The following is a 288,358-nucleotide window of genomic DNA, read 5'->3' as shown; positions in this document are numbered from 1 at the left end:
TTTTAATTCAAATTCCAGTTGAGTAATTGGAAAATCATAATTGTTGTTTTTAATTGCTTTGATGTAAATACTGAATGTATTTATAGCTTGGTATGAGTAAAAGATTGAATATTTTAAATGAAAAACACCAAAGATAATTGTTTTTAACAGCTTGGTCACTTTGATCTGAAACAATGAAATCATAAAATATAGCAATACATTCAATATATTCCTTTCTAATTAAAGTGGGATTCTGTCAACGTTTTATTTTATGTTGAATAACACTTAATCATGTTTTTTGTTTAGTGTATTGCTGAGGTGTATTGCCTATAACTTTGTTTCATTGACTTGTTTCAAAAAGATTTATTTAACACATAAAAAATGCTGTCTCGCTTTATTTTGAGACAATGAAATCAATTATACTTTTAAGAATATGACTTGCCAAAACTTGATTACAAAGTTATTAAACACAAAACCAATTAAAACTGGGCGCGAACATGTAGGGTGCGAACGGACTTTGGGTGCGAACATGTGGGGTGCGAAAGTGAAAGGGGGCAAACATGAGTGGGTGCGAACGTGAATGGGCGCGAACGGACCCGGATTCTTAAGTTTTGGTGGTCAAGTACATATATCAGATACTACATTTATAAGCAATAGGTCTAGGATATTTGGTGTATGGAAGGACTGTAAGGTGTACATGTCCAACTTGCAGGTGTCATTTGACCTTGATCTTATTTTCTTTGTTCAGTGGTTATACATGTACATGTAGTTTAGTTTTTGTGTTTTGGTCTGTTTTTCTTATACCGTATACAATAGGTCTACTGTATTTGGTGTACGGAATGATTGTAAGGTGTTCATGTCTAGCTGGCACGTGCCATCTAACCTTGACCTCATTTTCATGGTTCAGTGGTAAAAGTTAAGTTTTTGATTTTTGGTCTTTTTTTCTAATACTATATGCAATTGGTCAACTATATTTGGTGTATGGAAATATTTTATGATCTATATGTCAGTCACACAGGTTTAATTGAACTTGACGTCATTTTCACAGTTCATTGCTCAATGTTGAGTTTTTGTTTTGTTTTGGTCTGTTTTCTTAAACTATGAGACTGAGTATGAGCAATAGGTCAACTATATTTGTTGTATGGAAGATTTGTTTTCTGTACATGACTGCCTGTAACAGTTCATTTGACCTCAACCTCATTTGCATGGTTCATTGGTCAATGTTTAGTTTACTTGGTTAATGTTAAGTTTGTGTGGCAGTTGTAATAAAGCTTTATATTTAGGTCTATCAACATAATATCATTGATAGGTAAAGAAAAAGCGAGACATTTCAGCGTGTGCACTCTTGTATTGTATACTTCTGAAAAACTAATATATCATCCCCCTGGACTCAAGTGTTTCACTTTTATTTTGCATGCATGTAATTTAAAGAAATCTCACTTTTACCTTTTGGCTAATTCAAGTTTTACCATTCCAGAATTATTTGACTTTTTTCATGGTAAATAAGACTTTTACCTTTTACCCATGTGTTGTAAATCTCTATTTTTAAGAATTGAATCACAAGGATGAATTTGATCAAATAAGCTCACTTTTGGATATTTATCACATATCGCATACTTAAATAATCTATTAAATTGAAAATGGAAATGGGCAAGGTGTTAAAGAGACAACCCAATCAAAGAGCAGAAAACATGTCTGACAGAGCAGAACCAATTAGTGTGCTTAGATTGATTTCCTTCACTTTGCCCTATTATTGAGATTTAGTGAAAGAATTTTAATTATTTTATCTCTATCAATTTAGGGAGAGGGGAATCAGTTTTCAACACTGCATTACTACATGTATTAATCCTACCACCAGTTACAAATGTATGATATAAACAACCATGCAACATAGCCCCTGTGACTGAAAGGAGAAAAGAGATGCACAACATACAAAACATATTCGATATAGGTAGCTACATTGTATCATTTTTTGTAATAAGCTATTTACTATAGGTACTACAGTTCCCTTTCAGTTTGCCTACTTAAGGCTTGATTACAGTTCTTATATGAAAATCAGAAGTTTGGGTATAATTGCCAATGAGACAACTACTCACCAGATACTAAAAGACTAGATATAGATCTTGGACAGCCTTCAACATTTATTTTAGCAGAACCAATAAGGTAGAGTAAGCTACATGTATATAAAAGACCCCTAAATAACATGACACAAAACGACCTGAAAAGGAATAGTCTGTGTGCAAAAGTGAAATATGTTTAAAAATAAAAGCATATGATGCAATGGATGCAGATAAATAAATAGTCAATCCAGAAAAAAATCCTACTATAGGTCTCCAATGTTATGGTTTATGCGGTTTATCAAAAAAAGTTTGTGTAAAAAAAAAAACATAGCCCCCCCCCCCCCCCCCCCCCTAGAAAATCAAATGGTTGCTGCCTAAGCCCTAAAAATTAAGCATGCCTTTGATAAAATTAAAAGACGTAAAAGAGCCCCCCCCCCCCCCCCCTTGACCAAAAAAAGAAACAAAACAAAACACATAACGATAACTGTATGAATGAACAAACGGACGATTCGAAGGAAAATTATGAAAGAAATCGATACGACCAAACAGATAAGTTGTTCATTTTAAAAATTCAGCGGCCGGTAACAATATGCACGAAATGGATCTTTTCTCAACTTTTATATTAAAGTACGATGTCAACAAGTCAATCTCATGATGGCGATGTAGGCCTTAAACTGTTAGTTTACCAAGTAAAGCCTGTTTTGGTATAACGTTGATATGGATTCAACATACTGCCTGACTTTCTTGACATTAAGATAAACAAAATTGATACAAAGAAGAAAATATTCCAACTTTTACTGACATTTTACGTTGACATTTTCGGCGCCGGAAATTGACAACGTTGATCTATGTATTAACACAACATCGGATGGGGTCGATTCCGGCATATTTTGTTAAAAGAATCAGTAGCACTTAAAATTTATTGATGTTTTAAGATATATTCATTTTGTTTCAATGATATTTAGTTGATAATTAATTTCGAGAGATGAATAGCTATCGTGTACTTCAGAAACAAGGGGAAAGGAGGACCACGCCCCCATAGAGGGGACATACAAAATAAAGATGACCGTTCTCCATTTCTACTCGATAGAAGTGCCTAATTTTTTCATAACATCTGCATTATGTACCAAAGATTATAAAATGAAAGTATAAAAAAAATCGAGGCGGAGATTTTTTAGAATCAGCTAATAGTTATAGCAGACCAACAAACGTAATAGACAAATAGACGAAAATGACGCTATCTTCAATTTCGAAAAAAATCTATATTTTTACAATTTATTGACATATACTGATATTTTTTATAGAGGTTACATATATAGGGATTCAGCTATTCTTGTTAGTTGAATGAATATTTACTTTAAAAACAGAATATTTCCCAATTTCTAATTCTACCGGCCATGCAAGGAAAAACCTATAAAAAATTGAGACCCCTACTTTAAAATGGGTACAATTTTTTGCCCTAATTTGGACACCCCTTTTCTTTACGGATTTCGATGTGAAAAACTAGCGAAATTACGATGTAAAAAATTTAGGGTAATTGGAGGATAGGCTTTTTTTTGTACCCCTTTTTAATATCACTATTTAATTCTACAGTGCAGAAAATCGAAATCCAAAATTCTATGTTCAGATGTGAAAAAATAAGATTTTCTTTTATTTTTTTGTTCAAACATGAAAATAATAAGTAAACTCATATATTTTTCTCTTATAAATGTGCTTACAATCAACAGCATTGACCGCCGGTACTTTGCTATAAACGAATGATTTTTTTTTACAAAAGCGCGCCATTTTTCAGCTGACGTCGGCCGACGCAAAATAGTCCAATTTTCGGCGTAGGACTACTGAGCGCCGCCGAATCACATTTTGGCCAAAATGGCACATCCGGTTGTCCTACTGTTATAGGGACCATCAGGGCAAGTAACTTTTTTTCCGGACAAGTAAAATTTACAGTTTTACTTGCCCAGGGACAAGTGCCCACAACAAATATTTCCACACCCCTGGGGCAAGTAACTTTTTTTCGGACAAGTAAAATTTACAGTTTTACTTGCCCAGGGACAAGTGCCCACAACAAATATTTCCACACCCCTGACTTTCAAACCCTTCATTGTACCTCAAATATTTCATCGTATTCCCGAAAATTATAATATACAGAATCATGAATATTCATATAATATCTATCAAAAGCAATCAGAACCTTCTGAGACTTAACAAGTTCCAAGAAGGCCGTAATTGGAGGTCACCCAAAGATTTTATTTTTACACACATTTAGGGTAATTTGGAGCTATCTCCCATTGGTTTGCCATACCTACAAAATGTAAATAATATTTTTAAAATGAGATAAAATGAGTAGAGCTTTTGTCATTTCTTCACGTGAGTCAAATTTAACAGAAATATTAAAAACTTACCGTTTAAAGTCATTGAAATGATTATGATTGATGATTTCTTGGTTAAAAAGAATTGTTTGTAGAACACGTTGTCAAAACAAAAAACAAACCAAAACGAGACACTGGATGACGGGATTGGGACAAGTCGGACCAGGAAAACTCGGACCAGTTTTAAAGAAACTGGATTGAAAACAAACCAAAACGAGACACTGGATGACGGGATTGGGACAAGTCGGACCAGGAAAACTCGGACCAGTTTTAAAGAAACTGGATTGAAAACAAACCAAAACGAGACACTGGATGACGGGATTGGGACAAGTCGGACCAGGAAAACTCGGATCAGTTTTAAAGAAACTGGATTGGATTGAAAGATATGACCAGTTTGAAACACTGATTGGCCCCATTTAAGGTCGATTCTAAACAATTTCAAAGACACCTCGGAACAATGTGAAACACTGATTGGGCCCATTTAAGAACGCTTCTCAGTGGTTGATTCCTGAGACTACTATAACACATAGTCTCAGTTGATTCTAAGGAAAAAAAGGGGGCGTAGAGGACGTAACGTTAATTGACCGCCAAATAAATAATAAATAATTTTTCACGGTGTATATAGATTTTTAGTATAAAAATGTCCAAACATTTTTTTTATTTAATTGTCTTAAAAACTGGTCCGAGTTGTCTTAAAATGATTTTGACAAAATTTCCGAACGGTTGTTTTATTCATGAATGTCTATAAAAAAATAAGTCAAATGGAGCCATTGATTCACATAAATTTGCCAATGAATATTGACTGAATGCTACCATTTCCCCAACAGGAGGATCTTTTCCTTTGTCACATCAGTGAGGGTCTGGAATTGGGGAGGGGTGTCAGGGGCGGATTTAGGCGGGGGCGTGGCGGGCGTGTGCACCCCCTAAAATTTGCAAAGCATGGGTTGTTTTCTAACTTATTTAAGTATCAGAAGACGCCATTCCATCTTTTTTTACATTGACAGTATATAAAACAGTCAGTTTAACAGAATCAACGTGATTATCAATCAACTGACCTCCCAGTCAACAGACTAACAGTGGGCCAACGTTGGCAAATGGTCGGCCCGTTGGTCGACCGTTGGTGTTGGCTTCACAACATCGGCCCAACGTTGGCAAATTGTCGGTCCGTTGGTCGCAAGTTTATGTTGGCTGCACAACATTGGCCCAACGTTGGCAAATTGTCGGTATATTGGTCGCACGTTGGTGTTGGCTGCACAACATTGGCCCAACGTTGGTCTGCTGTTGTAAATTCATATTATTATCTCATGTTGGTACTAAATAATCGGGCAAATGTTGGCATTATGTTAGTAGCAACATAGGGCCGATATGAAATTTTGTTAATATAATTGATTATATAATATTTTACGCTTTATTTCTCTTGGGAGCCGGATAATTTCGATTGCAGCAGGCTTTATGAAAAGTTAATGTTATACCGAAAGTGTTTATCAACTAAAATTACATTTACAACTCTATGTTGGGCCAATGCTGGGCCAACGTTGATCATATATTATACTCTATATATAAGTCAGGTAAAATTAATACTGGAATATCATTACTGTAATAAAAAAAATGTATATCGTAAACATAGATTGCCTGGTTAAAAATTAAAATTTATTGCAATTATTATTTATGATAACTTTAACATTAACCTTTGTGAAACATAATAATAGCAATTATATGCAGAGTGATATTTGATACAGCCAGTCTGTTAATCAAGCCCATTCTGATAAGGTTGACCATATGTTCGACAAATTTCAAAGATAGTTGCTATGGTAATTAAGTTTATAGGAAATCTGAATGTAATGGGATGGTCACTTTTGTGATTATTTCCTGTTGTGTATTTGTAAGAAAGCAGTGATACGAAGAAAACAAAAAGAGAAAATCATGTCATCTGAGATTCAAAGAGAAAGATAGTAACATGTAAGTTGTAACTTTAAAAAATCTGATATATATATACGATTCAGAATGACAAATACAATATGATTTTTTAATCTGAGGGATGTTGTTAAAAATCAAAACATATATTAATTTCTATCATTTTATAATGCTGATCTTGAAGTTTATACGTTTCGGGCGAAATATTTTCTAGATTTTAAATCATTTCAATCCTATTAATTATCATGAAATATTTGACACTGAACATTAGTATCTTTAAACAAATGGTAAATTATATAAATCTATAACCACAACATGTATGATAATTACTGAAGGTAATGGAACAAAATTGTCTTAAGATGTACCTTATTCCGTAATGTTTCAAAAATGTGGTATAATGATTTCTTAGTTTTATTGTATTTCTAAATCGCATGCAAACAGATACGATATATTTGTGAAACCTGATCATATACACACTTGAATGTGTAACAGTGTTTTTATATATCAAATATATAACTGTTCATTAATACGCATCTAAATTATTCTTTATATATCATGTATATTACGAATATATAAAGTATGATACCGAATTCTGAAATAATAGTAATACGGGTTTGTTATACCCACAAATCCGTCTAATACTAATGAATTTCTGACCATTAGACAAATAAACAATATAAAAAAAATGGTTATTTAAGATTTTATTTTGTATTAAATAGTGTTTAAACTATTTAGAATATACATTAATTTATATTACATATCTAGAAGGGAGATTACGCACGCATGCATTAGACAAATACGCAATTCAAGTTTACTTATAACTTCATTACAGAGTCGGTTAGAAAAAAAACATAGCTGTAAAGAGTCTTCGGATAAAGAGATAGATGATGCAGCTAAAGATTGACGGCGCTTAAGCCTTGACAGAGAAGGTGGCAAGAAACAGAGAAGGGAAAAGAGAATAACATATATAAATAATAATGACACTGTTGAAGTTCAAATTGAAGAGGACACTACTCGTGGTGACGACCAATGATATCAAATTTGAAATAAATAAAGTTTCATCTTCTGAATTATTTAATTTTCATTCTGGATCTGGAACTAATACAACTAAAATTACGTCTCCGAAAAAAACCTATTTGTATGATCGCCTAACCATAAGCCATACGTCATTTGTTCTGTTAAAGAAATAAATGAAATTGATATGAAAAAAGAAGATGTGGTATGATTGCTAACGAGACAACTCTTTACAAGACACCAAATGACACAGAGTTTATCTGGTCGATCCATCAAACATTGCCAAAGAAATATTTTAGCGTCACACAATAAATAAAATTAAAGAGGCAAAGTTCATTAAAAAAAAAGGACAGTAACAACAATGAGTAATACAAAAATACAGAATTGCTACCTTAAACTTTGGCAGTTTGGAATACAAAAAAAGATCAAATGCACTCCGGAGTATTTATCATATACAGCTCCTCATGCAGCATCCATTGTAATTTGGTTGAAACCGTAGACCAACGTATTGCCAACATAAAAATGAGAAATACCTACCTTGGACCAACATAGTGCCAACATAAGAAAAGATATTTCTACGTTGGTCCAACGTTGTGCCAACATGGATTTCGTTTTTCATACAATGGGCCAACGTTGGCTCTATGTATTGCATATAACCATACAACGTTGGGCCAACATGAAGCCATCATGTTGGGCCAACGTAGGCCCACTTTGCACTTATACGTTGGGCCAACGTTAAAATACAACGATGGGCCAATGCAATGATATACGTTGTGCCAATGTTGGGCCAACATACTCATGTTGTCTGGGCTACGATTTATGCCATGGGACCCTCAGAAAATAAACATAACTACGTAAATGCATCTCATTCTGATTTTATGTGGTTTGTGGCGAACACGGTATATATAAAGTCTGGCACGACCTCCGAAAATTAAAAAAGTAAAAACAGATATATTATGAAAGGACAATTCAAAATCACGGAGAAAAGTAGAAATTTTCGTTAGCAAAATCTAATACTAGTATTGGTCAGGTGAGCTGTTGTGATATGTCTCGTCTCACCTTGCTTCCGTCGGTCCACCCGTCAATCTGACGACTCATCACATTTCCATCGTCTTAACCAAGTTTGTCGGGGCTGGTGTTATGGAGTGTTAAAGTAATTCTTAATTTCATTTCACATTATTGAAACCGTGTACAATCGGCTTTGACACATTGACGACGTGCAAACAAGGGTTATTTCTTTTTGTGATGTTTCTGTATTTCTTTTTGTCACAACTACCAGCACCATGTCTTTCAAGTATTAGTTCAGATATGTATTACCTGATATTGCTATATAGATCATTTTACAATAAGTGCTGGTGTCTTGATAGTAGATTGGTTTGCATAGGAACACATAATCAAAATAAAATGTTCGCATGCTCTTCAGATTCTGTTTTTAGAGCTGCAGCTTTATAACTGTAGCTTTATAAAATCATATATGCAATATGAATCTCTTAGTGCGTAAGTTAGGGGTATTAGGAGATTGTTGTAGATTTTTCTAATGTGTAGGAGACCTTGCCATGATCATAACTTGAAGTTCTTCGCGGAACGGGAACATATTAGTCCAGCGGATATCAGAATAATTGATTACTTTATGGTAAAAGCATGAAACTTGGCATAGTGAAAGATTAAGGGGTATAGACAAAATTCAGATATGGAGCCACGAAAAAAAAATCCAATATGGCCGCCAAATTCAAGATGGCCGCCATAATTATAACATAATTCACTTAATGAAGTCTTTCAATTTTAATGAGTTCAGAAGATGTCACAAACTTAAGGAAATACAATAAAGATATGTCAATTATTATTTTTTTAAACCTTATAATACAGAAATCATCAAAATGGCGTCCAAATTCAAAATGGCGTGTCAAAATGTTTAAGTTAATACACCATCATTGTGTGATAGAAAGTTACCAACTACGTGAAACGGATCATTGGATATGGACAAATACAAAGACAATGTATCATTAATTATTATAACCTGGGTGCATAGATTATGTTTTCAAAATGGCGGCAATATTCAAAATGGCGCCGTTTAACAAGTCATAATTTGACGTTTGATTTAAATATGGTATAAAAATGTTTGAAAAATAATGAATCATGTATTTCAATACAAACAGGTATATACAAACATATTATCATTTAATGGAACAGATGACATTAACTGTGAAATAAAAATGGCTGATACAACTCAAAATGGCGTCTTTGACGAGTTCTTATTTTTCACATTTACAGGTAAAGCCCTTAATTTTCCTGAAATGAAAAAAAACCAAAAAAACATATGCAGTATTGAATCAGTGCAAAGAGTATTTGGTTTTAGAAATGAGACAAGAAATAAAACAAAAACATTCACAGTTAAATATTTAACATAACAACAGAATAAAATTAAAATTAAACTATGATGCAAATGCAGGAAAATAAAAAAAAGCACAGTCTCAATCAGTTTCTCTTCCGCAGTATAGTGAGCAGTTGCATAATGCTGTGCATTTTAATGCTGCTTTCAAGAATTTACATGTTCCACGACATTCTTCTTTACAACCACAGCGGATGAGCTCTTTGCATTATATTGGAGCTTCAGCAAGCACAGACCAGAATGGTACCCAAGTACTATCAAGTTTTTGCCAATCAAATAAATCTGGTGATGGCATACTTGGATTTGTAACTAAACAATTGCCCCAAATAACACTACATTGGTAAGCTGTACGTTGCGTATGTTCAATGAAGAAGTGCATCTGGTGTTTGAGGAATATTGTCAATTGTTTTTGTCTTCTGCGTGAATAACTGTTTTCTGGACTCATTCACCATATTAGCTGTACATGTACTAGACCGATCATACAAAAGCACAACATATTGTTCTATTACTTTTAGTACTTTAAAAATGTCCACTTCATTTGGATTCCTGCAGAAATGCTTCTGACATTATACGGACCATGTGTCCCAAGCTGATTGCTTACCTTTCTGTGACTGTGTCACAACCGGTAAATGAATGGAACAGTGGAAAGACTTTCAATTTCAATGGTCCTAGAGCAAGGCACAATCCATGAATTGAAATATATCAGTGCCAAAACCTATCCTCAGCTGTTCAGCCATTTGAATTCCCCCTTTAATGCAGCTGGAAATGAGGACATATCAATTGAAAGTTCTCCTTCAACTAATGGTATATCTGGTTCACTGAATCGTAGTACAGCTGGTGGAAGATTTGAATAATACTCTGGTAAAAGAGACACTCTCTTTGAGTGGTATTTCAACTTAGGTTCAGATTGTTCAAGTGTTTGAACAACACCTTGAACATCCTCTAAAATATGTTGGAATAAAGATATACCTGTACCATGGAATGAATCTATTAATTAGATACTGCTTGGATTGGTATCAATGTTGTCTACAGCAGATGGAGTAAATACATTTTGTAGTAGATTGGTAGAGCAAACAATACCTTATTGGACATAACGCCGACAAACATCATTGCCATGAAAGTAGACATTTGTAACACTCGGTCGTAGGAGACAGACAGTCCAAGTTTGAAAAAAGTATCTACAAGATCACGTTTTCTAGTCTAACATGGATCATAATTCCCAAATAAGCACACACTGGAGGTTCATGATCTTTCGTGTGACGGTTAAATGGTTTCTTTGTGCAACTATACATCAGAAGATGTGCTATTGTTAATGTCGACTGAGAATCCTGAATATTAGGTCCAAATTGAATCATACTGACCAAAGAAAGCAATGACTGGGGTACAGAAGCTTCCTGATATCCCTTTGGGAAGGTTCCTTTAAATTCTGACTTTGATGCGAAAATATCTTTACGAACAAACATAACTGCTTTTAATATGTTGACAAAGTCATTATCAGAGTCTTTTAAGCAGACTCTCTTCAATGCAGGACCAATGTCAACTTTGAAAGCAAGAATGTTTTCAAGATCTTGTTTGTAAGCATCTAAGTTAGGTAAATTACAAATATGTGTTTTAGTGGTGTACTATTAACTCAGAATGAAACATCTGCACCTAGACATCCTATTCCTTCCGTATAAAGTTTTCATAGATCTGACAACTTGTAAACACTTATGGTCTCATCGCATGACCTTGTTTCATTTATATAAGAGATTAGTTCTAAAAATGCAATCCCTTAGATTTTACTTTTTTTCTTAGATTCAACATTATCATTTTCATTTCAATTCGAGATGCACGATTATATAAGGAAACTAAACATTTAGAGTGGTACTTTGCTTCCTGTGCAATTAAATCACCAGCACCTAACTTTGCAAGTAACAACGTGTCATTTTATTTTTGTCTGCACACTCTCTCACATGTGTATCTTGTCCAAACGTTGAGGACTCATGAAGGGCTTCTTGGCAATTTTAATAACAGAAAAAGCACGCAGACGGGTAACTGGTGGACTGAACGGAAAAGCTATGTCTAGTTTTCATTTTAGATATGGTTGCTTTATCATCTATTCTCTCATGTGAGGTTCGTTTTTCTGCTCTATCCAACTTTGTCCTGTTCAGCTTTAAGTTGCAAGATTTGTGCCAACATGCCTTTTGGTAAATGAAAGTCTGTTCTATTCCATATCCCTCATCTCAGTTTTCAATGCACACATTCATGCCTTCAGGCATCAATCGTAATTCATGAAACTTCTTAATATTATCAACTAAAGATTGAGAACCAGCACCAACATTGAGACTTTTAGAATCAAATGAGCATATGCGATTTTCATCTATTATTTCTTGGCATAGGATGCAATTTGACCAATCAATATTATATGATTTAGTCGGTTTGTCATATTATATACTGGATACCCTGAACGTCTTTTCAGTAGCCACATGATCGTAAAGTGGTTTGTATATTCCTTGTGGATAACTTCTGTATGCCAGATTCGTGTTTTGTCTACAAATGACGTATCAGTGACGCTTGAATCGAAAAACAAAACAACAAAAATGTAATTCAAGATTGGATGACCTGAAATCCTGAAAGTTTTGCAAAGCACAAATATTTGTTGATTGTTAATAGCTTTCTAGATATACACGAAATAGTTTCAGATATCTAGACTTTTGACGGCCATTTTGAATTTGTCGGCCATTAAGGATTTTTATTTTTTTTCCATATTCAGAAAAGATTGATTAGCATCATAACTAGCAAAATGCAAAGTTTTGTGCCGCGATGTTTTATTTTCAAATGATCAATTATACCTTTTTTTTAGACTCTGCCTCATGACTGTTGGCGGCTATTTTGAATTTGTCGGCCATTATTGAATTATTTTTTATTGTTCCATATTTAATAAAGATTAATAAGCATCATATAATCTAGCAATATGCAAAGTATGGTGCTTTTATTTTCAAATGATAAATTATACCATAGTTTTGGACTCTGTCTAATGACTGTTGGCGGCCATTTTGAAATTGGTGGCCATTATGGATTTGTTTATTATTATTACATATTCAGAAAAGATTGATAATCATCATAAGTAGCAATATTCAAAGTCTTGTGCTTTTATTTTCAAATGATCAATTTTCTTAAATTTTTGGACTGTGCTTAATGACTGTTGGCGGCCATTTTGAAATTGGCGGCCATTGTGATTTTTTTTTTATGGCTCCATATCCAAAAATGTTTATAAGCATCATAACTAACACTGTGCAAAATTTCATGCTTTTACCATAAAGTGATCAATTGTCTCAGAATATTGGACTTAGCTGCTGGACTATATATGTATATATATTGTTCTAAATCTGTCCGTCCATCCGTTAGTCAGTCAATAGTGATTGTAGATTGTTGACAGGGTGGATTTAGGCGGTTTCTGCTAGAAACTTAATTTCTCGCTAATTTTACCTCACAATAGTTCGGAATACCTACATTGCACCCCTTTAGAAGAATATTTCAATAATTTTACCTCAAAAAATGTTTCGCCTCGCTCCGCTCGGCGAATATATAAAACTTTGCACCCCACTAATCTCAAATCCTGGATCTGCTCCTGGGTGTCGTATTTACAAACTGATTCACCTCAGTGACACATGCAACAGTGGCGAATCCAAGGGGGGGGGGGGGGGTCCGGGGGTCCCCTTTTTTTAGACGATCAATGTATTTAAATGGGGACATATAGTTGGACCCCCCCCCCCCTTTATCCTGAGTTAGGACCCCCCCTCCATTTTAAAAATGGCTGGATCCGCCCGTGCATGCATGTAATTCAGTACAAAGAGTCACATTTTCCTTCGTCAACTTTGTGACACATGTAATTTCAGAAAGTCAATTGGGCAATGTTTTTTTTGTAGAATAGTACATTTGTTTTGTACAAGTTCAACTTGTATGCGAACACTACGGGGCGCCGAATGGGACTCTTGTGGTTTTGTACAAAATTCAATTCTGTCATAACAAAATCATTTTTGTCTTACAAAACTATGTGCTACAGACTTGTTTTGTGACAACTTCAATATTGTGATGACAAAATTCATTTGTGTAGACAAAATTCATTTGTGTAGACAAAATTCATTTTTGTCATGACAAAATTCAGTTTTGTAGACAAAATTCATATTTGTCATGACAAAAGTCAATTTTGTCTAAAAGGTATGCAAATATAAACATATTTGCATACAAAATTGACTTTTGTTACCTGATATGGAAATTAAATCACAAAAGTCAATTGTGTGAGACAAAATTAACTTTTGTGAGACAAAATTGACTTTTGTGAGACAAAATTGACTTTTGTGAGACAAAATTCAATTTTGTGAGACAAAATTCAATTTTGTCATTTTTGTTGTGACAAAAGTCAATTTTGTTAATTTTGTTGAGACAAAAGTCAATTTTGTTAATTTTGTTGAGACAAAAGTCAATTTTGTTAATTTTGTTGAGACAAAAGTCAATGTGGAGACAAAAGTCAATTTTGTCAATTTTGTTGAGACAAAAGTCAATTTTGTCAATTTTGTTGAGACAAAAATCAATTTTGTCAATTTTGTTGAGACAAAAGTCAATGTGGAGACAAAAGTCAATTTTGTCAATTTTGTTGAGACAAAAGTCAATTTTGTCAATTTTGTTGAGACAAAAATCAATTTTGTCAATTTTGTTGAGACAAAAGTCAATTTTGTTAATTTTGTTGAGACAAAAGTAAATTTTGTCAATTTTAATGAGACAAAAGTCAATTTTGTCAATTTTGTTGAGACAAAAGTCAATTTTGTGACGACAAAATTCATTTTTGTGACGACAAAATTCATTTTTGTGACGACAAAATTCATTTTTGTGACGACAAAATTCAATTTTGTAACAACAAAATTTACTTTTATAAGACAAATTTGACTTTCGTGAGACAAAATTGACTTTCGTGAGACAAAAATCAATTTTGTTGTGACAAAATTCAATTTTGTCAATTTTGTTGAGACTAAATTCAATTTTATCAATTTTGTTGAGACAAAAGTCAATTTTGTCAATTTTGTTGAGACAAAAATCAATTTTGTCTATTTTGTTGAGACAAAAGTCAATTTTGTTAATTTTGTTGAGACAAAAGTCAATTTTGTCATTTTTGTCTAACAAAAGTCAATTTTGTGTAACAAAAGTCGATTTTGTATGCAAATTAGCTCACAGAAACCAAACTGAACTAATTTGAATACAAAATTGACTTTTATCGCCCAATTTTCAAATTAGGTAACAAAAGTCAAGTCTGTGTAACAAAAATTAATTTTGTCATGACAAAAGTGACTTTTGTCCGCTGATAGATAATTTTGTATGACAAAATTTTAAATTTGTAGTATGATACAAATTTTGTTAAACTGAACTAATTTTTGTTGAACAAAAGTCACTTTTGTCCGTACAAAATTGAATTTTGAGTACAAAATCACAAGAGTCCCATTCGGCGCCCCGTAAACACAGGCATGTGCACTTTTCTTGGTGGCTTTATTTCAAGAAAAAATAACTAACCTGTTCCCTTTGGAAATGCAGAAATTTTCACTTCCGCATACAAAAGTCTTAACACTTTCTGATACGTCAAATCCTCTGTTTGCTAAGATATTATCTCCCGAATTTTTAGCCTTATTTTCTTGTAACATGATCATCCACCCTCGCGTGCACCCAACCATTAGACAGTATATTTAACTGCGGAGGGTCACCGACTGATATTAATAAACAAAACATACATGTAATATCATCAGATACACATACAACACAAACAGACTGACAGACAGCACATAGATGTATTAATACATAGATAGCACATGCAGAATAAAAGCTAAGCAAGTTATATATTAAAACAAATGTCAAATTTCAGCACATAGTAGGACATAGTATTTATATCGGAGTAGCACATGCAAAATAAAACACTATAAGCACAAACAAAAGACTGCATGCAGCAATAGCAAAGGTAATGCATCAGCAAAAGAAATAAATAGCTAAATAAAAAAAAGTAAAAATAACTGCAAAAAGATAAAACATAAAAAAACAAAAAACAATCAGCAGGCTTCGAGGTGAAGTTATGGGGCAGCAAGTAAGTTTATTATTTACAAGAACTGCATGTACATTTTTCTGAAATCACCAGGTGGAGATAAAAATTTTGAACTGGCCAAAAGTTGATAAGCTCCTTGCCTCATTTGGAAAGGAATTCCAGAGTTTTGCTGCCTCATAACTAAAGCTTTTCTTACCATACCTTGTTGTTTTTGGCCGTGGTATATTTGCTATGCCTTTGTACCTGAAGTTATATGAATTTTCTTTAATATTTACTAAACTATGTAGGAATTCTGGACTTGATTTATTAATTATTTTATATGTCTCTAATGCCATGTTTCTCAATCTTCTGATTTTTAGTGCTGGTAGCTTATATAATTAGACTGTGCAAGAAGTGTATCGTAAGAATTTGTGTAGTCGTCATAAATAAATCTGAGTGCTCTTTCTTGTATTTTTTCTATTTTCCTTGTGTTTTGTTCACTGCAGAAGTGCCATGTAAGAGGACAGTAGCTGAGGTTTGACATGATAAATGAGTGGTATATTGTAAGTTTAGAAAGTCTGGTGAGATGAGTGCCAATTCTTTTTAGAACGTTTAGTTGTCGTGCAGCTTTTTTTGCAAATATTTGAAATGTGAGTGTTGAAATCCAGTTTAAAGTCTATTGTTACACCGAGTAGTTTCACTTCGTCGTCACATTTTATATTGAATCCATTTAGATTGAAAACAATATTTTGAGTGTGTGTTTTTTTTTACCTATGGCAATTGCCTGGAATTTTTCTGGGTTTGCCTGCATTTTGTTGAAAGAGTACCATTATATTAGGGAATTACTATCTTCCTCTAAGAGTTTAATAACTGATTCCAAAGTAGTACCTGTTTTTGAGAGGGTGTTATCATCAGCATAGTTATATAAATCACAGTGTTTGACAAAAAGAAAAATATCATTTCTGAATACATTAGATAATACAGGGCCTAGTATAGATCCCTGAGGAACACCTTTATATATATCTTGCATTTGACTGATACTCTGGCCAATTTTTACACACTGTTTTCTTGCAGTCAGATAGCTTTTGAGTATATCCAGAGCAGATGGACTAAGGCCATATTTTTCCAATTTAAAAAGAAGTAAATCATGTTATTACATGTATGTTTTGTTTATTAATATCAGTCGGTTTAAAGAGCTCCTAATAGCTCATGTTCATTGTTATTGTGTATATATGCAACCCGACTTTAAATAAAGATTACTTTACTTTAGTTTTACTTTTTACAGTGTGGATGGGGTATATAGAATATAGAATAATTGGAGGAACAACATTGTGTCCGGGGATACAGAAGCACTGGTTTAAACAAATCAGTACTAATCTGAACACAATCTTATATCTATATAAAAATTAAATAAATAGTGAACAGAACTGGATTCAGTGCTATATTAAACTTATAGAAATAGAGGATACAGGCGACCACAACTGGACACAGTGCTATTTCTATATAAGAGGGCCTGGATGGGGGGGTCTGTTATTCTGTTAACATTTATTTTTCACCCCTTTTTTCTCTAATCTTCAAAAAATTAACCCCTTTTTCCTCTAATCTTCCGTTTTTTGCCCGTTATTCTCTAATCTTCATTTTTCAAGGGCATTATTATTTAATCATTTAACCCCATCCAAACCCTCATATAAAAATTACAGAAGCAGGGGGCTACAGGCGGACACAAGTGGACACAATGCTATTTCTATATAAAACTTATAGAAACTTGTGGCTACAGGCAGACACAGCTGGACCCAGTGCTATATATACAACTTTAAAAAAAAACACAAAAAAACAGAGAGCTACAGGCGGACACAAGTAAACACAACGTTGTTTCTATTTAAAACTTAAAGAAACAGGGGATACAGGCGGACACAAGTGGACACAACGTTATTTCTATATAAAACGTACCTAGGTGCATTTAATAAAAGCAACATTTAAACTTATTATTTTCATTTTTATTTTAAATTGTATTTTTTTTTGTATTTATATTTAATGTTACTCGATTTGGATTCATTCCTAAATGGGTTCGACGACTTACAGAAAAGAGCGACGATTTACAGAAAAGAACCGAAAAGGACCAAAAAGAACCGAAAAGGACCGGAAAGAACCGAAAAGGAGATCGAAGTTTTTTGTAATCGAAGAAAATTAGCAAATTTAAATAAAGGGCCCTAAAATTAGTAGTGTAAAACCATTTAAACGGGAAAACCAACGGTCTAATCTATATAAGAAAAACGAGAAACGAGAAACACGTATTATATATATTACATAAACATGACTTAGGACAGGTGCAAATAGTTATTAAAGGTACCAGGATTATAATTTAGTACGCCAGACGCGCGTTTCGTCTACATAAGACTCATCAGTGACGCTCATATCGAAATAGTTATAAACCAAACACATACAAAGTTGAAGAGCACTGAGGATCAAAAATTCAAAAAAGTTGTGCCAAATACGGCTAAGGTAATCTATGCCTGGGATAAGAAAATACTTAGTTTTTCGAAAAATTCAAAATTTTGTTAACAGGAAATTTATAAAAATGACCACATAATTGATATTCATGTCAACACCGAAGTGCTGACTACTGGGCTGGTGATACCCTCGGGGACAAAACGTCCACCAGCAGAGGCATCGACCCAGTGGTGTAAATAGTTATCAAAGGTACCAGGATTATAATTTAGTACGCCAGACGCGCGTTTCGTCTACATAAGACTCATCAGTGACGCTCATATCGAAATAGTTATAAACCAAACACATACAAAGTTGAAGAGCACTGAGGATCAAAAATTCCAAAAAGTTGTGCCAAATACGGCTAAGGTAATCTATGCCTGGGATAAGAAAATCCTTAGTTTTTCGAAAAATTCAAAATTTTGTTAACAGGAAATTTATAAAAATGACCACATAATTGATATTCATGTCAACACCGAAGTGCTGACTACTGGGCTGGTGATACCCTCGGGGACGAAACGTCCACCAGCAGAGGCATCGACCCAGTGGTGTAAATAGTTATCAAAGGTACCATGATTATAATTTAGTACGCCAGACGCGCGTTTCGTCTACATAAGACTCATCAGTGACGCTCATATCGAAATAGTTATAAACCAAACACATACAAAGTTGAAGAGCACTGAGGATCAAAAATTCCAAAAAGTTGTGCCAAATACGGCTAAGGTAATCTATGCCTGGGATAAGAAAATACTTAGTTTTTCGAAAAATTCAAAATTTTGTTAACAGGAAATTTATAAAAATAACCACATAATTGATATTCATGTCAACACCGAAGTGCTGACTACTGGGCTGGTGATACCCTCGGGGACGAAACGTCCACCAGCAGAGGCATCGACCCAGTGGTGTAAATAGTTATCAAAGGTACCAGGATTATAATTTAGTACGCAAGACGCGCGTTTCGTCTACATAAGACTCATCAGTGACGCTCATATCGAAATAGTTATAAACCAAACACATACAAAGTTGAAGAGCACTGAGGATCAAAAATTCCAAAACGTTGTGCCAAATACGGCTAAGGTAATCTATGCCTGGGATAAGAAAATCCTTAGTTTTTCGAAAAATTCAAAATTTTGTTAACAGGAAATTTATAAAAATGACCACATAATTGATATTCATGTCAACACCGAAGTGCTGACTACTGGGCTGGTGATACCCTCGGGGACAAAACGTCCACCAGCAGAGGCATCGACCCAGTGGTGTAAATAGTTATCAAAGGTACCAGGATTATAATTTAGTACGCCAGACGCGCGTTTCGTCTACATAAGACTCATCAGTGACGCTCATATCGAAATAGTTATAAACCAAACACATACAAAGTTGAAGAGCACTGAGGATCAAAAATTCCAAAACGTTGTGCAAAATACGGTTAAGGTAATCTATGCCTGGGATAAGAAAATCCTTAGTTTTTCGAAAAATTCAAAATTTTGTTAACAGGAAATTTATAAAAATGACCACATAATTGATATTCATGTCAATACCGAAGTGCTGACTACTGGGCTGGTGATACCCTCGGGGACAAAACGTCCACCAGCAGAGGCATCGACCCAGTGGTGTAAATAGTTATCAAAGGTACCAGGATTATAATTTAGTACGCCAGACGCGCGTTTCGTCTACATAAGACTCATCAGTGACGCTCATATCGAAATAGTTATAAACCAAACACATACAAAGTTGAAGAGCACTGAGGATAAAAAATTCAAAAAAGTTGTGCCAAATACGGCTAAGGTAATCTATGCCTGGGATAAGAAAATCCTTAGTTTTTCGAAAAATTCAAAATTTTGTTAACAGGAAATTTATAAAAATGACCACATAATTGATATTCATGTCAACACCGAAGTGCTGACTACTGGGCTGGTGATACCCTCGGGGACGAAACGTCCACCAGCAGAGGCATCGACCCAGTGGTGTAAATAGTTATCAAAGGTACCAGGATTATAATTTAGTACGCCAGACGCGCGTTTCGTCTACATAAGACTCATCAGTGACGCGCATATCGAAATAGTTATAAACCAAACACATACAAAGTTGAAGAGCACTGAGGATCAAATATTCCAAAAAGTTGTGCCAAATACGGCTAAGGTAATCTATGCCTGGGATAATTACTTCATCTCTCGACAAACAAAATAGGCATAGCTAATTTTATTACCCTACACACCAGGACATCGTTTCTGGTCTTAATCACATCTGACAGTTCAACTTTAACTGCAGATAATAAACTAGCAACTTGTCAAATTAGCCTTGCGTCATTAATTTTCTTTGTACACAAATAAACAGTTATAAAGCCAAACTAACTAGAGGTCAATATTTAAAAGACATTAAAATATTACATTGCCTACTAATTTGAAAAACAAGTGTCTCACATGTAAACAAAAATAACTTTAACTTATCAAAGTATGGAAGACCACTTTTCAAAAATAAAACAAAAACATATGCAATAAAAATTGCACGAACAAACAAAAATATTTCAAAAAAATAAATTCAACATCTAAACAAAATAAATCAAAATAACCCAATCATAATCATGAAAACATGCAATGTTCACTTCAATTTTAAATGTTCATAATTTTAACAATTTCTAGTCAGGCACGTGTCTGTTAGGTGGACGTTTCACACGATGACCGCGACCGTATTCAATATTGTCAGTTGGAAAATTGGACATATCGCACTGTTCATTTTCACTCAATTCAATATCAGTCTCAATGTTATGTTCTTCGATTGCGGTAGCGTGAGACTCGTTGTCTCTTTGAATTACAGTTTTAATTAGCCAATTGTCAAAATCTCCATGATATGGTTTAAGTCTGTTGTAATGAACAACTCTTGGTTTTGACGATTCTAACTTTTGAATGCGGAATACTAAGTCACTAATACTGTTTATAATAAGATAAGGTCCATCCCAATTACATTGTAGTTTCGGACTAATCCCAACTTTTTTCTTTGGATCGTGTAACCATTAATTAACTTTATAGTCATAATACCATTTCTGTTTCTGAATGGCATTAGTAATGTTTTCTCGCGCAAATTCATGTACATTGTCTAAATATGTTCTTATTTGCACCACATAATCCGGGAGATTATCAAAATTATCATTATTATTAACAGGTCCGTATAACAAGTCAATTGGATGTCTTACATCACGCCCGAATAACATCACATTCGGTGAGTATTTAGTCGTGTCATGTTCAGCGCTACGATATGCCATCATCTGTAATGGAAGTAGAACATCCCAGTTCTTCTGATCTTTATTTACGCATGAAGCCAGCATTGCTTCCATCGTTAAGTTGTATCGCTCCACCATCCCATCAGATTGTTGATGAAGTGCAGTGGTTCTCGTTTTATCCACACTTGCGCTATAGTTTCTGCTTCCTGGTCAGGCAATGCGTATGCTTCTACCCATTTCGAAAAATAATCCTGGATAACTAGTACGTATCTGTTATTCCGTTCAGACAGCGGTGATGGTCCCATTATGTCCATAGCAACTCTTTCCATAACAGTTCCAACATTATATGTTTTCATTGGCGCTCTTTAATGAGGTCTTTTACGTGAACCACATTGATGACATCGGCGGCACCATTCTTTGACATCTTCCCCAACACCTGGCCAATAAAATCGTTCTCTTATTCGTTCTAAAGTTTTGTTAACTCCCAAATGTCCGGCTGTTACGGCATCATGTAGGTTTGTTAGAATGTCCGTTTTAAAACTATCTTGAACCACTAGTTGCCACGAAATTTTCTTTCCTGTGTCGTCTTCCCAACTCCTGTATAAGATGTCGCTTCGTATTTCAAGTCGTTTCCATTGTGACCATAATGCCTTCACAACAACGCTTTCCGAACAGATTTCATGACAAGTATGTTTATGATCACTATTCTCCATCAAATTAATAATCAATTCTAAATTTGTATCCTCCCGTTGTGCACATTGTCAGTATTACTATCAGATAAACCATTAATCCAACTATTTGAATTTGACACATTAGATTTATTATCGCTAATAACATTACACTGTGTGCTAGATACACCATATTTTATTTCTACTTTTTTCACAGTGTGAACAATCTAAACACGGCCTTCTCGATAAACTATCTGCATTTGAATGTTTTAATACAATTTCAAAGTCGTAAGTTCCTAATACTTCCAACCATCGCGCCAATTGCCCCTCTATATCCTTTAATTTAGTAATCCAACGCAATGAACTATGATCAGTTCGAACAGTAAATTTTCTTCCATGAAGATAGCAATGAAAGTGTTTGATGTTTCTTATCACCGCAAGAAGTTCCTTTCTTGTAGTACAGTAATTAATTTCGGATTTAGATAACGCTCGACTATAATACGCAATAACCTTTTCATGACCATTTTGAACTTGCGAAATCACTGCACCTAGCGCAGAATTACTACAGTCAGTGTCGAGTATACACTCCAAACCAGATGGATCCGGGTACACTAAAATCGGCGGACTAGAAAGTTTTGATTTAATAATGTTGAATGCTTCTTCACATAGATCTGCCCATTCAAACAATGTTTGCTTCTCAGTAAGCTTATTCAAAAGAGGGACGAAAGATACCAAAGGGACAGTCAAACTCAAACAAACTGACAACGCCATGGCTAAAAATGAAAAAGACAAACAGAAAAACAATAGTACACAAGACACAACATAGACAACTAAAGAATAAACAACACGAACCCCACCAAAAACTAGGGGTGATCTCAGGTGTTCCGGAAGGGTAAGCAGATCCTGCTCCACATGTGGCACCCGTCGTGTTGCTTATGTGATTACAAAGCCGGTAAATAGTCTTATTCGGTATGTCACATTCATGAAAGAGAAGGGATTGTAGTTACGACGTAAGGAACATATCCGATATCACTTGTGAAACGGTTATTCCATAACGGTCAACCAACTCGTGATGGCGTCCGTAAAATTTTCGAAGGGATGATTTCAACTTCACCACTTGGAACTCTTGGTTTAATAGCTTCCTTGTGAGCAGTAACCCTCTATCAAGAAAATCATGATAGGAAATGCAAGCACGGGAATATCGTATCAATTGGGAGAATTTGTCAATGGTCGTGCATATTTTGCAAAATCAAAGATAACTCGTCTGTAGTACGAGCATATTCCAAGAAAAGCCCTTACTTCTTTTACCGTAGTCGGTCTAGGCTAATTACTGATGGCGTCAGTCTTTGGCGGATCAGCGCGAACACCATCTTTAGAAACAACATGTCCCAGGTAGTTAACACTCTTTTGAAACAACGTGCATTTCTTTGGATTAAGTTTTAACCCTGATATACACAAACGGTCAAACACTTCCTGAAGTCTCTGTAGGGTAGATTCAAATTCCGTTTCAAAGACAATAATATCATCTTAGTATACCAAGCAAGTTTTCCATGATAAACCTTTCAAATTTTTGTTCGTTTGTCTCTCAAACGTTACAGGTGCGTTACAAAGACCCATTGGCATTACTTTGAATTGATAAAGGCCATTTTCTGTCACAAAGGCAGTTTTCTCACGGTCGTTGTCATCACATTTTACTTGAAAATAACCACTTTGAAGATCAAGTACATGGAACCTTTCTGCTCCGGACAATGCATCTAGTTTATCATCTATACGAGAAACCGGAAATGAATCTTTCTTTGTGATATCATTGAGCTTGCGATAGTCCAAACATATCCGCGTAGAACCATCTTTCTTTCTTCCAAGGACTAGGGGTGATGACCATGGGCTCTCGGACGGTTCAATGATGTCACTGCGCAACATGTTATCAATCTTAGAAGCTAGTTCGGATCTTTGAGCAAATGGCAATCGGCGCGGTTTTTGATGAATCGGGTCTGTATTTTGAGTATTGATTTTATGCGTTACAAAATCGGTACGTCCTATATCCCACTTTCTTTGGCAAATACACTCTAATTCATCAAAAGTAAGGCTCTCAGTTTTTCTCTGTGGTTTTCATTTAAATGTACACATGAGCTTGTATACAAACTATATAAATGTTCAGGAATATCTTCTGTTGACAGTTCTTGAGAAAAAACTGACTCATTAAGTATGGTTACTGCTTCACATGTCGCAGCAATTGAATGTCGCGTTCAATACTCGAATCGGAACACCATCTGATGACGAATTGACTACTACTTTAGCCAACATGAGCTGATGCTTTTCCACAAATTTATCTGAAGCTACTAACATACTACAATCTGGAGCATAACCAATATCAATAACTTTCCCCGGAATAATCTGCTCCACACCTGGCGGAATAGCTGTTGTCTCTGACACAGCAACCCGACAACATCGCACACCTTGTGTATTTAATACTGCACACGATATCTGTTCTTTGTTAACAGTCATTGTAGTGTTAGCCACACCAATGCAACACATATTTTGTTTCATGAAGTCATTTATACAGTCTATATCTGCATCTATATCCGCTACCCACACATCGTGTGTGAGAAGTGTCCTTCCGACTTCCGCGTTCATTTGACCTATTCCTTTAACCTTAACTGGTTTACCATCTGCAAGTTTCATGTGTGTATGTGCTGGACGCAACACGACTTTGATTTCATCTGACAGAGAATCGTATACTAAGTACCTTACTGTTAAATACTGTCACATTTGCACCTGTATCTACTAAACATTGAATACTTTTACCTTGAAATTTACCAGAAATATACATTCCTCCATCGCCACTCGCTACACGACCGGTTCTCACTTTGTCTTTTTGTTGATAATTTGTATTACTTTTGTCATGTTTAGGACAATTTCTTCTTATATGGCCTGTCTCTCCACAAGTCCAACATTCTTTTTTTCCCGGCTTGTTGTTATTGTTGTTAAATCCGCGTCTCTGTTGACTCATATCGCTTAAAGAAACTGAAGCTCACGTCGAAGTTCTTCTACCACAGCAGTCAGTGTTTTAATTTGACCAGACATTTCTGAATTTCCAATTCTGGCAATTCGTGATCTCGTCTTTTACGGATATTCCTAAGCTGCACACGGAAAAGCTCTGTTCTGTTTTCGGTTCCAAATCTACTTGTTAATGCCGAACATATCGATTGATAATCTTTACGCTTTTTCGGATCAATTTCGGTTAAAACAGTTTGCGCATTCCCACTTAAACTTGTCGCAAGAAACATTGATTTCTGATTATCCGTCCAACAATTTAATTCGGATATCATTTCAAACTTAATTTTATAATCTTCCCAAGAAACAGAACCATCGTATTTAGAGGGTCGGACAACTTGCTTTTCAGATCCCATAGGCTTATGTGAATTCGATCCTTGATTACGAGAAGATTGGAACACAGATTAAAAGACAAAATCCACTTGAATGGGTATTTTTGGGTGTATTTATTACACGTGACTATCTACAATATATATACGGAAATGACACGGCGGGGTTAAACATGTTTATGAGATCTCAACCATCCCCCTATACCTGTAGACAGTGTAGAAAAGTGTAGAAAAGTAAAATCATACCAATACGCACATTATAATTCAGTTCAAGAGAAGTCCGAGTCCGATGTCAAAAGATGTAACAACAGAAAATAAATAAAATAACAATAGTACAATAGTACATAAATAACAACAGACTACTAGCAGTTAACTTACATGCCAGCTCCAGACCTCATTTAAACTGATTGAAAGATTATGTGTTCATCATATAAATATCAGGCATCATCCCTCCCGTTAGGGGTTTAGTATCATACATTTGTACTATCATAAAATATATGAGAAGAACATAACCCTTGTCATGCCAACAACTGTTTTTTTAGAAATAGATGTGTTTAGTTCCGATTCAAAGACTCTATCAGTGAATCAATATTAAAGCCAAAATATGCAATCTTTAATGACCTGACAACAGTATCGTAACTATATCCCTTTTTAATAAGTCTATTTAAAAGTTTTGTTAGTTTCTGAGGAGAATACTGATATTTTTGTTCTTTATATTGAATACTTTCATAAAAAATTGGATGTGAAATACCTGAACGTATAGAAGATGTCTGCATGTTGAGTTATATTTACGAATTATTTCCTTATACCGATGATAAAATTTAGTAAATGTTTTGACCAGTTTGTGATATCGAAAACCCTGGTGTAATAATTTTTTTAGTAATACTTAAATTTCTCTCGCTAAAATCTAATACGTTGTTACATACACGAGAGAATCGTACAAGTTGAGATATATAAACACCATAAGATGATGACAAGGGAACGTCACCATCTACAAATGAATAATTAACAATAGGAAATGAAAAAAACTTCTCTCTTATCAACAATTTTTGTATTCATCTTCCCGTTTATGATATAGATATCAAGATCGAGGAAAGGGCAGTAGTCATTGTTAACATTAGCTTTAATTAAAGTAAGTTCTACAGGATAAATTTATTTAGTATACATACGGAAGTCGTTATTATTGAGAGCCAATATAGCATCCAAATATCTAAAAGTATTGTTAAATTTTTGTATCAAATATTGTTTTGATGGGTCTTTTCTAATTTAAGTCATAAATTGTAACTCATAACAATACAAAAACAGGTCCGCAATAATTGGTTCACAGTTAGTCCCCATTGGAATTCCAATAACTTGACGATATACAGAATCTCTAAAGCGAACAAAAATGTTATCAAATGAAAATTAAAGCGCATAAATAGTATCAAAGCATGTCCAATTGACATAGTTCTTTTGTTTATTGCTACTAAAAAATTATCGCAAAGAGTTTGAACACATGTACTCGCATTCCCCCATTTTTAATGCCCAGTTAATTAGGGATGTGATTTTTTTCTTAATAGGAATATGAAGCAAAGTGGTATATAGGGTAGAAAAATCAAAACTTTGAACAGATTTAAAATCACCAACATATGCATGCAATTTATCAAGTACTTCCAACGAGTTTTGACACTCCAAAAGTAATTAATTCCACTATTTTCAAAGGCCTTATTTGAACAATTTATTTTCAGGTTTTTTATTGTACCAAGTGTACTAATAAGTAAAACAGACAATTTAGTAGTTGAACAATGGACAGTGGCGGGTCCCGGGGTGTTCTGGGTATAGGAACCCTTTTTTTGGAGATCAATGCATTTGAATGGAAATATATAGTTGGAACCCCCTCCTTGTGGTCTGGATTGGGAACCCCCCTTTTTTTTAAATGGATGGATCCGCCACTGCCCCTCATGCAGTCGGACAAGATGAACTGATTTTCAATAACCTATCTATTAAATGTTATCATTTTCTACTTCTGTTACTTTAAAAGAAGTAACCAAAATCAATATATGCGTAATCTGTCCATATGTTAGTGTCATATATTATTAACTATTTTAAAGCCAATCGAGTAAAATACGGATCTATAAATGTATGCTTTGCTTAAATGATAAAGATTTATGATTATTTATACTTTGATGTAATTGTTGGAATACTGTTCACATATATCGATTGTTTGTACAACTTTTATAAGAAAAAAAACCGTATGTGCCTGTCCCAAGTCAGGAGCCTGTAATTCAGTGGTTGTCGTTTGTTTACTAGTATGTGCTACATATATATATATTTTTATATATAATTAAGGCCGTTAGTTTTCTCGTTTGAATTGGATTTCATTGTTATTTCTGAACCTTTTAGAGATGACAATGCGATATGGACTTTGCTCATTGTTGAAGGCCGTACGGTGACCTACAGTTGTTAATTTCTGTGTCCTTTTGTGGACAGTTGACTCATTGTGATTTATACCACAGCTTCTTTTTTTATATGTATCATTATTGAACGCATACATATCGTTATCTAGGTTCTTCTATGTTAATTGTATATATATATATATATATGTATATAAGTACGTCTGAGTCAGTGACAACCCTACAACAGATGTATCCATCGGATCGCCATCAATGATGGTGATACATGGCTGTGTACATAATGTATATACAACTCGTCTAAACATCAACCCAACAATGTTAGATCTGTAAATTTGCTATCGCAAATTTTGGTTCTTCCCTCGCCGGGATTCGAACCCATGCTACTGTGATATCGTGACACCAAATCGCCTGCACTGCAGCCGTCCCGCCAGACCACACGACCACCTGGGCTCTCTAATAAAAGAGCTTTCGGTGGGCATGTGTTACCTTTCCACGTCAGTTTTAATCTAGCAGCGTACTACAGTACATGATATATAAGGCATGAAGATGTTATTGTTACAGATCAGCTAAATTATCTATAGTAAAGGATTTTTTTTCTAGTTTCATGACCATTACTTTTGTGTAAACGCGTTTTTCTACATAAGAACATGTCTGTACAAAGTCAGATATATGACAGTTGATTTCAATTCGTTTGATGTGTTTGAGCTTTTGAATTTTCCCCGGATTTCGGTATATTTTTACTGGTTGGTAAAGTTCTCTTTTGTAAAACGTAGTTAGTTCGTGTGCATAAGCATGGATGCCGATCATAATGATTTTTGCTTCAAGAGTCTCTCAGTCGCCTTGTGATTTACTAAATAAAATTGAGAATGGAAATGGGAAATTGTCAAAGAGACAACAACCCGACCATAGCCAACAGACAACAGCAGAAGATATATAACTAAGGAATTTAACTAAAACTCAAATGAAGGGATCAGGAAATAAACGAACAAAAAAATAATATTGTATTTAATTAAAACGAATAATTGTCAAAATTATTTCCTGTCTAGGTGTCCATTAAGCTGATACCATAGTAACTATAACTGAATTAATTAAAAGAATACGCAACACGAACCCCACCAATTGATATGTGAATGCACAAATGACTTGGTTCGTAAAACTTGCCAAAAAAAATGGGCATAAAATAATGCTCAATTGACTTTCGAAATGAAAATATAAAGGAAGATACCTCAATGAAAACGAAAGTCAATCAGCTGTTTAGGTTTTCGTTATGTTATAATTAGAAACATAAAATAACAGTGAAATTATATCCGGTAATTATGGTTATTAATCGGCCCAAAAACATAGTTTGAATATTTGGCTTGTTTTATGAATTTCAATCATATAACGTATAGCACAAAGATCAACATGTGAAGTTGGGACTTTACACAATCACAATAAGATAGTTGATGTCAGTAATTAATCAAATAATATTGTATACAGACAATTATAAGGACAATATCGATGATGTTTTACATACTATCTTCATGTCTTATATATCATGTACTGGAGTACGCCGCTAGATTAAAACTGACGTGGAAAGGTAACACACGGCCAGCGAAAGCTCTTTTTATGAGAGCCCAGGTGGTCGTGTGGTCTAGCGGGACGGCTGCAGTGCAGGCGATTTGGTGTCACGATATCACAGTAGCATGGGTTCGAATTCCGGCGAGGGAAGAACCAAAAATTTGCGAAAGCAAATTTACAGATCTAACATTGTTGGGTTGATGTTTAGACGAGATTATGTTTTACATATATATTTAGCAGTTTTGTGCTTATTTGAGGTACTGGTTTTACCCAGTGCTATTTTTAGAAAAAAAAAATTGAGAATGGAAATGGGAAATGTGTCAAAGAGACAACAACCCGACCATATAACAGACAACAACAGAAGGTCACCAATAGGTCTTCAATGCAGCGTAAAATTTCCGCACCCAGAGGCGTCCTTCACCTGGCCCCTAAATAAATATAATAATACTAGTTCAATGATAATGAACGCCATACTTAACTTCAAATTATACACACGAAACAAAATGACACAAGACTAACAAAGGCCAGAGGCTCCTGAATTGGGACAGGCGCAAAACTGCGGCGGGGTTAAACATTTTTATGAGATCTCAACCCTCCCCCTATACCTCTAGCCAATGTAGAAAAAACGCATAACAATACGCACATTAAAATTCAGTTCAAGAGAAGTCCGAGTCTGATGTCAGAAGATATAACAAAAGAAACTAAACAAAATGACAATAATACATAAATAACAACAGACTATTAGCAGTTAACTGACATGCCAGCTCCAGACTTCAATTACACTGATTGTTTAGGGCCAGTTGAAGGACGCATCCGGGTGCGGGAATTTCTCGCAGCATATAAGACCTGTTGGTGACCTTCTGCTGTTGTCTGTTCTATTGTCGAGTTGTTGTCTCTTTGACACATTCCCCATTTTCATTCTCAATTGTATTGTGTTGTATTGTTTAAAATATGTTATTATTTAACTGTAGTTGATATCATATTGTGTATTAATACATGTACTGTCGGCTGGAGGCCTGTTTTGTACAATAAACTTGATTGGATTTGATTTGATTTCCTTTCATTTAAGATGCGTTTCTTTTGAGAGGGCAATGCCTGACTTGTCTTGAAAAGGAAACTGATTTTATTTTTTATTGTCATAAAAGAACTTATTCAAGAAGGTTTTAGCAATCAGTAACAACAGAGATGCAGTTCATTAATAGGTTCTTCGATAATGACGGAATGATGTTGAAAATAGACAATTCAATTTTGTGTTTAGCTTGACTTTATGCGCAAATTTACAAAACAGATAGAAACTCTTTCGTCAAGAAAGTAAACAGTTTTATAAAAAAAACTCTAGAAGCATTACTCTGGTTACCGGCGATTTCAATGAAGCGAAAAGAAATTAAGCTAGGAAAAGCTGAAATGAAAAAAAAGTTTTCTTGCGTTAGTAGTTTAAAAGCTTTTATGGAAAATCAAAGTTTTTAACATTGGTGTTTTTTGCTTGAAAGCACAAGCCAGTCTACATAGAGAAAAAATGATAAGACAAAAGTTTGTATGATATGTTTTATTTTAATTGCAAATATTTCAATCTCTCGTTGAATATTTTAAAATTAAACCGGTTTAAAGTGACTGACCATCAAAAAATAGCATGGTGTGTATCAGCTTTTAGCCATTATATAAATGACTTTCCATTTTGATTTTGATTTTGTTTCATGTGACAATACTTGCTTTAATACAAGATAGAAGTTAAGAACTATAAACTAATTAAATCTACTATTCCTTTGTTTTATTATAACTTTGAAAAATCTTTGAACGACAAACGACAAAATTATTTTACTCGCGTAGTGGTATTGACCGTATGTGGATTCTTTAAAGACTTTAAAGAACTTCTGGACTATTTTTAATCTAGGTCTATTTCAGAAATTAATTTTGTATCACTGTATTCATAGCTAGATAATACAATTAATTATCTAACTACTACCACTACTTGATATTAATAAGCATTGCAATTTTCATTGTTATTAATAAATTTAATATCAGTATTACAAATATAATCTTCAATCAATCCTAATTCTAGCTTATTTTTGGTAAATATTTTTTGAAATTTATCCATATCCTTCTTTAGTTTCGGAACTCGTTTTAGAAATTCAAATTTGACGTCACTTTGGGCGTTGCGATGGCTTTTGCTAACACGGCTGTGTATTTCTGTAATGTATTCGTTTTTATTCTATAGCTAGTCACCACTTCAGTTTAATCATGTATATCTGTTGTATGGTCATTTTATAGAATTTACTGTTTGCAAGGGAATAAATTATTCTTAATAGTAAGGATGTTCTTGTCCCAGGCGGATAACCCTGGCCGTATTGGTCACAACTTTTTGGAACTTTTGGTCCTCGGTGATCTTTTGCTTTGTGCTTGTTTTAGCTTTCAGGCTTTTTTAATCGAGCGTCGCTGGTTAGTTTTGTGGGGACGTGGCACGCGTCTGGCGTGTTAAACTTTTAACCTGGTACCTTTTGTTGGCAATTATTTGTGTGTTTCTCTGTCTTATATTTTCTCCAATTTATTTATTGTAGTCCCGTCATGAAATGTTGTCATTTCAATGCTATAATAAACATCGCCATTAAAACGGGAGCTTTGTGTGCCACAAAACCATGTTCAACCCACCATTTTTTTCATAAAATGCCCTGTACCAAGTCAGGAAAATGGCCATTGTTATATTATAGTTTGTTTTTGTGTGTGTTACATTTTAATGTTGTGTTTCTGTTGTGTCTTAGTTCTCTTGTATTTGATACGTTTCCTCAGTTTTAGTTTGTAGCCCGGTTTAGTTTTTTTTTCTCTATCGATTGATGAATTTCGAACAGCGGTATACTATTGTTGCCTTTATTTATGAACCACCTCAACAAACGACAACCACTAAAATGTTAGTCGAATCGTAACCATCCCCCTTTCCTAGTACAGTAGTGTAAAAAAACAAGTAAGAAAGTTAATTTAAAAGTTGTTTCGAAGACCAAAGTGTATGTCTAAATTAACCTTGTCAAGTTGATAAAAGAGGGACGAAAGATACCAATTGGACAGTCAAACTCATAAATCGAAAATAAACTGACAACGCCATGGCTAAAAATGAAAAAGATAAACAGACAAACAATAGTACACATGACACAACATAGAAAAGTTTAAAAATTTAAAGTGACACGCACAAATTTTTATTATATTTTGATATATTGTTTGTCTGTACCGGCTCAGGCTGTCCATGCATTGCAGCGTACAATAAAATCATCTTTAATCAGATTAAAACCAAATTAAGGTTAGATATTAAGATTCATAACATAATCGCATTTTTATGGTCATGTTATTTTCTTATTATGCTTTAACTACTAGTATTTACTATTTGTATCTCTTAACTTGATTCAAAGTTATGTGCTGTCTTTTGTAGCAAAGAACAGGTTAAGTCCGAACAATGAGGTAAAACATTATAAGCCTGGTATATGTTAGTATTCGGTGTGTCAATGCCAGGGCTGATGAAAGTTTCGGTCTTTGAGACATCACCAAAAATGTAGTCTACACTTTTTCGTATACATATATTGCTGTTGATAAATTTTGAAATATTGAAATTTCAACCAAGAGTAAATGGTCTTTTATTTAACCTTTCATGTGTTATGATTTGAGCTGTGAAAGAAAAAAAGTAAAATAACAACAACAAAAAAAGAATAGAAAGGGATTTCAAAACGGAAAGTATCTTATCAAATGGCAAAAATCAATAGCTCTATTACAGCAAACGAATGTAAAAAAAACACTGTCACGTTCTTAACTAGGAATGCGTTGTCGTAACGTGAAAATTTGAAATATGATTACGCAGGTGATTTTATTGTTTTATATCTTCATTTTGAACCTACAAGATTTTCCTAATGTTGTCTTCCTGATATTTAACATATAGTTTGATGTATTATTTTGGAGTTTGCTCTATGCTTGCGTAACGACTTAAAAAAATGTTTAAGAATTTCAATTTACCTTATCGATTATTCAGTTCGAATAATTGTACGTACAACAGAGCAGTTCAAAGCTTGAATATTTTACACGATATTGGTTTACTATTGAATATTGTTAATATTAATTTTACCAACTGTGCACATTATTATTGTACCATTATCAAGTGTATCATGTTTTAAATATCCTTATGTATTACCTTAAGTAGTATATACTTCTATGTTTATATTAAATAAGATTTTACAAGTACGACTAAATGAACTATACATACACACATAAACTACAAGATAAGATGAACTTATTGTAACGGTCTTATCAATATGCTGTTATTTCTATTGTACGGATTAGCTTGTGTCCGTCTGTCTTTTGGTATGTACATGTATGTTCGTTCTTCAAATTTGTATTTTATTTGACCTTTTAACCTTTTCGATTCCAACGTCACTGATGAGACACATTTAATCTGGTATCTATGATGTTTTTATTTGTATGGAGATTAAATTGAGAATGGAAATGGGGAAAATGTCAACGAGACACCAACCCGACAAAACGACAGACAACAGCCGAAAGCCACAAATGGGTCCTAAACATAGCGATAATGTCCCACACCCGGAGGTGGTCCTCAGCTTAACTCTAAAAAAAAGTGTGCACTAGTTCAGTGAAAATGAACGTCATACTATAAGCTCCAAAACATATAAATAGATAACTGTTCTGTATCTGTAGATATTTATTTTTTATCTTTGTTTTGATTTTATACAGCTGTGACCTGTTATAAATGTGATTCTGTTGATCAACCTGCACATTGCTATCAAACAGTCAACTGTCAGGCAGGGGAGGTAAGTCTGTATCCTTTAACTGGTATCATGCTACCTGTTATAAATGTGATTCTGTTGATCAACCTGCACATTGCTATCAAACAGTCAACAGTCAGGCAGGCCACCGTTTCACAAAGGGTCGTAAATCGTGAAAAAGGTCGTACGACCATTTTAACGATATGCGACCGTTTCACAAATATTTACGATTTACGACCTACGAGGAATATTGGTCGCAAATTCCCGACTGGGTTTAAGCAGTCGTAGATCGGTAAATTTGGCAAACGCGGTAATATTAATGGAAGTCGTAGACTTGCGTGAGGTTCAATTATCAATCTAACATTAAGATGCCACAATTCCAGCCCGTTTGCGGGTATTAAATCCTTTTATAATTTAATAATTTGAACTCCTGCCATTTTGCCACGATCACTGGTAAACAATTTATCTCCCTTTGAAAGATTTTTAAAATAAGAAACAAAACGGTAAACGGTCATATATTACGATACGTGTTTTTCATCTTTGAAGTTGAATGTCCATCCTGAGAGGTTTCATATTATCTAATACATAGGCATTCTTATATACATGGAACGTACTTCATATAAAAAAAAAATGCTCAGTAGTGCAGAAGAAAGGTCCAGACAATGAAATTTGAACATTTGATTTGGTATGTGAACAAATTATGATGAAAATACACAGAGATAAGAACACAACAATCATTCCAACTTTAAAAAAAAAATAAGACCTCCTGTATTTGTTTATCTCACGAGGTCAACATTAGACAATCGTACACACAAAGAAACAAAATTGCAAGTATTTCAGGACAACAATATCCATTGAATTCATTTCACATCATGGTCACGATGTTACAAAAAATCTTTTTCCATCTTGTTTATGCTCAACCCGACCAGGAACAGAAGTTATTAGAACTGACTGTTCTCAGTTCGACTGGGCAGATAAATTAACTTATACATATGTACTCCACGGCTCCTGTTTGTCGTGACAAAAAAAGGGAAATACGCCTTATTCGTTGTAATAGGTTTTAAGCTTTTAAAATATCACTTGTGATTTTTTTTTGTTGATATTTTAGGCTTTTCCCTTAAACATTCTAAATTGTAACATATTTTGGAGAATTGCGTTTTAATGCCGATCTTTGATTGTTTCTTTAAAATTTTAGTCACAATTGTGATATGAAATTCGAGACGATTTAGAACTTGACCTGTCTAATGTTGAACACTACTATGTGACTATGATGTATTGCCCTCCAAGTGTGGTTTCTTGTTTGATTACTGTCTTATTGACATTTACCCTATATGGTATCGACTCTGTTGATCTATGTTGCTCCCATAATATTTTGTTGTCCCTATAGGTTCGTTTGTATTGTAAACACACTTTTTTATGTCGCTGAGTGTTGTGCCCGGTCAGAGGCATGGGAGGGGACTAACTAGGTAATTAATATTCAAGAAAATAATTTAAGAACATAAATAAATAATATGAAAATGTTTTGTTGTGAGAAATATATATATAATTATCAATAACAAATTGAGAATACCGAAAAATTGTGTTAACGAATGCGGAAGAATATAACAAGAACGTTTTGAGAAAAATATAAATGCCAACTCAAATCCAATCTATTAGAAAAGTAGATTACTAAAGAAGAGTGTCCACCATACACTTACACTGCATTATAAATTAGAAGAAAGAATAGAATGATATACGAAATGAAATGGATGAAAATAATATATAACTAATATATACAAATATTAATATAATATATGACAACAAACAAGAGTAAACGATTATATCACCACAATATAATAGTAGTTTTTAAGGTGATGTTAATTTCTATGTAATGAATTCATCCTCCACACACGATCTCAGTAAATGTCTCAGAAAAAAATCCCATGAATATACCTTTATATAATTTTACCTCACTCTCATGTATAGACTTGAGATATGATTTTTTTTTGATACTAGTGCTTGTGATCATCCACTAGAACTTGCGGTCATCAGATGTTCAGCAGTTCTGTACTTTGCTTTATATATTGAAAGAAATCACACTTGGTCCGAGACCACAATTATTTTGTAGTGCATTTCTTTTAGAACATAAAAAATAAAAATAAATCCCACCTGTGCTTTCTCAAAGAACCTTTTACAGTGTGGTGTACTACTTTTGGGACAAATTATATCAAAATTATAAAAAATGTCATCGTCTCTAACTCAAAATATGGACAATTTTATGTTTAAGGCGTCTTGAAATCTTTTGACAGCTTCCGAAGTGTTAATTTAAAACCTTTTTTTCAGCTGCACCAAATCACTACTTTCCTTTAAAAATATTTTTTTACAGTGTAATTTCACCCCCACCCCCGGCCCTACTTGCAATTTGAGGAATTAAACACGGAGAAATAAATTTGGAAGGGGTATAAAAATTAATGGCAAGTAACCCACTGTCAACACTAGGAACTACAGTAACTATTTGATTTTTATTGGGGGGGGGGGGACTAATTTCAACTAAAGATGCAGGACAAAAATTTTCATCCTTGCCCTCCCTCCCATAAAATTCAAATGGTAGCTCAATCCTTAATTGCCAAATTATATATATACCATGACCAGGGCACAGGGAACCCCTCCCCCTTTATTCTTGGTTGGAAACCCCCCTTTTTAAGATTGCTGGATCCGCCACTGTCTGATGTTCAATGATGAACCAAACAAGTATTTAGCCATATTAATTGATGTTCCGGGTAAAAGGCCATACCTTGACCTATGGCGGGTTACTTTTTAAGTGAGACTTGCATTCGGAGAGTTGTCTTATTTGGCAAGTGCACTCATACCCATTTATTATTTTGTTTATATCTAACATGTCTAATAGGATTACTAGGTTCTTAATTGTATTTTTGTTAAGAAAGCAATTTTTTGCAGGTCTTGTTTAACTGCATGGTAATGTCTGCCTTTTTTTTGTTTTTGTCTATAAACTGTCAGTAGTTAGTTTTAATGGAAAAAAAACTCAAATAATGCTAAAAAAAGTCGTCATTCCCAAGACTGAATTTGGATTGTGATTAAAATAGTTGACAAGCATAGGTTTCTGACACAGAATGAATTTGTTCTAATGAACTTAATTTGTTTTTGCTTAGGAGTAATTCTTTCTGCTGTTGGATATTAATCCCCTAAAAAAACCATTCTATTTAATTTCTAAAATCTGAAATGAGAACCAGATGCTCCGCTGGGCGTAGCTTTATACAACCACAGTGTTCGAACCCTGAACAGTTGGGGCAAGTATGGACACAACATTTAAGCTTGATTCAGCTCTGAATTTGGATTGTGACATTTACTAATTTAGTCCAATATCCAAAATATAAGTACATGGTTAGATTCAGCATATCATAGAACCCCAAGATTTCAATATTTGATGAAATCAAATAATGTTCCATTTTAGACCCTTTAGACCTCAATGTGGAACAATTTGTTAACTGGCCCCAAATATTAAACCAGATGCTCCGCAGGGAGCAGCTTTATACGACCGCAGAGGTTGAACCCTGAACGGTTGGGGCAAGTATGGACACAACATTCAAGCTGGATTCAGCTCTAAATTTGAATTGTGATTAAATAGTTGACGCAGCATAGATTTCTGACACAGAATAAATGTGTTCTAATGAACTTTAAATTTTTGTTTTGTCTTTGATCTTTGAGAAATTCACTTACTGTTGAATTTAAATCCTCTCAAAAAAAGGTTTGAAGAAATGTTCTTTGTATTTATGAAATCTGAAATGAGAAAAAATGAACCCCTCCCCCCCCCCCCCAATTTTTTTCACATCCTCCTTTCCCATATTCCAAAACTGATCTCAATTCAAATCTCTAATGGAGTTTGCAACAATAACTATTCATTTAAATACATCATAAAATATTAATATGTAAAAAAAAGTGCTTGATATCACTGAATGATAAAGATTGTTTTAATTTATCAGTTGGTAGTAAAAGTGAATATACATTGTATATTGTATAAAACAATGATTTAAGTTGATTCAACTACTATTCTGGACAAAGAAAGATAACTCCATTTAAAAAAATCTTGCTATTGCACAATACTGTGCAAGTGAAGATTTCTTGCTATTGCGCACTACTGTGCAATGGAAAATTTCTTGCTATTGCACAATACTGTGCAATTGAAGATTTCATGCTGTTGCTGAATACTGTGCAATTGAAAATTTCTTGTTATTGCACAATACTAAATATAATAATTTTGGATCCTGATTTCATAGATTTCTATTAACTTATACTAAAGTTATTGTGCAAAAACCAAGAAAAATGCTTATTTGGAACCTGTTTTTTGCCCCTAATACCTAAACTGATGGCACTAAACCTCCCCAAATCAATCCTTTTGTGGTCATCGACCTTATGTTAAAATTTCATAGATTTCTGTTTACCTATACAAAAGTTATTGTGCGAAAACCAAAAAAAATGCTTATTTGGATCCTTTTTGGCCCCTGGTTCCTAAACTGTTGGGACCAATACATCTAAAATCAATCTAAACCTTACTTTTATGGTCATAAATCTTGTGTTCAAATTTCATAAATTTCTATTAACTTTTACTAAAGTTAGAGTGCGAAAACCAAATGTCTCCGGACGACGACGACAACGTGATACCAATATACGCAAAAAAATGTCAATTTTAGCAGTTGTATAAAAATTGTAACCCCACCCCACCCTCACACAGGAGATTTGTACACTTAAACACAAGTAATTGACTGGAAACTACGAAAATGCTAAGAGCAAAGAACTCCAAAACTCAATTCCAGCCTTCCCTTTGTAGCAAGAAACCTTGCAATATAATTCCCGAGAGATCCATACACTTAAAACACTTAAAACAAGTTATTGTCTGTGAATTTGAAAAATGCTTCATTTTGGCCATTTTTGGGGCCCCTTATTCCTACATCTTTGGGGAAATCAACCCCAAACTCAATCCAAGCCTTCCCTTTCACGGTATTATGGAACCTTGAGATACAATATCAGAGAGATCCATACAGTAACACACAAGTTATAGTCCTGAAACTAGAAAAATGCTTGTTTTTGCCTCTTAATTACTAGACAGTTTGCCCTATAACCCTTAAAATAAATCACAACCTTCTACTTTTATATGGTATTCAAAATTGTTGGTACAATTTCAGAGCAATAGAAATACTCATACACAACTTGTTGTCCTGAAACTATTGGCCTCTAATTCCTAAACCTTTGGGATCATAATCCCCAAAAGCAATCCCAACCTTTCTTTCTTTTGTGGTATTGAATCTACTTGTAAAATTTCAAAGAGATCCATTCACGTACACTAAAAGTTATTGTCTGTAAACCAAATGTGTCTTTGGACGCACCAACGACACAGACATCCTACCATTATGATACCAAACAAATTTTTGTGGTCGTATAAAAATAAGTCAACATGACCAAATCGGTCAATTGACCCCTTGAGGAGTTATTGCCCTTTATAGTTAATTTTTAACAATTATCATGAATTTTGTAAATTTTTACAAAATATTTTCCACTGTTACTACTGGGCCAAGTTCATTTTAGATATAGGTAATTGTAAGCAGCAAGAATGTTAAGTAAAGTAAGATCTACAGACACATCACCATCACCAAAACACAATTTTGTCATGATTCCATCTTTGTACTTTAATTTTGTTTAATATGCACTTTATTATTAGACCGTTGGTTTTCCCGTTTGAATGGTTTTAATCTAGTAATTTTGGGACCCTTTATAGCTTGTTGTTCGGTGTGAGCCAAGGCTCTGTGTTGAAGGCCGTACTTTAACCTATAATGGTTTACTTTTTAAATTGTTACTTGGATGGAGAGTTGTTTCATTGGCACTCACACCACATCTTCCTATATCTACTTAAACCAAGGTGAGCAACACAAGCTCTTTAGAGCCTCTAGTTAATGAATAAAACCCCAAAACTTGAAAAGGCTAAATTTAAAATTTAAAAAAAACGAAAGGGAGCTCCAGTTTATAGATATAAACAGTTCACCAAAGTTTCAGGCATATAGGTTTTTAAGTCATGTCCAACATTTTGACAACAGACAGACGGTCAACAGGGTACCATAATACGTCCCGTATAAAAAGGAAAGCACGACGGACAGCAATCTTTATAATATAATTGAACTCAATTTTCTCCATTAATTTTTTAATTTCAACAGTATATACATGTATCTTGGTCAAAAAATAATTTCAGCTGAAATTGTCTTCAAATGAACAGAATTTGAAAGTGATTTTTACTCCTCTTGTCAAGTACATATTGCCAATGAAACAAATATCAAAATTTGAATCATCCTGGAGACAGTTCACATTCTGAAGAAATAAGAAACAAGATCTGTAGCTTATTCTTGAAGGCATCACATTCCTTCCAAAAATCAGGTGTTTTTTTTTCATTATTAGTTTTCTTCTAGCATCTGCAGCTTCTCTCTTGCCTTTCAGTGTTTGTTTTCAACCTCTGATATTGATTCTGAAAAAAGAAGAAAAAATTGGTTGATAATTTAATAAAATAAAAACAATTGCAAACATATTTTTCTAACATTTAGTGGATAAAAAGGTTTTTTTTCCCTGATATTTATCAATTTTATGAAGTATATGAGATATCTTATTTGATTGAATTATCAGATATTTATGAGTTTTCAAATATATAGCCTTTTTGTGCTAATGCGGTGTAAACGATCAACAATCAATCAATCAATCAAATATATAGATTTTAGCACTATTCCTATTCTTAACTTTTAAAGACCCTTTTTTGGCCCGAAAGTATTATCCCTTTATTCTGTTTTAACCAGATTTTCTCTATTTATAATAGACAAAGGAGTAGGCCTTGGTGAAACCCTTTTTGGTCCCACAATATAGCATTTTGACCAATATGTTATTAAAAATATAATCCTTAAGCTATTTATTGGAAAGTAGAATATTATGTGTGTTTGACAATAAAATGCACATGCAGCAGGTAATAGCCCGTAATAGCATCATGAATTTGTGCAATATTACTGAAATCGTCACAATTTAAGCATTTGGGTTAATTATAAAATTGTTTCTTTCTAAAATGGAAGTGGACACATTATAGTGTTCAGCCTTAATATTTGAAAAGATGTTGTATTTGATGATAATACATAACATATAATATTCAAAGGATGTGACTTAACATCAGTGCAGCCACTTCCATTGTAGATAAAAACCATCGAAAAAGTTTTTATGGCATATTTTAAGCTTGAATTTTATCATCTTTTACTTAAACCATTTGTAAACTAATTGAATCGACTAAAGACACTTTAGTGTTTGAGAAATGTCCAATAAGCTAGAGTTGTCCTTCAGGTCTGTAGAGCTTAAAATAAAGAGATACGGTATAATTGATAATAAGGCAACTTTCCACAAGAGTCCAAATGAAGTGGTAGTAAACAATTATAAGCCACTGAACAGCCTTTAACAATGAGAATAAAAAGGGCACAGCTTTATTTGACAGAATAAAGGTAGAACCTTCAACATTACGGACAAGTACAAAATGTAACGTCACAAAATAAATGCTTGAAACAGCTCTGAACTTGGATTTCTTTTAAATATTAGTCACAACATAGGTTGCTGACACAGAAGGAATGTGGTTGAGGAACTCAAAAATTGTAAGTTTAACATGTACCTACATGTATTATGGTTCAATATCCAATATCTTAGTACATGATTTGATTCAGCATATCAAAGCACCCCAAGAATTTAATGTACATGGACCAATTTGAATGGCACAATAAATCCTAAATCTAAATGCACGGTTAGATTTAATTTCATCATTCAAATATTGAAGAAACCGATATATTTAACTTTTATAGGAATCAAGCACAAAGTTTATTTTGGACTTAAATGTAGACTTATTTAAAAAAAACATGCCAAAATTCAAAAGTTAAAATACACTGTTAGATATACATAAGATATCTTACTTAGATTATAATTCATATAAATAAGTTTATAAGATTTCTTATCGAGTTTAACCTAAAGTTATAAATATATCAAATTATTCATAAGATATTTTTCAACTGAATAAGACCCTGTAATACAGGAAAGTATAAACATATAAAAATATATAATTAACTTAAGAAGACATTTCTATATATTTTATATTATATGTAAGATATCTAATTGATTTCTAGACTTGAGCATTTTCAAATTTCCAATTTTAGATGGTTTTTTTTTTAGGGAAACAACCGGGCCATCAGGGTTTACTTTTATAAATTGTGACTCGGATGGATAGTTGTTTCATTGGCACTCATACCACATCTTTATATCTACCAACAGTAAAACTCTGAAACGCAAGGGTGTAATATTGTTATGCCATGTTATTCTTGGACATGTTTTGAACATATAGTGGTTATAGTAGTCTAAATATATATAATGGGTCTCATTGGGGTCTAAGCGTGACACAGGATTGCTTATTTTTTGTAAGCGGAACACATAAAATACAAATTATTGTGCAGTGAAATGAAGTCTGGCAGGACCCGGGAAATTACAAAAAAATGACAATTGCTTACGTACATACATGTAGTGTAAGCGGGATACAGGAATCTGAGAATACAGTAGGCGGGATACAGGAATCTGAGAAAACAGTAAGCGGGATCCGAGATCATCAGAACCCCCCAATGAGACCCCCTATATAATACCAGATAGAATGATAGGTGCATATAGTTCTTTGGGAAAGGTTTCCTTATATAATATAAATATAAATATGTGCTCATGTGTACTAAAAACTGTTTTTAACAACAAACAAAACTAAAAATTATTCTTGAAAGGTACACTTACCCCTCATGAAAAGAGGTATAGTTCTTACATTGAGGGGTTACAGGCCTGTAGACAGGAGTTTCCAAAAAGAGGGGGGGGGGTAATTGGCCTCAAAAACTGGACTTAAACAGTCACAATTCGATCAGAACATTGACTTTAACAGTCATTATGTGTTTTCAAAAGGGGGGGTTTGGTTTGAATAAACCCCCCTGCCTAAGGGTATGAGTTACCCCTCATTTGGGGGTTTGTTATGAACTAGTCCAAATAATTATGACGTCTGGCAAGGCTATTATAATTTTTTTCTGGGACGCCTTCCTATAGCCTTGCCAGACGTCATAATTATTTGGACTAGTTTCGAACCTGTTACATTTGACATCCTCACAAGATGTGTGAAAGACTGACTCTGAGACAGAAGTACATTGGATTTTTGTTACAATTTGCAGAGATAAATATTCAAACGAAATCCGTTAATACAACTTTTTTTCGGATTTCGCAAGGATAGTAAACCCGGCAAATTGTAGCAAAGCCCTGTGGTGTGTCGTCTGCTTTTGAGTGAGGGTGCTTGAAATCTATGAAAGTTACCCAGGGTGGTTTTACCATGTTTACCAGACGATTAATGCATAAAAATGGAGACATAACATATATTTACCTGTAAAGCTACATTTCAACGTTTTTCTCGTACAATCTGAACAATCGAGAACACAAAGTTAGCTATTTACGGACTGACAGGTGCGTGTTTCTCCTTTTTCTGACCTTCACCTAAACGAGCTGTTAAAACCGAAGTCGGTAATCGGTAATCGTACGATAATTATTCCGACACGTTTGTGAAACACTCGTAAACTTGGTCGGTAACATATCCTACGAAAAGTCGTAAATCGTACGATTTACGATGTTTTGTGAAACGATAGCCAGGTGAGGTAAGTCTTAAATCTTTCCTTTTTTTCTTTTAACAACTGCAGAAACTTTTTTAACAGTATTTTGCTTGATATATACACCGGATCATAGATATAAATGTCACTAATTGCATCACACACTGTGTTCGCTACAAACAAGTTATAATCGAATGACTTTCATGACAAATAAAGGTATTACTGTGGATTCATTATTATTCGTTTGATACCAACTTTCGTGGATTTCGTTGGAACAGTTGTACCACGAAATTAAATGTTTAACGAATGACAAATTTTCAAAAGGCTTGTATGTAGATTTCGGCAAAACCCGAGATCAAATATCCACGAACATGTAAGATTTCTTCAATCCACGAAAATTGGTACCCACGAAAATAAATGAATCCACAGTACTATGTCAGTAACATTTCCTGTTTTACATATTTTATTTGGTGTAGTGGTGTAATTAGTGGTATTAACATGTTAGCTGAGTAACCGTCAAAGAATTTTAAAAATGTTGCATGAGATGACTGTATAATCAAATATGTTAAAGTAAATATAACGGAATTTGATGAGACTGTTATTAAAGAGAGAGGGTTAGCGCTATAGAACCAGGTTTAATCCACCATTTTCTACATTTGAAAATGCCTGTACTAAGTCAGGAATATGACAGTTCTTGTCTATACGTTTTTGATGCGTTTTTGCCATGTGATTATGGACTTTCCTAATTGATTTTCCTCTGAGTTCAGTATTTTTGTGATTTTACTTTTTGGTACAGCCAATTTGGAGGGTGGAAATTACTTTGACATTGCTTGGTCAACCGATCAAGCTTACTTTTCTTTAAAAGTTGTTTAGAAAGTTGTTCATCCTTCAATGTTGTGTTGATAAAAGAGGGACGAAAGATACTAAAGGGATAACTTTGTTAAATGTATGCATTAGACCGTTGGTTTTCCCGTTTGAATGGTTTTACACTAGTAATTTTGGGGCCCTTTATAGCTTGTTGTTCGGTGTGAGTCAAGGCTCCGTGTTGAAGATGGTACTTTAACCTATAATGGTTTACTTTTTAAATTGTTATTTTTAAATTGTTATTTTTAAATTGTTATTGATACGATATTCCCGTGCTTGCATTTCCTATCATGATTTTCTTGATAGAGGGTTACTGCTCACAAGGAAGCTATTAAACCAAGAGTTCCAAATGGTGAAGTTGAAATCATCCCTTCGTAAATTTTACGGACGCCATCACGAGTTGGTTGACCGTTATGGAATAACCGTTTCACAAATGATATCGGATATGTTCCTTACGTCGTAACTACAATCCCCTTCCCTTTCATGCATTTGACCTACCGAATTAGACTATTTACCGGATTTGTAATCACATAAGCAACACGACGGGTGCCGCATGTGGAGCAGGATCTGCTTACCCTTCCGGAGCACCTGAGATCACCCCTAGTTTTTGGTGGGGTTCGTGTTGTTTATTCTTTAGTTTTCTATGTTGTGTCATGTGTACTATTGTTTTTCTGTTTGTCTTTTTCATTTTTAGCCATGGCGTTGTCAGTTTGTTTTAGATTTACGAGTTTGACTGTCCCTTTGGTGTCTTTCGTCCCTCTTTTATTTGGATGGAGAGTTGTCTCATTGACACTCACACCACAACTTCCTATATCTATATACATCAATGCTAGAAACGCTGAAGAGAATATCGTATATTACTATGGATTCATTATTATTCGTTGGATACCATTTTGTGGATTTCGTGGAAATTTAAATGTTTAACGAATTGCGAATTAGATGTACACTTTGTAACACTACAAAATCAAATAACTTCAAAAATGCAAGTTTTTCTAAATCCACGAAAATTGGTGCCAACGAAAATAAATGAATTCACCTTGGACACTTGTCTTCTGCTGACCTTAGGATGTTTCATAAGAGTTGTGGTACATCTTTTCATCATACACAGTATCAGTTTACACTTTTAGATAGTCGAAAAACTTTTTGTTGTACATTGTATAAGAATCTGTCAATTATAGAAAGAAGATCTTTGGTCAAAACCTATGAAAGTCTTAAAGATTTCAAGTGTGCGACCCCTCATTTAAGTGTCATTTACGATAATGACGAATGTTTTACAATTTCAATAATGTTTACAGATATGTATGGTTTCACAGAATCCAAAGTTAAATGGAGACCTCTTCTTCAACCTAGGTTGTTTTTCAAAAACGGTAAGATTGACATTTATTTTATATTTTCATGAAGCAATTAAAACAACAATTCCTTCCCTCTCAAAACTATACAAACATCAAGCATTTAAAAACGCAGTTTAAAAACACGACATATTAATAATATCTATATACAGATTGTATATTCAACCAATAAAGAGATGATGTATTATGATTTATATATCTTATTTAGATATGTGCTTAAAAAAAATTGCGATACAAAATGCCATCTTAAATTTCTTTGGAATGTAGATGTCAAGGATATAATATAATATATATTTGTTTCTAATAATTTAAGTTTTGTTTTTCAAATATTGATAATCTTAAAAAAACTCTTTATTTTTTTGAAATTCTTGTTTTTCAAACTGGTCAGTATCTACTAGCTATTTCTGTTATAATTCAGTATGGTCAACCGCTGGATATTGTTGTTATATTTTTAGACTTAACAGTACTGGATACTTCTGTAGGTTTTACACTTGTCAATAACTGAATATTTGTTATTTTTCAATCTTGTCAGTAACTGACTATTTGTTATATTTAAGACTTGTCAGTAACTGACTATATTTGTTATATTTTAGACTTGTCAGTAACTGACTATTTGTAATAATTCAAACTTGTCAGTAACTGACTATATTTGTTATAATTCAGACGTGTCAGTAACTGCCTATATTTGTTATAATTCAGACTTGTCAGTAACTGACTATATTTGTTATAATTCAGACTTGTCAGTAACTGACTATATTTGTTATAATTCAGACTTGTCAGTCACTGACTATATTTGTTATAATTCAGACTTGTCAGTCACTGACTATATTTGTTATAATTCAGACTTGTCAGTAACTGACTATATTTGTTATAATTCAGACTTGTCAGTAAATGACTATTTGTTATTTTTCAGACTTGTCAGTAACTTGGATATTTCTTATATTTTAGACTTGTCAGTACTTCAATATTGCCCACGGTGTTGGACGTCGTATCTTAGTGAGTTCACCTTCCTCAATAACAAAGTGCTGCGATACAGATAATTGTAACAGTAATTATTTTACATTTTATATGTTATATATATTTTACATTGTACGTGTTATTTGTATTTTACATGTTATATAAAAAGTAAAAACACCAAAATACTAAACTCCGAGAAAAATTCAAAAAGGAAAATCAAAAGGCAAAAGGCAAAATCAAAAGTCCAAACACATCAAACGAATGGATAACAACTGTCATATTCCTGACTTGGTACAGGCATTTTCTAAGTTTATTGCATTAGATGTATGTTACATTATATTACGTTAGTTTGATTGGCTACACTGAAATCACGCGTTATTCCTTAATCAACTTCATTACACAATAAAATGTATCACTCATGATGACACGAGGTCCAACAATAAAGTGCACAGGTAAATTAAATAAAAACCTGATCAAATCGTGTTTACATGATCCTGGCTAAAAAAAATAATTATAACTAAAGTATTGAATGCTTCTTTTTGTATCTTCATAGGAGTGTAAAAACGTTGACCGTGCACGCATTATTAAAATGAAGCGCATCCGCGCTTCATACAAAATGTACTTCGGTCAACGCTTTTACACCCCAATGAAGTTACAAAAAGAAGCATTCAACTGGTAATATATTTTACATTTTCCATATTATTACACTGAAAACAAAGAAGATTTACTTAAACACAAATAACAGTCTTGGTTTATTTCTTGAAGAAATCATCGCTTTGTGCATACCAGTGCACTGTCAGATGTTAATCATATCAATTGTGAAAATGCTATATATATCTGATTTTGAGGTATATTTATGGTATACCGACAGCTTGGATCGTACTATCGCAATACACAATCAGTCTAGTTGTTTGCCCAAATCTACAAATTTGTAGACAGCTGTGCAATTTTTTTTGGTTAGACCGGGTTTTTTTTTATATGAAGACAACTTGCTGATATATTTAAACAAATACCAAACATTTGTGTTTTAGAAATAATGTTTTCAACTAAGGGGAGATAATTCTTTCAGTTTCATTTACACATTTAAAAATTTGCAAGAAAATAATTCGGAAATACCACCACTGACCATCTTTTCTTTTTATTTTCTTAAAACATATCATAAAATCTATCTTCTAACAATTTATTTCAAATTTCTATCTCAAAGATTTCTTTTCATGCACAAAAATGTGTTTTTTCTTGATCACTCAAACCAAATTTAGAGCGACTCATAGTTTAAAAATTAGCATAGTGACCTTTTTATTATATTTATGATAAGAACATAGTTAAATTGTCATTTTGGCAAAGTAAACGAAAATTCTATCTTGGGAAATATATACCGATGATCTACCTTAAAAATACCAACATGCGAGTATTATTAGTACAACTTTTCAGTGGAAATCAACGGGTATTAAAATACAAATAATTAAATACTGTTGAAATAAAGGAACTTACTGGATATTCCAAACACGCATTTACCATTTACAATAATAAAATGCACTTTGTGAATGTGTTTAAATTGCATTATATTTATTTGTGTATTTATTTGTAGAGGATCTGTTATGTCCTGGCGTGATTTGTGGTAAGTTTCACTTGATATTTTAAAAGATTGACCGAACAAACATTCTGTGACATAGTAAAGGGAAATACATATTACTAGTTCAACACAAAACGCTGAAAGAGTTCACAAAATTATTTAAAGTTTGAGTTACCCGACCAGTTCATGACATACTTAATAAAAGAACTATAATTTGCTTATAATGGGTGTGACAAGAAGCCTTACATACCAATACTTATAGAAATCAACATATAATTGTTGACTGGACTCATTTCAATATATATAGTTTATATACCAATGTCAAAATAAAAAAACACATTTCAAGAAAACAGTAAAAACTTTATAACGAAGAAAACGGTTTGTAATATCAAATCTACAATTTGTTTGTTTTAGTATATTATTCCCAACACGAATGTCAATGTATTTAATGCTTCTCTTTTTCTTATATACAAAATATAGTATAAAAAAGTTTAAAAAGTTAAAATTAAAATAAATAAACTATCAGCACCATTAAGATTTTGAGAATATAAACTAGATCTAAATGAAGGTAATCTAAATCCCTTCTTACCTTATGATATGTTTCGATTCCATGTAATGTGCAATTTAATTAATTACATTCAAATGTAATTGACCCCAAGTCTGGTTTGGAGGATTATATTTCTTCGTTTTCTGAACTGGAAACTTAAAAAAAAAAAAAAAACAGACACGGCTTCCTCTGTCTCCTTTTCAGACTTATACCTCGAATTTGACATAAGCGGTGATCTCCGTACTAAAATCAATGAAAAAACAACACGAATTTCATAAAAAAAATTATAACTTGCACCACATTAGGAAGAAAAGAAAATTCCTACAACTGTAATAAACTACAGGCAACAACAACATTTAAAACCCAAACTCACAAAAAGAAAAGAAAAATTCCTACAACTGTAATAAACTACAAGCAACAACCTCAACACTTATAACCCAAACTCACAAGAAGAACAAAAAATCCCTACAACAGTAATACATTCCAGGCAACAACAACAACATATTATAACCCATACGCACAAGAAAAAAAGAAAATCCCTAAACTGTTATAAACTACAGGAAACAACAACAACAACAACAATTATAACCAAAACTCACAAGAAGAAAAGAAATAATCCTACAACTGCAATAAACTACAAGCCAACCTCAACAATTATAACCCAGACTCACAAGAAATTAAGAAAAATTCCTACAACTGTAATAAACTACTTGCAACAAAAACAACAATTATAATTCATACTTACAGGAAGAAAAGAAAATCCCACGGTTTTAATATCGTCATAAAGTCAATCAGGAACATTTTAGATTTTAGACTATTGGAAAATTCGGAGTAAAACGTTATAACAAAGTGAATAACTTTTATTATCTTCTGTGTAATATAAGCCCATCGTCTTTTAAATACGCAATTGCGTTTTATACCAAAGTGATTTTAACTATTTTCGACCGAGTAATATAAGCCCACTGTGAATAATCAAGCAATTAATGTGCTCCTAACCATAGGGGGAAGTTGCAAAAAGAAGAAGCCAGCAGAAAATCAATACATTTTCGATACACTTTGCTTAATTTCGAATTCATTGATATAGAGGAGATGCAAGCATTCATGAGGGTCAGGTGCAGATCAAGGGTTATTAGAAGGGGAGAGAGGCCATAGAAAGCCAACCTTTGGAGAAATACTTGTAAAATTTCTATGCATGTGTCATATTTGTGACTCCAAAAAGGGAAAATAGATAACTGTTATTTCTTGTATTGTAGCCGGGATATATCATTACCATGTTTCGTATGATCCTAATATGAGAATTTATCAAAACTCCAAATGAAATCGATGATTGAAATCTAACTGTTAAACATGATGTATGTGAGTTACTCAGGTTATTCCATATGGAATATTTTTGTCAATTATGTACAAGCCACCCTTTTTCAAGAACATTTTACTAAACCTTTCTAAATAAATGGGGAATGTGTCCATGGGACACAGATGATGCTCCCGCTTGCCATATAAAGTAGAACGGTAAAAGTGACGCTACCCAAAGTTGTACTTGATGAGTTTTGTGGTAATGCGTAGTGTGTATAAGTTTCAGAACATTTGGTTGAGGCAAACTAAAGAAATGAACATAAACCAAAAATAAGTATTTTTGTCCATTTGTGAAGGAGGATAGCTCTAGAACAGTAAAAGTGACGCAAACTAAAATTCTAATTTGATCTGTATTGTGTGGTAATAAGCCTTGTGTATAAGTTTCATACCATTTGGTTGAAACAAACTAAAGTTAGAGAATAGAAACGAGTAAACTGCTTCGCTGAGCGCAGCATACGCCCACAGAGGTCAACCCCTGAACAGTTGGGGCAAAAATGGACACAATATTCAAGCTTGATACAGGTCTGAATTTGGATTGTAATTAAATATTTGACATATTATAGGTGTCTGAATAAATGTAGTCAAACAACTAGAAATTTATATCATATGAATTGAATTTATATTCAATTAAAGATTTCTGAGTAAATCTGTTGTCAGACTATAAACAACTACAATTTATAAACTTCTAAAGGGAGCTTACATCAAAAGATAATAACAATTCATTAAAGTTTCATGAGAACTGTTGAAAGCATTTTTTAGGTTATTTTCCGAAAACTTGAAAATCCCCCTTTTTTATAAATAAAACCACGTAACTTGGAAATCTAAAATCTAAAATTTATAAAAATCAAAAGGGAGCTCATGTCAATAGATATAAAAAATTAACCAACATTTCTTGCAAGTTGGTCACGGGGAAAGCATTCTTGAGTTATTGTCCGAAAACTGGAAACTCCCCCTTTTTTTAATGAATAAAACCCAATAACTCGGAAACGTTCAATCTAGAATTTATACAAAAACGATAGGGAGCTCACTAGATATAAACAATTCACCAACGTTTTATGCAAATTGGTTAAAGCGTTTTTGAGTTAATGTCCGACATGATACCGTATAGCGGGTTATTTTCGCGGGGTGCAAATTTTCGCTTATTTTCGCGGATAGAACAAAATCGCGAAAATTAGTTCCGCCAAATTAAAAGTGTGCATACAAAAGTATGAATACAAGTTTTTAATCCGCCAAAAAAATAACCGCCAAAATATTTCGTATACCTTGTTCAATGAAAATCGCGAAATTTTACACCCGCGAAAATAACCCGCTATACGGTATGTTGACGACGGACGGACGGACGGACAACGGTATACCATAATACGTCCCGTAAACGGGCGTATACAAATTCAGCAATTCTTTCATTTTTAAAGGGGTATAACTCTTGAACAGTTTACGTGACGCCACAGAAACTCAAACTTGATCTGTGTTTTGTGGTAATGAGCATTGTGTATAAGTTTCATAACATTTGGTAGAAGCAAACTAAAGTAAGAGAACGGACACCAACTTTGGGACGTACGAAAGTACGGACAAGGGTAAAACTTAATGCACACTCCTCTACGGTGGGGGCATAAAAATGCAATTTACCTTACATATAAAAAGAGAGATATTTAATGAAAGTTCATTCCTTTCACTGTATTTGGTAGGCTTTGTGCTGCTCAGTCTTGTTTTTTATGTTGTGTTTTGTATTCTGTTGTTTGACTTTTTGTCATCTTTTTTTGGCATGTCTTTGTCAGATTGTCTCCGACTTTATGAGTTTGAATATGCCTTTGGTATCTTTCACCTATGTATGACTTGAAATCGATCATTTACAAAGAAATTGTTTTGTTTTTTTTGACATCTTTTGTTTGAAGGTGAATAAGAATATAACACATTGTGGACTGCTGTACCCCTATTTTTGACATTTTTACCTATTATGTCTGTTAGTTTTGTTCACATATTGTTGTCAATATAATGGAATAATAGCGTAATTCAAACAAGTGAAAGGTTTAGCTAGCTATAAAGCCAGGTTTAATCCACCATTTTTTCATTAGGAAGTGCATGTACCAAGTACGAATATATGACAGTTGTTTTCCATCGTTTTTTAAAGTGCCTGAGCTTTGGATTTTGCAACTTGATAAGGAACTTTCCGATTCGAATTTTCCTTTCAGTTCGGTATGTATGTTATTTTACATTTTACTCATTATTTTATATGTACGAATATGCTGCTTTTTTGTGTCGATGTTGCTGTGATATGTTGGCCTGTCAGGTTTAACGTGTCGATGTTGTGATTGGTTGGCCTTTCAGGTTCAACGTGTCAATAATGTTGTGATTGGTTGGACTGTCAGGTTCAACGTGTCGATGTTGCTGTGATAGGTTGGCCTGTCAGCTTCAACGTGTCGATGTTGCTGTGATAAGTTGGCCTGTCAGGTTCCACGTGTCAATGTTGTTGTGATTGGTTGGCCTTTCAGGTTCAACGTGTCGATGTTGCTTTGATAGGTTGGCCTGTCAGGTTCAACGTGTCGATATTGCCGTAATAGGTTGGCCCGTCAGGTTCAAAGTGTCGAAGTTGCTGTGATAGGTTGTCCTGCCAGGTTCAACGTGTCGATGTTGCTGTGATTTGTTGGCCAATAAATTAGAACAAGAACATTTATATATTTTTATTTTACATAAGTACTCAGTAAAAGTTCATACAGATATAAATAAGTAGAAGACACTACTTAAACAAATAGTGATAAAATAACAAAACAAAAAACAAACAAAAATACAATGGTATCATGACATGTTAAATTTGTAAATCTTAATTTTTCAAGATATATGTATAGTCACTAAATCTAGCTAAGGACTTTTATTTACACGTTTGGAATGATTAAATACTAGAAGAAATATATTATGTATGATATTATTATTATGGTAATTTTATAACTGTTGCAACACCTTTTCTAACAATATTATAGAATATATAAACATTCACATGTTCACACAGTACCAATAAAAAGAGCTGATAAATGAATAAACGAATCAGTTGAACAAAACAAGTGAAACTGCGAGCTACTGCTCACTGATGATACCACCGCCGCAAGGGGATAATATTAATAGTGTAAAAATATGCAAGTGTTCGGTAAACAGGAAATTGTCGAGTGATGAATCTGAAAACGCATCACACGGTATAGCTGACTTATATAAATCCTGAAACCAAATTTCAGAAATCCTTGTATTGTAGTTCCTGAGAAAAATGTGACGAAAATTTTTAACTTGGCTATCATGTGTAAAATCATACAAGTGTTCGGTAAACAGGAAGTTGTCGAGTGATGAATCTGAAAACGCATCACACGGTATAGCTGACTTAGATAAACCCTGAAACCAAATTTCAGAAATCCTTGTATTGTAGTTCCTGAGAAAAATTCGACAACAAATATTCATTGGACGGACTGACGGAAGGACAGACAGAGGTAAAACAGTATACCCCCTTTTTTTTTTAAAGCGGGGGTATAATGAATAACTATCAAATATTGATATTGGTGATGAAATGAAAAATTACATTTAGTAGAACAGCCAATAAAAAATGACATTTTGAATTTACAAACTCGACTTCTCTTGAATAAAAAAACAGACGTGCAACACAGAAAAACAACTCGTAAAAGAATCCAGGCTTATCATTGTGTACGCCATTGTGTTCGTTTACCAAAAATATCAGTGACACTCAATTAGAAAGGTTCGAAGGCAAAATCATGCACATATTAAGGTAAAACACCAACAAACACATGGTGTACATAGCCTGATTTTGGGAGTTGCGTCGACGAACATTTTTGATACTTGATATTATCAAACACTTTCAAATACTTGAGAAAAAAAAAGATAACCCAACGGCTAGTAAAATTGATAGAACGGATGCATTATGCATGTTAATCTATAGCACTAGACTTTGCATCTCCAGTGCTAGACTTTAGATAATTTTCGCTTATTTCAATTTCTATCTATCATTTGTCTATCTCTTATGACTTTTAAGATACTCGAATAAGGAGTCGACTGACAATTTTGACCTTTTTAGAATTATTTGTAGAACATGTCGTGCTTATCATTTTTGCTATTTGAAGTTTCTCTCTATCTTTTATAGTTTTCAAGATAAAAAGAAAACATGACAAACAAATGGAAACATTTATCATTGTTTTAAGTGCAACAACTTCTAACGGAAGTCGTCTGACAGTTGTGACAATTGATAAAGCTTAACATTCTGAACAGTTCTTGTCAGATTTTCTCTTTTTATAACGGTTCTCAAATTAATAGTCTAACCTCGTATTTTACTACCCATTAGACTAGTTTAGCCATTTCGGCCATCTTGGTTGGGTCATCGGAAACTTTTATTTTTTAAACTAGATACCCGAATGGTGGTTGTAGCCCAGTAAATTTGGCCTTTTTGGCCAGGTGAGATAAAAGGCAGTTTCAGACTTGATAATTTCCACGTAGTCATTCAACAAAAAAGTTAGAAAAGTTGGGGGAACAATGATTTTAAACTTTATCGATCACTGCTAAGAAAGAATGTGATCTAATGATAATTATATAAATAAATAGAATAATGATCTGGTTTTTTGCAAAGTCTTCGTCTAGTATAGTAAAGTATAGTGGAATACATTGATATTTTATTGTTCATAAATCATCTTACCAGTATCATACACACCTATACAGGTAATTTCCAGTGGCTGTCTAAATTTCACTGACCTTAATCCCTTAATCTATGTTAAGTTGAATACATTGTTATGTTATTGTTTGTAAACCATCTTTACCAGTATCATACACACCCTTACAGGTAAATTTATCTGACCTTAATCCCAGACGGCTTCTATTACAGGAGCTGTGGTTGTATTCATTGTTATTTTGTTTTTGTCCTGAACATTCATGAAACATTTGCCACCGTACGTTTAGCAATTAACAATCAATCATTCAATCAATCAACATTGTGTCATTTCAACGCAAAGTATATTGATTACTTTGCGTTGAAATGACACAATTTTGATTGATTGATTAAATATGTAAAACTGAAGTTAATAAGTAATTTGGTCAATATGTTAAGAATGTTGGACATTGAAATTATTGCTTCAAATGGTGTCTAACTGGTATTATATCAGTACGCTGACCTTATGAAAATGACAAAACTAGCCAGCTAGACACTCATTCTTTAATGAACTGTTCTAAAAATGTTACCTTGATTTCACACGACACGAAGCTTTCTTTTAATGATAAAACATATTGATGATTTAACTTTATGATTAACAACTATGTTTTAACGTATCTTGAAATACTAGTTAATATATCAAACACATTCTGCATTTGTATGTGCTTGTCCTAGGTCAGTAACCTATTATTCCACATATGTGGTTTGTTGGTTTGGTTCATATGTGTGTCTCTGTAATAAGACCTCAGTCGTCCTGTATGAATGGTTTTACACTATAATTTATAGTTTGCTGATTGGTGTGCGCCAATGCTTTCTACTTTGACCTATAGTTTACTTTTATTACATTGGGACTCGAATGGAGAGTTTTCAAACCACATCTTTAGGTTTGTATTTATTGTTTAGCATTGACTTTTTTTGTCAATTTGATTAGTAAATTATAGTTAGAGTAGTTCATTTCATTTTTCTAATATACAAATTTTTCACATATTCAATATTTCTCCCATTGATTGCAAATGGTGAATACAAAAAAATAAGTTAACAAATATCGTTCAAATCATCAGATACCACACTATCGGAAAACTGCATGAATCTTTTCCATCAATTCTGAAAAATTCAAAATAAATTCTGTCAAAAAATCATTTGTAAAACGTGTTTGCATCCGATACTGAGATAATATAATGTACCTAATTAGAGCAACATTCGTTTACCTTAACATGAAGAATATCTTAGTTGTGTTCCCTTTATCCAGATGATTTGTTGTATGTATTATTATTCATTTTTAGTTAGAATTGATGATGCAGACATGGTTTAAGTATTTGTTTGATTTTTCCGGATGATGTCATATTTTGTATGCATCTAAATGATGTTGAACTACAGTTAAATCTTATACATAATATACATGTCTGAAGCATATTTACGTCGAAAGATACAATACAATAATTCAAAATATGTGAAATAGATCAACAAGGTATAAAACACAAGTCGTAAATATCGATTTGTTTTCACTTTGACATTTTTAAGTGTAGATATATCTAATAGCTGTTTAAGAACATTTGTTTTGATTAGGAGGTAATGTAATGGACACTACCTACACATATTATACAAAACGTCACACAAATGACAAGCACATCATGCATACAAATGGTTAGGTGTTCTAAATTCGGGGTTGATATATTTGGTTTTGTATACTTGCATTCCTATTTGTCTTTTCTGTATATAAGCAAGCATTTTTCTAATAGTTTTAGAAAAGTATTATATCATCTGACGAGACTTATTATAATTGAAAGTTGCAGTTTATCTACCTGTATTAACAAAGAAATGTAAACAGGATAAACTTCAAAGCATTGGTTTTACTGTTTAGTGTAGTGATTTGTTACTGTTGTACTCTTTTCCATCGATTTCTATTTGTGCGTGGTGCTATCTATCTTTCAAGATTTATGATTTGTTCCTGTACTTCAAACATGAAAAAGATATCACTTAAGTTACCTGCTTTCATTCTTTCTTTTATCTCTTCAAAACTCCTTGTCTCTAATTCCATTTTCCTGATTTCATCTAATCGTTTTACGTAGGATTCACCTGCTGGATTGTTACGCTGATCAAATCTAGTTAGCATATCATGAACTATAGTGATTAGTGTTTGGTATCGTGTGTCATCTAATGCAAAGACAGAAGAATGCTGCATTTCATTTCTGATCACACGTATCCGTTGAATGTCGTCACCAATAGCATCTTCATTGGTAGAAATCTGGTCAACCTCTTCTATTTTCCTAAAGCCTTTACTTGGAAAGTTTATTTTTAAAGCACAATATTTCTTACACATTTCTGTTATGTCCAACTTTTTACGATCAAGTATTTCTCCAGTCTTTGTATCTAAGAATAAGCGATCGTATAAAACGCCTGATAATACCTCTAGAACTATCTTTGACATTCTGACGTAGTTCTGTTCCTCACTACTTAATATACCGGGAGCCTATAATATCAATGAAATATGTAATGATACAAACTAATGCTATATAATTGCCATCTGTTAACAGGTAGGTAGCCTTACAAATAGTCAAGGCAGTAAATACACCGGGACAGTGAAAAAGGATAGAACACAGAATTAATAATAGACAGAAAATTCAATGTGACGTCAGAATATTCAAAATTACGTCAAATTTATTTGAATAATTAAAAAAATAAAAAAAAAGATATACATATATATATCATTGCAAGCATGCGAGATTTGTACAAAGCACAATGTTCTTAAAGATATACTAGAAGTATTTCCATTCAACAATAATTTTACAGTCGAGCATTTTTTTTTAAATGAGCTAGCTACGTAGTATGTTGTTTGACAAAGATAGATATTTAGGACATAGGGGCTATTCAAGGTGCTATGATATTCAACGCAACCAAGAAAACATGGCGTTTCTTTTCAATTAATTGAAAATGCATTATTACATGCATTTCATTACTTCTGCCTTGAACATACATAAAACAACTCAGAATATAATAGCAACATACCGGTCAGTAACATTTCTTTATTTTTCATATAGCATAGTATGATATGATCATAAACAAGTAAAATAGGATGGATAATTTGCTATAAAATCACATCAATATTTTCGTTATACAGCGTTAATCATGTAGACGGTCACATTATTTTTAGGAAAGCACTTAACATGCTTAAAAAGGAGGCACTTAAAAAATTGTCAGGTGAAGCCTGTAGGCTGGCTGTAAATCATCGGATAGTTCATTTAAATAGATATAAATAGATATAAATAGATATAAATAGATATAACTCAACTGTTTTACTTTCGCTTTACGTGATATTTTTCGTGTCATGTTATTTGTTTTTCAACCCGGAACAGAAATATGAATCGATGAAGACCCCAGGGTAACCTATATTTTTTTCGCAAATTGTTCTTTGATCTACAAAAAGCTATTTATATATTTACAATGCAACCTTTATTTTATATGAAGGTCCCACAAAAAATCTAAAAAGTTGGTATGCCTTTTAGCTTCTCTCTTGCGATACCGTTTTGGTTGACTTTTTAGGCACTGGCTACGGTTACATGGAAATGTAACAATAATAAAAATATTATTGTTACATTGGTGACTAAATGCCGGAATGCATGGTTGGGTAAGGACCTGTTTAATTACGAATGTAACAATAATTATTGAGACTACGGTTACATTGCTTTATTATTACATGACAAACAGCAATGTACGATGGGACAAGTAATATGTACTAAATAATAATACATTTATTTTATATTTACAATACATACATTTATTACATACAATTACTTTACTCTAATTTCTTTATTTACAATGACAGTTTCTACAAATCCAGTATGTGGTTTTTAAAGCATTTTTAACTCCGACACATTTTTGATGAACGACATTACGTCCTCCATGGATACATGTACATACAGAAGTACCCAGAATTTAAGTTACTGTTATCAAACTTTGCTTTCGTGATGTAACAATTTGTTTTAGAACTGAGTTTGTATAGCTGTATGAAATTTGTGTCTTGATATAGTTTCAATTTCGTTTAAAACGCATCCCAAGTTTTAAATTTTTCACCCTAAACAACATTGGTAATAGGAATATCTTCATCCATTGTTCAAAGTATACTGACAGTAAAGAGTAGGTGTGCAGTCAAATACTTAAAATTGTAACCATTGTACTATATGTTTCGTCTTTGGCACTCCTAATCTGGAGAATTAGCTTAAAGAACATCAAAACCATTAATACACAAAACTATTTAAACAATATTTGTTGAATAATAATAGTTATTATCTATCATTATTACAAGTATTGTTTAGTACATATGAAAGAATCAAGCAATACAACTATAAATTTAATAAATTTAGCGTACATTGTTGTTTTTCATGTAACAATAACCTGAAACTTCTACATGTTATTGTAGTCTCAGCAATAACGTAATGTAATCGTAGCCTCAATAATTATTGTTACATTCGGGAATAACCGGTTCCTTACCAATCTTTGCATTCCAGCAATTAGTCTCCAATGTAACAATAGTATTTTTATTATTGTTACATTTCCATGTAACCGTAGCCAGTGCGCACTTTTTATGTGTTGCGTCTAAATATGAATTATAATCCTCAATAGTAAATGAACAGGTTGAACAAATCCTTCTGAACAAACAGAAAAAGAAGCCACATAAGAACAACACAAGTCTTTTTAATATTCAAGTTTATTAATGAAAACTCTTTCTCTGATCGGAATACGGTTAGGTGAGCTTTACATTACGAGTTATAGTGTGGATTACGCAAATGTTTGAAGTTGGTCGGGTTTTGCGTACATTTCCTGTAAAACAAAAGTTTCGTTGTTTTCCTCTTAAAATTGATGTGTTAACCTCAGTTTTAGTTTGTAACACGGATCTGTTTCCACTCAACAGATCTATGACTTTCCAACAGTGGTATACTACTGTTGCCTTTATTTGACTGACACATTTAAAAAGACTACGGATTTTCTTATCCCAGGCATGGATTACCTTAGTCATATTTGGCACAACTCTTTGGAAATTTAGATCCTGAATGCTCTTTAACTTTGTACTTGTTTGGCTTTATAAATATTTTGACATGAGCGTCACTGATGAGTCTCAAGTAGACGAAACGCGCGTCTGGCGTACTAAATTATAATCCTGGTACTTTTGATAACTATCTTTACTGATACAAGAAAAGTAAAAGATACACAATGACAAGCGTTTAATTTACATAACAACACGTGCATTTCTAAGAAGAAAACAAAATCATGCGCGAATGTAAATGAAACTGATAGTAGATCCTTACGTGATACAGTCGCGCATATCAATTGGGAATGGACCCAATACCTTTTTTTTATCACAACCAGTCCACACTGATACTGACATTAGCAACAAGTACATATCAAAGGAATAAAAATAAAAATTACCAATAATTGGATTTCATCGTGTCACAAATATATGCCCATTAAATGAAAATAATCTAAAACAAATAGAAACATTACCTTTGATTTCTCACCAGACCAATAGTCTCTATATTTATGAATTGTCGCATGTTCTTCGCAATAATAATTTTCCCCATCTTGTACTTGATCAAATTCTAGGAATCCTGTGTCGAAGGAAAAACTGGTGGTCTCACATTTCAATTTTTTCTCGAAAGATACCGTTTTCAACTTGTATCGTGTGTTGACAATTCTGTTGATTTCTCTTTCGATAATTTTTAAAACAGCTTGGTTAATCTCTGTATCTACTTCATTCCATTGCCATACTTGCAGCTGAATCATATGACTACACTTTGCTAATACAAATTTTGCACAGCCAGTTCTGCCAATATTGAATACACAACAATCCTTGAAGAGACCTATCTCGTCCTTCACCACTGCTAGAGGATATTCTCGTAGACAAGAGACAATCAGATTGCTGATTAGATACGGCGGTAAAAAACTAAAGACAAAACACAAACATGTAGATTTTTTAGCATTTGGAACGTTAAACAATACATCAATATCCTTATTTTTTAATGTTTGAAGCATGCATGGAACGTAAAAAAAACTATGCTCCCTTTGTACATTTCCACTTTCCGTCAGTAGCAATGGATAGATGATAATGTCAAACTTTTCGATTACTTCCAGTATATGTTCTTTATGAATTCTCATGTCTGCTGATTGTTTCTTGAATATTTCTTCTAATAGCTTAGGATCCATCTTTCCTGTTTGTTTGAAGTTGTTCCATTGTAAGTGTGGTAATTCCAGTTGAAACTGCTGGGCTGTAACAATGCATGTAAAGGCATTTGCTAACCATTGGGGATCAAGTATGATGTATGACGGAATGTCTTCAAAAAATATCACGTTACCTATTTCATGTTGATACCTGAGAAAGAGATGAAGCTCCTTGTCATCAGTTATCGGAAGTGGTATTTTCTCACCTAGTTCTTTTAATCTTTCAAAAGAAATTATTTGTTTTCCGATCGTAAGTTCAGAGTTGATGGCTTTTTCCATCTGAATAAATTTAACAGGGTATTCTCGATTCCAATTTGTGCTACTCTTTGCTGTGGAAAATATATCATTCCTCAATTTTCCAAAAGCATCTTCTTCATCCTCTGTGTTGGATATCAGGTGAATTGATCTCAGGTGAAGCTTGGAATCTTTAAATATGTTATCAGTGTAGGATTCGAGACGTTTTCTGCATTGTTCATCGTCCTTTCGCAAAAACAAAAACAGTATTATTGTATTATTTCATTATCATTCAACTTAAACAGTCTTAGATACATGATTTCTTATGAGATGTGGATGTCAGTAACTATTACTATTCTCATATCTGTACTTTTCTGTGTCTTTTTTCTAGAGCGAAGGTATAAATACTCTGGCTTTCGTAAATTGTTATGATATAAGTTAGGCTGTTAGTTTTTGCATTGAATTGTTTCATATGTTTCCAATCGGGATGTTTTTAAGCCGGCTATATGGCACGGGTTTTTCATCAGCATCTGTTATCCCACACAGGGCATTTGAGAATAATCCCCGTTTTCAGAGGGGTTCATGTTGCTCAGTTTTAATTTTTCTATGCACATTGTGTTCTGTATACTGTTGGGTTTTTAATGAAAGTTTTATTTTCTATATTCATAAAGAATCGAACACTGGGGCAAAAAGTTTGTTACTATTTAAGAACGGAAGTTGACAAAAATTAAGAATAAGTGATAAAACACTACTTATTGAAATTAGCAGACACAAACACATGCTAAGATAAAAAAGTGTATATAGTAATTGTAATAATCAAATTGATGGTGAACACAAATCCTTTCTGTCTAGTGACTTGAATAATAATAATTTTGACAAATAAGGAAATGTTGATAAACCTGTCAATACCAAAGGAAACTATAATCGTGACATTCGTAAAAATGTCTTTAGAGTTAGACTAGAGACTAAAACTACTAATACAAAGTTGATACAATTTTTTTCATATTAAATGTCAAATTATTTGCAATATTATTGACTTGTTAAACACTAGTTTTCTTTACTATGTGTCAATTTATAGACAATAGAAACTTTTGAGTTTAAATGAAATATTTGGATCACAGTTCTCTAAAGAAGGTAATATCGAGTGATTGAAACGTCTCCGGACACTACTACATAACAGAAGACTATTCAATCAAATATAGACTATGACTCATCGACGTTTAGATATGGTTCCTATGGTCATGACCCCAACATCGTTCAAGACCGTGAGGTTATAAATTTTCTGACAAAAGGAGCAAAATATCGTCCACGGTTGAAAATCAATTGAGAACAGTGTTCTAAGGCTATTAAAGATGCTCTTTAATCCTATTTAAAAAAATGTTGAAAACAGAAGAAATCTTACAAAAAGTCACTTGATTTAAATATTTGTATGAATATTGTTTATATTCGCAAATCACCCTTCAAAAAGTTTTTTTTAAAATAAATAAAAGATTAGGTAATACGCCCCTTTTCTTGAACTAAAAAAAAATTAAGTTCTATCAAAGCGTTTTGTGTTCGTATTAGTTGAAAGAGCAGCCGGCAATGTGGTGGTGGTATGAAGTAAATACTGAACGGAAGTAGTTAAGAATGAAATTTTGCCTTCAACTTCATTCAAGGCCGTACGCTCCAAATAGAGTCATATACTAAATAACTATGCCACTACCACCGCACAGCTTAAGGCCTCCTCGAGACATTTGAAGGTTCCCACTATGTATTGGTTACCTATACTACAAAAAAACGGTAAAATATCGTTTCATTTCGGCCTCTTGTAAGTGATCTACTACTAATCTTTCTGTGCTTTTAACGAGTTCCTTAACTATTAACATTTCGTTAATTTTTGTAATATAATATCATATGCAAACAGTGGAATTGACCATTTTATAGTGTAAAAGATTTTTCAGATGTTTTAGATAAATTACGTGCTTTTGGTGGTCCTATTGATTTGGTTGCCAGTTTTGACTTTTTCACTCTCTATACTACACTTCCACACAATCTTATCAAACAAAAGTTTTCACTATTTTTGCCCCTAATTCCTAAATTGTTGGGATCTTAACTCCCAAAATCAATCCTTATAAAAAAGAAGATGTGGTATTATTGCCAATTAGACTTACTATCCACAAAAGAATAAAATGACAACTATAGGTAACCGTACGACCTTCAACAATGAACAAAGCCCATACCTTACCTTACTTTTGTGTTCATAAACCTTGTGTTTAAATTTCAGTGATTTCTATTTACTTATACCAAAGTTATCGTGCGAAAACCAAGAATAATGCTTGTTTTGGCCCTTTGGCCCCTAATTCCTTAACAGTTGGAACCAAAACTCCTAAAATCAATCCCAACCTTCCTTATGTGGTCATAAACCTTGTGTCAAAATTTCATAGATTTCTATTTTAACTAAAGTTATAGTGCGAAAACCCAGAAAATGCTTATTTGGGCCCTTTTTGGCCCCTAATTCTTAAACTGTTGGGACCAAAACTTCCATAATCAATCCCAACCTTCCCTTTGTTGTCATAAACCTTGTGTTTAAATTTCATAGATTTCTATTCACTGAAACTTAAGTTATAGTGCGAAAACCAAAAGTCTTCGGACGACAACAACGCAAACGTGATACCAATATAAACCAAAACATTTTCAATTGTTGTGGTCATATTAAAACGACAATCAGCATTGACGAGCATGAATGTCAGGACAGAAAAAGATATACATTGTTACCAATATGACAAAGGTACATATTTGTACAGTAAAATGAAATAGATATTATACAATCTAGAATGAAACAATTTCCCTAGTTTCTATTTAAACTGAGCTCTAACGTAACATTGAATCAGTTATTCAAAAACAAACAGTTAAATGTGTAAGACGTCGTGGCACACTTGATCTCATTGTATCTTTTTGATCCGATACATTGGTGAATTATATCCAATGTTCATAGTCTAAACTTAACTAGAATACCGTTTTTATACGAACACAAATTAACATTACCTAAATATTTTCAAAGGCGCAAATTCAGTCGTCAAGTTTTTATAAACAGAGACTAAATTAACATGTCTACTCCATTGTTACTTTGATATAAATACCTGAAATTTGTCCTTGTGTGTACCAATTGCAATAACTGGTGGATCTAGAAGGTTTTGAGCTCCTTCGAGCAATACAGCTTCAGTTTTGTCATTTATGCTTCCATAACAATGTATTGTATCCATCCAGAAATTGAATGTGCCTGTGATTAAAGACAAATTAATATTTAAATATTTCGGTGGATGACTGCACTTGAAATGTGTCTGAAGAATATAATTACTTCATTCAATAAAAAAATATATAATGATTTATCCTGTAGACCGTTATAATATTGCAAGTAAAAAATATAACTATCTAAATCAGTGTTTAAAAAGAGGCGAAAGTTACACACGGGCGAATCAACATTCATCAGTCAGAAAGAAAGCAATAACGATCGGGCAGATACAACAAAACAAAAATAGACAAACAAAAGTATGCACAACATTATATAGAACACAATCAAGAGAAAAAAATATGAACCTTGTATAAATCAGGGTTGAATCGAGGTGCTCAAGAAGGGTACGCAGATCCTATATCACATTCCGCACCCGTCTTGTCGTTTGTGGTAAGTACAAAATCGGCGATGAGTCTCACTTGTACGTCAGAGTCGACGTAAATAGAACGATATTGTGGTAACTACAAATGGAACATGCCTATGGTAATCTGATAATAAAGCCAATTTAATGATGGAGTCAGTAAATTTTCCATTTACAGAAAGCAACATGCTTTACATTAATAAAACACATTGCTAGGGGCAGCTTGATACGAGCGGAGAGGTCGAACCCTAAACATTTTGGGCGAAAATCGACACTTCATTCATGCAAGCTTGAAACAGATCTGAATTTGGATTCTGATAAAATATTTGACACATATATGAAGCTTTCTAAAAATTAATTTTTACAAAATTATAAACGAACCTACCATGAAGTTCTGCATGATTAGATTAAGCATATAAAAAAACACCAATGAATTCAAATTTTGTTAAAATCAAACTAAATTTAATTTGGACCCATAGGTCCTCAATGTGGATCAATTTTACATGGGGCCAAAATTCCCAAATCTAAAAATACGGTTACATTCAGCATAATCATTGATAATAAAGAATCCACCATGTTCTAGCCTGTGAATTAAATCCCATTGAAGATGGTCAAGAAATGAACAATTGATACATATGTATTAGAAAAGTTTTGTTTTTGTTCCGTTTTTCATAACAGTTCAGACCATTGCCCCAAAAATCAATCCCAACCTTCCTTTGTTTATATGAAACCTTGTGGTAACATTTCATCAAGATCCAATCACTAAAATGTAAGCTATTGTTTGGAAATCAAATGTCTTCGGACAACGCAAGATATTTACGGTCGTATAACAAAGGATGTGTGTATGAGATAAGAAGAAAACAACATTTGTGGTGATATCTTTGTAAGCACTATATAAAATAGGTTAGCTACACGTATATTACACAGTTTTACGTGTAAATGAGAGGGGAAATATACCAAATGAACATTTATAATCATAAGAAGAAAATAAACTGACAAAGGCATGACAAATAACGCCAAAGACTAAAACGACAATCAAATATATTCAAAACACAACGTAGAAAACTTAAGACTGAGCAACAGAAAACCCAACCAAAAACCGGGGGTGATTTCGTACACTCAGGGAAGATTCTACTCTACATGTGCACCCGTCAGGTTGTTGGTGTATTTAAAAACCTGGTGATAAGTATAATTCGGTAGGTTACATACGAGACAAAAGTGGACGGGATTGTAGTTACGACTTTTGGAACATATCCGTCGTCATCTTTAAAACAGATATTCAATGACGTTAAACCAACTACTGATGGCGTCTGTAAATTTTTAGAAGGGATTATTTCAACTGCACTTCTTTAACACTTGGCTTGATAGCTTTTTTGTGAGCAGCAACCTTCTTATAAGGACATCATGATAGGAAATACAAGTCCTAGAATACCGTATCAATTTGGATATATATACTTCATGGGAAGACACTGCTAGAATGTTGCTACATAGAAAATGAAAGAACAATTGGGAAACTGAAGTCATCTCTTTTGTCACGAACTTTTGTTTTCATCCGATCTTCATTGTCAATTTTTAAATGCAAGTCAAGATAGTAAATGGCTATATCAAATGAAACACGAAAAGTAGTGTCGTTTAGAGCAAACAATAAAAATCATTTAACAAAAAAGCCACGTATTAAAAATGTGCTGTCTTAAATGTTTAATTTCATTGTTTTTTTATGAACTGAACATCAAGAATAATTCGTATCTACGTTTAATATAATTATATCTTTAAATTAGATAAGGAAGCACAAATTGACTTTACAAACCGTAGGATACTGTGTCATCTATGTCATGTAAATTTGCTACGACAAGAAAAATTGCTTCTGAATTCAAGAACGTTTGATGTGTGTTGTAATACTCAATGTCACCAGCAAAATCCCACACTGTTAAATTTGCATAGCCGTCTTCGTCTTGTAAGTCTACAGCAGATCCGATTATACTTAACAGCTCATCCTTTGCCAGTTTAGAAAACGGCGATTCTGTAATCTCCGGATAAGCAAACTGATAGTTCATTTTGGGTTGAGGTTCTTCGTCATGTTCAATATTTTTTGTGATTGTGGCCTTATTATCATCTGTTGATATCTGATCTGATGAAGATATCTCCGATATGTCATGCTTTGGTTTTTCCTTATCTTGATGCAACTCTTTGACAATTGACTGCAATATTCTATTGTTGATACTTGTTTCTTTCACAATTCTTGTATCTACAAAAAAAATATTAAAAAGTGTTCATCAGTCAGGTGACTTACTTAAACAAGTGATTTTCTAAATCACTGATTCAAGTAACATTATTTCCATAAAGGTTGGAAGTTAGAGTTGTCTTTCTTTAATAATCACCTATTTAAGTAGTACAAATTAATCACTAGAAGAAGTGATTTAATTTTATTGTAGCTTTAATTAGGGACTAATTATGTTTCTAAACTTATCAGAACCAACATCTGTATTGTCTAGGATGACCAGGTCATTTCAGGTGATGACCTTGTACTGAATCTAGGATATGACATAAAAATCACTTGTTTAAGTATCAGACCTCAATTTCCTTCCCAAAAATCACTTCTTTAAGTATCATTCTTTTAATAACCCCCACTAATTTCAACACCCCCCAACAGTGAAATTTTATCGCGAACAGTAGAATTTTATTACATAATCTTAAAGATGAAACCTTGAACTTCACAGGAAAAATACCCCCACTGCTGTGAAAAATCTTTTAAAAAAGTATCAGTTCATTATGGAAAGCCATTATTATAGCATTTTTTCAACTAAAATAGAATTTTCAGCTAAATCATAGCATCAAATGCATAAACCTTGCTACTTAAAAGAAGCAAACAGTTCATATTTTTTTAATTTTAATAACTAAAAGATATTATTTCAACCTATGTGTTTAAAATTTTGAAAAAACTACAAAATCCCAATTTGTGACAAAACTCGAATTTGCTACTCAAATAAGTGATTTAAAAATCACTTATTCCAGTAAGTCCCCTGACTGTTCATAGTATAGGAGAAATCTATGAAAGTTATGATTAAACTTCACCGATTTCATATGTTCTACAATACAGAAACAATAAAGAAAACCACGTTCACCCCTTTCTCAGAAACTAAACACATAAACAATAATCTGTTAAGGCATAAGGTCAATATCAAGAAAAAAGTAAATAAACAAAAATACCAAACTCTGAGGAAAATTCAAAACGGAATGTCTGTATTCAAATGGCAAAATCAAAGCTCAAACACATCAAACGAATAAGGGTATCTGTATTTAAAAAATATAGATATCAATAAAATGTTATTTTCATATAAAATCTTTACAGTAACAACTATCAGAGTAATTGAAATAATGAAATTACACTAAAAATAACGTATTTGCTAAAGGATTACATTGCCAAAGGGTTTATACAACACTCAATCCAAACAACCATCTGAATGGAAATTTCATTTAGGTTTTTCTTGCGCTGATTGGATTGCATTCTTGAGAACAATTTTTAATAAGATGTTGAAGATCATATAAACATGTAAAGCAGGCACTAAAAATTTTAAAAAAATAATTCTTATTACACAGCTTTTTAAGTCTCAAGTATAAAAGAGTACACTGGAAAACAGTATAATAATAAAAAAAATAACATGTTTACATATAATAAAATATATGCGAGGATAAGTTTACTTAAGCATAGTCGTTTTTGCGAATAAATATTATGTTACGATAATGTAATAGAGATCATTAGTCTGTATTTTAGTTTAAATTACATCCAACATGCCTATCTCTAATTCCATTAATTAAATATTGAATATTCATATAAGGTCTGAGACATACGGTTCATACTAGGGTCTAGCAAAAACGTGTTACCAAGAACTGAAAAAATAAAAAAAGAGTAAATACATAAAAACAGCATACACAGAACTTAAAAAAAAGATTAAAATTATGTTTACTATGTTTTAGTTTTTCTATGATAACTTTGCAATAAATAAAATATGTAAAACGAGAGTGAGAAAAAAATCGCATATTTACCTAACAATTTATTCCATTCCCAGTTACTTAGATTTATTCGACATCTCCGCCGATGAATTTCTATACCATTTGTGCTTTTTACGCTTTGTAACTCCTCCCCGAACAATCGTCGTACTAAGGAAGTCTTTCCAACAGATTTCTTTCCAACAATTATTAAATTTATATCCCGTCTTCTTTCTGAACCCGATTCAAGGGCGTTCAGATAAATGGTAATCGACTCATGATCCATCTTTTTTATTTGTTCTGGTATTTTGCTGTCTGAAATGTAAATAAATAAAAGTTTATCCTAAAACGTCATTAGTAAGAGGTCATACTCCTCTACCGATGTATACATATTAGGTCTAAGAAATACAGTTCATATTAGGGCCTTCTCAAAACGATTTATGAATTTCGAACAGCGGTATCATACTGTTGTCTTATGATTATGTTGAACAGTTGACGTCACATGCCTTGTGACAGCAACTATTAAGAATGATTTTGACGTCACATGCCTTGTGAGAGGAACTAGTAAGAATGATTATCCAAAATATATTCAGCACGTTGAGGAAAGTATAAATTAGATGAGAATGCTTTTAAAGTTAATGTGATCATGGTGATCTGTAATCAATCGGTCTTCATCAATAGCCTACTTCACTTTTCCCATCAATTTGTTGTTTTTTTTTATATTTTTTCATTATAACATTATAAGCAGATATCAAGGTTTATGTATATTAGAAACAGGTAATTAAAAATCATTACAGCCGGTATCTGAATAATTAACATTAGATGACCACCTTCAACTACTGGTGCTGCAGGTTCCTGTAAATGGGTGTCAAGAGTTACTTCTGGGGATGTCTTTGACATGGCAGTCTACAAAAAAAAAAATGCTATAAACTATCATGCCCAATGTGAAAAGTTGTCAAATAGTTTAATACACATATTTTAATAGCCTTTCTACCTGCCACTAGGTTTAAAGGACAATAATTCTATATTTTACATAAAGTTGAAATGCGTAATTCAATCACAACTTATTTTAACTAGGCACAGACACTTATCTTGAATGGACCGTAATTCTTTACTTATTTCCAACTTTGATTCTGTTGTTTGCATCTATTTGTTATAACAGGTACAGTCATTGTATTGAACAAAATCACTCCTCTTTGCCACATAATTTATAGACAATGCATAGTGATGCATGTTGAATAAATATGAAAGTGCATATGTAGTTGTCTCCCTTACTAGTATAATCAGTTTCAGAATGTTCATTGTTATTTCCCTTTTTTAAAACTATAAATTTCATGTTTCTTTATTTAATGATTTACATGTTGTTTATTCAGTACCTATTTGTGAATTTGAATAGATATTAGTATTTTGAATTCATTGGTTAACGTTATTCATTTATATTCTAAAATCTAGTATTTGCATTGTCACAAATCATTTATAACCTCCTTTGACAGACTTTAGGCCTATATATTTTATATGACTGGTTTGGTGCAATTGCATTGAATTGTCTGATGTCTGAAGTATACAGTCCAACCAATGAAAGCTGTACTGAATGCAAATCTTCCTTTAACTTATTGGAAATCCGAAATAATTTTTTTTATAATTGAATCAGTGTTTATAATGTACAGATTGAAAATATATTATTGATATTGAAAAAATACTGTATCATATGCAGTTTATACATGTATTTCAACCAAAAACGAGGATATTTTTTTGGTCAGGTAAATTAATCAATGAACGATAGATTTCTCCAAGAAGAAATTTAAGGTCTCAAATGAATAAACTACACAGAGAGCAATTGCTATAGTATTGATTCAATGGGACAGGTAAACTTACAAAAGTTTAAATACCTTGGTCAAGAGCAGACAACTTTGTGGTTCGCAATAACACATAATGAACGGGTACTAGTATATAATCTGTTTATTGATGGCATTGTACAAAAACAATCTAAATAAAAATTTATTATATTTAAACTTGCCAAAGTTTGTCAAGGGCAATGCCTCCAACTACACCACAATCATCAATACTGGGACCAACTACCGTATCCCCAGGACCAACAAATTTCACCTCTGGACCAACAACCTCAGGGCCGACAACAAATTCCACCTCTAGACGAACAACCTCAGGGCCGACAACAAATTCCACCTCTAGACCAACAATTTCTGGACCGACAACAAGTTTCACATCTAGACCAACAACCTCTGGACCAACAACAAATTAATAATTATATATTCATTTAGAACGCCGGAATAATTGCTTGCTAATTCCGTTTCAGGTCTTCATATTTAGAATTTAAAATAAAAATTAAGTCACGGTTATATATGATGAACTAATTTATTTGAATAAATAATTTGTTATATATATGCATAGATAATCTATAATTATAGTTAATATTTAAAGAAAAATATTCAAAAACTAGCCAGGATCGTTTCTACAAAAGCGTATTAGGGATGTAGTAAAAATGAAATAGGATTACTGATTGTATGTTGACATCTCATATCTTAAAATCTCTGTGAATTATATTCTTGTTTCACTTATTTTGATAATTTACCAGTTTAATACACAATTATCTCTATCCAAAAATATATGAATATTTGGCGGTTAGGCGTACCCTAAGAAGTCCAATTATGCCACGCGTACCTGCATGACGCAGACACTGCCTTTATTATAAGCTGAATTTCACTCGTTTCATTTTCTTAAAAGAAATGATAGTTTTCGCGATAGCTCTTAGCCTGGGTAAAAGAATAACACTTAAAATCGATCAAAATGTATTTCAAGCTTAAATTGTATAATAAGAACATTTGAACCTCTGGAAATGGTTGTATAAGTTTTTGGTTTTTTTGGAACGTTTTAAAAATCTAAAATATGTCCCCAAACATTTTCAGTTTGTCATAACCAGGCGTGGTGTTCTCGGAAGTATCCTTTCGTTTGAAAAAAGTAAAATCACAAAAATACTGAACTCAGAGGAAAATCAATTCGGAAAGTCCATAATCACATGGCAAAATCAAATAACAAAACGCATCAACAACGAATGGACAAGAACCTGTCATATTCCTGACTTGGTACAGGTATTTTCAAATGTAGAAAATGTGGATTGAACCTGGTTTTATAGCTAGCTAAACCTCTCACTTGTATGACAGTCGCAAATTCCATTATATTGTCACCGATGCGTGAACAAAACAAACAGACATAATAGGTAAAAATGTCAAAAATAGGGGTACAGCAGTCAACATTGTGTTATCATCTTAATCACTATAAAAACAACAAATGTAACGAAGAAGCACAAAAAGGCATACATCAAATTAACATCCTCAGTTTGATTATATTATACGATTATATTTGTCTATGTAAAATGCACCCATCAAGGAAGGAGGGTATGGGTACTGGTGTAAAATTGCGCGTTTGAAATTCGCACAGGTAGACATGAAATAATTTTGTCGTTCAAAGTATGACGGGATGCATAAATACAGTCACGCAAAATAGATATAACAAACACTCACTTAACAGTTAAAGTAATAATAATAAATAAAATAATAGTGTGGTTCAAAGTATGAATTGATACATAAGAACATAGTCACGTAAAAAAAAAAAAGTTGGTTAACAGTAAAAGTAATATTTATAAATAAAATAATTTTGTCATTCAAAGTATGACAAGATACATAGGTACAGAGTCACATCATAAAATAATTTTGTCATTCAAAGTATGACAAGATACATAGGTACAGAGTCACATCATAAAATAATTTTGTCGTTCAAAGTATGATGGGATACATAAGCACAGAGTTACGTCAAAAGGATATCTCAAAAAACAGACAACAGTAAAAGTAATATTAATAAAGACAAATAAAAGAATAATATAACACGTAATTAAGACGATAAACAACGTCAGTACGCAAAATCTATACTTCAAGACCATCGTGTATTATTTTTGAAGTTGATACGGAATATTTATCAACAAGTTCTTGGTACCTTCCGATGAACTTTTTTAGAAAAAGGACGAGACGTTCTTTAACATACCCCTGGTTCATCAACTTTCTGCTCAGACACTGGTGACGTTTAACAAAGTCTGAGTAGGAGCTGCAAGCTCTTGAATACCGAATAAGTTGGGAAATGTATATTCCATATGCAGGTGAAGTTGGTATGTTGCTACTAAGGTGGGGGAAATTGAGAATTTCAAAATCAAAATCGTCTCGTTTGTCATAGATTCTGGTACTAAGATGACTGTGTATGTCAAATTCGAGGTATAAGTCTAAACACGAGGCGGATGAAGCCGTGTCTGTTGTCTCTTTAATTTCTAGTTCTGGTGGATATATTAATGGAACCCAATCAGAAAAGTTTGGATTGTTAATGGAAAGAGCATCATCAATATATCTGAAAGTGAAATTAAATAACCTGGCTTCTTTGATCTTCTTGTTTTTGACAAGTGTCTGAAGGAACTCCGATTCATATGAAAACAAGAAGAGGTCAGCAAGGAGAGGCGCGCAGTTCGTTCCCATAGGAATGCCGACAGTTTGTTGAAAAAGTCTACCTCCAAACTCAACAAATATGTTGTCGATAAGAAACTCCAGCATACTGACCACTTGTTCTTTTGTGTAGCAGGTTTTACCTTTTTGTTTGTTTTTGAAGACACACTATAAGTCAGATTTTGGGATGGACTTAAAGATCATTTTAGAGCAATGATGCATCTCAAGTTTGAACGTTCTGATCATATCTTACATTTGTTTTTAATTGATTGACTTAATGATTCAGGGGCAGCAACCCAACAACGGTTTGTCCGATTCAAATTTAAAAACTTCGCCCCTCTTTTCCAAAATCCTGGATCCGCCCCTGAGCAATGCATATATCACATAGCCATCTATAAATAAATTCATCATAGATAAAAGACCCCACAATGACAAATGTAAAACAATTCAAATAAGAAAGCTAACGGTCTAATTAACGTACAAAATCATGAACGGAAATCAAATATGTTAAATAGCAACAACAGACACCCACCAAATTACAAACTAATGATATGGGACCAGCACATACATAATTTGACAGAAAACACACGTGTACAGTACTTTTATTTTACAGTATTTGAATAGCCTTATCTTTAGAAAATTTAGAATCTTTACGGATCATTCTTTAAATGCTTTAAAGGACTTATTATTTTGTATCTGGAAAAAAAAATCTCAAGTCTACGCAAGGTTAAAAGAAAGCGTCTGTAACAGAAAATAGCATTTCTCGTAAAGGATGTATTTAGATTTTCATACATTTTTTGTAGTTCCCAACCCTTGTCCCTCCCCGTCGGAAAATCACATATCATCCTACAAGTACAAATGTACATGTACATGTACATGACAATGAGAATAACTGATACAGATTTTTGTAATATCAGTTGTAATTCATTACAAAGTATTTATCAAACAAAGAAAGAACATGTTAGAAGGAACGACACGTTAAACAATATGAATACACTAGTTATATCGAATCTCTGATAGATTCTCCGTAGAATTGATTTGAAATCAATTCATTAAATATTATTGCACATTTTTTAAATCGTAAAACGAACTTGCAATTCGCCGACATATTTTCTGTATGCAAGTAACCTTAGCGTGACCTTTCTTGTAATTGATCGCAATTCGTATCAATATGTCATTTAAATAAACCATATTTTGATTGTACATGTGGAAGTGCATAGTGGTCATTCTTTTGAAATAATTAGTTTCAGTGAACTGGTAAAGGTTACCAGTGGCGGATCCAGAGGGGGGGTTCCGGGGTGCGCACCCCCCCTTTATTTTTGCCGATCAATGCATTTGTATCGGGACATATGTTTTGCACCCCCCCCTTTGCCCTGGGTTAGCACCCCCCTTTCAAAAATTCCTGCATCCGCCCCTGGTTACGACCCTTAAACGTCTCTTACAAAGATAAAAAGTGCATGAAATATTGCAAAAATATAACTACTATACAAAAAGATTATATTGGAATAAATCCTTAAAAAGCATCTAACGTATACGAAAATCACGAGGAATATCCAGAATTGTGCACACTTCTTTCCACCATATACCGTGGGCATAGTATGTCTACGGCTGTTCTCAATGAAGGGTGGACACCACGCCCACGGCTGTCCTCGGTATAGGGTTGGCACTACGCCCATGGATGTCCACGGCATAGGGTGGGCTCCACGCCCACGGTGGACAGAGAGTGGACGGCATTGGTTTGTCCACCGTGGGTGAGTGGAAATGACAAAGTCCACCTGGACTGTAGTGTATATACCTAGGAGATACCAAGCTGCAGGGGTTAAAAATTGTTGTTACAGCTAACTAGCCCAGGACTTATTGGCAGCAGGATTTTACTAGCCCTGTTGGAAGAACTGCTAGTCCATCAAAACTGAGCTGCTAGCCCTAGCATGCCTTAAAAATCAAGAGCTTGCTGCAAAATACGAAGTGGGTGTCCTTTGTTTTGAGACATTATACACTGTATCTAATAATTTTTGTTGATCTGTTATTTATTCTTTTGGTGGTTAACCTAACTTATTTGTTCCCATATTCAAAGCAGACTTTTTTTTTGCGTGTTTGGGGCAACTAACGGCATATTCACAGAGCATTGTCTGTTTTTTTCCTCAGCAACAGCCAACCTTGCCAGGGGAATCATTGTGTACCAGTTCTGCCAACTTTTCAGGAAGTGAATTCGTGATTTGTTGGCCAAATTGTAAAGATCAAAGTGAAAAAAACAACTAAGATTAAAGACTAAAGACTTGGCAGCCCTTCTGTCCTGGACACTATTAATTTTTTTCCGCGGCTTTTCCATGTCGTATTTAGCATTTTCGGGGGGTGAATTTTCAGCCTCATTACTCCTTTCATCTACCGTTTTTCGTTTTGAAACTGACGAAGTTCCTGGGGTTCCCATACTAAAATATTAAGAAATATTTTGTTGCATGGTTTTGTGCTCAACAGCTGTGCAAAAAGACAGGTCAATACATCATACCCCCAAATACCATTAATTGAAAATCTCGGCACGATAAGCAAAGTACAATATCACAAGCCATGGTATGAGAAATCGATATTTAAAGTACGAGAATTGCGATCAACACATGATACCAGACAACCCAGACATGCCAGAGTTATTTGTTCTAATTTTAAAATATGTACAACAGGACCTGTACAAACCAGTTCAAATTCTTGGAATCCCAGATGATTTAATTGAATCGAATTGGCTAACATAGAATTGTGATGAAGGGATTTTTCACTTTCTATTTTGGAAACATCAAGAATTTTTTGTTACTAGTCAGTTGGGCATATCCGATTACACATTTTATTTGCCCGAGGCATAAATGATCTAGTCCCGGGCGTCGTGCTAGTGGATTTTAACCCCTGCAGCTGATGACACAAAAAATAAGAGACATCCAACAGATGAGAACACAGATTTAAAACATTTGTCTTTCACATATGCCAACATGTATATTAGGCAACAAGCTTGGAATTGTCAACTTACATTGTTAACTGACAACAAATACTACAAAGACATTAAAAACTACAGGCAACCATTTATTGTAATTTCTTTGTACCAAGTCTGTTTTGTCTCGTATAATCTGTGAATATCTTTTCAAGTAAGACAAGACTATTTACCTTAAGGAAGTCCATCACTTCTTTCTTTTTCCTTTTTCTCTCTTCATCATCAAAGCTGTATATTATTACCATATCATAAGGAGTCTTACCCTGAAATACAATCAAATAATCTTTCATTAATTATACCCATATATATCTTTTATTTCAAAAACTGTATAACATTATATAATAGGTTACTGTAGCATTAATTTTACCTATACAATGCAGAATGTTGTCTTATTTATATATACTTGAAATAAAAACCAGTGAACCTAAACCAACAACAAATATGAAGTGTCATTATAAAGAGCTCAATGAATACTATTTGAGATTTTGCTGTTAAAAAAATTATTGAATGATTGGTGTAAGATGTGTTGGTGGAGTATGATTAGATGGTAGTTGTGATGGTAGTGTAAGATGTGTTGCTGAACTATAATTAAATGGTAGTTGTGTTAATAGTGAATGAAGATGTGTTGGTGGAATGTGATTATATGGTAGTAAGATGTGTTGCTGGAGTATAATTGAATGGTAGTTGTGTTAATAGTGTATGATTGATGTAAGATGTGTTGGTGGAATGTGATTAGATGGTAGTTTTGTTAATAGTGTTTGATTGGTGTAGGGTGTATTGGTGGAGTATGATTAGATGGTAGTTTTGTTAATCATGTATGATTGGTGTAAGGTGTATTGGTGGAATGTCATTACATGATAGTTTTGTTAATAGTTTATGATTGGTGTAAGGTGGTTAGTTAAATGTGATTAGATGGTAGTAAGATGTGTTGCTGGAGTATAATTATATGGTAGTTTTGTTAGTAGTGTATGATTGGTGTATGGTGTATTGGTGGAATGTGATTAGATGGTAGTTGTGATGGTAGTGTATGATTGGTGTAAGGTGTATTGGTGGAATGTCATTGATTGGTTGAAAGTATGTTGGTAGTGTATGATTGGTTGCAGGTATGTTGGTAGTGTATGATTGGTGGGAGGTATGTTGGTGGTGTATGATTAATTGCAGGTATGTTGGAAGTGTATGATTGGTGGGAGGTGGGTTAGTGGAATGTGATTAGATGGTAGTAAGATGTGTTGCTGGAGTATAATTAGAAGGTAGTTTTGATAGTAGTATATGATTGGTGTATGGTGTATTGGTGGAATGTGATTAGATGGTAGTTATGATGGTAGTGTATGATTGGTGTAAGGTATGTTGATAGTGTGTGATTGGTAGAAGGTATGTTGTAGTGCATGATTGGTGGAAGGTATGTTGGTAGTGTATCATTTGTAGAAGGTATGGTGTATGATTGGTGGAAGGTATGTTGGTAGTGTATGATTGGTGGAAGGTATGTTAGTAGTGTTTGATTGGTAGAAGGTATGTTGGTTGTTTATGATTGATGAAAAAGTATGTTGGTAGTGTATGATTGTTGGAAGGTATGTTGGTAATGTATGATTGGTAAAAGGTATGTTGGTGGTGTATGATTGTTGGAAGGTATGTTGATAGTGTATGATTGGTGGAAGGTATGTTGGTGGTGTATGATTGGTGGAAGGTATGTTGGTAGTGTATAATTGGTTTGAGGTGTGTTAGTTGTATATGATTAGTGGAAGGCATGTTCGTAAATTTGGTATTACATGATTGGTGGAAGGTTTGTTGGTAATGTTTGATTGTTCGAAGGTTTGTAAGCAGTGTTTAATTGGTGAAAGGCATGTTGGTAGTGTTTGATAGGTGGTAGGTTTTTTGGTTGTGTATGATCTGTTGAAAGTATGTTGGTAGTGAAATATTGGTGGAAGGTCTGTTGATAAGTGTTTTAATTGGTGGAAGGTAAGTTGGTATTGTTGGTGGACGGTTTGTTGGTAGTGTATGATTTGAGGAAAGTATGTTGGCAGATTATGATTTTTTGAAGGTTTGTTGGCAGTATATGATTGGTGGAAGGTATGTTGGTAGTATTTGAGTGGAAAGTCTGTTGGCAGATTATAATTGGTTGAAGGTATGTTGGCAGTGTATGATTGGTGGAAGGTATGTTGGTAGTGTTTCAGTGGAAAGTCTGTTGGCAGATTATAATTGGTTGAAGGTATGTTGGCAGTGTATGATTGGTGGAAGGTATGTTAGTAGTGTATGATTGGTTGACGGTAAGTTGGCAGCATATGATTGGGAGAAGGTAGGTTGGAAGTGTATGCTTGGTGGAAGGTATGCAGGCAGTATATGATTTGTAGGAAAGTCTTTTGGAAGATTATGAGTGGTAGAAGGTATGTTGGCTGTGTATGATTGGTGGAAGGTATGTTGTTAGTGTATGAGTGGTGGAAGGTATGTTGCTAGTGTATGATTGGTGGAAGGTATGTTGGCTGTGTATGATTGGTGGAAGGTATGTTGCTAGTGTATGATTGGTGGAAGGTATGTTGCTAGTGTATGATTGGTGGAAGGTATGTTGCTAGTGTATGATTGGTGGAAGGTATGTTGGCTGTGTATGATTGGTGGAAGGTATGATGCTAGTGTATGATTGGTGGAAGGTATGTTGCATTTGTATGATTGGTGGAAGGTATGTTGCTAGTGTATATTTGGTGGAAGGTATGTTGGCTGTGTATGATTGGTGGAAGGTATATTGTTAGTGTATGATTGGTGGAAGGTATGTTGCTAATGTATGATTGGTGGAAGGTCTGTTGATAAGTGTTTAATTGGTGGAAGGTAAGTTGGTATTGTTGGTGGACGGTTTGTTGGTAGTGTATGATTTGTGGAAAGTATGTTGGCAGATTATGCTTTTTTGAAGGTATGTTGGCAGTATATGATTGGTGGAAGGTATGTTGGTAGTGTTTGAGTGGAAAGTCTGTTGGCAGATTATAATTGGTTGAAGGTATGTTGGCAGTGTATGATTGGTGGAAGGTATGTTAGTAGTGTTGATTGGTTGAAGGTATGTTGGCAGCATATGATTGGTAGAAGGTAGGTTGGTGGTGTATGCTTGGTGGAAGGTATGTAGGCGTATATGATTTGTAGGAAAGTCTTTTGGAAGATTATGAGTGGTAGAAGGTATGTTGGCTGTGTATGATTGGTGGAAGGTATGTTGCTAGTGTATGATTGATGGAAGGTATGTTGCTAGTGTATATTTGGTGGAAGGTATGTTGGCTGTGTATGATTGGTGGAAGGTATGTTGCTAGTGTATGATTAGTGGAAGGTATGTTGCTAGTGTATGATTGGTGGAAGGTATGTTGCTAGTGTATGATTGGTGAAAGGTATGTTGGTAGTGTATGATTGGTGGAAGGTATGTTGGTAGTGTATGATTGGTGGAAGGTATGTTGGCTGTGTATGATTGGTGGAAGGTATGTTGCTAGTGTATGATTGGTGGAAGGTATGTTGCTAGTGTATGATTGGTGGAAGGTATGTTGCTAGTGTATGATTGGTGGAAGGTATGTTGCTAGTGTATGATTGGTGGAAGGTATGTTGGTAGTGTATGATTGGTGGAAGGTAAGTTGATAGTGTATGATTGGTGGAAAGTATGTTGGTAGTGTATAATATGTGGAAGGTATGTTGGAAGTGTATGATTGGTGGAAGGTACGTTGGTAGTGTTTGTTTGGTGGAAGGTATGTTGGAAATGTATGATTGGTGAAAAGTATGTTGGTAGTGCATGATTGGTGGAAGGTATGTAGGCAGTATATGATTTGTAGAAGGTATGTTGGTAGTGTATGATTGGTGGAAGGTATGTTGGCTGTGTATGATTGGTGGAAGGTATGTTGCTAGTGAATGATTGGTGGAAGGTATGTTGCTAGTGTATGATTGGTGGAAGGTATGTTGCTAGTGTATGAATGGTGGAAGGTATGTTGCTAGTGTATGATTGGTGGAAGGTATGTTGGTAGTGTATGATTGGTGGAAGGTAAGTTGGTAGTGTATGATTGGTGGAAAGTATGTTGGTAGTGTATAATTGGTGGAAGGTATGTTGGAAGTGTATGATTGGTGGAAGGTATGTTGGTAGTGTTTGATTGGTGGAAGGTATGTTGGAAATGTATGATTGGTGAAAAGTATGTTGGTAGTGCATGATTGGTGGAAGGTATGTAGGCAGTATATGATTTGTAGAAGGTATGATGCTAGTGTATGATTGGTGGAAGGTATGTTGCATTTGTATGATTGGTGGAAGGTATGTTGCTAGTGTATATTTGGTGGAAGGTATGTTGGCTGTGTATGATTGGTGGAAGGTATATTGTTAGTGTATGATTGGTGGAAGGTATGTTGCTAATGTATGATTGGTGGAAGGTCTGTTGATAAGTGTTTAATTGGTGGAAGGTAAGTTGGTATTGTTGGTGGACGGTTTGTTGGTAGTGTATGATTTGTGGAAAGTATGTTGGCAGATTATGCTTTTTTGAAGGTATGTTGGCAGTATATGATTGGTGGAAGGTATGTTGGTAGTGTTTGAGTGGAAAGTCTGTTGGCAGATTATAATTGGTTGAAGGTATGTTGGCAGTGTATGATTGGTGGAAGGTATGTTAGTAGTGTTGATTGGTTGAAGGTATGTTGGCAGCATATGATTGGTAGAAGGTAGGTTGGTGGTGTATGCTTGGTGGAAGGTATGTAGGCGTATATGATTTGTAGGAAAGTCTTTTGGAAGATTATGAGTGGTAGAAGGTATGTTGGCTGTGTATGATTGGTGGAAGGTATGTTGCTAGTGTATGATTGATGGAAGGTATGTTGCTAGTGTATATTTGGTGGAAGGTATGTTGGCTGTGTATGATTGGTGGAAGGTATGTTGCTAGTGTATGATTAGTGGAAGGTATGTTGCTAGTGTATGATTGGTGGAAGGTATGTTGCTAGTGTATGATTGGTGAAAGGTATGTTGGTAGTGTATGATTGGTGGAAGGTATGTTGGTAGTGTATGATTGGTGGAAGGTATGTTGGCTGTGTATGATTGGTGGAAGGTATGTTGCTAGTGTATGATTGGTGGAAGGTATGTTGGTAGTGTATGATTGGTGGAAGGCATGATGGTGGTGTATGATTGGTGGAAGGTATGTTGGCTGTGTATGATTGGTGGAAGGTATGTTGCTAGTGTATGATTGGTGGAAGGTATGTTGCTAGTGTATGATTGGTGGAAGGTATGTTGCTAGTGTATGATTGGTGGAAGGTATGTTGCTAGTGTATGATTGGTGGAAGGTATGTTGGTAGTGTATGATTGGTGGAAGGTAAGTTGATAGTGTATGATTGGTGGAAAGTATGTTGGTAGTGTATAATATGTGGAAGGTATGTTGGAAGTGTATGATTGGTGGAAGGTACGTTGGTAGTGTTTGTTTGGTGGAAGGTATGTTGGAAATGTATGATTGGTGAAAAGTATGTTGGTAGTGCATGATTGGTGGAAGGTATGTAGGCAGTATATGATTTGTAGAAGGTATGATGCTAGTGTATGATTGGTGGAAGGTATGTTGGCTGTGTATGATTGGTGGAAGGTATGTTGCTAGTGTATGATTGGTGGAAGGTATGTTGCTAGTGTATGATTGGTGGAAGGTATGTTGCTAGTGTATGAATGGTGGAAGGTATGTTGCTAGTGTATGATTGGTGGAAGGTATGTTGGTAGTGTATGATTGGTGGAAGGTAAGTTGGTAGTGTATGATTGGTGGAAAGTATGTTGGTAGTGTATAATTGGTGGAAGGTATGTTGGAAGTGTATGATTGGTGGAAGGTATGTTGGTAGTGTTTGATTGGTGGAAGGTATGTTGGAAATGTATGATTGGTGAAAAGTATGTTGGTAGTGCATGATTGGTGGAAGGTATGTAGGCAGTATATGATTTGTAGAAGGTATGATGCTAGTGTATGATTGGTGGAAGGTATGTTGCATTTGTATGATTGGTGGAAGGTATGTTGCTAGTGTATATTTGGTGGAAGGTATGTTGGCTGTGTATGATTGGTGGAAGGTATATTGTTAGTGTATGATTGGTGGAAGGTATGTTGCTAATGTATGATTGGTGGAAGGTCTGTTGATAAGTGTTTAATTGGTGGAAGGTAAGTTGGTATTGTTGGTGGACGGTTTGTTGGTAGTGTATGATTTGTGGAAAGTATGTTGGCAGATTATGCTTTTTTGAAGGTATGTTGGCAGTATATGATTGGTGGAAGGTATGTTGGTAGTGTTTGAGTGGAAAGTCTGTTGGCAGATTATAATTGGTTGAAGGTATGTTGGCAGTGTATGATTGGTGGAAGGTATGTTAGTAGTGTTGATTGGTTGAAGGTATGTTGGCAGCATATGATTGGTAGAAGGTAGGTTGGTGGTGTATGCTTGGTGGAAGGTATGTAGGCGTATATGATTTGTAGGAAAGTCTTTTGAAAGATTATGAGTGGTAGAAGGTATGTTGGCTGTGTATGATTGGTGGAAGGTATGTTGCTAGTGTATGATTGATGGAAGGTATGTTGCTAGTGTATATTTTGTGGAAGGTATGTTGGCTGTGTATGATTGGTGGAAGGTATGTTGCTAGTGTATGATTAGTGGAAGGTATGTTGCTAGTGTATGATTGGTGGAAGGTATGTTGCTAGTGTATGATTGGTGAAAGGTATGTTGGTAGTGTATGATTGGTGGAAGGTATGTTGGTAGTGTATGATTGGTGGAAGGTATGTTGGCTGTGTATGATTGGTGGAAGGTATGTTGCTAGTGTATGATTGGTGGAAGGTATGTTGCTAGTGTATGATTGGTGGAAGGTATGTTGCTAGTGTATGATTGGTGGAAGGTATGTTGCTAGTGTATGATTGGTGGAAGGTATGTTGGTAGTGTATGATTGGTGGAAGGTAAGTTGATAGTGTATGATTGGTGGAAAGTATGTTGGTAGTGTATAATATGTGGAAGGTATGTTGGAAGTGTATGATTGGTGGAAGGTACGTTGGTAGTGTTTGTTTGGTGGAAGGTATGTTGGAAATGTATGATTGGTGAAAAGTATGTTGGTAGTGCATGATTGGTGGAAGGTATGTAGGCAGTATATGATTTGTAGAAGGTATGTTGGTAGTGTATGATTGGTGGAAGGTATGTTGGCTGTGTATGATTGGTGGAAGGTATGTTGCTAGTGTATGATTGGTGGAAGGTATGTTGCTAGTGTATGATTGGTGGAAGGTATGTTGCTAGTGTATGAATGGTGGAAGGTATGTTGCTAGTGTATGATTGGTGGAAGGTATGTTGGTAGTGTATGATTGGTGGAAGGTAAGTTGGTAGTGTATGATTGGTGGAAAGTATGTTGGTAGTGTATAATTGGTGGAAGGTATGTTGGAAGTGTATGATTGGTGGAAGGTATGTTGGTAGTGTTTGATTGGTGGAAGGTATGTTGGAAATGTATGATTGGTGAAAAGTATGTTGGTAGTGCATGATTGGTGGAAGGTATGTAGGCAGTATATGATTTGTAGAAGGTATGTTGGTAGTGTATGATTGGTGGAAGGTATGTTGGCTGTGTATGATTGGTGGAAGGTATGTTGGAAATGTATGATTGGTGAGAAATATGTTGGTAGTGCATGATTGGTGGAAAGTATGTTGGCAGCATATGATTTGTAGGAAGGTCTTTTCGAAGATTATGAGTGGTAGAAGGTATGTTGGCTGTGTATGATTGGTGGAAGGTATGTTGCTAGTGTATGATTGGTGGAAGGTAAGTTGGCTGTGTATGATTGGTGGAGGGTATGTTGGCTGTGTATGATTGGTGGAAGGTATGTTGGTTGTGTTTGATTGGTGAAAAGTATGTGGGTAGTGTATGATTGGTGAAAGGTATATTGGTAGTGTATGATTGGTGGAAGGTATGTTAGCAGTGTATGATTGGTGGAAGGTATGTTGGCAGTGTATGATTGGTGGAAGGTATGTTGGCTGTGTATGATTGGTGGAAGGTATGTTGCTAGTGTATGATTGGTGGAAGGTATGTTGCAAGTGTATGATTGGTGGAAGGTATGTTGGTAGTGTTTGATTGGTGGAAGGTATGTTGGTAGTGTATGATTGGTGGGTGGTATGTTGATAGTGTTTGATTGGTGGAAGGTATGTTGGTAGTGTTTGATTGGTGGAAGGTATGTTGCAAGTGTATGATTGGTGGAAGGTATGTTGCAAGTGTATGATTGGTGGAAGGTATGTTGCTAGTGTATGATTGGTGGAAGGTATGTTGGTAGTGTTTGATTGGTGGAAGGTATGCTGGTAGTGTATGATTGGTGGGTGGTATGTTGATAGTGTATGATTGGTGGAAGGTATGTTGGTAGTGTTTGATTGGTAGAAGGTATGTTGCTAGTGTATGATTGGTGTAAGGTATGTTGGTAGTGTTTGATTGGTGGAAGGTATGTTGCTAGTGTATGATTGGTGGAAGGCATGATGGTAGTGTATGATTGGTGGAAGGTAAGTTGGTAGTGTATGATTGGTGGAAAGTATGTTGGTAGTGTATAATTGGTGGAAGGTATGTTGGAAGTGTATGATTGGTGGAAGGTATGTTGGTAGTGTTTGATTGGTGGAAGGTATGTTGGAAATGTATGATTGGTGAAAAGTATGTTGGTAGTGCATGATTGGTGGAAGGTATGTAGGCAGTATATGATTTGTAGAAGGTATGTTGGTAGTGTATGATTGGTGGAAGGTATGTTGGCTGTGTATGATTGGTGGAAGGTATGTTGGAAATGTATGATTGGTGAGAAATATGTTGGTAGTGCATGATTGGTGGAAAGTATGTTGGCAGCATATGATTTGTAGGAAGGTCTTTTCGAAGATTATGAGTGGTAGAAGGTATGTTGGCTGTGTATGATTGGTGGAAGGTATGTTGCTAGTGTATGATTGGTGGAAGGTAAGTTGGCTGTGTATGATTGGTGGAGGGTATGTTGGCTGTGTATGATTGGTGGAAGGTATGTTGGTTGTGTTTGATTGGTGAAAAGTATGTGGGTAGTGTATGATTGGTGAAAGGTATATTGGTAGTGTATGATTGGTGGAAGGTATGTTAGCAGTGTATGATTGGTGGAAGGTATGTTGGCAGTGTATGATTGGTGGAAGGTATGTTGGCTGTGTATGATTGGTGGAAGGTATGTTGCTAGTGTATGATTGGTGGAAGGTATGTTGCAAGTGTATGATTGGTGGAAGGTATGTTGGTAGTGTTTGATTGGTGGAAGGTATGTTGGTAGTGTATGATTGGTGGGTGGTATGTTGATAGTGTTTGATTGGTGGAAGGTATGTTGGTAGTGTTTGATTGGTGGAAGGTATGTTGCAAGTGTATGATTGGTGGAAGGTATGTTGCAAGTGTATGATTGGTGGAAGGTATGTTGCTAGTGTATGATTGGTGGAAGGTATGTTGGTAGTGTTTGATTGGTGGAAGGTATGCTGGTAGTGTATGATTGGTGGGTGGTATGTTGATAGTGTATGATTGGTGGAAGGTATGTTGGTAGTGTTTGATTGGTAGAAGGTATGTTGCTAGTGTATGATTGGTGTAAGGTATGTTGGTAGTGTTTGATTGGTGGAAGGTATGTTGCTAGTGTATGATTGGTGGAAGGCATGATGGTGGTGTATGATTGGTGAAAGGTATGTTGGTAGCGCATGATTGGTGGAAAGTATGTTGGTAGAGTATGATTATTGGAAGGTAATTTGGTAATGCATGATTGGTGGAAGGTATGATGGTGGTGTATGATTGGTGAAAGGTATGTTGGTAGTGTATGATTAGTAAATGGTAGGTTGGTAGAGTGTGATTGGTTGATGGTATGGTGGCAGCGTTAGATTGGTAGAAAGTAGGTTGGTAGTGTATGCTTGGTGGAAAGTATGTAAGAAGTATATGATTGGTGGAAAGTCTGTTGAAAGATTATGAGTGGAAGAAGGTATGTTTGTAGAGTATGATTGGTGGAAGGTATGTTGGTAGAGTATGATTGGTGGAAGGTATGTTGGTAGTGTATGATTGGTTGAAGGTATGTTGGTAGTGAATGATTGGTTAAAGGAATGTTGGTAGCGTATGATTGATTGAAGGTATGTTGGTAGTGTTTGGTGGAAGGTAAGTTGGTATTGCATGATTGGTGGAAGGTATGTTGCTAGTGTATGATTGGTGGAAGGTATGTTGCAAGTGTATGATTGGTGGAAGGTATGTTGGTAGTGTTTGATTGGTGGAAGGTATGTTGGTAGTGTATGATTGTTGGGTGGGATGTTGATAGTGTTTGATTGGTGGAAGGTATGTTGGTAGTGTTTGATTGGTGGAAGGTATGTTGCAAGTGTATGATTGGTGGAAGGTATGTTGCAAGTGTATGATTGGTGGAAGGTATGTTGCTAGTGTATGATTGGTGGAAGGTATGTTGGTAGTGTTTGATTGGTGGAAGGTATGCTGGTAGTGTATGATTGGTGGGTGGTATGTTGATAGTGTATGATTGGTGGAAGGTATGTTGGTAGTGTTTGATTGGTGGAAGGTATGTTGCTAGTGTATGATTGGTGGAAGGTATGTTGGTAGTGTTTGATTGGTGGAAGGTATGTTGCTAGTGTATGATTGGTGGAAGGCATGATGATGGTGTATGATTGGTGAAAGGTATGTTGGTAGCGCATGATTGGTGGAAAGTATGTTGGTAGAGTATGATTATTGGAAGGTAATTTGGTAATGCATGATTGGTGGAAGGTATGATGGTGGTGTATGATTGGTGAAAGGTATGTTGGTAATGCATAATTGGTGGTGTATGATTGGTGGGAGGTATGTTGGTAGTGTATGATTGGTAAATGGTAGGTTGGTAGAGTGTGATTGGTTGATGGTATGGTGGCAGCGTTAGATTGGTAGAAAGTAGGTTGATAGTGTATGCTTGGTGGAAAGTATGTAAGAAGTATATGATTGGTGGAAAGTCTGTTGAAAGATTATGAGTGGTAGAAGGTATGTTTGTAGAGTATGATTGGTGGAAGGTATGTTGGTAGAGTATGATTGGTGGAAGGTATGTTGGTAGTGTATGATTGGTTGAAGGTATGTTGGTAGTGTTTGATTGGTGGAAGGTATGTTGGTAGTGTATGATTGGTGGAAGGCATGATGGTGGTGTATGATTGGTGAAAGGTATGTTGGTAGTGTTTGGTGGAAGGTAAGTTGGTATTGCATGATTGGTGGAAGGTATGTTGCTAGTGTATGATTGGTTGAAGGTATGTTGGTAGTGTTTGATTGGTGGAAGGTATGTTGGTAGTGTATGATTGGTGGAAGGCATGATGGTGGTGTATGATTGGTGAAAGGTATGTTGGTAGCGCATGATTGGTGGAAAGTATGTTGGTAGAGTATGATTATTGGAAGGTAATTTGGTAATGTATGATTGGTGGAAGGTATGATGGTGGTGTATGATTGGTGAAAGGTATGTTGGTAATGCATGATTGGTGGTGTATGATTGGTGGGAGGTATCTTGGTAGTGTATGATTGGTAAATGGTAGGTTGGTAGAGTATGATTGGTTGATGGTATGGTGGCAGCGTAAGATTGGTAGAAAGTAGGTTGGTAGTGTATGCTTGGTGGAAAGTATGTAAGAAGTATATGATTGGTGGAAAGTCTGTTGAAAGATTATGAGTGGTAGAAGGTATGTTTGTAGAGTATGATTGGCGGAAGGTATGTTGGTAGTGTATGATTGGTTGAAGGTATGTTGGTAGTGTTTGATTGGTGGAAGGTATGTTGGTAGTGTATGATTGATGGAAGGTATGTTGGTAGTGTATGATTGATGGAAGGTATGTTGGTGGTGTATGATTGGTGGAAAGTTTGTTGGTGGTGTATGATTGATAGGAGGTATGTTGGCTGTGTATGATTGGTGGAAGTAATGTTGGCTGTGTATGATTGGTGGAAGGTATGTTGCTAGTGTATGATTGGTGGAAGGTATGTTGCAAGTGTATGATTGGTGGAAGGTATGTTGCTAGTGTATGATTGGTGGAAGGTATGTTGGTAGTGTTTGATTGGTGGAAGGTATGTTGAAAGAGTATGATTGGTGGAAGGTATGTTGGTAGTGTATGATTGGTGGAAGGTAGGTTGATAGTGTATGATTGGTTAAAGGTATGTTGGTAGTGTATGATTGATTGAAGGTATGTTGGTAGAGAATGATTGGTGGAAGGTATGTTGGTAGTGTATGATTGATGGAAGGTATGTTGGTATTGCATGATTGGTGGAAAGTATGTTGGTGGTGTATGATTGATGGAAGGTAGGTTGGTAGTGTATGCTTGGTGGAAGATATGTTGGTAGTGTATGATTGGTAGAAGGTAGGTTGGCAGTGTAAGATTGGTGGAAGATATGTTGGTAGTGTATGATTGGTAGAAGGTAGGTAGGCAGTGTAAGATTGGTGGAAGGTATGTTGGTGGTGTATGATTTGTGGAAGGTATGTTGGTAGTGTTTGCTTGGTGGAAGATATGTTGGTAGTGTATGATTGGTAGAAGGTAGGTAGGCAGTGTAAGATTGGTGGAAGGTATGTTGGTAGTGTATGATTGATGGAAGGTATGTTGGTAGTGTATGCTTGGTGGAAGGTATGTTGGTAGTGTATTATTGGTAGAAGGTAGGTTGGCAGTGTAAGATTGGTGGAAGGTATGTTGGTAGAGTATGATTGGTGGAAGGTATGTTGGTAGTGTATGCTTGGTGGAAGGTATGTTGGTAGTGTATGATTGGTAGAAGGTAGGTTGGCAGTGTATGATTGGTGGAAGGTATGTTGGTAGTATATGATTAGTGGGAGGTAGGTCGGTAGTGTATGATTGCTTTTTTTTTTTTAGCTTACTTATAACTTTTTTTTTATTTCTGAGTATTTTATTGGAGCATCTGTTTCTCTATTAGATGTAATGTTTTTTTTCAATATTAACCAGCTGTTTTTCTATTTCCTCTTTCTATTTTATATTTACAAATGTGGGTTTTCCTTGGTCCTGAATATGCTTCATATTTTTTTCTTCGTCTTTTAAAATTTTCGATACTTCATTACCAGCATTGTTTTTGTTTTTCATTCCTTTAACATGTTTAAGTATTTCCCAATAATCTTTAGTTTTCTTTTCAAAACTATCTGTCAACGAGTTAAATATCTTCTCTCTGTATTGTGCTTTTAAAAATTTTACCATTTTTTTAAAACTTTTTAACCATTCAAAATATTTCTGTTTAAGTTGATTATTTGAACATTTTTTGAGTTTATTTCAAACCAAGTTTATTTCTTTTTTTGTCTCATAGACCAAATTGTCTGACCATACCTTTCTATATTTGTTTCTCTTACTTTTAAATCTTTTTGATATTTTACATGTAATCTCAGAGATATTTTCAAAAATATTAGTTAAATTTTCAGTTGCACCATCAACCACTTTCTGATTTCACTCATACTTATTGAATTAAAAATTTAATATATCGTTTTTAATATGCTCTGATGTAAGAGCTTTAAGTAGCAAGTTTTGTCAATTTTCAGTCCATTTATGTTTTCAAATCTTTCCATTTTTTTTCTATATGACTTTTAAGGTCAAAAATTTGTTTTATATTACAATTTAAAATTAACTGAATCTGTACATGATCTGACAAGTAAGTAAAATCATCAGTTTTAAAGTATTTCACTGAGGACAGGAGACTATCACTTATTAATGCATAATCTACAGCACTGTATCCATTTATTGACATATAAGTATAGTAGCCTAGGCTGTCCCCTAATAAAAAACAATCAGTTTTAAGAAAACTGTGTTCATTCATTAAGTGTATTAACTAGATATCATTGAGATGGGAGCCATCTCTGTGGGCCCCGCTGTCAATAACGTGAGGTAAATAAGTTGTATGGATAATCTGATATGAAGCATTATTTGATGTTACATGTATTACATAGTCTCACGTGTGATTTTAATCTAAGATTTTAAGTTAAAACTGATAAATATTCTCAATTTACTTTAATAGTATAATAGTGATATGACTGCATGATGTGAACTCATTGTGGACTACTCTAAGGTGACTTCTGGATATATGGATTGATATTTGAACAAAATGTTTAAAGGTGCTGCCCATTTGATATTTGTCACATATTTTTAGAATTATGCCTTCAATATATTATGACCCACCAAGTATAAAGTATGAAATATTTACGGTTCTCGAGAGGTAGAGCGGACACAATTTGTTAAGAACAACGAACGGCTGGACAGACCGACAGACTGACCTTTGACCTAGGATGCATACATTATGACACATTCTCTGATGTTGGTTAATATATACGTTAAGTTGAAAATGTTTGTCAGGTATAAAGTATGAAATAATAACAGCTGTCCTCTCAAAATATAGTGTGGATCAAATTTGTTAGCGATGAACAGACCAACAGACAGAACTTTGACCTAGGAAGTGGTACATACATCATGACACACCCTCTGGTGTTGGTTAAAATGGATGTCAAGTATAATATTTAAAATCATAACGGTTCTCAAGATATAGAGCGGACACAATCTTCAAAACAGGACACGGGGTTGTCAACTGAAACCAAAGTTTTTTTTACATTGACCTTTGACCTAGGAAGTTGTACATACATCACGACACGCCCTCTGGTGGTGGTTAAAATGGATGTCAAGTATAAACTTTGAAATCATAACGGTTATCAAGATATGTAGCGGACACGATCTTCACCACAGGACACAGGGTTGTCAACTGAAACCAAAGTTTTTGACCTTGACCTTTGACCTAGGAAGTTGTACATACATCAAGACACACCCTTTGGTGTTGGTAAATAATCATGTTAAGTATTAAGTATAAAATCCTAACGGTTATCTAGATATGGAGCGGACACGATCTTCACCAAAGGACACAGGGTTGTCAACTAAAACCAAAGTTTTTGACCTTGACCTTTGACTAGGAAGTTGTACCTACATCATGACACACCCTCTGGTGTTAGTTAAAATTGATGTCAAGTATAAACTTTGAAATCATAAGGGTTCTCAAGATATAGAACAGACACGGTCTTCACCAAAGGACACAGGGTTGTCAACTGAAACTTAAGTTTTTGACCTTGACCTTTGACCTAGGAAGTTGTACATACATCATGACACACCCTCTGGTGTTGGTTAAAATGGATGTCAAGTATAAACTTTGAAATCATAACGGTTTTAAGATATAGAGCGGACACTAAAGTGTTACGGACGGACGGACAGACTGATCACTATAGGGCGGCCCGCCTTAGGCTGGGCCCTAATAAAAAGGTAAGTCCCTCCATGTAAACGTTACGCACAGACTGATTTCTTCATATTTAGTTTAACCTGTTTATTATACAGGTATTTCATCTTAAACTTAAAAGTTGTACTTTATTATATTTTATCTGCAGCTGTTTACTCTCAACTATTGTATTTGTATTTATATTGTAATTGTACTTTCTCTGTTGACTTGTGTTTAGTTTTTAGAGAATAAAATATCTATCTATCTAATAAGAATAAAACTGAATGTTACCTGTTTTGATTTCACCCAAGGACTGCATCCTTGATCTATTAAACATTTTGTTATATCAATCCCTCCAAACTGAGCAGCATAATGTAAAGCTGTGTGTCCATCCTATAACAATATAATATATAAACATTTTAATGGTGTGTGATAACAAAATCATGAGAGGAGTAAAACAATTTACCAAATGTAAGAAATATAACATCGGGTTAGAAAATATCCAATTATATTTGTGTATAAACTATTAAATGGTAGATTAAGATATATAAATTCAATGTATACTTTCGGATTCAGTGAAACAAAACAGGTAAAAAAATAGTAAACTCTTAATTATATAAGTGTAACAAGTCAAATAATAGCAACCTTCACTTTATATAAGTCTCACTAGTATTTGTTGTCCATTTAACATGTATGATAAACAACATGATTTTATGTTGATTCAGTAGAATGATCAAAGTTGAAAAAAACACTTTTTTCAAGAAACATTAAAACGAGTAATATTTTCTGATTCAGTACGAAGAGACAAGAAAAATAAGACCCCACTTTATATAATTCTGTCAAGTATTTGTTATTTTTAAAAGATGTTTTACATAAGATCTGTAGAATTAACATTATCTAACTAAAGAAGTTAACACAACTTTTTCTCATCAACTTCTCATTAAAATCAGATGTTTACAAAATAATTTTTCGTCAAGAAACAAAATAAAACCTTTACTATCTGATTCAGTTCTGTGTTACGAATAAAATGAGACCCCACTTTATATAATTCTAACAAATATTTGTTGTCCATTAAATCTGTCTGATTAACAACATGATTTTGTGTAGATTCTGTATAAAGTGATGTTTAGTCAGAGTAAGGTGATTATATCTATCATTACCACGTCTGTAGCGTCTAACTGACTGCCGTGAGTGACTAGGTAAGTCACAACCTCCAGGTGTCCTCTCTCAGCCGCCCACATTAATGGTGTCTTTCCCCACTGTAATATCAACATATAACAAACATCAAAACTTGTGTCATAAACTGGACAATGTTGTGTAATAAATATAAACTAAATATATATCACATGAATCAGTGGTCAAAACTGAATAAAATGACCAGTCACACTTTTATTTATATTCTACATAAACAACAAATAAACAACATGTTTTATTGTGAGATGTCAGAACTTCCATCAGAACTGTCAGGTTAAAAAAAAACTTTTTTCTAGAAACATAAACAATATTTATATCAATGGACTCAGCTGGACAAAACAATTAAAATGAGACCCCACTTTATATAATTCTAACAAATATTTGTTGTCCATTAAATCTGTCTGATTAACAATGATTATGTAGAATGATCAAAGTTAAAAAAAAAATAAAAAAATAAAGAAACATTAAAACGAGTTATATTTTCTGATTCAGTACGAAGAGACGAGAAAAATAAGACCCCACTTTATATAATTCTGTCAAGTATTTGTTATTTTTAAGAGACGTTTAACATTAGATCTGTAGAATTAATATTATTTGACTAAAGATGTTAACACAACTTGTTCTCTTTAACTTCTCATTAAAATCAGATGTTTACAAAATAATTTTTTTGTCAAGAAACAAAATAAAACCTTAACTATCTTATTCAGTTCTGTGTTACGAATAAAATGAGACCCCACTTTATATAATTCTAACAAATATTTGTTGTCAATTAAACATGTCTGATTAACAACATGATTTTGTGTAGATTCTATATAAAGTGATGTTTGGTCAGAGTAAGGTGATTAAATCTATCATTACCTTGTCTGTAGCGTCTAACTGACTGTCGTGAGTGACCAGGTACATCACCACCTCCAGGTGTCCAAACCAAGCCGCCAACATCAATGGTGTCCTTCCTCCCTGTAATATCAACATTTAACAGACATCAAAACTTGTGTCATAAACTGGACAATGTTGTGTAATAAATATGAACAAAATATATATCACATGAATCAGTGGTCAAAACTGAATAAAATGACCAGTCACACTTTTATTTATATTCTACATAAACAACAAATAAACAACATGTTTTATTGTGAGATGTCAGAACTTCCATCAGAAATGTCAGGTTAAAAAAAAACTTTTTTCTAGAAACATAAACAATATTTATATCAATGGACTCAGCTGGACAAGACAATTAAAATGAGACCCCACTTTATATAATTCTATCAAATATTTGTTGTCCATTAAATCTGTCTGATTAACAATGATTACGTAGAATGATCAAAGTTAAAAAAAAACTTTTTTTCAAGAAACATTAAAACGAGTTATATTTTCTGATTCAGTACGAAGAGACAAGAAAAATAAGACCCAACTTTATATAATTCTGTCAAGTATTTCTTATTTTTAAAAGATGTTTTACATTAGATCTGTAGAATTAACATTATCTGACTAAAGATGTTAACACAACTTGTTCTCTTCAACTTCTCATTAAAATCAGATGTTTACAAAAAAAAAAAATTTTCAGGAAACAAAATAAAACCTTAACTATCTGATTTAGTTCTGTGTTACGAATAAAATGAGACCCCACTTTATATGATTCTATCAAATATTTGTTGTCCATTAAACCTGTCTGATTAACAACATGATTTTGTGTAGATTCTGTATAAAGTGATGTTTGGTCAGAGTAAGGTGATTATATCTATCATTACCCCGAGGTCTGTAGCGTCTAACTGACTGCCGTGAGTGACTAGGTAAGTCACCACCTCCAGGTGTCCGTTCTCAGCGGCCAACATTAATGGTGTCATTCCATACTGTAATATCAACATATAACAGACATCAAAACTTGTGTCATAAACTGGACAATGTTGTGTAATAAATATAAACAAAATATATATCACATGAATCAGTGGTCAAAACTGAATAAAATGACCAGTCACACTTTTATTTATATTCTACATAAACAACAAATAAACAACATGTTTTATTGTGAGATGTCAGAACTTCCATCAGAACTGTCAGGTTAAAAAAAACTTTTTTCTAGAAACATAAACAATATTTATATCAATCATGTCAATGGACTCAGCTAGACAAGACAAATAAAATGAGACCCCACTTTATATAATTCTAACAAATATGTGTGTGTTGTCCATTAAATCTGTCTGATTAACAATGATTCCATAGAATGATCAAAGTTAAAAAAAAAAAAAAAAAATTCAAGAAACATTAAAACGAGTTATATTTTCTGATTCAGTACGAAGAGACAAGAAAAATGAGACCCCACTTTATATAATTCTGTCAAGTATTTGTTATTTTTACCAGACGTTTTACATTAGATCTGTAGAATTAACATTATCTAACTAAAGAAGTGAACACAACTTTTTCTCATCAACTTCTCATTAAAATCAGATGTTAACAAAATAATTTTTCGTCAGGAAACAAAATAAAACCTTAACTATCTGATTCAGTTCTGTGTTACGAATAAAATGAGACCCCACTTTATATAATTCTAACAAATATTTGTTGTCCATTAAATCTGTCTGACTAACAACATGATTTTGTGTAGATTCTGTATAAAGTGATGTTTGGTCAGAGTAAGGTGATTATATCTATCATTACCTTGGATGTAGCGTCTAACTGACTGTGGTGAGTGACCAGGTAAGTCAACACTTCCAGGTGTCCTCTCCAAGCCGCCAACATTAATGGTGTCCATCCTCTCTGTAATATCAACATATAACAGACATCAAAACTTGTGTCATAAACTGGACAATGTTGTGTAATAAATATAAACAAAATATATATCACATGAATCAGTGTTCAAAACTGAATAAAATGACCAGTCACACTTTTATTTATATTCTACATAAACAACAAATAAACAACATGTTTTATTGTGAGATGTCAGAACTTCCATCAGAACTGTCAGGTTAAAAAAACTTTTTTTTCAAGAAACATTAAAACGAGTAATATTTTCTGATTCAGTACGAAGAGACAAGAAATATAAGACCCCACTTTATATAATTCTGTCAAGTATTTGTTATTTTTAAAAGGCATTTTACATTAAATCTGTAGAATTAACATTATCTGACTAAAGATGTTAACACAACTTGTTCTAATCAACTTCTCATTAAAATCAGATGTTTACAAAATAATTTTTCATCAGGAAACAAAATAAAACCTTAACTATCTGATTCAGTTCTGTGTTACGAATAAAATGAGACCCCACTTTATATAATTCTAACAAATATTTGTTGTCCATTAACCCTGTCTGATTAACAGTATTTTGTGTCTATTCAAAATAATGTCAAAGCTTAGAAAATATTTAGTGGTATTACCGTGTAAAATGTTGGGTGTCTACTAGCTGCTTCATATCATATGAGTTGTTGTGTATAAGAGTAATATAACAATGGTGTATGTTTGTGGTGAGTATAAGAGTAATATAACAATGGTGTATGTTTGTGGTGAGTATAAGGGTAATATAGCAATGGTGTATGTTTGTGGTGTGTATAAGTGTAATATAGCAATGGTGTATGTTTGTGGTGAGTATAAGGGTAATATAGCAATGGTGTATGTTTGTGGTCAGTATAAGGGTGATATAGCAATGGTGTATGTTTGTGGTGAGTGTAAGGGTAATATAGCAATGGTGTATGTTTGTGGTCAGTATAAGGGTAATATAGCAATGGTGTATGTTTGTGGTCAGTATAAGGGTTATATAGCAATGGTGTATGTTTGTGGGGAGTATAAGGGTGATATAGCAATGGTGTATGTTTGTTGTGAGTGTAAGGGTAATATAGCAATGGTGTATGTTTGTGGTGAGTATAAGGGTGATATAGCAATGGTGTATGTTTGTGGGGAGTATAAGGGTGATATAGCAATGGTGTATGTTTGTTGTGAGTGTAAGGGTAATATATCAATGGTGTATGTTTGTGGTGAGTATAAGGGTAATATAGCAATGGTGTATGTTTGTGGTGAGTTTAAGTGAAGAACTGCAATAAGCCTTGTTTGTATTTTTCAAGTTTGCATTGCCTATAAGTGTGATATGTAACTTGTTTGTGATGAGTGTAATAATGTCCTTGCTATGTCACATGTTGGTGTTAGGTATAAGAGTGTCACTGCTACGTGACATACATATGTGTGTTGAGTATAAGAGTGTCACTGCTAATTCACATGCTGGTGTTGAGTATAAGAGTGTCATTGCTATGTCACATGTTGGTGTTGAGGTAAAGGGTGTCAGTGATATGTCACATGCTGGTGTTGAGGTAAAGAGTGTCATTGTTAAGTCACATGTTGGTGTTGAGGTAAAGGGTGTCAATGATATGTCTCATGCTGGTGTTGAGGTAAAGAGTGTCATTGTTATGTCACATGTTGGTGTTGAGGTAAAGAGTGTCATTGCTATGTCACATGTTGGTGTTGAGGTAAAGAGTGGCATTGCTATGTCACATGTTGGTGTTGAGTATAAGAATGTCTTGCTATGTCACAAGTTGGTGTTGAATATAAGAGTGTCACTGATATGTCACATGCTGGTGTTGAGTATAAGAGTGGAACTGCTACGCCACATCCTGGTGTTGAGTATAAGAATGTCATTGCTATGTCACAAGTTGGTGTTGAATATAAGAGTGTCACTGATATGTCACATGCTGGTGTTGAGTATAAGAGTGGAACTGCTACGCCACATGCTGGTGTTGACTATTAGAGTGTCCTTGCTATGTCACATGTTGGTGTTGAGTAAAAGAGTGTCACTGCTACGTCACATACATATGTGTGTTGAGTATAAGAGTGTCACTGCTACGTCACATGCTGGTGTTGAGTATAAGAGTGTCATTGTTATGTCACATGTTGGTGTTGAGTATAAGAGTGTCATTGCTATGTCCCATGTGGGTGTTGAGGTAAAGGGTGTCAGTGATATGTCACATGCTGGTGTTGAGGTAAAGAGTGTCATTGTTATGTCATATGTTGGTGTTGAGTATAAGAATGTCATTGCTTTGTCACATGTTGGTGTTGAGTTTAAGAGTGTCATTGCTAAGTGAAATGTTGATGTTGAGGTAAAGAGTGGTACTGCTATGTCACATGTTGGTTTTGAGGTAAAGAGTGTCATTGCTATGTCACTTGTTGGTGTTAAGTATAAGAATGTCATTGCTATGTCACAATTTGGTGTTGACTATAAGAGTGTCATTGCTAAGTGACATGTTGGTATTGAGTATAAGTGTGTCATTGCTAAGTGACATGTTGGTATTGAGTTTAAGAGTGTCATTGCTATGTCACATGTTGGTGCTGACTATAAGAGTGTCATTGCTATGTCACATGTTGGTGTTGACTATAAGAGTGTCATTGCTATGTCACATGTTGGTGTTGACTATCAGAGTGTCATTGTTATGTCACATGTTGGTGTTGAGGTGAAGAGTGTCATTGCTATGTCACATGTTGGTGTTGAGGTAAAAAGTGTCATTGATATGTCACATGTTGTTGTTGAGGTAAAGAGTGTCATTGCTATGTCACATGTTGGTGTTGAGCATATGAGTGTCATTGCTATGTTACATGTTAGTGTTGACTATAAAAGTGTCATTGCTATGTCACATGTTGATGTTGTAGTAAAGAGTGTCATTGCTATGTCACATGTTGGTGTTGACTATAAGAGTGTCATTGCTATGTCACATGTTGGTGTTGACTATAAGAGTGTCATTGCTATGTCACATGTTGGTGTTGACTAAAAGAGTGTCATTGCTATGTCACATGTTGGTGTTGACTATCAGAGTGTCATTGTTATGTCACATGTTGGTGTTGAGGTGAAGAGTGTCATTGCTATGTCACATGTTGGTGTTGAGGTAAAAAGTGTCATTGATATGTCACATGTTGTTGTTGAGGTAAAGAGTGTCATTGCTATGTCACATGTTGGTGTTGAGCATATGAGTGTCATTGCTATGTTACATGTTAGTGTTGACTATAAAAGTGTCATTGCTATGTCACATGTTGATGTTGTAGTAAAGAGTGTCATTGCTATGTCACATGTTGGTGTTGACTATAAGAGTGTCATTGCTATGTCACATGTTGGTGTTGACTATAAGAGTGTCATTGCTATGTCACATGTTGGTGTTGACTATAAGAGTGTCATTGCTATGTCACATGTTGGTGTTGAGGTAAAGAGTGTCATTGCTATGTCACATGTTGGTGTTGAGGTAAAGAGTGTCATTGCTATGTCACATGTTGGTGTTGAGCATATGAGTGTCATTGCTATGTCACATGTTAGTGTTGACTATAAGAGTGTCGTTGCTAAGTGATATGTTGGTGTTGACTATAAGAGTGTAATTGCTATGTCACATGTTGGTGTTGAGGTAAAGAGTGTAATTGCTATGTCACATGTTGGTGTTGAGGTAAAGAGTGTCATTGCTAAGAGACATGATGGTGTTGACTATAAGAGTGTCATTGCTATGTCACATGTTGGTGTTGACTATAAGAGTGTCATTGATATGTCACATGTTGGTGTTGACTATAAGAGTGTCATTGCTATGTCACATGTTGGTGTTGACTATAAAAGTGTCATTGCTATGTAACATGCTGGTGTTGAGTATAAGAATGTCATTGCTATGTCACATGTTGGTGTTGAGTTTAAGAGTGTCATTGCTAAGTGACATGTTGGTATTGAGTATAAGAGTGTCACTGCTACGTCACATGCTGGTGTTGAGTTTAAGAGTGTCATTGCTAAGTGACATGTTGGTATTGATTATAAGAGTGTCATTGCTATGTAACATGCTGGTGTTGAGTATAAGAGTGTCATTGCAATGTCACATGTTGGTGTTGAGGTAAAGAGTGTCATTGCTATGTCACATGTTGGTGTTGAGTTTAAGAGTGTCATTGCTAAGTGACATGTTGGTATTGAGTATAAGAGTGTCACTGCTACGTCACTTGCTGGTGTTGAGTATAAGAGTGTCACTGCTATGCCACATGCTGGTGTTGAGTATAAGAATGTCATTGCTAAGTGAAATGTTGATGTTGAGGTAAAGAGTGGTACTGCTACGTTACATGCTGGTGTTGAGTATAAGAGTGTCACTGTACGTCACATGTTGCTGATGGGTATAAGTGTGTCATTGCTATGTCAAATGTTGGTGTTGACTGTAAGAGTGTCATTGCTAAGTGACACGTTGGTGTTGACTATAATAGTGTCGTTGCTATGTCACATATTGGTGATGAGCATATGAGTGTCATTGTTATGTCACATGTTAGTGTTGACTATAAGAGTGTCATTGCTAAGTGACATGTTGGTATTGAGTATAAGAGTGTCACTGCTACGTCACATGCTGGTGTTGAGTATAAGAGTGTCACTGCTATGTCATATGTTGGTGTTGAGTATAAGAGTTTCATTGCTGTGTCACATGTTGGTGTTCAGTATAAGAATGTCATTGCTATGTAACAAGTTGGTGTTGACTTTAAGAGTGTCATTGCTAAGTGACATGTTGGTATTGAGTATAAGAGTGTCATTGCTAAGTGACATGTTGGCATTGAGTATAAGAGTGTCACTGCTACGTCACATGCTGGTGTTGAGTATAAGAGTGTCACTGCTATGTCACATGTTAGTGTTTATATTTATCAAAGTTGTACATATATCGATACAGTTTGTTTTGTTTGGTAAGGAACATGTGTTTATGCTATTTATAGAAAGGTCTGTTTGATTGGATATATAAAGTATGCGGGGAAAATTTTTATGCACGGGTGGTTTGATAGTAGTTAAAGTCATTCGAGTCATTGTAGTCAAGTGCTCTAGATGCTTTTTTCCAAATAAATAATTATGAAAATTATTTATTTACAGGTTGATAGTCCAAGAAGAGTCGCAAATATTGATGTTGCAGTGCTAGTTAGAGACAGACAATTTTCATAATTTTCATTGATATAAAATGAATTACATGTACTTATTACCTGAATAAAATGCACTTGACTTTTGCAAGTGGCTACTCCCATGTGAGAGTTTTGTATTATATTGATAAATGTTTTATGTTCGGTTGAGGTTACGAATTAGAACATAATGACTATACGAGTGTCATTGCTATGTCACACGTTGGTGCTGACTATAAGAGTGTCATTGCTTTGTCACATGTTGGTGTTGAGCATATGAGTCTGATTGCTATGTCACATGTTGGTGTTGAGCATATGAGTGTCATTGCTATGTCACATGTTGGTGTTGAAGTAAAGTGTGTCATTGCTATGTCACATGATGGTGTTGACTATAAGAGTGTCATTGTTATGTCACATGTTGGTGCTGACTATAATAGTGTCATTGCTATGTCACATGTTGGTGTTGACTATAAGAGTGTCATTGCTATGTCACATGTTGGTGTTGAGGTAAAGAGTGTCATTGCTATGTCACATGTTGGTGTTGAGCATATGAGTGTCATTGCTATGTCACATGTTGGTGTTTACTATCAGAGTGTCATTGCTATGTCACATGTTGGTGTTGACTATAAGAGTGTCATTGCTATGTCGCATGGTGGTGTTGAGGTAAATAGTGTCATTGATATGTCAAATGTTGGGTGTTGAGGTAGAGTGTCATTGGTATGTCACATGTTGGTGTTAAGGTAAAGAGTGTCATTGCTATGTCACATGTTGGTGTTGACTATAAGAGTGTCATTGCTATGTCACATGTTGGTGTTGAGCATAAGAGTGTCATTGCTATGTCACATGATGTATGATCAAGTGTCACATGTCATGTTCAGTACAGGAGTAGTAAATGCATGTTGTATGATCAGGTGACACATGTCATGTTCAGTACAGGAGTGGTAAATGAATGTTGTATGATGTGGTGTTACATGTCATGTTCAGTACAGGAGTGGTAAATGAATGTTGTATGATCAGGTGGCACATGTCATGTTCAGTACAAGAGTGGTAAATGAATGTTGTATGATCTGGTGTCATACGTCATGTTCAGTACAGGAGAGGTAAATGCATGTTGTATGATCAGGTGTCATACGTCATGTTCAGTACAAGAGTGGTAAATGAAAGTAGTATGATCAGGTGTCACATGTCATGTTCAGTACAAGAGTGGTAAATGAATGTTGTATGATCTGGTGTCACATGTCATGTTTAGTACAGGAGTGTTAAACAAATGCTGTATAATCAGGTGTAACATGTCATGTTCAGTACAGGAGTGGTAAATGTATGTTGTATGATCAGGTGTTACATGTCATGTTCCGAACAGGAGGTGTAAATGCAGGTTGTATGATCAGGTGTCACATGTCATGTTGAGTACAGAAGTGGTGAATGTATGTTGTATAATCAGGTGTCACATGTCATGTTTAGTACTGGAGTGGTAAATGAATGCTGTATAATCAGGTGTTACATGTCATGTTCAGAACAGGAGTGGTAAATGCAGGTTGTATGATCAGGTGTTACATGTCATGTTCAGTACAAGTGTGGTTAATGAATGTTGTATGATCAGGTGTCACATGTCATGTTTAGTACAGGAGTGGTAAATGAATGTTGTATAATCAGGTGGCACATGTCATGTTCAGTACAAGAGTGGTAAATCCAGGTTGTATGATCAAGTGTCACATGTTATGTTCAGTACAGAAGTGGTTAATGAATATTGTAGAATCAGGTGTCACATGGCATGTTTAGAACAGGAGTGGTCACTGAAAGTTGTATGATCAGGTGTCACGTCTCAAGTCATGGTCATGCAAGATTTGTTTTAACCAAAGTAATGTTTTTTGTGTAGAATACTATGTTACGTGTAATAAAGTAAATCACAATATTTCCAGTTATGAAGTATCAGACAGCAACCCTTTGACATACAAACTGGAGTGGTATTCATCAGTGTAATAAAGTTAATCAAAATATATCATAATACTATGTTTCTTAATATTTTGAAGACAAGAGTATTTGCAATAACTAACATGTACAGTGAATCATTGAACACTAACAAGGGCAATGTTTAAATGATCCACATTATGTGTACTATATAATAAATATCTGTAAATGTGTTAAACATTTTACTTTACTTACAAAATCACTACATTCCAAGTTAGCGCTGTTCTTTACACATAATTCTACCTCTTTTATATTCCCCTCCCTTGCAGCTATAAGAAGTTTCTGTAAGCAAAACAAAGCTTTAACATTTTCCTCTAGAACATACAAATGTATCATAAATGTAATAATTGAATTTAACAAGCTACATTTTTACAGTTTCAACAGTTTATACCAAATACAGTGATTACCAACATGAGCAAGAAGGAGTGAAATTGTTGTGTATACTTTCAGAGTTTTTTTTTAGAAAAGTCTGTAGACAATTGTATTATGCATCAGTTTTGAGATCAGCCTAAGTTTTTGTTGAGGTTTGTGTTGCTCGGTCTTTAGTTTTCTATGTAATGTTTTGAATATAAAAAGAAGACGTGGTATGATTGCCAATGAGACAATTCTACAAAATAGACAAAATGACACAGAAAATAACAACTATAGGTCACTGTACAGCCTTCAACAATGATCAAAGCCCATATGGCATAGTCAGCTATAAACAGTCAGAGCTCAGACATAAATAAGTCTGAATCTGCTTTTGACTCATAGAGGTCTAAATGTGTAAGTTTTAGGATTTGTCTCCCTTTAATGTAAGACAAAATATGACTTGAATACAATGCAACCACCTGGAATCACACTTAATAAGGTAAAACATCTGTGTTTAGTAAGGATGGTCAATTAGATAATTAAATATAGATAACTCAAGTCGTTGTGAACTCTCATACAGGTTTTTGCTGTCATAGGTGGTGTAGTTTGGCCACAAAGTAACATTACGTTTTTTCACCAACATAAACAGACCTAAACAAGTCTGTCGTTTTCTGATAAGTCTAAAATTGAACTACATTTTTATAATAAATACATGTTTCGACTTATTTTTTAGTCAAAAACAAAATTCGACCTGTTTATGTCTGAGCTCTGACTGATAAATGGCACTGAAATTACTAATGTAGACCGTTGAATTTTGATTGTTTTTCATTTTGTTCCATGGCGTTGTCAGATTTTCTTCGACTTAAAGAGTTGTGAATGTCCTACAATATCTTACGTTTCTTTTTTTTTGTCTCCTGGAATTTTGTATATTGAAATTCTGTTCACTGTAGTCATTTTGATTTCTCCTGTTCTCCCCCTGAGAATACTGCATGCCTGTATCTTTATAACATAGGTCACATGACATAGGTCACATAACACTGACTGACTCTAAGAATATTACACACCTGTATCTTTATGTACATTTTATAGACAACATAAGTCACATGACATATGTCACATGACACTGACTGACTGAGAATACTGCACGCCTGTATCTTTATGTACAGTTTGTAGACAACATAGATCACATGACACATTTTATAGGTCACATGACACTGACTGACTCTGAGAATACTACACACCTGTATCTTTATGTACAGTTTAAAGACAACATGGGACAGATGACATAGGTCACATGACACTGACTTTTAAGAAGAAAAACTTACCTCATCCCAACTTGCCATTATATCCTGTAAAAGAAAATGAAATCATTGTATATTTATAAAAATAAGGAGATATGATTACCAATGAGACAACTATGAACTTAAGTTCAAATGAAGTGGATGTAAGCAATTATAGGCAACGATACGGCCTTCAACAATAAGAACAAGAGGCTGTCAAGTGACAGCAAACCTGATTTTTACTGCATAGGTCGAACCCTGAACAGTTGAACAAGTATGGACACAACATTTAAGCTTAAAACAGCTCTGAATTTGGATTCTGATTGAATATTTGTAATAGATTATTTTCTAATTAAGAGGGAATGCCACGAACCATCAAGCTTCCTCCCTAAAATTTATTGAAAGTACATTTTTAATTAATAATGAAAATGATATTTGCAAATCTGAAACACAAACAGGATCATGTAAAAAAATAAACATTAACACACACAGTAAAAATGAATTACCACATAACAACTGTGACATCTACCTTCATAACACACATGACTTTAAAAAAAGCCAAAAAGAAATTTTGATGTTATCATTACTCAGGTCAGGAAAACTACCTTATATGGAAATGCATGAATTAGCAAACTTATGTTCTCGCACGTGTAATTGTTTATTTACGTGTGACGCAATTTATTGCTACCTGTTTTTTTTACCAATCCACTAAATGAGCAACAATGCATTATGGACTACTACGTGTTTACAATCAACCAAGAACACGTGCTACTTACTTAAATACAACAAATTTTGTCGTGCAATGCGGGATTAACAATTTCGCTTAGTTTTTCATTTTTTGTATCCACATTTATAGTTCGTGATATAAAGTATTCGTTTCATGCTCAGATTAATGAAGAGTTCTTTCTACATGTTCTATGCGAAGAAAAAAGTGTTTGATTTACCAGATATATAGCTATTCACGTGTTTGATGATGACATGCAGAATTCATGTATTTGTCCACCAGACAGCAACGAAACAACAGTGAAAAACACAATTACACATCAGACAGACATACAAGTGTAAAGTTAGCCGTCGATTACAGCCGATGCTAATATTCATGAGTGCAGAAACTTTCGTATAGATAGTTAAAGAGAAATGTGTGATCCATGAATTTTGTGTTCATACAAAAGACGAAGACTAAGAGTTTGTCAAGTATCTGATGGGGTCACTAAACTTTTTGAGTTTAAAAATATATATTGCACCTACTTTTATGTTTAAAAAGTAATTTAAATCGAGGACAAAATGTGTTTATATATTTGTTTTTAAGAGACAATAGCGTATAATCATCAATCGTGGCCATTAATCGCCGACTTTACGGTATGGGGTTTTCTCATAGTTGAGGGCGTTACAGTTGCCTATCATTACTTATATCCACTTTATTTGTGCTTAAGTGGATAGTTGTCCCATTTGGCAATCATACCCCATCTCCTTATTTTTGTATATAAACATCCCTCAGAAGTTCGGGTTTCCATTATAAAGTAGTGTTGTTCCTATGATCGGAATAAGTCGGAAATCAGTTGGTACGGCCTGGCGATGTCGATAATCCATTGGGATTTTGTTCAATCGACTGTCGTTAAAAGTTTCCGGACTTTTAGCTTGTCAACTTCTGGTCCGTTTACGGTTTGCGTTTTATATGCGCAGTCAAACAAAAATTAACAACTAGAGGCTCCAAAGAGCCTGTGTCGCTCACCTTGGTCTATGTGAATATTAAACAAAGGACGCATTTGAATTCATGACAAATTTGTGTTTTGGTGATGGTGATGTGTTTGTACATCTTACTTTACTGAACATTCTTGCTGCTTACAAACATTCTATCTATATTGAACTTGGCCTAAGAGTTTCAGTCGAAAATGTTAATTAAAATTTACAAATTTTATGAAAATTGTTAAAAATTGACTTTAAAGGGCAATAACTCCTTATGGGGTCAATTGACCATTTAGGTCATGTTGACCTATTTTTAAGTCTTACTTTGCTGTACATTGTTGTTCTTTACAGTTTATCTCTATCTATAATAATATTCAAGATAATAACAAAAAACAGTGAAATTTCCTTAAAATGACTAATTCAGGGGCATCAACCAAACAGCGGTTTGTCTGATCCATCTGAAAATTTCATGGCAGATAGATCTTGACCTGATAAACAATTTTACTCCATGTTAGATTTGCTCTAAATGCTTTGGTTTTTGAGTTATAAGCCAAAAACTGCATTTTACCCCTATGTTCTATGTTTAGCCATGGCGGCCATCTTGGTTGGTTGGCTGGGTCACGCCAAACATTTTTTAAACTAGATACCCCATTGATGATTGCGGCCAAGTTTGTTTAAATTTGGCCTGGTAGTTTCAGAGAAGAAGATTTTTGTAAAAGATTACTAAGATTTACGAAAAATGGTTAAAAATTGACTATAAAGGGCAATAACTCCTAAAGGGATCAACTGACCACTTTGATTATGTTGACTTATTTGTAGATCTTACTTTGCTGAACATTATTGTTGTTAACAGTTTATCTCTACCTATAATAATATTCAAGATACTAACCAAAAACAGCAAAATTTCCCTAAAATTACCAATTCAGGGGCAGCAACCCAACAACAGGTTGTCTGATTCATCTGAAAATTTCAGGGCAGATAGATCTTGACCTGATGAACATTTTTACCCCATGTCAGATTTGCTCTAAATGCTTTGGTTTTTGAGTTATAAGCCAAAAACTGCATTTTACCCCTATGTTCTATTTTTAGCCGTGGCGGCCATCTTGGTTGGTTGGCAGGGTCACGCCACACAATTTTTAAACTAGATACCCCAATGATGATTATGGCCAAGTTTGGATTAATTTGGCCCAGCAGTTTCAGAGGAGAAAATTTTTGTAAAAGTTAACGACGACGGACGCAGGACGACGGACGACGATGGAAGCCGGACGCCAAGTGATGAGAAAAGCTCACTTGGCCCTTCGGGCCAGGTGAGCTAAAAATACCAGTTTATGACAATAACAATGTAAAACATCCTATAATTACCATTCTAACATTACCCCGTATAACCCCAACAAATGAATCCGGACGTTGACGCGTTCGAAGCGATAATCAGGACAACATTTGGGATGACAATAACTTTGAATGCCTCTCTAGAACTTATTTGAGTATATATAAATATGTCAATGAGCATGTTAGTATCTTTATTCAATTATACAGTTGCTGTAAGTTTTAGATATTGTATAAAACGTTTGATTAAACTGCTAGATGCAAAACGCACAGACATGGTGCAATTTCATACGGTTTACGATGTAAACAATGCTGAATATCTTTTCGTGCATACACCTTTGAGTATTAATACCTTAAGCAACACTAAATAACTATACATTGAATTATTACGTGCCTTCAAATGTGCCCTAGAACTTAGAATAAACGCAATATCATACAAAATAAATTTTCTCTGACTGTATTGTTCGTTCCACCAAATGTGTCGCGTTCGTTGTGCGTTTTGAAATAATCACTGTACAGTTCGTTGACAAAAATCGTGACAAACACTTTCTTGTCAAGGTTTTCGAGATGGTGTCGGCGACCCTTTTTCTGTATTTTATTGTAAATGTTTATCTGTTAACTTAGTCAAAGTAGTTGAACTTAAAATATCTGTCATACAAAGCCAAAATTGAAATATGTAACTCGCGTACATCTGCTTGGAATGTTTCTATTGAAAATTGAGACTTTCAATGTTTTTCCAGATGAAATGAACAGTTAATAAATATATTCCAGAGGAAAGAAAGTTTCAAAAAGTATAGTACAGTCATTAAAACTTTAATGACTTCCTTTTCACAATTTGAGGCTCTTCCAAATGCTGATGTTGGTCCAAATTCGCCTAGACGAAAGCAGACATACATGAAGGAGCTCGTTGAACTTAATTTGCCGAATGCCATAGATGGCATTCCAACTGCTTTAATTTTTTTATTACTTTTTTTTTACATGCGGAGCTTTGTAGATGTGGTGTGATGGCCAGTGAGACAACTGTCCATCAAAGTTTAAATGAAGTTGGCGTATAAACTATTATAGTCCAAATTGAATGTACAACATTTAACCATGAGGAAAACCTATACCATACAGTCGCCTAAAAAAGCCCCGATATGAAAAAAAAATATGAAAAAAAAACCGATTAAACTAACGGTTAATAATTTATAACTTATGAAATGACAGATCTATATAACCAATGTACTGCAGGATTCTGACGTTTGACTGACAAAACAAAGTGCGACAGGTTGAAACATGTGAGCCCACAACCCTCTCCTTAACATAGAACACTGGTGTAACAGCAGAACATGATAAAAAAGTTCAGTTGCAATTGGCTTAACTCAAAATGTCGGCACAAGGCACATAAACCATATACATAAAATATCGACAAAGGAGTGATTGTAGTAACTGATAGTTATTTCAAAGCGAATTACAACTAAGAAGTAAATCGTGTATCCAAAGTGTTTTAATCAGTATATCCTACGCTTTTAGGTAAAGACGTAATACAACGCACGAACTTGTGCAATGCAAAATATGAACAGTATCGAGAGGATGTACGGTATTATGAGTTCTCATAAGTGTGCATAAATTGTAATAATGTTAAGTGATGTTTTGATTTAACAGGTAGAGCAAAACTTTCTAAATTGTGGCCAATTTTTTTTTTTTATTTTAACTATGAAAGAATTTGGTGAAGGGTGACTGGGAGATATACTATAAGTTATGATCACTTTGGTCTTTTTCCGATCGGCAGTAAAAACTGACTGAAGTTGGCCACCAAATTAGCTGTGTAGTCCTGTCCGAATGGGAATATAAAATCCAATGTCTCGTGTAAAGAGAGTACTGAATTACAGGCTCCTGGCTTTGGACAGGCACATACAGAATATGGCGGGATTAAACATGTTAGCGGGCACCCAACCCACCACCTAACCGTACATTGACTGTTGTATGGTAAACACTTTCAAATATGCTATGAAATTAGAAATCGGACGTGTGTATCTGTATGCTTTGTCATAGTTGCATCTGTTGAGTTATTGTATTTTCCTACCAATTCACACTTTTGTATACATGAGGATTTTTTTAAATGTAAAACTTTCCTCCAAGTGTTTTTCGACAATACAACTGACATTATGGGTTGCTGTCTGCATGTTATGATGGTAAATTATTATTTTCAAACATGCATATTGGTTATAATCATATCAAAGCATAATCTAATACATGTAAAATTCATTGACAAACGCAATATTTTGTCAACGAAGCGTACAGTATAAAAAGGTGTAATGACAACGAAGCGTACACAACATGAAAATAGAGACATTTTAAAACGTGTATTTTTTTGTTTCTAGATACAACATAAACAAACGATCTTTATAAGTTTTGTTAATTTATACTATGAAGTTTTCAAAAATGTATGTTTTAAAAACTATGAGGTACGAGAAACATTAAGTTTTGAATGTTTAAAAATACCAAGCACGTTTTATCATTGATATCGTCGTGCGTTTTTTGATGTTTGTATAAAAAAATGTCACATTTTTGAAAAACCTTTTAGTAACTCATGAGTATTATGGCAAAGAATATATTGGCGCAAAATATACGAAGAATATACATTAGATTGTCTTTAAAAATAAGAATTCCTTACTGTCTGAACTCACTGCTATACGGTGTGCTCGACTGGAACGCGTCAACGTCCGGTTTCATCTGTATCGGGGTTATACAGGGTGAACATGACGTCCTTCAAACGCTTAGAGTACACACCCGTGGTAAAATATGAATATATTGTTTGGGCTGTTCCGATCGTACTCCCACGTCATATGCTTTTATACGAATGAGCTATCCGACGTCATAGAATGATGACGTCAGAATATAAGCATTTTACGGGAAAATACACGCTTTTGAACCCGAAAATCATTACAACAAGGAAACGTAAACAACGATTCTAAAATGTGTTATATCAGCCATTGTTTGTAAATAAATAAGACATATAAGTACAATTATCATTTAGATTTATTTATATCTATCTAAATATGTTATTGTAAATAGTTTTAGCATGTTACTTATTCAGTTTTCTCCGTTCTTTTACGTCAATTTAATAGACAGTGCGTTTATTTCTGGGAACGGCAAATAATGACTTCACCTAGAGCGCTTCGATCCAAAACTGTTGCCGTATTTGTCCTATTAGAATCGAAATAATTCATGGGGGCTTGAATATATCGTGATTTTACCACGGGTTGTCCCTTTATGCCGATATTTTAACCCTAGCTATCGCTCAGGGTAAAATATTTGTCATAAAGGGCTAACCCGTGGTTAAATCACGATATATTCCAGACCCCATTAATTATTTCTTAAATAACCAATTTCCTTCTTTATAAACGTGACAAAAGCATTGACTATACATATTTGCAGATTGAAGGAATGTTATTTAAGATTAATAACATTGTATGAAATACTTTCTTTCAATACCGGTACTTGTTACTTGAGAGCGTACACATCATTCTGATTTTAGACAAAATAATTTCTTTGCTTCATTAGAACATATTGCAAATTGCCTTTTATTAATGTTTTATCCATTTGTAGCATAAAAAACGTCACATTTCTTTCCAAATTGCTTGCCAAACATCGTTTAATTTTGTAAATTTTCCGAAATTTGTCCGCCATTAATAAATATAAGAATCACGAATCGGATAGGGTTCAACTATGTTATAATTCCGCATTCTTGCAATTATAAGTTCAGACGCACAAATGACACAATTGACAGAAAATAATGAACACAAAAATGAAAAAAAAAGCATTCTAAACGAATTAACAGACTTTAGCTTAATCCCCTTTGTTTACTGTATATATTATAACATGTATAATGCAAATGCATTGTTGGATTTTTTTCTGTTAGTTTTAAATTTCTTAAAGTTAAAAACTTAATATATCTTTTCCTAATTAGAAGCATTCAAATGTTTATACAGCTATGCTATTGAAATTTTATTGTGAGTTACACCATTGAAATTTAGAAATGTTAGCATGGTTAGTGTCACTGTTGGTAATTAATGTTGTAATTATGAGATAAAATATGTTCAATATGAATCTTGATTTTTCTTAATTCATTGTTTTAACTGCTAAATAAATAATTATCAAAGGTACCAGGATTATAATTTAGTACGTCAGAATATAAAAGGGAAATAAAGGATCATAAATATGAATATATAAACTCTGCAATGATATGGAATATACACATTAGACATGTACAATGAGACTAAATGCATGGTTTCATTTAAAACAAAAGGGCAAGGTATTATGAAGCAATTATAACCGATAGTCGGTTGGTTATTGTCATCCGATTGTAATAGATAATCGGTTGGTAATTTCAACCGATTATCCAACACTATTATAAAGTATTTACATACATGACAGTCATTGACAGTGTTTACAAAAAAGTATTGATTTTTGACATATTTCAGTATTTGCCACTTTCAAACTGTTCCCTTTGCTCTGACGGTAGTGGAAAACAACTGTTGTTTCATATGGTTTTCGTCTTTGCTAAGTTTTTTTTTCAAATGGAGATATTAGATTTTTTTTTAATTTTTAACGGACTCTGACTCAAACATTTGTCAATCTTAATAAAATCATTAATCATGTTAAAATCCATGTTTATGTTCGATAACGTGGGAAATTTGATATATTTTGTGAAAATTGCACCGTTACACCTAAACCTACTATATTTCTTTTATGCATTGGATATAAAAATTTCTATTTTTGTATATAAAATACACATGAAATAAGGCCGTTTTTTTATGTTATTTTACACAAATAATTTTTGGTCCCTCTATAGCTTACTTTTCAGCAACGAACCTATGATTGCTTACTTTACTAGATTGTGTATTGAATGGACAGATATCTCAATTGGCACTCATACATCATCGTCGTATTTCTAACTTAATCATGTTAATAGGTAATATTGCACCCACTATGATCCAGATTATTTCTATAATCGGAGATATTGCACAGGACAGCAGCCGAATGATAAAAATACCTATGACGGACTCTGCTGTTGTCTGTTCTATAGCCGGGTTGTTGTCTCTTTGACACATTCCCAATTTCCATTCTCAATTTTATGCATCGAGTGATGAAACTATACAAAATATGTTAAGCTATTTGCCGTCCGAGCTTTAATAACACTTATTTTTAGCATACTGAATATTATGATGTTCAGATCCTGATAAAAAGTTTACACATCCAGTACATATAGAAGTGTTTCTGTGCCAGTTTTTGTGTTTTTCGAGGCAGAAATGTTTTTGGAATGACATTATATATGTTTTAAAGAGATTACAAAATTTTCATACTTGAAAGTAATCATTTCATACGAAATTTCAAGTTTCAAGTCGTGAAATTATTGCACAGGTACAATGCATAACAATGGAAAAAAATCTGTTTAACTACTTTTACAAGGCGAGAAAGAAAGTCGAACAGTGATGCTCGTAAGCAATACTTTTTCAATCTGAGCATGCAAACTGAAGATTATGTGATTTTAAAGAAACGTGTTAAAGTAAAGTCCCTTACTTATTACAATACAATTAAATACCCAAAGTGAAATCTGTTGGTACGAGTTCTACAACCGTCAATATGGGATTACATGTGGGTCTTCGTCAAACTGTTATTGCAACTTCAGCATGTTATTGTTAAGTCTGTCTGCAAGGCCTTAATGCCACTTTATATTCATACCCCTTCTGCCACCAGTCAATCAGAATCTGAAAAAAAGTTTTAAAATTTAAAACATGTAAACAGATTAAACAGAATAGAGAATGGAAACAAGGAATGTGTCAAAGAGACAACAACCCAACCAGAGAGCAGAGACAGCCAAAGGCCAATAATGGGTCATCAACACAGCGAGAAAATTCCGCACCCAGAAGCACACTTGATCTGGCCCCTAAAGGCTAAACAATAATGATTACTAGTTCAGCAAAGTAAAGGCAAATATGTTTGTTATTTGTAAAATTAATCATAACTATTTTAATTTTTAGTGGCCTCTAGGGAACTCTTGAAACTGTGCGCAGAAACTAAATGCATAGCCATGATAACTAATTTTTGAATCAAATTAATACATTTTTCATTAACCATGGTAAATCAATGAGACGAGGCTTTTACGGGATAAACTTAGCTGTTATAACAAGGCTTAGTTATTTAAGGCATGTAACTTACTACATATGAGAAACTTGGGAATTACTGGGAAGCTTGCGCAGATCCTCATTACATGCTCTGATCATTATTTCTTACAATAAATTAAAATACATTGTAATTAAGCATGTACATGTATATGTCTGAGCAAATGCTTTGGAGTGATGAAGAGAAGCTGTAATAACACCCTTTAGTTATTACAGACATACATGTACTTTTTCTGTAATAACATAGGTGTACTATCTGACTATGCATGATTGGAAAACTATGAACTGTTATATCTTTCTATAGTTGAGTATACCAGTACATAAAGACAATAGTATTAATATCAATAGAACTTGTATACATTTTAACAAAACTAATAATGTATTGTTCCTTTGAAACATGTAACATACATATGTTATCACAGTTCTTTGATTTTTTAGTCCACAATAACAAATGTATGTTATTTTTCTGTAACAACTCTATAGAGTTTATATATCCTTGACTGACTGAACCATGAAAATGAGGTCAACGTCGGGTGACAGCTGCCAGTTGGACATGTACATCTTATAATGATTCCATATACAAATAAATTGGGAATGTTTCCATGGGACACAGAAGGTTTCATAACATGCATAACATTTGGTTGAGGCAAATTCAAGTTAGAGAACGGATACCAACTTTGGGACGCATGGACATATGTAGGGACAGACGCACACACAGACTGACAAGGGCATAAATATAGTAGACCTATTGCTTACAGTATTTAAGATGTGATAGATAGTTTATTCTCATAAAACCATGAAGTACATAGGTTACAGAGAAGTTAAAAACATGCATATGGACTTGACCCATACAAATTTAACCTTGCATGTTCACTGATCCATGAATAGAAAACTGTCTGACGGGCACTAGAACCCTGCAAGGTATGCACGTACCAAATATAGTTATCCAATTACTCATAATGCATGTAATAAGAGAGAAATTAGGAATACTAATAATCTTAATTTTTTTTCAAGTAGTCACTGAACCATGAAAATGAGGTCAAGGACAATGGACATATGACAGACAGAAACTTCATAACATAAGGCATCTATATCCAAAGTACGAAGTATGCAGGATCCAGGTCGTCTACCTTCTGAAATATTGGGCTTTTAAGAAGTCTGTTTACGATGAATCTGAATGTCTAAGAGACATATCTAAGTCAATTTTATTGTTAGCTATACAAGTAAATAAAATTCACTTGTATAAGTATTCTACAAATTTACTTATATAAGTATATATTTTTTTACTTCTTCAAGTAAATAAAAAGTACCTGTACAAGTAGTACCCCTGACTGTACGTTATACAGGGAATTATTTGTACAGATTCTCATCGAACTATTTTCAACAAATTCGTTCATCGTATGATTTGCTCTATACAATACAGAGTTTATTGAGTTCATACAATACAGACATGACAGAGTTTATACAATACAGACATGACAGAGTTTATACAATACAGACATGACAGATTTTATACAATACAGACATGACAGAGTTTATACATTACAGACATGACAGAGTTTATACAATACAGACATGACAGAGTTTATACAATACAGACATAACAGAGTTTATACAATACAGACATGACAGAGTTTATACAATACAGACATGACAGAGTTTATTCAATACAGACATGACAGAGTTTATACAATACAGACATCACAGAGTTTATACAATACAGACATGATAGTTTATACAATACAGACATGACAGAGTTTATACAATACAGACATGACAGAGTTTATACAATACAGACATGACAGAGTTTATTCTGTGTATTGGATATTGTCAAAATGGCCAAATCCAACCCGCCACTGTAAGGATTAAGTGGGCAACCCTGCCCTAACCAATGAATGGTAGACAAACAAAGAGAGTCCAGGAGAAGGGAAATCATTTGACAAAGACACATGCAGGACAATAATGTCACACCATGTCTTAGATGATTTTTTATTAGTTGTTATAGGCTTTGAGATAGCTGTCAATACCTGAGAATACTCTCAGATCTGTACAATGTGTTTTTGTTGTTGTGAGGGATGTGTAAATACGCTGTCAAGTCCGGTATATATATATATGTAGGACTCTAAAGTGCGATGGGGAGGCTAAAGTATGATGGTCAGGCTAAAGTGCGATGGTCAACGCTAAAGTGCGATTCCTTCATACGCTAAAGTCCGATGGTATGCTTAAGTATAGTCGTAAGAAACGTAGATGGATTATGACGTTAACAGTCGTTTATACAAATCAAAAATGTACATGCTGGAAGTTATATTTCATTAACAACTGTCATATCCATGACTAAATTAATTCAAACCTAACCGTGCTTTGTCGTCTCAATCAAATGTGTTGGTTTTTTTACGGGTGCTCAGTCCCCGTTAAAATTTTGTGAATTTTATGGAAAAGTAACGTCTGTAAAATAAATACATGTTTTCAAACTCATGCATAAATTACAAATTGTCAGCTACATCACTAGTTTGTACATTGTAGGAAAATATAACATATACATGTGCTCGCTACGAAAAAGGAGAAAACTTAGACATCTCTTTTCTCTCGCATTTTATTAAAAGCTTATACAAATAAATCTTAAACATTCTGACTATGAACGCATTTTGTATGTGTAATTTACAATGGCGCCTGCAAGGGAGGTGTTCAAATAATTGATAGACTGTGTGAATGGTACGCTACATGAATGATCCAAATATTTGATACGACCGAATAGTTAAAAAAAAAATTCTATGAAATACAGTATTTTGTTACCTAAATTATCTTTATAGCAATAAAAACGTGGTCGGTCTTAAAAATTTAGTAACAATCACTTAAGCCACAGATATTTATAAAGCCTATTACATATTTATAGCTTAGCATTCTAGCTTTTGCAAAAAGACAATTTTTTAACATCCATGTACTTTCACGTTTTTAGCTCGTAAATCCAACACTTTTGGTCCATCGCACTTTAGCGTGATATACCATCGTACTTTAGCAAACAAACAGCCATTGCACTTTAGCGTGATACACCAACGTACTTTAGCGAAGACCATCGCACTTTAGCGTGACCATCGCACATTAGAGTACCATCGCACTTTAGAGTCCTACACATATATATATATATATATAAGTGTTAAAAGTTTGTGTGCTTTGTATCAATCTGATGAGTTAAGCCCTTTTCAACTAATTTCTAACCCCACTCGCCACATTTGTAATGTGCCTGTCCCAAATCAGTAGCTGGTAGTTTAGAAGTTGTCGTTGGTTCATGTCTGTCATATTTGTTTTTCGTAAGTAGTTTTGTTGTAATTCATCAGTCCTGCCTCTCCCCCAACCATTATAAAAGAGGCATGTTTTTCTAGATTTTAAAATAAGCACGAGATATAAAATCGGTACCCCTACACATATATTAAGTGTCATCTCTCAGACTTTGTCTGATCGATCGTTATTGGAAGTGCTGTGTACTGGCTCTGTATTTCGTAGATTCACATTCCCTAACATGATATTCATAAAATCGCACGGGTTGGCATGGTTTGTGTCTTGGTAGAATCTGGAATTGCTCATCTTTTTGGAGCACATATTTCGTCCTATTTGTCATCTTATTTTTAAGGACCTGGGTTTGTACTTGTCTCTTTGTTTTTCTCATTTTGACTGACGCTACATTAGTCGCTAATTTCCGCGACAAAATTAATTGAAATAAAACTCAGATGAGTGATACAAGGGGTAGAAGGTGTTGCGACCAAAGAGGGCGGGTAGTGTTATCCAACTCTGATATATTTATTTATGTAGTAAATAGTGATGAAACCTCACTCCCCTGATACGTAAAAGGGAGAAACCAAAGATCTAGTGAAAATGAGATAGATTAAGACAAAAAAAACCAAAAAAACCCAACAACAACCTAGAACAGGACAGAATGACACTGGACACACAAACTCCGAAATATAAAGACAGATAAAATACCAAGACCTGTAAAACGAAAGAGGGACGAGGGTAAGGACTAAACAGTTGCAATAAGCACAAGTACCAACCCCAATATACTGAGACAAATATCCCGCCTGAGAAGAATAATCGGAATCAAAACAGACAACCACAAATATTATAGAGAATGGAGTTGTTTTTTTTAGAGAAAATTTACCCATACACTTAAGACAGATGCATTGTCGGAATAAAGAGCTGTTGGAATAATGGGCTGTCGGAATAGTGGGCTGTCAGAGTAATGGGCTGTCGGAATAATGGTTGTTGGACTAAAGGGATGTCACACATACAAACAACATGAACAAGTCATCACTACTTTTGACAACAAATTTTGATATCATGCTAATAATACAATTAGGATTTTCCCGGATTCCCTGCTATTTTTTTTAGTAATTTCATGTGTCCCGCTCGACTTTTGTTTCCCGTTTTCACGCAAAATAATTTTACTTTTGCATGTCAAGTTTACCAAAAATCAGCCAATCCTGCATCACGCTAACTTAGTAAGACCCCAATGAGACCCACTGTGACGACTGAAAGGCGTTATTACATACATACATTGTTTCTTTGTAAAATAAAGGGTTATTTCAACACAATTCACGACAGGAGGAGATAACTCTATAAGAATTACCCCAATAACAGTATGCCTGTTATTTTCTGAAATAACTTGTTTAAGTTACATGTATTCTTTTGGTGGTATATAATAATGTAACAACTTTAATTAATATTGTCTCATACCTGTGGATGAGGAACCTAACTTGATGTTAATAATCAGTTATTAACTTTTTTTTAATTTTCAAATACAAAGATTATATATTGTATGCACAATTTTGATTCTATACGCATTATAAATGAAGGCTCAGGCAAGCTTTTTAAAAAACAAAACTTTTAAAAACAAAACAAAAATGTGACAAACATCAGCGCCGCCTGGTGTCTAAAAACTCTTACACTTTTCAAATGCACTTTTTAACTTATAAATTTGTTTCCATAAACAATTTTACCTTGAAGAAAATAAAATCACTTAGTTAAATGATTAATTAAACATTTCTTCTGTACTTGATCAGAACATTTCGTCTTAATGCGAAGAAGAAGAGATATGGAAACCCGATCGTCCTGTTGCTGACCCGTTTCAAAAATGTAAAGAATATTTTTAAAATGAGCTAAAATGAGTATGTCATTTCTTCACATGAGTCAAATATAACAGAAATATTTAAAACTTACCATTAAACGCCCTCGAAATGACGTCTTCTTGGTGAAAAAGAATTGTTTGCAGTTTGTCGATAGCAGCGAGACACTGAATATCGGGATTGGGACAAGTCGGACCAAGAATACTCGGACCACTTTTAAAGAAAGTCGGATTAGATTGAAAGACAAATCGGACCAGGTTGAAACAATGATTGGACCCATTTAAAACGGTTGATTCAATGGGAAAAAGGGGGTAGAGGACGTAAGACCCCCCCCCCCCTGTTTGATCGCCAATAATAATAAATAATTTTTCACGCTATATGTATATGTACTGGTAAATGCCTCCGTTATCCGAAGAACCCCTCGAAAGCTGCGAGGGTACAGTGGCATCCATGTACACTCTCTATCGGGAATAATGAGGGGGGATAGGACCTTTATCGGGACTCCGGGATCGGGTGTTTTTAAACTCGGGATTTCGGGATTAACCCTTTCGGGATCCGGGAATTCTTTATTCGAATTTCAGGACCTCGGGATTTCGTATTTTTAAGCCCGGGATTTCGGGATTTCGTGTTTTTAAGTCCGGGATTTCGGGATCAGGACCCCTCCTACCCCCACCCCCACCCCATCCCCCCTCATTAATGGAGATGTGTCAAAAAGTAAATTGATACGACAATTATTTTTACAAGGACAATCAATCCCCACCCAACACAACGTGAGTGCTAGGCCACCGGGAAGTCACGCTGTTATTATGGTGGAGGAAGCCGAAGAATTCTAGTCAAATCGGCACCTGGTTCAATCGGCACCTGGTCAAATCGGCACCCGGTATAGTCAATTCGCACCCGATGTAGTCATTTCAGCACCCATGTTGAATATGTTAATATCTTTTTTTCAGTATTTTAAATGCCGATTTAACCTGGTGCCGAATTGACTTTTTCTATAGGTGCCGATTTGACTTGTACCCGAAGCCGAAGTACTCGGAGAAAACCACCGGGCCACTCGGTGGAAACAGACAAACCAGAGAGATAACAAAAGATTGATCTCCAGGTCAAAGTAGGGGACAACTTTGACCAACCGAGGCCCCCAAAGTACCCATTCTAGTTTAAACTCCGGTCTGGGTACCAGAGATGTGTGTGAGAGGGTGAAAATTACCCTTCTGATGTACTGATATTTTTAGCACCCCGAGTGAGAATCGAACTCGGGACCTTCAGCACTGTAGCCATCGGTCTTAACCATAACGTAGGGGGGGGGGGCAGGACCTTTTTAGGAACGTCGGAAACGGGTGTGTTTAAGCTCGGGATTTCGGGATTGACCCTTCCGCGATCCGGGAATTCTTTTTTCGAATTTCGGGATGTCGGGATTTGAATTTATTTAAATTCGGGACCTCGGGATTTCATGTTTTTAAACCCGGGATTTCGGGATCAGGACACCTCCCCCCACCCCCCCCCCCCCCCCCCCCCCCCCCCCCTCATAACACCACGAACTCACATAAAAATATATAAATGTTTAGTAAAAAAACGTCAAACATTTTTTTTTTTAAACTATTTGACAAAATTTCAATAGTTTGATGTATGCTTAGTTTGATGCATGCTCATTGCTCATTGGCACTCATACCACAGGTTCTTAAGACTTTGTCACCTCAGTGAGGGACTGTAATGGGGGGAGGAGGATGTCGTAGAACAACTGATTCAACTCAGTGACACATGTACATTCAGAAAGTTAATTAGCAATGTTTTTTGTAGAATAGTATATTTGTTTTCTACAAGTACAACTTGTATGCGAAAACGTGCACTTAATTTTCTTGTTGGCTTTATTTTAAGAAAAAAATAATTGACGTGTTCCCTTGGGAAATGCAGGAATTTTCACTTCCGCACACAAAAGTCTTAACACTTTCTGATATGTCAAATCCTCTGTTTGCTAAGAATTTATCTCCTGGTAAAAGTTTCGTTAACAGTCGACAATTTTAAGCTATTTTCTGTTTACTAGATCGTCCACCCTCACGTTCATCCAACCTTTAGACAGACGGTATACAAGAGGGTGTGGATGGAGTATAAAGACTAGAGTAAAATGGGCAAAATAAAGAATAGAGAATAATGGGGTGCTAAAATATAATGAACAACTGCAAAATGTCAAGAATTGGGTAAAAATAAACTGATTACAGACAAAAACAATTATCCGTCAGAATACAGTTATCAAGTTGTTACAGAATAGCCATTATTGTTAAAGATAAAGAATAACGAGAGAAAACAAATATAGAATACAGAAATGAACCGGGATCCCAATCAACACCCACATATAATGACACAGATCAACAAATCAAAAACTTCACAGTTACTTGACCAAGTCTCAGCACGGGCAAGTAAATTCTAAGGTTTCTATAAAAACAGTAAAACAATGTCACAAATCTAGGAAACTGTCCATGTCACAAAAATATGTAACTTTACCCTGACACAGAAATATGTAACTTTACCCTGACACAGAAATATGTAACTTTACCCTGACACAGAAATATGTAACTTTACCCTGACACAGAAATGTGTAACTTTACCCTGTCACAGAAATGTGTAACTTTACCCTGACACAGAAATATGTAACTTTACCCTGACACAGAAATATGTAACTTTACCCTGACACAGACATTTGTAACTCTACCCTGTCACCGAAATATGTAAATTTACCCTGACACAGAAATTTGTAACTTTACCCTGTCACAGAAATTTGTTACTTTACCCTGACACAGAAATATGTAACTTTACCCTGTCACAGAAATATGTAACTTTACCCTGACACAGAAATTTGTAACTTTACCCTGTCACAGAAATATGTAACTTTACCCTGACACAGAAATATGTAACTTTACACTGTCACAGAAATATGTAACTTTACCCTGTCACAGAAATATGTAACTTTACCCTGTCACAGAAATATGTAACTTTACCCTGTCACAGAAATATGTAACTTTACCCTGTCACAGAAATATATAACTTTACCCTGACACAGAAATTTGTAACTTTACCCTGTCACAGAAATATGTAACTTAACCCTGACACATAAATATGTAACTTTACCCTGACACAGAAATCTGTAACTTTTCCGTGACACAGAAATATGTAGCTTTACCCTGTCACAGAAATATGTAACTTTACCATGTCACAGAAATGTGTAACTTTACCCTGACACAGAAATTTGTAACTTTACCCTGACACAGAAATATGTAACTTTACCCTGACAAAGAAATATGTAACTTTCCACGTCACAGAAATATGTAACTTTACCCTAACACAGAAATATGTAACTTTACCCTGACACAGAAATATGTAACTTAACCCTGTCACAGAAATATGTATCTCTACCCTATCACAGAAATATGTATCTTTACCCTGACACAGAAATATGTACCTTTACCCTGACACAGAAATATGTAACTTTACCCTGACACAGAAATATGTAACTTTACCCTGACACAGAAATATGTAACTTTAACCTGACACAGAAATATGTAACTTTACCCTGACACAGAAATTTGTAAATACACATGGTCAAAAACATATGTAACATCTGTCACGGTAAGAAAAACTGTAAATTTACCATGTCACAGAAATATGCCACTTTCCGCTGTCACTGACATCATTTTGTAAATGCACCTTGTCACAAACATAGGTAGCTACTCTGTAAAAAAAACTGTAAATTTGCCCGGTCACAGAAATATGTAACTAATTCAATATACTCCGTCACTGAAATATATAACTCAACCCTGTCACATAAATTTGCGAATGCACCATGTCACAAACATATGTACGTGTCGCTACTTTGCCTCTTGACAGGTGTTTAACTTTAGAGATATGGATGCTAGAGATTAAAAGTTGTGTACAGATGAAGACATTTATCAGCCTCCCGATACATGTTTGACTTTAGAGATATGGATGCTAAAGATATAAGGTGTGAACAGATGAAAACATGTGTCAGTCTCTAGATACATGTTTAACTTTAGAGATATGAATACTACAGATTAAAAAATGTGAACAGATGAAGACGTTTGTCAGCCTCTCGATACATGTTTAACTTAAGAGATATTGATGCTACAGAATACAAAGGTGTGAACAGATGAAGACATGTGTCAGTCTCTTGATACATTTTTAACTTTAGAGATATGAATACTACAGATTAAAAGGTGTGAACAGATGAAGACATGTGTCAGCCTCTTGATACATGTTTAACTTTTGAGATATGGATGGTACAGATTAAAAAGTGTGAACAGATGAAAACATTTGTCAGCCTCTTGATAGGTGTTTAACTTTAGAGATATGAAAACAACAGATTAAAAGGTGTGAACAGATGAATACATTTGTCAGCCTCTCGATACATGTTTAACTTTAGAGATATAAATACTACAGATTAAAAGGTGTGAACAGATGAAGACATTTGTCAGCCTCTCGATACATGTTTATTTTTAGAGATATAAATACTACAGATTAAAAGGTGTGAACAGATGAAGACATGTGTCAGCCTCTTGATACATGTTTAACTTTAGAGATATGAACACTACAGATTAAAAGGTGTGTACAGATGAAGACATGTGTCAGCCTCTTGATGCTAGAGATTAAAAGGTGTGAACAGATGAAGACATTTGTCAGCCTCTCGATACATGTGTAACTTTAGAGATATGAATACTACAGATTAAAAGGTGTGAACAGATGAAGACATTTGTCAGCCTCTCGATACATGTATAACTTTAGAGATATGAATACTACAGATTCTAATGCAATTTGGATGTAAGAATTTTTTCATTGGCTAACAGTTGCCGTCAAATCCACAGTTGACCAGGCGTAACTAAGGAGAGACTAGCCATTTTGAATTGATGAATCAACAAATGTTCGATTACTACTATATAATCAAAAAAAAAACAATACCTACCTCGAATTTGCCGTTTTAATGTAATTTTATCCAAATTTGAAGCGTATAGGTAACGAAATAACCTCCAGTTTGTAAGTTTTCGTTTGTATGACGTCACGTTTAGCCATGACGTCTTTGTGCCAAAATTATTCATAAAGTTTCGCGGATTTTTTTTTATTTGACAAATTTAGACATTTTTTCAAGTTCTATCGTATTTTTTTATAATGCATTATAATCGGAAAAACAGTACTGTAGTTGAAGAGTTGTCACCGTCAATTTTGATTTGACGGTCGCAAATCTCCGTTTTACTGTCTCCGCTCCGCGTCGCCAGTAAAACTGCATTTGCGACCGTCAAATCTACAATTGACGGTGGCAACTCTTCAACTAAAGTACTGCTATTCCTTAATTAAAAGGTGTGAACAGATGAAGACATTTGTCAGCCTCTCGATACATGTTTAACTTTAGAGATATGAATACTACAGATTAAAAGGTGTGAACAGATGAAGACATTTGTCAGTCTCTCGATACATGTTTAACTTTAGAGATATAAATACTACAGATTAAAAGGTGTGAACAGATGAAGACATGTGTCAGCCTCTTGATACACGTTTAACTTTAGAGATATGAATACTACAGATTAAAAGGTGTATACAGAGAAGACATTTGTCAGCCTCTCGATACATGTTTAACTTTAGAGATATGGATGCTAGAGATATAAGGTGTATACAGATGAAGACATTGGTCAGCCTCTCGATACATGTTTATTTTTAGAGATATGGATGCTAGAGATTAAAGGTGTGTACAGATGAGGACATTTGTCAACCTCTCGATACATGTTTAACTGTAGAGATATGGATGCTAGAGATATAAGGTGTATACAGATGAAGACATTGGTCAGCCTCTCGATACATGTTTATTTTTAGAGATATGGATGCTAGAGATTAAAGGTGTGTACAGATGAGGACATTTGTCAACCTCTCGATACATGTTTAACTGTAGAGTTATGGATGCTAGAGATTAGAAGGTGTGTACAGATGAAGACATTTGTCAGCCTCTCGATACATGTTTAACTTAAGAGATATTGATGCTAGAGATTAAAAGGTGTGAACAGATGAGGACATTTGTCAGCCTCTCGATACATGTTTAACTTTAGAGATATGGATTCTAGAGATATTTCTGAATTGCAACTCCGAAAATATTCTGACTTCAATCTAATATTTAGTTTCTACAGAATCATAGATACATGTACAGTTTATATTTTGTAAATATTGCTTTGATTTCTAATGAATTAATTAAATTGAATACTTTTGATAATAATATTATCTTTCTGTTTTCTGATCTAATATAATACACATTTAAACCAGCCGAATTTGTTCTCCTTAGTTTATGATGAAAATACACACGTGGTTAAATCTTTGGATATAATTATTTACATGTTCTCATGACGATGCATAATACTGACACGTTGTTATTGACCTAGATACACACAGTGTAAAGGGGTCGTTTTAAAACAAATATAATTGTGTTGTTTAGAAACTTTCACATCAAAGCGCTTATAAACCTACACATTATGTTTTGTGAAAATAAAAAAGGTTCTTGTATGTATACGATTTATTCACTGAAACCTAGCCTTATTGTTTACTTTTCAATTAACGTTGATTTTGTAATGTCACGTGGTAGCCTTACCACAAAGGGACCCTTCAAAGACGTAGATAACTACCTGTATAAATGATTGAAAACTTTCGAGACGTTCCGAGAATTGTTTTTCGACTTCCGTCCGAGAGATATCGAGTGGCCCATAGACACATCCAAAACACGCCAATATATAAGCGTGAACCCTTCCGGGGGTTCACCTAGAAAACCTGTACATTTACCCGGTATTTGAACCCCCCTTTTTCCATGCCTAAAAATGTTCAAGCCCCATCCCCCTTATTTTCCATTCCCCTTTTCAGGTTACCAATGACCAGTCCCTTAGTAAGTATTTGCAAAAAAATGTTTACTCATAATCAATACGGTATTGCTCTTCGGACTAGTAGATGGAAAAGATTGGTGAAAGGTTGGTGCAGACTGTGACCACATGACATTTTGTTTCTCGTTTTTTCACATGAAGACATTTGTCTCAGCCTCTCTAAACATGTTCACCTTTAGAGAAATGGATGCTAGAGATTAAAAGGTGTGTATAGATGAAGACATTTGCCAGCCTCTCTATACATGTTTAACTTCAGAGATATATATACTAAAGATAAAAAGGTGTATACAGATGAAGACGTTTGTCAGCCTCTCGATGCATGTTTAACTTTAGAGATATGGATGCTAGAGATTAGAAGGTGTGTGCAGATGAAGACAAATGTCAGCCTCTCGATACATGTTTAACTTTAGAGATATGGATGTTAGAGATTAGAAGGTGTGTGCAGATGAAGACATTTGTCAGCCTCTCGATACATGTTTAACTTTAGAGATATGGATGCTAGAGATTAAAGGTGTGTACAGATGAAGACATTTGTCAGCCTCTCGATACATGTTTAACTTTAGAGATATGGATGCTAGAGATTAATAGGTGTGAACAGATGCAAGTAGAAGACTGTGTGTAAAATAAACTACAATGTACTTAACAAATTGTAAATTGGAGAAAATGTAAATGATGTATATTCAAAACAATTGGAAACACTTACACACGGCTGTACATATCATGAATGTACCTAAATGTGTGTGCATTAAATTAGGAGAATGGATTTACAACCTGGACAAACACATACTTGCTGATATGGGCAATTCATTAGCTTACAGCGTTCACATGCAAAAGAAATGGAAACACATATCAGTACTAGTGATGTGTATATAGTAAATTAGGGGATAGTGACCACTTAGAGAAAGATGAGGAAACACATACTTGTGGTCAATCGTATGCCGGTACTAAAGATAAATATGGTCAATCCAGAAAGAAAAGTTAAAGAACACATTAAACACTTACCATGCAGTAATAACATAGATAGTTATGATTTATATGGAATAACAGGTTTTGAGGAAGAAGACATTACAGGAACACATTGGAACACATACTTTTGTAATACTTGTATATGGTGAAGTGTTTTGACACGAACGTTTCCATGATTACTACCGGGAACACACGAAAGAACAAAATAGCAGTTATAAATACTTTTAAAATATTTAGAAATTGACTCCTCTCAGTGGTAAATTAGACATTTTTCTGGAAAACAAAAGTCATAGGAATATAACAGTCACTCGCCAGTCGTTCTGTTCGTCTCTGTATGAGCTGGTAAATCTTTTCAGATCATATGTAATATATATATAGCACGCCTTCACGAATTAAAGTATTTAATTCAGAAAAGCGTAGCTTTGAGTGGATAAAATATGTATATGAGTAAGGCGTGGCTATATATGATTTGTAACATTAATGGGCGATGACACATGTCAGGCGTTAAACTTAACTGTACTTTTGATGAATTAAATTTGTCAATTAAATAGTGGCACTTTTTATGACAAAATGTCTCTACTTTTCAGAAAATGGTTTCATGGATTGGACATTTTAGTTGGATTTAATTTAATGATAGATCCGTACATGTAAATGAATTGTTGCCGTGATACTTTCATCATGGTTTAAAGACCAGAGAGCGATTTGTGCGTTATTGAAGTGCCCCCCCCTTCTTGGGCGAAAATTCTTGAGGGAATAGATGCAAAATATTGTTAGATGAAAACCATGCTGCCTGCTTTGAAAACAAAACGAAACATGTAGTTTCAGAAGAGGTAAACGAATTGTGAAGGTATTCTGCCTTTCCCAACACCATGAAGATGATCGATTAATAGATGGGAAACAAGTATTCACCAATTTATCAATATCGCCTTTTTTATATAGACCACGTTATTCCTTTTTGTAGCTTTCCTCTGGCATTCATTTGTTTCAAGTACAGGAAACCATTTTTAATTCAGGGTTAGGTTTGCAAGTTTGGCTAGTTTAAGGGTAAGCCCCTCCCCCCTTTTTCACGATTTTTTTAATTTACTTTACGTGGCCAAAGAGGCGGAGATATACAGTGAAATAACAAACTTGAGATGGAAGTTAGAGCACTGGTCTAAGCTCCTCCCATTATTTGCTTTTCCTATGACAAGCGACACACGGCGGGACTGGAGATTTCAATGACTAAAAAATCATTCAGTTAACTCACTCCTCTAAAAATAACCGAAGTTAACTCACTCAAAGATTAAAAGGAACATTACCATTCATGTTACAAAAGGCTATGGTGTATGATATTTTATTTTTTGAAAGAGTGTGTAATTAGAAGTTACCGTAGACACATGTAAAATAAAGGATATTTTTAATATCTCGTAGGACTTCACTAAATCCTAAAGGATAAAGCTATAATCCTATAGGATATAACAAATATCACCAAGGCTACATTATTCAGATAGGATAATTTCTTCTCCGATAGGACACGTTTAGTTCCATTGGCCAATTAAGTCTAAATTCGTTTTTGACATGCAATGTCGTTTAAAAGTTAAAGTGGTAAATCGGTACAGTGGGAAATCAAGTGAACGAAAACAAAAGAAAATTCACTTATATGATAGAGTCGTGAAAGTCAATAGTAAAACAATACCGGTGACGATACTGATCAAAAGTTATTTCTAAATAATAATCGTACATTTTAAAGATATTATTTGTTAAAACTGTGTTATAAGAAATATACATGCAAATACACAATGTTTTATGTTCAGTATTTATCGAGATAATTGCTTGTGAAACTGAAATTTAAAAAATGCCAATCTTTGCTCCGCGTTGATAAAAAAAAAATATGGGAAAAATCATGTGCATACAAAATCGAAAGATCTTTCGGATCACCAATTTTCGGAGTGTTCCAAAGAGTCCTTAGCATGTTACAATTTCCCAAAGTATGCTTATATTTTCACACCTAAGTAATCGTGCACACCGGTTTGCTCTTGTCACATGTACATTCAGTAGAGAAATATTGTCTTTTCGTGAACATAAACATCTAAAAGTCTCTCTATGCAGGTTAAAAAAATTAAAGATAACTATTTTTATAAATCAGGTATCTTTCTACTATTTTGGATACAATGTTAAGAAAAGGTCGTCTCGAGTTTTGATCAAGTGTTTGCGGTCATCTCGATCTATTCACATTCAATGTTTACATCGAGCTAAGGTCTGTTTGAATTTCCTTGTAACTTAATTTCAAAAGTGCCATCTTTGCTACATATCAATCGATTCCTTTGGAATTTTTTCCCTGACTTTCTCTGATCTAGCTGTATATATATACGGGTAATTAGCTTGTTCCAGAGAAATACAAACAGTAAACAAATTAATTAAAGTTGGTACTCCAAGAATTTATTCGCATAGTAACAATTTAAACCAATTTTATACCACACTTCTATAGCCTGTTGTACTCGCCGTTTGCTACTTAAGGAGGAAAATGATAACATTGAGTGGAAGTTTTGTTTTTATTTCAACTAATTTCTATTTTTACTATTTACCAGAACGTTTTTCTGTGATACCATAATTGATAGCGTCCTTGCTAAAATGGGACAACATTGAGAAGATCTAGTAGTTTTCAGTGTTTACAGGGGAGGTAATATGTAATCACTAGATTTCCCACTGGGTACTTACGGGTCATATTCATATCACATTAATATGTTCTCTTTCTAAATATGCCTCTTATAGTAATCAATAGACGTTAAAAACCGACTTTGAATTCATCCATTGTTATAGTAGTAAGGAGGCTTAAATAAATGTACACGTAAAACATTCAATTATATCCTTGCGCCACGATCACATAGCTTATAAGATACAAAAACATTAATTTCATAAGAAAAGGGGTGAACTTAAAATCAAGAGTTTACTTTCTTGAAAAAATGCAAACTTGCTTTTATAGTAAAAGTTCAACGGCAAGTCAATATTGACATTTAAAGACTTCCGAACAAGAAGGGATTTTCAGATCCCCGAACCCGAAGGGCGGGTAATTTCAATAGCCTATTTTGTGAGGAGGTCTTTTATTGTCAATATTAATTGATCATTGAACTTTCCCTGACTTGCAATTCTTCAAATATTCAAGAAAATTACAGAAACAACACTTGCATTATAACAAGTTTAAATAGGATTCAATTCATATGACAGATAAACAGTACTTAGTATAAAGATACGGGGAAGTGGGTTGATTGCCAGTGAGACAAATATCAACCAGAGTTTAAAAGAAGTGAAGGTTAAAACTTATAGGCAACCGTGTGGCCTTCGTCAATAAGAAAAACCCTTACCGTATAGTCGGCTGTAAAAGGCCAAGACATGACAAATGTGAAACAATTCAAGCATACTAAAAAACAAAGCCATTTATAAAAACAAATACGGAAGACATGAAATAACGGCAACCACCGAACTGCAGGCTCATGTTGGCTTGGGACAGGCATAGAAAACGGAACGATTACATCATATAATTATTCAATAGTTTAGCTCCAAATCAACACCGTGGGATATTTCTTTTTAAAATATGAAGGGTGATTTTATTTTTGAACATGTATTTGAAGTTAGCAGCCGGTTCGTTATTCGTTATTCGATATTCAATATCCAACCGGCTGCTAGGTCGGTTGGATATTCAAAATTAAGTTGAAAAAAAAATAACATTAAAAGCATGATTTTCATAGTTAAAAGGACTGATAAGATACGTAGGAAATTGTTTCATGACCTCTTCAAGCTGTCGTAAATTCTCGTTGTTCTCGAATATAAACCCTTTTCTAACTTGCATATTTGTCTTTATGTAATATAGATTGTTGTCAATAAAAAACTTCAAAGGTGTACTTTTATACAGGATATTTCTAAAAAAGATAAAGAAAAAACGATAACTCTAGAAAACATTAAGGAATATAAATAGAAATATGTATTGAAAGCCCAAAAACGAAATATATACTAGTAGTGAAAACCTACCTGAGACTTTTAAAATGAGGTTGAGACCCCCCTGGACTTTCAATGTCCGCTACATTTAACTAAATCATAGACTCTGTATATATAATGGTTGTATTGGAAGGATTTTCCAGAATACTGTCATAATCAATATCTATGGAGGGCTTATATTGTCACTTTTCAGCTAAAAAATATCAAAATTTTAGGACAAAGGGTACAGGGAAATGGTGAGAGCCCCCTACTCTCTCAATCGTTCTAGTATTATTCAGACATTTATTCAATAGGTGGATACACACGTGACTAAATGGAATTTGGGTACACTACCTATTGCCTATATTTACGGAGAGCCAACTGGCACTTTGGGCCCTCTGTAAACATAGAAGACAGGAAGTGTACCCAAATTCATTTAAGTCACGTTTGTATCTTCATATCAACTAATTGTCTACTTAATATTAGGCAGATTTAGAGATAAGGGGGGCTCTTAGCATTGCCATGCGCTCTTTGTCCTGAAATGTTGATATTTCTTTGCTGAACATTCTAAGCCCTCCGTAGATATTGAAGATGACATTATTCTTGGAGATCCTTTTATACAATCTTTATACATACAGAGTCTATGATTTCGTCGAATGTTATGGACATTGAACAAACAGGGGGGTCTCATCGTCCTTTAAGCGGTCTCACTATATATATATTTTTTTTTTTTGGGGGGGGGGGGGGGGGAGGGGGGCTTTTCATATATATTTTATTCATATTTCTAAATGTTTCTAGAGTGAGCGGTTTTTGTTTTTGTTTTAAGAATTATTAGATATAAATTAAAGTGTTTATGTAGCTTTATTGATAGAAATCTATGTTACATAAAGAAAAATATGCAACTTACATAAGCATTGACAAGGGTTTATATTCGAGGATAATGAAAGTTTAAGACAACTTGAAGGGGTCATAAAATGATTTTCTACGTATCCTTTCACTCCTTTCAACTTTGAAAATCATTCTTTCAATGTTATCAAATACTATATTTTTTTTATGATTTTCAACTAAATTTGAATATCGGACAGACTGCTAGCAGCCGGTCTGATATTGAATATCAAATAACGAACCGGCCGCTAACTCATATCCATATGATTCGGATTTCACTTAATATATCTGACCGAAAAAAAAAACATATTGAAGAATATAAGAAATTCTGATTAAAAACGATCGGCCAACTCTACATTTTGCTCCAGAAATTAAAATTTTGAAAACATATTTTTATAAAAGTACTACATGTACACTGTGATAACAAGTATGACTTGAATGTTGACTCATCAAAACAGGAAGATATAGATTGTAAATGAAAAAGATTTTAACTTGACATCTCCAGTTAGAAGTAGAAATGTGACATTTTTAACATTTGCTGGGTTGTCTTTGGTTGTTTCCCTAATGCAGTCTATCATCAGCTATTATGATCTGAATTTAATTCAAAACAAAATATTTACCATTTAGCGGCAATTTTTGCAGGAAGGTATATAGGGATAAAATGTTAGAAAGACATGACATATGAAAGTATATCAAATATTATAATGCAACATTGTGGGTAACGTTCATTTTGATTGGTTAACGTCACCAATTTTCATTGCATCAATAAACAGTTGATGCTCTGGAAACGTTCGCCAAAGCTCAGTCGACGTTTGACAGATTTTAAATGTTAACTATTTGATAGTTGTTTTCCGTTATTTTCTTAAGAATGTAGATAACAATATATTAATTTGCGACCATAAAATCACCAATTGATGCCGTCGAACTTAAAATACAATACAGCTATCTCCTAGTTACCAAAACGCAACTGACACCGGTTGTCAGTAGTAATGCTAATCAGAACGAGGAATCCTTCATATAACATCATCATAATCAAATATACAATAGGACAATTCGTTCTTATATAAGAAAACCTTGCCGTGGACAAAAAGAACAACTGGTCACTATGTATATATTATTTCAAATTAATTTGGTACCGCCTCTTACATATGTAAATTCTATTCCATACACTTAAAATTATCTGCTGTGATAGCAATTTTGTTCATATCAAAAACATAATTGAAATAAAAGTATTGTAATTTTTGCTTGTGTGTGTCTTCAGATTTCACTGCAAACACAATTATGATTTTTTTTTGGGGGGGAGGCTGTCTCAATAAAATGTTTTTGCTTATAATTATCATGATCATGTAATGATAGCGATTTTTTTTATTCAACTGAATTGTATATAAAAGAGTTCAACAGAATGCATCAGACACCAGCAATCTGAAATATCTCATCAGGAAAATAAAAAGATTTTGAATCACAGACGAATACAAGTTATGTTTACTAATGAAACACGACCAGTCTCCCAAATAAAAAGACCACACTCGGGAAATATATGTGATAAGTCAGACTGTACATTTCTGTTATTGTTGTTCATTTAGTTCGACCTTGAAAATATGGTAAACAAGATAAGTACTACGTGGTCAAAGTATAAGTTGAATGATGAATCATCATAACAAGAAGATGAAGGGTGTGATTACTAACGATTTGAACTTGACATCTTCCGTATGTTGCAAGTGGAAACATAATGTTATCTACATCAGCTTGGTTCGACATTATTCATTGTATTATTCAATGCTTTCAATTTTGAGTGTAGTATATATTGACTAAATTACATATGGGGGAGGCTGATAATTTGTACACGTTTTTATTTTAATCTTAAGCAATAACAGTTATCACGCAATGCGATAAACACAACATGTTTCGATATCTTGAAAAAAACAATGGTTGCATACATGTTTAATTTTATTTGTAAATCAAGTTTTAGATCTTGTTTATTATGAGTCATAAGTTTTAACTATTGGGGCAAGTTGGCATTTCTTTTGTCAGATTTTATGTGTACTGCGTGTTTTTGTGTCTTTACATACAGGTATTAAACTGTGTTTTTTTTTGGCATTAGTTTGACGAGTGGGTCTTTTTCTTAATTAGATTATAATTTTATGCATGTGAGGGGCCAGTTGACATATCTTTATTTAGCAGCAGCAGATAAGCTATTCTCCATCAGTTCAATTGGGCGATTTTTCAATGTAGCCAGTTGTCTTCGATTCAATTGTATCGTAGAAACAAGTAAGTTAATTAACGTGACACAATATGATGCATTTCATTTTATCATGCCATATTTGGTATTGAACAGTTTTTTGTGTGAACAGTTAGGTCGACATAACTTTATTGACTCGATATGTGACTAAATAAGTGGATTATGACCAATAAACAATTAAAATTTACTGCAAGCATGTTTTTTTTATATAATTATTCAGAAGGTAGATATAGTAAGATGTGGTATGAGTGCCAATAAGACAACTCTCCATCCAAGTAACAATTTATAAAAGGAAGGGTTTGTTTTTACTTAAGACTCTGTAAGTGTTTGAAATAAACATTCAACGTGTGTATGCTCTGATAAATCTAGGAATCATATAATTTTTTCAAAAAAATGTCAATAAGGCTACTTATTCAAATCGGATGTTATGTAGAAAGTAAAGTAACGAAAATACCGAACTCCAACGCATATTCACAAATCGAAAAGTGATTTATGAAAAAGCAAAATCAGAAACTCAAACACAACTTACGAATGAAAAACAACTGTCATAATCCTGATTGTTTTACAGGAATTTCCTACTGTAGAAAATGGTGGATAAAACCTGGTTTATAGGTAGCGTAATATATATGACAATAAGGTTCTACTTGTGAAACAAGAAACATTACCAAAGTATATGGGTAATCATTCTTAGGCAATGTTGTTTCTTTAAGTTATAAACAGAATTTGAAAAATGTTTAAAGAAATGTTGAAGTGACATGTTTCTTTTTAACATTTAACATCATTTTAAAATTTTGTGCATGCGTCTTGAAAAAGATACCAAAGGGACAGTCAAACTCATAAATCGAAAATAAACTGACAACGCCATTGCTAAAAATGAAAAAGACAAACAGACAAACATCAGTACACATGACACAACAAAGGAAACTAAAGAAAAAAACAACGCGAACCCCACCAAAAACTAGGGGGGCTCTCAGGTGAAAACGTTACGTATATAAAATTGAGGAAACATATCTAAACATCATTTTAATTCATAATGTGTTAACACAATTCTTTGAAAAATGTAGAAATGATGTAACAATATACTCAAATAACATATTGCTGTTATCCAGATTTACTGTTATAGTGCCGACAGCGAACCTTACAAATTCAAGCTAAGGCTATTACCGACACTTTATAAACATGATGCTAACCAATTTTGGAACAAGTAACCAGAAAGTTGATTAACTGTTAAGATTTAAAAATATCTCACATGTTTACAACATATAAATGCGTCTGAAGATAATCATTATAAAAAAATGTGTTGAGGATTGCAAACGAAACAACTATCCATCAAAGGTTAAGCTGATTTTTTTTAGTGTAAGCAAACAAATTTAAAAAGAGAGAGGGGCATAATGATTTATGTGATGAAAGTATTATGATATAAGTTATCAAAGGTACCAGGATTATAATTTAATACGCCAGACACGATTTTCGTCTACATAAGACTCATCAGTGACGTTCAGATAAAAATAATTCAAAATAGTTAAGTCAAACAAGTACAAACTTGAAAAGCATGGAGGACTCGAAATTTCAAAAAGTTGTTCCAAATGCGGCTAAGGTCATCTATTCTTGGGATAAGAAAATCTTTAGTTTTTCGAAAAATTCAATGTTTTGTTAACAGGAAATTAATAAAAATGATGCTTACCGATTTTGGAACAAGTAACAAGAAGGTTGAATAGTTATCAAAGGTACCCGGATTATAATTTAGTACGCCAGACGCGCGTTTCGTCTACATAAGACTCATCAGTGACGCTCATATCAAAATATTTATAAAGCCAAACAAGTACAAAGATGAAGAGCATTGAGGATCCTAAATTCCAAAAAGTTGTGCCAAATACTGTTAAGATTTGAAAATAGCTGACATGTTTACAACATATACATGCGTCTGAAGATATGCATGTTCAACGAGTATTATGATTAATATAGGGGAATACCAAGTTATTTAGATAACATTTATCAAGTCTTAAACTTCCATTTGATGGTCAATACTATAAGTAAATTCAGAAATTATTGCGTACATTTATTATTGCAATCTGGTCATTTAACACTAAAATTTGATTTTAATTTCTTCATATACAAATTTTCAAAATGCGAGTTTAAAGTGTTGCAATTATAACTCGGTTGCATTTATCTCAATAATAGAAACATCGGAGTAAATCCTGAATTTACAGTAACAAAGTCCTGCTTAATGATTAGGATTGTTTATTTCCATTAATTTTGTTAAGTGAACATAATACAAATTTCTTTTAGTATCCATCAACGTAAAATACACATTCGACTTGATCGGCATAAAATGTGAGTGAAAACTGAAGCGTGTAGTTCATTCCGAAATTTTAGAGGTTTCAATGTTTAATCCATATATTTGTTCTTTTATGATTCCTAGGCAGTATTTTTCTTTAGTTCTACTTCATTTGTTCAAGGTCGTACTAGGCACATTTTTCACTATCATACGACTGGGTTTTAGACAGTTTAAAGTAAGATAATGAACACGCACGTGCAGATGGTATATGTCCAATCTTTTTCCCAATAACCGAATTCACGGTGGGTAAGGTTGTCCTGCGAGAGAGCGTTCTGTGCTGGTGATTTTAGGTAAACAGTTGGTCATATTTGAAACAATCGTTACAGAATCAATAAAATTGAGCAAATTGTATTCAATCTGATTTGCGACTCCTATTTTTACTTTTGTGCATCCATTTGGCTGTTTAATAAGCGTTTTCAAATAATCGTAACTTATATTACATAAAAGGGCAACATCTTCCGTCCAATATCAGATAAACATATATCTAATTAGTTTTATTTATGGTATTAAATGCCCTCAAATTGATGATTCTCTACATAATATGATACCTAAAACAGTTTTAAAAGGTTCTTAAGGTTAAGCGACATGTATAACGACAATAAACGTTTAACTGGTTTATTCAGTTAGATATACGAGGCTATATGATCTAACTATTGGTGCCTCTAACTTCTTCCTTTATATATGCACTGTCTCCAATACATTTCGACTGGATTAAAAAACGACCTAGACTTGCTTTTCTTACATTACTGATAAAAACTTACTAGACTGGAACAATATGTGAACAATCGCAAGTCAAAGTATGACCTTCAACAACGAGCAAAAACCATAACGAATACTAGCTATAAAAATGTAAACGATTAAAAAGTGAAGACCTTCGGACTGATTTAAAATACAACTTCAAACAAAAACCAAATATGACATATAGGAACCATCGACAACAACTGGTTTTGAGTACTCGTGACAGGGCTTAACATGTTTGTTTGTGCTCCATACCCCACCCAATCCCTCCTCCTGTCTCCCTTTATTGGTACAGTGGTGTAACAACACAACACGTAGCACATAAATTGAAAACATAAAGACACAAATTATTGATCTACGAGTACTCACAGCCACTGAAAGCTAGTTCAAAGCCACATTTTCAACTAATAGATAAACCATGTTCTCTTAGATTAACATCTCAATCGGTACACATCAAACAAACGCAAAACTTAAGTTCACATTTAAATTTTTGGTTTAGCAGAACTTTAAAACTGTGCAGTAAATCTTGTGCTCACAACAGTTATTGTTATAAATATGTATACATCAGACATTATAAAGACATCTGGTAGATACTAGGTAGTGTTTTACAGTTCAATTTATTGATCATAAAGGGATGGAGATTGCAGGGAGTTTAACATAGGAGAAGAAGAAATTGATAGTAATTTGTGGCGAAAGACTTTAACCCTTCTTTGCATTAAATTCTGAAAGTTTTCTTGTTGCCTTAAGTGGTATAATCCTCAACAAAATCTCAATGATTTGTTGCAATGAATAAAGGTTTTAAATCAAATTTGCATGGATCCACCTTTTAGCTCCCACCCTGACGAGCCATGAGAGCCGTCGGTATCCTGTTGCACCTACTGCCCGTAAACTTTCACATTTCCATCATTTTACCCAATTCAAACGTGACAGGATTATTATCCTAGTAATCAGTGTTAATTAAACCAAGTTTTATAACGTTTGAATATTTGGATTGTTTAAAACTGTTTTTATAAAATATAGGTGTATGATTTAAGATTTTTTGAATCTTGTATACTTGTTTATACTCAATTGGAAGTATGAAGCTACGATATATTGTTTTTTTTTGTTTTTCGCTTTTTTTAATTAAAGGCACATTTAACAAAACAGCCGATTTCGGTAGGTGCAAATACTTCTAGATTTTTGAGATGCATAAGCATAAATTCAACTGCAAAATACACGAAAAGATAAAATATTAATCTTAAAAAGCATTAATTTGCATCTCTGTCCCCGGCAACAGTAGTTTTGGTGGTGGTGGGGGGGGGGGGGGGGGGGGGGCGGGGGGGAGGTCTAAAAATGGGCAATTATATTATCGTAAAGAGACAGTCGAGTACATATTTCAGGTTGAAAAAAGGGGGACGAAAGACACCAAAGGGACAGTCAAACTCGTAAAGCCAAAACAAACTGACAACGCCATGGCTAAAAATGAAAAAAGACAAACAGAAAAACAATAGTACACATAACACAACATAGAAAACTAAAGAATAAACAACACAACCCCATCAAAAACTAGGGGTGATCTCAGGTGCTCCGGAAGGGTAAGCAGATTCTGCTCCACATGCGGCACCCGTCGTGTTGCTTATGTGATTACAAATCCGGTAAATAGTCTAATTCGGTAGGTCAAATTCATGAAAGGGAAGGGGATTGTAGTTACGACGTAAGGAACATATCCGATATCATTTGTGAAAGGGTTATTCCATAACGGTCAACCAACTCGTGATGGCGTCCGTAAAATTTACGAAGGGATGATTTCAACCTCACCATTTGGAACTATTGGTTTAATAGCTTCCTTGTGAGCAGTAACCTTCTATCAAGAAAATCATGATAGGAAACGCAAGCACGAGAATATCGTATCAATTGGGAGATATATACCCCGTATGCAGGTGCTGCTAGAATGTTGCTACTTAGAAATGGAAAGTTCACAAATGGAAAGCGTGTTTGAGTTGATTGTTTTGTCCTGAAAACGTAGTATTCTCGGGTGTGTATAACGTATAGTTTTCTAGAGAACATCCTGTCTACGTGTAATACAGATTGATGACATTGATGACATTATACAACATTTCTTTGGTTAAATGTGATAAGGTATCTGTGTCCATTCCCTATTTCAACACTACTAAATTTTTCGAAGAAAAAAAAAAAAAAAAAAAATTATATGAAATTAAGAAGAAAAGTAGCAAATATAAACTTCAGTAATTGCGCATTGAGTAAACATAATTTCAATATTGCATGAACAAATCTGTGAGAAAACGTATATATACATGTATGTATAAAGATGTGTTTAAAAAGACCTATTGGCTTTATTACACACTAGGACCTAAGATAACTAGAACTAAGCAATGGTTGATCCAGAAATTTTCATAAGTGGGGACTCATTGACTGCCTTAGAGGGGTCACGTCCAGTCATGCTTCCGTGATTCCCTATATAATCTTCCATTTGTTTCCCAAGATTTAGGAGGGGGGCTGGTACACTCATATATATATAAATATACCTCTGCGGCGGTTCAGCCATTTGAAAAGGAGGGGGGTCCCAACCCAGGACAAAAGGGGGTGGTTCCAACCATATGTCCCCATTCAAATGCATTGATCGTTCAAAAAAGTAGTAAAATAGTAAAATGATAATAAATGTTTGATATATCTGGCTTTAGATTCGATTTTTGAAATATATATTAAGGCTACATGTTAATATAATAATACTGAGAATTTACAGTATAAAAAATGAAATAAATGGGTGAAATGAAATACCTTTGTAACGAGTCTAACTAAAAGTGTATTTCTTATTCTGGTATATTTTTTTTTCGTTCACTCATTTTCAATAAAATGTAGGCATATTTTATTTTTATTTTTATTCATGAAATATATTTAAAAATAGAAAAGTGTGACATATCGTTCACTTACTCCCCCTACATGCTTTATAAAAAAAACAACAGACTTTACTTATGGATCTTTAAGATGCATAACGTAAAAAATCTTAAATTGTGTGCGTGTTATCTAGGTTATCTAGTCTTCATTCTGAGAAATTGTAGTCTGCCCTTCCATGAAACATTTAAATATTTCTTTACAAAAACTCAATAACTCTAAAATAAAATTTTGAATCATCACCAAAAAGTATACAGATCTTTAGATTAATATTATTAAGAAGTGTGTAAAGTTTTAAGCAATAATCATGAATCGTGTTTGAGATTTTACTAAGAGCTAGGATAATAATATCAATACTTGAATTAATTTGATCATTCATCCCTTTATCTGCAAGTTCTCGTCATTTAAACACAAATTCCACTCGGGTAATAGCAGATTATTATTGACTAATAGACAAAATGACCACTTCGGTAATAAATACAGTCACAATCGGCCAATCTGCAAGAAAACCACTGAGGTTATATTTTTGATAACTATTGGCCAATTACCAAAATTACCGCTTGGTAATATATGTTAGACACAGATCGACGTCCGGACTCTAATAAACGCCCGTTCCTCAAATCGACGTCCAAATACGACGTCACGTTCTCAAACCAGTGTCCAATATTTTAGCCCTCTAATCCAATGTGACGTAATGAATCCTAAAAACGATGTCCCATCGATTAGGAGACTTTTATCGCGATGTTTAAATTCATTCAATCATTTATTTTTAAATTTATCTTTGTTTATATAATCTTTATCGTTTTTTTTTGTGTGAAGTGCTTACATACACTATATATAAATAAGAAGATGTGGTATGAGTGCCAATGAGACAAGTCACAATGAATTAAATTATAAACAATTATAGGTCAAAGTACGGCAAAAACGTCATATTAGAATTGATCTTTGTTTATATTATCTGTCTCGTTTTGTCAAAGACAAAGATAATCGAAAGACGTTTAGAGGGCAGTATACAGACTCGAATAATAGAAATAATCAAAACGTACAACCAATTGTTGAGAAGTATTATTTTTGTTTTTCAACAACTTTCTGAGTTTTAGGTTCAATCAACCCTTTAATAAAGTTGTGATTTCACTGCAACAACTCCATAAAACGGACGTCGATTAAAGAAGCCAAAAATTGGACGACGATTTGAGAACAACAAAAAAAAAAGACGTCGAATGGAGGAGCATACAATTGGCCGTCGATTTGCAATGTTATTTTTTTGTGACGTCAGATTTGGACATCGATTTGATGATCGGACGTCGATTAGAGACTGGGCGTCGATTAGAGACCGGACGTCGTTTTAAGTCTTATATCTATATACGGTAACACGTTGTCATCTGTAAAACAACCACGTAGGTTATATCATTGTATATATTAGACAACACTTAAAATGCCAAACAAAAACCAGTCATGCAATATGTAAGATAACATTTGACTACTCGGTAAATATATAAATCAAACTTGGCAAATCTACAATAATGACAATCGGCCAATCTACACAATAACCACTTTGGTAATAAATAAGATGAACTGTGGCCAATCTGACAAAATAACCACTTGTCCAAATGGGTAATGTAATATATGACACTTTCTCAATCTCCATAACTACCCCTTGGGTAATATAATAGACAATACTCTGTCAATCTACAAATTAACCCCTCGGGAAAAAATCAAATAACGCTCGGCAAATATACCAAAAAATAGTACTTAGGTAATACATTCGATAGCATTCAACTAATCTACACAAAAAAAACAACACTCGAGCAATAAATAAGATAACTATTTGCAAATCTATGGAATGACTACTCATGTTGTATATTTTATAAAACTCGACCAATAACTCGGACATATAGATGATGACACTCGGCCAATCTACAAATGACTACTCGGGTAATTTAAAAGTATATTTTCATATATTCTGTCATATTACATTAAGTTCGACCTTGAAAACAAGGTTGTAAGTATAAGCAGGATAAGTACTCCGTGATAACATTATAAGATGAATGTTGACTCATCATAACAGGAAGACATAGGTTGTAAATATAGAGATTTACACTTGACATCATCCGTAGGTTTTAAGTAGACACGTTATATTATATACATTAGCTAATTTTAACCTTATATATTGTACTTTTCAATTATCCTATCATGAGTGTAGTAACTATTTAGTATATTAAGGGGTAATATGAAAATAAAAAGTTTATCACCATATGCTACATCTATAAACACAACTTGTTTCGAGAACTTATCAAACAAGAGGGTTGAATCAAATAATTTCATTTGTTAAAGGAATTTTAACGCCATTCGTTTACACGTATTTAAACTCTTTACTGTTAACACCATTATTTCAGTTCAGTTTTTGTTTTTTCTTGTTTCAGTATAATATTTTTTTATTAGATATATAAAGATGTGGTATGAGTGCCAATGAGACAACTCTCCATCCAAGTAATATTGTTAAAAAGTAAACCATTATAGGTCAAGGTACGACCTTCAACACGGAGCCTTATCTCACACCGAATAGCAAGCTATAAAGGGCTCATACATTACAAATGTAAAACCATTCCAACGGAAAAACCGACGGTTTAATCTTTATACAAACGAGAAACGAGAAACACGTATGAATTACATAAACAGACGACAACTACTTTACATCAGATTCCTGACATAGGACAGGTGCAAATATTTGCAGCGGGAATAAACGTTTTAATGGTACCAAACCTTCTCCCTTTTCTGAAACAATAATATAACATCACAACATAGAAAAGACACACTATAAAATATGAATTGACTGTTAAACAGAATATATCCTTTGTTGTCCTCTTTCTGTTGTTTTCAAAAATCAATGTTTTATTACATGTAGTCTGGTGTAATTGTGATAGACAACATAAGTAATCGATGGATTTTATTATATGTTGTCTGTTGACATTGAGACAGAAAACATACTCAATCGATGGATTTTAATATATGTTGTCTGGTGTCATTGAGACAAACAGCATATTCAATTGATGTGTTATATTGTATGTTGTCTGCCGTCATTGAGACAGACAAGATAATCAATCGATGACTGATGTTGTATGGTGTGTGACGTGATTGAAACAAACATGATAATCAATCAGTGTATTTTATTTTATGCTGTCCGGTGTCAATAGGAGGGACAACATAATCAATGGGTGGTTATTATCTGGTGTCATTGGGACATACATGATAAGCAATCGTTTGATTATATTGTATGTTGCCTGGTGTCATTGCGACATACATGATAAGCAATCGTTTGATTATATTGTATGTTGCCTGGTGTCATTGAGACACAGATGATAATCAATCGTTTGATTATACTGTATGTTGCCTGGTGTCATTGATATCAAAGTAAGATATGTGGAATGATTGCAAATGAAAAAATTATCATCAAAATGTCGATTGAAATTTATGTAAGCAATTGTAGACAAACGCATGGCCTTCAACAACGAGAAAACCCCATACTATATACACGGCTATAAAAGGCATCGACATGAAACATAAACAAACTGTCTTAATCTATAACAAAACAATTTTTACGAAAAGCAATTGTAACAGACATGAACTGGCTACAACCACTGAACTACATGCTTCTGACTAAGGACGTGGTCACCAACAATGTGGCGGGGTAAATCGTGTAAAAGACGTCAACCATATATCTAACCTGACATATTCTTGAAATAGTGAAACGTAAAAATAAATTATTGAATGTTTACTTTTTTTTAAATAATTGTTCATGTAATAAGTATAATAATGTGGACAATACTATTGAATTTATTAATTTGATCGAGTTAAATATTAAACATCCCAACATGGCGCATCAACACGCAGTAATATGTAGCGATACAGTTATCAAAGGTACCAGGATTATAATTTATCTGACCAGGAAAAAAATGAAGAATATAAGAAATGGTGATTGAAAACAATCGGCCAACTGTACCTTTTGCTCTAGAAATTAAAATTTAGAAAACATATTTTTATATAAGTACTACATGTTCACCGTGATAACAAGTATGACTTGAATGTTGACTCATCAAAACAGGAAGATATAGATTGTAAATATAAACCATTTTTACTTGACATCTTCAGATACAAGTAGAAATGTGGCTGTCTTAATAAAATGTTTTGGCTTCTAATAATCATGATCATGTAATAATAGCGAGTTTTTGTATTCAACAGAATTAAATTGAAAAGAGTTCAACAAAATGCATCAGACAACAGTAATCTGAAATATCTCATCTGGAAAATAAAAAGATTTTAAATCACAGACGAATACAAGTAATGTTTACCAATGAAACACGACCAGTCTCCCAAATAAAAAGACCAAACTCGGGAAATATATGTGATGAGTCAGACTGTACATTTCTGTTATTGTTGTTCATTTAGTTCGACCTTGAAAATATGTATAAACAAGATAAATACTACGTGGTCAAAGTATAAGTTGAATGCTGAATCATCATAACAGGAAGATGAAGGGTGTGATTATTAACGATTTGAACTTGACATCATCCGTAGGTTACAAGTGGAAACATGATTATCTCTACATCAGCTTGGTTCGACCTTTTTCATTGTATTATTCAATGCTTTCATTTTTGAGTGTAGTATACATTGACTTAATAACGGATGAGGGAGGCTGATAATTTGTACACGTTTTTATTTTAATCTTAAGTAATAACGGTAATCACGCAATGTGATAAACATAACATGTTTCGATGTCTTGAAAAAAGCAAGGGTAGCATATATGTATAATTTTCATTAGTAAATCAGGTTTGCATCTTGTTTATTATGGTTAATGAAATTTAACTATTGGGGCTAGTTGGCATTTGTTTCGTCAGATTTTATGTGTCCTGCCTATTTATGTCTTTACATATAGGTATTAAAACTTTTTTTTTTTGGGGGGGGGACATTAGTTTGACGAGGGGACATTAGTTTGACGAGTGGGTCTTTTTCTTAATTAGATTACACTTTTATGCAGGTGAGGGACGAGTTGACAAATCTTTATTTAAACTATTCTCTATCAGTTCAATGTAGCCAGTTGTCTTCGATTCAATTGTATCGTTCAGACAAGTAAGTTATTTAACGTAACACAATATAATGTAGCCAGTTGTCTTCGATTCAATTGTATCGTACAGACAAGTAAGTTATTTAACGTGACACATTATAATGCAGTTAGTACATTTCATTTCATCATGACCTATTTGGTATTGAACAATTATTTTGGTGAACTGTTAGGTCGTCATAGCTTTATTAACTCGACATTTGACTAAATAAGTGGATTATGACCAATAAACACTTAAAATTTACTGCAAGTATGTTTCTTTTTATATAATTATTCAGAAGGTAGATATAGGAAGATATGGTATGAATGCCAATAAGGCAACTCTCCATCCACGTAACAATTTATAAAAAGAAGGGTTTGTTTTACGTAAGACTCGGAAAGTGTTTGCCCTGAAAAATCTAGGAATCATATAATATTTTCAAAAAATGTCAATAAGGCTTCTTATTAAATCGCTGTTAAATATATCGGATGTTATGTAGAAAGTAAAGTAACGAAAATACCGAACTCCAACGGATATTCACACATCGAAAAGTGATTTATCAAATAGCTAAATCAAAAACTCAAACACAACTTACGAATGGAAAACAACTGTCATAATTCTGATTTGTTTTACAGGAATGTCCTACAGTAATAAATGGTGGATAAAACCTGGTGTAAAGGTCGCGTAATATGTATGACTATAAGGTCCTACTTGTGAAACAAGAAACATTACCAAAGCATATGGGTAATCATTCTTTGGCAATGTTGCTTCTTTAAGTTCTCAACATAATTTGAAAAATGTTTAAAGAAATAGATAACCTTAGTTGTATTTGGCACAACTTTTTGGAATTTTAGATCCTCAATGCTCTTCAACTTCGTACTTGTTTGGCTTTATGAATATTTTGATATGAGCGGCACTGATGAGTCTTATGTAGACGAAACGTGCGTCTGGCGTACTAAATTATAATCCTGGTACCTTTGATAACTATTAAGTGACATGTTTTTTTTTAACATTTAACATTTCAAAATTTTGGGCATGCGTCTTGAAAAAGATACCAACAGGATAGTCAAACTCATAAATCGAAAATAAACTGACAACGCCATTGCTAAAAATGAAAAAGACAAACAGACAAACATTAGTACACATGACACAACAAAGGAAACTAAAGAATAAACAACGCGAACCCCACCAAAAACTAGGGGTGATCTCAGGTGAAAACGTTACGTATATAAAATTGAGGAAACATATCTAAACATAATTTTGATTCATAATGTGTTAACACAATTCTTTGAAAAATGTAGAAATGATATTATAACATACTCAAATAACATATTACTGTTATCCAGATTTACTGTTATAGTGCCGTCAGCGAACGTTACAAATTCAGGCTAAGGCTATTACCGACACTTTATAGACATGATGCTTACCAATTTTGGAACAAGTAACCAGAAAGTTGATTAACTGTTAAGATTTGAAAATATCTCACATGTTTACAACATATAAATGCATCTGAAGATAATCATTACAAAAAAATGTGTTGAGGATTGCAAACGAAACAACTATCCATCAAAGGTCAAGCTGATTTTTTTAGAGTAAGCACACAAATTTAAATAGAGAGAGGGGCATAATGATTTCTGTGATGAAAGTATTACACATGTATGATATACGTTATTAAAGGTACCAGGATTATAATTTAATACGCCAGACACGCGTTTCGTCTACATAAGACTCATCAGTGACGTTCAGATAAAAATAGATCAAAATAGTTAAGCCAAACGAGTACAAACTTGAAGAGCATTGAGGACTCGAAATTTCAAAAAGTTGTTCCAAATACGGCTAAGGTCATCTTTTTTCTGGGATAAGAAAATCCTTAATTTTTCGAAAGATTCAAAGTTTTGTTAACAGGAAATTTATAAAAATGATGCTTACCGATTTTGGAACAAGTAACCAGAAGGTTGAATAACTGTTAAGATTTGAAAATAGCTCACATGTTTACAACATATAAATGCGTCTGAAGATATGCATGTTCAACGAGTATTATGATTTATATAGGGGAATACCAAGTTATTTAGATAACATTTATCAAGTCTTAAACTTCCATTTGATGGTCAATACTATAAGTAAATTCAGAAATTATTGCGTACATTTATTATTGCAATCTGGTCATTTAACACTAAAATTTTATTTTAATTTCTTCATATACAAATTTTCAAAATGCCAGTTTAAAGTGTTGCAATTATAACTCGGTTGCATTTATCTCAATAATAGAAACATCGGAATAAATTCTGAATTTACAGTAACCAAGTCCTGCTTAATGATTAGGATTGTTTATTTCCATTAATTTTGTCAAGTGAACATAATCCAAATTTTTTTTAGTATCCATCAACGTAAAATACACATTCGACTTGATCGGCATAAAATGTGAGTGTCCGAAACTTTAGAGGTTTCAATGTTTAATCCATATATTTGTTCTTTTATGATTCCTAGGTAGTATTTTTCTTTAGTTCTACTTCATTTGTTCAAGTTCGTACTAGGCGCATTTATCACTATCATACGACTGGGTTTTAGACAGTTCAAAGTAAAATAATGAACACGCACGTGCAGATGGTATATGTCAAATCTTTTTCCCAATAACCTAATTCACGGTGGGTAAGGTTGTCCTGCGAGAGAGTGTTCTGTGCTGGTGATTTTGGGTAAACAGTTGGTCATATTTGAAACAATCGTTACAGAATCAATAAAATTGAGCAGATACTTGTATTCAATCTGATTTGCGACTCCCATTTTTACTTTTGTGCATCCATTTGGCTGTTTAATAAGCGTTTTCAAATAATCGTAACTTATATTACATAAAAGGGCAACATCTTCCGTCCAATATCAGATAAACATATATTTAATTAGTTTTATTTATGATATTAAATGCCCTTAAATTGATGATTCTCCACATAATATGATACCTAAAACAGTTTTAAAAGGTTCTTAAGGTTAAGCGACATGTATAACGACAATAAACGTTTAACTGGTTTATTCAGTTAGATATACGAGGCTATATGATCTAACTATTGGTGCCTCTAATTTCTTCCTTTATATATGCACTGTCTCCAATACATTTCGACTGTATTAAAAAACGACCTAGACTTGCTTTTCTAACATTACTGATAAAAAACTTACTAGACTGGAACAAGATGTGATCAATTGCAAGTCAAAGTATGACCTTGAACAACGAGAAAAACCTCAACGAATACTATCTATAAAAATGTAAACGATTAAAAAGTGAAGACCTCGAACTGATTTAAAATACAACTTTGAACAAAAAACAAATATGACAGATAGCAACCATCGACAACAACTGGTTTTGAGTACTCGTGACAGGGCTTAACATGTTTGTTTGCGCTCCATACCCCACCCAATCCCTCCTCCTGTCCTTCTTCATTGGTACAGTGGTGTAACAATACAACATGTAGCACATAAAATGATAACATTAAGACACAAATTATTGATCCACGAGTACTCACAGCCACTGAAAGCTAGTTCAAAGCCACATTTTCAACTAATAGATAAACCATGTTATCTTAGATTAAAATCTCAATCGGTACACATCAAACAAACGCAAAACTTAAGTTCACATTTACATTTTTGGTTTAGCAGAACTTTAAAATTGTGCAGTAAATCCTGTGCTCACAACAGTTTTTGACATAAATATGTATACATCAGACATTATAAAGACATCTGGTAGATACTAGTTAGTGTTTTACAGTTCAATCTATTGATCATAAAGGGATGGAGATTGCAGGGAGTTTAACATAGGAGAACAAGAAATTGATAGTAATTTTTGGCGAAAGACTTTAAACCTTCTTTGCATTAAATTCTGAAAGTTTTCTTGTTGCCTTAAGTGGTATTATCCTCAACAAAATCTGAATAATTTGTTGGAATGCATAAAGGTTTTAAATCAAGTTTTCATGGATCCACCTTTTAGTTCCCACCCCGACGAGCCATGAGAGCTGTCGGTATCCTGTTGCACCTACCGCCCGTAAACTTTCACATTTCCATCATTTTACCCAATTCAAACGTGACAGGATTATTATCCTAGTAACCGGTGTTACCAATTATCGAATATTTTAAGTTAAAAAATTCCACAATACTATATTCATTTTGTGTGTCAATTTGTTTAGACAAAACAAAACTGTAAAGACTTCGAATACAAGAGAGTATTTTTTTTAATGTCATTTTATCTGTCGATTTCTAGATCTATGCATAGTATTTATTTCAAATGACATGGATTTCACACTCTGGTGACCCTGCTACCCTTATATATTCGTATACATATGTAATTAAACAAACTAAAGGCTGATAAATGATGCAAGACCAAGTTTTGGCATCTGATCTGAATTTTCTGAAAAGTGCAAGGTAGATAGAAATTGGCCTGTTGAATATTTTTACTCGGTAAGTTTTGCTCTAACTACTTGAACTTTTGCGATATAAACTAAAAACTCGAATATATTTTTACAGCCAGTGGTCATGTTTGTTGATGAATATTGTTTTTCCTAGATTTACTCATACAAATTCATTTGGTAACATTTGGTCAAGTAATTTCAGAGAAGATTTTTTTAAATTACGGACGCCAAGTCAATAGCTCACACGGCCCCTTGATACAGGTGAGCTTAGAGCGAAACGGGTTGATAACCAGCTGAAATTAAACCAAGTTTTATAAAGTTTGAATATTTGGATTGTTTAAAACTGTTTTTATGGCTTTTCAAAGTTAAATGTAGGTGTATGATTTAAGATTTTTTTAATCTTATATACTTGTTTATACTCAATTGGTAGTATGAAGCTACGAGATATTGTTTTTTTTTTGTTTTTGTTTTTTTTTTTAATTAAAGGCACATTTAACAAAACAGCCGATTTCGGTAGGCTCAAATACTTCTGGATTTTTGAGATGCATACGCATAAATTCAACTGCAAAATACACGAAAAGATAAAATATTAATCTTAAAAAGCATTAATTTGCATCTCTGTCCCCGGCAACAGTATTTTTTGGTGGTGGAGGGGGAGGGGGGGCGGTAGGTCTAAAAATGGGCAATTATATTATCGTAAAGAGACAGTCGAGTACATATTTTACGTTCAAGGCGTGTTTGAGTTGATTGTTTTGACCTGAAAACGTACAATAGTAAAATAATAATAATTTTTTGATATATCTGGCTTTAGATTCGATTTTTAAAATTTATATTAAGGCTACATGTTAATATAATAATACTGAGAATTCACAGTATAAAAAATGAAATAAGTGGGTGAAATGAAATACCTTTGTAACGAGTCATTACTACAGAGAAGGTGTGTTTGAAAAACTATAATTAAAAGCCTCGTATTATTACAAATATCTAACTAAAAGTGTTTTTCTTATTCTGGTATATTTTTTTTTCGTTCACTCATTTTCAATAAAATTTAGGCATATTTTATTTTTATTTTTATTCATGAAATATATTTAAAAATAGAAAAGTGTGACATATCGTTCACTTACTCCCCCTTAATGCTTTATCAAAATTCCTTGACAACAGACTTTACTTATGGATCTTTAAAATGCATAACGTAAAAAATCTTAAATTTTGTGCGTGTTATCTAGGTTATCTAGTCTTCATTCTGAGAAATTCTAGTCTGCCCTTCAATGACACATTTGAATGTTTCTTTACAAAAACTCAATAACTCTAAAATAAAATTTTGAAGCATCACCAAAAAGTATACATATCTTAAGATTAATATTATTAAGAAGTGTGTAAAGTTTTAAGCAATAATCATGAATCGTGTTTGATATTTTACTAGGAGCTAGGATAATAATATCAATACTTGAATTAATTTGATCATGCATCCCTTTATCTGCAAGTTCTCGTCATTTAAACACAAATTCAACTCGGGTAATAAGACAAAATGACCACTTCGGTAATATATACGGTCACAATCGGCCAATCTGCAAGACAACCACTGAGGTTATATTTTTGATAACTATCGGCCAATTACAAAAATTACCGCTTGGTAATATATGTAAGACTCAGATCGACGTCCCGCCTCTAATCAACGCCCGTTCCTTAAATCGACGTCCAAATACGACGTCACGTTCTCAAATTAGTGTCCAATATTTTAGCCCTCTAATCCAATGTGACGTAATGAATCATAAAAACGATGTCCCATCGATTAGGAGACTCTTATCGCGATGTTTAAATTCATTCAATCATTTCTTTTTAAATTTATCTTTGTTTATATTATCTCTATCGTTTTGTCAAAGACAAAGATAATCGAAAGACGTTTAGAGGGCAGTATACAGACTCGAATAATAGAAATAATCAAAACATACAACCAATTGTTGAGAAGTATTATTTTTGTTTTTCAACAACTTTCTGAGTTTTAGATTCAACCAACCTTTTAATAAAGTTGTGATTTCACGGCGACAACTCCATAAAACGGACGTCGATTAAAGAAGCCAAAAATTGGACGACGATTTGAGAACAAAAAAAAAAGACGTCGAATAGAGGAGCATACAATTGGCCGTCGATTTGCAATGTTATTTTATTGTGATGTCAGATTTAGACATCGATTTGAGACCGGACGTCGATTAGAGACCGGACGTCGATCTAAGTCTTATATCTATATACGGTAACACGTTGTCATCTGTAAAACAACCACGTATGTTATATATTAGACAACACCCAAAATGCAAAAAAAAACCAGTCATGCAATATGTAAGATAACATTTGGCTACTCGGTAAATGTATAAGTCAAACTAAGCAAATCTACAAAAATTACAATCGGCCAATCTACACAATAACCACTTTGGTTATAAATAAGATGAGCAGTGGCCAATCTGACAAAATGACCACTTGGGTAATGTAATAGACAACACTCTTTCAATCTTTATAATTACCACTTGGGTAATGTAATAGACAATACTCTGTCAATCTGCAAATTAACCCCTCGGGAAAAAAATCAGATAAACCTCGGCAAATATACCAAAAAATATAACTTAGGTAAAACATTAGATAGCTTTCAACTAATCTACACACAAAAAACCAACACTCGAGCAATAAATAAGGCCGTGTTCACACCAAACGCCGTGTAGAGTAAACATGTTTACAATTAGTTTAGTGTAGTGTACACTGGTTTTACATTACATTTGTTCACATCTATACACCTTGTTTAGCTACCTGTATATAAGATTTGTTCCCACTTGTAAACTATATGTCATTCAAATGTTCATTACGTATAACTTATTTCAAAATTTTTGTAATTTTTTTCTAGCGGTAAGGGAACAACCATTTGACTTCAAAAGGGGGGTGGGGGATGGGAATGGAAATATTCCGATCCCCAATTTGATAAAAAAAATAGTCATACAGATGATTAAAAAATGTATTCTGAATCAAGAGTTTCCCCATACATTATAGTGTTAAATATTGAAAAAAAAGTATTTGATCACCAGCATGGAAAAAAAGAAATAAAAACGTACGCGCGAAAAAAAATCTGACTCAGATAAAAAAAAAGAACCCTCCCCCTTTTTTTAAGTTAAGTGGTTGCTACTTTATGAAAGCCATTTTTATAATTTGCAATAGTTTGAATATACTAGAGATGTCTCGATAACGCATTAGAAAACGTTAGCTGCAACAGCGTGCTTACAGCCGAAAAAAAAGGATAGAGATATTAGGGATCACTACATTTTTATCTTTTCTGTTCGTTTCAAATGGTATTTCTTCTCCAAGGGGTATTTGGTAAAGGAATAGGGTAACGTTTTTTTTTAATTTATTTTACGTGTTATTTAACGGATCTGAGATACTAGACAAACATATCATTTACCGCACACTTTTTTTAGTCATGCATTTATGCGTGAATCTTTTTTTTTAGTAAAGACCAGTGTCGAATATTTCTGTGTACTTCAAGTTGATTCGGTAAGACCTTTTCAAATGAATTAGGCAGCAACTTTTTACTTCATTTTTGGTGGAGAGGGAGGGGGCGTGAGCTTTTGATTTTTTTCAGGACAAATTTTGGTGACAAGTCGAAATCAACTTTAGCATTATATAAAGTGGCAGCTGAGGGTGTTCAACTAACCAAAAAAATTTCATGGCCAAAATCTGGACACATTTTTTTGTTTCCAAAACAAAATCCATAGCTCACCAACCCCACCCCCTTGCCTATATGTTTTATACTCAACTATAATAGCCCCCCCCGCCCCCCCCCCAAACAAAAATCAATTGATTGCTGCCTTATGGTTTCGGCAATGATGCTGCTTTGAGTCTTGATTATGATTAGGGGTTAATAAAGTACGTTAAATTTTTTTAACAAAAAAAATCTGTAAAATTTAGACAACTACTAATTATCAAAAATATCAATTTTACTCCAAAATACTTTCCTCCTTAAATATATACATGATAAAACTAATGTCCTAAATGCCTATTTTTGTGTACACTTAACCTACACAAGGCCTACATTTACTATCGACTGTGTGTAGGTAAAACATGATTTAAACTACATGTAAACATTGAGTTGTATCAATTTGAACGCAATTGTGTTTAGTTTACGTGTGAGTTACACTAACACAACACCGAATTTAGGTCAATGTGAACACGGCCTAAGATAACTATTTGCAAATCTATGGAATGACTACTCATGTTGTATATTTTATAAAACTCGACCAATAACTCGTACATATAGATGATGACACTCGTCCAATCTACAAATGACTACTTGGGTAAATTTTTTTTTAAATAATTGTTCATGTAATAAGTATAATAATGTGGACAATACTATTGATTTTATTAATTTGATCGAGTTAAATATCCCAACATGGCGCAGTAATATGTAGCGATATATCTGACCAGGAAAAAAATGAAGAATATAAGAAATGATGATTGAAAACAATCGCCCAACTGTACCTTTTGCTCTAGAAATTACAATTTTGAAAACATATTTCCATGTAAGTACTACCTGTACACCGTGCATGATAACAAGTACGACTTGAATGTTGACTCATCAAAACAGAAAGATATAGATTGTAAATATAAACCATTTTAACTTGACATCTTTAGATACAAGTAGAAATGTGACATTTTTAACATTCGCTGGGTTTGTCCTTGGTTGTTTCCCCAATGCAGTCTATCATGAGCTATTATGATCTGAATTTTAATTCAAAACAAAATATTTACGGTTTAGACGGCAATTTGTGCAGGTTGGTATATAGGGATAAAATGATAGGAAGACATGACATATGAAAGTATATCAAATATTATAATGCAACATTGTGGGTAACGTTCATTCTGATTGGATAACGTCGCCAATTTTCATGGCATCAATTAACAGTTGATGCTCTCAAAACGTTCGCAAAAGCTCAGACGACGAATGATAGATTTTTAATGTGGGGTTTTACGTTGTTTTACGTTGTTTTCCATTATTTTCGTAAGAATGTAGATAACAACATTGTGTTTTAAGCACCGACGGCATCAATTGGTGATGTGATACTCCACTAACATGTCACCACTAAACTTAATTTGCGACCATAAAATTACCAATTGATGGCGTCGAACTTAAAATACAATACAGCTATCTCCTAATTACCAACACGCAACTGAAACCGGTTGTCAGTAGTAATTCTAGTCAGAACGAGAAATCTTTCATATGCAAGTTTACATCATTATCATCAAATATACAATAGGACAATTAATTCTTATATTAGAGAACATTGCCGTGGACAAAAATAACAACTGTTCACTATGTATATAATTTTTCAAATTAATTTGGTACCGCCTCTTACATCAGTAAATTATATTCCATACATCAGTACACACTTAAAATTATCTACTGTGAAACAGTTTTGTTCATATCAAAAACATTATTGAAATAATAGTATTGTAATTTTTGCTAGTTTGTGACTTCAAGATTTCACTGCAAACACAATTACGATTTGGAGGGGGGACTGTTTTTGCTTCTAATCATCATGATCATGAATTGATAGCGATTTTTTTTGTTTCAACTGAATTCTATATACAAGAGTTCAAGAGAATGCATCAGACACCAGCAAACTGAAAAATCAGGAAAATAAAAAGATTTTGAATCACAGACGAATAAAAGTAATGTTCACCAATTAAACACGACCAGTTTCCCAAACAAAAAGACCACAATTGGGTAATATCTGTGATAAATCAGACTGTATATTTCTGTTATTGTTTTTCATTTAGTTCGACCTTAAAAACATGTATAAACAAGATAAGTACTACGTGGTCAAATCATAAGTTGAATGTTGACTCATCATAACAGGAAGATGAAGGGTGTGATTATTAACGATTTGAACTTGACATCATCCGGAGGTTATAAGTGGAAACATAATTTTATCTACATCAGCGTGGTTCGACCTTTTTCATTGTATTATTCAATGCTTTCAATTTTTAGTGTAGTTTACATTGACTAAATTACGGATGATGGAGGCTGAGAATTTGTATACGTTTTTATTTTAATCTTAAGTAATAACAGTAATCACGCAATGCGATAAACACAACATGTTTCGATATCTTGAAAAAGTAATGTATAAGTTTCATTAGTAAATCCGGTATGGATCTTGTTTATTATGGTTAATAATTTTTAACTTTTGGGGCTAGTTGGAATTTCTTTTGTCAGATTTTATTTTTTCCTGCGTGCTTTATGTCTTTACATACAGGTATAAAACTAATGTTTGATGGTCTTTTTCTTAATTAGATTAAACTTTTATACATGTAAGGGACGAGTTGACATATCCTTATTTAGCAGCAGTAGATAAACTATTCTCCATCAGTTCAGTTGGGCGATTTTTCAATGTAACCAGTTGTCTTCGATTCAATTGTATCGTACAGACAAGTAAGTTATTTAACGTGACACAGTATGATGCAGTTAGTACATTTCATTTTATCATGACATATTTGGTAATGAACAGTTATTTTGGTGATCAGTTAGGCGGACATAGCTTTATTAACTCGACATGTGACTAAATAAATGGATTATGACCAATAAACACTTAAAATTTACTGCAAGCATGTTTTTTTTTATATAATTATTCAGCAGGTAGATATAGGAAGATATGGTATGAGACAACTCTCCATCCAAGTAACAATTTATAAAAAGAAGGGTTTGTTTTTACTTAAGACTCTGAAAGTGTTTGAAATAAGCATTCAACGTGTGTATGCTCTGATAAATCTAGGAATTATATAATATTTTCAAAAAAATGTCAATAAGGCTACTTTTTCAATCGTTCTTAAAAAAAAATCGGATGTTATGTAGAAAGTAAAGTAACGAAAATACCGAACTCCAACGCATATTCACAAATCGAAAAGTGATTTATGAAATAGTAAAATGAAAACTCAAACTCAACTTACGAATGGAAAACAACTGTCATAATCCTGATTGTTTTACAGTAATTTCCTACTGTAGAAAATGGTGGATAAAACCTGGTTTATAGGTAGCGTAATATGGATGACAATAAGGTTCTACTTGTGGAACAAGAAACATTACCAAAGCATTATGGGTAATCATTCTTAGGCAATGTTGTTTCTTTACGCTATCAACATAATTTGAAAAATGTTCAAAGAAATGTTTAAGTGACATGGTTTTTTTTAACATTTAACAACATTTTAAGATTTTGTGCATGCATCTTGGAAACGTTACGTATTTAAACATATATAAACATCATTTAGTTTCATAATGTGTTAACACAATTCTTTGAAATATGTAGAAATGATGTAACAATATACTCAAATAAAATATTGCTGTAATCCAGATTAACTGTTATAGTACCGACACTTTATAGACATGATGTTAACCGATTTTGGAACAAATGACCAGAAGTTTGATTAACTGTTAAGATCTGAAAACATCTCAAATTTACAACATATAAATGCGTCTGAAGATGATCAATACAAAATAAATGAGATGTGTTGAGGATTGCAAACAAAACAACTATCCTCCAAAGGTCAAGCTGATTTTTTTTGGGTAAGCAAACACAATTTAAAAGAGAGAGGGGCATACTGATTTATGTGGTGAAAAGTATTATGGTATGCATGTCAAATGAGTATTATGATTTATATAGAAGGAGTATCAGGTTATTTATATAACATTTATCAACTTTTAAACTTCAATGTTTATGGTCAATACTATAAGGTCCTGTGTAACCTTTCGTTATTAAAGCTTGGAATACTGTAAATTCAGAAATTATTGCGTAGACAAAATGACCACTTGCCCGAATGGGTTATGTAATAGATAACTCCCTCTCAATCTCAATAATTACCACTTGGGTAATGTAATAGATAATACTCTACAATCTACAAATTAACCCCTCGGGAAATAAAAAAAAAATATTACTTAGGTAATACATTAGATAACATTCAACCAATTAGTCCGAGATTACTCTGACGTCCGACGGCTGTTTTACCAGACAAGCTGGGGCCGTGGGACGTCAGAGCTTGTCCCATATCAAAAAGTGGATATTTGCCCACCCAAAATCGATGCGCTACTTTGTCACTTCTGGAGTCGACTGGGGGCCTTGGAATTTTATAAATCGGGCATCAATCTCTTCATATTTCATTTATCTCTTCTTTTAAGTAAGTTTCACCTACCTGCCAACCTTTATTTTTCTATATTTTAACAGTTTTCATAGTGACCCCTCCATTTCAACCTTTTCACTTTCCCTTTCAAATATGGACGTCAAGTTACGAGAGAGTTCGTGGCCTCGAGACTCAAATATGCAAATATTTATATTATTTTACCTCCTTCATAGGAGATCGATGTTTAACATCTAGAAGCAACCACGTGTTTTCACCTCCTTTAGAGGAAATCGGTAATCAGCATTTAGTTCCGACCACGATAACAATCGGAAGCTCTCGGATCTTTAGGTAATTGCATCGTAAATGAAAGAGGTGTTACATTATGGTCATTTGCACTGTTTTCTCGTGGTCACGTGATAATATTTGAAAATGATAGTGAAAATGCTGAAATGGAGGAGTCACTATGAAAACTTTTAAAATATAGAAAAATAAAGGTTGGCAGGTAGGTGAAACTTACATAAATAAAGAGATAAATGAAAAATGAAGAGATTGATGCCCGATTTATAAAATTCCAAGGCCCCCAGTCGGCTCCAGAAGCGACAAACTAGCGCATCTATTTTGGGTGGGCAAATATCCACTTTTTGATATGGGACAAGCTCTGACGTCCCACGGCCCCAGCTTGTCTGGCAAAACAGCCGTCGGACGTCAGAGTAATTTCGGACTATCAACCAATCTACACAAAAAACAACAACCCTCGAGCAATATATAAGATAACTCTTTGCAAACCTTTGGAATGACTATTCATAATGTATGTTTTATAAATATCGACCAATAACTTGGACATATAGATGATGACACTCGCACATATAGATGAGGACACTCGGACATATAGATGAGGACACTCGGCAAATCTACAAATGACTATTCGGGTAATTTATAAGTATATTTTCATAAATTCTGTCATATTACATTAAGGTTTTAAATATAAGCAGCATAAGTACTCCGTGATAACATTATAAGTTGAATGTTGACTCATCATAACAGGAAGACATAAGTTGTAAATATAGAGATTTACACTTGACATCATCCGTAGTTTTTAAGTAGACACGTTATATTCTATACATTAGCTAATTTTAACCTTATATATTGTACTTTTCAATTATCATCTTATGAGTGTAGTAAATATTTAGTATATTAAGGGGTAATATGAAAATATAAAAGTTATCACCATATGCTACATCTATAAACACAACTTGTTTCGAAAACTTATCAAACAAGAGAATTGAATCAAATAATTTCATTTGTTAAAGGAATGTTAACGCCATTCGTGTACACGTATTTAAATTCTTTACTGTTAACAACATTATTTCAGTTCTGTTTTTGTTTTTTCTTGCTTCAGTATAATATTTTTTTATTATATATAGAAAGATGTGGTATGAGTGCCAATGAGACAACTCTCCATCCAAGTAATAATGTTTAAAAGTAAATCACTATAGGTCAAGATACGGTCTTCAACACGGAGCCTTTGCTCACACCGAATAGCAAGCTATAAAGGGCCCATACATTACAAGTGTAAAACCATTCCAACGGGAAAATCGACGGTTTAATCTTTATACAAACGAGAAACGAGAAACACGTATGAACTACACAAACAGACGACAACTACTGTACATCAGATTCCTGACATAGGACAGGTGCAAACATTTGCAGCGGGAATAAACGTTTTAATGGTACCAAACCTTCTCCCTTTTCTGAAACAAAAATATAGCATCGCAACATAGAAAAGACACACTATAACAAATCAATTGACTGTTAAACAGAATATATCCTTTGTTGTCCTCTCTCTGTTGTTTTCAAAAATCTTTGTTCTTCTATTACATGTTGTCTGGTGTCATTGAGACAGACAACATATTCAATCGATGGATTTTATTATATGTTGTCTGGTGTCATTGAGACAGACAACATACTTAATCAATGGATTTTATTATATGTTGTCTGGTGTCATTGAGACAAACAGCATATTCAATTGATGGGTGATATTGTATGTTGTCTGACGTCATTGAGACAACCATGATAATCAATCAGTGTATTTTATTTTATGCTGTCCGGTGTCAATAGGAGGGACAACATAATCAATAGGTGGTTATTATCTGGTGTCATTGGGACATACATGATAAGCAATCGTTTGATTATATTGTATGTTGCCTGGTGTCATTGAGACAGACATGATTATCAATCGTTTGATTAAATTGTATGTTGCCTGGTGCCATTGACACAACCATGATAATCAATCGTTTGATTATATTGTATGTTACCTGGTGTCATTGAGACACAGATGATCATTAATCGTTTGATTATATTATATGTTGCCTGGTGTCATTGAGACACAGATGATAAGCAATCGTTTGATTATATTGTATGTTGCCTGGTGTCATTGATATCAAAGTAAGATAGGTGGAATGATTGCAAATGAAAAAATCATCCTCAAAATGTCGATTGAAATTTATGTAAGCAATTGTAGACAAACGCATGGCCTTCAACAACAAGAAAACCCCATACTTTATACACGGCTATAAAAGGTATCGACATGAAACATAAACAAACTGTCTTAATCTATAACAAAACAATTTTTACGAAAAGCAATTGTAACAGACATGAACTGGCTACAACCACTGAACTACATGCTTCTGACTAAGGACGTGGTCACCAACAATGTGGCGGGGTAAATCGTGTAAAAGACGTCAACCATCTATCTAACCTGACATAGTCTTGAAACAGTAAAACGTAAAAAATAAATTATTGAATGTTTACTTTTTTTAAATAATTGTTCATGTAATAAGTATAATAATGTGGACAATACTATTGAATTTATTAATTTGATCGAGTTAAATATTAAACATCCCAACATGGCGCATCAACACGCAGTAATATGTAGCTATATATCTGACCAGGAAAAAAAATGAAGAATATAAGAAATGGTGATTGAAAACAATCGGCCAACTGTACCTTTTGCTCTAGAAATTACAATTTTGAAAACATATTTTCATGTAAGTACTTCATGTACACCGTGATAACAAGTACGACTTGAATGTTGACTCATCACACCAGAAAGATATAGATTGTAAATATAATGTGTTTTAAGCGCCGACGGCATCAATTGGTGATTTGATACTCCACTAACATGTCACCAGTTAACTTAATTTGCGACCATAAAATCATCAATTGATGCCGTCGAACTTAAAATACAATACAGCTATTACGGGGCGCCGAATGGGACTCTTGTGGTTTTGTACAAAATTCAATTTTGTCATAACAAAATCATTTTTGTCTTACAAAACTATGTGCTACAGACTTGTTTTGTGAGAACTTCAATTTTGTGATGACAAAATTCATTTGTGTAGACAAAATTCATTTTTGTCATGACAAAATTAATTTTTGTAGACAAAATTCATATTTGTCATGACAAAAGTCAATTTTGTCTAAAAGGAATGCAAATATAAACATATTTGCATACAAAATTGACTTTTGTTACCTGATATGGAAATTAAATCACAAAAGTCAATTGTATGAGGTAAGATTCAATTTTGTGAGACAAAATTAACTTTTGTGAGACAAAATTGCCTTTTGTGAGACAAAATTGACTTTTGTGAGACAAAATTCAATTTTGTCAATTTTGTTGAGACAAACGTCAATTTTGTTTATTTTGTTGAGACAAAAGTCAATTTTGTCAATTTTGTTGAGACAAAAATTAATTTTGTCAATTTTGTTGAGACAAAAGTGAATTTTGTTAATTTTGTTGAGACAAAAGTCAATTTTGTCAATTTTGTTGAGACAAAAGTCAATTTTGTGACGACAAAATTCATTTTTGTGACGACAAAATTCAATTTTGTAACAAGAAAATTCAATTTTGTAACAACAAAATTGACTTTTATGAGACAAAGTTGACTTTCGTGAGACAAAATTGACTTTCGTGAGACAAAAATCAATTTTGTTGAGACAAAATTCAATTTTGTCAATTTTGTTGAGACAAAATTCAATTTTGTCAATTTTGTTGAGACAAAAGTGAATTTTGTCAATTTTGTTGAGACAAAAGTCAATTTTGTGACGACAAAATTCATTTTTGTGACGACAAAATTCATTTTTGTGACGACAAAATTCAATTTTGTAACAAGAAAATTCAATTTTGTAACAACAAAATTGACTTTTATGAGACAAAATTGACTTTCGTGAGACAAAATTGACTTTCGTGAGACAAAAATCAATTTTGTTGAGACAAAATTCAATTTTGTCAATTTTGTTGAAACAAAATTCAATTTTGTCAATTTGGTTGAGACAATAGTCAATTTTGTCTCACATTGGTCAATTTTGTCTCACAAAAGTTAATTTTGTTGAGACAAAAGTCAATTTTGTCAATTTTGTGTAACAAAAGTCAATTTTGTGTAACAAAAGTCAATTTTGTGTAACAAAACTCAACAAAAGTCAATTTTGTGTAACAAAACTCAACAAAAGTCAATTTTGTGTAACAAGAGTCAATTTTGTGAAACAAAAGTCGATTTTGTATGCAAATTAGTTGACAGAAACCAAACTAAACTAAATTGAATACAAAATTCACTTTTGTCGCCCAATTTTCAAATTAGGTAACAAAAGTCAAGTCTGTGTAACAAAAATGAATTTAGTCATGACAAAAGTGACTTTTGTCCGCTGATAGATAATTTTGTAGGACAAAATTTTAAATTAGTAGTTTAAAATGAAAGAATTTATTAAAAAAACATATTATTTAAATTCAGATTGGCATCTTTAATTCTTTTTATAACATTTTCAAATCAACTTGGATTTTCTTCAAACTAAGCAGCTATATTAGATACGTATTAAGCTTACTGAATACTAGGTCATTTTGTTTTTTGTTGTATTGCTGTCAAATTTAAGAATTTAATTAATCTTGGTAAAAAAAGATAGGATTTGCAATTCGGACAAAAAAGAGATAGTACACCGTAGTACACTTTAATTTTTTTAATTACTTTTTCCAATCAACTTGGATTTTCATCAAACTAAGCAGCTATCTTAGATATATATTAAGCTTACTGAATCCCAGGTCATTTTGTTTTTGCTGTATTGCTGTACAGATTAAGAATTATATTAATCTTGGTAAAAAAAAAAGCTAGGATTTGCAATTCGGACAACATAGAGACAGTACACTTAAATGTTTTTAATTACTTTTTCAAATCAACTTGGATTTTCATCAAACTATGCAGCTAATCAAAAAACCAAATAAACTTGAATTTTGTAAGATCAATATTTAATTTAGTCAGATGGGCTAATTAACACCAGTCAAAATAAATTTGCAGGTCAAGACTAGTGGAGACAGGTCGAGCCTTGGTCAAGACCATTTCAGACTACACCAAGATCATCAAGTACTGAATCAGACTAATTAAGTAAAGTCGAGACAATGTCGAGACTAGTCGAGTAAAATGTGTTCTCGATTTTACCGCTCGAGCACAAAAAATGGTCAATTCAGACTCTGAACAGTTTGAAGTGATTGTATGTTGTCTGGTGTCATTGAGAGCGACAACATAATTAAAAGGTTGATTCTAGGATATGTTGCCTGGTGTCGTTGAGACAGATATAATAATAACATCGTTGGATTAAATTGTATGTTGTCTGGTTTCTTTGAGACGGACATGATAATCAATAATTTGATTATATTTTATGTTTTTTTGTTTCTTTGACAGAGACATGATACTCAATAGTTTGATCCAGAAGCACCGAATCAGCGGATCCTTTTTAAACGGGAAAATATCCACTTTTTGATATGGGATGAGCTCTGACGTCCCACGGCTCCAAATTGTCTGACGAAACAGCTGTTGGATGTCAGAGTAATCTTGGACTAGTTTAATAAGTGATTATTCGAAACTTTTTATATCAAATGATGTAATATAGTTCTAAACTTAAAAACCTTTACTTTTCGCCATTTCTCTAAGAACATAACATATGTTCCTTCATCAAAGAGCAAATTATTCTGACTCTTGGTAAGTAAGTTGTATCATAGGTTCGATGGTCTAGGTTTAGAATAGCATCTCATTTTGCAAAAATGATTCACAGCCAGCTTGCCTTGTTTTATCTAAAAATGTTACCGAACAACAATGTTTTAGTCTCATTTTAATTGATCAGTTAGTTGATAAACAAATATACAAGGTCCATGATAAAATGGAAATTCTATCAAAATTTTTAAAATAAATTAAAATGACACATCTACATTTTACGGAATATGTTCACTGTTTATCAAATATAACATACATAGCTAACTAGTATTTCGACACTGTCTGTAGCTAAGTAGTATTTCGACACTGTCTGTCAAATGTTATCACGAAGTAAAGTGTACAAGAATAATTTATTCCGGTTATTAAAAACAAACGTTATAAGAATGCAAGACTATGTACCTCTTTGCGTTGAAACACAGTTACTTTTCAAAGGCTACATAACAGAAGAAAACATATAATAGTATATCTTTTCTAGAAACATAAAGAAAAAACAATATAACTTACCTTCTTAAGTTTTTATATCTACATCACATTAATTTAAAATATTTTCATCGCCTTTTAAACATCATAACTTAAATTAAATAGAAGAGCAGGAAGCAAACAGTTATTCAAAACGAGGCAATGATGAACAGCTCTTCCATCAATTGAACATACATGTACTACACAAATCATTTATGTGTAATAAAAAATCGTCACTGTAATTATCATAATAAATATTGACTAAAAATGACAAAATGAATATTAAAATTCAAAGAAGGTTTGCAAACACATTTTTGTTCAAATAAATGAAAATAATAAAAAATAATTATATTAATGACATGAGTCCAATGCCCGTTTCTAAATGGCATCATAAACACCCAAACGGAAAGATGGACTAGTCAATCTTCTTGTAATAACTAAGGAGTCAAAACACCCGTTTCAAGAGACACACTACTATTGATAAAACATTTGGATAACACACCAGTGAACGATACGTACAACAAGGGATTGTCAGAAGAATTAAAGTATTTATATAATGGATGGTCTAGTTCACGTATCGTTATCAATATAATGGAATTTGATGTGACTGTTATACATGTCAGAGGTCTAGCTAGCTATGCAACCAGGTTCAATCCACAATTATTACATAAGAAAATGCCTGTACCAAGTTAGGAATATGACAGTTGTTCTGCAACCGTTTGATATTTTTGAGCTTTTGATTTTGCCATTTGATTAGGGACTTTCCTTTTTGAATTTTTCTCGGAGTTCAGTATTTTGTGATATTACTTTTTTCTAGTAAATGTCCGAATTCGAATATACAGCCTGAATTATTGTGTAATTATCTATGTCGTAGACTGATATACTAGTAACAAATAAAATGATTGTTGCTAGTGGATAACACCCGACTTAAAATAATCTTTAAACAAATTTTATTTATCTACTCCTTGTGTGTAATAATACTTGTAGTTCGAACCCAAATTAATGAATTCCTTTATGTAAATTTTTCGATAATTCCGACATGAAAATGAACATTGGTTATTCAACTGTTTTCTGTTTATTTTTTTCAATTTTAAAGTTCCACTTATGGATTGGGCTTTTAATTATTATTCTTAAAGTCACTTAGATATTAAGATATAAATTGTTTCAGTGATTGGTGAATATTTATTTCTTAATTTTCAGTGGCAAATATTAAGGGTGAGGATTTGACTGTTCAAGACAACCTATAAACTAAATAGAAACATGATACATCTTGGTATCAAATTATTATATTATATAACAATGGCAGATCGACGAACATGACTATAATATAAAGATATTTATCTATATATTTCAAAATACATGAGGTAATTTGAAAATGAAGAAACATAAAGAACATAAGAAAATGGGAGTTTGTTATACACATTTTTATTTTAAATCTTAACTTATTGTACATGTATATAAGCTTGAACTCTCAGACAGATCCACACATGTTGAGGGGAATCAAAACATTCAAGTGAGTCAAATAAAGTTGTTGAAAAAAGTCAATTTGCCTGGTTGATGTAAGAATCCTTAACTATAGCTTTGATTTATCGATCAATTCTAGATTTAGCATTCTGTTTGTTCAAGTGAGCCCTATGATCTAATAATTCCATAAAGAGTATGTAGTTGTCTTCATTATGTGACGATAAGAAGAACACATTCTTCACAATCTAAATAATAATCTAATCAGATAAAGCAAACACACGTCTGCATAATAGTCAGGTCGATTTGTGAAACAATTGTTCAGAAGGTGGTAAAAGCATCAAACTTTGCAGAGTTTTAGTTTAAGTCATGATAAACATTTATAGCTATGGACCCATTTCTAAAAATCAAAATGGCGTCTATGGGAGGCCATTTTAAAATGGATACCTGAAATTTTCTTTACCGATTGTTATAAAACTCGGTATATTTATCACTTATGATAAGGAATATTATCTGAGGACATCGTGTATTGAAATACTGGTGACCATTTTGAAGGGAGCCTATTTTGAAAACACAAATTTTAAATATTTTTTTTTTTTGCTGTTGTATTTTATTTTATCATTTGCATTTAAACTAATGAACTGATATATATTTAAATTTATATCACCACATCATTTTTATAGGACTGTTGCTATTTGTATTTGGTATTCACCATGTGGTCAAATAAGCACTAATGGACATATTAAAGAAATGAACCCAGGACAAATACCAGTCATAGCATGTGATCAACTCATTATGCCCTTGCTAAAACATCCACTTGACTATTGCATGAAAGAGATGATTTCAGCTTTCCAATTGTGAACTCTCCATTTCTAAGTAGCAACATTCAACCAGCACTTGCATGCAGGGTATATATCTCCCAATTAATACGATATTCCCGTGCTTGCATTTCCTATCATGATTTTCTTGATATACGGTTGCTGCTCACAGGGAAGCTTAAAAATGAAGAGTTCCAAATTGTGAAGTTGAAATCATCCCTTCGTAAGTTTTACGGACGCCATCACGAGTGGGTTGACCGTTATGGAATAACCGTTTCACACATGATATCGGACATGTTCTTTACGTCGTAACTACGATCCCCTATCATTTCATGAATGTGACCTATCGAATTAGACTATTTACCGGATTTGTTATCACATAAGCAACACGACGGGTGCCACATGTGGAGTAGGATCTGCTTACCCTTCCGGAGCACCTGAGATCACCCCTAGTTTTTTGGTGATGTTCGTGTTGTTTATTCTTAAGTTTTCTGTTCTGTGATGTGTGCTGTTGTTTTTTTGTCTTTTTTATTTTTACCCATGGCGTTGTCAGTTTGTTTTAGATTTAGAGTTTGACTGTCCCTTTGGTATCTTTCGTCAGTCTTTCGATTGAATATTGACCTGAAAGAAACGGGGAAATCATATTGTAATAATGTTTGGTGGTCTACATTTTGAGATTGGTGCTTTGAGAACAATAAGAGATTAGCTACAAAATAGTGGATGGCTAAATGCTTTGAGCCAGTCAAACGTTGCATCTGCTGGAACAGCAGAATCATTCCTCAAAGCATCCAATGTGACCCGATCTCGACATGCCCATCAAGTGACTGCTTGTTCCTTACATATTCTTATGCATATGGCCTACATACAATATTTATCGAACATATAGGGATTGATAAGTACCATGAGTACGTGAGGGAACATGAGAGAACGTGCGAGAACGACAAGAGGACAACACCACTTTCCGATCCAATTAAACAAAACACATTACACCTTTTAAGTCGCCAGCAATTGAGAAGTGAATCAAAGGAAAAAAGACAAATAAGTTCCCTTAAGCAGATTTGCTCTCTATTTTCCCAGCTGTATGTGTCTTGCCAAGCTCGTGATAGTGATCTTTATGAGTTTTTTCGTCACGAAAACCAAGCTTATCCACCTTCACTGTCTAATGCCAGTTTGGTCAGTTGAGACTTGGTTCAAAGTCTGATTTGTTCGTGTCATTAGAGAACATGTGCGTAATTGTTATTGCGATTCCTGACGTAGATGCCATTATTTTATACGGAGTTGTTATTGTTAACATACTGAAGCCTAGATTTTATACGGAGTTGTTATTGTTAACATACTGAAACCTAGATTTTGTAAAACCTTTGAGGATAACTCTAAGCAAGTTTTCCTTCCTCGTATAAATAATTACTTGAAGTCATGCAGTCGGATAGATGTGATATGGGATGAATACCGTCATGACAGCTTGAAGGCATCAACGCGTGGTAAAAGTGGAAAAGGTATTAGAAGACGTGTGCAGGTAGACTATACTATTCCTGGTAATTGGGAGTCATTTATCTAAGAATTGACGACAACAAGACAGAGTTATTTGCCTATCTAGCGGAACAGCTTGTTATGCTTACTCCAAGTGTTCAGACGACAGTAGTTTCAACAAAGGGAAGCGAAATTGTTTGCAACATACCAGATAAATATAACGGCAACCTATCACCGTGTAATAATGAAGAGGTGATTAAAAGTGGAATGCAGAAACAATTGATTAGAACCTTTGACACCGACATTGTTGTAATTTCAGTATCAGCAGTGCACAAGTTGGAGTTGGAAAACACTTCAGGTACATCCCTGTTCATGAACTTGCTCTATTTATGAGTCTTTTTAAGTCCAATGCACTACTATTCTTCCACGCATTTAATGGTTGTGACAAAGTTTCATCGTTTTCGAATCGTGGAAAGAAAACTGCATGAGACACATGTTTATCCTTTGATGCAGTGAATGAAGATTCCAAACTATTAAGTGATAAACCTATTATAAATGAAGACTGTGTTAATGAAGCTGCTTTAAACATTGAGCGTCTTGTAGTCTTAATGTATGACAGGACCAGCGAGTGCTTGGGTATAGATGCTGCAAGAAGAGAGTTCTTCACGAGAAAAGGACGATCCATTGAAAACATTCCTCCAAACTCTGCCGCATTACACCAACACATAAAGAGAGCTGCTTACCAAGCAGGATTTTGATGGGGACAAGCTCTTGTTAAACTCCTAGAAACACCATCACCTTCCATCTGGGGTTGGACGCGGAACAAAGAAGGGCTGTTGGAACTATTTTGTTAATCGCTACAACAAACGTCAGAGTCTTGTGATGATCTTATAACATGTGAATGTAAAAGTGAAAACGGTTGCAGAGGACGATGTAAATGTGTAAAGGCATCATTAAGTTGTACTGATCTGTGTAAATGTGCAGGACAATGTGATAGGGATTAATAGACAGTGACCGTTATTGTATCATTTGACAAAACTTGCACTACTCATTTATTTCCTGATTTTTATGATGTCGTTGAGTGCAGTTGATTTCGTTATGACATTCATTATTTTATGATATGATACTAATTATGCCTATAATGCCAATGGAGGTTTTTTGAAAGTTTTTTTTTTTCAGATAAACAATAATATAAACCAAATGTTTATTTTCATCGGTTTCAATGTTGAAGGTAGACCTATTTTGGCTTAAAAAAATCAAATTGGACACATTTCAATAGGCGTATAACTAGTTTCTATCAACACAAAGTTGTTCTACTCAAATACGTATTATCACTTTATTAACCAATTTTCAAGACAATAACTTGAGAAATAAAATTTTCATGAATTTTTTAAGTATCTTTTCAAATCCAACGACCGCCATTTTAAAATTGCCGCTTCTCTCAAATTTCAATTTTCCAGAGTGGGTCCATATCTGAAAATGTGTCCAGTACCTATACTTCTACTATGCAAAAGTTCATGCTTTTACCACAATCTGAGCAATTTTGCTTAAAATCTGCACAAATAGAATGGACTATAATATCAATAACAACTGATAAAATTATTACAAACAGATGTCTTACTATGAATGTCATGTTAATTGAAAGGGGAATTAGTCAATGTTTTGATGTTTTGAAATTGTTCGTTATACAAATGTTCGTCGTTGAGAATACGTGATTGCATTAGGTAGTCCGCTAAAGTTTCGACATGAGTTTCAGCTATTTATTTGACGAAATTCTTGGTCAGCTTATTTTGATCGCGTGCATCCATGTAGAAAGTTTGTGTTGAAGTGAATGTTTTTATAATTTCTTATTACATAGTTATAAAATATTATTAGTGTTACAAAATTCAATGAACCTAAGAGTTGTTTAATAACACCAATATTCATTTTCTTTACAAAATCATGAAAAATAAAATGTGTTCCTCTGTCTACCTTAATTTAACAAATGTATCTAAATGAAGTTTAAGAAATCTTAAAAGGGTCGTAAAGGGATAAATTACAGAATACTTTGACTAACATTGTTCAACAACAGCTAGATCAATGTAATACAAACTGGACCCGAATAGAAGAAATACAAACACACAACATGTTTGCTATCTTCTTAAATCTGTACCATTTATGAATATTTAAAGCGATGTGTAACATATAATGAGGAAAGACAGAATTATGTCTGGTTGTGTATAGTGGAAATTAACGCTCTGGGATAAAAGGGATACATAAGAGATATTTAATTAGAATTTAAAAAAACAGCATTAAAAGGTTATTTTGCAAAATAGTGTCATGATTTAATTTTCAAATAGTTTTAAATCCTTTAAAGAAATAGTAATTATAAAAACTTAAGAGTGATTTATTGATACGTAAAGGGTATTTTGCAAACAAAAGTCAATTTCAAGTCTTATTAAGTGCCAAATGTCAATCTGTAGATGATTATTTGAAACGTGAAAACTGCTTTGCATGCCGAGTTGAGCACATTGAAAGTTGTATTCAAAGTCTCCTATTTGTGTTGCTGGTTTAAAAAAAAATAAAACATTATACGCATCAAGTTTTTTATTATGAACAGCTGAATTTAAATGAGTACACATTTTTGTTATCAGTAAATTAAAATCTTACTTAATAGTTTTAAATTTTTTTAGACATATATAACGATACTACAGTCTGTCGATACCTTTATTTTGGCATTGCACAAGTTAATGCGTTTCTCTGACTGTTTATGACTTCTTATACAACATCAATTGGATGTCAGATTTGTTCTGATGTGTATGTTACTTAAGAAATAATTAATGGGGCTTGAATATATCGTGATTTTACCACGGGTTGTCCCTTTATGACAAATATTTTACCTTGATCGATAGCAAGGGGTAAAATATCGGCATAAAGGGACAACCCTCGGTAAAATCAAGATATATTCAAGCCCCCATGAATTATTTTGATTCCAATAGGACAAATACGCACTAGTAACCCGAAATTAGCTTGAACGGACAAAAACGTGTTAACGCTATTTAAATGAGATTGATCATTATTTGATAAAGATTGACAAAATTTAAAAATTATATTTAATTCATTTCAATTCAAATCAATTCATTTTAACGCCCGTTAAATAGATTTCTCTGCGGTAAATCAATTGAAATCAAGTTGGTGGTTAGTTGCGTCAAACTAATAGGCCACGCCCCTGTTAAGCTATTTCAAACATGCATTAATTCATTTTAAACATGTATGAGACCCGGGCTTTTTACAGGTAAATCACTCAAGCAAAACGACCTCGTATCTATATATCGTTTTGTGTTTCAAACTTTAAATGGGTAGTCTTAGTAAAGTCACATTCTCCACAATTTAATTTAAACAAACGAATGAATAAAATATATATGCACACGCGGTTTAAAAATGCAAAACTTGTGAATCTGTTGAAAATAAAATAGTTAGATGTATAACATGGTATTAATTGGCTCAAATGCACTTGATCTTTAGTTTAAACATATTCATTTATAGTGGATTGGGAAACAAGTTTTGCAACTTATATTAATCCCTTTCCACTTTAAGGGTGTGAGTGCTGCCTTGTAGCGGCATTAACCTACTCTTTTTCGAAATCTAAAAGGGTTTCTTTAACGTGCAAGAGATATGGCTCTCTCTTAACACGGGGCACTAGATATTTATCACATACGTATATATATGCGTTTCAAATTGCCAAGTGTTATGAAAACTCGTTGCATGAAAGTAACGTGTGGTCCTTTGCAACTATTTACGAAACTTATAAATGTATTCTTGGATATTTACCGTTTCTCTTTCTTTTTTTTTTACTGTAATAATTCTTTATTCCGTAGGAAAATATAGAGCTCATAGGATCAAATACATACACAAATTATACAGTTAACTATTGTACTCGTATTTAAACGTAGACACAGAAAACTACACAAAAAATATTTATTGTGTACATAATTTAAATCGATGTATTTCATATTTTCGGTATTGACTGTAAAAAGTGCGTAAGTCCATTATGAGTAAAATACAGAATTAAAACTCTACCTTTTTTTATATTTCTTTATTTCTTTATCTTAAAAGTAAGCTTCTTGCCAAGTTTCACTTATTCTGTCGCAAATCTTTTACCCAAATAACCAATTAATTGTATTCGGAAAAAAGTGGATTTGTTCTTTGTACGAATACATGAAATATTTCTCACTGAACGTTATGTTTGCAATCGATGATCAAATACAAATCTACAGTGTATTAATATGAAAGAGACCTAATAATATGTTGGGTTTTTTAATTATTATTCTACACATAATTGAAGGACCAAAATAATGTTCTACAAATAGATGTTATTTAAAGACTTGAAATTTTACTATTATCACATGCATCCATGAATTTTTTTATCGGCGCACCGAATTTTTCCCTTTCATCGTGCATAGCTCATTTTCCGATTCACTTAAGGTTTCTAACGATCTTCTTACTTGTTCATTACATTCTTAAATAAAATCCTACACAAATTGCAAAAACCTTTATTCTCCGGCTAGACTGCGTAAAAGATAAATATTGCTTTGTTTTGTGTATACACAATGTTTTGAAGGCCGATATCCAGTTTGGCTAAAAAAGAATTAATTTGCGCCCCAATTTAACTACGCCAATTCTTTTTCGCATCACTTTATTGTAAAAACTGCAACATTCATTTGCGCCAATAAAACAATCATTTAATTGCACAAATATTATAGACTTGATTTCAAATGTTTCTTCTTAATTAGTGCACTGAGGAGGTCCTTTTCGGTATTTATATGCAGGTACAGATACTGCAGACTGAAAAGGCCTCCTTAGTACGCTTAGACTGACAAACAAGTTCACTAGGGACCTGATGGAAAGATACAATTGACACAAAAAAACATGACATACGGAAGGAGAAGTACATAATTCCGAATTTTAGTAATTATAAAGTTATTTAATAGTGTTCTATGTTACATGTACGTGTAAATAGGTTAATCGTTTCGAGGCAAATATGACACAATTAATAAAGTTGAGAATGGAAATGGGGAATGTGTCAACTTCCATTTATTGGCGCAATTCATATTATAAAAAAGAAGAGATAGCGCAATTCAAACCTTAAAAAAATGACAAATTACACCTAACCGTTTTCACAAATCAGTTTATTCTTCGCCCGGTGATATATACCTGCCAGTAATCTACCTACAGTAACTATACAATACCCAGCCGTGTCATTTTCGTATATTGTACATGTAGATAGCACGTGTGATACATGTATCTACACCAGCAATACCCATTCAAGAGATTTTTAATTTCAGAAGAACTCTATATCCGGTACATAAACATAAAATTTTACAATTATAAGAAAAAATGTATTAATAAGTTTAAATGTTGTTTTATTAATGCACCGAGGTATGTATTTGTAAACTTATGTTAATTCGTTATTTCACGTATCTCTTTTTTCTTTTGCGTCATTTACTTTTTTTCTTTCTTATTGACTTATTCGTAAATCGAAAAACGCACAAATCTGAAAAGAATCATATGGCATTGAATATGTTGAATGATTTCTCTAACTCAAAACTAGTTATACATGTACATGTAGATGCCTCTGAAATTATAATTTTCTCGTTGGGTTGCAGGTCCATGCATTAATTGACATTTACGCTATATTCTTATGTTCAGTATTTATTAAAACCGCTCATCTATCAATTTCACAAGAAATATAATACTTGTAAGTCATGAACATTGAAGTTTAACTTGCTATCATCTTTTCGTTTACACACAAACATAAAATAGAATGAAACACTTTAAAGCGGTTTAAATTATGCAATGCATTTTGAAAATATAGTTTTGAAAAACCGATTATTTTTGTTTCATACTTTTCTGTCCCTTTTCTTAAAAAATAGGACACGTGTCACTGGTTAATATAGAATAAAATTAACGGTACCAATTTTCTTGCACAGATGCGCATTTCGACAATACATGTCTCTTCAGTGATGCTCGAGGACAAAATATATGAAATCAAAAGCCTATTCAAAAGACGAAGAGCTATAATCCAAAGGTGCAAAAAGTATAGCCAAATCCGTGAAAGGAATACTAGTGAACCATGAATAATTCCAAACATGAAATTTTTGATTGGTTTGTCACACTTTATATTAACAATATTACGTATTGAGTTCGGCTGAGACTATTACATGTATAACAGTTATAGTAGTCTCAGTTTTCGGCAATATTGAAATAAATTGAATATCCTTTAGAATTCTAATTGCTTCAGTCATTTAATATGTATACGGCTCTCGTGAAGTTTTCTTGTAGGTTAAGAGAAGGGGAACAGTATACCTCTAAGTAATAAAACTTTAATTAAGACTGGTATTCTTTAAATTGTATCACTGTCTTATTCTGGCTTTCTCCTCAATTTTTAAATTATATTGAGATTCACGTTTTTATGCTAGATCTTTTCTCATTTGTTAAATCAAAGACATGTAGTACATGTATTCTTTTTAAGACAAAAAAACTACCATACGGTATTCCTCGTGTACGGTGAATTAAATTATTGACAAGAATACCACATCTTCTAATATTCATTCGTTATTGGATGAAGATCTTCATCAAGCCTAAATGAATAAATGACGTTGTTTTCAATTTAAACTATTGAAATATGTAATATGGTTCGTCAGAAGTTATATTGATGACAACTTATAATTACCGGTAGATTTGCAGATATTGACATCTGTGTGTTTGGATTAGCATGTATAGATTACATGTAACAGATAGAATCTTCTGATCAGGAAATAAATTACAAATTAAAATCTCTATTTGTTTAAATGAATACGTACAAAATAAATGTTAAGTGGCAAGTAGTACAGATATGCATGTCTTCATAATACAATTATCGTATTACAATTTCTTGCATTTTTTTATATTTCGCAGCTGTCCCTTTTGTGATTTTATTCAACAACAAACTTATTTTTTCTTACAATATATGTTTTTAAAACTGAATGTTGCATTTTGCTCTTGTGTTGAAAAGAAACCAACAAAAATCCTGACACTCTCCCTCTCCCCCTCTTCAACAAAATAGAAAGAAAGATTGGATTGGCATTGTCTAGAACATAATTTTCAATAAAATGTTCCTGTATTTTTATGAGAAATACTTTATAACACAATCTTGGACTTGTACAATTATATGCATCTATAAGTCCAAGCATGTGCATACAATAACGCACGATTTTCTCGCTACATTGAAAACCCGTCATATAGGCCTTCCTCTTTTGTCTGCTCTATAGTCGGGTTTTTGTCTCTTTGGCACATTTCCCATTTCCATTCGCATTTTTTGTAATATACGACGATGTATTGTAACAGTTCCTGTTTCAAATACCATGTACATACATGTATATGATGTTATGAAAGTAAATAAAGGGAGTTTACAGAAATTAAGGCGATAATGGGATAAGCACTTTACATTACAGAATAAAGAGATGAAAATATAAAGAATAGATTAAATGATTCATGGTTGCTTAACGCCCAGTTACAAATATTACACTCTACCCCTCCATCTTTTGTACATCTGAAGAGTTGAGGATGTACTTAGGTGAGGTTAGGTAAAAATCAATAAATTAAGAAGTTAAAATTGATACTTTAAGCTTGTAGAGCATCATACAAATAAGCTAAAAATATTGATAGGTCATGGACTTCTTTTTCGAGATATTTGAGATTTAAAATATGGCGGGAAAAGGATGACTCGGACTTTTACTTTATATTTGCATTATTATTATTAGGTCTCAAAACAAAAGAAAGAAAATTAAGAATCTTCTAAAATTTTGGTAAATGAGCTATTAAGTCTTGTATGAAAAAATAAATGGGTGTTATTGGGCAAAATATTTTACATTGTATTGTATGGAAAAACACCAAGGAGTCCGAACATTCTACACAAATTCCAAAACCTCAACTAAGTACAACCTTAAACATGTGATTTTTATAGTTCGTTATTATGTTGTACTGTTATACCACTGACCGAGATTAGCTAGGGAGAGAATAGGGATCCCGCTAACAATTTTAACCCCGCCACATTATTTATGTGTCTGTCCCAAGTCAGGAGTCTGTAATTCAGTAGTTGTCCTTTGTTTATGTGTTACATATTTATTTTTCGTTCATTTTGTTTTTTTGTTATATAAATAAGGCGGTTAGTTTTCTTGTTTGAATTGTGTTACATTGTCATATCGGGGCCTTTTATAGCTGACCATGCGGTTTGGGCTTTGCTCATTGTTGAAGGCCGTACGGTGACCTATATTAAATTTTGTTAATGTCTCTGTCATTTTGGTCTCTTGTGCACTGTTGTCTAATTGGAAATCATACCTCATCTTCTTTTTTTATATTCTTGTCCTTTAAAATGCCCATTATAGACATATCATGATACATTAAGCTTTACATTTATATCTTATAAATGTCAAATAGCGATTTTTTTATACTTATTCAATAACGACAATGTTGCTGCAATAGGTGCCAAAATACATCAACAATATTTAATTGAAAAGAAACGGCATTTTATTTCACTTGTTCTTAAAGAAAAAAAGATGTTTCATTTCATTTAGTATACGGACACTGTAAATTTTGAATGTAAATGAGTAAAAAAAATGTATATGTATATATTGTGTCTTATACGGCTCTCATTTATCTTTTAAAGATTGATGCATAAAATACAAATGTTTATATGTTTTGTTTAGTTCTGTGATTCTCATTTTATGTTTGTAAGTGGTGAGACTTTAAAATGATAATAATAATACAATATTGAATCTAAAAATATTCAGAAACTATAAACTTTTCTTAAATTTATACTTGGGTCAGAAAATTCAAACCAGCAGTGTCAGCGGGCATTCAATATCATTGACATACTATAAAGCACTAACCGCAATATACATGTACATAAAAAAAATATATTTTGGACATCTTATCAGTAATCTCTCCAATGTTGAAATCTATGTATTATAATTATTCGCTTATTAGGCATATTCATATTCTACAAAAATATTTTCAATCATTTAGTTTTGATAAATACTGTTACAAATAACATGTTTGGTCTCGTGAGTAAGGATATTCGATTGATAAAATACAATAAACAAGGTTGCCAGGTAAATGTGGATTACGGATTAAGATGTTAGATGTCAAACTTGAATAAACGAACTAAGGTGAATATAACCCGAAAATGTAGTTTCTCCTTAACAGTGTATTAATTCCAAGTTCTTTATTTTCATTCAAACTAAATTAATTAGAATGATAGAAAAATTCGGAACTAAAGATAGTCACAATTTAAAACATGTATTTTGAAAAAAAAGACAAAAAACGCGAGATCAGATCTAATTTAAATCCAGGGTCAATCCCAAGTAAGTGGCTTGTAGTTCAGTGGTTTTTTGCCGTTGGTTCATGTCTGGCATATTATTTTATTTTTGTTTTTGTAAATTGTTGTTTTTTCTAGATAATGCCGTTAGTTTTCGAATTTAATTGTTCAAAATTTGTTTATGTTGGGACCTTTTATATATATATATTTATATATAGCCGATTATAAGGTATGGTCGCCTAATATAGCTTACATGTGTACATCCAATTAATTTGATGGATAGTTGTATAATTGCAAATCATATCACATCATTATTGAAAATAAGCTTTGATAAGTTGGACAAGCAATTGTACAGGAAAGGCCCAAGTGATAGTACAGTAAACTCCTAAGCGATTGTACAGTCAATTAATTTATCCGATATTGAAAACATTATAATTTGTGAATCTCTACTGATGCAATGGCTTTCAAACTTTCAGACAGGTAAGATCATACATCAAAAATAGTACTTTTAAAATTTCTGGACTCAACGATGTGCATTTCAATGAGTATTGACATTTTTATCGCTGTTATGTGACAGTTCTGATCGATATATTAAAAGCTCCTCCATTCGACGAAAAAACGTTTGTATGCATACGTCGTTTATTATTTGATTGGTTCATATATACATATAGAATGTTTTGAATGTCTAGAAGAAACGTTATATTGTATCATTTGTTTCACTATTGGAAAACTTTCCATGTTGCAGCTTGTTATATTTTCGAATGTCGAAAATGTAGAAACCGTACAGTTCCGTTCCCACACAATATAATAATGATGTAATCGGGTTTTTAAGATCCCCACGAATGCCACATTTTCCCATCTTAATGTCTATCAATCTCTCATGAAATTATGTACAGATGTAAACTCCTGTGTTGTTAAGAAGGACATAAAATAAAATTATTCTTTCATCAAGTTGAAAATAAACTACGCTAAATCATTAAGTTCATTCTACAACTATCATAAACTTATCAATTAGTAACGATCAAATGACAATTGTTTATTGGATAAGGTTGACTGAACATTGATGCTTGGGAATTTGCAATAAGCCGTCGGTCACATTGCATGCGCTGATAAAAAAGAAAGTCAATTTCAAAATTATGATACATATTGATACCCAAATTTATATTTATGAGTTATATACTTATATCTTCTCATATCCATGTGTGTGGTCTAATAACATCGTTTTAATGTCCTTAGTGCAAAAACTTTGTTCTTAATGCACCAATGATTTGTATAGTCCTTCAGTGCACTAAGAAGTCCTTTGTGGTATTTCTACACACTGTACAAAATTTGGCTGTGATCAAAATGTGAAAAAGAAATACCCATTTATTATAACAATTTTCAAATATTTAAGATTAAATTATGCAAGGAATAGTGTCTTTGTTTTCTGTCAAAATGATTTACCTTTTTTGACATAAAGTTGTCGATAAATAAATTGGATATGCATTTCAATAGCATATTATCAAATTGCTGAAAGATCACCTACATTTTCTTAACAGGGAATCCGTTAGTATTGAAACCGTGTCCTTTAGGTGAATGGGGTATAGAAATATGGTCACTTGGCCAGTTTTCTCCCGACCGGCAGTAAAACGCTTGCCGAAATGGGGCGTCCGTTTGGCTGTGCGGGATGTATCAAGTTCGCAGTCACGTCCGGTCAGAAGGGGGACGTGAAATCTAATGCCTCGTGTAAAGAGACTGCAACGCTCTTTGCTCTTTGCACGTTAAGAATCCTTGCAACAACTCTTTTGAGGGGTCCGTAGGTGGCCTGTTGCAAGGCAAAATTTCTGTCCCTATACAAGGTATCCTCATTTTCCAGTGGCAGTCCAAATTTCCCTGACCATCATCCCAGATGGCCTCTATCGTATCAACATACCTAGTGTATATATTGTGAACTTGACAATGTTCTCGTCCTAAATATGCATGAAATATTTGCCACTGGGCGTTAAGCAACAAACAATCAATCAATCATTCAATCAATCCCTGTCCTTAATAATTCAATTTGTCGTTCTGCATTATTTTGGCGTAAGAAAGACACACACATTCAGGCTAACGCCATTAAGGTGTATAGAATATAGATATAGGAAGATGTGGTGTGAGTGCCAATGAGACAATTCTCCATCAAAATTACAATTAATGAAAGTAAACCATTGTAGGCTTATGTACAGCCTTCAACACGGAGCCTTGGCTCGCAACGAACAACAAGCTATAAAGGGCCCCATAATTACTAGTGTAAAACCATTCAAACGGGAAAAACAACGGTTCAATAGTTTTGTATTTTATATAACTTCCCTGCCCTTACACCCACACTAATAAGCTGTGATTTCTGTGTGAATAATTTTTTTTAAAGTTTCAAATGAAGTGCATGGATGCAAGTAATGATAGGCAACCGCAACGCCTTCAATAATGAGAAGAAAACATAACGTATAATCGGCTTTAAATTGTCCCGCTTGATGATTATACGTTGTTGTTTCCTATAGAGAAATAAATTATTGATTTAAATTATTTTTTACATCATAAAAAAGGGTATAATATCATAAAATCAATTTTTTGAAAAGCGATGAAAATTTAGTGAACCCAATATAAATTTGAACCCCTCTTAATCTTTCCTGTGTTTACGAGCACAAAATTCAAGGATCCCTATTTTTTTTAACTGTCTTTATGAAAGTTAGCACCGACTGTTACCTTTACACTAGTAAGTTTGTCTTAAAGATAATTGGCTTTGTGTTAAAACTGTCGTTACGTTGCTGTCTTGCGGACGAATACCCGAAATCTCTGTGTCATCAGCAATCATACAGAAGTGACTTTATATTGGGTTATATAATACTCTGTTCTTCGCATAGAAATAATTCTTCGTTAATCTGAGCATTGAAAGAATACTTCATATCACAAGCTATAAATATGGATACAAAAAAAAATCTAAGCGAAATTGATAATACCGCAAAGCATGAATAAATGTGTTGTATTTCAGTAAATAACACTTCTTTTCGTTTGATTGTAAACATGTTGTAGCCCATCATGCATTGTTTCTTGTTAAGTGGATTGGTAAAAATAGCGCCCAAAAAAAGAGTTCAAAATAAATTACGTCACACGTTAATACATTATAACAAATGCTCGGACATACGTATGGTAATTCATGCATATCCTAAAAGATCGTGTTCTCGATGGTGTGGTCACGTTTCTCCAACATTTGGTAATTAGACTAAAATAACATTAGGGATTATTGGGTCCTCTTAAGGACTGGATCTTGATATCTACCTGTAATTCACCTGTTCTTAATCAAAATATTGTTGAAGGGGTATTTTTTTTTTAAAGATATATATGTTTTTTAATAGTCTCCTAAAATTGTAAAAGTCGATATTATCTAACGCAATGATGTATTTTTTCTTTTATATCAATAAAGATGTGCATGGTTTGATAGACAATGAGACAAACTCTCCACAAGTGACCAAATGACATTGAAGTTAACAATTATACATAAAAAATGAAGATGTGGTATGATTGCCAATGAGAAAACTATTCACAAGAGACCAAATGACACAGATATTAAAACAAATATAGGTCACCGTACGGCCAAACAACGCTGAGCAAAGTCATACAGCATAGTCAGCTATAAAAGGACACGAGAAGCTTAAGACAAATGTTTAACAACTCAAACGAGAAAACTAACGGCCTAATTTATGTAAAATATAATGAACGAAAAACGAATATATTACACAGTAACGACAACCACTGAATTACTGGCTCCAACACTCCCCCTTATCTTGAGACATTGGTGCAATAGAACAATAAAAGAACTGTACAAACATAAATAGGCAACACATAATTTCAGACTAAATTATCAATCACTACACATCCAGTATCTGTTACCGTACGGCCGGAAGCAATTTTTTTGCTTTTTTTTTTTTTTTTTTTAAATTTTGTCTATTTTTTATAGAAATGTATTATATAGATATAGGAAGATGTGGGGTGAGTGCCAATAGACTACAATGTTTCGATCTTGAATAAAAATTAACATTTTGTATTTTGAGAGCTATTAAGAATCTATTTATCTTGAGTCATGAAGCTTATATAAAAGTACAAAACGCAGCTTATTATCACCGGTACAGTTATTGAAAATTCTCAGTCAACTTGCAGTAATTGTACACATCGAAAATACTAGTAGTGCACAATATTCACCAAGCCAGTTCCCACAGTTAAACACTATATAGATCACGACACGACGTGATGTACCCAATTTGTATCAGCTCCGTTTTCGTGGAAAAAGTGAACAGATATACGACTGACTTTTTCATCTGCTAATATAAAAAAGAAGATGTGGTATGATTGCCAATGAGATAACTATCGACAAAAGACCAAAATGACACAAACATTATCAACTATAAGCCACCGTACGGCCTTCAACAATGAGCAAAGCCCATACCGCATAGTCGGCTATAAAAGGTCCCGATAAGACAAAGTAAAACGACTCAAACGAGAAAACTAACGGCCTTATTTATGTAAAAAAAATGAACGAAAAACAAATATGTAACACATAAACAAACGACAACCACTGAATTACAGGCTCCTGACTTGGGACAGGCGCATACATAAGCATACCATGAAAACTGGCTTCGGCTCTTGTGATATATAGAACGACTAAGTAATATATTGTTCTTCGCACTAGAAGACAATAGCTTTCGGTGACTTTTTACATAAATAAAACTTAACTGTTTTGCATTGGTTTAGATTTTAACTTTTTTATGTAACACAAATACAAAAATATATCAAGTAATAGAATAAATTACACAAATGAGATACAGCCATTGAACATTTCGATTTTTCATGTTACTTTTAATAAAAAAAAAATCGTTAAAAAAAATAATTTTGAGATTATTTCTTGATATTTTTTTATGAAATTTTCAGTTTGATTAATATTTCCATTGTCTATATATATAAGATTTTTTCTTGTTCAATAAACTTTTTAATTTTGTATATCAAATACGGATGAAAATAATTATGTAACAGTTTCGGGTTATACTCGACCAAAAATATATGGTTTGTTAATGTTTTGATATAATTTTTTTTTAACAATATCCCTTTTTACAATATTTTAGTTAAGACCTGATATAGGTGAATTACAGGTACCAGTCCTTATGAGGACCCCCTAACCCCTAATGTTGATGTAGTCTAATTATCAAATGTTGGAGAAACGTGACTAAACCTTCTCGATCTGCTAAAACGGAAATGACACGGCCGGGTATTGTAAAGGTTTGAGGGACTTTTAATGTCAAATTCATATCCATGGGCAAAGAAATTATCGATGTGTTAAAAAAACACCGTGTTTACACTGGCGTCTTCCTCGAATGCCAACATTTTATATGTTACCTATTCCTTGAATGCCAACACAAATATTTCTGTTTTTATAAGTATTTAACTTTAAAAATAATTATTGAACTTGATGAAATTGTAACATTTTATCCCATTTTGTTCAGAAGAGTAGCAACATTTAAGGGTTAAATAATTATGAATATAAAGATAGAAAAAAAATGATTTTTGTTACTATTTTTTTTTTTTTTTTTGTTTGTTGTTTGTTTGGATATACAAGAACCTGACCACGTCTATTCTGTGTAGTACTTCTGTTTATTTACATATGATGAGTTAAACCGGTTTCATCTGATTTGTATAGTTAGTTCCACTATGTGGTATGGGCTTTGCTCATAGTTGAAGACTGTACGGTGGCCTATACTTGTGAATTTCTGTGTCATTTAGTCTCTTGTGGAAATTTGTCTCAATTCCAATCAAACTACATTACTTTGTTTTATAAGAACAACGATGATTTGCGAACACGATAAATCCCTAACCAGTATCATTTCATGAATCACTTGCAAAAAAGTGTGTAGTATTATTACCAAGAAAAATATCCTGAACAAACTGAACATAATACATCAATAGTATTCTAACACGTGAAACAAAGTTTCAAGAAATTTAATCAAGTAATATGGTAGGATGTTACAGCACACACAACTATAGAAATATTGAAAAAAAACCTTCAAAGTCCAAAGAGGCTTCACATTTGTGTAAACTGGAATTTCTCACAATATGCACATGTGATGCAACACTTTTCAAAGTTTCATTTTAAGAGAATCCATATTCGTTCAAGTAGTATCATCAGAAAAAAATTTCTAACACGTGCTACAAAGTTTCAAGAAATTTAAACAAGTAATATGGTAGGATGTTACAGCACACACAACTATAGAAATATTGAAAAAAAACTTCAAAGTCCAAAGAGGCTTCACATTTGTGTAAACTGGAATTTCTCACAATATGCACATGTGATGCAACACTTTTCAAAGTTTCATTTTAAGAGAATCCATATTCGTTCAAGTAGTATCATCAGAAAAAAAATTCTAACACGTGCTACAAAGTTTCAAGAAATTTAAACAAGTATTATGGTAGGATGTTACAGCACACACAACTATAGAAATATTGAAAAAAAACTTCAAAGTCCAAAGAGGCTTCACATTTGTGTAAACTGGAATTTCTCACAATATGCACATGTGATGCAACACTTTTCAAAGTTTCATTTTAAGAGAATCCATATTCGTTCAAGTAGTATCATCAGAAAAAAATTTCAACAACGTAACAAACATGAATTAGATTTTAACTATCTGTTTAATAATGCCTCGTTCACACGGACATTTAATTCGAATTAAAAAAGAAGAGTGTGTGTACGCGATTAGCGAATTCGGTTCACATTCGATTCGAATTCAATTCGAATTAAATAAAATGAGAATGGAAATGGGGAATGTGTCAAAGAGACAACAACCCGACCAAATAAAAAAAAACAACAACAGAAGGTCACCAACAGGTCTTCAATGTAGCGAGAAATTCCCGCACCCGGAGGCGTCCTTCAGCTGGCTCCTAAATAAATATATACTAGTTCAGTGATAATGAACGCCATACTAATTTCCAAATTGTACACTAGAAACTAAAATTAAAATAATACAAGACTAAAAAGGCCAGAGGCTCCTTGACTTGGGACAGGCAAAAAATGCGGCGGGGTTTAACATGTTTGTGAGATCTCAACCCTCCCCCTATAGCTCTAAATGTCCATTTTCGATAAGCATGCTCTTTATCTTGTGTTGTGATAACTTTTTGCACCTTTTCCTCGAAAGCCAACATTATTTATAGGTAAATTGTCGGTAGATCAAAGGATGTTGGCATTCAAGGAATAAACCTATACGCTGACTTATAAAAGTGTTTTAGTCTTTAATGCTGTCTAGTCTGAGCAATGTTTGTAGGACGTTATAAATAAAAAAGGAAAACCGTCAAAACATTATGTGAACGGAAAATACATGGGCTTTGCATACGTGTCTCAAACGATTTATAAAATCTAGAATATGTGTGAATAATGAATATTTATATTATTTAGACTTTTTGAATATTGTATCTACAAACTCATGACGATTTAGAGCTTGGCATTTCGTGTAGACACATGTTTCTTGTTGAAGACTAAACATGCGGTCTTGATTTACCTATAGTGTTTTTGTCGTTTTGTTGCCGTCAAATTGAATTATATCCCATATCTCTTATATTGTGAGCTTTAAAATCAGCTTATAAGAATTCATTATTGAAAGGTTTATTTGCAATTCTATATGAATATGCCGTAATATAGTTATCGGTGTGAGCTGTACCTCATACTTATATATGAACTTTATTAATTTCGATCTAAAAAAAAGTTCCTAGAAATAGATATTTTAAAAAGTCTTAATAAATTCGAATGATCACAAATCTAATCTAAATCCATTTTTTTTGTGATTCTAACATACGTTGTTCCTTTTTTTTTTGGTTTAATTTTGTAGTAATTTGCTAGTCAGTCAGATTCGGATTCCGGGTGACATTGCGTACGCTTTGTCCTTTGATTTGAAAATACATAATTTTAGCATTATTTTTTTTTTTTATCTTGGCTACGCTCGATGTTTTTGCTTCCGCTGTATCAAAGCTAGTGAATTAGTCAAAATGTCCGTACAATGTATAGTAATATTTCTTTTCATGACTTGTTTATTCTTCAATATAAGCGTTGGCTATTTTTATCTGACAATTTCAAATTTGTCTAGAAAGTTCGCTGTAGTGTTCCATAAATGTCTTAGGGCTTAGTGCACCAAAGCGGCCTGGGTGGGTTTTAGACGTACCGGCAAGTCCCTTGCCCACAATAGCACAACCGTTTTTTTATGATAATTTTTTTTTAAATTGCTGGGACTATCATACTAATAGCACAATAGACCCCGTTAAATCTAGAGCTCTACCGTTAAATAGTAATTATTATTAATGTTATTATTTTATTTTTTACGCTGTCTTAATTTGTAAATAATTATTAAGTATAATATGTGTATATATATATAGTATAGCGTCGTGTAAGTCATTTTTGGGCTAGACATTGTTTGCTTTATAGTGAATTGAATAATTTTTATTGCAATCAATTTATAATTCATTACAAGGAAAACTAAACTAAGTGGACCGTATGTCATCGCATACAAGACAGCTGATTGGATAAATATGATAGGCTGTTACGCCTACATTGATACTGATGTCCAATCGAATACCAGCAGACACCTGTCAGTAAAAACAAATTTCAAGCGTGGATAAATTAGAGATTTATTTGTGTATTCGATATTTGAAAAATAAGTTAAACTATTCGTTTAATCATTTTAGGTGAATTTCAAAAACTGTTTTTTTCACTTTCTTATAGGAAGGTATTTAAATATGAGCGTACCACATGTAACGGAATTTTACAAGCATTTTATATAGCGAATTGTGTTTTCCGGAATGTACTATTTTCAATATTTCACAGACCTCTGAAAAAAATTAGATCATACAGGTTTCATCTACCATGTGCATAAAAAGCACTATCAAATTTTATTTGTAAATTGTAAAAGATTAAGAATATTTTAGTATATGTACTAAATAATCTGAAATAAAACAAAACATATTTCTCTCGGCCTGAATTCAATCGTAATCTGAAATAAAACAAAACATATTTCTCTCGGCCTGAATTCAGTCGTAAGCAAATTTTCATATTTTTTTTTTATCTATTTGCAAATGATGAAGAATTCTCCTCTCCCTAAACTGTGATTCATTAATATTTAATATTACTTCCATGAATAAACTGACAGACTAACTTTAAAGGACAAAATACAAGCGTGTACTACCAGCCAAGGAAATGAGTTTAATTAAAGTAACTAATCTAAGTGGTTATCGATGTGTAAAATTTGACACTGGGCATTATTTGTGGACCAATGCAATAAAAATAATGTATACTATCAATCAAAATTAAATACTTTTGAATGTAACAATATGCTACAAATTCATTTGATTCACTGAATTTTTATATTTTTTTTTATCTTAATGAAAATGTAATAAACTGCTCCCGTTTAATAGAAATAAGAAGATGTGGTATGTGTGCCAATGAAACAACTCTCCGTCAAGTCACATGGTATAATTTAATTAGAGGTCAAAAGTACGGCCTCAACACGGAGCTTTGGTCCTCATTGAACAGCAAGCTATAACGGCCCCTAAAATGACAATACAATTAAGATGGAAAACAAAAGTATAATCTATAAGTACGGTCATTTCGCTACGTTATTTCGTCAATTCCGAATTACAAGTAAGCGTCCCACTGTTTATCAAAATGAGTAGTAACACTGGTGCCTAAAAAAATATGATTCGAAACTGAAATATAAACCATTAGATTTTATCAATCGTGTCTTAACTAACGTTGTTTGATATTTTTCTATGATATAATTAACTCCTGTATTTATTTCGTGCTAAAAATATAACGATAAAAAAGATCAATGGAGTTATCGACATCGGTCTTTATATGTATATAATGGTCAATATAAACTGTCAATTAAATTTTTAAAATATACTTGTATTGTTGTTGAATTTATTTAAAAAATAAAATGTGTTTTTTGTAAATGTAATAATTCAACCCGGTTTAACCTTTTCAATTTTATATAAAAGATAAAACATGGAACTTCATTTATCATACGTCCATTACGTTCACGAATGGGTAACTGATATTAGGGAATAAGGCAGTACCATTTGTAATCTGTGGTTTGAATTTTCGTCAGATGTGCCACTGACATTATGGCTGTATTATGGGTGCAATATTTGCCACTAGACGTTTAGTATAAAACCCATTCAAATCCAAATCAAACCGCTCTATTTGATGCAAAAGAAACGTGACAGGCAGTGCTATCGAGGTATATGATCAGATTTTTTTCAGCAATCAGTGAACATGATAAATAAGCGATGCACGAAAAAAAAAAGGGATGTAAGATATACGCCAATGAGACAGCAACCGAACTACGGAAATAACCGAAAGCCATCTAAAGGGAGACGTGTTGACTTCAAAAAAAGAAAAATATTCAAACATTATGTCTTATAAGTGCTATCAATTATTTATTTCGGACAGAACTCGGACATCGTAGAGTCTATACATTTGTAACATATTGGACTTTCATGTTACGTATCGCATTGAAACATGAACGCAGACCTCGATGAGAACAAATGGATTGAAAGTTTGCAAGTTTACTATTTTATTTTCAACAGATTCACATTTCTTAAATCGTGCATCAATATTTTAATGTTTTTATTTAAATTTCTTAAATGTCACATCTAAGGCCGTTTTTATTAAATAAGTTGGTTTACGGATCCGCCGACCCGAATTTTCGCTAATTCAAATAAAAATAAACGCACATTTGTCCTTAAAAATTATTTCCGCCGACCGCATATTTATCGATTTACTAAGAAAATTTTAAACTGAATTTTTGTGTTTACGTTTCGTATTCTGGTTCCTATTACTGCATTAAAAAATCGTTAACCAGTGCACCAGAAACGTGACTGGTTAGCTTTCCCCGACACCCAAAAGCGAAAACAAGTCGCCCTGTTCTTGACGATACTCGCTTTCAGTCGCTTCCGTCATCGTACATTTTCAATTTTTACGGGCCATGTTGATGAAACATCATTTTTTATTGATAATTAAAGAAATTAAGAAATAAACGGTTCATTATCTTAAGAAAAGAAGCTGAAGCATTGTATTTGCAGTGTGTAGCAGTTTATTTGATAAAAAATACAACTTTTTATCACCTCGAACATTTTTGCAAGTTCCGGTGCTTGTTAGATCTTGTTACTCGAAAACATACATCAACCTGAATTTCGGCGGCAAAATAAGTTTGTTACTTCATTTAAACGTGATAAAAGTTGCCTCTAGTAAATGTTTAATCCATTTAATGCATTAAAAACGTCATGTTCCTTTCCAAATAACTTGTCAAACATCGTTTATTTTTGTAAATTTTCTTGCATTCGTCCGCCATTTACCGATTTCTAAACTACGGATCTGAACCGGACCAGCTAAGACCGAAATCCATACTTTTACACTAATTATTACGGACGCATGGATGGAACAGCTGACAGACAAATATTGACCACAAAGGGAAAAATTACGTATTTCACAAGCATTAAGAGACTTTTAGTTACATCTAAATGATTGGTGTATATAATTCCCTATATTTTTTTATGGATTGAATTTGTTTCAAACTTGATTAAAGTTGCTTAACTATGACTATAACACTAGCTAATATCTATATATTATGGCCAGCTTAATAACTTATATATTTTTTGATGAGAAACACTGAATTTCATACTTAAGATAGTTTTGAATTAAATTGTTATTGATATAGTATAATTTCTTTACATTTTTCAAAAAAAAAAAAAAATTTTTTAGTGCTAGATATTAAATATTTAGTTGGAAGTTTCTCGCAAGAACCTAATTAAAACTTTTAATTTGAAATGTTACTTTAATTGTATACTCAGATATGAATTGAACAATATAAAAAGAACATTATTTACATATGACCCTTTATACTATAGTAAAATCCAAACATTGTAGGGCACCACGCGAATGAGCACTTCTCTTTCAAATCTCACCACTTCTCCCTATCAGTTTCAAAAGGAGAAATCACTTCTCCCTATAATTCTGAAGAAGTATGAGCCCTGCTGATATCCGTAAACCAAGTAAAAAAAACAAAACTGGAAAGATCTAGTTTAAATTTATTTTTTTCCCCTCCTCCTACCCTAAGTTTTTTGGGCTGATATCCGTAAACCAACTTATTAAATAAAAACGGCCTAATGTTCATTCATTTGTTAACAATTGTGAAGCATGCGACTTAACTAAGAATACACACATTTAACTGAATTCGATAAAATTTGATGAAAAAAAAACGATAAATAAATAAAGTTTGTCTTGCTTGAGTGATTTACCTGTACAAAGCTCGGGTCTCATCGATGTTTAAAACGAATTGATGCCTGTTTGAAATAGTTTAACGGGGGCGTGGCCTAATAGTTTGACGTACATTACCAGCAACTTGATTTCAATTGATTCACCGCAAAGAAATCTATTTGACTGGCGTTAAAATGAATTGAAATGAATTGAAATGAATTAAAAATATTTTTTAATTTTTGTCAATCTTTATCAAATAACAATTAATCTCATTTAAATAGCGTTAACACGTTTTTGTCCGTTCAAGCTAAATTCGGGTTACTAGTGACGGCAATTGTTTTGGATCGAAGCGCTCTAGGTAAGGCATCATTTGCGTAAAATCCTTATGTTCTGGCGTTATCGTTCTATGACGTCGGGTAGCTCATTCATAAAAAAGCATATGACGCGGGAGACGATCGGAACAGCCCAAACAATATATTAATATTTTACCACGGGTGTGGACTCAAAGCGTTTGAAGGACGTCATTTTAGAATCTTAGAAAGATAATTTTATACATTAGCTGTTATTGGCTTTAGACTAGCGTTCAGTAGCTGTGAGTCCGCTAAGATCTGTCTCCTTCTTGTTGTAAGGATTCATGTTAAATGTTTATCTTCTTTGTATTGATATGATGAGTTAAGTCTTTTTATAGTCGACTGAACGGTATGGGTTTTCTCATTGTTAAAGGGTTGCCTAGGATTGCTAACATCCACTGTATTAGAACTTTGGTGGTTATTTGTCTCATTGGTAATCTATATAATTGTATTAATTGTCATTAAACATTTACAATGTTTGTTGCAGTACAAGTTTAAATAAACATTTACAATTAACAACAAAATGAAAACAAAACCAGTTTATGAAAATTAACGAAAAAGACTCAAAAACATAAGTGTTAAAAAATTATAATATTACTATATTCAACATTCCATGTTACAATAAGACCTCTGTCCTCTTTTCTAATGACCTTTTTTATATAGAGGCAAATATTTATAACATGTCTAAAGGAAGTGTATTTTAGGATATATTTAAAAAAAAACAGTTGATGAAAATTAATGAAAAAGACTCAAAAACATAAGTCCTAAAATTATAATATTACTATATTCAACATCCATGTAACAATAAGACCTATGTCTTCTGTTCTAATGACTTTTTTTTATGTAGAAGCAAATAATTATAACATGTATAAAGACTAACATTGGGCCAACGTTGGTATGATGATATTAAAAGACCATCCGCCCAACGTTGCCCCAATGTTAGGTCAGAAAAAGTTGATGGATTTGCTATACCCTTCCGAATCGTATTAGGGCTACTGCAGTCTAAGTTATTTCTCCATTCCCTGGAAAATTTGGTCTATATCAACGATAAGAAAAAATGATCAGAAAAAATATATTGGTTCATTTGTAAAATTTTGTTGGGCCAATGCTGGGCCAATGTTGGGCCAATGTTGAAAATATATTATAAGCTAACATTGGTTGTTTCTCGTAACACTGCACGTCACACTAAAACTGCCAATGTACATTTTTCAGTTATGGTTTACAAGAGTGGTATGTCGGATATCGGTTGGGTATACTTATCTTGTTTACCGATAAAACAGCTATTTTTTGCAATGTGGTGACTCGATAAAATTATATTGTTTACAATTATTATTTATTATTTGTTTTTGTTGGTATTTAAAGTGTCATTTAAGTTACTTTTATAACTATTACCACTGCTACTTGTACTATTCACCGATTATAATCACTTTAAACATTATTAATAATGAATAAGTATATAGTTGGGACGTAAGCAATTTATATACAGCTGTAACATTTTGATAAGGTTGAATACAAGTAACACGCTGGTCAACTGATAGTTGCTATGGTAATATTCTTAATGGGATGGTCAGAATTGTGATCATTTCCCGCCTTGCTGAGAGCAGTAATACTACAGAAAAAAAATTGTCTTCAGGAAAAAAGAAAAGAAAACATGTGAGTTGTTAATTTCTATTTATTTCTAAACAATTATGATTTATACAAAATTGTTATATTTTCGTTGTATGCGTAAAGTTTGTATAGTACATTTTTGGTATGAAGTTTTCATGAGAGCGTGGTTATCACCGGGGTAAATTATACTTCAAAAATGACGGAAGCAAAAGAAAAACGTTTATGAAAGTTAAAATAAAACCCACAGAGATATATATTTTGAAAATAAACAGTTGTAAACTGATCATAGCAGCGTATTTTAAAAGTTACAATATTACGAAATCATGATAATGTATAATTTTTAACGTTTGCAAATTGTACATATATAGATATATATTTGTATATGCTTTTTCTCTTTCCGAATTATTTATTTGAAATAAAATAACGTAATACTAGTATGGTCGTGCTTAAAAGATACCAAGCACATTGTAAAAATGTCATATTATTAACTGTAGGTACGTTTATCTCTTACTTGTTGTTTGCAATTGTTTTTTTTTATAAAAATCTAGCATCATATAATTATGTTGCAGATCAAGCACCCGAGTACTTCTGGAGGAGATACGGTAAAGCAGAGTGTAAGAAGGATTATAGGCACTATCCTGGAAAGAAATTGAATTGGCTAGGGAGAGGGGACAAGACTGTTTTTTCCCGTATGATCCTTAAAGATGTTTTAATAAGTAAGTATTACACTTTATGAGTTCTTTATGGCGCAAATTATACCCACAAATCCTTCTAATACTAATGAATTTCTGACCATTAGACAAATTATCAATATTAAAAAAGAGAAACAAAAATTGGTTATGTAAGATTTTATTTTGCATTCAATAGTGTTTGAAATATTTAGAATATATTATACATTAATTTATATTACATATCTAGTAGGGAGATTACGCATGCATGCATTAGGCAAATACACAATTCAAGTTTACTTATAACTTTATTACAGAGTCGGTTAGAAAAATACCGTAGCTGTAAAGAGTCTTCAGATGAGGATAGATGATGCAGCTAAAGATTGTCTGCGGTTTAGCCTTGACAGAGAAGGTGGCATGAAACAGAAAAGGGAAAGTAAGAATAACATAAATAATAATGGTACCTTTGATAACATCTGCTTGTTAATTTGTATGCTTGAATTATGAGCTGATATATGATATTTACAAATATATAGTGTGTACGTATATGTAGTTTACAGGTATATCTAAATAAAATTACAATCATGTATACTATGTATATATCTATACAAACAACATTTACTCTTATTTTTTAATGACTGGCTATACATTGGACTTTGTTATTTTTATTGAAACTTTTTTATTTTTATTTACTTATCCATCTGTAAAAGTGTAGGAAATAAAATTTGTCATCAATACACACTATCGAAAACTGCATGAATCTGTTCTATCAATCCTGAAACATTTAAAAGAAATTCTGTCAAAAAATCATTTGCAAAACGTGATTGCATCCGATACTGAGATGATATAATGTACTTAATTAGAGCAACATTCGTTTACCTTAACATGAAGACTAACTTAGTTGTGTTCGCTTTATCCCGATGATTTGTTGTATGTATTATTATACATTTTAAGTTTGGATTGATGATGCAGACTTGGTTTAAGTATTTGTTTGATTTTTCCGGATGTTGTCATATTTTGTATGCATCTAAATGATGTTGAACTTCATTTAAATCGTATACATAATATCCATGTCTGAAGCATATTTAAGTCGAAAGATACAATACAATAATTCAAAATATGTGAAGTAGATCAACAAGGTATAAAACACAAGTTGAAAATATCGATTGGTTTTCACTTTGACATTTTTAAGTTTAATATATCTAATAGCTGTTTAAAAACATTTGTTTGGTTAGGTGTTCTAAATTCGGGTTTGATATAATTGGTTTTGCAAACTTGCATTCCTATTTTTTTTTCTGTATAAAAAACAAGCATTTTTCTAATAGTTTTGGAAAAGTATTATATTATCTGACGAGACTTGTTAAATGAAAATAAACTTTTGTATTCACATTTTCCGATCGTAAACGTCAATAGCCTAGAACGAAGGGGAACATTTTTTTGTTGGCTTCAAAGCATTGGTTTTACTGTTTTGTGTAGTGATTTGTTACTGTTGTTCTCTTTTCATTTGATTTCTATTTGTGCGTGGTGTTATCTGTCTTTCAAGATTTAGGATTTGTTCCTGTACTTCAAACATGAAAAAGATATTACTTAAGTTACCTGCTTTCATTTGTTCTTTTATATCTTCAAAACTCCTTGTCCCTAATTCCATTTTCCTGATTTCGTCGAATCGTTTTACGTAGGATTCACCTGCTGGATTGTTACGCTGATCAAATCTAGTTATCATATCATGAACTATAGCGATTAGTTTTTGGTATCGTGTGTCATCTAATGCAAAGACAGTAGAATGCTGCATTTCATTTCTGATCACACGTATCCGTTGAATGTCATCACCAATAGTATCTTCATTGGTAGAAATCTCGTCAACCTTTTTTATATTCCTAAAGCCTTTACTTGGAAAGTTTATTTTTAAAGCACAATATTTCTTACACATTTCTGTTATGTCCAACTTTTTACGATCAAGTATTTCTCCAGTCTTTGTATCTAAGAATAAGCGATCGTATAAAACGCCTGATAATACCTCTAGAACTATCTTTGACATTCTGACGTAATTCTGTTCCTCACTACTTAATCTAACGGGAGCCTATAATATCAATGAAATATGTAAGATACAAACTAATGCTATATAATTGCCATCTATTAACAGGTAGATAGACCTACAGATATGGTCAAGGCAGTAAATACACCGGGACAGTGAAAAAGGATAGAACACAGAATTAATGATAGACAGACAATTCAAGTTGACGTCAGAATATTCAAAATTACGTCAAATTTATTTGAATAATTAAAAAAAAAAAAAAAAAAGATATATATAGATTCTTACATTGATACCAGTGGATTATCGGATTTATCCAATCGAGATAATTTAACTATCGAGATTGGAAAAATCCGATAATCAACGAGTAACTATGTAAGAATCTGTTTCTCTAATGATTAAAAGACATTTTCTTTTTTTGTTAACCGAAAATCCCCTTCGAGTGCCTTTCACATTGCACGAAGTTGTCAATTTCATTAACACCTGTTATCATATCTTGATTCATACAGTTAGCTAAGAAGGTCATGACCCTTAAAATCATCCAATGATCTTTTGAGATCACCAGCAACCATACGTTGATTAAATTTTTTTATACAATGGGTTCGGAAAGGTATATATTTCCATAGAGTTAGAGAAACATATATATATCATTGCAAGCATGCGAGATTTGTACAAAGCACAATGTTCTTAAAGATATACTAGAAGTATTTCCATTCAACAATAATTTTACAGTCGAGCATTTTTTTAAATGAGCTAGCTACGTAGTATGTTGTTCGACAAAGATAGATATTTAGGACATAGGGGCTATTCAAGGTGCTATGATATTAAACGCAACCAAGTAAACATGGCGTTCTTTTCAATTGATTGAAGATGCATTATTACATGCATTTCATTACTTCTGCCTTGAACATACATAAAACCACTCAGAATATAATAGCAACATACAGGTCAGTAACATTTCTTTATTTTTCATATAGCATCGTATGATACGATCATAAACAAGTAAAATAGAATGGATAATTTGATTAAAAATCACATTAATATTTTCGTAATACAGTGTTAATCCTGTAGACGGTCACATTAATTTTAGGAAAGCACTTAACATGCTTAAAAAGGAGGCACTTAAAAAAATTGTCAGGTGTGGGCGTGGAGCCTGTAGGCTGGCTGTAAATTATCTGAAAGTTCATTTCTGATTTCACACATTTAAATATATATAAATAGATATAAATAGATATAAATAGATATAAATAGATATAAATAGATATAACTCAAATGTTTACTTTCACTTTTACGTCATATGTTTCGTGTCATGTTATTTGTTTTTCAACCAGGAACAGAAATATGAATCGATGAAGACCCTAGGGTTATCTGTATTTGTTTGCACATTGTGCTTTGATCTAAGAAAAGCTATTTATATATTTACAATGCAACCTTTATTTCATACGAATGTCCCACAAAAAATGTAAAAAGTGTGTATGTTATTAGCTTCTCTCACATGTATCATGCGATAACCTTTTGGTCACTTTTTATGTGTTGCGTCTGAATATGAATTATAACCCTCAATAGTGAATTAAAAGTTTGAACAAATCCTTCTAAACAAACAGAACCAGGTGCTCCGCAGGGCGCCGCTTTTATACGACCCCAGTGGTTGAACCCTGAACAGTTGGGACAAATTTGGTCACAATATTCAAGCTTGATTCTGTCTGAATTTGGATTGTGATCAAATTTTTGACATAATATAGGTTTCTGTCACAAAATTATTGTAGTAAAAGTTCCAACAAAAATTTTGAAAAAAAGAAAGCCCTTTAAAGGTAAACAAAAAATCCCCACCCCCCAAACTTTTTGAAACCCCCTTGGAGCAATAACCCTTAAACTCAATCCTATGTTTTTGTCATGATTGTTTGGAACTAGAATCATGCTTCTTTTTGGCCCTGTTTTGGCCCCTAATTCCTACATATTTTGGGCAATTAACCCCAAAATTAATCCCAACCTCCCCTTTGTTATTTGGTACATTGTGATATAATTTCTGAGAGATCCATGCAATTACACATACGTTATGTCTTGAAACTAGAAAAAATGCTTGTTTTGACCCCTTTTTGGATCATAATTCCTAAACTTTGGCCCCATAACCTCTACAATGAATCCAAACCTTCTTCTTGTGGTTTTAAACATTGTGGTGTGATTTCAGAGCAGTTGACATACGTTTACACAAGTTATAATCCTGAAACTAGAAAAATGCTAATTCCTAATCACTTAGGACCATCATCCCCAAAATCAATCCCAACCTTACTTATGTGGTATTGAACCTTCTGAAAAAATTTCATGTAGATCTATTCACTTTAACTAAAGTTGTTATCCGGAAACGAATGTGTCTTCGGACGACGACGCAGACGATGCTGACGAAGACATCATACCATTATACGATCCCAAAAATTGGTTGCGGTCGTATAAAAAGAAGACACATAAGAACAACACAAGACTTTTTAATATTCAAGTTTATAAATGAAAACTCTGTCTCTGATCGGAAGACGGTTAGGTGAGCTTTACGTTATAAGTTATAGTGTGGATTACGCAAATGTTTGAAGTTGGTCGGGTTTTGCGTACATTTCCTGTAGAACCAAAGTTTCGTTGTTTTCCGCTTAAAGTTGATGTGGTTACCTCAGTTTTAGTTTGTAACACGGATCTGTTTTCTCGCTATAGATCTATGACTTTCGAACAGCGGTATACTACTGTTGCCTTTATTTGACACATTTAAAAAAAACTAAGGATGTTCTTATCCCAGGCATAGATTACCTTAGTCATATTTGGCACAACTTTTTGGAATTTTGGATCCTTAATGCTCTTCAACTTTGTACTTGTTCGGCTTTATAAATATTTTGACATGAATGTCACTGATGAGTCTTCGGTAGACGAAACGCGCGTCTGGCGTACTCAATTATAATCCTGGAACTTTGATAACGAATTAGACAAAGTCGATCTTAAAAACTCAACTATCTTTACTGATACAAAAAAGTAAGATACAAAATGACAAGCGTTTAATTAACAAAACACATGCATTTCTTTGAAGAAAACAAAATAACGCGCGATTTTGTAAATGGAACTGATAGTAGATCAATACATGGTACAGTCGCGCATATCAATTGGGAATGGACCCAATACTTTTTTTTTATCACAACGAATCCACAATGATACTGACATTAGCAACGAGTACACATCAAATGAATAAAAATAAAAATTACCAATAATTGGATTTCATCGTCTCACAAAGATATGCCCACTCAATGAAAATAATCTAAAAAAATTGAAACATTACCTTTGATTTCTCACCAGACCAATAGTCTTTATAGTTATGAGTTGTCGCATGTTCTTCGCAATAATATTTTTTCCCATCATCTACTTGATCAAATTCATGGAATCCTGTGTCAAAGGAGAAACTGGTAGTCTCACACTTCCATTTTTTCTCGAAAGATACCGTTTTCAACTTGTATCGCGTGTTGATAATTCTGTTGATTTCTCTTTCGACAACTTTTAAAACAGCTTGGTTAACCTCTGTATCTACTTCGTCCCATTGCCATACTTGCAGCTGAATCATATGACTACTCTTTGCTAATACAAATTTTGCACAGCCAGTTCTGTCAATATTGAATACACAACAATCCTTGAAGAGGCCTATCTCGCCCTTTACCACTGCTAGAGGATATTCTCGTAGACAAGAGACAATCAGATTGCTGATTAGATACGGCGGTAAAAAACTAAAGACAAAACACAAACATGTAGATTTGTTAGCATTTGAAACGTTAAACAATACATCAATATCCTTAATTTTTAATGTTTGAAGCATGCATGGAACGTAAAAAAAACTATGCTCCCTTTGTACATTTCCACTTTCCGTCAATAGCAATGGATATATGATAATGTCAAACTTTTCGATTACTTCCAATATATGCTCTTTATGAATCCTCATGTCTTCTGATTGTTTCTTGAATATTTCTTCCAATAGCTTAGGATCCATCTTACCTGTTTGTTTGAAGTTGTTCCATTGTAAGTGTGGTAATTCCAGTTGAAACTGTTGGGCTGTAACAATGCATGTAAAGGCATTTGCTAACCATTGGGGATCAAGTATGATGTATGACGGAATGTCTTCAAAAAATATCATGTTACCAATTTCATGTTGATACCTGAGAAAGAGATGAAGCTCCTTGTCATCAGTTATCGGAAGTGGTATTTTCTCACCTAGTTCTTTTACTCTTTCAAAAGAAATTATTTGTTTTCCGATCGTTAGTTCAGAGTTGATGGCTTTTTCCATCTGAATAAATTTAACAGGGTATTCTCGATTCCAATTTGCGCTACTCTTTGCTGTGGCAAATATATTATTTCTCAATTTTCCAAAAGCATCTTCTTCATCCTCTGTGTTGGATATCAGGTGAATTGATCTCAGGTGACGCTTGGAATCTTTAAATATTTTATCAGTGTAGGATTCGAGACGTTTTCTGCATTGTTCTTCGTCCTTTCGCAAAAACAGAAACAGTGATATTGTATTATTTCATTATCATTTAACTAAAACAGTCTTAGATACATGATTTCTTATGATGTTTTTGGCTGTCAGTAACTATTACTATTCTCATATCTGTACTTTTCTGTGATGTTTTTCTAGAGCAGATGTATAAAGACTCTGGCTTTCGTAAATTGTTATGATATAAGTTAGACGGTTAGTTTTTGGCATTGAATTGTTTCATATGTTTTCAATCGGGGTGTTTTTAAGCCGGTTATATGGTACAGGTTTTTCATCAGCATCTGTTAACCCAACCAGGGCCTTTGAGAATAATCCCCGTTTTTCAGAGGGTTCATGTTGCTCAGTTTTAATTTCCTATGAAAACTGTGTTCTGTATATTGTTGGGTTTTTTAATGATAGTTTTTATTTTCTATATTCATAAAGAATCGAACACTGGGGCAAAAAATTGGTTACTATTTAAGAACGGAAGTTGACAAAATTAAGAATGAGTGATAAAACACTACTTATTGAAATTAGCAGACACCAACACATGCAAAGAGAAAAAAGTGTCTATAGTAATTGTAATAATCAAATTGATGGTGAACATTAATCCGTCTAGTGACTTGAATAATAATAATTTTGACAAATAAGGAAATGTTGATAAACCTGTCAATACCAAAGGAAACTATAATCGTGACATCCGTAAAAAATGTCTTTAAAATAAGGCAATGTTAGAGTAGAGACTAAAACTACTAATACAAAATTGATACATTTTTTTTTCATATTAAATGTCAATTTATTTGCAATATTATTGACTTGTAAAACACTGGTTTTCTTAATTTACTATGTGTCAATTAATAGGCATAATCTCATTCACACTTCACTCAAGAAATGTCCTAGAGAACAACTTTAAAAACAAAAACGACAATCAGCATTGACGAGCATGACCGTCAGGACAGAAAAAGATATACATTATTATCAATATGACAAAGGTACATATTCGTACAGTAAAATGAAATAGATATTATACAATCTAGACTGAAACAATTTCGATAGTTTCTATTTAAACTGCGCTCTAATGTAACATTGAATCAGCGATTCGTAAACAGCCCGTTAGATGTGTAAGACGTCTTGGCAAACTTGATCTAATCGTATCTTATAGATCCAATACATTGGTGAAGTATTTCCAATGTCCATAGTCTAAACTTAACTAGAATACCGTTTTTATACGAACACAAGTTAACATTACCTAAATATTTTCAAAGGCCCAAATTCAGTCGTCAAGTTTTTATAAACAGAGACTAAATTAAAATGTCTACTCCATTGTTACTTTGATATAAATACCTGAAATTTGTCCTTGTGTGTACCAATTGCAATAACTGGTGGATCTAGAAGGTTGTGAGCTCCTTCGAGCAATACAGCTTCAGTTTTGTCGTTTATGCTTCCATAACAATGTATCGTATCCATCCAGAAATTGAATGTGCCTGTTATGAAAGACAAATTAATATTTAAATATTTCGGTGGATGACTGCACTTGAAATGTGTCTTAAGAATATAATAACGTCATTCAATAAAAAATATATAATGATTTATCCTGCAGACCGTTATAATATTGCAAGTAAAAAATATAATTATCCAAATCAGTATTTAAAAAGAGGCCAAAGTTACACACGGGCGAATCAACATTCATCAGTCAAAAAGAAAGCGATAACGATCGGGCAAATAAAAAAAACCAAAGAATAGACAAACAAAAGAAAGCGATAACGAATGGGCAGATTTAACACCCCAAAGAATAGACAACAAAAGAAAGCAATAACGATCGGGCAGATAAAAAACCCCAAAGAATAGACAACAAAAGAAAGCGATAACGATCGGGCAAATAAACAAACCCAAAGAATAGACAACAAAAGAAAGCGATAACGATCGGGCAAATAAAAAACCCCAAAGAATAGACAACAAAAGAACGGGATAACGATCGGGCAGATAAAAAAACCCAAAGAATAGACAACAAAAGAAAGCGATAACGATCGGGCAGATAAAAAACCCCAAAGAATAGACAACAAAAGAACGGGATAACGATCGGGCAGATAAAAAAAACCAAAGAATAGACAAACAAAAGAAAGCGATAACGATCGGGCAGATAAAAAAACAAGAGGCTCTCAAGAGCCTGAATTGCTCACCTTAATTATTTTGGTTAAATCTCTCATCAATGATTATTTTGGCTTTTCAATTTATTTAAATGTTTTTTGGATCGTCCTCGATTTTCTTCAAAGCCAAAAAAAAATAATCATTTTCTTCTATGTTCTATTTTAGCCATAGGAGCTATGTTTCTTGACATACAAGGAAATAAAATATAAAATTTATACTAGATACTCTGAAACTCATCAAGTTTGGCTGAAATTGATACAGCAGTTTCAAAGGAGAAGATTTTTTAAAGTAAGTCAACATGATGAACAAATTGTGAAAAAAGTCTTTAAAGGGCAATAACTCCTTAAGGGGTCAATTGACAATTTTGGTCAGATTGACTTAATTGAAGATCTTACTTTGCTGAACATTATTGCTGTTTACAGTTTATTTCTATCGATAATTATATTCAAGATAATAAACAAAAACAGCAAAATTTCCTTAAAATTATCAATTCAGGGGCAGCAACCCAACAGCAGGTTGTCTGATTCATCTGAAAATGTCAGGGCAGATAGATCTTGACCTGATAAACAATATTACCCAACATCAGATTTGCTCTAAATGCTTTGGTTTTTGAGTTATAAGCCAAAAACTGTATTTGACCCCTATGTTCTATTTTTAGCAATGGCGACCATGTTTGTTGATAGATCAAAACTTCGGATACATTTTAAAAATAAGATACCCTAAGAAACATTCAGTTAAAGTTTGAAAGTATTTGGCTCAGTAGTTTCAGAGGAGAAGATTCTTGAAATAGTTTACGACGACAGACGACGACGACAGACGACGGACGACGACGGACGCCAAGTGATGGCAAAAGCTCACTTGTCCCTTCGGGACAGGTGAGCTAAAAACCAAAGAATAGACAAACACAAGTATGCACAACTTATATGGAACACAATCGAGAGAACAAAATGAACCTTGCATAAATCAGGGTTGAATCGAGGTGCTCAAGAAGGGTACGCAGATCCTATATCACATTCCGCACCCGTCTTGTTGTTTGTGGTAAGTACAAAATCGGCGATGAGTCTCACTTGTACGTCAAGAGTCGACGTAAATAGAACGATATTGTGGTAACTACAAATGGAACATGCCTATGGTAATCTGATAATAAAGCCAATTTATAAGTCCATAAATTTTCCATGTACAGAAAGCAACATGCTTTACATTAATAAAACACATTGCTAGGCGCAGCTTGATACGAGCGGAGAGGTCGAACCCTAAACAGTTTGGGCGAAAATCGACACTTCATTCATGCAAGCTTGATACAGATCTGAATTTGGATTCTGATAAAATATTTGACACATATATAAAGCTTTCTAAAAATTATTTTTTTACAAAATTATAAACGAGCCTACCATGAAGTTCTGCATAGTTAGATTAAGCATATAAAAAAACACCATTGAATTCAAATTTTGTTAAAATCAAACTAAATTTAATTTGGACCCATAGGTCCTCATTATGGATCAATTTAAACATGGGGCCAAAAATCCCAAATCTAAAAATACGGTTACATTCAGCATAATCATTGATAATAAAGAACCCACAGTGTTCTAGCCTGTGAATTAAATCCCATTGAATATGGTCAAGAAATGAACAATTGATAGATTTGTATTAGAAAAGTTTTGTTTTTGTTCCGTTTTTCAGAACAGTTCAGACCATTGACCCAAAAATCAATCCCAACCTTCATTTGTTTATATGAAACCTTGTGGTAACATTTCATCAAGATCCAATCACTAATATGTAACCTATTGTTTGGAAATCAAATGTCTTCGGACAACACAAGATATTTGTGGTCGTATAACAAAGGATGTTTGTATGAGATAAGAAGAAAACAACATTTATGGTGATATCTTTTTAAGCACTATATAAAATAGGTTAGCTACAAGTATATTACACGATTTTACGTGTAAAAATGAGGGGAAAGATATCAAAGGAACATTTATAATCATAAGACGAAAATAAACTGACAAAGAACGCCAAAGACTAAAACTACAATCAAAAATATTCAAAACACAACGTAGAGAACTTAAGACTGAGCAACAGAAAACCCAACCAAAAACCGGGGGTGATTTCATACACTCACGGAAGATTCTACTCTACACGTGGACACGTCGTGTTGTTCGTGTATTTAAAAACCTGGTGATAAGTATTATTCGGTAGGCAAAAACTGGCAGGATTGTAGTACTTTTGGAACATATCCGTCGTCATCTTTAAAACAGATATTCAATGATGTTAAACCAACTATTGATGGCGTCTGTAAATTTTTAGAAGGAATAATTTCAACTGCACCTCTTTAACACTTGGCTTGATAGCATTTTTGTGAGCAGCAACCTTCTTATAGGGACATCATGATAGAAAATACAAGTCCTAGAATATCGTATCAATTTGGAGATATATACTTCATGGGAAGACACTGCTAGAATGTTGCTACATAGAAAATGAAAGAACAATTGGGAAGCTGAAGTCATCTCTTTTGTCACGAACTTTTGTTTTCATCCGATCTTCATTGTCAATTTCTAAATGCAAGTCAAGATAGTAAATGGCTATATCAAATGAAAAACGAAAAGTAGTGTCGTTTAGAGCAAATAATAAAAATCATTTAACAAAAAAGCAACGTATTAAAATTTGCTGTCTTAAATGTTTAGTTTCGTTGTTTTAATATGAACTGAACATCAAGAATAATTCGTATCTAGGTTTAATATAATTATATCTTGACTTTACAAACCGTAGGATACTGTGTCATCTATGTCATGTAAATTTGCTACGACAAGAAAAATTGCTTCTGAATTCAAAAACGTTTGATGTGTGTTGTAATACTCAATGTCACCAGCAAAATCCCACACTGTTAAATTTGCATAGCCGTCTTCGTCTTGTAAGTCTACAGCAGATCCGATTATACTTAACAGCTCATCCTTTGCCAGTTTAGACAACGGGGATTCTGTAATCTCCGGATAAACAAACTGATAATTCATTTTGGCATGTTTGGGTTGAGGTTCTTCGTCATGTTCAATATTTTTGGTGATTGTGCCCTTATTATCATCTGTTGATATCTGATCTGATGAAGATATCTCCAATATGTCATGCTTTGGTTTTTCTTTATCTTGATGCAACTCTTTGACAATTGACTGCAACATTCTATTGTTGATACTTGTTTCTTTCACTAAACTTGTATCTACAAAAAAAATCTTAAAAAGTGTTCATAGTATAGGAGAAATCTATGGAAGTTATGATTAAAGAAAACCACGTCCACCCCTTTCTCAGAAACTTAACACATAAACAATAATCGGTTAAGGCATCAGGTCATTATCAAGAAAAAAGTAAATTAACAAAAATACCGAACTCTGAGGAAAATCCAAAATGGAAAGTCCGTAATCAAATGGCAAAATCAAAGCTCAAACACATCAAATGAATAAGGGTATCTGCATTTAAAAAAAGATAGATATCAATAACATTTTATTTTCATATAAAACCTTTACAGTAACAACTATCGCAGTAATTGAAATAATGAAATTACAGTAGAAATAAAGTACTTGCTAAAGGATTAAATTGCCAAAGGGTTTATACGACACTCAATACAGACATCCATCTGATTAGACATTTTCATTTAGGTTTTTTTGTGCTGATTGGATTGCATTCTTGAGAACAATTTTTAATAAGACGTTGAAGATCATATAAACATGAAATGCAGGCACTAAAAATTTATTAAAAAAGTCCTAATTACACAGCTTTTTAAGTCTCAAGTATAAAAGAGTACACTGGAAAACAGTATTATTATAAAAAAAAATTAACATTTTTACATATAATAAAACGGATGCGAGGATAAGTTTACATAAGCATAGTCATTTTTGAGAAGAAAAAAACAATTGTGATAATGTAGTAGAGATCATTAGTCTGTATTTTAGTTTAAATTACATCCAACATGCCTATCTTTAATTTCATTAATGAAATATTGAATATTCATATTAGGTCTGAGACAAACGGTTCATACTACATGTACTAGGATCTAGCAAAAATGTGTTTCCAAGAATTGAAAAATAAAAAAGAGTAAATACATAAAAACAGCATACACAGAACTTTTAAAAAAAATTAAAATGATGTTTACTATGTTTAAGTTTTTCTATGATAACTTTGCAATAAATAAAACATGTAAAACGAGAGTGAGAAAAAAATCGCATATTTACCTAACACTTTATCCCATTCCCAGTTACTTAGATTTATTCGACATCTACGCCGATGAATTTCTATACCATTTGTGCTTTTTACGCTTTGTAACTCCTCCCCGAACAATCTTCGTACTAAGGAAGTCTTTCCAACAGATTTTTTTCCAACAATTATTAAATTTATATCCCGTCTTCTTTCTGAACCCGATTCAAGGGCGTTCAGATAAATGGCAATCGACTCATGATCCATCTTTTTTATTTGTTCTGGTATTTTGCTGTCTGAAATGTAAATTAATAAAAGTTTATCCTAAAAAGTCATTAGTAAGAGGTCATACTCGTCTACCGATTTACACATATTAGGTCTGAGACATACAGTTCATATTAGGGCCTTCTCAATCGATTTATGAATTTCGAACGTCACATGCCTTGTGACAGCAACTAGTAAGAATGATTTTGACGTCACATGACTCTTCCTTGTGAGAGGAACTAGTAAGAATGATTATCCAAAATATATTCATCACGTTGAGGAAAGTATAAATTAGATGACAATGATTTTAAAGTAAATGTGATCATGGTGATCTGTAATCAATCAATCTTCATCAATAGCCTTCTTCACTTTTCCCATCAATTTTTTTTTTTTTATCATTTTTCATTATAACATTATAAGCAGATATCAAGCTTTCCGTATATTAGAAACAAGTAATTATAAATCATTTCAGCCGGTATCTGAATAATTAACATTAGATGATTACCTTCATCTACTGGTGCTGCAGGTTCCTGTAAATGGGTGTCAGGAGTTACTTCTGGGGATGTCTTTGACATGACAGTCTACAAAAGAAAAATATGCTATAGACTATCATGCCCCATGTGAAAACTTGTCAAATAGTTTAATACAAATATATTTTAATAGCCTTTCTACCTGCCACTACAATGTAGGTTTAAAGGACAATAACTCTATATTTTACAGGAAGTTGAAATGCGCAATGCAATCACAACTTATTTTAACTAGACACAGACAATTATCTTGAATGGACCGTAATTCTTTGCTTATTTCCAACTTTGATTCAGTTGTTTGCATCTATTTGTTATAATAGGTACAGTCATTGTATTGAACAAAATCATTTCTCTTCGCCACATAATTTATAGATAATGCATAGTGATGCACGTTGACTAAATATGAAAGTGCATATGTAGTTGTCTCCCTTACTAGTATAATCAGTTTCAGAATGTTTATTGTTATTTCCCTTGTTTAAAACTATAAATTTCATGTTTCTTTATTTAATGATTTACATGATGCTTATTCAGTACATATTTGTGAAATTGAATAGATATTAGTATTTTGAATTCATTGGTTAAAGATATTAATTTATATTCTTAAAGTTTAGTATTTGCATTGTCACAAATCATTTATAACCTCCTTCGACAGACTTAGGCCTATACATTTTATATGACTGGTTTGGTGTAATTGCATTGAATTGTCTGAGGTTTGAAGTATACAGTCCAAACACATGAAATCTATATCAAACTGATTACAATTGTTAACTAGCAGATTTTGAACATTTTATTTAGAACCGTTAAAAGAACATTATGATTTTGGAACCAGATGCTCCGCAGGGCATAGCTTTATACGACCGCAGAGGTTGAACCCTGAACGGTTGGGGCAAGTATGGACACAACATTCAAGCTGGATTCCGCTCTAAATTTGGATTGTGATTAAATAGTTGACACAGCATAGGTTTCTGACACAGAATGAATGTATTCAAATGAACTTAAAATTTTTGTTTTCTCTTAGAGCAATTCACTATGCTGTTGAATATTAATCCTCTCAAAAAAATGTTTGAAGAAATATTCTTTTTATTTATGAAATTTCAAATGAGAAAAATTGAACCCAATTTTTTAATCACATCCCCCTTTCCCTTATTCCAAAACTAATTTCAATTAAAATATTCTAATGGAGTTTGCAACAATTACTACTCATTTAAATTCATCATAAAATATTAAGATGTAAAAAAACTGCTTGTTATCACTGAATGGTAAAGATTATTTAAATTTATCAGTTGGTAGTAAAAAGTGAATAAACATTGTATATTGTATATAACAAAGATTTAAGTTGATTCAGGACAAAGAAAGATAACTCCAATTAAAAAAAAATCTTGCAGATATTTCTTGCTTACTATACTGGACAAAGAAAGATAACTCTTAATTAAAAAAAAAATTGCTATTTCACAATATTATGAAATTAGATATTTCTTGCCATTGCACAATACTGTGCAATTGAAAAGACTTGCTATTGCACAATACTTAATATAATAATTTTTGATCCTGATTTGGACCAACTTGAAAACTGGGCCCATAATCAAAAATCTAAGTACATGTTTAGATTCAGCATATCAAAGAGGCCCAAGAATTTAATTTTTGTTAAAATCAAACTTAGTTTAATTTCGGACCCTTTGCACTTTAATTTAGACCAATTTTAAAACTGGACCAAAAATTAAGAATCTACATACACAGTTAGATTTGGCATATCAAAGAACCCCAATTATTCAATTTTTGATGAAATCAAACAATGTTTAATTTTGGACCTCGATTTGGGCCAACTTGAAAACTGGGCCAATGATCAAAAATCTAAGTACATTTTTAGATTCAGCATATCAAAAAACCCAAAGGTTTCAATTTTTGTTAAAATCAAACTAAGTTTTATTTTGGACCCTTTGGACCTTAATGTAGACCAATTTGAAAACGGGACCATAAATTAAGAATCTACATACACAGTTAGATTCGGCATATTAAAGAACCCCAATTATTCAATTTTGATGAAATCAAACAAAATTTAATTTTGGACCCTTTGGGCCCCTTTTTCCTTAACTGTTGGGACCAAAACTCCCAAAATCAATACCAACCTTCCTTTAATAGTCATAAACCTTGTGTTTAAATTTCATAGATTTCTATTTACTTATACTAACGCTATGGTGCGAAAACCAAGAAAAATGCTTATTTGGGTCCCTTTTTGGCCCCTTATTCCTAAACTGTTGGGACCGAAACTCCCAAAATCATTACCAACCTTCCTTTTGTGGTCATAAACATTGTGTTTAAATTTCATTGATTTCTATTTACTTTAACTAAAGTTATTGTGCGAAAACCAAGAATAATGCTTATTTGGGCCCTTTTTTGGCCCCTAATTCCTAAACTGTTGAAACCAAAACTCCCAGAATCAATCCCAACCTTTATTTTGTGGTCATAAACCTTGTGTCAAAATTTTATAGATTTCTATTAACTTAAACTAAAGTTATAGTGTGAAAACCAAGAAAATGCTTATTTGGGCCCTTTTTGGCCCCTTATTCCTAAAATGTTGGGACCAAAACTCCCAAAATCAATACCAGCCTTCCTTTTATGGTCATAAACCTTGTGTTAAAATTTCATAGATTTCTATTCACTTTTACGAAAGTTAGAGTGCGAAAACTAAAAGTATTCGGACGACGACGACGACGACGACGACGCCAACGTGATAGCAATATACGACGAAAATTTTTTCAAAATTTGCGGTCGTATAAAAACAAGGAAAAAAGGAAAAGTGTCCGAAAAATCACTGTCAAATAGGTGTGTTTGACTTTTGAGAAAATATTAGAGTTATCTCTCTTTGGGTATACGTTGAATTAATTGCCATTGTTTTACAAACACTTGTCTTTTAAAAAATATATCTAGATGGAAATCATTACTAACAAAAAGGTTAATACTAACAACTCTGTACATACCAAAGATGGCACCAAAGAGGTTTGTCTCTTGGTGTTTTTTATGTAAATAGTAAATAAATAATTTTAATGATAAAAAAAAAACAGTCCAACCAATGAAAGCTGTAATTAATGCAAATCTTCCTATAATGTATTTGGTTTCAATTGCTTAGATATGAAATCCCAACCCCCAATTATTTTTTTAAATTGAAATTTTGATCAATCTTGAAGAAAATAATATGACCCCCCCCCCCCCAAAAAAAAAAAAAAGCGAAAAAAAAATTCCCCACCCCTATTTTCTTTTAATTTCTAATTTCAAAATTTATCAATTCACCAAACAAGATAGAATTGTTTGCGGTGGTATAAACAAATTACAGAGAAAATGGTTTCGTTCTTTGCGAGATAATTGATGAAACAGACTATACTTAATAAAACTAGTGAGTGAAGACATTGAGTTATTCCTCTTAGTATAAGAAAATGTCAAAGAAAAACTCCGATTGTTTCCCTTGTATTCATTTGTTGTTTATAAACAAACAAAAAATGAAATACTGTTTTCTCAGGCGTGCAAGAACATACAATCAAATGTTTTGTTTTATTTTGCTCTAATTGTAGATGACTGTTTAAAAACCCAAATTTCATTGGTTTATTTTGATATTTACAAAATTGAGTAAAACGGCTAATTTTAAAGGCCCATTTTTGTCAATGAAAATAATGATTTTTAGAAAAATTTCAAAATTTGCCCATAATTTGCACATTATGTTTGGAAAATGAATATAACATCAAGAAATACATACGTCAGACACATTATTCTTTATATAGAAGTTGGGAATATATATTTTCAAGTTGTTCGTTTGACCAGGCTGATGATACAACCCACACTATCTGGCACTTACTTGAGTTGTGTGATGGTGACTTCAGTCATAAATCCTAATACCCAAATAATGGACGACAAACAATATTTTACTAATGATTTGTAATGTGATGTCCTTTTTCAAATAATTAGGTCTTTCCACCTTTCCGTGGAAAGACCTATTGATTTCGTTCTGATTATTATTATTTTTCTTCCGGCTTATTTTTTTCTTGCATAGTATTGTTGTTTCACAAAATATCGCTTAGATATTTGGAATATGATATCGTAAAGTTTATGCGTTTTAAAAACTGACAACCGCGTAACAAAATACTTAACGTTGTAAGAGTTACCTCCCCAAACACTGTTTTTCTTGAGGCCACTACTCCTCCGTAACCGTAAAAGATTACGACAAATTTGTTTTACCAATTTGCTCATTACGACTTCAGGATTAGGATTCTAATTTGACCCAAGCTATCCAGAGACTCCATATGAGAGTTATTTCCCCTTTTGTATCTGATATCAGTGATATGCATATGAACTCATTAACCTTTATGCGTATACACCTAGAACCGCTTTATTTGGTGTCCTTGGGTCCCAACTTAAAAAATGAGGTCAAGGTCAAAGGTCAAGGTCATATTCAAAATTTTGACATTCACTTCAAACTGCTTTTTCTCTGAAAAAAAACGGGGTAAAATTGAAACTAAAGGCTCTAAAGAGCCTGTGTCGCTCACCTTGGTATATTTAAATTAAACAAAGGAAGCAGACAGTTCATGACAAAATTGTGTTTAGGTGATTGTGATGTGTTTGAAAATCTTACTTTACTGAACATTCTTGCTGCTTACAATTATCTCTATCTATAATGAACTTGTCCGTGTAGTTTCAGTGGAAAATGTTAGTAAAAATTTACAAATTTTATGAAAATTGTTAAAAATTGATAATAAAGGACAATAACTTCTTAGGGGGTCAATTGACCATTTTGGTCATTTTGACTTAAAATGCTGTACATTATTGCTGTTTACAATTTATCTCTATCTATAATAATATTCAAGATAATAACCCAAAACAGCAAAATTTCCTTAAAATTACCAATTAAGGTGCAGCAACCTAATAACGAGTTGTCCGATTCATCTAAAAATTTCAGGGCAGATAGATCTTGACCAGATAAACAATTTTACCCTTGTCAGATTTGCTCTAAATGCTTTGGTTTTTGAGTTATAAGCCAAAAACTGCATTTTACACCTCTATTTTCTATTTTTAGCCGTAGCGGCCATCTTGGTTGGGTGCCCGGTCACAAAACACAATTTTTAAACTAGATAGCTTAATAATGATTCTGGCTATGTTTGGTAAAATTTGGCCCTATGGTTTCAGAGGAGAAGATTTTTGTAAAAGTTAACTAAGATTTACGAAGAATGGTTAAAAAATTACTATACAGGGCAATAACTCCTTAAGGGGTCAATTGACCATTTTGGTCCTGTTGACTTATTTGTAAATCTTACTTTGCTGAACATTTTTGCTGTTTACAGTTTATCTTTATCCATAATAATATTCAGATATTAAAGATAATATCCAAAAACAGCAAACTTTCCTTAAAATTACTAATTCAGGGGCAGCAACCCAACAACAGGTTGTCCCATTCATCTTAAAATTTCAGGGCAGATTATCTTGACCAAATAAACAATTTTATCCCTTGTCAGATTTGCTCTAAATGCTTTGGTTTTTGAGAAATAACCAAAAACTGCATTTAACCTCCATGTTCTTTTTTTAGACGTGGCGGCCATCTTGGTTTGTAGGCCGGGTAAAAAAAAACAATTTTTAAACTAGATACATCAATGATGATTGTGGCCGAGTTTGGATTAATTTGGCCCTGTAGTTTCTGAGGAGAAGATTTTTGTAAAAGATCATGGAAATTTACAAAAAATGGTTAAAAATTGACTATAAAGGGCAAGAACTCCTAAAGGGGTCAACTGACCATTTTGGTCATGTTGACTTATTTGTAGATCTGACTTTGCTGAAAATTATTGCTGTTGACAGTTTATCTCCATCTATAATAATATTCAAGATAATAACCAAAAACAGTAAAATTTCCTTAAAATTACCAATTACCAATGGGTTGTCTGATTCATCTGAAAATTTCAGGGCAGGTAGATCTTGACCTGATAAACAATTTTACCCCATGTCAGATTTGCTCTAATTGCTTTGGTTTTTGAGTTGTATGCCAAAAACTGCATTTTACCCCTATGTTCTATTTTTAACCGTGGCGGCCATCATGATTTGATGGCCGGGTCACCGGACACATTTTTTAAACTAGAAACTGCAAAGATGATTGTGGCCAAGTTTGGATTAATTTGGCCCAGTAGTTTCAGAGAAGAAGATTTTTGTAAAATATTACTCAGATTTACGAAAAATGGTTAAAAATTGACTATAAAGGGCAATAACTCCTAAAGAGGTCAACTGACCATTTCGGTCATGTTGACTTATTTGTAGATCTTACTTTGCTGAACATTATTGCTGTTTACAGTTTATCTCTATCTATAATAGTATTCAAGATAATAACCAAAAACAGCAAAATGTCCTTAAAATAACCAATTCAGGGGCAGCAACCCAACAACGGGATGTCCAATTCATTTGAAAATTTCAACGCAGATAGATCTTGACCTGATAAACAATTTTACCCCATGTCAGATTTGCTCTAAATGCTTTGGTTTTTGAGTTATAAGCCAAAAACTGCATGTTACCCTATATTCTATTTTTAGCCATGGCGGCCATCTTGGTTGGTAGGCTTGGTCACCGGACACAAACTAGATACCCCAATGATGATTGTGGCCAAGTTTGGTTAAATTTGGCCCAGTTGTTTCAGAGGAGAAGATTTTTAAAAAAGTTAACAACTACTGACGACAGACGGAAGAGGGACAACGCCGGACGCCAAGTGATGAGAAAAGCTCACTTGGGCCTTCCGGCCAGGTGAGCTAAAAATGAGGTCAAGGTCAAAGGTCAAGGTCATGTTCTAAATTTTGACATTCACTTCAAACTGCTTTTTCTCTGAAAAAAACCGGGGTAAAATTGAAACTAAAGGCTGTAAAGAGCCTGTGTCGCTCACCTTGGTATATTTAAATTAAACAAAGGAAGCAGACAGTTCATGACAAAATTGTGTTTAGGTGATTGTGATGTGTTTGAAAATCTTACTTTACTGAACATTCTTGCTGCTTACAATTATCTCTATCTATAATGAACTTGTCCGTGTAGTTTCAGTGGAAAATGTTAGTAAAAATTTACAAATTTTATGAAAATTGTTAAAAATTGATAATAAAGGACAATAACTTCTTAGGGGGTCAATTGACCATTTTGGTCATTTTGACTTAAATTGCTGTACATTATTGGTGTTTACAATTTATCTCTATCTATAATAATATTCAAGATAATAACCCAAAACAGCAAAATTTCCTTAAAATTACCAATTTCGGGGCAGCAAACTAATAACGAGTTGTCCGATTCATCTAAAAATTTCAGGGCAGATAGATCTTGACCAGATAAACAATTTTACCCTTGTCAGATTTGCTCTAAATGCTTTGGTTTTTGAGTTATAAGCCAAAAACTGCATTTTACACCTCTATTTTCTATTTTTAGCCGTAGCGGCCATCTTGGTTGGGTGCCCGGTCACAAAACACAATTTTTAAACTAGATAGCTTAATAATGATTCTGGCTATGTTTGGTAAAATTTGGCCCTATGGTTTCAGAGGAGAAGATTTTTGTAAAAGTTAACTAAGATTTACGAAGAATGGTTAAAAAATTACTATACAGGGCAATAACTCCTTAAGGGGTCAATTGACCATTTTGGTCCTGTTGACTTATTTGTAAATCTTACTTTGCTGAACATTTTTGCTGTTTACAGTTTATCTTTATCCATAATAATATTCAGATATTAAAGATAATATCCAAAAACAGCAAACTTTCCTTAAAATTACCAATTCAGGGGCAGCAACCCAACAACAGGTTGTCCCATTCATCTTAAAATTTCAGGGCAGATTATCTTGACCAGATAAACAATTTTATCCCTTGTCAGATTTGCTCTAAATGCTTTGGTTTTTGAGAAATAACCAAAAACTGCATTTAACCTCCATGTTCTTTTTTTAGACGTGGCGGCCATCTTGGTTTGTTGGCCGGGTAAAAAAAAACAATTTTTAAACTAGATACATCAATGATGATTGTGGCCGAGTTTGGATTAATTTGGCCCTGTAGTTTCTGAGGAGAAGATTTTTGTAAAAGATCATGGAAATTTACAAAAAATGGTTAAAAATTGACTATAAAGGGCAAGAACTCCTAAAGGGGTCAACTGACCATTTTGGTCATGTTGACTTATTTGTAGATCTGACTTTGCTGAACATTATTGCTGTTGACAGTTTATCTCCATCTATAATAATATTCAAGATAATAACCAAAAACAGTAAAATTTCCTTAAAATTACCAATTACCAATGGGTTGTCTGATTCATCTGAAAATTTCAGGGCAGGTAGATCTTGACCTGATAAACAATTTTACCCCATGTCAGATTTGCTCTAATTGCTTTGGTTTTTGAGTTGTATGCCAAAAACTGCATTTTACCCCTATGTTCTATTTTTAACCGTGGCGGCCATCATGATTTGATGGCCGGGTCACCGGACACATTTTTTAAACTAGAAACTGCAAAGATGATTGTGGCCAAGTTTGGATTAATTTGGCCCAGTAGTTTCAGAGAAGAAGATTTTTGTAAAATATTACTCAGATTTACGAAAAATGGTTAAAAATTGACTATAAAGGGCAATAACTCCTAAAGAGGTCAACTGACCATTTCGGTCATGTTGACTTATTTGTAGATCTTACTTTGCTGAACATTATTGCTGTTTACAGTTTATCTCTATCTATAATAGTATTCAAGATAATAACCAAAAACAGCAAAATGTCCTTAAAATAACCAATTCAGGGGCAGCAACCCAACAACGGGTTGTCCAATTCATTTGAAAATTTCAACGCAGATAGATCTTGACCTGATAAACAATTTTACCCCATGTCAGATTTGCTCTAAATGCTTTGGTTTTTGAGTTATAAGCCAAAAACTGCATGTTACCCTATATTCTATTTTTAGCCATGGCGGCCATCTTGGTTGGTCGGCTTGGTCACCGGACACAAACTAGATACCCCAATGATGATTGTGGCCAAGTTTGGTTAAATTTGGCCCAGTTGTTTCAGAGGAGAAGATTTTTAAAAAAGTTAACAACTACTGACGACAGACGGAAGAGGGACAACGCCGGACGCCAAGTGATGAGAAAAGCTCACTTGGCCCTTCCGGCCAGGTGAGCTAAAAATGAGGTCAAGGTCAAAGGTCAAGGTCATGTTCTAAATTTTGACATTCACTTCAAACTGCTTTTTCTCTGAAAAAAACCGGGGTAAAATTGAAACTAAAGGCTCTAAAGAGCCTGTGTCGCTCACCTTGGTATATTTAAATTAAACAAAGGAAGCAAACAGTTCATGACAAAATTGTGTTTAGGTGATTGTGATGTGTTTGAAAATCTTACTTTACTGAACATTCTTGCTGCTTACAATTATCTCTATCTATAATGAACTTGTCCGTGTAGTTTCAGTGGAAAATGTTAGTAAAAATTTACAAATTTTATGAAAATTGTTAAAAATTGATAATAAAGGACAATAACTTCTTAGGGGGTCAATTGACCATTTTGGTCATTTTGACTTAAATTGCTGTACATTATTGGTGTTTACAATTTATCTCTATCTATAATAATATTCAAGATAATAACCCAAAACAGCAAAATTTCCTTAAAATTACCAATTTCGGGGCAGCAACCTAATAACGAGTTGTCCGATTCATCTAAAAATTTCAGGGCAGATAGATCTTGACCAGATAAACAATTTTACCCTTGTCAGATTTGCTCTAAATGCTTTGGTTTTTGAGTTATAAGGCCAAAAACTGCATTTTACACCTCTATTTTCTATTTTTAGCCGTAGCGGCCATCTTGGTTGGGTGCCCGGTCACAAAACACAATTTTTAAACTAGATAGCTTAATAATGATTCTGGCTATGTTTGGTAAAATTTGGCCCTATGGTTTCAGAGGAGAAGATTTTTGTAAAAGTTAACTAAGATTTACGAAGAATGGTTAAAAAATTACTATACAGGGCAATAACTCCTTAAGGGGTCAATTGACCATTTTGGTCCTGTTGACTTATTTGTAAATCTTACTTTGCTGAACATTTTTGCTGTTTACAGTTTATCTTTATCCATAATAATATTCAGATATTAAAGATAATATCCAAAAACAGCAAACTTTCCTTAAAATTACCAATTCAGGGGCAGCAACCCAACAACAGGTTGTCCCATTCATCTTAAAATTTCAGGGCAGATTATCTTGACCAGATAAACAATTTTATCCCTTGTCATATTTGCTCTAAATGCTTTGGTTTTTGAGAAATAACCAAAAACTGCATTTAACCTCCATGTTCTTTTTTTAGACGTGGCGGCCATCTTGGTTTGTTGGCCGGGTAAAAAAAAACAATTTTTAAACTAGATACATCAATGATGATTGTGGCCGAGTTTGGATTAATTTGGCCCTGTAGTTTCTGAGGAGAAGATTTTTGTAAAAGATCATGGAAATTTACAAAAAATGGTTAAAAATTGACTATAAAGGGCAAGAACTCCTAAAGGGGTCAACTGACCATTTTGGTCATGTTGACTTATTTGTAGATCTGACTTTGCTGAACATTATTGCTGTTGACAGTTTATCTCCATCTATAATAATATTCAAGATAATAACCAAAAACAGTAAAATTTCCTTAAAATTACCAATTACCAATGGGTTGTCTGATTCATCTGAAAATTTCAGGGCAGGTAGATCTTGACCTGATAAACAATTTTACCCCATGTCAGATTTGCTCTAATTGCTTTGGTTTTTGAGTTGTATGCCAAAAACTGCATTTTACCCCTATGTTCTATTTTTAACCGTGGCGGCCATCATGATTTGATGGCCGGGTCACCGGACACATTTTTTAAACTAGAAACTGCAAAGATGATTGTGGCCAAGTTTGGATTAATTTGGCCCAGTAGTTTCAGAGAAGAAGATTTTTGTAAAATATTACTCAGATTTACGAAAAATGGTTAAAAATTGACTATAAAGGGCAATAACTCCTAAAGAGGTCAACTGACCATTTCGGTCATGTTGACTTATTTGTAGATCTTACTTTGCTGAACATTATTGCTGTTTACAGTTTATCTCTATCTATAATAGTATTCAAGATAATAACCAAAAACAGCAAAATGTCCTTAAAATAACCAATTCAGGGGCAGCAACCCAACAACGGGTTGTCCAATTCATTTGAAAATTTCAACGCAGATAGATCTTGACCTGATAAACAATTTTACCCCATGTCAGATTTGCTCTAAATGCTTTGGTTTTTGAGTTATAAGCCAAAAACTGCATGTTACCCTATATTCTATTTTTAGCCATGGCGGCCATCTTGGTTGGTCGGCTTGGTCACCGGACACAAACTAGATACCCCAATGATGACTGTGGCCAAGTTTGGTTAAATTTGGCCCAGTTGTTTCAGAGGAGAAGATTTTTAAAAAAGTTAACAACTACTGACGACAGACGGAAGAGGGACAACGCCGGACGCCAAGTGATGAGAAAAGCTCACTTGGCCCTTCCGGCCAGGTGAGCTAAAAATGAGGTCAAGGTCAAAGGTCAAGGTCATGTTCTAAATTTTGACATTCACTTCAAACTGCTTTTTCTCTGAAAAAAACCGGGGTAAAATTGAAACTAAAGGCTCTAAAGAGCCTGTGTCGCTCACCTTGGTATATTTAAATTAAACAAAGGAAGCAGACAGTTCATGACAAAATTGTGTTTAGGTGATTGTGATGTGTTTGAAAATCTTACTTTACTGAACATTCTTGCTGCTTACAATTATCTCTATCTATAATGAACTTGTCCGTGTAGTTTCAGTGGAAAATGTTAGTAAAAATTTACAAATTTTATGAAAATTGTTAAAAATTGATAATAAAGGACAATAACTTCTTAGGGGGTCAATTGACCATTTTGGTCATTTTGACTTAAATTGCTGTACATTATTGGTGTTTACAATTTATCTCTATCTATAATAATATTCAAGATAATAACCCAAAACAGCAAAATTTCCTTAAAATTACCAATTTCGGGGCAGCAAACTAATAACGAGTTGTCCGATTCATCTAAAAATTTCAGGGCAGATAGATCTTGACCAGATAAACAATTTTACCCTTGTCAGATTTGCTCTAAATGCTTTGGTTTTTGAGTTATAAGCCAAAAACTGCATTTTACACCTCTATTTTCTATTTTTAGCCGTAGCGGCCATCTTGGTTGGGTGCCCGGTCACAAAACACAATTTTTAAACTAGATAGCTTAATAATGATTCTGGCTATGTTTGGTAAAATTTGGCCCTATGGTTTCAGAGGAGAAGATTTTTGTAAAAGTTAACTAAGATTTACGAAGAATGGTTAAAAAATTACTATACAGGGCAATAACTCCTTAAGGGGTCAATTGACCATTTTGGTCCTGTTGACTTATTTGTAAATCTTACTTTGCTGAACATTTTTGCTGTTTACAGTTTATCTTTATCCATAATAATATTCAGATATTAAAGATAATATCCAAAAACAGCAAACTTTCCTTAAAATTACCAATTCAGGGGCAGCAACCCAACAACAGGTTGTCCCATTCATCTTAAAATTTCAGGGCAGATTATCTTGACCAGATAAACAATTTTATCCCTTGTCAGATTTGCTCTAAATGCTTTGGTTTTTGAGAAATAACCAAAAACTGCATTTAACCTCCATGTTCTTTTTTTAGACGTGGCGGCCATCTTGGTTTGTTGGCCGGGTAAAAAAAAACAATTTTTAAACTAGATACATCAATGATGATTGTGGCCGAGTTTGGATTAATTTGGCCCTGTAGTTTCTGAGGAGAAGATTTTTGTAAAAGATCATGGAAATTTACAAAAAATGGTTAAAAATTGACTATAAAGGGCAAGAACTCCTAAAGGGGTCAACTGACCATTTTGGTCATGTTGACTTATTTGTAGATCTGACTTTGCTGAACATTATTGCTGTTGACAGTTTATCTCCATCTATAATAATATTCAAGATAATAACCAAAAACAGTAAAATTTCCTTAAAATTACCAATTACCAATGGGTTGTCTGATTCATCTGAAAATTTCAGGGCAGGTAGATCTTGACCTGATAAACAATTTTACCCCATGTCAGATTTGCTCTAATTGCTTTGGTTTTTGAGTTGTATGCCAAAAACTGCATTTTACCCCTATGTTCTATTTTTAACCGTGGCGGCCATCATGATTTGATGGCCGGGTCACCGGACACATTTTTTAAACTAGAAACTGCAAAGATGATTGTGGCCAAGTTTGGATTAATTTGGCCCAGTAGTTTCAGAGAAGAAGATTTTTGTAAAATATTACTCAGATTTACGAAAAATGGTTAAAAATTGACTATAAAGGGCAATAACTCCTAAAGAGGTCAACTGACCATTTCGGTCATGTTGACTTATTTGTAGATCTTACTTTGCTGAACATTATTGCTGTTTACAGTTTATCTCTATCTATAATAGTATTCAAGATAATAACCAAAAACAGCAAAATGTCCTTAAAATAACCAATTCAGGGGCAGCAACCCAACAACGGGTTGTCCAATTCATTTGAAAATTTCAACGCAGATAGATCTTGACCTGATAAACAATTTTACCCCATGTCAGATTTGCTCTAAATGCTTTGGTTTTTGAGTTATAAGCCAAAAACTGCATGTTACCCTATATTCTATTTTTAGCCATGGCGGCCATCTTGGTTGGTCGGCTTGGTCACCGGACACAAACTAGATACCCCAATGATGATTGTGGCCAAGTTTGGTTAAATTTGGCCCAGTTGTTTCAGAGGAGAAGATTTTTAAAAAAGTTAACAACTACTGACGACAGACGGAAGAGGGACAACGCCGGACGCCAAGTGATGAGAAAAGCTCACTTGGCCCTTCCGGCCAGGTGAGCTAAAAATGAGGTCAAGGTCAAAGGTCAAGGTCATGTTCTAAATTTTGACATTCACTTCAAACTGCTTTTTCTCTGAAAAAAACCGGGGTAAAATTGAAACTAAAGGCTCTAAAGAGCCTGTGTCGCTCACCTTGGTATATTTAAATTAAACAAAGGAAGCAGACAGTTCATGACAAAATTGTGTTTAGGTGATTTTGATGTGTTTGAAAATCTTACTTTACTGAACATTCTTGCTGCTTACAATTATCTCTATCTATAATGAACTTGTCCGTGTAGTTTCAGTGGAAAATGTTAGTAAAAATTTACAAATTTTATGAAAATTGTTAAAAATTGATAATAAAGGACAATAACTTCTTAGGGGGTCAATTGACCATTTTGGTCATTTTGACTTAAATTGCTGTACATTATTGGTGTTTACAATTTATCTCTATCTATAATAATATTCAAGATAATAACCCAAAACAGCAAAATTTCCTTAAAATTACCAATTTCGGGGCAGCAACCTAATAACGAGTTGTCCGATTCATCTAAAAATTTCAGGGCAGATAGATCTTGACCAGATAAACAATTTTACCCTTGTCAGATTTGCTCTAAATGCTTTGGTTTTTGAGTTATAAGCCAAAAACTGCATTTTACACCTCTATTTTCTATTTTTAGCCGTAGCGGCCATCTTGGTTGGGTGCCCGGTCACAAAACACAATTTTTAAACTAGATAGCTTAATAATGATTCTGGCTATGTTTGGTAAAATTTGGCCCTATGGTTTCAGAGGAGAAGATTTTTGTAAAAGTTAACTAAGATTTACGAAGAATGGTTAAAAAATTACTATACAGGGCAATAACTCCTTAAGGGGTCAATTGACCATTTTGGTCCTGTTGACTTATTTGTAAATCTTACTTTGCTGAACATTTTTGCTGTTTACAGTTTATCTTTATCCATAATAATATTCAGATATTAAAGATAATATCCAAAAACAGCAAACTTTCCTTAAAATTACCAATTCAGGGGCAGCAACCCAACAACAGGTTGTCCCATTCATCTTAAAATTTCAGGGCAGATTATCTTGACCAGATAAACAATTTTATCCCTTGTCATATTTGCTCTAAATGCTTTGGTTTTTGAGAAATAACCAAAAACTGCATTTAACCTCCATGTTCTTTTTTTAGACGTGGCGGCCATCTTGGTTTGTTGGCCGGGTAAAAAAAAACAATTTTTAAACTAGATACATCAATGATGATTGTGGCCGAGTTTGGATTAATTTGGCCCTGTAGTTTCTGAGGAGAAGATTTTTGTAAAAGATCATGGAAATTTACAAAAAATGGTTAAAAATTGACTATAAAGGGCAAGAACTCCTAAAGGGGTCAACTGACCATTTTGGTCATGTTGACTTATTTGTAGATCTGACTTTGCTGAACATTATTGCTGTTGACAGTTTATCTCCATCTATAATAATATTCAAGATAATAACCAAAAACAGTAAAATTTCCTTAAAATTACCAATTACCAATGGGTTGTCTGATTCATCTGAAAATTTCAGGGCAGGTAGATCTTGACCTGATAAACAATTTTACCCCATGTCAGATTTGCTCTAATTGCTTTGGTTTTTGAGTTGTATGCCAAAAACTGCATTTTACCCCTATGTTCTATTTTTAACCGTGGCGGCCATCATGATTTGATGGCCGGGTCACCGGACACATTTTTTAAACTAGAAACTGCAAAGATGATTGTGGCCAAGTTTGGATTAATTTGGCCCAGTAGTTTCAGAGAAGAAGATTTTTGTAAAATATTACTCAGATTTACGAAAAATGGTTAAAAATTGACTATAAAGGGCAATAACTCCTAAAGAGGTCAACTGACCATTTCGGTCATGTTGACTTATTTGTAGATCTTACTTTGCTGAACATTATTGCTGTTTACAGTTTATCTCTATCTATAATAGTATTCAAGATAATAACCAAAAACAGCAAAATGTCCTTAAAATAACCAATTCAGGGGCAGCAACCCAACAACGGGTTGTCCAATTCATTTGAAAATTTCAACGCAGATAGATCTTGACCTGATAAACAATTTTACCCCATGTCAGATTTGCTCTAAATGCTTTGGTTTTTGAGTTATAAGCCAAAAACTGCATGTTACCCTATATTCTATTTTTAGCCATGGCGGCCATCTTGGTTGGTCGGCTTGGTCACCGGACACAAACTAGATACCCCAATGATGATTGTGGCCAAGTTTGGTTAAATTTGGCCCAGTTGTTTCAGAGGAGAAGATTTTTAAAAAAGTTAACAACTACTGACGACAGACGGAAGAGGGACAACGCCGGACGCCAAGTGATGAGAAAAGCTCACTTGGCCCTTCCGGCCAGGTGAGCTAAAAATGAGGTCAAGGTCAAAGGTCAAGGTCATGTTCTAAATTTTGACATTCACTTCAAACTGCTTTTTCTCTGAAAAAAACCGGGGTAAAATTGAAACTAAAGGCTCTAAAGAGCCTGTGTCGCTCACCTTGGTATATTTAAATTAAACAAAGGAAGCAGACAGTTCATGACAAAATTGTGTTTAGGTGATTGTGATGTGTTTGAAAATCTTACTTTACTGAACATTCTTGCTGCTTACAATTATCTCTAGCTATAATGAACTTGTCCGTGTAGTTTCAGTGGAAAATGTTAGTAAAAATTTACAAATTTTATGAAAATTGTTAAAAATTGATAATAAAGGACAATAACTTCTTAGGGGGTCAATTGACCATTTTGGTCATTTTGACATAAATTGCTGTACATTATTGGTGTTTACAATCTATCTCTATCTATAATAATATTCAAGATAATAACCCAAAACAGCAAAATTTCCTTAAAATTACCAATTTAGGGGCAGCAACCTAATAACGAGTTGTCCGATTCATCTAAAAATTTCAGGGCAGATAGATCTTGACCAGATAAACAATTTTACCCTTGTCAGATTTGCTCTTAATGCTTTGGTTTTTGAGTTATAAGCCAAAAACTGCATTTTACACCTCTATTTTCTATTTTTAGCCGTAGCGGCCATCTTGGTTGGGTGCCCGGTCACAAAACACAATTTTTAAACTAGATAGCTTAATAATGATTCTGGCTATGTTTGGTAAAATTTGGCCCTATGGTTTCAGAGGAGAAGATTTTTGTAAAAGTTAACTAAGATTTACGAAGAATGGTTAAAAAATTACTATACAGGGCAATAACTCCTTAAGGGGTCAATTGACCATTTTGGTCCTGTTGACTTATTTGTAAATCTTACTTTGCTGAACATTTTTGCTGTTTACAGTTTATCTTTATCCATAATAATATTCAGATATTAAAGATAATATCCAAAAACAGCAAACTTTCCTTAAAATTACCAATTCAGGGGCAGCAACCCAACAACAGGTTGTCCCATTCATCTTAAAATTTCAGGGCAGATTATCTTGACCAGATAAACAATTTTATCCCTTGTCATATTTGCTCTAAATGCTTTGGTTTTTGAGAAATAACCAAAAACTGCATTTAACCTCCATGTTCTTTTTTTAGACGTGGCGGCCATCTTGGTTTGTTGGCCGGGTAAAAAAAAACAATTTTTAAACTAGATACATCAATGATGATTGTGGCCAAGTTTGGATTAATTTGGCCCTGTAGTTTCTGAGGAGAAGATTTTTGTAAAAGATCATGGAAATTTACAAAAAATGGTTAAAAATTGACTATAAAGGGCAAGAACTCCTAAAGGGGTCAACTGACCATTTTGGTCATGTTGACTTATTTGTAGATCTGACTTTGCTGAACATTATTGCTGTTGACAGTTTATCTCCATCTATAATAATATTCAAGATAATAACCAAAAACAGTAAAATTTCCTTAAAATTACCAATTACCAATGGGTTGTCTGATTCATCTGAAAATTTCAGGGCAGGTAGATCTTGACCTGATAAACAATTTTACCCCATGTCAGATTTGCTCTAATTGCTTTGGTTTTTGAGTTGTATGCCAAAAACTGCATTTTACCCCTATGTTCTATTTTTAACCGTGGCGGCCATCATGATTTGATGGCCGGGTCACCGGACACATTTTTTAAACAAGAAACTGCAAAGATGATTGTGGCCAAGTTTGGATTAATTTGGCCCAGTAGTTTCAGAGAAGAAGATTTTTGTAAAATATTACTCAGATTTACGAAAAATGGTTAAAAATTGACTATAAAGGGCAATAACTCCTAAAGAGGTCAACTGACCATTTCGGTCATGTTGACTTATTTGTAGATCTTACTTTGCTGAACATTATTGCTGTTTACAATTTATCTCTATCTATAATAGTATTCAAGATAATAACCAAAAACAGCAAAATTTCCTTAAAATAACCAATTCAGGGGCAGCAACCCAACAACGGGTTGTCCAATTCATTTGAAAATTTCAGCGCAGATAGATCTTGACCTGATAAACAATTTTACCCCTGTCAGATTTGCTCTAAATGCTTTGGTTTTTGAGTTATAAGCCAAAAACTGCATGTTACCCTATATTCTATTTTTAGCCATGGCGGCCATCTTGGTTGGTCGGCTTGGTCACCGGACACAAACTAGATACCCCAATGATGATTGTGGCCAAGTTTGGTTAAATTTGGCCCAGTTGTTTCAGAGGAGAAGATTTTTTAAAAAGTTAACAACTACTGACGACAGACGGAAGAGGGACAACGCCGGACGCCAAGTGATGAGAAAAGCTCACTTGGCCCTTCCGGCCAGGTGAGCTAAAAATGAGGTCAAGGTCAAAGGTCAAGGTCATGTTCTAAATTTTGACATTCACTTCAAACTGCTTTTTCTCTGAAAAAAACCCGGGGTAAAATTGAAAAAAATGTGTGCAAAATGTTAGTCGCGACATTATTTATTTCATGAAATTTTGTCCAAAAAATACGCGTAGTATTTTGGGGATATTCATGCCAGTGAAATGGAAAAATCATCAAATTGACTAATTATAGCTTCAAACTTTACAGCTCTCATGATGCGTACATGCAATTTATCTATGTCAATCATCCAATGCCCACAACTACCCATCTACCCCCTCCCCTTTTTTTTTAGGAATCCCATTTCTATTTTATTGTTAAAATGCTAATCCATCTTTTTTATGAATAAATTTCTTTCTGAAATACAAATCTATTCCTGCAAAATAAAATATCTGCTCCAAATCATGTACATGTATTCTGAAAATTAATCGATAAACGTTTTGTTAAAGTACTATATGACACCAGCATTATTTTGGTGTAAATGCAATGAATGAGTCAACCAGTAGTCAGCGATTGGACAATAGGTTACATATAAAATAAATCTAGAAAATATATTTTCCGTTAGCAGTATAAATCATGTGCAGTTCGCTTAACGTTGTAATCTGGATTGAGAAATTAGAAATCAATCCAAAGATCGTAAATAGTAATAAAATCCTAGAAACAAACTTCTAAACATGTATTAAAAAACAAATCTGTGTTCCCATAGATACGTGTACGAAAAAAGCATGCACGATCCGACATCAATGACCTGTAAATAAAAAAAAATTAAATTCGTTTGCACATTCTTTAAACGTAGGTGTGCTCAGGACGACGTCTCTCTCTGCAAAGGATTATAATAAACTATCTTTTGGACTATATCAGCTTTGTGACGTCACAATCACTGCATCCGGTACTACCTAAAATGAAAAAGGGGTTTTCCCCTTTTTGAAAAAAAATAAAATGTGCACGTACATTTAACCATGCAAGTCAGGTTCGATTTCCTTTAAATACAAAATTGAATACAATGAACACACAATAAGATCAATAAGTAAATCAGACACACATTCTGGAAAGCCCTATTAAAAAAAAACTTTTATAAAGGAAGATGCAATGATTTTTTTGTGGGTGTGTATATATCCTTGCATGTTCCTACAAATGTCATAATTTTAATAGAACTAAAATGTTTCACAGACCTGTTTTCGCGTGTTTCTAGAGCTGGGTCTCAAGTGTTTAAACACGGGCACTATGCTCGCAATGCCTATTTAACGTGTTCCTAGAGGCTAGATCTCAAGTGTTTAAACACGGACACTTGGTTCTCAATGCCGTTTTCACATGTTCCTAGAGGCTAGGTCTCAAGTGTTTAAACATGTGCACTATGCTCTCAATGCCTATTTTACGTGTTCCTAGAGGCTAGGTCTCAAGTGTTTAAACACGAACACTTGGCTTTCAATGCCGTTTTCACGTGTTCCTAGAGGCTAGGTCTCAAGTGTTTAAACATGGGCACTATACTCTCAATGCCTATTTTACGTGTGCCTAGAGACTAGGTCTCAAGTATTTAAACACGGACACTTGGCTCTCAATGCCTATTTTACATGTTCCTAGAGGCTAGGTCTCAAGTCTTTAAACACAGACACTTGGCTCTCAATGCCGTTTTCATGTGTTCCTAGAGTCTAGGTCTCAAGTGTTTAAACACGGACACTATGCTCTCAATGCCTATTTTATGTGTTCCTAGGGGCTAGGTCTCAAGTGTTTAAACACGGACACTTGGCTCTCAATGCCTATTTTACGTGTTCCTTGAGCAGTCAGGGGAATTACTGAAATAAGTGATTTAAAAATTGTGATTTTGTAGTCTGTACCAAAATTTTAAACATATAGGTTCAGATTATATCTTATTATAAGTAAAATTGGAAAAAAATGAACCTTTTTCTTCTTTTTGATAGCAAGGTTTTTGCCTTTGGTGCAATCATTTAGCTGTAAATTCTATATTTGTTGACAAAATGCTATAATTAAGGCTTTACATAATGAACTGATACTTTCTTAACAAATTTTTCTCAGCAGGGGGAGTAATTTTACTGTAAAATTCAAGGTTTAATCTTACAGATTATGTAATAAATTTTTACTGTTCGCGATCAAAATTTCACTGTTCACGGGGTGTTGAAATTAGTAGGGGTAATTAATATAATAATACTTAAAGAAGTCATTTTTTGGAAGAAAATATAGGTATGATACTTAAACTTCGGTACTGACATGATTTATAACAAACCTTTCTAAAATTGTCCGTTTATAAATTTTGAAATTATAAAGAAACTAAGGTTTCAACTCCCTCCGGCAAAGTTGACCTTAGATGAGTTTGGCTATTTGTTGTAGGTATTTTTTGTCATATAGCTCTTCAACTGTTTCGGTACTTATACATCCTCAGATTTCAAATGTTTGGCTTTGAGCGTTCCTGATGAAGGTAAATCCATAAGGCATAACGAAAAAAAAAATGTTTCACTCTAAATATCATGGTATTCATGATAATAGGCAAAAATAAAACTAGAGGCTTTTAAGAGCCTGTGTCGCTAACCTGTTACTGTATTTACTGATGTCGGTCATCTTGGTTGGTAGGTGGGGTCATTAGACACTTTTTTTAAATAGATATCATAGTGATGATTGTGGCCACGTTTAGTTTAATATGGCCCATAGTTTTAGAAAAGAAGATTTTTGTACAAGTTACAAAAACTGACAAAAATTTGTTAAAAATTGACTATAAAGGGCAATAACTCCTTAAGGGGTTGACTGACAATTTTGGTCATGTTGATTTATTTGTAGGTTTTACTTTGCTGAACATTATTGCTGTTTACAGTTTATCTCTATCTATAATAGTATTCAAGATAATAACCAAAAACTGCAAAATTTCCTCAAAATAACCAATTCAGGGGCAGCAACCTAACAACGGGTTGTCCGATTCATCTGAAAATTCTAGGGCAGATAGATCTTGACCTGATTAACAATTTTACCCCTGTCAAATTTGCTCTAAATGTTTTGGTTTCAAAGATATAAGCCAAAATATACATTTTACCCCTGTGTTCTATTTTTAGCCATGGCGGCCATCTTGGTTGGATGGCCAGGTCACCGGACACATTTTTTAAACTAGATACCCCAAGGATGATTGTGGCCAAGTTTGGTAAAATTTGGCCCAGTAGTTTCAGAGGAGAAGATTTTTGTAAAAGTTTACGGACGACGGAAGACAGACGCAGGACGACGGACGACGGACGGAGGACGACGGACGATGGACGCCAAGTGATGAGAAAAGCTCACTTGACCTTTCAGGTCAGGTGAGCTAAAAAAGAAACATCCAACAGATGAGAACACAGATTTCAAACATTTGCCCTTCACATATGCCAACATGTATATTATAGGCGAGCGCCGATTTGAGAAAAAGCCTCTCGTTAAGGTTTTTAATGCACCTATCGAACACACAGCTAATTTTGGTATCAATCGAAAGAAAAACTTCTAGAGCATACAATTTGGGTGGTCGTCAAAGTTCCCTATGGTCACGTTTCTTGCAAATCTCACGAGAACAAAGACATGTGGAATTACTTTGGATTATACGGTGATATTCAACATTGCATATATCGGCATTGTTGTAAATATATTATTCGTTTTTATCTAAGATAGCTTTGAATACATTCTAAAAAGACACGGAATCCAAAAAAAAGAAGATTTTATGAAAAATTAGTTGATTCTGAGGCATCTATAAGACCAACCCTAAAATGTAAAAAAAATACCATATTTTTTTAGATTGTCAGTGTCAATGACTTATTAAAACTCCTATATGTTTTGTTTTTATAAATTCCATATACCTTGAAAAGATTGCGACACACATCGAAGCTCAATGATGGATAATAAACGTTTGACGACTTTTCTAAAACCTGCATTATTAAACGGTATTCCGGATCTCTATCGTGTTTATCCCAGACGCTTAAAATTTATATAAATCTAGTATCTAATATGCATAGGTAACACTTGAGTTTCCAAAACACAAGTCGTGTTTTAACATATTACTAGATAAATATTCGTATATGTGTTACCAAAAGACCACTTTAACCATTACTAATGATATTAGCATGTGATATGTAAGCAGCAGACTGCATTTTGTATAATGGTATATTCTTGAAAATTATCATAATTACTCATCATTGATGAGTGTCCAAGTCCTGTGAAATGTGCGCCACTTCCAATGAAGCGCTGCCGCATGTCCATAATTAGCAATGCTGTATAATATGTCAAAATATCACTCAAGAGACTCTCAGTATGACAACTAATAGAGGTTTCACAACCTTAATGAATGTTATTAGCTTAAGGCAAAGACATGATGATGTGTTAAGGTTGTTAGAGGCATAGTTGGTTTAACAAAGAGGAAGGCTTCATTGATGAGATGGAATCTTACAAGGCATGTGCTTAGTCAGATAACATCGGCAATGAGATCACGTGCGTGTCTTGTCCAGGTTGGTGACCAATGTCACGATGAAGCAAAACAGGCTGCAATGAAAAGGGATAAAACATATGTAGACGATCTAACTGTTTATATAACAGAAAATATGACAAATCCATTTGACGTTGATAATCTCTCCCGTCAGCATATGAACATTTCAACTGGTCTCCATGCAAGTCACGACATTGAAGATTCACTGTTAACATCAGTTTAAACTTGAAAAACAAAAACGTCAAAAAGGAAGATATGTGTTGAGTCATCACTATCAACAGACAAAGATCAAGACTGAAGACATTTGAGGATATGAACCCCAAAGTACAACTAAAATGCAAATCTGGGCAAGTTGTAAAAGGTCATTTGATTCCCGAGCTTGTGTATACCCGTGCACTATCTCTAACTAAATGTAGAGATGACGTATCTGTGGAAACTGTTTCGTCCTATCAAATGTGTCCCATTCCCACTGCACAATTTTATGACGATGGAATTATGAGGAAGACAAATAAGTCTGATCTTCCCATGAATTTGAAAATTAAGGTAGGATCAGTCCCTAACATTCCTTCAATCAATCACAGTGCTACTATACCAATAAGAAATGGCATGATTTCAGTCATTCGATGTTAAAAGGATGTCCACAATTGGAGACTTGAACAAATCTTACATTATGCAGGCACTCAATTTTAGCCATGGCGTTGTCAGTTTATTTTTGATTTATGAGTTTGACTGTCCCTTTTGGTATCTTTCGTCCATCTTTTACAGTCATGCTTCCGACTCACAGACAAGGTTGTTGATGTCTTCATTCGCTATGACACTAGTACTGAACATTCGAAAAAATCAGCAGAGCGACATAGACGATCGGCAACAACTACGAAAAAGTTTCATATCGCTGAAGGCCGAACTGTTCCAGACTGGAAAAAAATGTCTATCAAGCAACAAAAACAAGCAAGCTCTGATAACTTTCCTTTGAGATAATCTGTGCAGCAATTTGTCTGATATGTTCCAGGATGAAAACAAATGTTTAGTTCTTGACGGCGCATTTTCCAATCCAGAATAGAGCGACAACACTTAATGAGAGCATGTAATCGATCTCCAGATCTGTCCTGTTCGTTCGAAGACACAGACACAAGAATCTTGCTTCATGTTATACTCTGATAAAATCTTTTAGCAGTTGAATATAAGGCGACCAATCATAGTCAAGTGCTCCGATACAGATGTTCTTGTGCTATGTGTTAATTATTTCAAGATTCGTGTGTCGACTGAACAAATGTGGTTTTTGACGGGGTCAACTAATTGTCTTAGGGACTGTAGAAGGTACATACTGGTCAATCCATGAGTTAAGTAAATCTTTTTCACCTTTACAGGCTAACATTCTCCCTGTAGTTCATGCTTGAACTGGTTGTGATATCACTTCTGCTATAATTGGGATTGGCAAAAAGACTGTTTTCAAGTTGATAAGAAAATCTCCGAGTAAGTTTACAAATCTCCAAAACTTTGACAAGATTACTTTTTCCACATCGTTGTCAGCAGCCATAGAGCTTATTTCAAGCTTGTATGACTTAAACGAAAAATTCGCTTCATCACATGTTGACTTAAACAGGTTACGTGTTAAACTTGTAACATGCAAAGACTCAAGTGAACCTGCATTCAAAGAACAAAAGTTACACATTTTACGGTCATTTCAACAAACGACAATTTGGATGTACTCACATCTCGATCATCCAAATCCTTTGTCTCCTTATGAATACGGATGGAAAAGAGTTCACATGGCCCAGATCCATTCTACTTTTAAGGCATGATGACGTCCAATTTCCTGCAAGATTTAGTATGTTCTTGCAAGAGGGAATAAATATATAGCAATAAATGTATTTGCCGAGAGCAGCAAATGTCTTGTACGGAGCTTTGTCCATGTCAGGGCAGTGATACTTGCCAAAATATTTATTCTAAAGAGAACATCAACCTCTAAAAAAGATCAAATGAATGACGATGATGAAGATGAAAACGATACCATTGACTAATAGCGAAAGAGCATTTTAGCAATGGGGCAACATAAAGTTTAAGTTGCCTCACTGTTATTCAATGCTCTTCAACTTTGTATTTGTTTGGTTTATTACTATTTTGATATGAGCGTCACTGATGAGTCTTATGTAGACGAAACGCGCGTCTGACGTACTAAATTAAAATCCTGGTACCTTTGATAACAATTATTCAATGTAAATATGACAATTAAATCATATTGTATTTATAAATAACAGGAGACTAAAATAACATATATTTTTAACTGTGCTGTAAACATGGTAAATATGCGCTTTAAAGCAGTTTTAAGATATGTTTTAATATAGTTTTATTAATATTTTGTCGGTATAAAAAAAACAAGCTAGGCGAGACATTAGAACTTAAAAAACTAGTTATATATGTTACTAATATAAAACCAATATAATTTGTGTGTGTTTAGATGCAAAATTAAATATTACCGAGAGTTTTGCGTCAATATCCGTAAAAATTATGATTTTCACAAAAATACGAGATTTTTTCATTTTATACACTTTTAAATTTTTTTTATTTCAGAAACAAAAATTAGATAGACTTTAGTTTGTCAAATGATATATTTCATATTATATTGCAGATGAATTTGTTCTTAAACTGCATTTTTCGAACATTATCGTCAAATTATGTTTTATATTATTTTTCCCTTTTTTGCCGTTTTTTGAAAAATGTGACCATTTCCCAGTTTGACGACCAGGCAATTCTGAATGTACGATAAAAGACCTTTCAAATGATATATCATATAGCCGTGTGTTAAGTAGGTGCATTAAAAACCTCCGAATCCTTGTTTTGGCGCTCGCCTATTAGGGAACAAACTTGGAACTGTCAACTTACATTGCTAACTGACAACAAATACTACAATGACATTGAAAACTACAGGCTACCGTTTTATTGTAATTGCTTTGTACCAAGTCTGTTTAGTCTCTCATAATCTGTGAATATCTTTTAAAGTAAGACAAGACTATTTACCCTAAGGAAGTCCATCACTTCTTCCTTCTTCCTTTTTCTCTCTTTGTTATCATAGCTTTCTATTTTTACCAGATCATAAGGAGTCTTACCCTGAAATACAATCAAATAATCTTTCATTAATTATACACAAAAAATATATATCTTTTATTTCAAAAACTGTAAATCATTAAATAATAGGTAACTGTTGCATTAATTTTACCTATGCAATGCAGAATGTTGTCTTATTTATATATACTTCAAATAAAAACCAGTGAACCTAAACCAACAACAAATATGAAGTGTCATTATAAAGAGATCAATGAATAATATTTGAGATTTTGCTGTTAAAGAAATTATTGAATGATTGGTGTAGGGTGTGTGGGTGAAATGTGATAAGATGGTAGTTATATGTGTTGCTGGAGTATAATCAAATGGTAGTTTTGTTAATAATTTATGATTGGTGTAAGATGAGTAGCTGGAGTATAATTAAATGGTAGTTTTGTAAGAAGTGTATGATTGGTGTAAGATGTGTTGCCAGAGTATGCTTAGATGGTAGTTTTGATAAAAGTGTATGATTGGTGTAGGGTGTGTTGGTGGAATGTGATTAGATGGTAGTTTTGTAAACAGTGTATGATTGGTGTAAGATATGTTGGTGAAATGTGATTAGATGGTAGTAAAGTGTGTTGTTGGAGTATGATTAGATGGTAGTTTTGTTTAATAGTGTATGATTGGTTTGAGGTGTATTAGTGGAATGTGATTAGATGGAAGTAAGATGTGTTGCTGGAGTATGATTAGATGGTAGTTTTGTAAGTAGTTTAGGATTCGTGTTAGGTGTGTTGGTGGAGTATGATGAGATGGCAGTTGTGTCAGTAATGTAGGATTGGTGTGAGGTGTGTTGGAGGAGTATGATGAGATGATAGTTGTGTCAGTAATATTGGATTGGTGTTAGGTGTGTTGGTGGAGTATGATGAGATGGTAGATGTGTCAGTAATGTAGCATTGGTGTTAGGTGTGTTGGTGGAGTATGATGAGATGGTAGTTGTGTCAGTAATGTATGATTGGTGTTAGGTGTGTTAGTGGAGTATGATGAGATGGTAGTTGTGTCAGTAGTGTATGATTGGTGTTAGGTGTGTTGGTGGAGTATGATGAGATGGTAGTTGTGTCAGTAATGTATGATTGGTGTTAGGTGAGTTGGTGGAGAATGATGAGATGGTAGTTGTGTCAGTAGTGTATGATTGGTGTTAGGTGTGTTGGTGAAGTCTGATGATATGGTAGTTGTGTCAGTAGTGTAGGATTGGTGTAGGGTGTGTTGGTAGAGTATGATGAGATGGTTGTAGTGTCAGTAATGTAGGATTGGTGTTAGGTGCGTTGGTGATGTATGCTGAGATGGTAGGTGTGTCAGTAGTGTAAGATTGGTGTTAGGTGTGTTGGTGGAGTATGATGAGATGGTAGTTGTGTCAGTAGTGTATGATTGGTGTAGGGTGTGTTGTTAGAGTATGATGAGATGGTTGAAGTGTCAGTAATGCAGGATTGGTGTTAGATGTGTTGGTAGAGTATGATTAGATGGTACTTGTGTCAATAATGCAGGATTAGTGTAAGGTGTGTTGGCAGAGTATGATGAGATGGTAGTTGTGTCAGTAATGTAGGATTGGTGTTAGGTGTGTTGGTGGCGTATGATGAGATGGTAGTTGTGTCAGTAGTGTAGGATTGGTGTTAGGTGTGTTGGTGGAGTATGATGAGATGGTAGTTGTGTCAGTAATGTAGGATTGGTGTAGGGTGTGTTGGTAGAGTTTGATGAGATGGTTGTGTCAGTAGTGTAGGATTGGTGTTAGGTGTGTTAGTGGAGTATGATGAGATGGTAGTTATGTCAGTAGTGTAGGATTGGTGTTAGGTGTGTTGGTGGAGTCTGATGAGATGGTAGTTGTGTCAGTAGTGTAGGATTGGTGTAGGGAGTGTTGGTAGAGTATGATGAGATGGTTGTAGTGTCAGTAATGTAGGATTGGTGTTAGGTGCGTTGGTGATGTATGATGATATGGTAGTTGTGTCAGTAGTGTAAGATTGGTGTTAGGTGTGTTGGTGGAGTATGATGAGATTGTAGTTGTGTCAGTAGTGTATGATTGGTGTAGGGTGTGTTGGTGGAGTATGATGAGATGGTAGTTGTGTCAGTAATGTAGGATTGGTGTTAGGTGTGTTGGTGACGTATGATGAGATGGTAGTTGTGTCAGTAGTGTATGATTGGTGTTAGGTGTGTTGGTGGAGTATGATGAAATGGTAGTTGTGTCAGTAGTGTATGATTGGTGTAGGGTGTGTTGGTGGAGTATGATGAGATGGTAGTTGTATCAGTAGTGTAGGATTGGTGTAGGGTGTGTTGGTAGAGTATGATGAGATGGTAGTTGTGTCAGTAATGTAGGATTGGTGTTAGATGTGTTGGTAGGTTGAGGTCAAGTGAAAACTGTCTGACTGGCATGAGGACCTTGCAAGGTACGCACATACCAAATATAGTTATACTTTTACTGATAAAAGATAATTTAACATTACAAACATTTTTTTTTTCAAGTAGTCACTGAACCATGAAAATGAGGTCAAGGACATTGGACATGTGACTGGCTGAAACTTCGTAACATGAGGCATCCATATACAAAGTATGAAGCATCAAGGTCTTCCTCTTTCTAAAATATAAAGCTTTTAAGAAGTTAGCTAACGCCTCCGCCACTGCATGATCACTATCCCTATGCCGAGCTTTCTGAGATTAAAGTCGCAGGCTCGACAAAAAATATTCAGTTTTAAGGGGGCTTGCGGGTCTAAATCATTTTTTTAATTAAAAAAAAATGGGGTCACCGTTCATTTACGCTCACAATCTGCCTTCGAAAGAAGCATACATTTTTGTTAATGTCCTTTTTTCTGTTGACCTAATAGGGGAAATAGTTGTAATATCGAAATAAAAAAAGAACTAAATTACAGAAATCGCTTAAATTTTACAGTTATTTAGTTTATGTACAGCTTTTTCGAAAACAACAATAAAAAATATAGGTCACCAATCAGTAAATTTAAGATATTTCTATTTTAATGCCAAAAAATGGCATTTTTGCACCAAAGGGAGATAATTTGGAGCTTTTTCAATGATATCTACATTTTAAAAGTCATCTGAGGCCAACAAGAATTGATTTTTTGGAATGATTCTTGTACCATAATGATAAAGTAATAACTACTTAAGGTAATAAATGAAATTTGTAATGAAAAAATATTGTTTAATTTTTTTCTGAAAATCTTATACTTGTGAGCCTCCTTAAGAAAACTGTGTTCATTCATTAAGTGTATTAATAAAAAGGTTAGTCCCTCCATGTAAAAGTAACGCACAGACTGATTTTTTCATATTGAGTTTAACCTGTTTATTATTCAGGTATTTCATCATAAACTTAAAAGTTGTACTTTATTATATGTTATCTGCAGCTGTTTACCCTCAACTATCAGTCAGGGATATAACTCTATAGGGTTATTACAGGAAAATAACATACATTTGTTATTGTGGACTAAAAAATCAAAGAACTGTGATAACAAACATATGTTACATGTTTCCAAGGGACAATATACATCATTAGTTTAGTTAAAATGTATACAAGTTCTATTGATATTACTTTTGTCTATATGTATATTTTACTACTTAAAGATATAACAGTTCATTTTGCCAATTTTGCATAAAACACCTATATGTTATTACAGAAAAATATGCCTGTAATAACTAAACGGTGTTATCACAGCTTTTCAATATCACTTCAACATCTGCTCAGACATTCATCATGCTTAATTACAATGTATTTTAATTTATTGTAAGAAATAATGATCAGAGCATGTGATGAGGTTCTACGCAAGTTTCTCAGTAATTCCCAAGTGCATTATATAATAAGTTACATTTCTTTAATAACTTAGCCTTGTTATCACAGCTAAGTTTATCCCTTAATAGCCTGGAATGATTGATTTACCATGGTCAATCAAAAATGTATTAATTTAATTAAAACATTATTTATCAAGGCTATGCAATTAGTTTCTGCGCAAAGTCTCAAGAGTTCGCTAGAGCCCACTATAAATGAAATAATTTTACCAATAACAAGCATATGTTATTACAGATTTAGAAGATTTAGGAATAAAGAGTAGACAACTCATGAAAATATCTGTAATAACACACCCAAGTTATTTTCTGTAATAACCCTATAGAGTTATATCTCTGAATGACTATTGTATTTGTATTTATATTGTAATTGTACTTTCTCTGTTGACTTATATTTAGTTTTTAGAGAATAAAATATCTATCTATCTAATAAGAATAAAACTGAATGTTACCTCCAATGATTTCACCCAAGGACTGTATCCTTGATCTATTAAACATTTTGTTACATCAATCCGTCCATTCCTAGCAGCATAATGTAAAGCTGTTTCTCCAATCTATATCAATATAAAAATATAAACATGGTAATGGTGTGTGATAACAAAATCATGAGAGGAGTCAAGCAATTTACCAAATGTAAGAAATATAACATCAGGTAAGGAAATATCCAATTATATTTGTGTATAAACTATTAAATGGTAGATTAAGATATATAAATTCAATGTATATTTTCTGATTCAGTGAAACAAAACAGGTAAAAAAATAGTTAACTCTTAATTATATATAAGTGTAACAAGTCAAATAATAGCAACCCTCACTTTATATAAGTCTCAAGTATTTGTTTTCCATTTAACATGTATGATTAACAACATGATTTTATGTTGATTCAGAAGAATGATCAAAGTTGAAAAAAAAACTTTTTTCAAGAAACATTAAAACGAGTAATATTTTCTGATTCAGTAGGAAGAGACAAGAAAAGTGAGACCCCACTTTATATAATTCTGTCAAGTATTTGTTATTTTTAAAAGACATTTTACATTAGATCTGTAGAATAAACATTATCTGACTGAAGATGTTAACACAACTCGTTCTCTTTAACTTCTCATTAAAATCAAATGTTAACAAAATAATTTTTCATCAAGAAACAAAATAAAACCTTAACTATCTGATTCAGTTCTGTGTTACGAATAAAATGAGACCCAACTTTATATAATTCTAACAAATATTTGTTGTCCATTAAACCTGTCTGATTAACAACATGATTTTGTGTAGATTCTGTATAAAGTGATGTTTGGTCAGAGTAAGGTCATTATATCTATCATTACCTCTGATGTAGCGTCTAACCGACTGCCGTGAGTGACCAGGTAAGTCACCACCTCCAGGTGTCCTTCCTCAGCCGCCCACATTAATGGTGTCAATCCAATCTGTAATATCAACATATAACAGACATCAAAACTTGTGTCATAAACTGGACAATGTTGTGTAATAAATATAAACAAAATATATATCACATGAATCAGTGGTCAAAACTGAATAAAATGACCAGTCACACTTGTATTTATATTCTACATAAACAACATGTTTTATTGTGAGATGTCAGAACTTCCATCAGAACTGTCAGGTTAAAAAAAAACTTTTTTCAAAAAACATTAAAACAAGTTATATTTTCTGAGTCAGTACGAAGAGACAAGAAAAATGAGACCCCACTTTATATAATTCTATCAAATATTGGTTGTCCATTAAATCTGTCTGATTAGCAATGATTACATAGAATGATCAAAGTTTAAAAAAATAAATAAATCAAGAAACATTAAAACGAGTAATATTTTCTGATTCAGTCCGAAGAGACATGAAAAATAAGACCCCACTTTATATAATTCTGTCAAGTATTTGTTATTTTTAAAAGATGTTTTACATTAAATCTGCAGAATTAACATTATCTAACTAAAGATGTTCACACAACTTTTTCTCATCAACTTCTCATTAAAATCAGATGTTTACAAAATATTTTTTTGTCAAGAAACAAAATAAAACCTTTACTATCTGATTCAGTTCTGTGTTGCGAATAAAACGAGACCCCACTTTATATAATTCTAACAAATATTTGTTGTCCATTTAACCTGTCTGATTAACAACATGATTTTGTGTAGATTCTGTATAAAGTAGTGTTTGGTCAGAGTAAGATGATTATATCTATCATTACCAAGGTGTCTGTAGCGTCTAACTGACTGCCGTGAGTGACCAGGTAAGTCACCACCTCCAGGTCTCCTTTCAGAGCCGCCAACATTAATGGTGTCTCTCCATCCTGTAATATCAACATAAAACAGACATCAAAACTTGTGTCATAAACTGGACAATGTTGTGTAATAAATATAAACAAAATATATATCACATGAATCAGTGGTCAAAACTGAATAAAATGACAAGTCACACTTTTATTTATATTCTACATAAACAACAAATAAACAACATGTTTTATTGTGAGATGTCAGAACTTCCATCAGAACTGTCAGGTTAAAAAAAAAACTTTTTTCTAGAAACATAAACAACATTTATATCAATGGACTCAGCTGGACAAGACAATTAAAATGAGACCCCACTTTATATAATTCTAACAAATATTTGTTGTCCATTGAACCTGTCCAATTAACAATGATTAAGAAGAATGACAAAAGTGAAAAAAAAAACTTTTTTTCAAGAAACATTAAAACGAGTAATATTTTTCTGATTCAGTACGAAGAGACAAGAAAAAAAAGACCCCACTTTATATAATTCTGTCAAGTATTTGTTATTTTTAAAAGATGTTTTACATTAAATCTGTAGAATTAATATTATCTGACTAAAGATGTTAACACAACTTGCTCTCTTTAACTTCTCATTAAAATGTTAAAATCAGATGTTTACAAAATAATTTTTTGTCTAGAAACAAAATAAAACCTTAACTATCTGATTCAGTTCTGTTTTACGAATAAAATGAGACCCCACTTTATATAATTCTGTCAAGTATTTGTTGTCCATTAAACCTGTCTGATTAACAACATGATTTTGTGTAGATTCTGTATAAAGTGATGTTTGGTCAGAGTAAGGTGATTATATCTATCTTTACCTTGGATGTGGCCTCTAACTGACTTCCGTGAGTGACCAGGTAAGTCACCACCTCCAGGTCTCCTCTCACAGCGGCCAACATTAATGGTGTCTGTCCTCTCTGTGATATCAACATATAACAGACATCAAAACTTGTGTCATAAACTGGACAATGTTGTGTAATAAATATAAACAAAATATATATCACATGAATAAGTGGTCAAAACTGAATAAAATGACCAGTCACACTTGTATTTATATTCTACATAAACAACAAATAAACAACATGTTTTATTGTGAGATGTCAGAACTTCCATCAGAACTGTCAGGTTAAAAAAAAAAATTTCAAGAAACATTAAAACGAGTAATATTTTCTGATTCAGTACGAAGAGACAAGAAATATAAGACCCCACTTTATATAATTCTGTCAAGTATTTGTTATTTTTAAAAGACGTTTTACATTAGATCTGTAGAATTAACATTATCTACATTAGATCTGTAGAATTAACATTATCTGACTGAAGATGTTAACACAACTTGTTCTCATCAACTTCTCATTAAAATCAGATGTTTACAAAATAATTTTTCATCAGGAAACAAAATAAAACCTTAACTATCTGATTCAGTTCTGTGTTACGAATAAAATGAGACCCCACTTTATATAATTCTAACAAATATTTGTTGTCCATTAACCCTGTCTGATTAACAGTATTGTGTGTCTATTCAAAATAGTGATCAAAGCTTAGAAATTATTTAGTGGTATTACCGTGTAAAATGTTGGGTGTCTACCAGCTGCTTCATATCATATGAGTTGTTGTGTATAAGGGTAATATAGCAATGGTGTATGTTTGTGGTGAGTATAAGGGTAATATAGCAATGGTGTATGTTTGTGATGTGTATAAGGGTAATATAGCAATGGTGTATGTTTGTGGTGAGTATAAGGGTAATATAGCAATGGTGTATGTTTGTGGTAAGTATAAGGGTAATATAGCAATGGTGTATGTTTGTAGAGAGTATAAGGGTAATATAGCAATGGTGTATGTTTGTAGTGAGTATAAGGGTAATATAGCAATGGTGTATGTTTGTGGTGAGTATAAGGATGATATAGCCATGGTGTATGTGTGTGGTGAGTATAAGGATGATATAGCCATGGGTATGTTTGTGGTGAGTATAAGGGTAATATAGCAATGGTGTATGTTTGTGGTGAGTATAAGGGTAATATAGCAATGGTGTATGTTTGTGGTGAGTATAAGGGTAATATAGCAATGATGTATGTGTGTGGTGAGTATAAGGGTAATATAGCAATGGTGTATGTTTGTGGTGAGTATAATGGTAATATAGCCATGGTGTATGTGTGTGGTGAGTATAAGGATGATATAGCCATGGTGTATGTTTGTGGTGAGTATAAGGGTAATATAACAATGGTGTATGTTTGTGGTGAGTATAAGGGTAATATAGCAATGACGTATGTTTGTGGTGAGTGTAAGGGTAATATGGCAATGGTGTATGTTTGTGGTGAGTATAATGGTAATATAGCCATGGTGTATGTTTGTGGTGAGTATAAGGGTAATATAGCAATGGTGTATGTTTGTGGTGAGTATAAGGGTAATATAGCAATGGTGCATGTTTGTGGTGAGTATAAGGGTAATATAGCAATGGTGTATGTTTGTGGTGAGTATAAGGGTAATATAGCAATGGTGCATGTTTGTGGTGAGTATAAGGGTAATATAGCAATGGTGTATGTTTGTGGTGAGTATAAGGGTAATATAGCAATGGTGTATGTTTGTTGTGAGTATAAGTAAAGAACTGCAATAAGCCATGTTTATTTTTTTCAAGTTTGCATTGCCTATAAGTGTGATCTGTAACTTGTTTGTGATGAGTGTAAAAATGTCAATGCTACGTCACATGTTGGTGTTGACTATAAGAGTGTCATTGCTAAGTGACATGTTGGTGTTGAGTATAATAGTGTCGCTGATACGTCACATGCTGGTGTTGAGTATAAGAGTGTCATTGCTATGTCACATGTTGGTGTTGACTATAAGAGTGGCATTGCCATGTCACATATTGGTGTTGAGGTAAAGTGTTTCATTGCTATGTCACATGTTGGTGTTGAGGTAAAGAGTGTCATTGCTATGTCACATGTTGGTGTTGACTATAAGAGTGACATTGCTAAGTGACATGTTGGTGTTGACTATAAGAGTGTCATTGCTATGTCACATGTTGGTGTTGACTATATGAGTGACATTGCTAAGTGACATGTTGGTGTTGACTATAATAGTGTCATTGTTATGTCACATGTTGGTGTTGACTATAAGAGTGTCATTGCTATGTCACATGTTGGTGTTGACTATAAGAGTGTCATTGCTATGTCACATGTTGGTGTTGACAATAAGAGTGTCATTGCTATGTCACATGTTGGTGTTGACTATACATTTATAAGAGTGTCATTGCTATGTCACATGTTAGTGTTGAGGTAAAGAGTGTCATTGATATATCACATGTTGGTGTTGAGGTAAAGAGTGTCATTGATATGTGTCTTGTACCTTTTTGGATCATAGCTCTTCATCGTTTTAATAAGCTTTGAATTTTCAAATATTTTGTCCTCGAGCATCACTGAAGAGACAGTTATTGTCGAAATCTGCATCTGGTGCAGAAACAATTGCTACTGTTAAAGTTATTTTATGTCACATGTTGGTGTTGACTATAAGAGTGCCATTGCTATGTCACATGTTGATGTTGAGGTAGAGTGTCATTGCTATGGCACATGTTGGTGTTGAGGTAAAGAGTGTCATTGCTATGTCACATGTTGGTGTTGACAATAAGAGTGTCATTGCTATGTCACATGTTGATGTTGAGCATAACAGTGTCATTGATATGTCACATGTTGGTGTTGATTAGGAGAGTGGCATTGCTATGTCACATGTTGGTGTTGACTATGAGAGTGTCATTGCTATGTCACATGTTGGAGTTTAGGTAAAGAGTGTCATTGCTGTGTCACATAGTGGTGTTGACTATAAGAGTGTCATTGATATGTCACATGTTGGTGTTTAGGTAAAGAGTAGCATTGCTATGTCACATGTTGGTGTTGAGTATAAGAGTGTCATTGCTATGTCACATGTTGGTGTTGAGCATAAGAGTGTCATTGATATGTCACATTTTGGTGTTTAGGTAAAGAGTGTCATTGCTGTGTCACATGTTGGTGTTGAGTATAAGAGTGTCATTGATATGTCACATGTTGGTGTTGAGGTAAAGAGTGTCATTGTTCATCGTTTTAATAAGCTTTGGATTTGCAAATATTTTGTCCTCGAGCATCACTGAAGAGACATTTATTGTCGAAATCCTTATCTGGTGCAGAAAAAATTGGTACTGTTAAAGTTATTTTGTGTCAAATGTTGGTGTTGGGTATTAGAGTGTCATTGATATGTCACATATTGGTGTTGGGCATAAAAGTGTCATGGTTATGTCAGGTTGGTGTTAGGTATGATAGTAAAGTTGTTATGTCAGATGTTGGTTTTGGGTATAAGAGGGACATTGTTATGTCATAGGTGGGTGTTGGGTACAAGAGGGATATTGTTATGTCAGAGGTTGGTGTTGGGTATAAGAGGAACATTGTTATGTCACAATGTCACATGCTGGTGTTGGGTATAAGAGGGACATTGTTATGTCACAATGTCACACGCTGGTGTTGGGTATAAAAGGGACATTGTTATGTCACATGCTGGTGTGGAGTATACATGGTATAAGAGGGACATTGTTATGTCACATGCTGGTGTGGAGTATACATGGTATAAGAGGGACATTGTTATGTCACATGCTGGTATGGGGTATACACGGTATAAGAGGGACATTGTTATGTCACATGTTGGTGTGGAGTATACATGGTATAAGACGGACATTGTTATGTCACATGCTGGTGTGGGATATACATGGTATAAGACGGACATTGTTATGTCACATGCTGGTGTGGAGTATACATGGTATAAGAGGGACATTGTTATGTCACATGCTGGTGTGGAGTATACATGGTATAAGAGGGACATTGTTATGTCACATACTGGTGTGGAGTATACATGGTATAAGAGGGACATTGTTATGTCACATGTTGGTGTGGAGTATACATGGTATAAGAGGGACATTGTTATGTCACATGCTGGTGTGGGGTATACATGGTATAAGAGGGACATTGTGATGTCACATGCTGGTGTGGAGTATACATGGTATAAGAGGGACATTGTTATGTCACATGCTGGTGTGGAGTATACATGGTATAAGAGGGACATTGTTATGTCACATACTGGTGTGGAGTATACATGGTATAAGAGGGACATTGTTATGTCACATGCTGGTGTGGAGTATACATGGTATAAGAGGGACATTGTTATGTCACATGCTGGTGTGGAGTATACATGGTATAAGAGGGACATTGTAATGTCACATGCTGGTGTGGAGTATACATGGTATAAGAGGGACATTGTTATGTCACATGCTGGTGTGGAGTATACATGGTATAAGAGGGACATTGTTATGTCACATGCTGGTGTGGAGTATACATGGTATAAGAGGGACATTGTTATGTCACATACTGGTGTGGAGTATACATGGTATAAGAGGGACATTGTTATGTCACATGCTGGTGTGGGGTATACATGGTATAAGAGGGACATTGTTATGTCACATACTGGTGTAGGGTATACACGGTATCAGAGGGACATTGTTATGTCACATGTTGGTGTGGAGTATACATGGTATAAGAGGAACATTGTTATGTCACATGCTGGTGTGGGGTATACATGGTATAAGAGGGACATTGTTATGTCACATGTTGGTGTGGAGTATACATGGTATAAGAGGGACATTGTTATGTCACATACTGGTGTGGGGTATACATGGTATAAGAGGGACATTGTTATGTCACATGCTGGCGTGGAGTATACATGGTATAAGAGGGACATTATTATATCACATGTTGGTGTTGGGAATACGAGTGTCATTGCTAGGTCACATGTACACTGAATCATTGAACACTAACAAGGGCAATGTTAAAGTGATCCACATTATGTGTACTATATAATAAATATCTGTTAATGTGTTAAACATTTTTCTTCACTTACATATATATGATCATCAGTTCTACATTCCAAGTTAGCTCCGTTCTTTACACATAATTCTACCTCTTTTATATTCCCATTCTCTGCAGCTGTAAGAAGTTTCTGTAAGCAAAACAAATCTTTTACATTTTCCTCTAGAACATACAAATGTATCATAAATGTAATAATTGAATTTAACAAGCTACATTTTTACAGTTTCAACAGTTTATACCAAATACAGTGATTACCAAGAAGGAGTGAAATTGTTGTGTATAATTTCAGAGTTTTTTTTTTTAGAAAAGTCTGTAGACAATTGTATTATGCATCAGTTTTGAGATCAGCCTAAGTTTTTGTTGAGGTTTGTGTTGCTCTCTCTTTAGTTTTCTATGTAATGTTTTGAATATAAAAAGAAGATGTGGTATGATTGCCAAAGGGACAATTCTACAAAACATACCAAATGACACAGAAAATAACAACTATAGGTCACTGTACAGCCTTCAACAATGATCAAAGCCCATATGGCATAAGTCAGCTATAAAAGGCCCTGAAATGACTAATGTAGACTGTTGAATTTTGATTGTTTTTCATTTTTTTCTATGGCGTTGTCAGATTCTCTTCGACTTAAAGAGTTGTTAATGTCCTACAATATCTTACGTTTCTTTTTTTTTGTCTCCTGGAATTTTGTATATTGAAATTCTGTTCACTGTAGTCATTTTGATTTCTCCTGTTCTCCCCCTGAGAAAACTGCACGCCTGTATCTTTATAACATAGGTCACACGACATAAGTCACATGACACTGACTGACTCTGAGAATATTACACACCTGTATCTTAATGTACATTTTATAGACAACATAAGTCATATGACATAGGTCACATGACACTGACTGACTCTAAGAATACTGCACGCCTGTATCGTATCTTTATGTACATTTTATAGACAACATAAGTCACATGACATAGGTCACATGACACTGACTGACTCTGAGAATACTGCACACCTGTATCTTTATGTACAGTTTGTAGACAACATAGATCACATGACATACATTTTATAGGTCACATGACACTGACTGACTCTGAGAATACTACACACCTGTATCTTTATGTACAGTTTATAGACAACATGGGTCACATGACATAGGTCACATGACAATGACTTTTAAGTAGAAAAACTTACCGTATCCCAACTTGCCATTATATCCTGTAAAAGAAAATGAAATCATTGTATATTTATTAAAATAAGGAGATATGATTACCAATGAGACAACTATCCACTTAAGTTCAAATGAAGTGGGTGTAAGCAATTATATGCATCGGTACGGCCTTCAACAATAAGAACAAGAGGCTGTCAAGTGACAGCAAACTGGATTTTCCTGCATACAATGTAGGTCGAACCCTGAACAGTTGAACAAGTATTGACACAACATTTAAGCTTAAAACAGCTCTGAATTTGGATTCTGATTGAATATTTATAATAGATTATTTTCTAATTAAGAGGGAATGCCACGAACCATCAAGTTTCCTCCCTAAAATTTATTGAAACTACATTTTTAATTAATAATGAAAATGATATTTGCAAATCTGAAACACAAACAGGATCATGTAAAAAAAATAAACATTAACACACGTGTACAGCAAAAATTAATTACCACATTACAACTGTGACATCTACATGTATCTTCATCATGTTCATAACACACATGACTTTAAAAAAAAGTCAAAAAGAAATTTTGATGTTATCATTACTCAGGTCAGCAACACTACCTTATATGGAAATGCATGAATTAGCATACTTATGTTCTCGCACGTGTAATTGTTTATTTACGTGTGACGCAATGTATTGTTACCTGGTTTTTTTACCAATCCACTAAATGAGCAACAATGCATTATGGACTACTACGTGTTTACAACCAACCAAGAACACATGCTACTTACTTAAATACAACACATTTTGTCGTGCAATGCGGGATTAACAATTTCGCTTAGTTTTTCATTTTTTGTATCCACATTTATAGTTTGTGATATAAAGTATTCGTTCCATGCTCAGATTAATGAAGAGTTCTTTCTATGCGAAGAAAAAGTGTTTGATTTACCAGATATATAGCTATTCACGTGTTTGATGATGACATGCAGAATTCATGTATTTGTCCACCAGACAGCAACGAAACAACAGTGAAAAACACAATTACACATCAGACAAACATACAAGTGTAAAGTTACCCGTCGATTACAGCCGATGCTAATATTCATGAGTGCAGAAACTTTCGTATAGATAGTTAAAGAGAAATGTGTGATCCATGAATTTTGTGTTCATACAAAAGACTAAGACTAAGAGTTTTTCAAGTATCTGATCACGCTGATGGGGTCACTAAACTTTTTGAGTTTAAAAATATATATTGCACCTACTTTTATGTTTAAAAAGTAATTTAAATCGAGGACAAAATGTGTTTATATATTTGTCTTTAAGAGACAATAGCATATAATCATCAATCCTGGCCATTAAAAGCCGACTATACGGTATGGGGTTTTCTCATTGTTGAAGGCGTTACAGTTGCCTATCATTACTTATATCCACTTTATTTGTGCTTAAGTGGATAGTTGTCCCATTTGGCAATCATACCCCATCTCCTTATTTTTGCATATAAACATCCCTCAGAAGTTCGGGTTTCCATTATAAAGTATTTACATACATGACAGTGTTTACAAAAGAGTATTGATTTTTGACATATTTCAGTATTAGGCACTTTCAAACTGTTCCCTTTGCTCTGACGGTAGTGGAAAACAACTGTTGTTTCATATGGTTTTCATCTTTGCTAAGATTTTTTTTCAAATGGAGATATTAGATTTTTTTTTAATTTTTAACGGACTCCGACTCGAACATTTGTCAATCTTAATAAAATCATTAATGATGTTATCCATGTTTATGTTCGACAACGTGGGAAATTTGATATGTTTTGTGAAAATTGCACCGTTACACCTAAACCTACTATATTTCTTTTATGCATTGGATATAAAAATTTCTATTTTTGTATATAAAATAAGGCCGTTTTTTTTATGTTATTTTACACAAATAATTTTTGGTCACTTTATAGCTTACTTTTCAGCAACGAACCTATGATTGCTTACTTTACTAGATTGTGTATTGAATGGAAAGATATCTCAATTGGCACTCATACATCATCGTCGTATTTCTAACTTAATCATGTTAATAGGTAATATTGCACCCACTATGATCCAGAGGATTTATATAATCGGATATATTGCACAGGACAGCAGCCGAACGATAAAAATACCTATGACGGACTCTGCTGTTGTCTTTTCTATAGTCGGGTTGTTGTCTCTTTGACACATTCCCAATTTCAAATGAATTTCCATTCTCAATTTTATGCATCGAGTGATGAAACTATACAAAATATGTTAAGCTATTTACCGTCCGAGCTTTAATAACACTTATTTTTAGCATACTGAATATTATGATGTTCAGATCCTGATAAAAAGTTTACACATCCAGTACATATAGAAGTGTTTCTGTGCCAGTTTTTGTGTTTTTCGAGGCAGAAATGTTTTTAGAATGACATTATATATGTTTTAAAGAGATTACAAAATTTTCATACTTGACAGTAATCATTTCATACGAAATTTCACGGTTTCAAGTCGTGAAATTATTGCACAGGTACAATGCATAACAATGGAAAAAAACCTGTTTAACTACTTTTACAAGGCGAGAAAGAAAGTTGAACAGTGAAGCTCGTAAGCAATACTTTTTCAATCTGAGCATGCAAACTGAAGATTATGTGATTTTAAAGAAACGTGTTAAAGTAAAGTCCCTTACTTATTACAATACAAATAAATACCCAAAGTGAAATCTGTTGGTACGAGTTTTACAACCGTCAATATGGGATTACATGTGGGTCTTCGTCAAACTGTTATTGCAACTTCAGTATGTTATAGTCTGTCTTCAAGGCCTTAATGCCACTTTATATTCATACCCCTTCTACCACCAGTCAATCAGAATCTGAAAAAAAGTTAAAATTTAAAACATGTAAACAGATTAAACAGAATAGAGAATGGAAACAAGGAATGGGTCATCAACACAGCGAGAAAATTCCGCACCCAGAGGCACACTTGATCTGGCCCCTAAAGGCTAAACAATAATGATTACTAGTTCAGCAAAGTATAATGTAAAGGCAAATATGTTTGTTATTTGTAAAATTAATCATCAATATTTTAATTTTTAGTGGCCTCTAGGGAAGGAACTCTTGAAACTGTGCGCAGAAACTAAATGCATAGCCATGATAACTAATTTTTGAATTAAATTAATAATAAAAAAACTATTTTTTGAATTAAATTAATAATTTTTTATTAACCATGGTAAATCAATGAGACGAGGCTTTTAAGGGATAAACTTAGATGTTATAACAAGGCTTAGTTATTTAAGGCATGTAACTTACTATATATATGAGAAACTTGGGAATTACTGGGAAGCTTGCGCAGAACCTCATTACATGCTCTGATCATATTTCTTACAATAAATTAAAATACATTGTAATTAAGCATGTATATTTCTGAGCAAATGCTTTGGAGTGATGAAGAGAAGCTGTAATAACACCCTTTAGTTATTACAGACATACATGTACTTTTTCTGTAATAACATAGGTGTACTATCTATGCATGATTGGAAACTATGAACTGTTATATCTTTCTATAGTTGAGTATACATAAAGACAATAGTAATATCAATAGAACTTGTATATAATTTAACAAAGCTAATGATGTATATCAGTCAAGGGACTTACTTAAACACATGTTAAATGAGTGATTAGAAAATCACTGATTCAAGTAACATTATGTCCATAAATGTTGAAAGTAAGAGTTGTCTTTCTTTAATAATCACTTATTTAAGAAGTACAAATTAATCACTAGACTAAGTGATTTAATTGTATTGTAGCCTTAAATATTGAATACTAATGATCCAGGGATTAATTATGTTGCTAAAATTATCAGAACCAACATCTAGGTAGGATGACCCGGTCATGTCAGGTGATGAACTTGTACTGAATCTAGGATAATGACATTAAAATCACTTGTTTAAGTATCATACCTCAATTTCCTTCCAAAAAATCACTTCTTATTTTAATATCATTATTTTAATAACCCCCATTAATTTCAACAACCCCGAACAGTGAAATTTTTATCGCGAACAGTAGAATTTCATTACATAATCTGTAAGATGAAACCTTTAATTTTACAGGAAAAATACTCCCACTGCTGTGAAAAATCTTTTAAGAAAGTATCAGTTCATTATGTAAAGCCATTATTATAGCATTTTTTCAACTAAAATAGAATTTGCAGCTAATTGATTACATCAAAGGCATAAACCTTGCTATTTAAAAGAAGCAAAAAGTTCTTTTTTTCAATTTTACTAATGAAAAGATATTATATGTGTTTAAAATTTTGGTAAAACTACAAAATCACAATTTGTGACAAAACTTCAAATTTAAAAATCACTTATTTCAATAAGTCCCCTGACTGTATATTGTTCCTTTGAAACATGTAACATACATATATGTTATCACAGTTATTTAGTCCAAGATAACAAATGAATGTTATTTTTCTGTAATAACTCTATAGAGTTATATCCTTGACTGACTGAACCATGAAAATGAGGTCAACGTCGGGCGACAGCTGCCAGTTGGACATGTACATCTTATAATGATTCCATATATACAAATAAATTGGGAATGTTTCCATGGGACACAGAAGTTGCCCCCGCTTGCATATCATATAAAGTTATAAAGGGACATAACTGAAGAACGGTAAAGGTCACTATCAAAATTTGGTTGAGGCTAACTTAAGTCAGAGAACGGAAACGAAAAATTCAGCATTTGTTAAGGGGCATAACTCTAGAACAGTTTAAGTGAAGCACCAACATTCAAACTTGCTCTGTCCTTTGTGGAAATAAGCATTGTGTATAAGTTTCATAACATTTGGTTGAGGCAAACTAAAGTTAGATAACGGATACCAACTTTGGGACGCATGGACATACAATGACATATGTAGGGACAGACGGACACACAGACTGACAAGGGCATAAATATAGTAGACCTAGTGCTTACAGTATTTAAGATGTGATAGATAGTTTATTCTCATGAAACCATGAAGTACATAGGTTACAGAGAAGTTAAAAACATGCATATGGACTTGACCCATACAAATTTAACCTTGCATGTTCACTGATCCATGAATAGAAAACTGTCTGACGGGCACTAGGACCCTGCAAGGTACGCACGTACCAAATATAGTTATCCAATTACTCATAATAAGAGAGAAATTAAGAATACTAATATAATAATCTTTAATTTTCTTTTCAAGTAGTCACTGAACCATGAAAATGAGGTCAAGGACAATGGATATATGATAGACAGAAACTTCATAACATACAGTACACACAGAGAAGATGTAATCTCATACTCCCAACACTGATTCTGGTGTTACACAGTGTCACACTGTGAAACACAGATTTCCCTCCCAAAAAACATCAAGTAATTACTCCCATCTGGGAGGGTTTTATGACCTGTTGATTGCAGGTAAAAGTAATAAAAATCAACAAAGCATGACTGCATGGTCTGACAGTGACATAATTACATGTCAACTATTCTCTCACTTCTTCCTATTTCAATCATTTCCTATTTAGTTTTATTTCTGAAAGCTATAAAAAAGGTTAATGAAATGATTTTTTAAAATTATATACAAAAAGTATTTTTAGATTGGAAAATTATTTACATTCTTATAATCTCATAATTAAGAATGGCAACTTCGTATCACTGTCAGAACAAATGCTGAATATATTAATTTTAATAAATAAAGTTGTGCAGGATTCTTTAATAAAATCAGATTATAATATATATATCTCTGATTAAATTTAACAAATCTCACACTTTTCATAATTTTTGTAACTGTCATTTAATGACAGGAAACACAAGAAATATTTACTGTAGTCATCAACTACTGGCACACTTCAAAGGTAAACATAGCAATAAAAATCATGGAATTGGGAGAAACCACACCAAGGTAATAAACAATTAAGGAGTTTTAGGGAGGAATTACTCCAAGTTTCTCCCAATTTCCTCCCAAGATTTGGAGAGTGTTGCTAGAGTTTCCTGGTGTGACACCAAGTTTTTACACAGTGTAGGGAGCATGAGATTACATCCTCTCTGTCTGTACTGTAAGGCATCTATATCCAAAGTACGAAGTATGAATGATCCAGTTCTTCTATATACAAATGCACAGTGTGGGAACGGAACTGTACGGTTTTCTAATATTTTGGTCATTCGGGAGACTGTCAAGCGGTGCTCCGACATTCGAAAAATAACAAGTTGCTTGATGGAAACTTTGACGAACTATATAACGTTTCTGCTTCAAGTGTTGATAGCTAAAACATTCTTTATGTAAATATGAAGCAATAAAATAATAAGAAAGATATATGCATCAAAACGTTTTCCTTAGAATGGTGGAGCTCCGTGTAAAACAATCAAAATGGTCACACAACAGCGATCAAAAATGTCAAATAAACATCGAAAAATCAATGTTTGCTACCTGGATTTTCACATGTACCTTTTCTGATATATAGTATTACCTGTCTGAAAGTTTTAAAGCCATTGTCCCAGTCAGTCAGGGGTACTACTTGTACAAGTGTATTTTATTTACTTGAAGAAGTAAAAAAAAATATACACATATAAGTAAATAAATAATGTTTGAATAATCTCCCCTTAATTTTCTAAAAAAAAATACTTGTATACGTAAATTTTTCTTACAATCCCACAAAAATCCTCAAGTTTTGAGATGTAAAATCATGCCTTTAATGATTTTTCCCAGGTTTGCTCAAATTTTTTCATTAAAGTCCAATGTTTCATCTCATTAATTCATCAAAGAAACTGATTGAGCAAAGATCTTGTATATTTGCGCAAGGCAATCAAAAATTGCTCCTTTGAGGCTTGTAAATGAGCAGTGTTATGAAGATAACAGACAAATGGGATTTTCATTGTCCATGAAATTACACTTAAATGATTAGTAAAGACATCTGTAAAGGGTACACAATTTAAAATTCTATTAGAGCAAAGAAATCTTAAGAATTCAAGAAAAGAAGAAAGGATGATTTTTTTACTTATACAAGTAAAAAAATCTGAATGCCTAAGGGACATAACTAAGCTATTTTTTTTTTACCTATACAAGCAAATAAAATTCACTTGTATAAGTATCATACAAATTTACTTATATGTGTATATTTTTTTTTACTTCTTCAAGTAAATAAAATACACTTGTACAAGTAGTACCCCTGACTGCCAGTAGAAATCCAAATATATTCATTTTCTCCATGTCGGATATTTTTATTGACTGTACAATCGCTCGCAAGTTGACTGTAATATCACTCGGAGCCTTCCTGTTAATCACTTGGAGCTTTCCTGTAGAATTGCTTGGCCAAATTTATTAAATACGTTGCATATGCATTGCATTGGTTGTTTGTTGCTGTCCTATTTGTTCATCTATGGTATTTGAAGTGAAAATAAGCACAAAACCAGTAATTTTGACAATTAAGATTCTATCAAGGAACCCTTTTAAGGTGACTATATCAGAGACAAAAACAAAACGTGTACACTACACATAAAAAAGAAGATGTGGTATGATTGCCAAAGAGACAACTTTCCACATGAGACTAAAATGACACAGAAATTACAAACTATATGTCACCGTACGGTCGTCAACAATGAATAAAGCCCATACCGCATAGTCATCTTTAAAATGTTCCGAAATAACAATGGAAAACGACTTCGGAAAACTAACGGCTTATTTATGTACAAAAAATGAACGAAAAACAAATATGTAACACATAAACAAACAACCACTGAATAAGTTTACAAGACAAAAAGAAAAGGACAGTACAAAATGTGTTAAGAATCTAATCTTAAATAAAAACGAAAATAATCCTCGTACAAAATAAATATTTATATATACCGAAAAGATTCTCTGGAAAGTTAATTGGCATATTTTGAATTTTACTTAATATATTATTCACCAGCAATTTTAGAAAAATAATTAATACATATTTGAACAATACAACAAAGAATTTGTCAGCACAGGATCGGGATATATTGTAACTTAATATGTACCATAGTTTGTTTGAAAAGGTGTGAGGGATTCGACACATACACCACAGTTCCATATTAACCCTCTGACTGGTTTACCTGAAGATTGAAAATGATCATGTCGTGTATGTTAGATACCTCACACTTTTAGCAAGAAACTACATTGTAACACATGTTCTTTCCTGTGATATCAGTTCAGAACTTTGACACATGTCATTTACCAAATAAAAAAGTGATTGGATATATGTGTAGATACACCATAGGATGAACTAAATTTCAAAGCAAAGCTTTATCGTGAAATTTAGCCTCTCTTATGGTGTATCTAAACATACCCAACACTTTTTAATTTGGTATAACAAGAAATTCGAATGTGGAATTGTGGTAGCTAAACACTGACCCAAGAAAAGACACGTATATGTCAATAAACATGATATTAAAATAGAAGATGTGGTATAATTACAAATGAGATGTCTGTTTATTACAAGCTATACATGTAGCTACTGGTAGAAAAAGCTCTTGTAAAATAAAATTTTATCAAGGATGGGAGAGGACTTGTTATCTGAAAGACAGAGAAAACACAAAATTCTTCAACTTTTTTTTTTATATCAATGTCACGATTCAGAAACTTTTTAATAGTCCCAACTATAGCATCCGACAAACGAACGAAACAGTTGTTTTTATTTAGGGAAAACAACATTTTCTCAAACCACATTTATGTTTTCAAGGAGATGTGATATGATTGTCAAAGTTAAAAAATAAATGGATTTAAGCAATTATAATCAGCTTTAAAAGGTCCCGAAAAGAAAAATAAGAATCAATACCTTTCGAATTTAACTGACGGCCTAATTCATAATAAAACAATTTACTGAACTACGAGCTCTTGACTTAAAGCAGGTACATAAAGAATTTGGAAAGGGTAAAAATGTTTGTGTTCGCTCATTAATTTCTCCCCAAAACTATCACAGCACAAGACCAAACTATAAAAATCAGATGAATAATCGGATCATCATACTATCATTGACGATATCAGACCAGGTGCGGATCCCGCCTTTCTACAAAGGGGGATCCAAACCACGGAACACCACAAAATCGAAAAAAATAGGCTTCAACCACCAAAAACTCCCTCTCCCCGCATACCAGATCCGCTAATGCAGGCTGCAGCCATTCCAATAAAATGTTCAAAAATCATTAACACCTTTGAGTGTGTAATTTAGGTTAAAACAAAAATCGATAACAATACCAAAAATCGTAACAGAAAAAGGAGAGAAAAATCATGCCAGACTTATATATTGTATTGGATTGCAGTAGTTTTAATAAATATTTAGATGACAAAAGTATCATGGAAAACATAAACTGATCATGAATGTGGCAGAAGAAGTTTAGCATTACCTACTTAAGAGTTATAATTAGTCATATGCCACTAGAAACTATTACAACAAAATGCATTGACTAGCTTGCTTGCTAGCCGGACCGTGAAGTCATAAGAAGGTTAAGTAGGTTACTCTCCTTTCGGAGTAGTCTAGTTGGCCAAACGATGAAAAGAAAAGCTCCGAGTGATTGTACAGGAAGGCTCCGAGTGATATTACAGTCAACTTGCGAGCGATTGTACAGTCAATAAAAATATCCGACATGGAGAAAATGAATATATTTGGATTTCTAGTGGGACAATGGCTTTGAAACTTTCAGACAGGTAAGAATATATATCAGAAAAGGTACATGTGAAAATCCAGGTAGCAAACATTGATTTTTCGATGTTTATTTGACATTTTTGATCGCTGTTGTGTGACCATTTTGATTGTTTTACACGGAGCTCCACCATTCTAAGGAAAACGTTTCGATGCATATATCTTTCTTATTATTTTATTGCTTCATATTTACATAAAGAATGTTTTAGCTATCAAAACTTGAAACAGAAACGTTATATAGGAACATAAGAGTTCGTCAAAGTTTCCATCAAGCAACTTGTTATTTTTCGAATGTCGGAGCACCGCTTGACAGTCTCCCGAATGACCAAATTATAAGAAAACCGTACAGTTCTGTTCCCACACTGTGAAATGTAGGTAAATAAAATTCACTTGTATAAGTATCCTACAAATTTACATGTGAATACAGAGTTTTTATTTGTGTATTGGATATTGTCAAAATGGCCAAATCCAACCCGCCACTGTAAGGATAAGGTGGGCAACCCTGCCTTAACCAATGAATGGTAGACAAACCAAGAGAGAGTCCAGGAGAAGGGAAATCATTTGACAAAGACACACGCGGGACAAGAATGTCACACCATGTCTTAGATATAGGATTTTTTATTAGTTGTTATAGGCTTTGAGCTAGCTGTCAATATCATCTAAATCACAAAAAGTTTGTTTGCTTTGTATCGATCTGATGAGTTAAGCCCTTTTCAACTAATTTCTAACCCTGCTCGCCACATTTGTAATGTGCCTGTCCTAAGTCAGTAGCTGGTAGTTTAGTAGTTGTCGTTGGTTCATGTCTGTCATATTTGTTTTTTGTAAATAGTTTTGTTGTAATTCATCAGTCCTGCCTCTCCCCCAACCATTATAAAAGAGGCATGTTTTTCTAGATTTTAAAATAAGCTCAGGATATAAAATCGATACCCCTACACATATATTAAGTGTCATCTCTCAGACTTTGTCTGATCGATAGTTATTGGAAGTGCTGTGTACTGTCTCTGTATTTCGTAGATTCACATTCCCTAACATGATATTCATAAAATCGCATGGGTTGGCATGGTTGGTGTCTTGGTAGAATCTGGAATTGCTCATCTTTTTGGAGCACATATTTCGTCCTATTTGTCATCTTATTTTTAAGGACCTGGGTTTGTACTTGTCTCTTTGCTTTTCTCATTTTGACTGACGCTACATTACATGCATTAGTCGCTAATTTCCGCGACAAAATTAATTGAAATAAAACTCAGATGAGTGATACAAGGGGTAGAAGGTGTTGCGACCAAAGAGGGCGGGTAGTGTTATCCAACTCTGATATAATTATTAATGTAGTAAATAGTGTTGTTCCGATGATCGGAATAAGTCAGAAATCAGTTGGTTGGGACTGGCGATGTCGATAATCGATTGGGATTTTGTTCACATGATTGTCGTTAAAGTTTCCGGACTTTGAGCTTGTCAACTTCCGGTCTGTTTACTGTTTGCATTTCATATGCGCAGTCAAACAATATTAACAAAAAATATCAGTCGATGACAGTAACAATGTCAAACATCCTTTAATTAAAGAAATAAGTAATTTCCTTCTTTATAAACGTGACAAAAAGCATTTGCAGATTGATGGAATGGTATTTAAGATTAATAACTTTGTATGAAATACTTTCTTTCAATACCGGTACTTGTTACTTGAGAACGTACAAATAATTCTGATTTTAGACAAAATAATTCCGTTGCTTCATTAAAACATGTTGCAAGTTGCCTTTTATTAATGTGTTATCCATTTGTAGCATCAAAAACATCATATTCCTTTCCAGATTGCTTGCCAAACATCGTTTACTTTTGTAAATTTCCCAAAATTTGTCCGCCATTTATATAAATGTAAGAATCACGAATCGGATACGGTTCAACTATGTAAAAATTCCACGTTCTTGCAATTATAAGTTCAGACGAAAGAAAATAATGATTACAAAAGTAATAAAAGCGTTCTACACGAATTAACTGACATTGGCTTAATACCCATGTTTACTGTAAAATGCAAATGCATTGTTTTCTTTTTTATCTTTTAATTTTAATTTCTAAAAGTAAAAAAAACTTTATATATCTTTTCCTAATTTGAAGCATTCAAATGTTCATACAGCATTTACAGCTATGTTATTGAATTTTTTTTGTGAGTTTCACCATTGAAATTTAGAAATGTTAGTGTCACTGTTGGTTATTAATGTTGTAATTATGAGATAAATTATGTTCAATATGAATCTTGATTCTTATTAATTCATTGTTTTAACTGCTAAATAGATAATTATCAAAGGTACCAGAATTATAATTTAGTAGTAAGTACTCCAGAATATAAAATGGAAACAAAAGATCAAATATGAATATAAAAACTCTGCAATGATATGGATATACACATTAGACAAGTACAATGAGACTAAATGCATGATTTCCTTTAAAAAAAGAGGGCAATGTGTTATGATCCGATTATAACCGATTGTCGGTTGGTTGCTGCCAACCCATTGTAATAGATAATCGATTGGTAATATCAACCGATTATCCAACACTAGTATTAAATAGTGATGAAACCTCACTCCCCTGATACGGAAAAGGGAGAAACCGAAGATCTAGTGAAAATGAGATAGATCAAGAACAAAAAACAAAAAAACAGCGACCTAGAACAGAATAACAGTGGTCACACTGTCACAAACTCCGAAATATAAAGTCAGATACAATACCAAGACCTGTAAAACGAAAGAGGGACGAGGGTAAGGACTTAACAGTTGCAATAAGCACAAGTACCAACCCCAATATACTGAGACAAATATCCCGCCTGAGAAGAATAATCGGAATCAAAACAGACAACCACAAATATTATAGAGAACGGAGTTGGTCTTTTTAGAGAAAATTTACCCATACACTTAAGACAGATGCATTGTCGGAATGAAGAGCTGTCGGAATGAAGAGCTGTCGGAATAATGGGCTGTCGGAATAGTGGGCTGTCAGAGTAATGGGCTGTCGGAATAATGGTTGTCGGACTAAAGGGATGTCACACATACAAACAACATGAACAAGTCATCACTACTTTTGACAACAAATTTTGATATCATGCTTAATACAATTAGGGTTTTCCCGGATTCCCTGCTATGTTTTTTAGTAATTTCATGTGTCCCGCTCGACTTTTGTTTCGCGTTTTCACGCAAAATAATTTTACTTTTGCATGTCAAGTTTACCAAAAATCGGCCAATCCTGCATCACGCTAACTTAGTAAGACCCCAATGAGACCCACTGTGATGACTGAAAGGTGTTATTACATACATACATTGTTTCTTTGTAAAATAAAGGGTTATTTCAACACAATTCACGACAGGAGGAGATAACTCTATAAGAATTACCCCAATAACAGTATGCCTGTTATTTTCTGAAATAACTTGTTTAAGTTACATGTATACTTTTGGTGGTATATAATAATAAATAAATATGGTGTTTTTACTGTCTTCTGATTGGTTAAATTATTAGTTTTATTTTCAATGTTGTCAAATTTGATGCCGACACGCCCACTCTAACGTTGTGTATTCATACGCCAACATGTGTGTACGTTGTTATTGTTAATATAAATAATATAAAAAGTACTTTGAGCGTTATTTTTGATACAAATTTATTTATAATGAATGGCAATAATTTATTTTGATTTTATTGAACCATAAAACTAATTTTTGTCTCTTCACATTTTACATAATCCGCTTCGCGGATTATTCAATGTGAAGAGTCAAAAATTAGTTGTATGGTTCAATAAATTCAAAATAAATAATAGCCATCCATTAAATGTAACAACTTTAATTAATATTGTCTCATACCTGTGGATGAGGAACCTAACTTGTTGTTAATAATCAGTTATTAACTTTTTTTTAATTTTCAAATACAAAGATTATATATTGTATGCACACTTTTGATTCTATACCCATTATAAATGAAGGTTCAGACAAGCTTTTTAAAAAAGAAAACTTAAACAAACAAAAATGTAACAAACATCAGCGCCGCCTGGTGTCTAAAAACTCTTACACTTTTCAAATGCACTTTTTAACTTACAAATTTGTTTCCATAAACAATTTTACCTTGAAGAAAATAAAATCACTTAGTTAAATGATTAATTAAACATTTCTTCTGTACCTGTTCAGAACATTTCGTCTTAATGCGAAGAAGAAGAGATATGGAAACCCGGAAATATTTCCATCGTCCTGTTGCTGACCCGTTTCAAAAACGTAAAAAATATTTTTAAAATGAGCTAAAATGAGTATGTCATTTCTTCACATGAGTCAAATATAACAGAAATATTTAAAACTTACCCTTAAAAGCCCTCGAAATGACGTCTTCTTGGTGAAAAAGAATTGTTTGCAGTTTGTCGATAGCAGCAACGCGGAAGTTTAGTCAAAACGAGACACTGAATATCGGAATTGGGACAAGTCGGACCAAGAAAACTAGGACCACTTTTAAAGAAACTCGGATTAGATTGAAAGACAAATCGGACCAGGTTGAAACAATGATTGGACCCATTTAAAACGGTTGATTCAATGGGAAAAAGGGGGTAGAGGACGTAAGACCCCCTTGTTTGATCGCCAAAAATAATAAATAATTTTTCACGCTATATGTATATGTACTGGTAAATGCCTCCGTTATCCGAAGAACCTCTCGAAAGCTGCGAGGGTACAGTGGCATCCATGTACACTCTCTATCGGGAATAATGGAGATGTGTCAAAAAGTAAATTTATACGACAATTATTTTTACAAGGACAATCAATCCCCACCCAACACCACAGGTATTTGGGGAATGGACCCCACTAAAATAAAATTTTGGCGTTTTTTTTATTCATTTACAACTTTCTACAATGTATAAACATATATCAAGTCTCAACAATCCATTGCTAGTCGATTACAATAATTTTTTTACTATCCATACGAGCCCCAAGTGAAAAAAAGCTTCTTTTTTTCACTTGGGGCTCGTATGGATAGTAAAAAAATTATTGTAATCGAAAAAAAACGCCAAAATTTTATTTTAGTGAGGTCCAAAAAAAAAGGGGGATCCATTCCCCAAATACCTGTGCACAACACAACGTGAGTGCTAGGCCACCGGGAAGAGTCTGTTATTATGGTGGAGGAAGCCGAAGAATTCTAGTCAAATCGGCACCTGGTTCAATCGGTACCTGGTCAAATCGGCACCCGGTATAGTCAATTCGGAACCCGATGTAGTCATTTCGGCACACATGTTGAATATGTTAATATCTTGTTTTCAGTATTTCAAATGCCGATTTAACCTGGTGCCGATTTGACTTTTTCTATAGGTGCCGATTTGACTTGTACCCGAAGCCGAAGTACTTGGAGAAAACCACCGGGCCACTCGCACAGGCACTTGTCTCCAAAAACCAAAAAAAAATGTCCTATATACCTTAATATAACACAAGGTACTTAACTAAATTTTTGAATAATGACACCCAGTCCCAAATTCCCGTTATTTTTTTTATTTCTCGGTTGTCAAACCTACTTAAACTTAATATGCCGTAAATTTAAATTGATTTATCTACACAATGGTATATGACACGACTATCATTGGTGTCGGGATCATTAGTAGCAGGCCTCAGAAGTCGGTCAACGGGATGTTTTTTGCATTCGTCTCAATTTTTGGCAACACCCAGCCCGCAGTGATTGAATTATTATAAAAAAATATTAAAATAAAAACTGTCAGCTTCCCTCTGACTATGAATTATTACCTTTATTGTAAATTCTTTACAGATTATGTGGAACAAACCCAAATAAGTTTGTTATGAAACACACGTGTACACAAAACACTAATGTAGAGTTATAAATTGACCAAAATTTCCCACATTTATTTTTAGCCAGACGAATGACCAATGAGAAACCAGTATAAAATTACATGCGTACTGGGTGTTGCCAAAAATTGAGACGAATGCAAAAAAACATCCCGTTGACCAACTTCTGAGGCCTGCTACTAATGATCCCGACAACAATGATAGTGGTGTCATATACCATTGTGTAGATAAATCAATTTAGATTTACGGCATATTAAGTTTAAGTAGATTTGACAACCGAGAAATAAAAAAAATAACGGGAATTTGGGACTGGGTGTCATTATTCTAAAATTTAGTTAAGTACCTTGTGTTATATTAAGGTATATAGGAAAAAAAAAATTGAGACAAGTGCCTGTGGCCACTCGGTGGAAACAGACAAACCAGAGAGATATCAAAAGATTGATCTCCAGGTCAAAGTAGGGGACAACTTTGACCAACCGAGGCCCCAAAAGTACCCATTCTAGTTTAAACTCCGGTCTGGGTACCAGAGATGTGTGTGAGAGGGTGAAAATTACCCTTCTGATGAACTGATATTTTTAGCACCCCGAGTGAGAATCGAACTCGGGACCTTCAGCACTGTAGCCATCGGTCTTAACCATAACAGAAGGGGGGGCAGGACCTTTTTAGGAACGTCGGGAACGGGTGATTTTAAGCTCGAGATTGACCCTTCCGGGATCCGGGAATTCTTTTTTCATTTCGGGATGTCGGGATTTGAATTTATTTAAATTCGGGACCTCGGGATTTCATGTTTTTAAGCCCGGGATTTCAGGATCAGGACCCCTCCCCCAGAAAGTGAATTAGCAATGTTTTTTGTAGAATAGTATATTTGTTTTCTACAAGTTCAACTTGTATGCGAAAACAGTCATGTACGTGCACTTAATTTTCTTGTTGGCTTTATATTAAGAAAACAATAATTGACGTGTTCCCTTGGGAAATGCAGGAATTTTCACTTCCGCACACAAAAGTCTTAACACTTTCTGATATTTCAAATCCTCTGTTTGCTGAGAATTTATCTCCTGGTAAAAGTTTCGTTAACAGTCGACAATTTTAAGTTATTTTCTGTTTACTAGATCGTCCACCCTCACGTTCATCCAACCATTAGACAGACGGTATAAAGAGGGTGTGGATGGGGTATAAAGAATAGAGTAAAATGGGCAAAATAAAGAATAGAGTAAAATGGGCAAAAAAGAGAATAGAGAATAATGGGGTGCTAAAATATAATGAACAGCTGCAAAATGTCAAGAATTTGGTAAACATATACTGATTACAGAAAAGAACAATGTTCCGTCAGAATACAGTTATCAAGTTATTACAGAATAGCCATTATTTTTAAAGATAAAGAATAACGAGCGAAAAAAAAAAGAATAAAGAAATGAACCGGGACTCCCCATCCACACCCTCACATAATGACAGAGATAAACAAATCAAAAGCTTCACAGTTACTTGACCAGGTCTCAGCACGGGCAAGTACATTATAAGGTCTCTATAAAAACAGTAAAAAACAATGTCACAAATCTAGGAAACTTTCCATGTCACAAAAATATGTAACTTTACCCTGTCACAGAAATATGTAACTTTACCCTGTCACAGAAATTTGTAACTTTACCCTGTCACAGAAATATGTAACTTTACCCTGACACAGAAATATGTAACTTTACCCTGACACAGAAATATGTAACTTTACCCTGTCACAGAAATATGTAACTTTACCCTGACACAGAAATATGTAACTTTACCCTGACACAGAAATATGTAACTTTACCCTGACACAGAAATATGTAACTTTACCCTGTCACAGAAATATGTATCTTTACCCTGTCACAGAAATATGTAACTTTACCCTGTCACAGAAATATGTAACTTTACCCTGACACAGAAATATGTAACTTTACCCTGTCACAGAAATATGTAACTTAACGCTGACACAGAAATATGTAACTTTACCCTAACACAGAAATATGTAACTTTACCCTGACACAGAAATATGTAACTTTACCCTGACACAGATATATGTAACTCTACCCTGACACAGAAATGTGTAACTTTACCCTGACACAGAAATGTGTAACTTTACCCTGACACAGAAATATGTAACTTTACCCTGTCACAGAAATATGTAACTTTACCCTGACACAGAAATGTGTATCTTTACCCTGTCACAGAAATATGTAACTTTACCCTGACACAGAAATATGTAACTTTACCCTAACACAGATATATGTAACTTTACCCTGACACAGAAATATGTAACTTTACCCTGACACAGAAATTTGTAAATAACAAAAAATATGGTCAAAAACATATGTAACATCTGTCACGGTAAGATAAACTGTAAATTTACCATGTCACAGAAATATGCAACTTTCCGCTGTCACTGACATCATTTTGTAAATGCACCTTGTCACAAACATAGGTAGCTACTCTGTAAAAAAAACTGTAAATTTGCCCGGTCACAGAAATGTGTAACTAATTAAATGTACTCCGTCACTGAAATTTATAACTCAACCCTGTCACAGAAATTTGTAAATGCACCATGTCACAAACATATGTACATGTAGCTACTTTGTAAAACAAGTTGTTCGCTTTACAAAAAAAAAAAAAAAAAGCAATACGTGAACCTTATACCGCTGACGGCTGGGTCACCAAACGATTGTTGCTGAATTTTATTTGCTTTTGAATTAAAATAAATGACTGTGATTAGAAGAAGTCAGTTGAGAGTGAATATTTACATCTACGTTTTGAATATGCATGTTAAAGCTAGACTATTTTATTAAGTACTTGGGAATGTACATAATTTTCCAGATGATAACCCTTTTGCAAATCCAAATTTCTACAAACCGGATGACTTATGCAAATTGCACAAACCAATCGCAATATAAATGTATGCACTCAGTTTGCTTTATAATCTGGAATTCTGCATGCATTTACTTTATCTATCATATCTTTATATTTTTTTTCTGCATGGACCTTCACTATGTTCATGTTCTCAACTCGTTATTGAAGTCGTCTGTACTCATGGATATGTTAATTGTAAAGATAAATATAAAGTCCAATCTACATGTGCAATGAAAACTGTGGCATGTAACTGATTTGGACATCTTATTAAGAGACTTTTTTTTAGTCTATTAAATTAAGTAAGTAATTATGACCATGCATGCAAGTCACATGTCAATCTCTTACAGCCGTGACCTGAATATAGATAAGAAAAACGAAAATGCGCATTCACGAGTGAAATTAGTATATTTTATTTTTTTGAGAACTCAAACCGATAGTGTGCGTTTGAAATGCGATCTATAATGTGAATGAATCAAGACGGGAAGGATAGTTGGGCAACACAGTGAATACAATTTTCAAAACTCTACAATAGTACACCTATATATGTAGATGTTATAAGGTAATACTATTAAAACAAACACACAAAAATAGGGTTGAAATTTTATAATAAACATACATTCTTGTCAGTCATTTTTTTTCGAAATTTTTAATAGATACACATGTAGTATCAATAAACACAAGCGTCAAGTATTTAAGGACGGACATTTTATTAATCAAATGAATCTATTTTTAAATTCTACCATTCCACTATAAGAACAGACTACTATACAAAATATTAGCAAAGACTTATAAATCCATACTTAAACAGTACAAAAATCTTGTTTGCTTCAATTTGAACCTAACATCACACATGCCACTTCAAAAGCTCACATTGAGCTATCAGAATTAGTTTTCCCATGAGGACTCGGTGTGTCAGTGTAAGATCACTCCGATGGCCGGAGGCCAGAAGGTGATCTAACACTGACACACCAAGTCAGAATGGGATAACTATTTTATATCCCAACTGTTTAAGATTAGATGAAAAACCATTTACAATTCATAAAATATAGTTTAGAACGTGACGTCACACAACCGTTTGAATATACTTTATACATTACTATATATAAATATATACCCTTTATGACCCCCTTACCCGATTTTTAAATATAAAACCATGTCAACTCGCCCCACTAGCCCATCGGCAAACACTAAATCGCCACTTTCTAAAAAATCGCCCCACTCTTGTTTTTCAACTCGCCACACTTATGAAAAAGGGTAAATCCCAATGAACAATCAGTCTGACAACTCGCCGTATTTATAAAAAGTGTTAAAATCCCACTGAATAAAGGTGTGCCAACTCGACCAACTGATAAAATAAGTAAATGCTTCCTTCAAATATCTTAGATAACTTAGAGTTCGTATCTAGTCATCCTGGTGTAAGGGTATGTGTCGTAGGTTGATATTCTTTTATTTAAGCAATTCAAGCATTAGTGTTACTCTTTGTTTAAAATGTAAACAACAAGTGGATGAAGACGAAGCATATCATGTAAACGGACTAAACGAATATAAGTTATATATTTATCACACACAAACACACTATTTACAATTCTGTAAGCGTAGTTCCGGTTACACAAACATAAATGACTCTTTGTTATACTGTGGATTCATTATTATTCGTGGGATACCAATGTTCTTGAATTTCGTTGTTACAGGAATACCACGAATTTAAAGGTTCAACGAATTATAAATTTTCTGTAGGATTGTGTGCTGACTATGACAAAACCACGAAATCAAAAATCCACAAAAATACATGTTCCTCATTTCAGGAAAATTGGTCCCCACAAAAATAAATGAATCACAAGTATTGAACATTAAGTATTTAAAAGAAGTATATCGGATATCTTAACAGATGTAAAACGATTTTATTATTATTCATTTCGAACTGTAAACCTTGTCATATAGACAAGGATAAATTTTTGCCTTTTTATGTGCGTCTTACTTATTTTAACAAAATCAGGAGCTTCATTCTCACCCTTTTCCGGCGATCTGTTTTATGCATGAGACTCGGTATGCTCGATGAAATGTCTTAATGTTGGACAATTTGCTTAAATGTAGATGTGAAGAATACGTCGTGGAGGCAGACACCTAACGACTGTGGTAAAAGAGAGGCGAACTATACTAGAGGGACATTCAAACTAGTAAATCGAAAATATACTGACTATGCCATGTCTAAAAAAGGAAATTGACAAACAGACAAACAATAGTACACAAAATGCAACATAGAAAACTAATCTGATGTTCAGTTGTGTCGTTTGTTGGTGTGGTTCATAAGTGTTTCTTGTTTTCGTTTTTTAAATAGACTAGACCGTAGGATTCCCGTTTGAATGATTGTACAGATGTTATTTTATGTCCCTTTATACCTTGCTGTTCGGTGTGAGCCAATGCTTCGTGTTGAAGACCGTACTTTGATTTTTAATGGTTTACTTTTACAAATTGTGACTTGGTTAGGAGAATTGTCTCATTGGCACTCATATCACATCTTCTTATATCTATTTACAGACTACACAAAGCAATTCAAACCAGTAAGTATTAAAGCATTATGCAGTCTTTACTAACAGACAGATGGCTTCTAAATGTGCGATACATGCGATCGTCCCGATTCTTAGCAAGTTATAACCAAATAGAAAAGAAAGAATTAAATATATACTATTACATCCCAATTTTCCAAAAGATTACTTTTGGAGGGTGTACAGTAGCCTCTCTCTGAATTCGCGTCCATTTACATTTTGTAGAGACCCTACAAAGACAGATCTCGATCACAACCCTGAAGCTTACAGTTCGACACATTTAGAAAGGCATATTCGACGAGAGGAAGCGACTAACAGGTCCCTGTTAAAGAATCTTATATTTGACGAAACATACTGAGTCTTACAAGTCTACTGAACAGTCAGTTATATTTCATCAGTCATTATACAGTGTTATAACTGGTTTACTTGTGTTTTGATGAAGATAAATGAAAACTCACCCTAACTATACCATGTTACAAAGTATATAGTACGATATTACTTATCCATTTTTTTAAATCAATATGGACTTTAATTATCCAAGGTACATTGACAATTATTTCCTTCTATTGTACATAAAGAACATGGTGACAGACAACTACCTTGAAGATTTATAGAGTTTCAACAGTGATCCCATAGTAATGAAATACACGTATGACAAACTACAATTAGTCTTTTGAAATCTTTCTCAATTGTACAATGGGTGCACTCGACTCCAATCTTAATTGACTAGACTTGTCAGTTTTCCTAACGATGATCGGTGGTTTTCTCCGGGCACTCCGGTCTCCTAACTAATAAAAACTGACCGCCACAAAATAGCCTAAATGCGGTGCTTAAAAGTGGCATTTAAACACAAAAAAATCAAATCAAATCAAATATTTTGATACAAAAAGTTAAAATATTGATACTGATGTCTTATTATTAATCTTCGTTTATCAAGTTTTATTCGAGGTTTTAAAAGGGAACAGTTGACGAAACATTTTTTTTTCGATATGATAGTGTGCTTAGATATATATTTATAATGTACTTTATCAATAGAAAAGCCGGAGTATTAAATATAGTGTTGAACGGAATACAATATTATGAATTGCTTGACAAACTTAAAAATCTCTGAGATTGCATTATCATTTAGTGTGTTAATTTCAAGAGAAAAATTATACAAACTTTAAATAAAAACTTTAAATACATTCTCAAACCTAATAAATTTATAATCGTTAATAACACATGGCTTAATAAAAACTATGTGATAAAGAGAGACAAAAAACGAGCTCTATTTGTCATATCTTAAATAAATAACTTTAAATGACATCCGAATATAAAATGTGAGATTCTAGTGTTATTAGTCATTGAACTATCTATTACGCTCAAACAATGTGTCTTTTGTAAATATATTTAAAATTTCCACACATGGATAAACTTGTATGGCTCTTTGTTATATTGCACCTGGTGTATTTAACAGAATTATTTGGTGTCGAAAACAATGACGAAGACTTTAATATTTGTTCACTCGAAATATTTCCTGTACACATAACTTGTAAACTTATTTTGTTGATTTATCTATGCCTTCTACCCCATTGGGGTATAACTGTGCATTATTCAATAAACGTTTATACTACAATCAGCTATTTTACTATACAGATAAAGCTATACGTATAAACGTTAGCTTTATACGTCAATGACATCAACTAACCTATAAGCCCCGCCTACTTATCAGAACTTCTGTATTTCATCAACAACGTCACGTCACAACCATCACAACGTGGAGTAACACTGGTCAAACTTTTATGAATTTAAACTTGTTATGTCTTCAAATTGGTAATTTATATACCATGTTTATTAAACATTATTAATTAGGTTAGAACTTCGCATTTCCCCTGTTTCTATGCCTCATACAAATAAATTTCATATTTCAAGACAATATACGTATATTGTCTAATTATACTGCAATCAGCTATTTAACTATACAGATAAAGCTATACGTATAAACTTGTTATGTCTTCAAATTGGTAATTTATATACCATGTTTATTAAATGTTATAAATTAAGTTCATTTTCCCTTTCTAATTCCTGAAAATGTCCATGTCCTACCGCCGGACTACGCTCATAGGAAAATACCCCAAAATGGTACCCCATGAGGGACATTCCAAACCCTTTTTTTTTAACAACAATTTGTTACATATTTTTTTTTTTTTTAACTTTTTTTTTATAGATTTCAGTATAAAGACAATATACGTATAGTGTCTTGAAATATGAAAATTATTTGTATTCGGCACAAAACGGGAATATGCTCGGTACAACCTCGCATTTCAACCGTTTCTAAGCCTCATACAAATAAATTTCATATTTCAAGACACTATACGTATATTGTCTAAATACAAATTTTAACTTCGTTACTTTTGCGAGATGCAACACATTCACATGCTACTTTTTACGGCAGACTATGGTCTCATTGCAGATTTTATTTTTACTTTGTACATTTGCATGTTTCAAATCTCCATTTTTTTGCGGATACTCCTCTTTTGTACAGACTAAATGTTAGTCAAAATAGATTTGTTCACAAAATCCTATAAAATCATGTCTTTTCCAAATAATTGGTTTCGACAAGGACGTCAGTATTCTTAAATTCAATTTTACGTGACTATTTACTCTTCATGATCCGCGCAAATATGACGTTAACCCTTGTATTAGTGTATTTGTTTTATCTACTACACATGCTTTACGGTCCGTTTAACTTTAAGCCGTGGGTCTTGAAGGCACCGTATAGTCTGAATTATAAAAGAGGGACGGAAGATACCAAAGGGACAGTCAAACTCGTAAATCCAAAACAAACTGACAACGCCATGGCTAAAAATGAAAAAGACAAACAGAAAAACAATAGTACACATGACACAACATATTAAACTCAAGAATAAACAACACGAACCCCACCAAAAACTAGGGGTGATCTCAGGTGCTCCGGAAGGGTAAGCAGATCCTGCTCCACATGTGGCATCCGTCGTGTTGCTTATGTGATTACAAATCCGGTAAATAGTCTAATTCGGTAGGTCAAATTCATGAAAGGGAAGGGGATTGTAGTTACGACGTAAGGAACATATCCGATATCATTTGTGAAACGGTTATTCCATAACAGTCAACCGTTAAGTTGATAGAAAGGAATTCGAAAAGCAAAACAAAAATCAAATTTCCCCTCCGAAAAAAATATCTAAATGATCAAATAAAAAGGGCAATTGAATTTAAAGAAAACGTAAACTTTTTTGCAATTGCAAATCATTATTTATTCTTTCCTTTTGTTCTCATTTTGAGAAAATACAATTACATTTTTTATATATGAATATGTGTGTAATACATTATCATTTCTTTCATTTACATTCCATTTAAAAGGTTATTGTACCGTCTAGTTACTAAACATTTAATGAAACACGCGCGATTTGTCTATTTATTTAAAATTTTACCCTTAAATAAACAAACAGGATCTTTCTTATATTGTACCAAAAGTTTTTAAAAGAAGTATATTATGTGTAGTTACATATGTAAACAGGCTTGTTATTCTATTTATGAACATTTCATTCTAGTTGCATTTCCATATTATATGCTGGCGATAACAAGTTTTAGCATTTTGAGGAGCTTACTTCTTAACCTTTGAGTGTACATGATTGAGGAACAAAATCGCCGACAGAAGCAACACTATGTCTAGATTAATTAACTTCTTCAACAATAGATAGATGGCAACGTTATATTTCAAACTAATAAATATCTAAATTCGTAAAAGTTAGGAACCATTCAAAGAGAAAAATAAATATGTCATATTAACCAAAACTTGGCTTTGGCTAGGTCTGTAGTATCCTCTCTTTTTATTCACGTTTATTAACACTATACAGAGGTTTTATAACGATAGACCTGCACCATGCAGTTTGTTATTCGACACAATTGTAAATGTGAAAATTATATATAAAAAAGCCATTAACTAGTCCAGTGTGTTGGAGGTAATTCTATCTTATGCTTCTGGTCAGGTTTGGTAAACAAAAAAAATGGGGGGAATTATATTGAAAAGCATGAATCAAATGTAACATGTTGTTTAAATAATTGTGATCTTTGATTCATATGAAACACAATATAAGGTGAAATAAAGGGTTAGAGGTAAGAAATACAAGCGTCAACTAATAATAAGAGCTATGATATAATGTTTTGTAAACTGTAGTCTAACGTGAAATAGTCCTTTCTAGTCTAGATTAAATAATTAAAGCTTGAGTGTTTACGACAACGTTTTCTTCATTTTGATATCTACAAAACGTATTACACAGAATATTTATCGTATATATAAGGATTGAATGGCATATAACATGATACAACTGACTATCAACAATACATTCCATGTCATATAAAAAAGAAGATGTGGTATGATTGCCAAAGAGACAACTCTCCACAAGAGACCATATGACCAGGAAATTAACAACTGTGTGTCACCGTAGGGTTTTCAACAATGAGCAAAGCCCATACCGCTATTAAAGGCTCCGAAATGACAATAACTAGTAACTAGTAAGTAGACTATTTTACTGTTTTGTACGAGAAAATTAAAACGTGTCTACTCAATAGTCATTTATATTTCTTGAATTGTAATTGTGCAGTAAATCAAGAAGACTATAAAATTATAAAAACCTCCGAAAAGGGGGGGGGGGGGGGGGGGGGGGGGTTGGCTGGTCTACAAAACGTTTCATAAGTGAAACTAATATCTGCAAGATTAAAAGGTCAAAAACAGGGCACGAAATCCTGAAAGGTTTGTTTTCCAAAAACAGATACTATGATATTTTCCAGGGTTAACCAAATGAAAAGAAATGATTGTATATGTTAGTAACTAAACTTTAATTAGAATAAATATCCAAATATCGAAGATTTTTTGATAATCATTAAACACATTATTTCCTATTATTGTGTTTTTATAATAGTAAAAACTTTTATAACATATTTCAAAAATGAATACGAAAACAAAATATGAAACCTTTTCAACAAAACCCGATTTTGAAATATTATATCCTAGCCTAACAATAGTGTCGTGACTAAACTATCGACCACGTACACATTGTGTGCCTTTTGTGATTTTTGTTAAAGGTCCTCGCATGAATAAACATAAATGCCTCAGCTATATTGCACCTTAAGTACTTAAAAGAAGTATTGGGTTACGTAGACATTTCAGAAAACTTTACATGATTTCAATCGAAAATTATTTGCTGTACACTTAAAATATTATTTTTCATTTCTGCGAGTTATAACGAATTCATAACAGCTGTCGATGGTCTTATTTTATAAAAGATTTACCCTGCTCTGCGGAATGTTTGAAATCTCGCGCGGTACAGACTAAATGATAAATAGATTGACAGACCTTTTCCCCTCAAAATAAGGTATTGCTATCTATATTGTAATGCCAACTATCCATGGTCCTTGCAAAGTAGGCATATAATAGGGATATAATTGAAAACATCCACTGTTTTTGAACTTTGGAATCATTCCACATATCCTTATTTCCATATATATATTCTTTTGTTTTAGATTTATTTGTAACTGTTTCTGGTTTTTTTATCTCATCAATCCGTTTCAATTTCGTACTTTATTTGGCGTACTAAATTATAATCCTGGTACCTTTGATAACTATTATTTGGCCTTTTTAACATTTTCACTGATTAGTCTTTTGTAGACGAAACGCGCGTCTCAAGACTTTAGACTATACCATACAGCCTAAAAACCTTCAAGACATTTCTCTGCATTTACATTAATGTGTTAAAACCATTGAAGGTCTGTGAATGCGTTACATTCCTATGTATACGTATTCAAGACTTGAGGGGAAAGAGGGTGTCGTTGTGAACTAATTTTTCGACATAGATAGACATACACTGAGAATGCAACAATAAATCATGTTTTTTTTCTACATAGAACCTTAAAAACTAAGAAATTATAAAATGTTTTCTATAAAAAGAGAACAATCGACGATCAGCAAAAGAATTCTGACTGACCGAATGATGTTATGAAACTTAAAGGAATGTTTAATAGCAAAGTTTTCATAAACCTGACCTTTTACTTTTAGAAACAAAAAATACATATCTCATTTAAATATAGATGACATTCAATTGTTAAATATTAAGAAGTTACTTGTTAAATACAAACTATTGTCTGAAGACAGAAACAAAATGTGCTTACCTCAAACTGACTTAAATATCTGTCAAATATCAATATGCGAGTTATTCACTATCAAACCGTTCACTTATATCCCATCTTAAAATTTAAACTTCAGACTACATAACATGTAGTTACTGAGTACAGATAAAACACACGCTATTTGTCTTTTTATTTAAAAGATATCCGCTTGAGCAAACATACAATGTCCTTGGTTATATTTTACCTAAGGTATTTAAAAAAGAAAATTTAATATGGTTACAGGTGTAAACAGTCTTTGTACGTATTTATCCGAATTGTGCGCACTGTCATAATATAAAATAATTAAACTACTGAACTCATATGAAAATCAAACACGGATTTTTTTTGTTATCAATTTACAAAATTAAAACCTTTAGACATGAAACGACTGTAAATCAACTGCTATATTCTTTATTTATGAAAGACTTTTCCTTGTTTAGAAAATGGTTTATTAAACCTGGTTTATTACCTTGCTTAACCTTTCATTTGTATGACAGTTGCATATAATTCAACTATATTGACAACAATCTGTGAGCAAAACATACAAACATAATATGGAAAATGTAAAAAAAATAGTTATAGCAGTCGACATTTTGTAACAGTGAAACATATCAAAAACTGGCGACCGTCGGACCACAGAAAACAACCGCTTTGTAGGAGTGGCTGGTTCGTCAGAATTTAAGTCACTTCGAGTTACTTCCCTTATTATATATGTATTTGTGGACATTTAAAAATATATCGAAATGTATGTGAAATTTTGTTTTTTATACTATATGTATCATAAAATACAGGTACAATTTTTATTTCATCTTATTTCATATTTGTTTTGCATGAATAATAGATAAACATATCATACAGTAATGGTATTTTTTATTTATCAAGTTGTTCACCTTAAAACGTTTTCAATATGTTTCAAGAGTTATGACTACGTATGTGTAGCATGTGTGTTAATGTTAATGTCCGTCACAACATGATAAGCTTGGTTATTTAAACAGGCTCGACAAGTAAACCGTTATCAGTCAGATGCATTTGTCCTGATTGCCAGGATTACCTTCTTTGTTAATATAACACTTATATGCTCTAATCAGTGATTGTAGGTGACAACGCTGGTTTTATGATGATGCATTCATTTGATTGCTATTAGATAAATACACAAATTCCATTTATTATCTAGGTTTTTCGGCGTAGCCGGTTTTAAAAGAATACAGGACAATTTATTTAAATACAAATCATCAGGTACTTATTTATTCGGTAAGCTGTTTAAAAAGGTTACATCACAAAAATAATGAATTCCTAGGAAAATTAAAAACAGAAAGTCTCAAATCAAATGGCTAAATCAAAGACTGAAACACATCAAACGAACGGATAATAATCACGCTTCATTCTGTATGTTGTGTCCGAAGTCAGAAGGCAGTAATTAGAAATTACCGTTTGTTGCTGTTATACATATTTGCTATTCATTCTGTATGTTGTGTCCGAAGTCAGAAGGCAGTAATTAGAAATTACCGTTTGTTGCTGTTATACATATTTGCTATTCATTCTGTATGTTGTGTCCGAAGTCAGAAGGCAGTAATTAGAAATTACCGTTTGTTGCTGTTATACATATTTGCTATTCATTCTGTATGTTGTGTCCGAAGTCAGAAGGCAGTAATTAGAAATTACCGTTTGTTGCTGTTATACATATTTGCTATTCATTCTGTATGTTGTGTCCGAAGTCAGAAGGCAGTAATTAGAAATTACCGTTTGTTGCTGTTATACATATTTGGTATTCATTCTGTATGTTGTGTCCGAAGTCAGAAGGCAGTAATTAGACATTGCCGTTTGTTGCTGTTATACATATTTGGTATTCATTCTGTATGTTGTGTCCGAAGTCAGAAGGCAGTATTTAGAAATTGCTGTTTGTTGCTCTTATACATATTTGGTATTCAATCTGTATGTTGTGTCCGAAGTCAGAAGGCAGTAATTAGAAATTACCGTTTGTTGCTGTTATACATATTTGGTATTCATTCTGTATGTTGTGTCCGAAGTCAGAAGGCAGTATTTAGAAATTGCTGTTTGTTGCTCTTATACATATTTGGTATTCAATCTGTATGTTGTGTCCGAAGTCAGAAGGCAGTAATTAGAAATTACCGTTTGTTGCTGTTATACATATTTGGTATTCATTCTGTATGTTGTGTCCGAAGTCAGAAGGCAGTAATTAGAAATTACCGTTTGTTGCTGTTATACATATTTGGTATTCATTCTGTATGTTGTGTCCGAAGTCAGAAGGCAGTAATTAGAAATTACCGTTTGTTGCTGTTATACATATTTGGTATTCATTCTGTATGTTGTGTCCGAAGTCAGAAGGCAGTAATTAGAAATTACCGTTTGTTGCTCTTATACATATTTGGTATTCATTCTGTATGTTGTGTCCGAAGTCAGAAGGCAGTAATTAGAAATTACCGTTTGTTGCTGTTATACATATTTGGTATTCATTCTGTATGTTGTGTCCGAAGTCAGAAGGCAGTATTTAGAAATTGCTGTTTGTTGCTCTTATACATATTTGGTATTCAATCTGTATGTTGTGTCCGAAGTCAGAAGGCAGTAATTAGAAATTACCGTTTGTTGCTGTTATACATATTTGGTATTCATTCTGTATGTTGTGTCCGAAGTCAGAAGGCAGTAATTAGAAATTACCGTTTGTTGCTGTTATACATATTTGGTATTCATTCTGTATGTTGTGTCCGAAGTCAGAAGGCAGTAATTAGAAATTACCGTTTGTTGCTGTTATACATATTTGGTATTCATTCTGTATGTTGTGTCCGAAGTCAGAAGGCAGTAATTAGAAATTACCGTTTGTTGCTGTTATACATATTTGGTATTCATTCTGTATGTTGTGTCCGAAGTCAGAAGGCAGTAATTAGAAATTACCGTTTGTTGCTGTTATACATATTTGGTATTCATTCTGTATGTTGTGTCCGAAGTCAGAAGGCAGTAATTAGAAATTACCGTTTGTTGCTGTTATACATATTTGGTATTCATTCTGTATGTTGTGTCCGAAGTCAGAAGGCAGTAATTAGAAATTACCGTTTGTTGCTGTTATACATATTTGGTATTCATTCTGTATGTTGTGTCCGAAGTCAGAAGGCAGTAATTAGAAATTACCGTTTGTTGCTGTTATACATATTTGGTATTCATTCTGTATGTTGTGTCCGAAGTCAGAAGGCAGTAATTAGAAATTACCGTTTGTTGCTGTTATACATATTTGGTATTCATTCATTGTTTGTTCATACACTAAGTAACTTTTATCGTTTGCATTGTTTTACATGATTCTTTTCTGAGCCTTGTATAGCTGATTATACGGGATGGGTTTGTTCTCATTCTTCAAGGCCGTACAGTTACATTTAGTTGTTACTTCATGTGTCAATTAGTCTCTTGTGACGAAATGTCTTGTAGCCTTTATATACCACATCTTCTTTTTTGTATATGCAGTATGTCAGGAATCTAATGCTTTAATCATCTAATAGCAGTTCACGTTTGTATACATCGTTTTTCTTTATATTTGTGGCAAAACCAAAATCTGTAAAAAAAAAAAAAAAGAAGTTTGACTTAAATAGTAAAATGTATGTGTATTAGACAATTCATTATTGTTCGATAGTTTAGTGTAAAAAGTCAAACAATCATCCACAGTATTGGACAGACCATCACAAACATGTTATTTTTTTTAAAACATCTAAAGATATGTTTAGACTTTAAATTAGTCTGATCATACACGTGAAGCATGTGAAAATATATAGAGGGACACAATATACCAGAGGGACAGTCAAACTCTTAGATTGAAAATATACTGACAACGCCATGGCTAGAACTAAAAAGACGTTGAGACAAATAATAGTACAGAAGACGCAACATAGATAACTAAAGACTAAACAACATGAACCCCACCAAAAACTGTGGTGATCTCAGATCCTGCTTGTAAGAGTATATATTAATATTACAAGTGTCACAATTCTGTGAACTTTATGTTCTTATTCGCCAGACTTAAACGAACATAAATTATTTATACAATAAAACTCAACACATGAGCTCTCCTTGTGAGGGTAGCATACTATTTTATTAACGAATGTATAATAAATTAATCAAATCAAACAGTTCGTTTCAAAAGCCATTTCAGCACACTACTGCTTATTCTCATTATTGAGACCTTAAAACACAGTCATACTGGCACAGTCACAGTCAGACATTTCAGCACACTACTGCTTATTCTCATTATTGAGACCTTAAAACACAGTCATACTGGCACAGTCACAGTCAGACATTTCAGCACACTACTGCTTATTCTCATTATTGAGACCTTAAAACACAGTCATACTGGCTCAGTCACAGTCAGACATTTCAGCACACTACTGCTTATTCTCATTATTCAGCACACTACTGCTTATTCTCATTATTCAGCACACTACTGCTTATTCTCATTATTCAGCACACTACTGCTTATTCTCATTATTGAGACCTTAAAACACAGTCATACTGGCACAGTCACAGTCAGACATTTCAGCACACTACTGCTTATTCTCATTATTGAGACCTTAAAACACAGTCATACTGGCACAGTCACAGTCAGACATTTCAGCACACTACTGCTTATTCTCATTATTGAGACCTTAAAACACAGTCATACTGGCTCAGTCACAGTCAGACATTTCAGCACACTACTGCTTATTCTCATTATTCAGCACACTACTGCTTATTCTCATTATTCAGCACACTACTGCTTATTCTCATTATTCAGCACACTACTGCTTATTCTCATTATTCAGCACACTACTGCTTATTCTCATTATTGAGACCTTAAAACACAGTCATACTGGCTCAGTCACAGTCAGACATTTCAGCACACTACTGCTTATTCTCATTATTCAGCACACTACTGCTTATTCTCATTATTCAGCACACTACTGCTTATTCTCATTATTCAGCACACTACTGCTTATTCTTATTATTCAGCACACTACTGCTTTTTCTCATTATTCAGCACACTACTGCTTATTCTCATTATTCAGCACACTACTGCTTATTCTCATTATTCAGCACACTACTGCTTATTCTCATTATTCAGCACACTACTGCTTATTCTCATTATTCAGCACACTACTGCTTATTCTCATTATTCAGCACACTACTGCTTATTCTCATTATTGAGACCTTAAAACACAGTCATACTGGCTCAGTCACAGTCAGCCATCCATAATAAATGCAAAATATATACACCTATACACCAATCTACAAAACAAGAAATACAAGTTAAATAAATCATAGTAACTAAAGTACTACTTTCCAAATAAAAACAATATATAGTCTTGTTGATAGTGGTTTGGGGGGGGGATGGGGTAAAACATGCAATGCAGTAGTACTGCGTATGCTAACCAGCGTAAAGCTGAACTTCGAATAATGACATTACAAATTCAATTTAATTTCTATCAAACAACAAGCACGAGATACAAGGGCCAAAATCAAACGATACCTAGAATATCTGTTTTGAAGTCGCAATGCAACAAAATATTGTCCAATGGAATAAATTGTAAACATTACAGGTATTCTAAAAACACGTGTTGATGTGAACAATAAACAAACACACGTGTTTTATCAAAACAAATACATGTGCTCCCGTACTATTATTAAATATATTTATGTTCTAATTCGCCAGACTTAAACGAACATTAATTATTTCTACAATAAAACTCAACACATGTATCAGAAATTAGCTCTCCGTGTGAGGGTAGTATACTATCGAAAGTGTCAAAGAAAGAAAAAAGGGGGGTCATATGCCAAGGTTTTTAGAAACTGTTAATTTTTCTGATATGTTTTCCTGAACATACCCATCTTTTGCAGTTTCAGAAGCCCATCCTCCATGTTTCTTGAATAACCTGTCATTTATACCAGCTGAGGCTGCAGTCGTCGCACCACCTGATCTCAAACTGTGTAGACCAAAATTAGATTTTTCTAGACCTAATGATCCAAGAGCGTCTAACAACAACTCTCTCACCCTTGTATAAGATAGAGGAGCATTTCCCCTTAAAACATAAGTGTTTGTTTTCTTACGAAAAAATACTGCTCTAAAAATGAATTCATTAGAATCGATTGCTATGTTAGCTTGTAATAAATATGTGTGTAACATAGATACCGGACATATTATAGAACTAGTCTTCGCTATCAGTACTCTACTTCCTTCTCTGTGTTGGTCAGTCTTACTTTTTCGATACATAAAGACACATAAGTAGAATAATTAGTTATCAAAAGTACCAGGATTATAATTTTATACGCCAGACGCGCGTTTCGTCTACATAAGACTCATCAGTGACGCTCAGATCAAAATAGTTAAAAAGCCAAATAAATACAAAGTTGAAGAGCATTGAGGATCCAAAATTCCAAAAAGTTGTGCCAAATACGGCTAAGGTAATCTACTCCTGTGGTAGAAAATCCTTAGTTTTTCGAAAAATTCAAGGTTTTGTAAACAGAAAATTTATAAAAATGACCATATAATTGATATTCATGTCAACACCGAAGTGCTGACTACTGGGCTGGTGATACCCTCGAATAAAACTGTATATCTGATCTTTTCAAATTAACAAGATCGGAAAATCTTAAAAAAACTGCATAACTTGTAAGACAAATACAAGTGATTCTTCTTTGATTTAAATTGCTGAATTTGTTACCGTATTTTTGTACAATCTGGAACAGAATTTCAGGTGTAAAAAATAAAATCACAAAAATACTGAACTCAGAGGATAATCAATACGGAAAGTCCATAATCACATGGCAAAATCAAATAACAAAACGCATCAAAAACGAATAGACAAGAATTGTTATATTCCTGACTTGGTTTAGACATTTTCAAATGTAGACAATGGTGGATTAAACCTGGTTCTATAGCGCTAACCCTCTCTTTTTAATAACAGTCTCATAAAATTCCGTTATATTTACCTAATGCGTTAAATAAACAGTCACAATAGGCTCCTCCTTTTTTACAATGGAGTGCCCGATTGACCTAAAAACTCCCTCTTTAATAGATGTACACAAAAGGAATTACAAGGATCGGCAAAACCGGCTAGTTTATGTGACCAACTAATTGCATAGAAAGCTCCTTCAACAATAGATGCGGATTTGTGTTTTTTTACATAAATGAGTCAGGTATAACGAAAAAACGGAGTCTGGTGCTGGTAAAGAGTTAAAATTAAACGAATTACACCATCTACAGAAATTATTAAAGGCGTACCTGTACTTTTTTCGCGTATTTTCAGCTCTGGATTGTAGACAAAACTCAGGAAGACACTTTGCCAAATTTTGTAAGTGCTGGTGTTGTGTAAGAGTGTCCGATGACCACCTACCAACGCTCAAAATATCTGAAAAATGTAAAAATTCAAACAAATAGTAAATAAGTACATGGCAAATGCATTTCATATATACTCATTTCTGACCTTGCCCTGTACTTTAGCCTTGTCAAATTTCTAAACAAAAAGATCTCGCTTTCATTCTATAGCCTTGTCAACGTGTTTCATATGTATATCACAGAAAAAAACAAAAAACAGTTATTTACATATTGTACTTAGCCTAACTGCTAACATATCAGAATAAAATTTCTTTGAGACAAAAATTGAATTCTTGTTGTTCCCTTGAAGGAATATGCATTACTCACTTGAAAATTCAATGACTTCCAATACATAATGACGAAATTCCATGTTTTTTTTCTAATTAATAAAGTCCAAAACAATGAGGACGGCCATTTTGGTACTTTCAGGGTACATTCTGCTTTACAGAGTATTAAATGGTTTATACTTTTAGAAACTAAATCAATTGGAGGTACTATCCAATTATTTTCATTTTTCCAATTTTGTGTAAAAGCATAAAAAGCTTCGATCCAAGGATTCCAAAATTTTGATTTAAATCGCCTTAATATTGTATTAGCAAAATTGGCAATCTATCAACGGTATAAGGACCCCATAGATTATTCATCAATTCGAAAAACTCTGGAGAGGTTTGCCAGTCATCTATATCGATCATTTTAGACAAAAAAATCAGCTCTACAATTTTCTGATCTAGGTACTCATATTGGTTGTACAATGACTCGTTCATTCGAATAAAGTTTAAAAATGTCATATGCGAAACACTGTAAATGCATTTTAGTGCTACCTCTATTGATTATTTTTACACAGTTTTGACTATCTGTGTGCCATTTAACAGTACTATTTTTTTTAAAACAGATTAAAATGAATACAAAGCTAATTGAATAGCCCTTAGTTCTCGCCAAGTTGAACTCATTTTTTTCTCATATTCCATTCATGTGGAATGAAAAACTGTTTCATTCACTTCTACAGTAAAAGCACCTGCGGCTACATTACTAGCATCTGAATACACCACTATGTTTGGTAAGGTGTCATTCACAATTTCTTCTGATTAAGATTTGTCAAACTGTCTGACCAAAATCTCAACTCTGCTAATACACATTCAGTATAAGCAAAATCTAAAATAATATCCCATGACTCTCTGTTCTCAATTGCAAAATATAAATGCCTCGTCATCAGGATCGTGACATTTCCCATAACTGGGGACATAGAAATAATTCTACCTGTGAACTGTGCTAACTGACGAGCACTTATAATCGATTTTTTTTTTCAAAATATCGTCCAGCGATTCTTTTGCATCATTTAATCTACGTTCGGACACTGATAAACTAAAGTTATCCGAATCCCAAATTAATCCGAGCCATTTCAAGCGTTGAACTGGATCAAAGATAGATTTTTGTTCATTTATCAAAAATCCAGCTAATTCTAATGAGGACTTTATGAATTCAGATATATTTTGACATTCTGAATAACCTTCTGACATACCTAAACCATCATCTAGATAAAGCACTATATCTACACCATTTTCACGCCAGTATTAAACCATTGGTCGTAAACATATTGTTAAAATGTAAGGCGCTGAACTTAAACCAAAAGCAAAAACTGAAAAACAATAAAACTTTCCGTTCCAAGAGAAACCTAAATATGTATGTTGCTCTTTGCAGATATCCAAATGAAAATATCCAGATCTTAAATCACATTTTATCAGGTATATATCTTTCCAATCTTCGAATTTTATTTTATTTTTCAAGACGGATACATTTCATTCAGATAGATCTAATATGGTCTTTTTTCCCTGACTTTTGAATGGCAACACTCAATGGATTTACTACAAAAGGTTGGAATGGTACTTCGTGTACGCATCCGTTTTACGAAAGGTCGAGAACAGCTTCGTTTACAAAATCAGTATTATCAACTGAAGATTTATTAATGCGGAATTTCATAGGGGGTGGTAAACTCACAAACGGAATCATTTACCCTGATTTTATGGTATCAATAATAAATTTTCTTGCTCCAATGCGCTCCCAAAATGCTACATTTTTCGATAAACTACTTTTGACGCCTTTGGCCAATTATGAAAAATCAACTTTATCAAAATACTTAACATGTTCAAAAAGTATATTCATGTGTCCATGCAACAAATATTCATCTACTAAATTAAGATACTTATCTTTTATCCTATGTGGCTGGTGCTATTTTGTCACTCTCGTACTCACGAACTGTGATCCAACCAGCAGGAGATTTATCGGCTATTCTGATGAGCTTATTTCGTTTGTTCATGTTGTTTAACTTTAAAATTAGTCCGAAAATTAAATTGATAAAGACGAAATCTTCCTGCAAAAGACGTGTTTGCAGCTTATGTAGGTCAGAAAGGACTTCGGAATTGAAAGTAAATTGGATTTGGTTACCTTCACTCTTTAGTTTCACCGAAGCTTCCTTCTTCAATTTGGTTGCTAGAGAGTCGTTCCCCGACACTAACTCGTTCTTTAGTGCTTATATGTGGCTGTGGTTCTCTTTGTTGGGTTGCTGTCGACGGTACTGGTACTGGCAAACTAGAAAGTGCAGCTTCTCTGTTAAGAACGGAAGGAGTTGAGGACTCGTGAAGTAACAATTCGTCTTCGTCTTCGGAACGGTGGTCTGTCATTGTGTTAATACAGGCAATGCAGAAGTACGGCGTATGGTAATTAGCGTAAGGCAGAACTTCGAATAATGACATTATAAATTCCATTTAATTTATATCAAACAACAAGCACGAGAAACACGGGCCAAAATCATACGATACCTAAAATACCTGTTTTTATGTCAGAATACGACAAAATATTGTCCAATGGAGTATATTGTAAACCTTACAGGTATTCTAAACACACGTGTTGATGTAAACAATAAACAAACACTCGTGTTTTACCAAAACAAATACATGTGCTCCCATACTATTATTAAATATATTTATTAAAAGAACGCTAAAATATCCCATTTTCCGTTTAAACTTTATATTTGACACATACTATCACTTATTACATTGATTATTGTATATTAATTCGGTTAATCTAAAAACGATTGAGCATTAAATATTTCTGTTTCATCTTTTTAATGTGACTATTACACTTTGAAAATTGTCTAGATCACTGGTGGGACTTGTTTCTAGCAAACGGCTTACGCCGTTAGCCGCCGGCAAACCGGCATGACACTTGTTTGTAAAAATATTCCGCACTGCGCATGCCCGGCATTCCCCGCTCGAGCCGGTTTGAATTGACCGGCTAAGCGGCGAAAAACATGGCTGACTGCTGTAAGAACCGAATTTGTGCATGTAAAACTGTATTGTTAATCATCTTTCTGTCACAATTACATTTGTTATGAATACATTGAATGATAAAATGAGTTAACACTTGTTATCTAACACGTATTTTATCACACTAAACAGTTAAAAAATCCAAAACATTTGTTTTTTTACTGATCAAAGGAATTGGATTTTGGTATGAGTGCTTTGTCATAAATTATCATCCATTTCATGGTCTTTCTGTGCATCATCATTTCATATGTTGACATATAAATTGAACAACACAAATATAGGATTGACCTTACAACCGATCCAGAACGACACCTGCAATCTAGTCCAAATAATTATGACGTCTTGAAAGGCTATTATAATTTTTTTTCTTTGACGCCTTACTAAATAATTATGACGTCTTGAAAGGCTATTATAATTTTTTTCTTTGACGCCTTACTTCGACGTCTTGAAAGGCTATTATAATTTTTACTTTGACGCCTTACTTCGACGTAAGGCGTCAAAGAAAAAAATTATAATAGCCTTTCAAGACGTCATAATTATTTGGACTACCTGCAATCTAACTATTCTCACAATGTCAGGGGTCATGTGTCCACTCGTGTTTATGGGACATAACACTTTCTTGGTTTATGAGGCGTAAATAGAACCAAAGTCGTTGATTCAGATGTAAGTGACATTCCTTTTATTATTATCCCATCCATCGATCACCTTGCTTTAATAAAAAAACTGATCAATATAGTGGCTATGAACTTTTGTAGATGGATGCTGAACACGTTGACAGTAAGAAAATAAGGTGGACCTGCTACATTTGTCACAATCCTGCACCAAATCATTCCCTGGATTCACTGGATGCCCAGGAAAAAGCTAAGAAATCTTTAGTCTTTGTTGACGGAGATTATTGGTACATTGTATTTTTTTAAATTATAATTACCTAATGTTCATATCAAATTAACCCTTTGACTCCTCTTGTAAATGTTATTCATTTATTTACCAAACCATCAACATACAAGTTCCTACAGAAACAAAATACACATGCACTTATTGAAGTCCTGTGTTGAGCCTCACAGGCAACAACAGGATGTTGACACAAAAAAATGAAAGTTTGCTTGGGCCAAACATTTTCCGTATTTCTGTTTCCAGCTAATACACACATGTAAGTTTCAATAGTTTTATACACATATAAATATGCTCCTACATCATGTACATAGAAAATAGGGATATGAAGTTTATGTACATAGGACAATATCACAACCAATACATTTAAAAAATCATATTATCAAGGAACAAGGCTCTAAGTCCTGTTTTGTAACTTTCGGCAAACAAAGTTTAATGAGGGTTCATAGGAATGACACTTTCTATTTGTCCCTCTCTCTGTGCAGATTCATGTCCTGTTTATGACTTTGGCAGCGCTGTTGTTTAGTCTTAGACTGCTTGCTGCATACAGGTTTGGTTAATGATCTTGAAAGTCATGTTTAAAAGCTTAATCAGTTAATGAAACTTATGTCCCCATTGTACAGGGTTTATGGGCTGTCGGTAAGTTACTAATATTACTCCTGTTATATGTAGGGCCAGTCATGTTTTTTACTTTTACACTACATTGTTCTCTGGTAAAAAAAAAAATGGCTTGCTTTATTTTCAGAATTTTTTTTTATGAGAGTATTTGAATGCATGCATAGGTTGTTTTTTTTAATAGTGTCTATCAGAGGTGTCACAGTTGCCATTTGTGCTTTCATGCAAGTTGTGAAAAAGTTGAAATAGAATTCTCAATAACACAGGAATGGAAAGAAGTGCTATGCACAGTGTGTGCGGAGAAAGTATAAGTGTAGTCGAAAAATCAGGACAGAGGTATGTAAATTTTATTAATGTTTCATGTAGTTTATGACAATGGTGAATGAAGAGAGAAAAAACTAATGATATCATGACATGTAGGAATGATGGTTTTGACAGGTTTCATTCTAATATATTTAAGCCCTTTGAGGTCAATTTTGTTAAAATTAAAAAAGATATATAGAGAAAAAAAAAAGAAATATAAAAAGAGACTCCTGCATTCTTGATTTAAGACAGGTGTATGCTAGAAAATAACTCACCTTTTTTGTTTATAAACATGGTAACAAAATACTGCAAAAAAATAATATATAATGTACAATAATGTATCTATTATGTTGCATTGCAGTGATACTGAATATGTAGTTTATGTACTGGAAGATAACAAATTGAAACGTGTGTCGAATATTGAGGATATTGCTTCAACATCTACATGTACTTCCACCTCTGTGACCTCTATTACCACTGTCACATGGGATGATAAAAGTATAAAACTGCTGTTAGAGCAGTTCAGACAAATGGAAGAGTCTAAGAAGCCAGTTAAAAACAAGTGGCAACTTATGAGTGACAAGATGAAAAGGTTTAATTATGACTTTTCATCAGAGCAGTGTAGACTCAAAGTCAAGTCATTAAAAGAAAAACAGCTCAGAAACCAAAAACTCAGCAACAAAAGTGGGGAAGGCAATCCTATAGAAGACACCATTGATGAAAAGCTGGATGAGGTATTTTTAAACCAGCCTGATGTAAATCCTGTACATGTTCTCCAGAGTAAAGAGAAAACTGGTAAAATTGCTTTAAATTATTCAATAACATATTAAAAAAAAATATAAACTTAAAACAGAATGTTATCACCTGATTTTCACCCTCTTAAAGTAATTAATAAGACAGAATTTGGTGATTAAAATACATACAAAGTAGATTAACAACTCTTACCTATGAAAAAAAAACCACAAGTTGTTACAAGGATTTTAAAACAACATATATATATAATATTTATTATAAAAAGTATGTAAGATGTAGATCGTGTCTTTTTGGCATATATTTCATATTCTTTCTTATAAATATATGACAAAAGAATTAGCATAAACACGATGTATTACTCCCAAGGTCCAACTGCCTAACAAAGCACTCCACTGGCCATTAAGTATCAAGAACTTGATTAGAATCAAAATTTATGGAATTTATGGAAACAATTCATATTGAGTACAGTGTATCTGCATCTACTGTGTCACAATATTGAGGTCATACCACAGAATTTGTCAAATTAGATTTTGCAGGTATTTTAAGTGCCTCATCAACTTCTACAACAGTTGTCTTGAAATTATATCAATGCTCTAGCAACCAAACCTTCTCATTTTTTTCCGTTTTTCGGTTTAGGTGCTTCAGAAGAAAAAAGAAAACACTAACTTGAAGGAGAAAAAAGAAAAAAACTGAAGATAGTGGAGATAGTGAAGAAGGTACTGTAGTTGTGTGTTTATTAGATTCTTACATTCTATTGGCTAAACGTCAGTCAGCTGACATGTAGAAATCCAAAGTAGTAGTAGTCGCCGGTCCAAATTTTTGGTTTGGTTTGGAGTGATGCCAAAGAAACCATTATCTCTACTGCTTCATAATATAAGAAGTGTTATGATTTATCCATTGTGATTTGAGTTTGAATCTTTTTAATTCAGTGAAGCTATTTATGCAATGTGAACTCCTGAATAGAGTTAATAGCATACTAGTAGGTGAATAGTAAAATGATGAATTAATCATTGATTCTAATGACTCTTCAATGCAATAAACACAATCTTTACTGATTTCGCCAAATTTGGACACCCCTCTGGTTCTGATCTGGACTGGAAAATTGATATTTCTTCTTCCTGTTGTCTAGGCAATATAATTTTTCCTGGTAAACTTCACCACCTGTGGACGGTCTTCAATTTGTGATATTGTTAAAATATGTCCCACTTGAGTGATTGTTGGTCATTTTCCTTAGTCTTTCTGTATTGTGCTTATGAATTACTGGTATTTATTGAAAACCTGAATGATTCATTATACCACTAATTTGGAGGACTAAAAACTGACAATTTGTTATCAAGATACTTTTAATTTACAGCTGGTTCAAAGGGAAAGAAAAAGAAAAGGATGGAAAAAGGAGAAGTTGATGATAGATTGGACAATCTCCAAAAGACCACAGAAAGGCATCACAAGGAAAAGATGGAAGTGTTTAAAGAATTCACAAGCATTCTGCGAGATCTTGTTCCAAAAAAATGACATGATTTTTCTGTTAACTGTTTTTGCATTTAATGCATTTGATTGCTTTTTGTAAGCTTTAATTTTGTTTTACAATATTATGTTAAAAGTATTGGCAATGGTATGCTCTAACATGTTAATATTCTTTACTGCTAGCCATGTGAGGATCTGTACAAGTATAAAATCACAAATTCAGGTAGGGGAAGATTAACAAAAGCTTAAAAGCCAATGAATGTATCAAAACTTCTTATTATGGTTAGCAGTAACAGCCTGTTTTAATTATATTTATATAGTGTTGAATAAGAGTAACTTGTTCATAGGCAATTGTAACTTTAGTTTATATTTTCATTAAATTTTTTTATACAGTCTGTTAGGGTAGACAGAAAAGTGTGTGGCAGTGATTATGTTGAAATTGATTTGTCATTTAAGTGTGCATGTTTTCCCCAGGATAACTTCAGAACATAATCAGTTTTGCTGTTGTAGCTTGTCTTTGGTAAAATTCCTGTGTACACTAGCCATGAAAATATGTATGTTGTTTAGTGATCCAACAGAGAAATCAGTTGTACTGGTTGAATAATTAAAGAGACTACTAGAATTGCAAAACTAGTTTGTTAACCGTTCTCCTACTAACCCTGTAAAAGATGCATACCCCAAAATAAAATTGTTGAGAATTTTCTTTTATGTATTTTTTACTAATAAAGAAAAGTTTTAAAAATGTGTGAACTGTACACAGTTTCTCTGAAAATAATAACAACTTTTCAATGACTTCAAAGCACAAATGTTGTAACTTGTATATAACATATATAGAAAACAAATCCCAAGACAAATAATGTGGACACAGATTAGGGCTGACACGATTTTTTTCCTTATTGTAGACTTAGCAAAGAGGATATTCAAAAGTATTGAAATGTATTGTCTATAAACTTTACAATGATTTATAATGTCATAAACAGTCTTTCTTTGTCCTTGACAGATTTATTTTTTATTTTTTTGAAATATGTATTTCCAAGAGGAATTTGTTTACATTTGTTACGAATAAAAGTTATTTGTTATATTATTTCATGTCTTTAATACTTATTCAAACTTTGCAAACATTCATGATAAAGAAGTCAACTGTTATCCGAACATTTACAACTTGTCACCTCAAGGTTTTGACACGGTAAACACCCATATAATTTATTTATTCTTGAAGTGTTCAAAAGTAACATATCCTTGTATAGAAAAATGAATGGAAATGGGGAATGTGCCAAAGAGACAACAACCCAACATGTGAGTTAAATAGCAAAAACAGCACAGGATGACTCGTGTGTCTTCAATGAGCTGCGAGGAATACTCACACCCAAGGGTAGCCTGCATCTGGCCACATAACAATATGTAAACTAAACATTCAAGAACATACTCGTGCTCATTCAAGTTATGTTGGTGTTTGGAAAGGATCTGGTTGTCTGTTGTCTTATATTTATGTCAATACCAGTCTACCCGTAAAAAAAATGGTATCTTTGGACATTTCTTTTGAAAGAATTGCAAGATAATCATGACAACACAAAAGAAAGAATTCAAATAGTTCTCATTACCCCCGATTTATATCATGAAAATATTTTCATATAAATGTCCGCAATGCTTGACAGAATATTAGTTTCAGTGGCAATATCAGATCAAGAATTTTCGTTA

The 288,358-nt window shown here is 33.5% G+C and overlaps 3 protein-coding genes and 2 long non-coding RNA genes across 5 annotated transcripts; 1 reads left to right on the top strand and 4 right to left on the bottom strand.

Annotated features, from left to right (window-relative positions):
- The first annotated feature begins 46,064 nt into the window (after window positions 1-46,064).
- On the top strand, window positions 46,065-48,696 carry LOC134717508 (uncharacterized). Its single transcript, XR_010107355.1, has 3 exons — window positions 46,065-46,138; window positions 47,069-47,168; window positions 48,666-48,696. It is a non-coding gene; the product is annotated as an uncharacterized LOC134717508 (long non-coding RNA).
- A 7,530-nt stretch (window positions 48,697-56,226) lies between these two features.
- LOC134718383 (uncharacterized) lies at window positions 56,227-64,612 on the bottom strand. The gene is made up of 4 exons (XM_063580880.1): window positions 64,574-64,612; window positions 60,740-61,933; window positions 57,227-57,710; window positions 56,227-56,344 (listed from the first exon to the last, which is right to left on the bottom strand). Exons 1-4 carry the CDS (start codon window positions 64,610-64,612, stop codon window positions 56,310-56,312), a joined length of 1,752 nt encoding a protein of 583 aa, XP_063436950.1. The 3' UTR covers window positions 56,227-56,309.
- LOC134718381 (death-associated protein kinase 1-like) lies at window positions 64,511-94,097 on the bottom strand. The gene is made up of 8 exons (XM_063580879.1): window positions 93,984-94,097; window positions 93,092-93,190; window positions 92,223-92,324; window positions 76,956-77,045; window positions 70,137-70,212; window positions 69,364-69,621; window positions 67,127-67,564; window positions 64,511-64,946 (listed from the first exon to the last, which is right to left on the bottom strand). The coding sequence occupies exons 1-8, from the start codon at window positions 94,095-94,097 to the stop codon at window positions 64,789-64,791; spliced, it is 1,335 nt and encodes a 444-aa protein (XP_063436949.1). The 3' UTR covers window positions 64,511-64,788.
- An 800-nt stretch (window positions 94,098-94,897) lies between these two features.
- On the bottom strand, window positions 94,898-272,073 carry LOC134719211 (uncharacterized). Its single transcript, XR_010107547.1, has 5 exons — window positions 271,967-272,073; window positions 113,184-113,349; window positions 104,630-104,653; window positions 103,149-103,235; window positions 94,898-94,975 (listed from the first exon to the last, which is right to left on the bottom strand). It is a non-coding gene; the product is annotated as an uncharacterized LOC134719211 (long non-coding RNA).
- Window positions 193,435-245,612, bottom strand: LOC134719264 (uncharacterized). The gene is made up of 14 exons (XM_063582267.1): window positions 245,573-245,612; window positions 244,903-244,926; window positions 243,748-243,878; window positions 238,659-238,757; window positions 237,756-237,857; window positions 236,878-236,976; window positions 236,008-236,109; window positions 231,692-231,781; window positions 205,572-205,647; window positions 204,841-205,098; window positions 203,385-203,831; window positions 199,820-199,959; window positions 197,297-198,490; window positions 193,435-194,031 (listed from the first exon to the last, which is right to left on the bottom strand). Exons 1-14 carry the CDS (start codon window positions 245,610-245,612, stop codon window positions 193,435-193,437), a joined length of 3,399 nt encoding a protein of 1,132 aa, XP_063438337.1.
- Window positions 272,074-288,358: the final 16,285 nt, after the last annotated feature.

The sequence above is a fragment of the Mytilus trossulus genome, chromosome 5 (genome assembly GCF_036588685.1).
Source record: "Mytilus trossulus isolate FHL-02 chromosome 5, PNRI_Mtr1.1.1.hap1, whole genome shotgun sequence".
In the NCBI taxonomy this organism is placed as follows: Eukaryota; Metazoa; Mollusca; class Bivalvia; order Mytilida; family Mytilidae; genus Mytilus; species Mytilus trossulus.
This window is presented reverse-complemented; position numbering and strand designations above follow the sequence as displayed.

Bases quoted from the DNA above. Each gene is read 5' to 3' on its own strand.
- LOC134718383 (XM_063580880.1), bottom strand. From the start codon at position 64,612: ATGAGATCAAGTGTGCCACGACGTCTTACACATTTAACT. The intron at 61,934-64,573 runs GTTTGTTTTTGA...TTTTTGCGAAAG, and splicing joins GACGTCTTACACATTTAACT to GACGATGAACAATGCAGAAA. The intron at 57,711-60,739 runs GTAATGTTTCTA...TTGATATTATAG, and splicing joins GGTCTGGTGAGAAATCAAAG to GCTCCCGGTATATTAAGTAG.
- LOC134719264 (XM_063582267.1), bottom strand. From the start codon at position 245,612: ATGCATTGTTGCTCATTTAGTGGATTGGTAAAAAAACCAG. The intron at 238,758-243,747 runs GTAAGTGAAGAA...TTGATATCACAG, and splicing joins GAACTGATGATCATATATAT to AGAGGACAGACACCATTAAT. The intron at 199,960-203,384 runs GTTTGTAAAGTC...CTTTCATAACAG, and splicing joins AGATGACACAGTATCCTACG to GCACATTCAATTTCTGGATG.
- LOC134718381 (XM_063580879.1), bottom strand. From the start codon at position 94,097: ATGTTGATATTACAGGGAGGAAGGACACCATTGATGTTGGCGGCTTGG. The intron at 93,191-93,983 runs GTAATGATAGAT...TTGATATTACAG, and splicing joins AGTTAGACGCTACAGACAAG to TGGGGAAAGACACCATTAAT. The intron at 77,046-92,222 runs GTAACATTCAGT...ATTGTATTTCAG, and splicing joins CTTGGGTGAAATCAAAACAG to GGTAAGACTCCTTATGATAT.